The following is a 228,636-nucleotide window of genomic DNA, read 5'->3' as shown; positions in this document are numbered from 1 at the left end:
ACGCAGACCCAGTAGGGTGACTCGCGTCCACGGCGGCCAAATCAACCTCAGAATCTGAGGAGAGAGAGGATGCAGGGGAAGGCGGAGGACCCTTTTTGCTCATCCTATTTTGGAGGTCATTATTTACTTTGGACACCAGTGACTTTAGGACCGCCGTTATAGCAGACAAGGCAGACTGGGACCCCGCAGCCTCTGAGAGGGGGTCAGGTGGTGACACGTGCTCCAAGGACTCGATGGCTTAACCCGGCAACCACCAGCAAGAAGTGTAAAAATTGCTGTTAAAAGTTCCCCCCACCGCTGCACCAGCGGCACTACAAGTCCCAGTGCACCAATTACGCTATAGCAGAAAGAGGGAGCCGTTTAGCACCCACAGGGACGCACCACCCCCTCCTCAGATGCAGAGCCAGAGAGCCAGGCTGCACATCGAGGGGCGATCAAAGAGAAAGAGGAAGTTCAGAAACTGCCACTAGAGGACCACCGCCGATTCACCACTCCGCTTCAAAAACTTGGCGCCCAAGATGGGGGGAGATAGATGTAGGTGAATGGGGGATGGTCCGCAGAGGGACCCTGATAGTGAGGGGGAGCGACATGAGGGAAGGATGGAAACTCAGCGATCCGACCAACCCAGGGAGGGGCCCACGTCCACCCCAAAAAAACACCAGAAGGGAGGGGGGACACTAATCACCACACCTTGGAACTGGGCGGGCACTGCTCCAGGCAGACCACCGCACCACCTTGGATTGGGGATGCTGCAGGCCAGAAGCACGCTTCGACCCAGGTTGTCGGGAGGCGTTTAACTCGCCGGCCAGCCCCCGTCCAGCGGGACTAAGGTCGGGTCGCACTCGCTGGCCAGACTGGGAAGACAGGAAGGATCTAGGATATCCAGTCCATCACCCAGTCCAGCAGTTTTTTGCAGTTCTCACAGGAACCAAATTGATTGTAGTTCTCACAGGAACAGAAAATAATAAAAGAAGAAAAAGTTCAGTTTAAAAAGGAAGAAAATGCTAGGACCAGAGATCCCAGCAAGGAACTTAGGTCCTTACTTTTGACTAGGCATAAAAAAACTGAAGACCTATAGCAGAAAGTGGGAGTATACCCCATGGGATTACCCTATAGGCGTAGTCAAACTTTTTTCCGCTTAGTGTCCTACTCCTGTAGGGGGCAGCATAAACCAAGGGTCAAGAAGATCTGGAGCTGTGTCCGTCAATGAACAAAAAATAAATCACATTCTCTGGGTGAGCCAAATTTGGATACATCACTACCTGCAAGTCAGGGTGCACTGGATGGACTTAGGATGTTTCGGTGGCCGCCAGGACCAGTGACTTTAAGTGGAAGAGGATTCTGACAGTGGTAACTTCAGTTTAGTGCAAACCATGTCGCCAGGAAGCCCACTGTGGTCATCTGTGACAGCCCCAGGACTCCTCCTGGTAGGCCTAGTTTACAAAGGATTTCCAATCCTCGACAGCTTCCTCTTTCTCATCTTGAGGATGTTCCTCCAATGCCTCATTCTCTCAAAAAGGGGAAGGAGAGCATCTAAAACCAGTCAGAGCTTCCGAGAACTAATCTTGCAACCCAGAAAGGGCTGCAGGAAATTCCTCCCTTGAGGTCCGGTTCACACTGATGCGATGCGGGAAGGCTGGGAACTCGCAGCCTGTTCCCGCATCGCACACGCACCCCCGGCAGTTCACACTGCCATATGCGATATGCTGGGGGTGTCAATGTAATCTTAACGACACCCCCAGTTTGATCGCATATCGCAGTGCGATCGTGCAGCTCGCACAGGATCGGATCGCACAAGTGTGAACTGCTGTGCGATCCGATCCTGATGCGGCTAGAAAAAAGGCTCCCTGTGCGTGTTTGGTGCGGCTGCGGTGCGAATTTAGCCATACAAACTGTATGGCTAAACTCGCACCGCACAGCCGATCGCATGTAATGTCGGAGCAGTGCGATCCGACATTACATGCGAACCCCGCACACGCACAAGTGTGAACCGGGGCTGACTCAAAGGAACTGGAAGGTTATGTCCCTGAGATGGTGGAAATACCAGATAAGGCCAGGGATTCAGTGCTAATCGGACTCTTAGGGGAGTCATTACAGGGAAAACTGTGCAGGGGGTCCTCCCTACCTAATAAATGGATTAAGGAGCCCACAGTGTTGTCCTTCCCCTACTTCTTTGCCTTGCTGAGTGGTAGGACCTTGATACCCAATTGAGAGTAGCCACCCAGCTGAAGGGAGCTTAAACACAAGCCAGAACACCTAATTGGTAGTCCCCCCAGGAAACAAGTTTCCCAAAAACTTGCTGTGACCTGGCACCGATGGTACCCACACAGAATCATGAAATTGCTCTGATCTGCCAGTTCTGAGCACTGCTTCTGTGGTGTACTGCTTCATGTTGCAGGGCCTGCAGGCCCAATCTTCACTTATCACAGCCAGCTCGCACCACGGGTCCTTCAAAGAGATCATTGCTTGCATTATCCGGGGCTGACCAGCAGCAGTACAGGTCATCCCTGCTTAGTCTTGCAGGGTTCAGATACTGGTTATCTTGGTCTGTTGGCCACAGTGACCAAATCGGATGAAACCCTACTCTCCTCCAGCAGGGATGTTCAGAAAAGGGTAGAAGAAAGACTAAACTCTCAGAAAAATATCTTCAGAGAGACTCTGTAGGTACATTCATTTTCTAAGGATACATGCTTAAAACTGAGGCTCCATTGGGCTAGGAGGGGTTATGCCTGAGTGGGGAACACCTGCTCGTGTTGGCTTATATCCATCCACCTGAAGGTGGCAGCATAACCCAAGTAGTCATGAATATAAAGTACCCTGTATCTTAGGATGTAAAATTAAGAAAGTACCATATTTTCCGGCGTATAAGACGACCCCCTAATTTTCAAGTTAAAACATAGGTTTTGGGCTATACTCGCCGTATAAGACTACCCCCCTTCCGAAGCAAGGCAACACCATTGAAAAACATCAGATTTCTCATAATATCTCCAAGGTACCCTAAGTATAAGTATTACCAGTAGATGTAATCTCAAGACGCTGGCTGTGCGGGAATCCTGTACCGGTATACCGTATGTACCGTAGCTTCGGCTACATACAGTGTACTGCGCTGAGCCAATCACAGTGAGCGATGTATTCTATTATTGAATGCAAAGCCTGCTCGGATTGACAGAGTCAGAGAGGCGGGCTGATGTTACTCCGCCAATCCGAGCAGGCTTTGCATTCAATAATAGAATACATCGCTCTCCCTGATTGGCTCAGCGCGGTATACTGTATGAAGCTGAAGCTACGGTACATACGGTATACCGGTACAGGATTCCCACACAGCCAGTGTCTTGAGAGATTACATCTACCGGTAATACTTATACTCGGCGTATAAGACGACGAGATATTACACTCGGCGTATAAGACGACCCCACATTTTTGGGGGATTTTTTTGAGGTTCAAAAGTAGTCTTATACGCCAGAAAATACAGTACATATTGATGTCATAAATGTTGTGTCCATGACACTTCCTATGCACTGCACTGATACCTCAAACAATGGTTTTAGCTTTCTCCGCTATCTTCTGTGAACTACAGTACATTCTCGTTATGAAATGGAGATGAGGAGAGGGCAAGTTTATTTTTAGTCTGAATCAGGAGAGCAGTCAAGGTTGACAGCACTGGTCCTATATAAATACAGTAGGGTGTTTACCCTAAGATAGGAAGTGTGTAACTGGCAGGATCACTAGGTGAAAATTAGGTGCACTAGGTGCAGCCTAAGGCTGCATTCACACTTGAGCGTAGCGGTTTTTACCGCGATTTTACCGCGATTTTACCACGATTTTTTCAGGCGTTTTTCATTGACATCTATCAAAAACGCTGGTAATCAGCCCAAAAAGAAGCTCATGTACTTTTTTCAGCTACAGGCGTTTTGCAAAACGCTCAGATGTGAACAGGGGCCATTTAAATGAATGGGGTTTTACTTGTTGGGCGTTTTGGAAGCGTTTCTTTTGAGCGTTTTTGGAGCTGAAAACGCCCAGGTGTGAATGGAGCCTAAAGGAAAATGTTTGGAAAATAAACTACCTCCAAATCTAAGGACCAGTGAGCTGCAACATAATGGGATTTTTGACTTACCGTAAAATCTATTTCTCTGATGTTCATTGACGGACACAGCTTCTCATCTTCTTGACTACGTGGGTTATACTGCCCCTACAGGAGTAGGACACTAAGCACAAAAGAACTTGACTACGCCTATGAGGCAGTCCCACGAGGGTAAACTCCCACTCTCTGCTATAGGCACTCAGTTTTGTTACAAGCAGTGTAAGAAGAAAAAACCCAACTCCATAGAGGGTTGGGTGCTGTGTCCGTCAATGAACATCAGAGAAATGGATTTTACGGTAAGTCAAAAATCCAATTTTCTCTTTCATTCATTGACGAACACAGCTCCTTATCTTCTTGACTACGTGAGACGTTCCAAAGCAGTGTAAAACATGAGGGGTGGGAACAACAAGAAGAAAAAACTTCCTAAGGCTAAACATAGCCAACCAGGTAAAATGGAGCTCAACCATAAAACAACTGGAGCTAACCTGAAAAAAATTAAAAACAGCCACAAAGAGGACCAAGTCCTCTAAACGGCAGCCTGCAAAACTTTGCGGCCAAAGGAAGAATCCGCAGATGCCAACACATCCACCTTATAAAACTTTGTGAACATGTGCACAGATGATCAGGTAGATGCCTTGCAAACCTGCATTACTGACGCCTGATGATGGAAGACCCAGGAGGCACTAAGCGCCCAAGTAGAGTGCGCCTTAACAGGGAAATGAGAAACCTGACCCTCAATGGAATAAGCCTGAATCACTGTCTGTCTGATCCATCTGGAAATGGTCGCAGCTGAAGCAGCCAACACTTTGCGAGGTCCATCCGTGAGGACAAATAGTAAGTCCAACTTCCTAAAAGATCCTGTAGCTGCCAGGTACACCGATTGCCCGAACCACATCTAGGGAATGCAAGGCAATTTCCTTAGGATGCTGAGGCCTGGGACACAGGGAAGGCAACACAATGTCTTTTGTTACTTGTCTTTTAAATCAATAAAAATAATTTTCAAAGAAAAAAGCGTAAATTAATTTAAAGTAAAATATTGAATTTGCAGTAAATACTGCAAAACCTAAATATTTAAAACAGTAAATAAAGCATGCTTTTGAGATAAATACCACATGAGTTATTTTAGGGCAAAAATGTAAGTAGTATTTATCTCTTAGTGAATTGACCCCATAGTCCTGGGACACTCACACTGCTGGACCTCCTGGTGGCTGTGATATGTGCCCAACATCCTGTTCTCCTGATTTGGTTTTAGCTTATCTGCGTTCCAGCGTTTGCCTGCATGAGTGTGCCGCAAGTGGAATAGCACTACAAAAGATGAAAAGTCTCTGCAGTTCGCCACATACAGCCAGATATCTGCCCCAGATTGATGAGAGGGGAGGTACCTACCTATCTTCAGGCATGCTGCTTTTGCACTGGGACCATCAGTAAACCTCTGTGATGTTGCGAGTGCTACAAACTGGGTACTTTTGTACTTTTCTCAGCGGGAAAGGGCTGACTCAGTCATTGGAAAATTGCCAAAGAAACAGAGTCACCTTACTGCAGGCTGCCATTCTGTGCGAAACTTAAGGCTAAAGGCTCCTCTGTGCCTCGTTGGTCCAGCACTTTCACATGGTCGAGTCACTTCATACCCAGAAGAGCTAAGTATTACCTTCAGCTTCTGACAACAAATGTACCAGTAGTTTCCATTAAAGCAGTATTAAACTCAAAAACAAATATTTACTATATTGCATCTTACCCATTCTTTGATCTGATTGCTGCTTTTTTTTTAGCCTTGCTTTCTTCTATTTCTATCTAGTGATCCAGCAAGTAAGTCTGTTGTGTTTTAAAAGCACAAGCTCTCCAGCAGAATGTATCAGGTTACATGAATGAGACAAACCACCTAACACTGGCAGGGGTGATTAAAATAATCAGATTTTATTTATAAATTGCTGTAACTGATTATAAAGTGTGAGCTGGTGTTGAGCTTCAATTTGTTAGCGTATCTAAAACTATTCAACACTCCCCTCCCTCAAGACTGATAATGCTGCAGTCTGTTGTGCTCCTGTGCTCATTCCAACAGAGTTGTGTCTTAATAATACAAGTGTGGTGTGTTACTGGCGAGATCACTAGGTGAAAACTGAGGGAAAAAAGAAAATAAATGCAGCCTCCACATCTAATTATTGGTAAGCCACAAAATAATACATTCTCGGTTTTGGCTTTAAAGCGGAGCTCCATCCAAAAAAGGAAGCTTCGCTTGTTTGCCTCCTGCCCCCCTCAGCTGACACATTTGGCGCCTTTCAGGGGGGGAGCGGGTACCTGGTTTTTACAGGTACCTGCTCCCACTTCTGGCTGATCTCGCTGCAGCGAAGTCAGCAGAAGGTTCGGCCCACCTCCTCCTTCACCTGCCACTGGGCCATTCACAAAGCGCAGCTTCACTGCTGAGTTCCCTTGGTGGAGATGGCCGCGGCAGCACCCAACAACCGATTGAAAAATCTGCTGGGGTGAAGACATCACTGGATTCCTGGACAGGTATTTGTCCTAATATTAAAAGTCAGCAGCTACAGTATTTGTAGCTGTGAAAATAGAAAATTTGGGCAGTTTTGGGACTTTAGATGAGACACCGGCGAGCACTGCTCAGCGTCTCCATCCCTGTATATAACAAAACTGAAGAGAAAAAGGGGATTAACCACTTGCCGACCGCCGCACGACTATTTACTGCGGCGGTCAGCCCCTCACAGACAGAGTGACATAGGTCTACGTCGCTAGCCTGTGAGGGTCTAGGGAGCGAGCGCGCGCCCCCGGAGGCGCGCTCCCGCTCCCGAGTGGTCATGGACCCCCCGCGCGTGTGACTGGCGGACCCGATCGCCGCTGCAGAGGGAGAAAGTCAGGCGGCTAGTGTAAACAAGCCGCCTGTCATTCTCCCCGGTGTATGAATGATGATCATACGGTTCTACTATGTAGAACCGTTGATCACTGTTCATACATCTCAAGCCACAGCCAATCACAGTTAGAATCACGCCCCTAGGGACACACATAACCCCTCCCTCTCAAAAAAAGTTAACCCCTTCACTGCCAGTGTAATTTTACAGTAACAGTGCATATATATAGCACTGAATACTGTAGAAATGTCACTGGTAACCCCAAAAGTGTCAAAAATGTCAGTCAAGGGTCCGATCTGTCCGCCGCAATGTCGCAGTACCGCAAAAAAAAAAATCGCAGATCGCCGCCATTACGCGTAAAAAAAAAAAAACAACAAAAATGACAAAAATCTTTCCCTTTGTTAGTAAATGCGATAACTTTTGCGCAAACCAATCAAAATACGCTTTTTGCAATTTTTTTTACCAAACATATGTAGCATAAAACAAATTGGCCGAAAATGTTAAAAAATTTTGATTTTTACATTTTTTTTGGGGAATTTCATATAAAAAAAAATGTGAAAAATATTATTTTTGCAAAATTGTTGCTCTTTTTTTGTTTATAGCGCATGATCAAAAAAAAAAAATCGCACAGGTGATCAAATACCACCAAAAGAAAGCTCTGTTTGTGGGAAAAAAAGGACGTCAAATTCGTTTGGGTACAGCGTTGCACGACCGCGCAATTGTCCGTTAAAGTCACGCAGTGCCGAAATCGCAAAATACCCCCTGGTCAGGAAGGGGGTCAAATCTTCCGGGGCTTAAGTGGTTAAAGAAGGTGTGTGTGTGTGTGGAAACCAACCGGCCCTTAGTTTGCTATACTTACCCACCAGTCTGCTGACAAACCAAATAAACCTGTCTAATATAATAGGTTAAAAACAGAGGTTTAGTAAACACACATTTGCAAACGCATGTATAAGCTGCAGGCCACTCCACGGCACCCTGTGTATCCTGCAGTCCTAACACTTCTCACACACACACACACACACCTTCTTTAATCCCCTTTTTCTCTTCAGTTTTACAGTATTTGTAGATGTTGACCTAATTTTTTCTAAAGGAGCCTGCAGCTCCGCTTTATTATTATTTTGAGGTTTCTATTCACAAAAGACAAACGCTGGTCTTCGAGCTCCAATGCGATACGTTTATTGCCAAAATACAAAGTACATAATATAAAAATTCGATTTAAATGTAGTACAATGAAAACAACAGCTCCATGAATAAAGTGCTCGGGACAGAGACACGGGTTTACAAAACATCTTCCCTTTTTAGAACATTTGAGCACCTTAAGATAAAGCAGATTTAGGTTTAAAAATCTAGACCATGCTTAAAAGGTACTTCAGTTACATGTGTAGTGCTGTGGCCTGAATAACCCTCTAAGCAGTCTGGGACATTCCAGCATCAAGATCTCTCTGCTGTAGTTCTCAGCTTGGCTTAGCCCCACACTAGTCTCACACCTCCTGCTGCATTCTCTATACATAGCATAATAGAGCAGGGAGTGTGAGGCCCTGTGATTTGACTGGTGGGTGAGTGGGGCTGGGAACAACAGCAGAGAGATTCTTCCATTAGAGCCCCCAAGATAATGCAACACTGATACAGCTAAATATCCTATCTGGACTGACCCTTTTATAATTGCAGAAACATATAGAAACACAAATTAATGTAACTTTCTGTTTGGGATAAACCAGGGGTGTCCAACCTTCGGCCCAGGATGGATATGAATGCGGCCCAACACCAAATCACCTACTTAAAAATTTCGATTTTTTAAATTTTATTTTAGTAAAAATGTGTTTACACATGAGGCCGCAGAATTGACAGGGTCTCTTTACCGGACTTTTGTAAGTTTTATCTTCCCAAAGAAAAATCTCCCATTCTTCACAATCACGCCTTATTCTTGTCATCAGTTCTTGGCCACATCTATATTTGTGAGCAGCTATTTTAAAGGATGAAGCACACGAAGGGCAAATTGGATATTGATGTGTTAGTTTATCAAAAACAGTATAAAATATTGCACTAGTTTTATGTTGCCCTCTTCTACTTGAGTAATAAAAAATATTATAAAAAAATGAAGTTTTATTACTCAGATAGGTACATTATCTGTATCAGTGATTGTTAAATTGTGATCTAATAAAAACATATAGATACTCGGGCTATGTATGTGTGATTCCAAAATATCTGCAGCTGCTATCCACCCAATGCTATTACACCTCAAAAAATACAATTATGATAATACAGCGCTTGCTAATAAAACAGATAAACATAATGTGTGCAAAGGAAGGTATATATAAAAAACATATACAAAGTCTTTCAAAAGTTCACATATTAAGTGCTCAAGTGCTCCAAACTCCATTATTAAGGTACTGAAGTGCTTCATGTGAACATGCTGTGAAGTGTGCCACACTCCCCTCCCGTATCCCCACTCACCAGAGAGAATGGACCCACAGCTTTTCAGCCTGGGGGTCAACCAAACTTGTAACTGGTGTTGTGGAAATCAGGCCTCCTGGCGCCTAGATTGGGTCTCACCAATACTCTTGGCGTGGAACGCACACCGAATAGCGGTGAACCCGGAAGAGCCTCATTAGAAGAAGACAAAGCAGAGCGCCTCTAAGTGTAGTATGTTTAATAGTCCACAGTAACAAATACAAGAAACTTGCTCACATGAGAACAATAATAAAGAAAGCTCATCTGGATGGGGAGTCCGTGTCCTGGTGTATATCTCCATGCTAGTAGTGCAGGGGAGGAGGTGTAGTAAGCCGTGGCTCCGTCAGGCTATATGAACGGCGGCTTCCAGCCTGACGGAGCCATGGCTTACTACACCTCCTCCCCTGCACTACTAGCGTGGAGATATACACCAGGACACGGACTCCCCATTTGGAATGCCACCATCCAGATGAGCTTTCTTTATTATTGTTCTCATGTGAGCAAGTTTCTTGTATTTATTACTGTGGACTATTAAACATACTACACTTAGAGGCGCTCTGCTTTGTCTTCTACTTTTGCATTAAAGAGTCAACTTCTCTCTGCTGCGGAGCCAGCCCTTGGTGTCCTCCACTGTTTTCCATTTCGCCCCTTTCATTGCATTATTAGTGACTATACATGGACTTCTATTCGTTTGGTGACATCTATTAGGTATGTGTTATGCGCCAACATTTTACCTGGAAGAGCCTCATGATTGTCTATGCCCGTTTTTATCTACAATTTTGTAAGTTGCTTTGTATTTTGCGCAAATAAACATTAATTTTACAGTACTTCACTATGAGCACTATTTTGTTAAATTGAGCCTGGAGGATATTAAAAGGCCGCCCCAAGAGTATTACTAGTGAGACCCGGTCTAAAAGCCAGGAGGCCTGATGTCCACAATACCAGATACAAGTTTGATTGACCCCCAGACTGAAAAGCTATGGGTCCATTCTTTCTGGTGAGTGGGGATACGGGAGGGGAGTGTGGCACACTTCACAGCATGGTTACATAAAGCACTTCAGCACCTTATTAATGGAGTTTGGAGCACTTTATATGAGAACTTTTGAAATACTTTGTATATGTTTTTTATACATACCTTTCTTTGCGCATATTATGCTTATATGTTTTATTAACAAGGGCTATATTATCATAATTGTGTAACTTGTGATCTGCCTGACTTTTTCTTCTCATTGGCTATCCTTATTGGTAGTGTATTTTATGTGTGGCCCAAGACAATTCCTTTTCTTCCAATGTGGCCCAGGTAGGTCAAAAGGTTGGACACCCCTTTACAGAAATAGTTTAGCTACTGTAGGATTAACACAAATCACATCCTTAAGCTAAATCCTTAGGAGCTGTTTCGCAAAGATTTGTAAAGGAATGCACTAATAATTGCAATCAGTGACAGACCGACAGTGCCAATCACAGAAAGTTTCCATTACAGGGGAAAAATCAGATAGATCGAGAGGAGCTCATCAGTTTGCGGTTTCTCATTTCACTGTCCAATCACAGGCTGGGAGAGAAAAAAGACCTATAAAGTTTTCCTGAACTGCAGTAGAGGAGAAAGACAGTCTCTTGCCTGGTCTGGCAGAGCTGTGTAATTTCAAGTTTAGATGGATATGCAAATCCTTTGGCAGGTCAGACAGCTCCCATATATGTATTCAGCTGTATATTTAGTAGTTTGGTACTACATCTATTTTTGTAGGGAATGTAATGTTAGTGAATGATTATATTAGCGCTTTCACATTAATCAAGTGACTAGTGTTTTACATTTACTGATCCATTTTAAATATATATAAAATGAACTACTTATTCTTAAAAACACAGATCAAAGCAAAATGTGAATAAGGCAGCAAATATATAGTACCGCAGGTAAGACAGACGCAGCACTTGAATATATAGCCAGCTAGCAGCCTAATATGGAGATGTTCATACATAGTACCGTGCTAGCAGCAGCAGAGAGGCTCTCTCATATATACAGTGCCATACAAGCACCATCTGAGGGGCTCTTACATATATATATACAGCACTGTACAAGCTTTGGCAGAGAGATTTTTTACATACAACGCTGTATAAAAATCGTAATAGAGGCCCCCTCATATGCAGAGCTTTAAAAGTACCAGCCGAGAGGTTCTCCCATATACTCTACAGTACCGTACAAGCACAGGCAAACAGGCTTCCTCATATGTAGCACTGTACTAATATCAGCAGAGAGTCGCTCTCATATAAAACTCTGAACATGCAGCGGCAGAGAGGTTATCCTATATACAGCATTGTACAATTACTGGGAGAGAGGCTCTCTCATACAGCGCTGTACAAGTACCAGCCGAGAGGCTCTCATATACACTGCTGTACAAGCATCAGCAGACAGTCCCTCTCGTTTTCAACTCTGTACAAGTACCAGCCGAGAGGCTCCCATATACACTGCTGTACAAGTACCGGCAGAGAGTCTCTCATATATACTGCTGTACAAGCATCAGCAGACAGTCTGTCTCGTTTTTAATGCTGTACAAGCACCGGCAAAAAGGCTCTCATGTATACTGCTGTACAGGTATCGGCAGAGTCTCTCTCATATACAGCGCTGTACAGGTATCGGCAGAGTCTCTCTCATATACAGCGCTGTACAAGTACCAGCAGAGAGGCTCTCTCATATACAGCGCTGTACAAGTACCAGCAGAGAGGCTCTCTCATATACAGCGCTGTACAAGTACCAGCAGAGAGGCTCTCTCATATACAGCGCTGTACAAGTACCAGCAGAGAGGCTCTCTCATATACAGCGCTGTACAAGTACCGGCAGAGAGGCTCTCTCATATACAGCGCTGTACAAGTACCGGCAGAGAGGCTCTCTCATATACAGCGCTGTAAAAGTACCAGCTGAGAGGCTCTCATATACACTGCTGTACAAGCATCAGCAGACAGTCTCTCTCCTTTTCAACTCTGTACAAGAACCGGCAGAGAGTCTCTCTCATTTTCAAGGCTGTACAAGTATCGGCAGAGTCTCTACAGCGCTGTACAAGTCCTGTCAAAGAGACTTTCTCATATACAGCACTGTAAAAGCACTAGCAGAGCGACTCTCTCATATACAGTGCTGTACAAGCATCAGCATAGCGACTCTCTCATATACAGCGCTGTACAAGCATCAGCAGAGAGGCTCTATGATATACAGTGCTGTACAAGTACCAGCAGAGAGGCTCTCTCATATACAGCGCTGTACAAGTACCAGCAGAGAGGCTCTCTCATATACAGCGCTGTACAAGTACCGGCAGAGAGGCTCTCTCATATACAGCGCTGTACAAGTACCAGCAGAGAGGCTCTCTCATATACAGTGCTGTACAAGTACCGGCAGAGAGGCTCTCTCATATACAGCACTGTACAAGTACCAGCAGAGAGGCTCTCTCATATACAGTGCTGTACAAGTACCATCAGAGAGGCTCTCTCATATACAGTGCTGTACAAGTACCGGCAGAGAGGCTCTCTCATATACAGCGCTGTACAAGTACCATCAGAGAGGCTCTCTCATATACAGCGCTGTACAAGTACCAGCAGAGAGGCTCTCTCATGTACAGCACTGTACAAGTACCATCAGAGAGGCTCTCTCATATACAGTGCTGTACAAGTACCAGCAGAGAGGCTCTCTCATGTACAGCACTGTACAAGTACCATCAGAGAGGCTCTCTCATATACAGTGCTGTACAGGTATCGGCAGAGAGGCTCTCTCATATACAGTGCTGTACAAGTACCGGCAGAGAGGCTCTCTCATATACAGCGCTGTACAAGTACCAGCAGAGAGGCTCTCTCATATACAGTGCTGTACAAGTACTGGCAGAGAGGCTCTCTCATATACAGCGCTGTACAAGTACCGGCAGAGAGGCTCTCTCATATACAGCGCTGCACAAGCACCGGCAGAGAGGCTCTCTCATATACAGCGCTGTACAAGTACTGGCAGAGAGGCTCTCTCATATACAGCGCTGTACAAGCACCGGCAGAGGCTCTCTCATATACAGCGCTGCACAAGTACTGGCAGAGAGGCTCTCTCATATACAGTGCTGTACAAGCACTGGCAGAATGCTTCTCTCATACGCAGCACTGTACGAGTACTGGCAGAGAGGGTATCTCATGCACAGAACTGTATAAGCATCAACAGAGAGGAACCGTCATACACTGCACTGTACATAACATAGTCGCACAAAGCAGCATCTGAGCGCGAGTTTATCTACACAGCCCCCCCCCCCCCCCCCCCAAACAAAACCAAAATAAAATGCAGCAGCTGGGCACCCCAACACTCTATTCAGACCTGTACAGAAAGCAGAGTTGGACAAAATAATGATATATATTCATATATCAATCAGCAGATGCCAACAAGGGTTTATAAGGATCCAAAAAGGCCAAGCACTGATTCACTACAGTAAAAATCACTCCCTAAATGCTGAATGCTGGCATTTTTAAGACAGTGACTGCCTGGCTCATGAGATTTGTCCAAAATGGACATAAGGCCTATTGCAAAGCAGCAATTTCAATTCTGAGAAGTCAGCCCTATGAAACTGAAATACACAAGGACTTTTATTTTTTTCCAAACCTCTAACACTGGCAAATGCTTTCTGTATTTTACAGATATGTGAGAAGCATTTCTTAAACATCCAAAAGGTGCCAGAAAAGCATTCAGTCTTTCTAGGCACTTCAATTCTTAGTGGTGAAAATTAGCAGAAGGTGTATTTTGTATGAGTCATATTGAGATGGAATAAAGGGGAAAAAAGAGCCTATTCAGTACATCCCTTGAATATCTGCACATCCCTCGTGTCCCCAAAACTCTGGGGTACAGAAAAATGCCTGTTGAATTCTCAGAAATCCAGTGAGCTCCCAGTTTCTGTTTGGGCTGATAGCATAATGCTATTGCTACAGTAAAATCCTAAGAAGCAATGTCAGCCCTGCCTGCTGGATTACAGAACCCCCACTTATCCCCATCCTTCTATGTCCCTCTCCACATACATACAATAATTACTATCCTAGCAAAATAATGCTGCCACCTAGACTCCCAAGAGCCTGCTCACACACTGAGATACAGATGTCACATATACATCTATAAGAACTGGGCTCTTAGCAGCTGCCCCCTATAAGAATTTTACCAGCCTGAGAATGATGCCACAGGGACTATAAATAGCAGATTAAAACATTAAGCTGGAACATGCTTCAGAGGGGTATACAGAGGTTTTGTAAATTTGGGTAACGTATACTTCAAAAAGCATTTAAAATGGATGGTAGTTGCATATTGCATCTGTAAAATGGCATACATGCTGCATCCCCTTTAAAAAGCCGTATTGCGATTTAACTCAAACACTTTAAACTAGACACTGGTGTTTGATTAAGACTGATAAATAATACTTTTCTCACTCCCATAACGCTAGATTTGGTGGTCTGATGATGATTTGGTGGTGAATAAACAACACAACAAATACAAGTCCACAAACTAAGCATACGATCTGCATGTAAAAGCAATGATTATAGAGAGAGTAGAGGAAACAGCAGAGTGGGGTCACTCTCCCTCATCGTTGCATATTTAGTGTGAATAAAAGGCACAAAGGCTTTTGTGCACTACAGGCACAAGTCAATACTTAAAAGGCAAGGACGGACGCATGCATTTTTCCAGAAATGAGGCTCAGCCTTGCCCTGATCACTGTCCTATACAGTGACAGAGAAGAGACTGAGATGGCAAGCTGAAGGTTCTTCTCTTAGGTGGAGCTTCTCTTTCTGTCACTCACATGCAAGCTTGCTGTCAAAGCTGGAAAGAGCCACCGCAAAGGCCTGCAATGAGCACAGAGGGTAGCTGTAGTCCAGTGTGAAGAGGTCCTCCGCCACTCGGCCAAACTGCATGACAATGTATTCCGCTGCAGGAAGAATCAGAAGGAAAAAATTACCCAATCAAACAGGGATAAAATTATATTTGTCTAGAAAACTACCTCTATTTCTATGTTAGAAAATGACTGATTGCTGTGAACAATACAGACAGTCGCTCTTTCAGATATACTTTACTGTCAAAGGTATTGGGACACCTGCCTTTACATGCACATGAACTTTAATGGCATGCCAGTCTTAGTCCATAGGATTCAATATTGAGTTGGCCCACCCTTGGCAGCTATAACAGCTTCAACTCTTCCTCTCTTCTGGGCAGGCTATCCACAAGGTTTAGGAGTGTGTCTATGGGAATGCTTGATCATTCTTCCAGAAGCGCTGTTGTGAAGTCAGGCACTGATGTTGCACAAGAAGGCCTGTTCGCAGTCTCCGCTCTAATTCACCCCAAAGGTGTTCTATTGGGTTGAGGTCAGGACTCTGTGCAGGCCAGTCAAGTTCCTCCACCCAAACTCGCTCATCCATGTCTTTATGGACCTTGCTTTGTGCACTGGTGCAGTCATGTTGGAACAGGAAGGGGCCATCCCCAAACTGTTCCCACAAAGTCGGGAGCATATAAGTGTCCAAAATGTCTTGGTATGCCTTAAGAGTTTCCTCCACTGGAACTAAGGAGACAGGTCCAACACCTGAAAAACAACCCAACACCATAATCCCATCTCCAACAAATGATTTGGACCAGTGCACACAAGCAAGGTCCATAAAAGACATGTATGAGCGAGTTTGGGGTGTTAGAAGTTGACTGGTCTGCAAAGAGTCCTGACCTCAACCCAACATTGGGATGAATTAGGGTAGAGACTTCGAGCCAGGCCTTCTTGTCTAACACTAGTGCCTGACTTCACAACAGTGCTTCTAGAAGAATGGTCAAACATTCCCATAGACACACTCCTAAACCTTGTGGACAGCCTTCCCAGAAGAGTTGAAGCTGTTATAGCTGCAAAGGGTGGGCCAACTCAATATTGAAACTCTACGGACTAAGACTGGGATGCCAATAAATTCATGTGCATGTAAAGGCAGGCATCCCAATACTTTTGACAATATAGTGTAGTTTGATTAAGTACAAAAATGAAGAGGACTATAGAAAGGCCAAAAAAAAAAAACCCAACATCATACAGCTCAGACTGGTGATATAAATATATGAAAGGACTTACGGTCATTGTCGTGCACAATCTGGAAGTTCTTAACGGAAGCGTGCGTCACGCGGCCATGAAAGTTTAGCACATAGGACTGCGTGTCATCATTCCATACAGGAGCCTTGTTGTGTAACTCGATGATGTTCTCATTGCGCTTGTTCTGCCACCTGGACAGAAGACTTTCCGATTCCTGCGACCAACAGCAAGCCATTAAAATGTGTTACAAAGATATCACTGTGCGCCGTAGTGTGTCTTCTGTTGAATGCAGCTCATACCACATACAGCATAGGAATATTATGGTTTCCTTCCCTACCATAGGACAGTGACAACAAGATAAGATGGTAAACTCACACTAAGTGGCTGAAAAGGAATCCGTTCATGATTAATGTTCATTCCAGGAATTAATACAGACATCTTTCGAGGTCCTTTAAAGCCCAACACATTTGTCTCCTGGGAGGTATGAGGAATACAGAGAGAGGGACACAGAGAAAAAGGAAGAGAGAGATAAAGAGACATTAAAAAAAAATAGAAAGCCAGTGACAGAAATGAAGTAAAGAGAGATAAAGAATGAGACAACAAGAGAGGGAGAGGAGAGAAACAGAGAGGAAGGGATGTACAGAAAAAGGGAGAGAAGAAAGAAAGAAAGAAAGAAAGAAAGAAAGAGAGAGAGAGAAAAAAAGAAAGAAAGAAAGAAAGAAAGAAAGAAAGAGAAAAAAAGAAAAAGAAAAGAGAAAGAAAGAAAGAAAGAAAGAAAGAAAGAAAGAAAGAAAGAAAGAAAGAAAGAAAGAAAGAAAGAAAGAAAGAAAGAAAGAAAGAAAGAAAGGAGAGAAAAAGAGAGAGAAAGAAAAAGAAAGAAAGAAAGAAAGAAAGAAAGAAAGAGAAAGAAAGAGAGAAAAAGAGAAAGAAAGAAAGAAAGAAAGAGAGAAAGAAAGAAAGAAAGAAAGAAAGAAAAAAAGAAAAGGAAGGAAAGAAAGAGGAGAAGCGAGCGACATAGGGGGGAGACAGAGTGACATAGGGGGGAGACAGAGTGACATAGGGGGGAGACAGAGTGACATAGGGGGAATGGATAGAGAGTGAGAAGGAGAAAGTTGGGAAGAAACAGAAAAAAAAAGAGGGGGAGAGAGTAAAAATAAAAGAGAGAAAGAAGAATAGACACAAGGAGAGAAAGGAAGATAGAGAATGAGTAAAAGAAAGAGAATACAGGTTAAATCTGAACACAGCTTGGACTATAAATAAAAATGTATTTGTCTACGAGTAATGAAGATTAAGCTTCTTACATAGCACACAGCCGCCAGCTCCTGCCTCACAGTACTATTATCCAGCAGTCCACGGGCCTTGGCTTTATCTGGGCTCTCACCACTGTCATATATAGTGAACTTGGTTCCCATTATGTTTGATCTAACAAGAAACAAAAGCTGATAAAATGGAAGACATAAACTACAATAGAGGCCACAGAGAGCAAGTGTGTGAATTAAACATGAAAACCTGAGACACAATAGGAACAAAAGAAACATTTTAATTGGTGATATTACAGAACCGCAAAATTAGGTATCTAGAAAACCAAACTTGCTTAAGCCCACACAGAGTCAAACAAAACATCCTTATTAATACTAATATATAATGCTGGGCTCAAAATCATCCATTTCAATATATTCCTCAAAAACCAGAGATGATCCCTTTGCAGATCCAGTTATTATGTTGTAAGAGTAACAGTGACATCATCACTGTGGTATAAATAGCCTATGCAGAGAGTAGAGCTATAAGAGGAACCCAGAAGGCCCCACCCACTACAAGCTACCTGCAGAAAACTATAGGAGGGGGTGGAGACAAGACCAGTCACCCTGCACAAGGACAGAGAGCAGCAGTGACCGGTCTTTATTACAGGCAGCTCCTGAACAGAGGAAAATTTTCACACTGGATTACTGTTCAGATCTGAAAGAAATACTCAAAGCAAGCCAAGCTTCAAGTGAGATTCTATTTGCCTTTTGTACTTACAAAATATTTGCTTACCCCACAATTCAGCTTTAGAGTAGGATTCAGCTTTAAAGCAAGACCCAACACTTCCAACCCTAAGCACCCCTACAGTTGGTCGCTAACATTTCTGTGGAACACACCTTCCTCTGACACAGGGAATTATGTCCAAGAACTTTAACCCTCTGTCTACCAAGGTACATTTATAAATGGGCTGGTATACATATACACATATATATATATATATATATATATACATATATATATATATATATACACATACACATATATAAGGGTTAAAGCAATCTCACGGCTGCTTCTGCAATCGTGAGCTTGGTATCAATTTTTATCCACCCCCCCCCACCAGCGGCCACCCATTGTGATTCCATGCATGCCCATTCCTACAGGGAGCTTAGGACCATAGTAAATTGGCACCTACAGCGAGACCAGGAGGTGACCGGAGAGCATTCATTCTGTGATTCCCCCCCTTCAACTAATGAACCCTGAAGCAAAAAGCAAAAAACAGTATGTCCCTTTTGGGTTCACAGCTGTCATTCCTTGGCTACTGTAAATAAAGATAGGACTCAGGTAAGTATTTGGGGGTGGGGGGGGGGTGAGGTGGTGATACTGCTACTGGGACATTTTTTACCTTAATGCAAGGAATGCATTAAGGTAAAAATTGTCCAGCCTTTAGAACCTCTTCTTAAGCAGAGTCACCATGCCACCTACAGCCTGGAGTGGCCTCTGCAAGCTGAAGCCAAACTTTTCTAAATAAAACTTTTAGCTTGCATGTAGTTACTATGTAATATGTAACATATCAATCACTTGACCACGGATTGCTTTTCGATTGCTAGTGGACAGCAAAGCGGTTAGTTACAGCCATGTTGGACCGCTAGGATGTTAGTTGTCTTGCCGGACCTTCAGAGCTCCTTCCTGGAAAGTGAACTTCCGCGCACATGCGCGGGAGTGACGTCATCCGGCCACTCACAGCGCTGGAGCCACCGAGCCCGGAAGAGACACCGAGGGAACATGTCAGCTGCCTCAGCGGTGTCTGGGCGACCGCGTCGGGGTTTCGTTCTAAGGTATTTCATAATGTGCTAGTATGCAATGCATACTAGCACATTATGCCATTGTCCTGCAGCTTTTTTTTTTGGGGATACAACCGCTTTAATTAAAAATTATTTTTTATAGGGTAACAAATCCAGTCCACATTCAGATCCAATGAATGGCAGTGTACTGCACAACATATCGCTAGACTGTACATACCGAAGTTTGCCTACAAAACTGCCCCCTTCCCGTGACAAATCTGTGGGGTCAGTGGAAATCAAGTAATTGGATGTTTTGCTTTTTTTCCTCTTTCTTCCAGCAAGAAGGAAAACCTGAAAGAAAACGCTCACTGAATCAGACCACAGTTTTTTTGTTTTTCCATACAGAACAGCAATTGCTCTCCATTCTCACCTTGCGGTTTTCATCCGTTTCAAGGTGCATATAATACGTTGGGAACAAGCCACGGTCCATCCCCTTTTTATCACGGCTGATGCGACACCTTACAGTGGTTCCCCGAGCTGCAGGGCGCACAGCGAATTCTCTCAGGTCACCCACATCTCCTACGTTCCCTTGAGGTACAGGAGGGATTGTCTCTGCAGAAGCAGATTCCTGGGGAAGACAGAGATTTACAGATCTTAACCACAGTAGCTGCTACAATAGACTACACATTTTATCAGATCTTAAAACTTGCATGCCCCCCCCCCCCCTTCCTTTCCTGGATATGGATTCTGGGAGGGACCCTACTCCTTTTTTTTGTTTTTTTATGTTGGGAGGGACCCCACGCCGTTTAAAGATTTTTTTTTTTTTTTTTGCCGGCATTTTTAATTTTTTTTTTTACATTTAGCTGTCAGTGGGGAACCCCACTGACAGCTGATGGAGTCACCCATTGGTACGGACACAGTGACAGGCTTCCTGGCCCGCTCCTTAACAACCAGCTAATGTTAAAGACGCCAGTGGTCACCGGCTACAAAAATTGGCATCTGAACCGCATCCAAAAATTGCAGCTGCTTAGGAAAATTGCTGTGAAAATTCACACCGGACGTGTGAGCCTAGCCTGAATGTTTCACCAATCAGCACTTTCCATATTGCAATTTAGAATGGTCCTTTTGCTCTTATAAACAAGCTTTTATATCTTGCCGATTTTAATAATGGGATAGGTGTAGCAATCAATACATTTTTAAAATCTGTGCTGGAGTTGGCTAGCTTAACCACTTTACCACCGGAAGATTTTGCTGTCTTACGTCCAGGCCACTTTTTGCGCTGTGCGACTTTAACTGACAATTGCGCGGTGGTGCGACGCCGTACCCAAACTAAATTTACGCCCTTTTTTTACCACAAACAGAGCTTTCTTTTGGTGGTATTTGATCACCTGTGCGATTTTTACTTTTTTGCACTATAAACAAAAAAAGAGCGTTTATTTTGAAAAAATAACAATATTTTAAACATTATTTTATATGAAATTCCCCCCCAAAAAAATGTAAAAATCAAATTTTTTTAAAATTTTTGGCCAATTTGTTTTCTGCTACCCATGTTTGGTAAAAAAAAAAAAATCGCAATAAGCGTATTTTGATTGGTTTGCGCAAAAGTTATTGCGTTTACTAACTAAGGTAAAGATTTCTGTCATTTTTGGTGTTTTTTTTTTTAACGAGTAATGGCAGCGATCTGCGATTTTTTTGCGGGACTGCGACATTGCGGCGGACAGATCGGACCCTTGACTGACATTTTTGACACTTTTGGGGGTACCAGTGACATTACTACAGTAATCAGTGCTATAAATATGCACTGTTACTGTAAAAATGACACTGGCAGGGAAGGGGTTAATTTTATTGGAGAGGGAGGGGTTAATGTATGCCTGGTGCTTACTAACCTGTGTGGGGGGAGGTGACTGAGTGGCACAGGGACAGATCGCAGGTTCAGCTATGCTGAACACTGCAATCTGTCACTGTTTGTCACTTGGGAGATCTGCCCGCTCTGTTTACACAAGCAGGCGGATCTCCAAACTCGATTCCCCGGCGATCGGGGAAGAGCAGCGGCCGCTCCTCCCCTGGCCCGACTCCCGCTGTGACTGAAAACAGCGGGAGCGCGCCGCCTACAGGGGGAGGAGTCCAGCGACGTAGGTCTACGTCGCTTGACGGAATAGAGCCACTTTGCCGCAGTACAGTCCCAGTGACTGGTCGGCAAGTGGTTAAAACATGTGTTGCAATGTATGTAAACCAAAAATCACAGTTTTTTTATTTTTATTTTATTAGCAGTGTGCAGAGGGTTCATCTAGAATTTTTAGTGTTAACATGTGGTCAGGTATATCTTACTTCTCTTTCAGATCTCTGATCTGCTTTGTGAAGAAATGTGGAGAATATACTATATATACATACACAATTCCAATTATCAAAAAGTTGGGACACTGTGTAAAAAACTGTTCGACAATATTTAGATGTAGCTTTTCACAGATTGGTAAACCTCTGCCCATCTTTACTTCGGAGACACTCTGACTCTCTTTTTATAGCCAATTATGTTATTGACCTGTTGCCAAGTAACCTAATTCGTTGCAAAATGTTCTTCCAGCTTTTTAGTACCACTTACTTTGCCAGATTTTTGTTGCCCTGTCCCAACTTTTTTGAGACGTGTTGCTGTCATCAATTTCAAAATGACCTTATTTTTTTCTTAAAGTGGTAGTAAACTCTTAAAAAAAGAGTTACCCCCTGCAAGGCAAAGACATAATGTGCTAGTATGCATCGCATACTAGCATATTATGAAAAACTTACCTTTAAAACAAAGTCCTCCAGCGGTGCACTGTCACCGCTGCAGAGGCTTCCATCTTCATCTGGTCTTCCTTTCGGGTTCGCGGGCTGCGTCCGCTTGATTGGTCAAGCCGCGATAAAGTCACTTCCACGCATGCGCGCGGTAGTCTCTGCCACAGCACAAAGCTCTGAAGGAATGGCACAGGTATACTGTTCCTTCAGAGCGCATGCGCCGGTGACGTCTCCTAAACGGCGCATGTTTAGGAGATATTAATTTTACCTACCGGTAAGCTTTATTATAGGCTTACCTGTAGGTAAAATAAAATATGAGAGTTTACTACCAGTTTAAAATAGTATATTAAAAGTGTATATAAACCCACGCTATGCAAAGCACCTTTATAAAAAGTAAATGAAATATGTGTCTGTTATACGTGTGTTTTGCCAAAAATAATTCTGGTACCTTCCTAATTTCCTTAATTCAACGGTCACATGACCACAAAGCCTCCTCCGAGTTGTATACCAGGATTGTGAGGGGAGTGTCATTGTTGGAGGAGGGGCGGGCTGCTAGTGATGTTTATAGCGGGGGAGTACTTTCCCTACAGTGTACGTTGCATTCCAGGAGTTTGCCTCTTCTTCGGGCTGTGAGTGATATACACAGCAGGAAATTACTTTCCCCGTCTGTGTACATCTTCTGCTGTCCGCACCCCTGTTGGATGCAGCTGCATAAGACAGGCTGTGATTGGCTGATGGGTTACAGCCTTCTTGCAGCAGCGATCTGACTACAGAGACACAGGTATCTCTTTTTAGACGCAAACTGGAAGTGCTTTTGTGCTTAGCGTGGTCAGTTTTGAAAAGTAAAAGAGAGGTACTAACAGACCACCAGTTATTTGTCCCTGAAGCACATACTGTATAAACTTTCACCACATGTCAGTAATAACCCACTCAATCCATACACACAAACCACAGAAACCAACACAAATAAGTTCAGAAATTAAGTTATTTGTAATAAAATAGAATGACACAGGGAAAAAGTATTGAACACGCTAACTAAAATGTATTGAATGTTTCCTACAAAATTATTTGTTGGTAATGACAGCTTCAAGACGCCTCCTGTATGGCGAAACTAGTCACATTGTACAAAATCCTTTGACATCTCCTGTATGGAGAAACTAGTTGCATGCATTGCTCAGGTGTAATTGTGGCCCATTCTTCCACACAAATAGTCTTCAAATCTTGAAGGTTCTTCTATGAACTCTGATCCTTAGTTCTTTCCATAGATTATCTATTGGATTCAAGTCAAGTGATTGGCTGGGTAATTCTAGCGGCTTTATTTTTACTTGGAAATCAATTGAAAGTTTCCTTGGCTTGTGTTTGGGATCATTGTCTTGATGAAATGTCCACCCTTGTTTTATCTTCATAATCCTGGTGGATAGCAGCAGATTTTTATCAAGAATGTCTTGGTACATTTTTCCATTCATCCTTCCTTCAATGACATGAAGTTTGCCAGTAAAGTATGCTGAAAAACATCCCCATACCATGTTCCCACCTCCAAACTTCATTGTTGGTATGGTGTTTATGGGGTGATGTGCAGTGTCATTTTACCTCCAAACATGGTGTGTATTATGGCATCCGAAGAGTTACATTTTGGTCTCATCTGACCAGACTATATTCTCCCAGTATTTCACAGGCCTGTCTAAATGTTGTGCAGCAAACTTTAAACGAGCTTCAACATGCATTTTCTTTAGTAATGGAGTCTTGCGTGGTGGGCATGCATACAGATCATGGTGGTTGAGTGCATTACTTATTGTTTTCTTTCATTCCATTGTACCTGTTAATTCCATGTCTTTCTGAAACTGTTCACAAGTGGTCCTTGGCTCTTGGACAACTCTTCTGATAATTATTTTCAATCCTCTGTCAGAAATCTTGCGAGGAGCACCTGTTTGTGGTCTGTTTATGGCGAAATGATGTTCTTTCCACTTCCAGAGTATGGCCCCAACAGTGCTCACTGGAACATTCAGAAGTTTAGAAATCCTTCCGTAACCAATGCCATCAGTATGTTTTGCAATAATAGGGTTGCAAAGGACTTGAGAGAGCTCTTTGCTTTTTCCTATCATGAGATGTTTCTTGTGTAAAACCTTGACAATGAGACCTTTTTATAGGCCATTAGTTGAGACTAAACCAGCTGATATTAATTTGCACTGACAACTTACTACTGATAGATTTCAGCTGGTGTCCATGCCTTTTTGTATCTCCCTTTCTTCAGGTGTTTAATAATTTTCCGTGTGTCATTCCATTTTATTAAACATAACGTAGTTTCTGAACTTATTTGTTTTGGTTTCTTTGTATGTATGGATCGCATGGGTTGGTACCGACATGTGGTGAAAATTCCATGTTAATAGCACCGTTAAACATTTGATATCTATTTGATTTTCTATCTTGAAAAACATATGACTTATGAGATTTGCAAATCATTGCATTCTTTTCTCATGTAGCTTTTACACAGCGTCTTAATGTTTTTTGAATTGGGGTTGTGTATATATATATATATATATATATATTTTTTTTTTTAACCACTTGTCGACCGCCGCATTACTATTTACTGCGGCAGTCAGCCGCTCCTGGGCAAAGCGACGTAGACCTACGTTGCTCGCCCAGGAGCCTGTAGGGGGTGAGCGCGCGCCACCTGAGGCGCGCTCCCGCCCCTGCTCGTTCCCTGCCTTCCCCGTGTGTGTGACCGGTGGCTCCGATGTCCGCCGGCCACTCACGATCTTCCACAGGAGAGGGAGAAGGCCGTCTGTCATTCTCCATGATGCAAGCACAGAGGCTATGCAATCCTGCTATGTAGGATCGTATGTCTCTGTGGTTACATCACAAGCCACGCCCCCCACAGTTAGAATCACACCCCTTGGGATACATTTAACCCACGGATCACCAATAAAGTTAACCCCTTCCCTGCCAGTGTCATTTTTACAGTAACAGTGCATATTTATAGGACTGATTACTGTAGTAATGTCACTGGTACTCCCAAAAGTGTAAAAAATGTCAGTCAGGGGTCCGATCTGTCCGCCGCAATGTCGAAGTCCCGCAAAAAAAAAAAACACAGATCGCCGCCATTACTAGTTAAAAAAAAAAACAATAAAAATGACATAAATCTTTCCCTTAGTTAGTAAACGCAATAACTTTTGCTCAAACCAATCAAAATACGCTTATTGCGATTTTTTTTACCAACAATATGTAGCAGAAAACAAATTGGCCTAAAATGTTAAAATATTTTGATTTTTACATTTTTTTTGAGAATTTCATATAAAAAATGTGAAAAATATTGTTATTTTTTCGAAATTGTCGCTCTTTATTTGTTTATAGTGCAAAAAATAAAAATTGCACAGGTGATCAAATACCACCAAAAGAAAGCTCTGTTTGTGGGAAAAAAAACAACGCCAATTTAATTTGGGTACAGCGTCGCACGACCGCGCAATTGTCCATTAAAATCACGCAGTGCCGAATCGCAAAATAGGACCTGGTCTTTGAGCAGCCAAATCCTCCAGGGCTTAGGTGGTTAAAGAGGGGTACAAGGCCAGCAAGACTGATCCTCAAAAGTGGATCTGTCAGGATTTCCTATTCAAGTTCTATACACATACAATCGCTTGCAGCATAGTTCCTAAAAACAACCACCGTTGTCCAGCGCACTTCTTGCTATGGTGCTGTGCTCATATAAGATTATGATATTGTATGCTGTCAAAGATGGAAAAAAAATCAAGCCATGTTATCATAGTGCCAAATAGCACTCCACATGCAGATAATAAGGGTTAGAAGATACTGGATGTCCTCTAGACAAGAAAGAAGGTGGGCTGTATCTGACTTGCTACAGCACACTGTGATAAGTTCATAGTGTGCAGTGAAGTTAGAACAATTTCCATACAGGGGAGAGACATACAGAAAAGAATTTGTCATTCACAAAGCTTACTGTCAGAGACTTTTTACTGGAGGAAGAACCAGGCCGTGTACTTCCAGAGTCCGCCTCCTCCCCATCTGAAGAGTCTTCATCAAAATTTAGGCTCTCAGAGATACCTGTGTGCAATAAAAAACTAAAAATTTTGAACAAAAGGAAAATCACACTCGTGCACGATAAACAAAAATCCACTAGATGGCAGTGCTACAACTGGGGGAATGATAACAGCAACCAACCCCAAGGAAAAAGTTATTTGACACATAAAAAAACTAGATAGGGCTTTTTTACACAGGTGAATATGCCCATCCTCCGTGCAGAGCGGATGGCAGATGCGTGTGCATCCACTTCGGAGATACGTGCAGGCAGCCCATAGAAGTAGATGCACATGCAGCACCAGCATGGACACAATCGCATGTCAAAGTCTGACATGTGAGCAGGAGCACAGATCAGAACGCAGAGGCTTTGTCTTCAGATAGGTGCATGCAATTGTGTCCATGCCGGGGTTGCGTGTGGATCCATTTCAATGGGCTGCCTGCACGCAGCTCCCAGGTTGATGCATGCACAGGCATTTGCCGGCAGCTCTGCACAGAGGACAGGCTTAATTGCCTGTCTGAATAAGTCCAAAGGATATTAAATAAAACAATATCTCTTCTCACCTAGTTATATCAAAGTCCATATTACCAGATTATACTAAGGAGGTCCTGTTGAATAATTATCTGGATGTTTAGAATTCTAGACTCTTTAAATAAGAAATGCAAAAGCTGATGATTTTCTACTAACTACCCAGAAACAGTAGCATAATTAAAATGCTTTTTATATGTAAGGAAAAAACATTACAGCAATACTTTATGCCAGGATTATATACAATTTGGAATGGGGTCAAAGTACAATTTTTGTAATAGCAGATTAAAAATGGTGTTTGAAAATATATTTGTCCTACTCTAAGGCTTCTTTTAGACTTGCGGTTGGGGGAGGGGGCTGGCAAAAACCCAGCTCAACTGTGCATTTCTGCTGCCCGCCAACTACCTCCCCTTAAGCTGCATTAGGTAGCACACAGGGATGTTCATGCCATAATGCTTCGCTTCCTGCCCGAGGCAAAGCTGGCATGAAGCAATCGGCGGGTGGCAAGTCCGCTGAACACTACACATTCAAGTAAACGGGGAAGTGATGCAAACATGCCTGGTACGCTGGAAAAAACTGGAGTAAAGTCGGCATTGAGGAGGTGGCGCATTGCTTCCTCCCCATCTGTCAGTAACCTCTGAAGCATGATCCGAATGTGGATTCCGCCATAAAGAATACAGAGAAGAAAAAAGATAGAAAGTGTAAAGGAAGCAGGAGACTATCTCTAGACTGGTGGATCTCTTCATGGAGGGTCGTGATGACGGATTTACTAAAACTGGTGCACACAGACTATGGTAACCAATTGGCTTCTAACTTCAGCTTGTTCCATTAAGCTTTGACAATAAAACCTGAAGGCTGATTGGTTACTATGCACAGCTGCACTAGATTCTGTGTGCACCAGTTATAGTGAATCTCCTCCATAGTGTCTCAAAAAAAGTAAATAAATCCCTTCACCAAAGGAAGGATAGTGCTTACAACCAATATGTAACAAATAAATATACAACTTATAAACCAAAGTCCAAATCAAGCTGAGAAAGGACATAACTAAACCAACATCTTCAGGAAAAGCTTTAATTTGAACAACTGCTGCAATCATTACTACCCCTAGTGGTGAAGTGAGGTATTGCTGTGTGCTGGAGGAAAGACTGAAGCTGGCCATAGGGATCTCATCTATTTATTATCATTGAGTGATATATGCTGCTTATCACTTTGGCACCAAATTGCTCCTGTCCAAAAGATTGACTTTATTTAGATCCCAATCTCCTAAGATGTCACTTTTGCTTCAATGGAACGCACAGCGGAAGTTTTAGTTTCTATTTTAAAATCTCAATTGTTTAAAAAAAATTGGATGACAAACCATTTGCTTAGACCACATGTGAACTGGATTCAAGTTGACACAGAGCACTTGTGTCACATGTACTTAATATTTGAATAGTACATAACACAATTTATCATGGACTTTGGACATGGATTTATCACTATTTCCAGGCCAGACCAATTCTGACATTTCTCTCTTACATGTAAAAATCATCATTTTTTTTACTAGAAAATTACTCAAACCCCCCAAACAATATCTATAGATTTTTTTTTTTTTAAGCAGAGGCTCTAGAGAATAAAATAGTGAGTGTTGCAATTTTTTTGTCACACAGTATTTATAATTGCAATGTTTTGGTAAAAAATACACTTTAATTTTATTGCAAAAAAAAAAAAATATATATATATATATATATATATATATATATATATATATATATATATATATATATATATATATATATATATATATATATATATAACCACATTTTTGGTAGAATATAAAAAGATGATGTTAGGTCGAATAAATAGATGCTTAGCATGTCACGCTTTAAAATTGTGCACGCACCTGGAATGCCACCAAACTACGGTACTTAAAAATCTGCACAGGCAATGATTTAAAAATGTTTACAGGTTACCAGTTTAGAGTTACAGAGGAAGTCTGGTGCTAGAATTATTGCTCTCGCTAACGTTCGGGGTGATACCTCACATGTGTGGTGCAAACACTGATTAAATATGTGGGCACGACCTATATATGTGTTCGCTTCAGCGTTTAATTTTTTAAATATTACTCATTTTATTTTTAAACTGTCCCTTTTTTGTGGTAGGCTGCAGGAATGGGGGAGGGACATCTCATGCCGCTGTCTGTAAAAGCAATCTAGAGGCTAATCAGCTGCTAGAATGGCTTTTACAAAACAGGTAATTGCTGGCTGAAAAAAATAAATAAAAAAATTCAAGGACGATGACTGTAGCTGCGGGCATCATCCCAGTATAACAGACGAAAGTCATGGACGTAAACCCCTCTGGAAGTGGATAAGTTGTATATTTATTTGGTTCATATTGGTTGTAAGCACTCGCTTTCATATTGTGAAAGGCCTTATTTACTTTTTTTAATGTGAAGCTGGACAGGTTTATCTCCAGGACCATGGAGTCTCAATGGATGCTCTAGTGACACCATGGGATCAGTTCTTCCTAATCTACACCTTCCCACTGTTACAGTTACAGCTTCTACCTTGTCTGCGTCGCAGGATTCGAGTGAAAGGGATTCTGACCGCCCGGCCTGGCCCTGGACAATTTGGTACTCCGACATTGTGAACATACCCATGGCCAATAATGGTGCAGCAGCATTTTGACAGTCAATTCTTGCTAATCAGCAAGTTACCAGTAGCAGACTAATATACGTGAACATTACAGTACATTTCACTTTGCCAGTCTCAGTCCTACCATGTTAAGGTGTATATAACATGTAAGGAAAGAGTTGGGTACTTAAACGAGCATTATTTAAAGACATCTGTGATCGTTTTTGTTGAGAGTTTGGCTTTAATTACACATTGTGTTCCCTTGTGGGAGTCCGAGGCCATTATTTGCCTTTGTAATGGCCACAGCATTTGGATTGTTCTGGAAATTTCAGTAAGGATAACTTGCCAAAGCAGTCCCTGAGAGTTATAAGAAATCAGAAGATGATGGAACTCGCTAACTAATTTGAAGCTTGTATAGGTTGTCTAGCAACTTTTGTTCCAAGCAATTTACTGTGTTAATAATATGCCATTTCCTGCTTCTACCTTTTCAGTGACATTATATGACTAAGTTGATGTGTTTACTTCTGTTGTCCTAAGATACAACAATAATGAGTGGAGTTAAATATATATGTGAATTATGTAAAGCTGAAATTCAATCTGCTTATCTTTTTTGTTTACTGGTTCCTCCTTTCCCCCTTATCAACATGAAAATTACATTTTTAAATGCAACCTTTTCATTTTTCCATGACGTTCCATTTGAGATTTAGGGCTCTTTCACACAGGCGGACCGTTCAGATCGGCCTGTCCGTTTTTCAGGCGGATCTGAACGGTCCCCCCATGCATCCCTATGGGGCATCGGATGTCAGCGGAGACATGTCCGCTGACATCCGATCCGTCAAATCTGGACGGATGGAAACCCTATTATTGGATGGGATCGGATGAGAACAGACCTATGGTCCGTTCCCATCCGATTTCCCCATAGAGATGCATGGGGAACTGACAGCTGTGTCTCCGCACACAGCGCGGAGACACAGCTGTCCTCCTCCTGCTCAGCGGGGGATCGGCGGATCGATCCCGCGCTGAGATAAACGGAGTCCGTCCGACGGACGGAGTATGTGAAAGGACCCTTAGTGATATCATCACTGGGTCTCTGTAAATATCTAAGCAATCCAGGGAAATCACAGCTGCTGTGAGAGGCAGGCAGGGTGTGAAAACAGAATCCTGCCTAAGACCTCCTTTCAGGAACCCTCAGCCCCGAAGCAAGCAGAGGGCTGGCTCTTGGGAGGAGTTATGCAAGTATTAATATGCTTTAAGGGTGGATGTCACTCTGGAGAAGTGGGTGTTCTTAGGCAGGCTGTATTTACATACAGATCACCCTTGGCAATGCCCACACATGATGTGGAGCCTCCATGATTATAAGAGCTAAAATCCAACTAATTAAAAAGGACAGACAGGCTGGGGAGGAAAGAGAAGATGCCGGATGTCCTCCAGCTAGGAAATGAGGCAGGATCTATAAAACTCGCTGCATCTTCTGATGCACATTGTAAGAAGCTTACAGTGTGCAGTAAAATCAGAGTAAGTAATTTCAGTACAGGAGAAGAGCCTGTACAAATGTGCAATACTTAAGATCTGAGGTTCTGCTTTAAGTGGTTCTAAAGCTTTTTTTATTTTTTTTGTATTAAATAACAAACATGTTAAACTTCTCTGCACTGTACAATGCTTTGCACAGAGCAGCCCCAATCCTCTTTTTCTAGGGTCCCACAATGGCGCTCCAAGCCCCTCCTCTTCATCAGGTGCCCCATGGAAGGCACCCGAGTGTGCTTGCTCCCGAGCCAGGCCATTGACACAGACAGCGGGACTCAGCCCAGCCCCCCGGTGATAGGATTTGATTGACAGCAGTGGGAGCCAATGGCTGTCATGTACATTGCTACATTGGATCAGATCAGGCTCAGGTAAAATAAACGGGGGGTCTGGGGGGGAGCTGCAGCACAGAAGGTTTTTCACCTTAATGCATAGAATACATAAAGGTGAAAAACCTTAAGGCTGGGTCCACACTAGTGCAGTAGGGCAAATTGGATGCAGGTTTCCCCGCATCCAATGCGCATGACAGGAGAGTGTGACCGGCTCTCAATGGAGCTGGTTCACACATCTCAGTAGCGGCTGCGGAGCGGATTGCACAGGGGTCCTGTGCGTCTCTGGCTTCGTTTCAGGTCCGAATTCAGGCAAAAAGTCGGGCCCAATTCGTCCCTAAAACGAAGAACAGGGACGCACTGGAACTCTACTGTGAGCCACATCTGTATCAAGTGTGAACCCAGCCTAAGGCTTTAGAACCATTTTAACTGTTAATACAAAGTACATGGCCCAAAGAAAGTTTTCACTTACCTCTTTCTTGCAGCTTTTCCAGAAGATCCTGTCTCGATTCGTCCTCATTCACCCGAGTATCCTCCTCCGGGGGATCAGGTCTGGCTGTGGTCTTTCTGGATCGGGACTTCGCCTCTTTTACCACCTTCTGGGGTTTTGCTTCGCTGGCAGCAGACTGGGCACTGGACTCATTGGTGACCTCAGACCTGCCTCTAACCTCCACTGATGCTTTGCTCTCACTAAGCCTTGATCTGGCGCTTGTGTCGCTAGAGTTGGGTCTGGAGTTATCAGATTCAGTGTCATCAAGGCAAGTTTCTCCAACTGACAAAATGTGGATTTTGTACTCCAAGTCCTGAGTGTCGGAATGAAGGAAGGCAGCTGGGCCATCAATTCCTGCAGCAGTAAAGCAAAGGAGTGAAAGCCTGTTCATTTAAACCGGAACTAAACTGCATCCGAGCACCACAATCCAAAAACAAACAAAAATTCCTATTTAATATTCAAAGCAAACTCCCCCATTCATCCATGTCTCCGTGCTTTATTTTGTGGAGAAATCAGGTTAAAAACCCTTAGTATTTCTGGCTGTGGACATCTTGAGTAAGGGCAGATGATTCATGTAGCATTTACTTCCTGGAATCCATCTGCCTTTATCTCAGGCATGCAGACAGGAGGGTTTTTTTAACTGCGAAAACCCCTCCTTCCCTACTAAAGACTCACTTCATATTATTTGCCCAGGCAAGAAACCAGGAAGGAACTGAAGAAATGTAAAAAAAAAAAATAAATAAATAAATAAAATGTAAAACAAGTAAATCTACCTTCCTATATATTAACTAATGCTTGCAGCTGAAGGATAAGTCCCCGTTCACACTACCGCGACTTGTCAGGCGACTTGGCCGCCTGACAAGTCGCGGTCCATTCAGTGCAATTGGAACCGTTCTTATAGGAGCGACTCAAGTCGCTCCGACTTAGAAAATAGTTCCTGCACTACTTTTGACCGAAGTCGGAGCGACTTGCATTGACTTCCATTATGTGAAGTCCGTGCAGATCGCGTCGAAGTCGCGGTGCACGGCGACTTCACTAGTCGCCCCCGAAGTCGTGTCGCCATAGTGTGAACTGACTCTTACAAATAGTCAATGTTGATTTTATTTTTCCACACCGATGCCATATAAACCTGGAGGGACTATCAGGAGGCGGTGATGGGAAGGCAAACCAGACTGCAGTGATTATCCCAGAGTGTGTATTGACTCTCAGGAGTCTGTTCCTAAGATGAGATGCTAATCTGTCACTAGGAGCACCTGGAGTGAAGCATGCAGCACTTTGATCACGTTTGTGGATGAAGATTTTTTGATTTTTTTTTTCAGTCACTATTTTCACTGAGGATTGGGACTATTAATATTATTGATTTTATAATCACGGCTCAGAAATTGATTAATCACTTTAGTATCACAGTTGATGGACTGATTTAGAGTTATTGTGATAACATTTTTTATACCAAACATATTTATTTATTTATCTCCAATGAAAGACTTGGCGCAGCAATATTATTTTCTTTAAGTTTACAAGTGACCTCCCCCGCATAGGTTGAGCCACTTGGAATTTGTAATAACCTTTTACAAAAACCTAAAAAAAAAAGAAAAAGACACTTGAAACAATTTTAAAAGAATTTGTGAATTGGTGGGAGTGGGAGTTTTCATTTTTCCCCCGAGATGACCTGTAAAGAGTCTTTATACTTAGATAATGTAGCCAGGTTTTGATGTGAACAACCACTCGGCCATTTTCTGTTGAAAAGGAAATATTTTACTCTTCTTTTACAGAGCCAAGCCCTCTGACACCCTAGAAATGTTACAGCCTCCTCCTCAGAGTAAACACAGTTTCAATTTTGAATGGACACAGGAGCGATCGGTACAGATCTCTTGCTGTGTCCGATTCAGAAAAGGAAGGGGTTGGCGAATGAAATTTTTATCGGCCCCTTTCTATACTTTCTTATCCCCCTGTACCAGGACGAGGGGGGGAATTACATGTGGGCAGCGCATGGAGGGGAATCGGTGCGGCGGGGCAGGAAGACAATTAAAGAATGATGCACTGTGTCTGTGTCTCTCCCACCAGCAGTTGAAAGCCGAAGGCAGGGAGAGGGGGGAGAAATCAGCTTTCAGCTGCTGGAGGGAAAGACACAGACCCAGTGCATCATTCTGTAATTGTCCCCCCGCCCCACCAATCCTCCTGCTGCCGGGACCCCTACCAGAGGTTTGGTGCTACCTCCCTCTCAGTGGCCCCTGACAGATCTAAATACCGAGCTCTTACCATCCAAGATGACATCCGAGCAGACAGAACGAGGAGTCTGACACAGCATCAGGGGCGCATGCTCCTCACTTTTCCTGGATTTAGGTCTCCGTTGTCTGGCGTCTTGATTTGGCTGTACCATATGCAGCTCTTGCCTCTTTCTCCTCTGCTTCTGTTCCAGTAAAACCCTCTAGAGAGGTAGAAGTGGAGAAAAGAAGACCATCAACGAGACAGCAATGTTCCAACAAGAGTGAATTCATATGGAACCCCGCATATCATAAATAATGCTTGTAAAAATAAAAACATGAAAGGTTATGCCAAAACATGTCATTTTTATAAAGAAAATAAATGACAAAATAACTAGAAATAAAAAGTATTAAAGTATAAATGTGACATAATAGTTACATATTATCAAAATATGATCAGCTCACCCTCCTCCATGGCATTTACTTGCCAGTTAATTTACCTTCCTTGTCAGTAAAGCCTTTGTTGTTGCCGTTTGGCCTACCTGGTTATGCAGTTTAAGCTGTCGCAGTCTCCCATTTTCATCATCAAGGATACTGCATTAAAATAAATAACAAAATCTTCAATTATACCACTGGGCTGAAGGAAAGGAGCAGTCAGGCTGTTCTTCTTGCCCCACTTACTAGTAACACAAGCTAAGGAAACAATTAGGGTCAGTGGTGACATGTGAATGCCTAGTGACTGTGAGAGTGACAGAGAAGTTCCTCAGAAGGAAGGATACTTGTAGAATGGATTAGTAGTACAGTACAGGAAGGATGAATAAGAGGGATTGGAGCAGGACATGTGCTGAGTGGGCAGGTGTGAGTTGTGTGTATGTAATGGAGGGTGATGGGTGGCTGAGTTGTAAAGGATGGTAAAAACCAAAGGAAAGGAAAAAAAGGAATACTCCCATTTTCTGTACTTAGCACTCCTGCACCCCCTAAACAAGACATGAGTCTATTCCTGCACCCCCAGCCCAGTATGCTTACTACTCTTGCACCCAAAAAAATTCTCCACTCTACACCTCTATCCAGTACTTGGATACCCATATATTCTGAATCCCCTAGACTTACTCCTCCTACGACTACAGAACCCTGTGTTCCTGTATGCATTCCTTCTGTACCCCCTATACCCCATCTTCCTCCATACTAGTGCTTCTGCACCCACTGTGCTTGTACTTCAAATACCTGTCCCTTCTGTACCCCCTAACACCCATTGCTTCTGTAGCCCTTGTATCAAGTGCTCCTGTACCTTCTACACCCAGTTCTCCTATATCCATAATTCTGTACCCCCTGTACACAGTGCTCTAGTAACCCCCTGTATCAGTATTCATGTATTTCCTATACCCAGTGCTCCTACACCTCCTGTACCACCTCCTCCTCTATATCCATACTTTCTATATCTCCTACATTTAGTGCTCCTGCACCCAGTTCTCCTATATCTCCTATGAGTGCTTCTATATCGCCTACACCTAGTGCTCCTGTACCCAGTGCTTTTAAATCTCCTACACCTAGTGCTTCAATATCTCTTACACCTAGTGCTTCTGTACCCAGTGCCTTTATATCTCCTACACCTAGTGTTTCTATATTGCCTACACCTTGGGCTTCTTTACCCAGTGCTTTTATATCTCCTACACGTAGTGCTCCTATACTCAGTATCTATATCTCCAACACCTAGTGCCCCTGTACCCAGTGCTTTTATATTTCCTACATCTATTGTTCCTGTACCCAGTGTTTCTTTATCTTCTACAACTAGTGCTCTTGTACCTAGTACTTCTATATCTCCTACAACTTGTGTTCCTATACCGAGTGGTATTATATCTCCTACACCTAGTGTTCCTGTAACTAGTGCTTCTATATCTCTTACAACTAGTGCTCCTGTACTCAGTGTTTCTATATATCCTACACCTAGTGCTTCTATACTCAGTGCTTTCATATCTCCTACATCTATAGTTCCTGTACACAGTTCTTCTGTATCTCCAACACCTAGTGCTCCTGTACCCAGTGTTTCTATATTTCCTACATCTATAGTTCCTGTACACAGTTCTTCTATATCTCCAACACCTAGTGCTCCTGTACCAATATTTCTATATCTCCTACACCTAGAGCTCCTGTGCCCAGTACTTCTATAACTCCTACACCTAGTGTTCCTGTACCCAGTACCTCTATATCTTCTACACCTAGTGCTCCTGTACCCAGTGTGTCTATATCTCATACACCTAGAGCTCCTGTGCCCAGTACTTCTATAGCTCCTACACCTAGTGCACCGGTGTTTCTATATCTCCTACACCTAGAGCTCCTGTGCCCAGTACTTCTATATCTTCTACACCTTGTGCTCTTGTGCCCAGTACTTCTATATCTCCTACACCTAGAGCTACTGTGCCCAGTACTTCTATAACTCCTACACCTAGTGCTCCTGTACCCAGTACTTCTATATCTTCTACACCTAGAGCTACTGTGCCCAGTACTTCTATATCTTCTACACCTAGAGCTCCTGTGCCCAGTACTTCTATAACTCCTACACCTAGAGCTCCTGGACCCAGTGTTTCTATATCTCCTACACCTAGAGCTCCTGTGCCCAGTACTTCTATATCTTCTACACCTAGTGCTCCTGTACCCAGTACTTCTATATCTTCTACACCTAGAGCTCCTGTGCCCAGTACTTCTATAACTCCTACACCTAGAACTCCTGTGCCCAGTACTTCTATATCTCCTACACCTAGTGCTCCTGTACCCAGTACTTCTATATCTCCTACACCTAGTGCTCCTGTGCCCAGTACTTCTATATCTTCTACACCTAGAGCTCCTGTGCCCAGTACTTCTATATCTCCTACACCTAGTGCTCCTGTGCCCAGTACTTCTATATCTCCTACACCTAGTTCTCCTGTGCCCAGTACTTCTATATCTCCAACACCTAGAGCTCCTGTTCCCAGTACCTCTATATCTTCTACACCTAGAGCTCCTGTGCCCAGTATTTCTATAGCTCCTACACCTAGAGCTCCTGTGCCCAGTACTTCTATAACTCCTACACCTAGTACTCCTGTGCCCAGTACTTCTATGTCTCCTACACCTAGAGCTCCTGTGCCCAGTACTTCAATATCTCCTACACCTTGTACTCCTGTACCCAGTACTTCTATATCTTCTACACCTAGTGCTCCTGTACCCAGTACTTCTATATCTCCTACACCTAGAGCTCCTGTGCCTAGTACTTCTATATCTCCAACACCTAGAGCTCCTGTGCCCAGTACTTCTATATCTCCAACACCTAGAGCTCCCGTGCCCAGTACTTCTATATCTCCAACACCTAGAGTTCCCGTGCCCAGTACTTCTATATCTTCTACACCTAGTGCTCCTGTGCCCAGTACTTCTATATCTCCAACACCTAGAGCTCCTGTGCCCAGTACTTCTATATCTCCAACACCTAGAGCTCCTGTGCCCAGTACTTCTATATCTCCAACACCTAGAGCTCCCGTGCCCAGTACTTCTATATCTTCTACACCTAGTGCTCCTGTGCCCAGTACTTCTATATCTCCTACACCTAGAGCTCCTGTGCCCAGTATTTCTATATCTCCTACACCTAGTGCTCCTGTACCCAGTGTGTCTATATCTCATACACCTAGAGCTCCTGTGCCCAGTACTTCTATAACTCCTACACCTAGTGCTCCTGTACCCAGTGTGTCTATATCTCATACACCTAGAGCTCCTGTGCCCAGTACTTCTATAGCTCCTACACCTAGTGCTCCAGTGTTTCTATATCTCCTACACCTAGAGCTCCTGTGCCCAGTACTTCTATATCTCCTACACCTAGTGCTCCTGTGCCCAGTATTTCTATATCTCCTACACCTAGTGCTCCTGTACCCAGTACTTCTATATCTCCTACACCTAGAGCTCCCGTGCCCAGTACTTCTATATCTTCTACACCTATAGCTTCTGTGCCCAGTACTTCTATATCTCCTACATCTAGAGCTCCTGTACCCAGTACTTCTATATCTCCTACACCTAGAGCTCCCGTGCCCAGTACTTCTATATCTTCTACACCTATAGCTTCTGTGCCCAGTACTTCTATATCTTCTACACCTAGTGCTCCTGTGCCCAGTACTTCTATAACTCCTACACCTAGAGCTCCTGTGCCCAGTATTTCTATATCTCCTACACCTAGTGCTCCTGTACCCAGTACTTCTATATCTCCTACACCTAGAGCTCCTGTGCCCAGTACCTCTATATCTCCTACACCTAGTGCTCCTGTACCCAGTACTTCTATATCTCCTACACCTAGAGCTCCTGTGCCCAGTACCTCTATATCTCCTACATCTAGAGCTCCCGTGCCCAGTACTTCTATATCTTCTACACCTATAGCTTCTGTGCCCAGTACTTCTATATCTCCTACATCTAGAGCTCCCGTGCCCAGTACTTCTATATCTTCTACACCTATAGCTTCTGTGCCCAGTACTTCTATATCTTCTACACCTAGTGCTCCTGTGCCCAGTACTTCTATAACTCCTACACCTAGAGCTCCTGTGCCCAGTATTTCTATATCTCCTACACCTAGTGCTCCTGTACCCAGTACTTCTATATCTCCTACACCTAGAGCTCCCGTGCCCAGTACTTCTATATCTTCTACACCTATAGCTTCTGTGCCCAGTACTTCTATAACTCCTACACCTAGAGCTCCTGTGCCCAGTATTTCTATATCTCCTACACCTAGAGCTCCTGTGCCCAGTATTTCTATATCTCCTACACCTAGTGCTCCTGTGCCCAGTACTTCTATATCTCCTACACCTAGAGCTCCCGTGCCCAGTACTTCTATATCTTCTACACCTATAGCTTCTGTGCCCAGTACTTCTATATCTCCTACACCTAGTGCTCCTGTGCCCAGTACTTCTATATCTCCTACACCTAGAGCTCCTGTGCCCAGTACTTCTATATCTCCAACACCTAGAGCTCCCGTGCCCAGTACTTCTATATCTCCAACACCTAGAGTTCCCGTGCCCAGTACTTCTATATCTTCTACACCTAGTGCTCCTGTGCCCAGTACTTCTATATCTCCAACACCTAGAGCTCCTGTGCCCAGTACTTCTATATCTCCAACACCTAGAGCTCCTGTGCCCAGTACTTCTATATCTCCAACACCTAGAGCTCCCGTGCCCAGTACTTCTATATCTTCTACACCTAGTGCTCCTGTGCCCAGTACTTCTATATCTCCTACACCTAGAGCTCCTGTGCCCAGTATTTCTATATCTCCTACACCTAGTGCTCCTGTACCCAGTGTGTCTATATCTGATACACCTAGAGCTCCTGTGCCCAGTACTTCTATAACTACTACACCTAGTGCTCCTGTACCCAGTGTGTCTATATCTCATACACCTAGAGCTCCTGTGCCCAGTACTTCTATAGCTCCTACACCTAGTGCTCCAGTGTTTCTATATCTCCTACACCTAGAGCTCCTGTGCCCAGTACTTCTATATCTCCTACACCTAGTGCTCCTGTGCCCAGTATTTCTATATCTCCTACACCTAGTGCTCCTGTACCCAGTACTTCTATATCTCCTACACCTAGAGCTCCTGTGCCCAGTACTTCTATATCTCCTACACCTAGTGCTCCTGTGCCCAGTATTTCTATATCTCCTACACCTAGTGCTCCTGTGCCCAGTACTTCTATATCTCCTACACCTAGAGCTCCCGTGCCCAGTACTTCTATATCTTCTACACCTATAGCTTCTGTGCCCAGTACTTCTATATCTCCTACACCTAGTGCTCCTGTGCCCAGTACTTCTATATCTCCTACACCTAGAGCTACTGTACCCAGTACTTCTATATCTTCTACACCTAGTGCTCCCGTGCCCAGTACTTCTATATCTTCTACACCTATAGCTTCTGTGCCCAGTACTTCTATATCTCCAACACCTAGAGCTCCCGTGCCCAGTACTTCTATATCTCCTACACCTAGTGCTCCTGTGCCCAGTACTTCTATATCTCCTACACCTAGTGCTCCTGTGCCCAGTACTTCTATATCTCCTACACCTAGTGCTCCTGTGCCCAGTACTTCTATATCTCCTACACCTAGAGCTCCTGTGCCCAGTACCTCTATATCTCCTACATCTAGAGCTCCAGTGCCCAGTACTTCTATATCTTCTACACCTAGTGCTCCTGTGCCCAGTACTTCTATAACTCCTACACCTAGAGCTCCTGTGCCCAGTATTTCTATATCTCCTACACCTAGTGCTCCTGTACCCAGTACTTCTATATCTTCTACACCTAGTGCTCCCGTGCCCAGTATTTCTATATCTCCTACACCTAGAGCTCCCGTGCCCAGTACTTCTATATCTTCTACACCTATAGCTTCTGTGCCCAGTACTTCTATAACTCCTACACCTAGAGCTCCTGTGCCCAGTATTTCTATATCTCCTACACCTAGAGCTCCTGTGCCCAGTATTTCTATATCTCCTACACCTAGCCTACACCTAGTGCTCCTGTGCCCAGTACTTCTATATCTCCTACACCTAGAGCTCCTGTGCCCAGTACTTCTATATCTCCTACACCTAGAGCTTCTGTGCCCAGTACTTCTATATCTCCTACACCTAGTGCTCCTGTGCCCAGTACTTCTATATCTCCTACACCTAGAGCTACTGTACCCAGCACTTCTATACCTTCTACACCTAGAGCTCCTGTGCCCAGTACTTCTATATCTTCTACACCTATAGCTTCTGTGCCCAGTACTTCTATATCTCCAACACCTAGAGCTCCTGTGCCCAGTACTTCTATATCTCCTACATCTAGAGCTCCCGTGCCCAGTACTTCTATATCTCCTACACCTAGTGCTCCTGTGCCCGGTACCTCTATATCTCCTACATCTAGAGCTCCAGTGCCCAGTACTTCTATATCTTCTACACCTATAGCTTCTGTGCCCAGTACCTCTATATCTTCTACACCTAGAGCTCCTGTACCCAGTACTTCTATATCTCCTACACCTAGAGCTCCTGTGCCCAGTACCTCTATATCTCCTACATCTAGAGCTCCAGTGCCCAGTACTTCTATATCTTCTACACCTAGTGCTCATGTACCCAGTACTTCTATATCTCCTACACCTAGAGCTCCTGTGCCCAGCTCCCCTGTACCTCCTGTCCTTGTATTTCCTAAGCTTGTTGCTCCTGAGCCCCCTGTACACAGAGCTACTTTACCCCAGTGTTTCTACACCTCCAATCCTCTACAACTCTACCCCCACACCTTGTGCTCCTGTACAAGTGCCCATGTACCCCCTGTACCCCTTATACCCAGTGCTGAGGTCCTGTAGACTGTGCTTTCTTCTAAATCCCTGTTCTGTATTTCTTGTACACAGGACTCCTGTACCCTCTTTTCTACCCATTGTTGTCGGTACCCCACCCCATACCCGATCCCGGGGCTCCCATCTGCGCTGGGCTCCATCCTGCACTCTGCGACCAGACTCAGGTCTCTTAGCAACCAGACCGACAATGGCACCCACCAGTGTCCCGCCCTCCCATTGGCGGCCGCTGCAGCAGAGTCAGGCGCTATAGGCTGTGGCAGTGAGTCAGCGTCCTGGAGGCGGAGCCGGCGTTGAGAAATGAGGGGAGGTGGTAGCCGGTGTGGGGGAGAACTCTGCATCCCCTGGGTGCCCACTGAGTATGCGCCGCTTCATTACATTACAATCCAGTGATCGTGACGTGGCCGGGAAGGAGCCGAGCACACAGCAATGAAGCAATAACCTACCGGACAGCTGTACCGTGCAACCGGCCGACCTGAGCTAAAGCGCCCGCTTCTTATTACAGAGATCATCCCAGCCTGTACTCACAGATCGTTATATCCCACTCCCCTAATATACTGTATACTCACATCTGTCATCATTACACCTACCTGTCCTGGGTCACTCACCGCCTACCCCCATCTCATGGAAGGGCAACAGATTTTTAAAATGAAATCCGGGGACATATTTTATATTGGCAAATGGTAAACTATTTTATAAGCATATTTTCCCTTAAATGATATATGCAGTATATGTGGTATGTGTTTACGATGGAATGATTGTGTGATATACAGTATATCACAAAAGTGAGTACACCCCTCACATTTTTGTAAATATTTTATTATATCTTTTCATGTGACAACACTGAAGAAATGACACTTTGCTACAATGTAAAGTAGTGAGTGTACAGCTTGTATAACAGTGTAAATTTGCTGTCACCTCAAAATATCCCAACACACAGCCATTAATGTATAAACCACTGGCAACAAAAGTGAGTACACCCCTAAGTGAAAATGTCCAAATTGGGCCCAATTAGCCATTTTCCCCCTCCCAGGTGTCATGTGACTCGTTATTGTTACAAGGTCTCAGGTGTGAATGGGGAGCAGGTGTGTTAAATTTGGTGTTATCGCTCTCACTCTCTCATACTGGTCAGTGGAAGTTCAACATGGCACCTCATGGCAAAGAACTCTCTGAGGATCTGAAATTTTTTTTTTCGCTCTACATGAAAAGATTGCATAGGCTATGAAAAAAAATGCCAAGACCCTGAAACTGAGCTGCAGCACGGTAGCCAAGACCATACAGCGGTTTACAGGACAGGTTCCACTCAGAACAGGGCCGGCGTCATATCCAGAGGTTGTCTTTAGGAAATAGATGTATGAGTGCTGCCAGCATTGCTGCAGAGGTTGAAGGGGTGGGGGGGTCAGCCTGTCAGTGCTCAGACCATACGCCGCACACTGCATCAAATTGGTCTGCATGGCTGTCATCCCAGAAGGAAGCCTCTTCTAAAGATGATGCACAAGAATGCCTGAAGACAAGCAGACTAAGGACATGGATTACTGGAACCATGTCTTGTGGTCTGATGAGACTAAAGCCTCATACACACGCACCGATTGTTGGCCGTAAATTTTCGGCCAACGTCCGATCGGGCGATTGTCGGCTTGTTAGTATGATGCTTCCGACAACTGACTGCGACTTTTCGGCCGAACAAAATCTGGTGTGCATGCTATAAAATTTTTGTTGGCCGTCACCAGAACGGCCGATTGTTCGTCAGTCAGTACAGATTTCGGCCGACAAAAGTCAGATGAGCAAGACTGGGCATGCTCAGAGAAGAAAAAACACACGGAAAGTAAACCAGCACATGACATCACTTCTGAAGTTGGTTGTTGTTGGCCGACAAAATTCGTGTGCAGTCTAGAGCACATTTCAACCAACACAACAACACTGGACAAAAGACGGCCGATCGTTCGGCCGACAATCGGTGCGTGTGTACGAGGCATAAGATAAACTTATTTGTTTCAGATGGTGTCAAGTGTGTGACAGCAACCAGGTGAGGAGTACAAAGACAAGTGTGTCTTGCCTACAGTCAAGTACTGGGGAGCTACAGTTCATTGAGGGGAACCATGAATGCCAACATGTACTGTGACATACTGAAGCAGAGCATGATCCCCTCCCTTCAGAGATTGGGCTGCAGGGCAGTATTAAAACATTATAATGACCCCAAACACACCTCCAAGGTGACCACTGCCTTGCTAAAGAAGCTGAGAGTAAAGGTGATGGACTGGCCAAGCACGTCTCCAGACCTAAACCCTATTGAGCATCTCTGGGGCATCCTCAAATGGAAGGTGGAGGAGCGCAAGGTCTCTAACAACCACCAGCTCTGTGAGGTCATCATGGAGGAGTGGAAGAGGACTCCAGTGGCAATCTGTGAAGCTCTGGTGAACTCCATGCCCAATAGGGTAACGGCAGTGCAGGAAAATTATTGGTGGTCACAAAATATTGACACTTTGGGCCAAACTTGGACATTTTTACTTATTGGTGTACTTACTTTTGTTGCCAGCAGTTTAGACATTAATGGCTGTGTGTTGAGTTATTTTGAGGGGACAGAAAATGTACAGTTATACAAGCTGTACACTCACTACTTTACGTTGTAGCAAAGTGTAATTTCTTCAGTGTAGTTACATGAAAAGATATAATAAAATATTTACAAAAATGTGAGGGGTGTACTCACTTTTGTGAGATACTGTATACACGTTATTTCTCACATTTCGTCCATGAGATAAAGAAAAAAAAAAGATACTTCTTAGAATTTTTTTAAGATATGTACCAAATGTTATGAAGAAAAGATAGAGAAAAAACAGAGTGCAGAGTTCAGGAGTGCGCTACACAAAGAATGCAGAGCTCAGGAGTGCACTACACAAAGAATGCAGAGCTCAGGAGTGCACTACACAAAGAATGCAGGGCTCAGGACTGTGCTACATAAAGAATGCAGGGCTCAGGACTGCACTACATAAAGAATGCAAGGCTCAGGATTGCGCTACATAAAGAACGCAAGGCTCAGGATTGCACTACATAAAAAATGCAATGCTCAGCTGTGCCCATCTATGCAGCCTGACCAGTGCCCAGCAATGCAGTCTGACCAATGGCCAGCAATGCAGCCTCACCAATGGCCAGCGGAGCAGAGAGAAGAGGAGAGCCAGCCATGTAATCACACACGCCAGCGTCGCTCACTGTGTCAGCTTTAATTTGAATCGCCGGGCGCCGGCCGTCACCCAAGCCCTGTCTCCTGGATCGCCTCCTACCTATGATAGACAGCACACGGCCTGGCATTGGACAAGTGTGCTGTCTATCAAAGGAGCCAAACCAGGAGGAGGGACTATAGGTGCCAGCGGGCGCCCAGCGATTCAAATTAAAGCTGACACAGCGGGCGACGCCAGCCTGACACCCCCCCAAATGTGTGGTGTCTGGGGCGGACTGCCCCCTGTTGGTATCCCACTGGCTTTGGCACCCCCCCCCCCCTCTGCCTCAGCACCCGCCATGATCGGCCTTGCACCTAGCGCCGTCCCTGCAATCCAAGAACAGACTGGCTATGGGGACAGTGTCCTCAGTCCGGGGACCGTTCCTTGAAACGGGGATGTCTGGTCACCCTAATGTAATTATACCCACTGACAAACCCGCCTACCCCCATCTAATGACACCCCACACCTGTCTACCCTTATCAAATGATACCCCACACCCACTGACACCCACCTACCCCCATCTAATGACACCCCACACCCACCTACCCTCATCTAATGACATCCCACACCCACCTATCCTCATCTAATGACACCCCACACCCACCTATCCTCATCTAATGACACCCCGCACCTGCCTACCCTCATCTAATGACACCCCGCACCTGCCTACCCTCATCTAATGACACCCCACCCCCATCTAATGACACCCCACACCTACACTCCCACAGAAAGGAAACAAACAAGGTACATAGCAATGACTTCACTTCTCCTAAATGGACAAATGGAATAAGAACAATCAGCAATAACAAGTATGGTAGACATTATTAACTTGAGATGTAAAAAAGTCTCCGGAGCAACTACTGAGGGGGAAAGCAATCCCAAAGGCTCATAGGAGACAGGAAAAACATTAAAGAATAAGCATATAATGTAATGTAAATAGAAATGAAGAAAGAAGAAGAAAAAAAAAAAAAAAGAGAAAGGAGAAATAAGGAGGGATGTACTGTATGTAAAGCTTCCCTATGGAAACTGCAATGTGGCGTAAAAAAACAAAACAAGTAATGGCGAGACCCAACTGCGAAAAAGAGGAGGGGGCTACTTTACTACAGGGAAGAACTGAGGCGTCTAAGATGGCGAAGGGCAGCGTTATCTAAGGCCAAGGGGTAAGGCGAGTAAGGAAAGAAAAAATATATATATAACCTAATGGGCAAGCCTGTTTAGTAGATTCTCAGAGGCAGAGCTATGCATCCAAATATACCACAGAAATGCACTACAGTCCATATAACATGGTTTCCTATGGTACACATTCACATCTATACATTTTTCTGCCGGTACATTTTTGGAAAGGGTCAGGGACTTTTTTACCCGCAGCAGATTGCGGTTTGCATTTTTTTTCCTCCATAACAAACTGTAAATAGCCAGTTATTAACCACTTGCCGACTGCCTAACGCCGATCTACGTCGGCAGTCAGCCCCTCACAGGCAAAGTGACGTAGGTCTACGTTGCTAGCCTGTGAGGGTCTAGGGAGCGAGCGCGCGCCGCCGGAGGTCACGCACCCCCCCCACGCGTGTGACCGGCGGACCCGATGTCTGCCGGTCACTCTGCGATTGTCGGGGGAGAGGGAGAAAGTCAGGCGGCTTGTGTAAACAAGCTGCCTGTCATTCTCCCCGGTGTATGAAGGATGATCATACGGTTCTACTATGTAGAACCATTGATCACTGTTCATACATCTGAAGCCACAGCCAATCACAGTAGAAAGCACGCCCCTAGGGACACACATAGCCCCTCCCTTTCAAAAAAAGTTAACCCCTTCACTGCCAGTGTATTTTTACAGTAACAGTGCATATATATAGCACTGATTACTGTAGAAATGTCACTGGTAACCCCAAAAGTATCAAAAACGTCAGTCAAGGGTCCGATCTGTCCGCCGCAATGTCGCAGTACCGCAAAAAAAAAATCGCAGATCGCCGCCATTACGCGTTAAAAAAAAAAAAAAAAAATGACAAGAATCTTTCCCTTTGTTAGTAAACGCGATAACTTTTGAGCAAACCAATCAAAATACGCTTTTTGCGATTTTTTTTACCAAACATATGTAGCATAAAACAAATTGGCTGAAAATGTTAAAAAATTTTGATTTTTACTTTTTTTTGGGGGGGAATTTCATATAAAAAAATGTGAAAAATATTGCTATTTTTGCAAAATTTACGCTCTTTTTTTGTTTATAGCGAATGATCAAAAAAAATCGCACAGGTGATCAAATACCACCAAAAGAAAGCTCTGTTTGTGGGAAAAAAAGGACGCCAAATTAGTTTAGATACAGCGTCGCACGACCGCACAATTGTCCGTTAAAGTCACGCAGTGCCGAATCGCAAAATACCCCCTGGTCAGGAAGGGGGTAAAATCTTCCGGGGCTTAAGTGGTTAAGGGTTGCTGGCAATAAAAAAAAAAAAAAAAAACGGGAATTTTTTTTTTTTTTTTTAAAGGCCTGGGGTCCCCCCAAAATCCATACCAGACCCTTATCTGAGCATGCAGCCTGGCAGGTAAAGAAAGGGAGAGGACGAGCAAAAAAAAAAAAAAAAAAATTGCTGGCTAAAAAAAAATTTGTAAAAATCGGTGTGGGCCCCCCCCAATCTATAACAGGCCCTTTGGGTCCGATATAGATTTTGAGGGGAGCCCCATGACATTTTTTTTTCTAAAAAAAAGGCATATGGTCCCCCAAAATCCATACCAGACCTTTATCTGAGCATGCAACTTGGCAGATCAGGAAAGGGAGGAGATGAGTGAACATCCCCCCGAAGCATACCAGGCTCTGCCCCACAAACCCTGGCTAGTGATTGTGGGGGTCTGTGGGCAGGGGGGCTTATCAGATTCTGGAAGCACCCTTTAATAAAGGGGCCCCCAGATCCTGACCAACCCCCTATTTGAATGAGTATGGGGTACATAGTAAAAAAAAAAAAAAAAAAGTATTGTAGTGTAAAAAAATGACAGTAGACAGTTTTTGACAAGTCCTTTATTTAAAGGACAAACAATTTCCCCAATATAAGTCCATCACCAATCATGACACTCACTGCGACCCGAAAAAAAAAAAAAGCAAAGTGCTTGAAAACTGCATGCAAATACGCATAAAAATCACGTGTTCTAAAACACGCTGGAAAACTGTCGGAGAACCTAGGGTTAAAACTGAACTCCCTCTTGGACAGTTTTACAGGCTTCCACTCCTCCAGACTGACATCCACCATCAAGGAATTTTGACATTTCCATAACTCACCCTAAAAGCCAAAGCCAGGCACTGGAGATCCATCAGGGCTCAGGACTCGAGTGGCATATTTAGGCAGGGTGCTGTGATGTTTTCAGGTGGTTATGTACAATACCTTACTGCCCCTCCTGCCAGTCATGGTATGTCAGCATTGCATAAAGAAGCACAGAGACCAAGTGAAGAGATCACAGGGTGTATAAATGTATGTAATAAAACCATTTTTCCCCCCCTATCTCATTAACATGTTTATGAGGGGGTGGGAGAGGAACCAGAGAAGGCAAAATAAATGCAGATAAAAGGCCCCCTTTACACTTGTACCACCTGAAAGTCGTGCAACTTTGACGCGACTTGAAGCAATGCCTGTGTAATTTTGAGGTCTATGGACCTCAAGTCGCATCAAAGTTGGACCAAAGTAAAACAGGGACTACTTTGAAGTCACCCTGACTTGAAGTCGCACAGATATGAATGGTACTCATTGGAAATCATGGGGTATGACTTGTCATGCAAATTTGCCATCCCAAGTCGCAGGAAAAGTCGCACATGTGTGAAAGGGGCCTAACTGTCAGCTTTAGAGCTGTTCTCTGGGCTCTATCTTCTTTTAATGTGGAGTTTCAGGTAGATATAAAATGCACAAAAAAGCTAATGTGCTCATTGATACACCTTTAAATTCATTTTATGCAGGCAAAGTAAGTATCTACAGTCAGGTCCATAAATATTGGGACATCGACATAATTCTAATCTTTTTGGCTCTATACACCACCACAATGGATTTGAAATGACACAAACAAGATGTGCTTTAACTGCAGATTTTCAGCTTTAATTTGAGGATATTTACATCCAAATCAGGTGAACGGTGTAGGAATTACAACAGTTTGTATATGTGCCTCACACTTTTTAAGGGACCAAAAGTAATGGGACAGGTTAACAATTGATGAGGAAAAGGGAAGCAGCCATTTTATTTATTAAATATTTCTTTATGATTATCAAACATGGATTTATTATTAAGCAGATATATTGGATATATATATTGTGTGAGAAGTCCTTTTGTATAACAGCTGTTGTATTCAAAAGCAATTTACAGCTCCAGCTGTTAATGATTGCTATCTCAACCTTTGAAGACCTGTTTAGCCAACAAGTTTTGGAAGTGACACATTTATGTTAAAGGCCCGTACACACGTACCGATCGTCGTCATACAAACGTCGGCGGACGAAAGATCTGCCGATTGTACGCTTGTTAGTATGGTGCCTCCGACAGCTGTCTGCGCACATTCTGCGGACAAGAGTCTTTCTTGCAAACATGAAAATTTTTGTATGCCGACACCAGAACGGACGATTGTTCGCCAGTCAGTACAGAAATCAGCCGACAGACCGCAGATTTGCAAGACTGGGCATGCTCAGAAAAGAAAAAACACAGGGAAAGTTAACCATTACATGACATCACTTCTGCAGTCAGCTGAAGTCGGCGGACAAAATTCTTGTGCTGTCTTTGCACTTTTCAACAGACATCGACATCCTGGGGAGAAAAGACGAACGTTTGTATGACGACGATCGGTACGTGTGTACGGGGCTTAAATGTCCATTTCGCATATCAAAGAATGTCATCAAAGACTGAGATGTGACTTAAAAGAAATTAGATAGCTAGGTTCCACCCACTTTAGTGTATAAAAGTGTATTAGAAACCCTAGCCAGATAGAGCAATGTTCATTAAGCCAACAGAATGTAATGTGATTGACTTGCTCTCCAAACATGGCTTCCTATCTACATGTTTGTCTAAATAAATATAATTTTCAATCTGGCTTCAACAGTCAAAATGTTACTGAAACCCATGTGTTTTGGGGTTACCCTTACACAATCATAAATCAAACTTTCACTTTTTAATACTTGGTTGCAAATCCTTTGCAGTCAATTACAGCCTGAAGTATGGAACGCATAGACATCACCAGACGCTGGGTTTCATCCCTGGTGATGCTCTGCCAGACCTCTCCTGCAACTGTCTTCAGTTCCTGAATGTTCTTGGGGCATTTTTCCTTCAGTTTTGTCTTCAGCAAGTGAAATGCATGCTCAATCGGATTCAGGTCAGGTGATTGACTTGGCCATTGCATAAAACATTCCACTTCTTTCCCTTAAAAAACGTTTTGGTTGCTCTCGCAGTCTCGCAGTATGCTTCGGGTCATTGTCCATCTGCACTGTGAAGCGCCGTCCAATGAGTTCTGAAGCATTTGGCTGAATATGAGCAGATAATATTGCCCAAAACACTTCAGAATTCATCCTGATGCTTTTGTCAGCAGTCACATCATCAATAAGTACAAGAAAACCAGTTCCATTGGCAGCCATACATGCCCACGCCATGACACTACCACCACCATGCTTCACTGATGAGGTGGTATGCTTTGGATCATGAGCAGTTCCTTTCCTTCTCCATACTCTTCTCTTCCGATCACTGTGGTACAAGTTTTTCTTGGTCTCATCTGTCCATAGGATGTTGTTCCAGAACTGTGAAGGCTTTTTTAGATGTTGTTTGGCAAACTCTAATCTGGCCTTCCTGATTTTGAGGCTCACCAATGGTTTACATCTTGTGTTGAACCCTCTGTATTCGCTCTGGTGAAGTCTTCTCTTGATTGTTGACTTTGACACACATACACCTACCTCCTGGAGAGTGTTCTTGATCTGGCCAACTGTTGTGAAAGGTGTTTTCTTCACCAGGGAAAGAGTTCTTCGGTCATCCACCACAGTTGTTTTCCGTGGTTTTCCGGATCTTTTGGTGTTGCTGAGCTCACCGGTGCGTTCTTCCTTTTTAAGGATGTTCCAAACAGTTGATTTGGCCACACCTAATGTTTTTGCTATTCTACGATGGGTTTGTTTTGTTTTTTCAGCCTAATGATGGCTTGCTTCACTGATAGTGACAGCTCTTTGGATCTCATTTTGAGAGTTGACAGCAACAGATTCCAAATGCAAAAAGCACACTTGAAATGAACTCTGGACCTTTTATCTGCTCCTTGTAAATGGGATAATGAGGGAATAACACACACCTGGCCATGGAACAGCTGAGCAGCCAATTGTCCCATTACTTTTGGTCCCTTAAAAAGTGGGAGGCACATATACAAACTGTTGTAATTCCTACATCTTTCACCTGATTTGGATGTAAATACCCTCAAATTAAAGCTGAAAGTTTGCAGTTAAAGCACATCTTGTTTATTTAATTTCAAATCCTTTGTGGTGGTGTATAGAGCCAAAAAATTAGAATTGTGTCCATGTCCCAATATTTATGGAAGATGTGGGAGGACCTGCCACACTTCTGCAGTGCTCTTCCCAAGCAAAAGAGAGTGGACTCCCATAGCCTCGGACTCCCCTGAGGAGAAGCTGGGGTGAGGTTTCAGCTGCCGCAGAGGCAGACTTGTATAAAGTACTCGAAATTTCTACTTGAGTAAAAGTACAAGTGCTCGATCAAAAAATTACTTGAGTAGAAGTGGAAGTGCTCGCAGAAAAAGTTACTTAAGTAGAAGTACTAAAGTATTCAACATTTTTTTTACTTAAGTATTGCAAGTAGTTTTTTTCAAAAAATTTGCTACTTAAGTACTAAAAGTAAAAAGTACCAGTAGTTTTGAAAAAAAAATTCTACTCAAGTACTGAAAGTAGAAGTACAAGTACTGTGTTATGTAGTTATTAAAGAAATAAGTCAAAAGTTTGAACATCATATTGTTTTTATTAATTCAAATGATTAACCTGTGTTTGTTAGTAGTTTCTTGATGCACTTTAAGCGCTGTAGCACCATTTATTTGTTTGTTTCATATTTTCTTTTTATTGGAAAGATTTGGTATAGCAGCTTTTATTATATACAGCCTTTATTTTCGTATGCGCTGATTTACAAATGACATTATACACATTTTTTTGAGCTTTATGCAACCTGCCATCTACTGTTCTGGCAGTGGTAATTTTTTTAAAAGTAACGAGTAACTATGCAGCACAAAAAAAAAATACTTGAGTAGAAGTATCGAAATCATCGAAAAAATGTAGTGAAGTAAAAGTAGAAGTAGGAGAAAAAAATTCTACTCTAGGAAAGTACAGATACCGCATTTCGGTACTTAAGTACAGTACTTAAGTAGTTCTACTTCGTTACTATACATCTCTGCGCAGAGGTAAAACAAGTCCCTACCCAGACTTTTAGCCGCCATTGGAGAGGCCTTAGCCTCTCCTATCAGAAAACACAGCCTCAGCCCACTGGCCGTTCAGCCCTCGGTTTCTGGCGATGTCTCCCCACTGGAGGAAACACCAGAACTGAAAGGCACCGGCTAACAGGGGGCTTAAATCTGTATGGGTGGGGCGGTGTTTCCTGATAAGGGGAGGAGTCAAGGTCTCTCAAAGGTGGCTGTTCTGAAACCCGAGGAGGGAAAAATGCAGAACCCTTGGCAGGTAAACCCCTCTGGTATGTGTATTTATCTTTTCCTGGAGATCAGGTTTATCCTCAACCCTTCTCCCCTATCTACAGCAGCCACATATCAGAAGAATTGTATCTACCCCACTGCTGTGCTAATGTGTGATGTCATCAAACTGGCACAGCAGTGTGATGTCATCATACTGTATCTCAGTTGTGAAGATCTCTGGCTGCTGGGAGGAGAGTCCTACAGGGCGGCCTGTGTTCCATCCCATTATAGGCAGAGTGCTGTCTGTGCAGGAGGTGGTAGAGGAGCAGAGAACTCCCCTGTCATCAATATTTAGCCGCTTACAGCTTCTCCTGGCTGTGGGTGTGTGTAAGCAGGGGTGAAGGAAGGGGGTGGATTGAGCTGGGCAGCGCTGATGTCACCTCAGCAGTGCTTCCTGCACAGTGCACACTACAATGGGATGGTTACAAGATCCGTCATCCGGCAGTAGAGTAGGCAGCAGAGGTGACCAGTCATTTTTACAGTAAACAACATCAAGAGAGAGATTCCTTACTAGGTCTGAGGCTGCGTTACAACAAGGTGCTGCAAATGGTATAAATGTCATGAGTGATGTAAGAACGTACATTAACCTGTATATATAAGTGTACATAAAGGCATTTTCTTTTTTTTGAGTGGGTAAGGGTTTGACTCTCTGTTTTTTCATTGAGATAATTCATCCGTCTACCTGTCCTGGTGACCACTGTCTCTACAACAGAAAGTGATGGGAAATCCAAAGGTTTAGTGTTGGCACTACAGCAAGTAAGGGAAAATCCTTCAACAGGTACACCTGTTCCTATGACAAGTCTCTAAGATGGGAATTATATTAAAGTAGTATTAACCATTTCAATACCTGGCACTTTTACCCCTTTCCTGCCCAGGCTAATTTTCATCTTTCAGCACTGTCACACTTTGAATGGCAATTGCGGCTATGCAACACTGTACCCATAAGAGATTGTTATGTTTTCTTCACACAAATAGAGCCTTCTTTTGGTGGTATTTAACCACTTGCGTACTGGGCATGTTTACCCCCTTCCTGCCAAGGCCAATTTTCAGCTTTTAGCGCTGTCACACTTTGAATGACAATTGTACGGTCATGCAACACTGTACCCATATGAAATTTTTTATCATTTTTTTCACACCAATAAAGCTATTTTTTTGGGTGATATTTAATCACGACTGAGTTTTTTCTAGTCTTTTTTTCATAACTGGTAAAAAAAAAAAAAATTTTGCAAACTGGTTATTTTTCTCCTTCAGGGATGTGCACGGATGTGGCTGCCATGGATAGACAATTATGGGCACTAATGAGGCCACACTGGTGTGCACGGATTAGCAGTACCGATCGGCACTGGTGGGCTAATGTTGGGATTGATGTCCCTTTTACAGAAGCCGGTTATCAGCTTTATTCTTTTCTCCCCACGCTGTCAGCCTAAGAGGGGGAAAAAAATAGCCGATAACCAGCTGCTGTTTACATCATGTGATCAGCTGTCATTGGCTAAAAGCCAATCACGTGGTAAAGGGCCGCTGTGAATTGCCCTTTACCCCGATCTGTGATCAGATCACAGAGCGCGCTGCAGGGGACACGAGTACAGGAGGACCTCCATGGATGCCCTCCCGGCATTTTAAGCCCGCGCTGTAGCAATATTTCAGATATAGGGTGGGCGGGAACAGGTTAATCACCACTGGGTTTTTTATTTTTTGTTAATAAACGAAATACAGAAACATTGAGAAAAATAAAACACTTTTTTATTCGTTTCTTTTATAAAACTTTGCAAATAACCTTTCTATATAAATTTAGGCCAAAATGCTACATTTGGTGATAATCCAAACCTGTGTCTATTTAGTCTGTAGGAAAGTTATAGAGTCCACAAATTAGGATATATATCTGAAAATTTATCAATCCTAATGGCCTCTCATTTCTTGAGGCCCGATAATGCTAGGACAGTACAAATACCCCCAAATGACCCCTTTTTTTGGAAAGTAGACAGTCTAAGGTATTTAGTGAGAGGCATGGCGAGTATTGTGAAGTTATAATTGTTTGTCACAATTATTTGGAAAATGAAGACAAAGTACATCATATCATAGAACTGGAGTGGCCATGATCAGGGACACTGACTGGTGACAGATTTTTTCTTTTTTCCTAACACATAGTGACCAAAGCAATACAGTGTTACCACAGTAACACTGAGGGAAGGGATAGGGATTTTTTTTTTTACAAGAAAGTAGTTCATTTAGTGCCTTTTGCTGTGATTAGCTGTGATTGGTCAAAGCTAATCACATGGTACAAATGGGCTGTGATTGGCCTTTCTATACCATGTGTTCACTGCGACCATTTACAGCTAGAAACACAATTGTATACAATGGATGGCATGAAAGGAAGCCATCCATTGTTTACAAATTGTCATGTGATCTGCTGTGATTGGTCACAGGGATCACATGACACTTGCGGTAGGTTGGTGCAGTGATCAGTCATTGGCTGTGTCGGGTGTACACAGCAAGTGACAGATCACACACCTGCTCTTTCTGGGAGGACTTTCATATGACGTCCTCCCAGAACATCAGTACTCCCGCCTGGCCATCATTTTACTCGAGGCTGGGCAGGAAGGTGTTAAAGGAGAACTAAACCGCCAATCACGTTTAACTTCCGTAAAACTAAGAGGGGTATATGCTAATGCCAGGAGCCTAGCTAATAAGATGGATGAGTTGGACATGTTAGTACATGAGGAGGACATAGACCTTGTGGGAATAACGGAGACTTGGTTCGACCCCTCACATGACTGGCTGGCCAATATCCAAGGGTATTCGGTGTACCGGAAGGACAGGGTTGGTAAAAGAGGGGGAGGGGTATGTCTCTATGTCAAGAACAATATAAAGGTGCTAGAAAGGAGTGACATTACGGATGGGATGAGCATGGATTTAGAATCTGTGTGGGTTGAACTCGATAGGGAAGAAGATAAGGGAAAAGTAGTTGTGGGGGTTTGCTATAGGCCACCTAACCAAGGGGAGGAGGTAGAGCTGGAATTTTTAGCACTAATAGGTAAAGCGGCAAAACTAGGATCAGTCATCATATTGGGGGACTTCAATTATCCCGACATTGACTGGGAAGAGGGGACTGCACACTCGCATAAGGCCCGGCTATTCACGGAAACCTTACAGGATAACTACATGTCGCAGTTGGTGGATTCCCCTACTAGAGAGAATGCTATCCTGGATCTATTGATCACTAATGACCCAGACATAATCTCGGAGGTAGGAGTCCAGGACAACCTGGGCTCTAGCCATAACAGGATGATCACATTTAGTATAAATAACAATATAAAAAGGCAAGTGGGGAACATAAGAACCCTAAACTTCAGAAGGGCAGACTTTCCAAAATTGTACTCATTGATGGAAAGGGTAAACTGGGACCAAACCCTGGGATCACTGACCACAGAGGAAAAATGGGAATGCTTTAGAACAATATTAAGCAAAGGCATCTTGCAGTGCATTCCTATGGGGAATAAATTTAGAAGAGACAAAGCCAAACCTGGCTGGCTAAACCGTAGCGTTAAAAAACTTATTAGGGGAAAAAAATTGGCCTTCAAGAAATATAAATCAGAGGGCACTGTATCGGCCTTCCAGCAATACAAGGAGGAAAATAAGAAGTGTAAACACGAAATCAAGATGGCTAAAATCAACTTTGAGAGACAAATAGCGGAGGATAGTAAAAAAAACCCAAAGAAATTCTTTAAATATATCAACAGCAAAAAAACTAGGGCAGAGCATATTGCACACATAATTAGCGATGATGGGAGGATGGTTACAGAGGACACTGAAAAAGCAACCGTGCTGAATTCTTTTTTCTCGTCAGTCTTTACGCAGGAAAAGGAAGGGTACACTGACCATGACTGTATGGTTAGTAGTAATACACAGGACTTGCCACTATGGCTAACAGAGGGGGAAATCAGGGAAAGACTGGATAAACTTAACACAAACAAATCACCAGGCCCGGATGGCGTACATCCGAGAGTGCTCAAGGAACTCAGTATGGTTATATCTAGACCACTGTTCCTGATCTTTGCTGACAGTATTAGGACAGGAGATGTACCAGGGGATTGGAGGAAGGCTAACGTGATTCCGATATTCAAAAAGGGCCAGAGACATATCCCGGGAAATTATAGGCCTGTCAGTCTGACATCAATAATATGTAAACTTTTGGAGGGGATGATAAGGGACTATATCGTAGAGTATGCTAAAGATAACAACATCATCAGTAGTAACCAGCACGGGTTTACAAATGGGCGATCTTGTCAAACCAATCTCTTAGCATTCTACGAGGAAGTGAGCTGTGAGCTAGATAGGGGGAGACCAGTGGATGTGGTGTACTTGGATTTCGCTAAGGCGTTTGATACAGTTCCCCACAAGCGCTTAATTTATAAAATAAGGTCTGCAGGTATCGACAGCAGGGTTTGCTCTTGGATACGGAATTGGCTAAAAGGCCGTGTCCAAAGGGTAGTAATAAACAGCGCATACTCAGACTGGTCTGAGGTAGTAAGCGGGGTGCCCCAGGGCTCAGTCCTGGGACCAACCTTGTTCAATTTATTCATAAACAGCATTGAGGACGGGATCAGTAGTTCGTTATCAGTTTTTGCAGATGACACAAAATTGGCCAGGGCAATAACTGCACAGCATGAAGCAGATATCCTACAGAATGACCTGGACAAAATTACGGAGTGGGCAACGACATGGCAAATGAGGTTTAATGTGGAGAAGTGTAAGGTTTTGCACTTGGGGACCAAAAACATAAAAACACAATACACGTTAGGAGGGGAACCCTTGGGGGAATCAAAAATGGAGAAGGATCTGGGAGTCTTAGTTGATGATAGATTAGGCAACAGCATGCAATGCCAAGCGGCAGCTTCCAAAGCCAACAGAATATTAGCATGCATAAAGAAAGGGATGTATTCCAGAGATAAGACTATAATCCTTCCACTTTATAAAACTCTGGTCCGACCGCATCTGGAGTATTCTGTCCAGTTCTGGTCGCCAGTCCTCAGGAGGGATGTGTTGGAGCTGGAGAAAGTCCAGAGAAGGGCAACTAAACTGATTAGGGGGTTGGAGGACCTTACCTATGAAGAGCGGCTGCAATCGCTCGATTTATTTTCCCTGGAGAAAAGACGTCTGAGAGGGGACATGATAGCAATTTATAAATATCTTAATGGGGATCTCAGCTTAGAAGAAAAGCTGTTCATTCGAAGGAATTGCATGAGGACTCGAGGACATACAATGCGATTAGAGGAGAAGCGTTTTAACCTCAGGCAACGTGGGGGGTTCTTTACTGTTAGGGCTACAAGATTGTGGAATTGTCTACCACAAGAGGTGGTTTCTGCGGGTAGTATGGTGACTTTCAAAAGACTCTTAGACTTACATCTCAAGGATCAGGAGATTGAGGGCTATGTTAGATGATTACAGTCACACACACCTACACAGGTTGAACTGGATGGACTATTGTCTTTATTCAACCTCACCTACTATGTAACTATGTAACTATGTAACTATGTAAACCCCCCCATGCCAGGAATGCAACTTTTTTTGAAACAGTTAAATTGATGAGTTTAGTTCCGCTTTAAAGTTATTTAAAGATTCATCTTTTTTTACAGCAACACTTCTGCATAAATTACTGTTACACAATAGACTGAAAGTGTTACTAAACCCAGGACCCTGCAGCCACTACATCTGGTCTCCCACAGTACACAGAACATGGAAATGCAATTATTTTGGTGAATATAAACTAGGGTTGCAACTAACAATTAATTTGTATGTCGACTAATCTATCGATTATTTTTACGATTAGTCGACTAATCTAACGATTATTTTTATTTAATTTTTTTTGCTTAATTGAGTGTTTTTTTGATTAGCTAATTAATCCTGTAATTAATACAGACCCCTTAGTAAGCCCCCTCCCAGTACAGACCCCAGACTGGGATGGGGTCACTCTGGGATGGTGGTGTCATTCAGGGATGGTGGTCACTCAGGGATGGTGGTGCCACTCGGGGATGATGAGGGTCACTCGGGGATGGTGGGGGTCACTCAAACTTCAATAAGGAAAGGTTTTATATAAAAAGGTCATTAGAATGTTCATAATGGGGGGAGGGGCACCAGGGAAAAGCAAATGACAAGCAGATGACACTTCAGCTATAACACTAATTGCAATGAAATCATAACTGCGCTCCTTGGAATGAATATCTGCTGACATGCAGGGTTATCCTGGTATCCCCGGTATAAGCAGTGCGCTGTAATACTTGCCTGTCCCAAGCTCACAGAAAGTGCGGCGCCTCTTCCCTGACCACGTGTGCGTCTCACCGCCGATTTGCGTTCCACCCATAGCAGCTCTCCTATTGGCTCAGAACGCCCCATTCCATCTAAAAGCCAGCCAATCATCGCCAGCAGTTCTCCAGGCGCCAGAGATCAAACCTTCCCACAATACCTGAATGTGTTGCAGCAGAAGCTGTGGCGGAGTACGGGGGAGCAGGAGACGGTCAGCGCTCACCTCGGTGTGGACGGAACCGGGGGGGGATTTCACCCGGCCGGCAATACTTTAAGCAGCGCTGCAGTCGGCCAGGGGGCGTGTGAAGTCACACGTTGACGCCTTTCACGCACGTCGCCGATTTTTTGTAGTCGACGCGTCGTGGCAGCCCTAATATAAACTGATAAATACTTTTTCTCATCAGCAATATATAGCAGTCTTGTAACTTCTATCAGTGTCTGGATAAAGCTTGTAGGAGGAGTTTTCATTCTGCTCTGACTGTCCCATCAGGCTGAAGGACCTTTGACTCTGTCTGGACAGTGCTGATTGGCCCTGTGCTGAGTACATGCACACTCCAAAGAAAGTTAAAAAAAAAAAAAAAAAAACTTTCTAGCAATACACACCAAACTGAGCCTGTGCAGCTTGTCCCCTAGCCTCTGTTCTATCAGGAGATGGTTTGGGGACAGTGGAAGAAGGGGAGGAACAGAGAAGACAGGGTCAAACAGCCTTTTTACATAATGCAGAGGATTAACCTCTTAGGTTCCACAGTAAGTATAACAAGCAAACTTTACTGTATATATGGACTGATTTTACTGTTGTGGGTTTAGGAATACTGTAAGGGTTCCTTCTCACAACATTCAGAATTACTCACTTTTTTGCATAGTTCTGCCCCTTCTTGCAGGTGTCCGTTTGGCGCTTCCCTGAATATCCAGGTGATGAATGCAGGACTTTACCCATAAAAACTTGAGAAAAAAAGAATGCCCTTTAGCAAGGAACATACATTCTACATTAAAATTGGAGGTGCTCACAGGGCTGGAGGAGAATTTCCGGGGACCACTGAGGGTATAGGGCAGAAGGGATTTCAGTTTGGGGCAGATTGCCTCTGCATCTCCTCCAGCGGCCGTGATTTGCTATCATCAGTAGGACCGGGACATCTATGCAGATTTTGCATTTGAGCATACAGTACATGTACTGTAGTTAAAACAATTTTAATTAACTGCCCACTAGATACACACACACACACACACGTGGTGGGGGAAATCCCATGCGATTCAGGCAGGAATCACAGCACGTGCCTGTTCAAATCGCATGCGATTCTTTGCAGTTCAATTTGCGCACATTCATTTTGTATTGACGCAAATCGCACTGCACAATATCAGTTTCGGTGCCGATACCAAACATTTGCGTGAGTATCCGTACTCAAGCAAATGTTGGTATCAGCACCGATACCGGTATTGGTTCATCCCTACAAAAAAGGTAAATACACTTAACCTTTAAGAAAAAAAGGAACCCAACATCAAGACACCTGATAACCTAGCATTTTCAGCAATGACCATCCGTGGAAGTTAAGGGCTACTGGGTAAAAAAAGAGCTGTATCAGTCAGTATGGAAATCAAGTGCATTCGTAAATTTAATATCATTTTTTGTTAACATTAGTATTCCTAGTCCCATTTCATCTCCAGGATATCATAAATTTCTATTTACAGAGGTCCAAATCTTACAACTTCACCTGGATCTGGCTACTTTGTAGCCTGCCCCGGGATTTCAAGTATTTCATTAGTCCCTGTCGTCTCCTCCATGTTACACGGACCCCGTACTCATGCTCTGGAGTATCCTCTGCCAGCACCTGCCCGTTCCCCTGCGGTGTGTTGGCTGCGTCCTGTGTGGCATCTCTCCTGGAGACTGGTGTTGGTGGGTCAGCTGTGGCAAGCGCCAGTGATGTTGTTCGTGTTGGACCTGCATCTGGAGTCTTTATATCTGGTGGACTTGCAGGGTTATCACACGAGCGCTGAGGAGATTCCGGCACGGGGGTTTGTAAAACCAGCTTTTGTTTGGGCCTCCTCCTGGCACAGAATGACTGAGTTTGTATTACACTAGTCGTATTCTGACTGGTAAACGATAATGAAGGAAATTTACAGACACTTTGTTTCCTTGTTGCCGCTCTGAGTGTGTTCCGACTCGTGTCTCCAGGGCGGCTCTGTAAAGTGGTGTTGGAGGATGTGTGGCGGAGACGACGTCGTGCTGGGAAATGCAGTTCTACAGGATGTTCAAATTGTGGAGACACCTATATGTGTGAGAAGGATACAGTCAGTTATCGGACAGCTGAATGTACAGGCTTGTATACATAGGCGTTAGATCCCAGCTTTACTTCCCCCATATTCTGCATGGTTAAGGCCTCATTTACATGGGCATGCTAAAGTGTACACCTGTGTGAGGCTGCATTCACACCTGAGCGTTACATTTTTGAACATTTTGTCAAGCGTTCGTATGCGTGTCTTTAAAGCGTTTTTGAGCTTTGTCGTTATTTTTTTAGCCAATAAAAGAAAAATGTTTTTTAGCTTTTTCATCTGCTTTTATTAATTTTTTATTTATTCATTTTTTTGTAAGGGGTTAAAGCGGAGTTCCAGTCTCCCAAGTCAATTTTTTTTTTTATTTGCACTGTAATTTAGTAAACTTTCTATGCAATATTTAAATAGTGATATTAATGTAGTCCTTTTAAAGCGGAGTTCCGGGCACAAAATCGATCTTTTTTTTGTGCCTGTCCGCTTGTTCACCTTCACCTGAAACAGAATTGGATAGTTAGGTTTTTTTTTTTTTTTTGTACTCACCTTGTAATTGTAGATCAAAGATACTCACCTATTCTTCACTTCCTCCCTCTGTGCCGCGGCTCCGCCGTCACTTCCGGGCTTGCAATCATTCCTGGGAGCTGAACGTCATCGCTCCCAGGAATCAATGCGACGGCACCGGCCCCGCTCGTCACTTCCGGAAGTGACGCACCGGAAGTGACGAGAGGGGCCGGTGCAGGCGCATTCTGGGAGAAGAGGACGCGGAAGACACGGAAGAGGATCGCGCTGGCTTCAGCTGCCCACAAGAGAGATGGAAACGCTGTGGAAGAAATTTTATAAGTGAGTATTTCTTCTTGCAGATAAGTGCGAACCGGGACAGATCAGAGGCTAGCCATTGTGGAATGTGCTAGCCCTGACTGTCCCGGGGGTATGTTTATTGAAAAATGGTTTCTGTGCCCGGAACTCCGCTTTAACTTAAGTTTAAATTAAATAAAACTACTTGGATCTCGGGAAGCAGGCAGTGTCCATCTCCACTGTGGGCAACTGAAGTCCTCTTGAATCCATTTCCGGGATTTGGTGCAGCTGGCTACCACCCAACATGCACCTCCTGATCTCACGCCTGCGCAGTAATGCCACCGTGCTGTGCTCCTTCCCCCTGACATGTTGCCATAGCAATGGCGGCGTCCGTGGTAGTTCCTGCCCAGATTGCTGTAGCAACCTGTCAATCAGCGGACATCACGTTCTCGTGATTCTCCCGTTCATGTAATTTCCTGTCGAGAAATAGCGCGAGATTTTGATAATAAGAGACTCCCATGCACTCTTGGGATACAGGACGCCGATATCCCAGGTGTTCATGGGAAGCACCTAATTACGTCATCTTCAAGGCAGCCAGAGCCAGAAGTGCTCCAGAAAATAAGGAATTTAGAGGTATTTCGAAAATGAAAAAAAAATAAATAAATAAAAATAGTTACCATTTAAAAGCGAATGGAGGATGGGCATTGGATTTGTAGCAAGTGACAATGCTTTAATGGTTAGGGTTTAACGGTTAGGGGTTAATTTATTTTAAAGTTAGGTTTAATGTTAGGGGTTATCAGTGTTAGGGGTTTAATGTTAGGGGTTATTAGTGTTAGGGTTTAATGTTAGGGGTAACATGAGGGTTAGGTTTTATTTATTATTGGTTTTATTTTATTTGATTAATTATTTATATTTAATTATTGTATTGGAGCAAAAAAAAGCTCCAGAACTTTTTTGAGCTTTAGACGGCTTGTGGAGATGTGAATCAACTCCATAGTGAATAACGGATTTGTTTTTTTCCCCCCTCTTCCAGCGTTTTGAAGCTTCAAGCTACAAAACGTTGATATGTGAATAGGCCTGTGGGCCTGGTCTGGCCACACGGGATGCTCAGGCATTCCATACCATCTGCATGCATGCAGTCCCGATCATGACAAAGCTGCTGCTCCCAATCTGATATCTGTGGGGTGCAGGTGTTGGTCCCAAATGCAGACCATGTCTGTTTGGGGATCTGCACCCACACACTTGTCCAACTGGGAGCAATGTTTGTGCAGCATTTGCATCCCAACTGACATGAATGGGAGAGAACCCCTGTGCATCTCATGCGGGTAAAAATGGCCCTTACAAGGGTGTACACTTAAAGGGATACTAAAGGATAATTTTTTGGGGTTAACCCCTTCGCGCCGCCGCCTCCCGACCCTTTAAGAACTTCTAGAAGCCAGGAGGAGGCAATTCGGACCATGTGCCCACCGTGATTGGCTGTCACATGATTGGAAAATTCTTGATCGCAAGTATGCAACAGGAGCTTTATCAAGATCAGAAGAAATGGCTGCACATCACTGGAGTTCCAAATGCCTTTATTGTGATTTCCAAAGTGGCACGACAAAACACCAACCAGTCCAGGTAGACGCGTTTCACACACTACAACTGTGCGAAACGCATGTACCTGGACTGGTTGGTGTTTTGTCGTGCCACTTTGGAAATCACAATAAAGGCATTTGGAACTCCAGTGATGTGCGCCCCTTTATTCTTATCTTGACATTGTTCACAGAGGCGAGCTGGTGCTAGCACTCATGTGGAGGTTCCATCAGATTCACTCATCTCACCTGGAGCAGCAGATCTTGCTTACTTTCATTATGCATCAGGAGCTTTCCTGTCCCTGCCGATGACTTTACTGAGAGTGCGAGCTCACAGCACAGCTTTGTGTTTACACAGGGACTCAAATATATGTGGTCTCTCCGCGTTAAAGACCATCCACCAAGAGGCCCCATATATACATGCGGCAAAATAAATAAAAACTACACTTACCTGCTCTGTGCAACGAGATTGCACAGCGCAGCCCCGATCCTACTATTTGGTAGGCCCCCGTCGGTGCTGCCTTCTTAGCAAGCCACATGCTGTGGAGGTACCTGTGCACATGTGCTTCAGAGCTGGGCTGTGTGTGCCCATAAACACATACAGTAAGCCATGTCCTCACTCCCTCACAGGAGTTTGACTGACAGTAACCTAAGGCTCCCGCTGCTTTGCTGTCTCCTGTGAGATCAGGAAGCCTGAGGAGCAGTGCTGCAGCCAGGACAGCACTGGATCGGTGATGGGAGTCAGGGAAGCGTTTAGGGATAGGTGAGTTTAACAGATAGTGGGGTGTTTTATACCTTAAAGCATGGGTCAGGAACCTTTTTGGCTGAGAGAGCTAGGAACACCACATATTTTCAAATGTAATTTCGTGAGAGCCATACACTATATTTCAGGGGTCGGGAACCTTTATTTAAGTAACACAGTGGCGAATTGCATAAAATGGCCTTGTTATTAAGGGGTAAAATCTTCCAGGGCTGAAGTGGTTGAATGAGCTGAAATATTAAAGTTGACTTCCCCTGTTCACACTAGTGTGATTTGCAGGGCACGACAATGGAAAGGAGAAATAATCTTAGCGCAAACAGAAAGTGGATGTGTAGCCCATATGTGCCAAAATGTCAATGCCTGGGAAAAAATTCCACTATATAGATGGCTGCAGGCCGGCAGCACTTCTTCAGGGAGGGTATTTGGGAGCCTCTGTAAACTGTGAATAAAAGATAAAAAAGAAGGTGCAGGCTAGCCTATCATTTTTTGCTTTCTGTGCTTCCCTGTCTCAACGTAGCAATTGCAAATACATTTTCTGAAAGAGTATTTGAAATTACTTGAGACAGGAGAAGCACAGAACGCAAAATATTTACACTGACGAGTCTGACTGACTGACCTGTCGCTTCAGGACCTCCCTCGGCTCTACGCTGAGTCCGCGCTGCCGCCTGGAGAAGAGGGAGGTGGCCGGTGGTGGGTGGAGTAAATTTAGGAGCGGAGGAGGAATTTGCAGAGTTGTCACCAGGAATTTGACCATTGCCCTCGCTCTCCCGCTGTCAGGAGATGACGCTGAGGTCATGTGACATCACCGGTTGCTAGACGCCAAGCGGCATACTAACAACCAGTGTGGCCACAGCGTGCAGGCATGGACTCGACTCGGGGCTAATAATGATATACTCATAGCAGGAGACCCTATTTGTCTGCGAGCCAGATGCAGCTATCACAAGAACCACGTCTGGCTCGCGAGCCATAGGTTCCCGACCCTTGCCTTAAAGTGTAAGGAAGGACAAATATTTTTAATTTTTATTTTAGATAGAGCAGAGAGGGATTAGAACACATAAGTATTTACTGCCGCATGTGCAAGGGAGAGTCACCCCCTCTCTTTGTCCTGCTTACCATTATTATCAAAAAGTCAAAGTAAAAAAAAAAAAAAAATCCTAAGTTTTTGGTTGACACCTGAACAGTAATAGAGCTCAAATCTACCCATGGAGACATTAGTTCTGGTGAGACCCTGGGACCCCCTTACTTTCAAAGGATCTCCTCTCACTTCCTGTTTTGGCTATGGGACACAAAGTGAGAAGAAATCTCCCTAATGGGACACAGATGGCAAAAAACTGACAGGGGTTATAAATCTCCCTTTCGCTATCCAAAAAGAAAAAAAAAAAAAGTTTTGACTATAATTACACTTTAAAGCGGTAGTATACCGCTTTTTTTTTTACTTTTACCTACAGGTAAGCCTATAATAAGGCTTACCTGTAGGTACAATTAATATCTCCTAAACCTGCACGGTTTAGGAGATATTTGCAGTGCATGCAGCCGCTCACGAGAGCGGCACATGCGCTCTGAAGGTCCGGCGGACCTTCAGCTTCCCTTGCCGGGAGCTTGCCGGAAAATGACTCCCGCACGCATGCGCAGGAGTGACGTCATCGCGGCTTCCGGCCAATCACAGTGCCGGAGCCGCCAAACCCGGAAGAGACGGCGAGGGATCATGCGCCCGCAGCGATGTCCGTGTCTGGGCTTCGTTCTGAGGTAAGTAATACATAATGAGCTAGTATGCATACTAGTTCATTATGCCTTTGTCTTGCAGGTTTTTTTTCTGTTAGTGTTTTTGGGTTTACAACCGCTTTAATGCAGGGGGTACATTAAAGTGTGGGGGTCTACAAACTTTATTAAAAGGAAAGGACCAGTTTACTGTCCTTCAGACTTTAGGGGGGGGGGGGGCGGACTATGGCCAGAGAGAGTAAACAATGCCTGATCATTGATATTAGGGGGAGAACTAGTTGGTGGCAGTAGATAGAATAATAGTGCCCCATTTTTATTGTCAGTGGAAGGAATTACGTCCCGTAGTTGTGTCAGTGAAAGGAATAGTGTCCCATTGTGGGTGCCAGTGGCAGGAATTATGCCCCACTGTTGGGGTCAGTGGCAGGAAAAATGCTTTAAAGGCTAGATAATGTCAAGCAAATGGCAATATCCAGCCCTGGTGGCACAGTTCAGAACCACTTTAATGCAGAGGTGACCAAAGGCAGGTTTATTGCCCTAACGCCTTCTCTGCATTAAGGTTAAAAAACCTTCTGAATGTAGTCCTTTCCCTTTCCCCATTGGCTCCTGCTGCCGTCAATCACAGCCAGTGACGAGAGGGCAGAGCCGAATCCTGCTGACACATTGGAGCAGGGAACCAAGAAGAGGAGGATCGGGGCTGCTCTGTGCAAAACCACTGCACAGAGCAGGCAAGTATGGCATGTTTGCCTTTTTTTTTTTTTAAATTAGGTAAAGGTTTATTGAGAGGTCACGAATTTGTACAGCCAGACATTAAAAGTACATGTAGTTCACACATTTTATATCAATTCCGTATACCATGATTATAGGTCACGCCACTGAAATGATTTAGGTGTCCTTTAGAGCCATATCTAGGGCTGTGCCCTGTTTGTCATTTTAAAGAAAAAAAAATGTATGCTAAGTATCAATTTGAGGTACAGAAAAAAAAAAAAAAACACGTTTTTATTTTAGAACCAATTTTAAATATGCCATGTGAATGAAGCCAAACAGAACTGCAGGTTATAAAGTTTATGTAGAGCCAAAACTTTTTTTAAGTTTTAAAAAAAAAAAAAAAGAAGAAGAAAGAAGAAGAAAAGGGGTGTTACCTGTGAGCTTATTTTTTGCCATCTGTGTCCCTTTGAGGAGGAGATTTCCCTTCACTTCTATTCCCGAAGCCACAACAGGAAGTGAGAGGAAATCTCTCCATAGCTGTGCTTATACCAGGGTTTCTCTCTGTGTTCTCTACTCTATCCAAAACGTTAATAAAATCAAATAAAATTATATATATATATATTCTATTTGCCTCTTTATGTGACCAAGTGTAAATTTACCCAAGAAGTGCATGCGTTGTCATCCAAGGGCTTGGTGGGCACACATATGGGGTTTTCTGCCTTCGGTGGAGCCGTGCCATACTCATGAATGGGACCCGGCTGTGGGCTCTCCAGAAAGATCAGGCGCCCTTTCCGCGGGTTACAAGCAGTCCGCTTCTTGGCAGGCATGAGCAGTCAGATCCTGGCCAGGTGGGAACCACATGGTGAGGTGATGCAGAGGATCGGCCATACACAGCAGCAACCAAACATCCGATATCCAATGGCTGCAGGTAAGTGATGGCTAACTGTTCACAGCAGGTCCCAAATCTGAAAAAAAAGATTCAACAATAAAGTCTACCTAATGTCAAAGCTATTCTTCTTTAGATTGGAGTGTAATGGGGTTCAAAGCCCTACCATGTTTGTCTTGCTGTGTGTGACCCCACTGGGCAGATTCACCTTTCTGGTGACGAGAGAGAGAGATCCAAAATTTGTCAGAGTTGTCACCAGAAAAGGAAGTAAGAGGAAATCTAACAATGGGGACAACCACTTAGTCTTAGAGGGGAACCAACCTCTCCCTATTGCTATGGGAACAGTGTCTACAAGCGATACCTGCGGTCTGCTATAGGGATACAGTCAGTGTCTTTGAATTGATACCTGATGTCTGCTATAGGAATACAGTCAGTGTCTTTGCATTGATACCTACTGTCTGCTATAGGAATACAGTCAGTGTCTTTGCATTGATACCTACTGTCTGCTATAGGAATACAGTCAGTGTCTTTGAAGTGATACCTGCTGGTTGCTATGGGTGATGACACCCCGCCTCACTCCCCTAAGGAGTCCATGTGTGCACAATGGATCAGTATTTCCGATATTCTGTACAAATAGATCCCGCCCCCCTCTGGAAATGATTGCTTGCCAGGAGAACAAACAGCCCTACCAAACCCAACTCCTTACCCAAATCTCCCGACTCTCTCCTCTCCCTCCGCCCCACTTCACTGCCTGCTCTCCCTCTCATTGGCTGCTACGCCATGTGACCTCCAGCTCTGTCCCGTCATTGGCCCCAGCTGCTCCTTCCCTAAACGGCTGAGCGCCGATTGGTCGCTGACGAGGAGACGCTGTGGACCCTACAACCATTGGTCGAGGGAAGGTGAGACGTAGAATCCGGAGGTCTGTCATTGGTTTGCTTTGTCACTTGACAGGACGTGTCGCAAAGCGCGAAAATTCAAACGGCGGCGGCTGCAAGAGTTCGGGGAAAGGACGGCGACGAACGGGAGAGACAATTCGGTAAAGGAGAGACAGCCTAACGTGTGTGTGAAGGGGGAGGAGCTACTGGGCAAGGGCGAACATGGTTGTTATGGGTTACTGACCACCGTCCTACCATTACACAGTGTGAGAGGGGAATGCCGGGATTTCTACTGCAGGGCCTACCTAGGGGAGAGGCGTGGATCTCCAGGACCGACGCCCCCCACAAGTGTGTGTGTGTGTGTATATATATATATATATATATATATATATATATATATATATTCACACACTGCATGATCTCTATATATAAAATCTCCCTGTTTAGATTGTAAGCTGACACTTGTCTAAGCTGTCTTCTACTGTCTCTATGTTGTAAAGCGCTGGACAAATTGTTGGCATAATCCTATACATCAGGGATCTTCAAGCTATGGCCCTCGAGCTGTTGCAGAACTACATGTCCCATGAGGCATTGTAAAACTCTGACATTCACAGACATGGCTAGGCATGATGGGAATTGTAGTTCCTGAACAACTGAAGGGCCATAGTTTAAAGACCCCTGCTGTACATTAATAATTAACATTTCCAAAAAATGTTTATACATCTGAGCTGAGCTATACGTCTGAGGTCCATCTGCCATCCTAAATTTAGTTTGGCGGCTTTCACATGAGTTAGTGTTTTATAATATTTTGTACCATTAATTTTAATAAATATTACACAATGAGATTTTATTTCTCATGCTTGGTGATTTATCCTTCATGTCCGGTTTGAATCCCCTGTGTGATGACGTTTCAAAGCGTGGGAGCGCACAGATCTCTGTTATTGACACCACTTCCAGAGAGATATCAATACCATTGTCCTATAATTTAGACAGCATATGGTTCTGGTGAGTTTGCAATTTTAATATTTGGTGGAGGATATCACCGTGGTGACACTTGAGTTATCATTGAGCACCGGGAACTACAACATTCTGTTTTCACTTGGACTTTTATATATGGACTTTATTAAGCTTATTCTTATGATTTGTGTCACATTTAGTTTTGTAATATGGTAGATTGCACTATATTTAACCTTACAGCGCTGCAACCTTCTATTGATCACTGTTATTTTTGGTATATTCATACTGTTTGTATGCTGCTGATTTTTTTATTTTTTGTGGCGCTGACATGCTATTGTTATACATCTAATGAGATGCTGGTTGTGGCAGTTCCTTAAAGGACACACACATATATCGCTAGGAGGAGACCTGAATCTACACACAATGGACAGTCTGCTTGTTGTCTTCCTACGATGATGCAGCTCTAAACCCACAATACAGAGAGCTGATCTGATGGGATTTGTACACAACAGACTCCTTTTCACAGAGCTAACACACCAGAATAAGGGTCATCATTTGCAAACAATGGGAAAAGGGACAGATGGCTGACACCGGGGTACTGGATAACAGAAGTTTTTGATAAACGATTGAGATGGGAGGACATGAGGAGAAAAAACAAACACCGAAGGGCCCTTTCACACGGGCGTTCCGCATATCCGTAAATCATCCTATTTTTTCCGGATGATATACGGACATAATGTATGTCAATGGCATTGCGGATGTCAGCTGATGACCATCCGCTGACATCCGATTTTCATCCTTTCAGTTCTGTTCCGTTTTTTGGAACGGAACAGAAACCTATTTTTGTTCCATTTAAAAAAACGTAACAGATGCAAAATCGGATGTCAGCGGTGTCACTGTCATCAGCTGACATCCGCAATGCCCATAGACATACATTATGTCCTTATTTTATCCGCAAACGGATGGGATGATATGCGCACGCACATACGGAGCAGATGACACAAATGTCATCCGCTCCGTGAAAAAAAAAAAAAGTGCCGGAGCGGATCGCAATGCGGTCCGCTTCGTGTGAAAGCGCCCTAAGGCTGGCCATACATGTTCAATTTTCTTGTACAACTTTCTGTTAGATTTACCAAAATCCATATAATATGAGCTCAAAACTAAACACTTTCAAATGTATCCTTTAAGGCAAGCCTTTGTACTACATAGTTGAAGGTATATGTACAGAAAATTGTATAATGTATGGCCAGCCTAAATCTAAACATTAGATGTGGGAGGGCACTTACTGGATTTGGCACAAGGAGAATAGATTAGGAAGAAGTGGCCCCCTTCACAGGGGGAGTACTTAAAGCGGAGTTCCACCCTGAAAATGTTTTTTTCACCGTCCGCTTGCTTTAATTTGCCTGAAAAAGAATTGGATAATTTACATTTTTTTTTTTTTTTTTTTTTTTTGTTTCACTTACCTTCTTTTTAACTAAAATATACTAACCTTCCTTCCTCTGCGGCTGCGGGCCGCCCCGTCACTTCCTCCTTGCCTTGACTCCTGGGAGATGAGCGTCATCGATCCCAGGAGTCAATGTGCCTGCACCGGCCCTACTCGTCGCTTCCGGTGAAGGCCCGTCATTCCCTGCTGAACAGCTTCTGGGCATGCCGGTGCAGGGATGACGCGCCTGCACCGGAAGTGACGAGCCGGGCATTCTGGGACTCCGACATTACCAAAGAGGACGCTCCGGCTTCAGCTGCCCACACCTGAGATGGCAGCGCTGGACAAGACATTTTCAAGGTAAGTATTTCTTCTTACAGGTAAGTGAAATAGGGGACAGTTCAGAGGCTATCGTTGCTTAAATGCACTAGCCCTGACTGTCCGGGGGGTATTTTTATCTAAAAAAAATTTCTAGGGTGGAATTCCGCTTTAAAGTGCAACTTTTTTTAAATCAGATAATTTTTATTGAAAACTTTTCTTTGTCACAAAACGTACAGAAAAATAAAACGCTGTCACACAAGATTAAACTGAGCCAATACAGTGTGGTACAATAATTTGGGTACCACGTTGTGTGCGGAGACAGAGCTGTCAGGTCCCCGCTGTTCTCTATGGGGGAATCGGATGGGAACGGACCGTCTGTCCGTTCTCATCCGATCAGCTGGATGGATGGGAAATAGATTTGACAGATCGGATGTCAGCGGACATGTCTCCGCTGACATCCAATGCCCCATAGAGATGCAAGTGGCATCCGTTCAGATCCGCCTGAAAAACAGACAGGCAGATCTGAACGGTCCGCCCGTGTGAAAGGGGCCTAAGAGTTTTCCACCCAGCTCAGTCAATTTTTCAATCAACATTTGTCAAGGTGCATGGTGCCCAGAGCAACCATTGGCTAAACCGAATTTTGTTTAGTATTGTCATCTATAGCCAGACTTGGAACAAAAATTTTACAGTGCACACTGTGACCCATTAAGGCTGGCTGTATATGATTCATTTTTTTTTTATTTTTTGTTTAGCAAAAAACAAATGGATTTCCCAATTCACACATGGGAGGTGGATGAAGGAATCCTTCTCGTTGTGCTATTGTATTCTAACAGCGGTACTCTGCTGACAGAAGATGATTAGGAACTGAAATTTGTCCAGTCCCTGCTAAACCAACCAAATCTCCATCTATCTATGGGAGCTTAACACCCAATCAGACTGTAGGGGGGGTGCTCTTGTTAGGTCAGTTATAGATGAATATTGAGGATCCTATTGGTCACCCCACCTCTCCTAATACTAATCTTACTACAATTACGTGTTATTGTTGCTTATGGTAACTAAATTTCACTTGAGTTGTTATGCATTTAATTTATCTGCTCCGTTAGTCACACAGCTGTCCCCATGCTTTGTCAGTCATGCTCATCCTTCTTCCTGTTACGGTGGCTGAGTTGCAATTTTTCTGTCGTCTTTTATACAAACCTCACAAAAAAACAGATTTCCCGTAAGTGTTTTAGTATGTCACATGTCACTTTTATCCAGTAGGTTGTAGGCATGATAAACATTCTACTTTTGTAGTCCTAATAGCTGTATGTCCCAGAAGTGGACCCAATATCTGGTGTATATGTGTATATATATATATATATATTCGATATGCATACAAGTTAAGTAATGTCAGCGCAACCTTTCCAGGTATTATTACCTCTCATAGAGATCACAGTACTCCCCATAACCCCCCCCCCCCCCCCCCCATCCTCAGGGCTGGTTCACGCCACAAAAACGCACTCCAGATCCGTTCCAGATGCTTTTTTACATGCATGTTGTCAGTGCATTTTTGAGTTTTCGGATGCACTCTAGATGCTTTTTTTTTTTTTTCTTCACTGTACTTGGGTCTGGTGCATTTTTCTGCATTCTAGTGCAGGAAAAATGTAGCATGTTCTACTTTTTTTTTTTTTTTCTGGAACTGGAAAGCCCTGGAGCTGACCGCACTGGTGTGAGCTATGCCATTGGAAACCATATAACCTATTTTCCATGCATTTTTGATGCAGAAAAAAAAACACACTAGACTGCATGTGGTATGAACCGGCCCTTAATCTCCAGAAGGGCAGAACCATCTTTTTCAGGCATCATCAAAGGTCAGCATCTACTTTCTCGACTGAGGTGCTTGCACAGTCTTATGTATCCTGATGCCTGTGCAGCTCTTGGTTGTGTTCACAAATGTCTGACATGGATCAGCCTCTGCTGCAGCCTCTCACCTTGGGACTTGCTATAAAACTTGCAATCTGATCGCAGAGAGAGGAGAACAAGGAAATGCTTCTCCTGTCTGCAGCTGACTGATGTCTTCAGTGTCACTTGACTGGAGAGTAAGGATGGCTTTTTAATGATAAAAGGTGGAACTTTTACAAATGACACTGCTGCTGTATATTGTGACATTTTAGAATTATATTCATGCAGAATTGTACAGACTGGTCCAGTTTACATGTGATGTCTGTTTTACAAAGGTGGCTAAGACATTGGCCTCCTTCATACAGCGCAGGAAAACGGGATTAATTCTTAGCTGGGAGTTTGTTCACCAGGCTTCCTTCTTTTTCTTCTTTTTATCCTGGCTTCTTAAAGTGGAGTTCCGGCCACAAATGTTTTTTCAATAAAAATACCCCCGGCACAGTCAGGGCTAGTACATTCCACAATGGATAGCCTCTGTACTGTCCCGGGTTGCACTTACCTTTTAGAAGAAATACTTACTTGAAAATTTCTTCTCCAGCGCTGCCATCTTGGATGTGGGCAGCTGAAGCCAGCGCGTCCTCTTCTCCCAGAATGAGCCTGCACCGGCCCCGCTCGTCACTTCCGGTGCGGGCGCGTTATCCCTCCACAGCTTCTGGGCATGCCCAGAAGCTGTTTAGCAGGGAATGAGCGCTTGCACCGGAAGTGACGAGCGGGGCCGGTGCAGGCGCATTGATTCCTGGGAGGGATGACGTTCAGCTCCCAGGAATCAATGCAAAGAGGAAGTGACGGCGCGGGCCGCGGCCGCAGAGGGAGGAAGTGGAAGTAAGGTGAGTATATTTTTCTTCAATAACAAGGTAAGTAAACAAAAAAAAAAGTCAATTTTGTGGCCGGAACTCCGCTTTAAGTTTTTTTCACATAATCTAAGAATGTGCTAGTAGATTACAAAGATTATAAATACAGTGGCCAAAATGTATGTCTTTTAATGGTAGTGGGATCGGATGGTAAGGTTTTCTGTTCTGTATTCTGTAAAGGGATGCGTAATCTGCCAGCACTTACAATCTGAAAACCATAATAATAATTAAGCTGTTTTCTCATTCATTTCAGAACCTGTTTTTCCAATGGCCCCCACCTTTGTCATCACACCATGAGATCAAGCCCCCGTAGGCCACTTATTCTGAAAAGGCGGAAGTTAACCCTACCGCAAAAAGATGGCACCTGCAGTACGGGGACACAAGAACAAAGACCAACCACCGTGACCAGATCTGGAGAACAACCCAGACAGAACTTGGTTTCCAGTGCAGATGTAAACCCCGTGCAGAACCTTGTTCAGAAAACAGGGGTAACTGAGAGACCTGACCCAAGTTTGGACAATCAGATGGTGGTGTCCTCTACCCCAGAACAAAACCAATTCTCTGAAACCATCATAAGTCCTAACCAGAATCAGAACTCCTCCTCCACCCTGAAAATTGCTGCCTCCTGTACTCCTCAGTCACCTTGTGTCAGCGCAAAATCGACATCCTCTGAGATAAAAGTCATGGGTCATCCCACCATTCCAGACACTCAGCTTGTGGTCCTTCCCCCAAATTCTGATATGGAGAGTATTATTCAGGCGTTAACTGCGCGAGGCAGAGAGATGGGTGGACCTAACAAATTTATCCTCATCAGCGGGAGTCCTTCGTTTCACGCTCAGGCTGAGAAGTTGGGCTTCCAAAGTAAGGAGGAGGAGGTGGCCACTTTACAGATCGAGGCTCCAGCATCCAGCCAGCCAACTGCAGAGGAAGACAAGAAAGGTATTCAAGATATGTTCACAGAATTTTTAAGGCCTGTTCACACCTTGTCAGTGCAGTAATGCGTGCTTTACCACAGTGCAGGTTAGGTGTGTTGCAATTCATTTGAATTGCAACCCAGCGCACCTTTCAATGAGCATGCCTTGCAGTACAACACATATGGTGGCATGCTGCCAAAAAAATAGTGCATGCGTCATTTTTTGGCAGCACATCACACATCTGTTTACAAGGTGCATTGAGTTGCCATTAAAATGAATGATGTCGTATAACACCAACACCAATGTGTGTTACCTCAACAACCAAGTATGATTGGGCTCTTACCATATTATTATACTTTTTTGTGTGTGTGCTATTGGGGAGATTATCCTTTTATTGTTGTAAGACATCACTAATACCCACCCAAACAGTTGTCGTTAGAGGTGTCCTTAATGAAAGATTAGCCGCTCATATGTACCAGTGACAATGGTGACTTTTGGCCCATGACCTAAAGGCAGACCACATTTTATGCTCCATTGGGCTTCTGGAGAACCCTTTTAACTGCACTAACTTTCATGACCCCCTAGAATAGACTTTTCCCACACGTTTATCCAGAAATGGGAGAGGGGGTCTAAAGTTTGGGTTCTCCCCTGAACAAATTGACAAACGGGTCTTCTACATCCACAAATGCTCAACTAGTAACACATTACAAACTGCTCACACATTACAACAGAGTCCTTACTGCTCTGCACTGTGTGCTTTCCTCCGCTCCCAATAGGTGCTGGCAGTGTAAGGAAGCCCGAAGGCACTATCCTTCACATTTTTTGGCACTTGGTTAGATCTTTTCAAGAGTTTAGACTTCCCAGTCCCCCATGACCCAGCATTCTTTCTTCTCCATCACAACATGAGAGACAGATTAGAGGTTGCTGCTCATTCACTTTATGCAGCCTGGGCATGCATCCCTGTTTGGCATTAGCCAGACCCCCCTATCTTTGGCACAATAGATTGCCAGGATACAAAACCTTAAACTTGTGGAGGACCTCACATCCACTATTAAGGAAATCTTTCTGTGAGGTAGTTTTACCGGTGTGAATTTATGTTCATGTAGAATTGAACCTCCTGTCTAGTGACACCCCATCTGGAATGCCTCAGAACTATTGGGACAGGCTCAACCTATCTTGTGAGGTTTGGACCCACCCACCCCTCCTTACACAGGGTTTTTCTTATAAATACCCTAACCGCCTTATTTTAAAAAATGGGCAAAACTGAAAAAAGTACGCTTGTTCAGAAAGAATATTGCACCTTTTTAAGGGTTTTTTTTTTTTCCCCCATTTGCAGTTGTTTAAAGTTAAAACATTTTTACCTTACTGCATTGCTTGCGTTAAGATAAAAAAAAAAAAAATCCTACCCTCCCTAAATACCCAAGTCCTGTATCGATCCAGCGCCTGGCTGCAGCAGTGCTGCATTCTCTCCTTCCCACAGAAGCCATTGACTTCTGCTATCAATCAAATCCTGTGAGGAGGGGGCAGGGCTGAGCCATTCTGTGTTTCTGTAGACGAACAAAGCCCAGCTTGGAAGCAAGCCCGCAAATGCAACTTGCTTTGACGGTGCACTGAGAAAAGGAGGAGCCTAGAGCGCTGGCAGGGGACCACAGAAGTGGAGGTTTGGGGCCACTCTATAAAACCACTACCCCGTGTTATGGAAAAGGAGAGGTGTTCTGTAGTCCTGTCCCAGGATGAGAATACTAATCCTCCAAAGATAAAGTACAGTGGGCATTGGCGATTTATCAGGTGAAAATAAAGGACGAACTGAAAAAACAAATGCAGCCACTACTTCTAAGGACATGTAAGCTCCAGTCTCCCCTTAAAAAGTCAACAGCTACAGTATTTGTGGCTTGATTTTTAACCTAAAGACGCTTACCTGTCCAGAGATCCAACGCTGCCCTTACCCGAGCCAGTTCTTCAATCAGCTTCAGGTCTAGGTGCTGGCATTTTAACTAAGGGAAACCGGCAGTGAAGCATTGCAGCTGCGCTTTGTGAATGGTCTGCAGTCTTCTAGGACCTGTGATGTTGAGGGGGCCCAATCTGGCTGAAAGAGTTAGAGCTGTAAAAACGAAGTGCCCACTCCCTCCTATTCCCCCCCCCCCCTAAAAAAAAAAATAAAGTGCCAAATGTGGCAGAGGAGGGAGAGGGCTCTAAGTGACAGGTCCTTTTTAGAGAATGTTAACACTTTTCTTTTTCTTAGTGGTGCAGGTCGACTCTGAGGAACTGAACATCAGCCTGACAAACATACAGTGGCTGGGTAAGATGACTTCAGATGGACTGGGATCGCGCAGTATGACGCCAGAACCTGAGGAGAAGGAAAATCTCACTCCTGAAGTGGATTGTATCAAGGTGAATATCTGAGGGAAATGCTCTTCGAGGGTAGCAACATTACCCAGGCGATCCTAACTCTGGGATCACCCTAAATACCTTAAATCGTTGCTTCCCCCGCCCTCCACAGCTGATCAATTCATTAAAGCGGTAGTAAACCGCAGCCTTTAAAAAAATAAATTAAAAAACCCTGCAAGGCAATGGTATAATGTGCTAGTATTCATCTGGAGAGTATGTGCTTTGAAAAGCAAGACTTGCTGGCTGGATTGCCAGATTAAACTAGAAGAGCCTAAAAAAAGAAACCAATACAGCCATCACATTTAAGAATTGGTAAGCTGGAAAATGTTTGATTTTGGTTTTAATACTGCTTTAAAGTGATTTTAAACGTGTTTCCCCCCCCCCCCCCTTTTCTCCTAATGCAGAGTATGCATTAAGGTAAAACATGTCTTGATTTTAGAACCACTTTAGTTTGGTGACATTTGAAGAAATTTCTGTGCTACCTGCTATTTGAAACTACCTGTCATTGAGGACTTTAGTCTGATGGCTGTAAGCAGCACACCTTATCAGAAAGCTCTTCTTTTGTTCTTTGATTCTCAAATGTTGCATCCTAGGAATGTGTTTTTTCAGCATCTGCTTCTCCCCCCGTCAGATCGAAGACGAAATTGTAGAGCCAGCTTCCACTCAGCCGTGGCACATCTCCATCTCTGAGCGACCTCCATACTCCTACATGGCACTCATCCAGTTTGCCATTAACAGCACACCAGACAAGCGCATGACACTGAAAGACATCTACACCTGGATCGAGGATCATTTCCCCTACTTCAAATATGTGGCCAAGCCTGGCTGGAAGGTGAAAAAATATGTACAACCTACTAGTAGAACAAAGAACTTAGGCAAATTATACAACCCCAATTCCAAAAAAAAGTTTTGTAAAATCACATAAAAACAGAATTGAATGATCTGAAAATCTCGGATACCCATATTTTATTTCCAATAGAAAACCAATCCAATGTTTAAAATGAAAAAATACATAATTTTAAGGGGGGGGGAAGGGATTTATGAAATGTATGGCAGCTACACATCTCAAAAATTTGAGACCGGGCAACAAAAAGCTGGCAAAGCGATACCAGCGATGAAAAGCTGGAAGAACATTTTGTAACTAATTGGCAACAGGTCAGTAACCTTGCTGGGTATAAAATGAGCATCTAAGGTCTCTTTCACATGGGCTTTACAATGAGGTCTGCCTGTCAGTTTTTTTTAGGCAAACCTGATCGGGCTCCATGCACCCCTATGGAGCAGCAGATGTCAGCGGTGACATGTCCGCTGACACCTGCTGCTATCTGATCCTGTCCGACAATTCCAGACGGATGGAAATCCGATTTTTCCATCCGTCTGGAGGATCGGATGAAAATGGACAGGCGTTCCGTTTTCATCCAATTCCCCCTTGAGGAGAGCAGGGATCTGACAGCTCTGTCTCAGCACACAGAGAGGAGATGGACCTGTCATCCGACTGCTCAGCTGGGATCGGTGGATTGATCCCCACTGAATAAAACCAAGTCCACTGGGTGGAAAGCCCGTGTCTAAGGACCCTTAGAGAGTCGATGTAAAGTAAAGCTAGGCATAGGTTCACCAATTTGTGAAAAGCTGCATTTTAAAAATCATCAGACAATTTCAGAATGTTTCATGTAAAATTGCGAAGACTTTGTCATCTGCAGTAAATAATTTAAACATATTCTGAGAATCTGTAGAAATATATGTGCAAGGGACAAGGCCAAACAGCAATATTGAATGCCTGTGATCTTCAGTTACTCAGACAGCACTGCATTAAAAAACGGGCATGATTCTGAGATGGACATCACTGCATGGGCACAGGAGTACTTTCAGAAATTGGAATATTGTACATTGTCTTTATATATTTCTATGTAAGGTTGGTGTATTGCCTTTTCATGCAAGCCACTAATTTGACTTTTTTGGCAACCATGGGCACTGTGTCCTCTAGACTAAAGATGAGCGGGACCCTCCAGGTTATCATCAGTGCTCAGTTTATAAACCTGCGTCTCTGATGGTATGGGCGTTTATTAGTGTGTATGGAATAGGCAGCTTGCACATTTGGAAATGCATGCTTGCTGAAAGCTATATCCAGGTTTTAGAGCAGCATATGCTTCCATCCAAACAAGGTCTTTTTCAGGGAAGGACCTGTGTATTTCATCTGGACAATGCTAAACCGCATACTGGGCAAGAATGGGACAACATTCTTCTCTGAAAACTCTAGCAACAGATCTCCCCAGTTCCCAGATGTTCACAGAGGGTTAAAAGAAGAGGGGATGCTACACCATGATAAATCTGGCTTTGTCACAATTTTTTTGAGACCTGTTGCTGTCATCAATTTCAAGATTACTATTTTTTTTTTTCTTAAAATGGTACATTTTCTCAGTTTAAACATTTGATCTGGTGTTTTTTTTTTTCCATTGTGAATAAAATATGAATTTATGAGATTTGCAAACCATTGCATTCTGTTTTCATGCAGATTTTTCACTGCATCCCAACTTTTTGGAATTGGGGTTGAAAGTATAAGCACCAGCTACTTTTTGGTGCAAACTGTTTCATAGCTTGGTGTATTTTCTGAAAAGAAATGTTTTGGCACTCCTTTTCCACGGATACAGTTGACCTGACTCTCAGCTTGGAGTCTGGTCTATGGTGTCCTTTTTTTCGGGACAACCCTCTGCCCTACATCAGTCTTAAATCTATCCTGCTTTATAATTTCTGGTAAAGCCATTTCCTCTTTGTTGTAAACCTATTGTTCATCCATTTTACTCCTAAATTAAACAAAACCGGTTAATAGGAAAACGTAGTCCTTTGCTGACCTCCTAAAGACGCTGCCTGGCAGTAATGCTCACCCAGGACAAGTTGTGCAGCAAGTAAAGGCTGATGAAAAACCAGAAAATAGTAAGGAGACAAGACTTCAGCCAACACTAATCTCACCTGCAGGTCGCCCTGAGAATAGCCATTTTTGGCAAATGATGTAGGCAAACCCTACCCAAAAATCTGCTGTGAACTATTGTTTCTTCCTACTCTCTGGGACTTAAAGAGGAGTTCCGGCCTCAAAATTGATCAAATTGGTTTTGGGCCATCCGCTTGCTGAGGGCAACCTAAAAAAGAAATGGATACTGGCGATTTTATTTATTTATTTGGTCACTTACCTTATTATAGAAGAAAATATACTCTCCTTTCTTCCACTTCCTCCCTCTGCGGCCGCCACCTCCGGTTTGCGATAATTCCTGGGAACTGAACGTCATCGCTCCTAGGAATCAATGCGCCTGCACCGGCCCCGCTCGTCACTTCCAGTGCAAGCGCAGCATTCACTGCTGAACCGCTTCGGGGCATAGGCTATCCATTATGGAATGTACTAGCCCTGACTGTCCCGGGGGTATTTTTAGCTCAAATTGACCCCTGAGGCCAGAACTCTGCTTTAAAGGGATTGTGAAGTCAGAAGGTTTTTTTTTATCCTAATGCATTCTATGCATTAAGATAAAAAAGCCTTCTGTGTGCACCAGCCCCCCTATTACTTACCTGAGCCCATCTTTATCCAGCAAAGTTGCAGGAGTGTCTCAGCTGCCCTGGACTCCCCTCCTTATTGGCTGAGACAGCAGCATGGCAAGATTGGCTCCCGCTGCTGTCAATCAAAATCAGTCAGCTAATCACAAGAGAGGGGGGGGGCAGGTTGCAGAATGGGTTGTGACTTGGCTCAGGTGCCCCCACAGTAAGCACTCAACAGGAGGGAGGGGCCAGGAGCACAGAAGAGGGACTTGAGAGAAGGATCTGAGCCCCTCTGTCCAAAACCAACTGCAGAGAGCAGGTAAGTATAACATGTATTTTTTTTTATCTATCGCTTTAAGTGATGACGCCCTCAGTATCTTGCCATTTGCAAGTTGCTAGGTGCCCTTCATTCACAGTTACCTGAAATTGATACCTCTGAATCTTATTGTCTTCCCACAGAATTCCATCCGACACAACCTCTCCTTACATGACATGTTTGTGCGTGAAAGCCCTTCTAACAATAAAATCTCTTACTGGACCATCCATCCCCAGGCCAATCGCTGCCTAACCCTCGACCAGGTCTTCAAGGTGAGCTCACAAACATCCTTCTGACATTAGGTTGAAGTAGAGTTGTAGCATAAAATTAAAGGGATTGTAAATGATCACCTTGTAAAACAACCCATTGAGTTTTAAGTGAGAGGCAAAAGATTTGTGTATAGATGGATACGTTAAAAAAAAAAAGTTTTTTTTTTTTTTTTTGGCCCTTCTTTATAAGTGATCACATTCCCTCTGTTCTCAGTTGAAATTAGAGCTGGGGGAAGGAGAAACAGCAGAACACTGAGCTTCCCAGTGAATGGCTGTGCAGCAGGGGCTTGTCAGGACAAGTCTGATCGTTGGAGGAGAGTAGGCTAAGTTCCCAGCATAGCAGAGAATGGACCATGCTGTGCTCTCCTGCTTAGTGTAGTCAGTTTTTAATAGAAAAGCAAGTGGACTGGCAGGACCACCAGAGATTTCGCATAAAGGAAGAAATACAAAGAGAACAGGAGACTTTCTTGTACAATGGTAAAGCAGACACATATAGAAATATGAAGTGTTGGGTTAGGAAATGCTTTAAGTCAACTAAAAAAAAAAAAAAAAAAATCTCTCCCTGTATAAGGGAGTTTTGTCCTGCCATACATGCCTCCAATCTTCCCTCTGTCTGTCACACAGTCAACTCTTACACAGTCCACACACTTCATGTGTCAATTGCATATATTTCCTCTGTCGGCATAGCTCTGCAAGAAAGCCAAGTTCAGAGGCACAGGTGGTGGGATGGGTAAGTATAAAGGATGAGTCCCTCTTCTGAATGAAATGTCCTCTCACTCACTAGAAAATGTGACTTTTCTAATACTTGATTGACCATTGTTAAAGAGCCAGGGAATGTATTTACATCTCTCTCCTCAGGCCCAGCCATTCTAATTGGATAATGAAAGAGCTGTAGCTGCCTGACTTGTCCCTAACCCTCCTACATCCCAGATGAGCCTTTACTTTGAGGGTTAGCTGAATTCCAGACTTCCGTTCGGTCTTCACATACAGACTCCTCTCCTGTACTGAAAGGAGGGGGGGGGGGGGAGAAATTGGCTCAATCAGAATGTCAGAACTACTGCAGTAGTCTAAATATTGGCAAGTGGGAAATGTTAGTTCCAAGTGACAAAGTCCGGTGGAGTTGCTAGATCACTTTGATGGCTGCTGGCGGTAAAGGGTGAAGTAACCCTGTATGAATCCAAGAGAGAAGAGCAAACCGAGCGCCAATCTAAGTGTAGCAATACAAGTTCTTTAATAGCAATTAAGAGTGTTACTCACAAAGGTACAGTATAAAAACAGGCATCACAAAGTAATGGAGAATCTGGGCGATGTTCATCCAGGGGGTCCTTCCAAATTCCTAGCTGAGCTGGCGCTGTGGAGGATGAGCTGCGATCTCCGTTTGATCTACACTGTGTCTCCAGGAAGTGACGTCATGGTCCTTCTACCTGCAGACCCACGCTACCCAACCACCGCCGAGTGATCAGCACGTCCCCTGCCATTCCACAGGAGATCGCAGCTCATCCTCCACAGGAATTTGGAAGGACCCCCTGGGTGAACATCGCCCAGATTCTCCATTACTTTGTGATGCCTGTTTTTACTGTACCTTTGTGAGTAACACTCTTTTAATTGCTATTAAAGAACTTGTATTGCTACACTTAGATTGGCGCTCGGTATTCTCTTCTCCTGTACTGAAATAGCTTACTCTGATTGCACTGAAAACTGTGAGCATTAGGAGCTGCTGCAAGTGAGTGCTTGCCTCAATTCCTTTTTAAAGGACATCCAGCTCATTTAGCTCTTTTCCTCTCCATCTTGACTCTCCCTTGCCCACCTCTTTCAATAATTGGGTTGTAGTTCTTTCAAACATGGAGGCTCAGTGTCATCTGTGGGCATTACTAGGGCAGTCTGCATGCAAACACAGCCTTCCTAAAAATGCCACTTCTCCAGACTGACATCCTATGAAGGCATTTTCATATTAGAATGACCCACTATCAAGAGCCAGCCCACCATATGTATTGGGACCAAGTTGACTCTTGAGAGGATTACTGAGGCAGGGTGCTTTGACGGGCTCAGGAGCGCAGAGACCCAGTGATGTCACTGCATCTAAAATAATGTTCTGAATATAGGTTTTAGTAAAAAAAAATTAACCTTTGGCATGCTAATGGGGGGTCAAGGGCTCATGAGAGGCAAACCTATGGAAGATTAAACTTCAGCTGAATAATGTTAGTGAGGGGCAGACTGATTTTATTTGGTGCTTGGGTTTTTTTTTTTTTTGTTTGCACATAATGCTATATGTCTGAAGTTAGACCAGGAGTTCAGATATACTAGTGTTTGTCAAACCCAAAAATATTTTTGCCCAGTTTTGGATGTGACCGGGAAGGATCAAAATTCCTGCCAGATTTTTTTCATCCTAGCTGGGACTCCCTTCCTGTCCTGCTGACGAGGGTTTTATCAGATATGAAATAAGATAAAATCTGCAACAGGGGTGGAAAGAAATGAAACTCTGGCAAATACTCTAGCCTTCTCCCTACTATTCCAAGGGAAAGCATTTTTATTTCTGTTGCTGTTGGAGAGCTCCTGTCTGGTAAAACATTGTTGGCTGGACAGAAAGTAAAGGGAAATCTCTCCAATAGAGCCCTGGATAGCAGCGAAAACCTGACGAGTTCCATTCCTTTCCTACTGCATCCAAAACTAAGAAATAGAATTTTGCTTGGACGTTCACTTTAGCCTGTCCGCAAAAATTGGTCGCGTCTAGAATGATTACATTTCACTCAATGCTGTTTCATTGGCCGTGCATTCAGATTTTGGTGTGCTGCTAGATAAGAGCTTTTTGCAATGGTTTTGTTAACCTTTCTGAATCATGTTTTTCAAATGGCTCAATGTCCGCACTGAACTCCCGCAGGCCTCCAGTTCCACGCAATCTGTGTGCAGCGAACCTGTGAGTATCTACCTGTCGTGTTGTGAATGCTCTGCTACATTGTGGTGTTGTGAATGCTCTGCTACATTGTATTTATTGTCGTCTTTTCTAAGTGTAGCTGCCCTAGAAGCAGCGGGGAAGACGCTGAAAAGATAATAATATAATTGGGAGGGAGTAATTGCAAGAATATTGTCACTTCTTAAATGGGCAAGGGGACACGGTGTCCTGGTAGCTAAAAAATGTGATTCCAATATCCTGCTTAACAGTATCCAGTTTCAGGTGGGTTTATAATTAAATGGCTCAGTCCACCCAAAACTCCCATTTCAGTTTTTGGCAAATTAAACTGCCTAATAAAGAAAAAAAAGTCTGTGTTCCAATTTAATAGGGCTGAGTCCTAGTCTTTTGCAGCAGGAGGGTTCGATTACCCCAAATGGATGTAGACCCCCTCCCCAAAACATCATGGAGATGTGCTTCTGGAGTCACCTGACACTTGCAAAATTCAGCAGATGGTTCAGCCTAGCATAATCCTCTATAACTGAATCATTTTTGGGTAAACTCGTTTTTAAAAGCAAATCTAAAGCGGTTTTGCGCACATTACTACAATTTGCTCAAGATTTGCGAAAACCTGCAATATTTTGTAGTCTTTTCTTCACCCAGCAGGTGGAGCTATAGTCCCCTTTTTACATCATGTATCACTTTCAGAAATCAATGAGTCATCACAGCCCTGATTTTCTCCTTTTTCAGATTGCTCAGTTTGAGAGGGAGAGATGGTGTCCAGGTTCCCTGTCACTTTTATTGTTCTTTTTATTTTTTATCAAGGTAGTTCAAACTCTTTCGCTAACTGCTGCATTGGGCCCCTAAGTGCTTTTATAAACGAGACAAAGATCTTGTGTGTGATGGATAGAATATAAGACACACTTGGGGGTCTTATATCGGGATATCTAAATTCAAACATATTTGGTTTAGATACAGATCTTTATTTGTGAAAGCACAGGGCCCTAAACTTGGGTATTACTCAGTACAGCATTCAGCCCGTCAAGCCACAGGCTGCCTAAAATGCAGGGAGGAACGCACTGCTCCTAGACTGCCCAGGGTGCAAGGGGCCTTGCATATGGAGGAGAAGGATTAGTGGTATTGTTCTGTACTTGCTGAAAATGTTTTTAGCCCAATAAATGGGGGGGGGGGGGGACAAAAAAAAAAAAATGCAGTCGCCACATGGAAAAGCAGCAATATATTACATTTGGTTTTTCACATTTTTTAGTTTAAAAACTTTCAAAGGTGCCCCCAAACCATAATTTTCCAACTAAGTACATCGTTCCATTTTTTTTTTCCCTCTATAATTCATCCTAGGACACAGGATATCCTCATCTCCATTATGATAAGGATTGTGATGCCAAATTTGGGTGATTGGTTACTGAAAATAAGAGCAAATTCCCTCTTGGGATTGGCTTTGCATATGATTTAAGGGTCAAATTTTGGCCTTGGCTGTCTTTTTTTTTTTTTTTTTTTTTAGAGACAAGTTGCATCACATTCCTTGGTGCGTGCTGTAACGGACCGTTTCAGCAGACAAGGGGTTAAAATCCGTTTAGGAGATATGCCCCTTTCTGAGAGGCACAGCTACTGCAGAACACCAAACTCCCGAACTGGATACCAAATAGCACTCCAACCTGGAACCTCAGGAATAGCTGCTAGCAGACGAACAGGAAAAGCATACATCAGCTTACACTCCTAGCAATCAGTCTCCAACAGCATACAGTGAATCCCCCCCAAGGACGAGACAAAGCTCCGAGTTGAGGGTAAAACAGGAACAACAACAACCTTTATTGAAAGAACACAGCACACTTTTATACAGAATTTGGAACATCCTTCCCCCAACAACCGCTTTCCCATTGGTCAATTGCACAGTACCTGCAGTTCTCAATAAAGTCCTCTCCAGCCATGCAAATGAGGGCTTGAAAATGAGTCAGCAGTGATTGGTCAGATAACTTGACCAGAAGGACTGCCATGCAAATGAGGACTTGAAAATTAGTCAACAGGGATTGGTCAGATACAGAACAATGGTTCCCTAACAAGCCCTCAACACACATTACTCTGAGTGTCAATACATCCCTTAGCAGACAACAGGTGAGGTCATTAGCACACCTGACAATGGGTGAATGGAGAGCCACCCCAGACAGTCCGTCTCCTCAGAACTTCCTGGAATGACCATATTAGGAGTTGACTTCCTGTTCAGAGACCTCATGGCAAATGGGAACAAAAATCTTCATATTACAAGGGAGACATTATTCCTGAATATGACTGTCCCATTTGTAGTAGTCCAAACCATATTTTCAGTGTTCACCACCCTCCTGGTCACCCTGCATCCATAACAGATGCAGGGTGACTTAAACATAAGAAAGCCACACAAGGCTGGACATAGTGCCTCCCAACCTCTTTAAAGGAATTTGGGGTCCACAACCCCCATGCCCAAAGTGACTCCTGTCACACGCGCCTTTGTGCGGGATGTCATGTGTATTGTTCCTCCGGTTAAAGTGGAAGTCCCGTCTAAACTTACCTAAGCTTAAATTTACTCCCACCCCCATTCTAATCCCTATATTAGCTACCCTGTAAAGGATAGATGTGTATACCTACCCAGTCTAAGGGAGCTCCAGTCCAGTCATGTGATCTACCCAGCAGCCGGCTGCAGAGGAGAGAGCAGTGATAACAGCAACAGTGCCTGACAGCGATGTCACCCCTAGATCTTCTATGGGGCATCTGTTGTCCGCTGTCCCTCCTCTACCCTAAAGCTGGTGCTGGGAGTTTATTATGTGACTGGACCTGAGCGCCCTTAGATCAGATTAGTATACACATCTTTCGTCTTACAGGGTAAGTTAGTATAGGGCTTGGAAGGGGGAGGGGGTAGATTTAGGCTTGGATAAGTTTTTTTTTTTTTTTTTTTTTTTTTTTTTTTTTTTTTTTAAACTGGACTTCCACATTAAGCCTCTATTGACTTCTTGGGAACCTCAACTTGATACTTTCTGTATTAGAAATCTCTATTTGAACCCATCCGGGATATTTTTAGTCCTTCTGACTCCGGTTATTTTTCTGCTTTATTTTGGCTCGCAGAGTCTCAGATTTGGCTGCCCTTGCCTGTAAGAATCTGTTCCTGGTACTCCACCCTGACAAGGGGTCTTTCACAACCTCAGCCATCCTTTTTACCTAAGGTGGTTTCTTCCATCTCAACCAGAACGTTGTGCTACCATCCTTCTGTCCTAAGCCTCAGACGCTGGGTGCAGGCCCTTGGATGTGGTTCGTGCTCATGGGTATGTAGTTGTATTGAAGTAGACTTCTGCAATTTGTCAGTCGGATTCCCGCTGCGCTTTCTGAAGGCCCAAAGAAGGAAGACACAGCTTCCAAATCTAGCATCCCTTAGCTAAAAGGGAAAGTTCCACTATTTTCGCCAACACCTGATTTTTACTAGGAATGTCCGTGCCTCCTGGGCTATTCGTCTTTAGGCTTTGGTATCTCCAAGTTTTATAAAACTGATACCTGGTCTTTGGTGCATGCTTACCATGTGTATGCTAGTGCTGTTGAGGCTGCTACCTTAGGTCTGCGTGTTTTGTAGCCTATTGTGTGTAACGTTCTAGCCTATTCTGCTTTAGTTGTTTGGGGCTTGTTGCTTTGTTGCCCTCACCTTGTATTCAGTGCTTTGGGATAGCCCTGTTGTAATGGAGATGAAGCTACCCTGTGTCCTGGGAAGTACGATATAAAGAAAAGTTTTTTTTTTTTTTTTTTTTTTTTTTTTGGTTTTACCTCTAAAATCCTTTTCTTGGAGTACATTAGAGCAGTGGTCCTCAACCCTGGCCTACAGGGCCCACTAACAGGCCAGATTTTAGGTATTACCTTGGGGAGATGCAGACTAGAGTACTGCAATCACTGAGCAGCAAATGATATCACCTGGGATGCATTTCAATTATCTTGAAAATCTGGCCTGTTAGTGGGCCCTGAGGACCAGGGTTGAGGACCAATGCATTAGAGGACATAGGAGTCCCACCCCTCCTGCCTTTTGTGGTTTGACTTGCTACAAAAAGCTGAAGCCTTGCCTAGCAAGCCTAGGGGTTATGCCTAGGAGGGGGATTTTGTGCCTTTTTTGCCAGTGTCCAATCACCTGATGGTGACTGCATAAACCTATAGTAATTAAGATCCCTGTGTTTGTTGGGGGATTTTTATTTATTTATTTTTTTTTTTTCTAATGCATGTTAATAGTGTAGGGGTTGTAAAATCCTGTATTTACCTCCCTGGAATCTGTTAATAAAGTTTGCTAATTTCCCCTTCCAGAAGAGGTCAATCCCAGATCTTAGCAGGAACTCACAGACTGCAGTCATTACTACTAAAGGTAAGGTCTCATTACCTTTAACTGGGCTCTTTAAGGGGAGTGTTCTTCATTTTTTTTTTTTTTTTTCTAATCTTAGGAATGTGTTTAACCTTTTTTTAAAAAAAAAAAAAAATCATACTTTTTGTTTTTGTGACTTGATGTATGTGAGGGTGGGCATTTCATTATATTTTACATTTGCTAATTTATAAAGACCACTTCTACTTATTGGTCCTACGGTTTTGTGACTTATAATGTAGTCTTTGCAAGTATGCCGGACTAACATGATACCGTATATATGTGTGTGTATATATATATATATATATATATATGTGTGTGTGTGTGTGTGTGTGTGTGTGTGTGTGTGTGTGTGTGTGTGTGTGTGTGTATATATATATATGTGTATATATATATATATATATATATATATATATATATATATATATATATATATATGTATATGTATATATATATATGTATATGTATATATATATATATATATATATATATATATATATATATAACCTTGTTTTAGATCGTAAAGCTTAGGCAATCGCCCGAAGTCATGGTTTGGCAGTGACTACCACATTCTGACAGTTACTTGTGTCGGCTGTGCGAATACATTGTCCTTAATGAGAGATTTGTCCATCTACATGGCTTAGTGGGGATGTCGAAATTGGTTAGATTTTTTATTTTTTTTTGTTTCAGGATGCATGCCAAACAAAACAACCTATTTGTTTATGGCCAGCTTAAGTCCCCGTTCACACTAAGGCGACCTGTGGTCGCCTCACAGGTCGCCGTAGGTCGCCTCCCATAGGGAAGCTGCGGACCCGTTCTAATAGGAGCGACACAAGTCGCTCCGACTTAGAAAAAGGGTCCGGAGCTTCTTTGGGGCGACCAGGAGGCGACCGCCATAGACTTCAATGTTATGAAGTCCGTGGCGGCCGCTCCGAGGTCGCGGCGCGCTGCTCGCACCGCGACCTCCGAGTAGCGTCGCCCCTATGTGAACGGGGCCTAACACACGCAAAAATAAAAAAATAGTAACATTAACAATGTCGTTTTTTGTTTCTCTATCGTCCATTGACAGATGCAGCTCCATATCTTCTTAGCCCATTGGGTTATGCTCCTCCCATCAGGAATAGGACTCTAGGCAAAAAGCTTTACCACGCCTATGGGGCTGTCCCTGCAGGCATTAACCCCACACACTCTGCTACAGCTTCCAGTTTTGTTTCTGCCTAGTTTAGGAGTAGGACCTAGTTCCCTGCTGGTACTTCAGTCTTACCTATTTAAAAGGGAAATTTTTTGTTATTTGTGTTTACTAGTTAGTTCCTGGAGAACCACAAGCAACAGCCAGCTGAGGTTTCGGACTGGATAATCTAGATCCCCTCCTTTTGAGAAGATTAGGGAGATTTCTCTGCTTTCTTTGTCTCAGAAGGTGGCCTTTTGGTGGCTATCAATTCTTCTGCCCGCTGAGTGTCTGAAATGGCGGCGTTGTCCTGCCGCTCACCTTATTTGGTGGTCCAGAGATAAGATGGTAATCTGACCTAATCAGTCTTCTCTTCCTAAGGTGGTTTCTGATTTTCATTTGAATGAAGACATTGTGCTGCCTTCACTCTGTCCCAAGCCCAAGCATCCTAGGGAAATTGCCTTGCATTTTTTGGATGTGGTTCGGGTGATCAGGGTTTACCTGGCAGCTACTGGGTCTTTTAGAAAATCAGATGCTCTTTTTTTTTTTTTTTTTTGTCCTTACTGCGGAACCTCGTAAAGGATTGGCTGCGTCTGCTGCGGCCATATCCAGATGGATCAGGCAGACGGTTGTTCAGGCTTGTTCATTAAAAGGTCAGGTTCCTCCTTTGCCTGTGAAGGCGCATTCTACTAGGGCGCTGAGTGCCTCTTGGGCTTTTCGTCTTCAGGCGTCAGTGATGCAAGTTTGCAAGGCGGCAACTTGGTCGTCTGTGCATACGTTTACAAAATTCTAGTAGATGTGTTTGCATCCTCGGATGCCTCTTTTGGCTGAAAGGTTTTGCAGGCTGCTGTTTAAAAGAGAACCTTTTTTGTTTGTTCTCTTTGAGGGTGTATGTTTTTTCTAGGTGAGCTCCAGTTGTTCCTGGTTGAGCTCCGTGTTACCTGGTTGGCTAATTTTAGCCTTTGGGCAATTACGTTCTTCTTTTGCATTGTTTTTCCCACCCCTCATGCATATACTGCTTTGGAACGTCCCAATGATCTAAGAAGATATGGATCTGCGTCTGTCAATGGACGATGGAGAAAACTGGATTTTTGTACTTACTGTAAAAACCCTTTTCTCTGAAGTCCATTGACAGACGCAGCACCTGCCCCTCTACTTTTGAGTGAAATTGAGTTTTTGTCTTCTAAACACTGCTTGCAACCAAACTGGAAGCTGTAGCAGAGTGTTTGGGGTTATGCCTGCAGGGACAACCCCATAGGCGTTGTAAAACCTTTTCCTGCCTAGTGTCCTATTCCTGATTGGAGGAGCATAACCCAATAGTCTAAGAAGATATATGGAGCTGCGCCTGTCAATGGACTTCAGAGAAAAGGATTTTACAGTAAGTAAATCCATTTTTTTTCTGCAAACCCTCATAATGGTTTAATTACCTATTGAGCCTGCCAGTCGGTCAGTTTTCCTCTTCATTTAACAGGATGACAATGCTGTTCTTTCTGCAGTGATATCGTACAACAGTGTTGTCACCCTGTGGACAGGATAGTCTTAGATGAACATGTGGATTACAACTACACCAAGTGCTGTGCTGGCAGCTTGCTGCAGATCTAGACCGCTGCTCTGACACGTACAGTAAATCTCTGGCAGTCCAGCACACCCTGTGCTCTGTACTCCCATCAAAACTCACGCTCCCCTAGCAGCATTGTTGAAAAGGGCACTGTGTAGAGGCAAGTCAGACCAGATCCCTGGTCTAGCACAGGATAGTCCTCCATATATAACCCCCCCACAATATACGGTACTTTTTTTAGTATTGTTTATATCCCCAACTTAAACTGGTAATAAAAGAAACCTAGTGATGCCAAAAAAGACCAAGGGGCCATCAAGTCTGTCCTTCCTCTTGCAACCTTTTTAACGCTTGCACAGAAAATGCCTGTAGTACTGAAATCGTACAAAATGTTCTCTTTTTCTCCTTCTTTAAAGCTCCAGAGAGAAGGATGAAGCCTCTGCTGCCTCGGATTGACTCCTATTTTATCCCAGTCCAGTTTCCTGTTACCCAGTCTGTCTTGTTAACCCCCATGGAAGCTTTCAGTGCTGATCCCGGACCATTTGATGGAGTGCACTTCAGCAAACGTGTCAAGATTGCCCCCAAGGTTAGAGCAGTGTAAATGGATGAACTCCCTTTTTATTTCCCTCTTATTTAGCAGAACTGTTTGTGACCTGTGGCTCCCAACATTTCTTTCAGATTCCACAGGAGATTGAGGAACCTCCTCCTTTGGCCCAACCAATGGAAGTTAAGGCTGAGTCAAAGCTGGTAGATATTAAGACTCCTCCTCCTCTCCAGTACAAACAAGTGAGTGGATCCCGAAGGAAACAGCAGCTGGTCACCCCGCGTTCTCAGGAACCAGAGCTAGTCCTTCCTGACTGCAGTGCATCTGATTCTGGCCTGGACACAGATTTCTCCTTCCTGCAGGACACACAGGCACAAGAGGGCCCTTCGCAGATCACACAGGATGAGGACTATGCTTTTAAAACTCCTATTAAGGAGAGACTGAAGCCTCCTGCCTCTTCAACTCCCAGTAAACCTCTGGAAGCAAGTACCCTCCCACCATGGGATTCTGAATCTTCCCTTAGTAGAGACCTTCTGCCCGACTTCAGCCCCGTCCGTATCCCCTGCAGCACTGCTCTCACCCCCTTTAAGGACAGCTATGGTGCCCTGAGTTTTGGAGAGACTCCTTTTAAAGATATTCCTTTTTTTGGCTCACCCTCGGATCTTTTGGGCACTCTTTCTCCTTCTTCTCCCCGATCAGACACACTGGACACTCCTAAAGGCGTGCGCAAACATAAACGATGTTCCAAGGAGCTGCTCATAGGGAGCTCTGCCAATCGCTCCTTACTGGAGGGTCTTGTGCTCGACACAAAGGACGAGAGTCTAAGTAAGATCCTTCTGGATATCAGCTTCAACGGCTTGGATGATGACAATGGCCTGGGGGGAGACAGCTCCTACTTGGGACAACTTTTATCTGAGCTGAGGTAGAAGGGAGAAACCTATATTGCAAAACTGCCTTTTTACTTCTTCGCTGGCCTTTTAAGTGGCAGTCTATCCAAAACGGATATTTATGTTTCTTGATCAGTTCCTTCAAGTTTCTATCAGGTTTGCATTAATACTGAATAGTTTACCATCCCACTGGTTTATACCTCTCTGCTGTATCCACCTCAGCTACAGGTGCATACTACCTCCAGGATTTATTATTGCTTCAACTAACTTGTGTAATACAAATGTGAAGCCATAAACTACTAAGTGAAATAGCTTAAAAACTTTATTGATCAGCAGGAATGAGGAGACTGCAAACACGCTTGCACCTGCTGATGCATTTCACCACTCACTGGTAATTGATTGCTCTACAATTAACCCTAGTAAGGGGGCAAAAGATGTCAGAAGCAGACATGAGTGGAGTGTCCTCATTCCTGCTGGATCAAAAAAGTTGTTTTTGAGCTATTCAGTCTAGCGTTGTGCGGTTTCATGTTTGTATGCCTAGGCAGAGCCAGGAACGCCCACAAGATCTCTATGTAGAGTCCAAAAACGTGGAGTCAGCCCTTGCTGGGCTCTCCTCCTGAAAATTCTTTATTTGCTGTCCCTCTGTCCTTTTTTAGGTCCAATACCTTACTCCTAATTTGTGCACTTGTTTTGGGTTGATGAGTTTTGAAGCTAAACTATCAGCAAAAGGGCCAGGGCAATCGTTCTTTTCAGGAGGAGGCCCTGTATTTATTTTTCTTTTTTGACCAGTTTCATTTATCATTCAACAAATCAGGGCATCACTGAGCCTTGCCCTGTATCACTGCTAATATGATGTTAAGCCTGCAGCAGTAGCTCCTGGATGTCCTTGTCGCTAAATCTTCTGTATCATAGCTGGCAGTTCATAGGGATAAGTTATCTGCAACAAGAATATGAGTGGAGAGGTCTGCATAAGAATACCAAATGTGCAGATTTGTGAGTGTTCAATGTCTCTGTACTTTTGTTGATATGCCAAAAGCAGCTTTGGGTGGGTTTTCAGAGACGGCTGGGACTATTTTCTAGTTGATAGACCTAAGGGGTATTTCTATTTATTTAGCAAGTTTTGCTTATTACTCTTATGTGGCCATAATGCTGAAAAGGTTCAATCCGTATCCTACTTGCTTTAGGGTTGTGCAGCAAAATTGCAGCAGCAATGTATAATCGCAAGAGCTGGTTGTGGAAATATACTCAACTTTTTTTTTTTTTTCTACATGTGCAGCAGGGTAACAGAAAGCCATATGGAGATTTTCTTCTACTCTAACATTGCTAAAACAGCTCAATTGACAGTGGAAAATTCGCTTTGGCTCCTTTTTGTAAACCTCTGACTTTTCAGCAGAAAGCTGGAGTCAATGATCAGTACCATATCCTCTACACTGATTAGCCATAACATTATTACCTGCCATAATCTGTCAGGGCATGGACTGCACTAGACCTTTGAAGGTATGCTGTGGTATCTAGAACCAAGCCGTCGGCAGCGGATCTTGTAAAGAAGTATGGGAATTATAAAGTACAAAAAAAAAAAAAATATATACATATATAAATACTCAGCTCTATGCTGCAGCATCGGTGTGATGCTTGTGCTATCCCAGGCTGGCTCTAGGAAGAACTGAGCGATTTGTTTAGTGCTTGGTTTTCTCAGAGCAAAGTGTGATGATTTGAGCGCTGGGCTGGAGAAGGCTCAGGCGCAGCTGGCTTTGGCTCTCAGCCATGTGCGGAGAGCCAGAGGCATCTGTCAGTCAGGCAGCTGGGTGGATCCCTGATAGGTCTTCGGCTACATAGCCACATACGCAACAAACTGTGATACACTGTATGTTGGGACACCTTTCTGTTGGAACCAGCATTACATTTTTGCAGGAATTTGAGCTACAGTAGCTCTTCTATTGGATCAGACTACATGGGCCAGCCTTCACTCCCCACATGCATCAATTAAACATTGGCCTTCCATCCCATGACCCTGTCACCGGGTTTGCTGGTTTTCCTTCCTTGGACCACTATGGGTAGTTCCTGAACGCTGCAGACCGGCAACATCTGACAAGAGGGGCAGTTTTAGAGATGCTCTGACCAGTCACGTTGACTGTACTGCGGCAAAGTGGCTCGTTATTGTCTGGCGACGTAGACCTACGTCACCAGACGTTCCCCCCCCCCCCCCCCCTCTCGGCGGCGCGTGCTGTATTCAGTTACAGCGGGAGTCGGGCCAGGGGAGGAGCGGCGATGATCACCGCTGCTCTTCCCCGATCGTCGGGGATCTAGTGTGGAAATCCGCCCGCTTGTGTAAACAAAGCGGGCTGATATCCTAAGTGACAGGCAGGGTCAGATTGCAGGGTTCAGCATAGCTGAACCTACGATCTGTCCCTGTGTCACTCATTCATCTCCCCCCACACACGTCATTAAGCACCAGGCATACATTAACCCCTTGATCACCAATAAACATTAACCCCTTCCCTGCCAGTGTCATTTTTACAGTAACCGTGCATATGTATAACACTGATTACTGTAGTAATGTCTGTCTCGTGTCGAAAGTAAAGAAGTTACTTTCATATGAAAATTCTCATATGACACAATTTAACTTCAGAAGGGATGTTGTGTTGAAATGTTTTGTATGTGTTGTTTCGTTTTCCGAGCATGCGTAGTCTTGCTCTTAAGATTTTTATTTTCGGATGAAAACTGTACTAATTTAAACAATCGGTCGTTGTGTTCACTTACAAAAAAAGAAAAAAAAATTATATCTTGTAAATTCCGTTTTGTCTTCCGAAAATTCGTAATCTGCTGTCAAAAGCACCTTAACGATACGAAAATCGGCAGATTGTTTTTCGGATCAAATTTTACTTCCGATTTTGCCTTATATTTCCCACCCAGCTTGTATAAGAGCAGTGTGAACAAAAAGCTTTGACAAAGCATTTGCAGAGCTTTCAGCAAGCATTGTTTAAGCTTTTAAAGTACCATTCAGTTCCAGTTTGTAAATGTTAAACACAGATCCTAATGGGAATGTTGAGCTCCTAGCAGGCTTCAGCACTTGAAAGCCTGCTAGCAGCTTGCTTAAAGTGGAAACAAAACACACTCCCATTAAGATCTGTGTTCAACATTTTACAAACTGGAGCTGGATGGTACTTTAACTGCTTGCCGCCCACCCACAGTACATTTAATGCAGCAGCTAAAGGCTAGGCAACATGACAGTACAACGCCTAGCACACCCCCTGGTGGACACAGTAGATCATGGTGCTCAGGACCCGGCCTCTTTGAGCGGCGGGGGTATTTATGTGATGGCTATGACAAATCTTAGCCGTCACATGATATTATGTAAGAAAACTGTAATGAATGGCTTTCATTCATGAACTGATGTGATGCTGTGGTTTGCCTACAGCTATCACACTGTATCTGGGCCAATCACTGCATCACAACAGTAAGCAAGCTGTCATGAATGGAAAGCCATTCATCACTTTGTAAACTATTGCATATAGCCATGATCATCACTGTTATAAGCCACAACAGTGTAAACAAAGTTCAGTGCAGTGTCACCATGGTGCCCATTAACTACTCTGGCAGGATGTAAGAAAAAGTTTTAAAAATATTTAACTTTTTTTTTTTTTTTTTTTTTACATAACTGTCACCAGTCAGTATCCCTGATCGCCATCACACCAGTCTTATGATGACTCTGTACTGCACTGGTGACAGGATGTTTAAGAAAAAAAAGAAAAGGGGGGGGGGGGATTTTATAATTTAATTTCTTCATATTCCAAAAAATTGGCTATACCTCCTCTTACTAAATACCTGGATCTACATTCCAAAAAAGGGGTCATTTGGGGGGAATTGGTACTGTCCTGGTGTTTTTGGGCCTCAAGAAATGAGATGGGTTGTCGGTACATTAGGATTAATCCATTTTCAAATATGTGTGTGTGTATATATATATGTATCTATCTATAACTTTCCTACAGACAAATATACACTGACTTGGGTTATTTTTACCAAAATGTAGTTGACTACATTTTGGCCTAAATTTATGAAGAAAGATTGTCTGCAAAATTTTATAACCAAAATAGAATTTTGTTTTTTGTTAAACATTTACAGTATTTTTTCTTGCTTTATAAAAATACAGTAGTGATTTAAATACCAAAAAAAAAAAAGGCTGTATTGGGGGGGGGGGGGATTAAAATATATAAATATACATTTTAAGTGTACAGTGTTGCGTGACCGAGCAATTGTCAGTTAAAGTAGCACAGTGCTGATTTGCAAAAAATGACCTGGTCATGAAGGGGGTAAAACCTTCCATATGTCAAGTGGTTAAAAGCTTTAATGAAGCTTGCTGAAAGCTCTGCAAATGCTTGGTCAAAGTTTACTGTACTCACTGAAGCCGATGTGAAACAGACCTTATACACTTTACCTGTCACTGGTTATAATGGTATGGCTAATTGGTGTAGATCGTCACACTGCAGCATTCTTTCATACACTGACCGACCAAGGCAATCCTTTTATTTGTGAACTGCTGCATGCCTAAGCATGCTTCTTTTGGTGATCCATTCCCTCTAAATTATAAAGCCCAAACTGCTCTTCCCTGCACTCTGTGTGTATTTTAATGTTTGTATTAAGACAGAGTATTTAACGTTTACTTGTGTACATACTGTACATTTCTCATGTGTAGCGTCTGTTGTCACGTTTTGTAAATGATTTATGTATTATTAAAATGGTAAGTTCATATTCTGACAAATGTTTGGTGGGGGGGGAACGGGACTTGGTCTGTATACCCTGCCAATATGGGAATGTGGTGTGGCATATACCCTGTTTTATGAGAAGGTACGGGGAGGCGTATACTCTGACTATGGGATTTTGCCTGCGTATAGAAGGTGGTGGGATTGCCTCTGGAAGGAAACCTTTACAGCAAGGTATAGTCCCACTTGTAGGTGCCCTGCCCTGGGAATGGCACTGCACCTGAAAGTTGGGTAACGGGGTCCTCTGCAATTGGCAAATGACTGTCTAGGCCTAGGTTATTGGAAACCTTTTAATGAGAAAATAATGAAGAGGCTGTCTGAATCTTTGCTTATCTGAAAATACTCCTTTCCTGGCTTTCATACCAAACTTCAATACTTCTTGAACAGGAAAGGCTGTAAATCAAAAGTTCTAACTTAATTTGCTTGTTCAAATTCAGTGAGTCAGTCGGGATGACGGAGACAGCCAGGCAGTCGGCATTCTCTGCAGGAGCTCTACAAAGGATGATGCCATATTCTTCCCTGTCCAGGTTTCCTTCCAGTCTTTGTGCCAATTGAACAGAATATTTGAATGTAAAATTGTATAGCATGGAAAAGTATGTCACTTTGCAATATCTGACTGTAAAGCAGAAATCTACGTTTTATTGTATTATTTATATATTAATCATGGATTATTAGGAAATAATTCTCTGCTTCTGATGTGTTGGATCTTGTGTTTTTTCGGTCTTTTGTGGAACATTAATAAAACAAATTAAAACCTTATGATCTGATCCTTCTTTTTTTTTTTCTGGTTGGAATTAGAGAATGTTTAACTATGTGGAAGGACAACACAGGAAGTAAGTGTTAGGTTAAACTACCACGTACAGTAAATATTGGACAATCATGAACCAAAAAAAAAAAAAAGTGTGGCCGCCTTGGTATAACCCCTCCCACTCCCAGTATTCCTCAGCTTTTGCTAGAGCCCAGAAACACTGATGTATATTCTTTGCTCTGCATAGAAAAAACTTGTTTCTCTATCGTCCATTGACGGACACAGTTCTTATACCATTGGGTTATGCTGCCCCCTGCAGGAGTAGTACTAGCCAGGAAAAAAAAGCAATTCACCACGCCCACAGGGCTTTCCCTATAGGCATAACCCACACACCCTGCTCCAGCAAAACAGTTTGTTTCTGACTAGTGAAGGAGTAGGACGTAGGTTTCCTGCTGGGACTTCGGTCTCAGTTTTTTCAATCTTTTACAAATAATTTGTTTTTTTTTTTCTCTATCGTTCATTGACGGACGCAGTCTCTGATGCATATTAGTAGGGTTATACTGCCCCTACCTGAGTAGGACACTAGACAAAAAAAAAAAAAGTTCTGGGCAGTCCTATAGGGTACACCCTCTCTCTTTCTTCACAGGATGTCAGTTTTAATCTGCCTATTTAGGAGTAAGGACCTAGTTCCCTGCTGGGATCTCTGGTCCTGGCAAAGTTTTTTTTTTTTTCCTGTGAGATCTACAAGCAACTATGCTGGATCTGGGTGACGGGCTGGATGTATAGATCCAGTGGTCACCCCAGCCGGCCAACAAGTGCAAGCAGACCTTAGCTCCGTGCTGGCTCAGCCGTGACATAGTCCCACTGGACAAGGACGAGCTCCGAGTTAAACGTCTCGCCAGGTCGCACACAGTTGGGTCTAGCCCCGAGTCGCAGCGCTCCTATTTAGCCAATAGCCCCCTCACTTCAGCGGAGAGGGGTCCTGTCAGGAGATGGCGCCCGCCTGTGTTCCTGGTATGGTGAGTAAATGTTTCCCCCCCTCTTCCCCTGGTGGATTTTGGGTTGGACGCGGGGCCCTCCCTGGGACGGTCGGACCCTCACAATCCTGGGTTCCCCTCTGTCCTGTCACGCACCCCCTCTTCTACCTGTCCCGTTCCCCCCTCTCCCTCCCCCTCACGCTGGGGACTATTAGGCCTACTCTGGGGGCTGGGACCATGCTTGAGGCCTGAGTGAGGGTGGGGGTTGCGGCGACGGATGAACTATCATGCAGGGGGGGGGGTCCCTGTACCTCCAGGGCCCACCTGCCAATCAATCCCGTTGTGGAGTCAGGGGAGTCCCCACGAGGGTCCTTGGCTGCTCTGCAGGCTCCGCGGGCTGCCATTTTTTTTGTAGCCTCATGTGCCGAGGGCGGTCGGACCCTAACAATCCTGGGACGGTCGGACCCTCACAATCCTGGGTTCCCCTCTGTCCTGTCACGCACCCCCTCTTCTACCTGTCCCGTTCCCCCCCACCCCTCCCTCCCCCTCACGCTGGGGACTATTAGGCCTACTCTGGGGGCTGGGACCGTGCTTGAGGCCTGAGTGAGGGTGGGGGGTGCGGCGACGTACGAACTATCATGCAGGGGGGGGGTCTCTGTACCTCCAGGGCCCACCTGCCAATAAATCCCGTTGTGGAGTCAGGGGGATCCCCACGAGGGTCCTTGGCTGCTCTGCAGGCCAGGCTCCGCGGGCCGCCATTTTCTTGTAGCCTCATGTGCTGAGGAGATCGGCGCCCATCTTGGTACACCCGGCACGTCCATTTTGGTGAGTTTTTTTTTTTCTTATAGGAATCTGAACGGGAGTTCCTGGAGGCGTTTTTCTGTGGGTGGAGCCCCTCCCTATACCTTGGGCGGTCTCTCAGATTCTTCCCTTTTTGGATCGAGATTGCTGCTGACACGTGCTGACATTCTGGGACTTCTGCTGCATCTGGGTACAATGAGTCTGGGGGTCTCCAGCGTGCTTGCCTGTCCTCTGGGGAGGGGGCGGGGCGCTGTAGCACAGTGGGCTTTTTTTTTTTTTTGTCCTATTTTTTCAGCTTTTGCTGACGGGTTCCCTTGGTGCAACATTGGACTCTACAGATCATGTGTCCCCAGCTGACCCCCCTTGGGGAGGCTGCAGGGCCCTCCGGATCCCAGCTGTCTACCGATGCAATTTTGGCGGTCCTGGAAGTGTTTTTCCCCGGTGGAGGTGGTCTTCAAAGGATGAGCTGCTAACGCCCTCCGCCTACCCCTGCCTCATCTGATGTCTCCGGTTCGGAGTCTGACTTAGCCACCGCAGATGCGGGTCTTCCGGCCATGCAAGATAACTGGTAGACGCATTCGTTTCTGTGCGTGAGACCCTGAAATTGGAGGACGCATCTGCGGCTAAGACTGGGGAGCAGGTTATGTTTGGCACTCACAAGCCATCCAGAGCGGCAAAGGTTTTTCCCTTTCCCACGTATTTTGACAACCTACTCAAAAAAAGAATGGGACCATCCGAAAGCGTTCCCCTGGGGTGCCTAAGCAGATTGCCAGACGCTACCATTTTGAGGAGTCCCTGATAAAGAAGTGGACTGTGCCACCTACAGTGAACCCTCCAGTCTCAAGACTGAATAAAGCTACCATGATCCCAGTGGAGGATTCCCTGACCTTTAAGGATCCGGAGGATAGGAAGGCGGAGGCTGTGACCCACAATATGTACTCCCTGGTGGGGTCTGCACTGATACTGGTGTTTACAGTTGCCCTTGTCACGCAAACGTTGACTGAATGGGCTAAGTTACTACGCCGTGACCTGGAGGGGAAACAAATTCCCTCTGTCTTTGAGGAGCTGTTCGACCAGCTGGTGCAGGGGCTGCAATTTGTTTGCGGCGACGCGCTGGACACTGCTCCCATATTGGACCCGATGTCCGCCTCTCACTCGCGATCGTCGGTTACAGAGGGAGAAAGGCAGGCGGCTAATGTAAACAAAGCCGCCTGTCATTCTCCCTTGTGTAACAGCAGAGATCATACGGTCCTGCTATGTAGGATCGTATATCTCTGCTGTTACATGAAAAGCCACATCCCACAACAGTAAGAAGCACGCCCCTAGGGACACACATAGCCACTGCATCTCTAATAAAGTTAACCCCTTCCCTGCCAGTGTCATTTTTACAGTAACTGCATATGTATAGCACTGATTACTGTAGTAATGTCACTAGTACCCCCAAAAGTGTCAAAAATGTCAGTCAAGGGCCCGATCTGTCCGCCGCAATGTCGCAGTCCCGCAAAATAAATCGCAGATCGCCGCCATTACTCGTTAAAAAAAAAAAAAACAATAAAAATGACAAAAACCTTTCCCTTAGTTAGTAAACTCAATAACTTTTGCGCAAACCAATCAAAATAGGCTACAGCGTCGCACAACCGTGCGATTGTCCGTTAAAGTCACGCAGTGCCGAATCGCAAAATAGGCCCTGGTCAGGAAGGGGGTAAAATCTTCCGGGGCTTAAGTGGTTAAGACTCCCTCGGGCGGTTCCAAGCGACCCTGGTCTGGCAAACAAAGGAGGAGACCTCCTCGGCCTAAAGGTGCTCCCTCACCCATATCTGGGGTGGGGGGGGATGTCTTTGCCGGTTCCCAGACCTGTGGCTATCCTGGATACCAGACATATGGTTTCACAAGGTCATACGATCCGGTTACAAGATCCGAGTTTCGATCCGTCCCTCCGGTAAGGTTTTTCCGTTACAATGTGAGACTGTCCCCGGATCGCTTGCTGGCGCTCTCTGGGGCAGTCCAGGACCTGGTACTACATGGGGTAGTAGTTCCGGTTCAGTGTGCGGAACGTTTTCAGGGCTTTTATTCAAACCTGTTCACGGTTCCCAGGAAGGAAGGCAAGGTGCGTCCAATCCTGGACCTGAAAGCCCTAAATTGCTTCGTGCGAGTTCAAAAATTCAAGATGGAATCGGTTCGCACGGTGGTGGCCTCCCTACATCAAAGGGATTTCCTGGCCTCCGTAGACACTAAAGATGCCTACCTTCCCATCCCAATCTGTGCAGGACACCAGCGGTTTCTCCGTTTTGCCGTGGGAGAAGATCACTATTAGTTTGTGGGGTTCCTCTTTGGTCTCGCCTCTGCTCCTCGGGTCTTCACAAAGGCGATGGCTCCGATCCTGGCGCTGTTGCGGCAGCGGGGGATATCGGTCCTGGGTTACCTGGACGATATGCTTCTCCGTGCGGAGTCTCCTACGGTGCTGAAAACAAATTTGGAAATCACCATGAGAACTCTGGGGGAGTTCGGGCGGATTCTGAACCTTCAGAAGTCAGCCTTGGTCCCTTCCATGAGACTGGACTTACCTGGGCCTGACTTTGGCCTCGTCCTCAGCCAGGGTTTTTCTTCCTTCTGAAAAATTCCAAAAACTCCAGACTGCGGTTCAGTTGTTGCTGTTCAGCAAATGGTCGTCCCTTCGGACCTGTATGAGAGTTCTGGGACTGATGGTGTCATCCTTTGAGGTGGCCCCCTTCGCTCAATTCCACACGAGGACCCTCCAGAAGGAAATCCTTCTCAAATGGTACAAGAATCCAAATTCCCTGGACATTCAGATCCAGCTGAGCCAGGTGACCAAGGAGTCCCTGATCTGGTGGCTTTGGTCCCCAATGCTCAAGCAAGGGAAATCCTTCCTCCCTATAGTCGCCACAAATGCAAGTCTGTCCGGGGGGGTTTGCCAGTTAATCTGCTCAATGATGCCGTGGCTTATGTAAATCACCAAGGGGGCACCAAAAGTGTGCAAAATTGGCAGGCAGATTACCTCAGTCGACAGGCTTTGGAGGCAGGGGATTGGTCCCTCCATCCGGAGGTGTTCCAGCAGTTGTGCCTTTGTTGGGGCACTCCAGATGTAGATCTGTTGCCGTCTTGGGTCAACAGAAAAGTGCAGAGGTTTATGGCCCGCTCCCCGGACCCTCTGGTAGACGCTGCAGACGCTCTGGTGGCCCCATGAGGTCCGTATCAGCTGATATGTCTTTCCTCCTCAAGTTTCTGCCAAGACTTCGCAGGATCGAGGTGGAAGGGATTCCAGTTGTCCTTGTGGCTCCGGACTGGCCTCGCCAAGCTTGGTATGCTGACCTGGTGAGGCTAGTCACAGGCGCTCCTTGGTGACTTCCTCTCAGGGAGGATTTACTGTCTCGAGGGCCAATTTTCCATCCTGCTTTACGGTTGCTGGCTTTGACGGCTTGGGTGTTGAAATCCAGGTGCTGAAGGACAGGGGATTGTCTGCTTCAGTGATTCCCACTCTGCTTAAAGCGAGGAAAGCGACTTCTAGGAAGATTTATCATCGTACGTGGAAGGCGTATATTGCGTGGTGTAAGTCTCTAGGGGCTCCCCCTCTCTCTTACTCGGTGGCTCGGATCTTGGGCTTTCCTTCAATGGGGAATTGATCAAAAGATGACCTTGAGTACTATCAAGGGTCAGGTTTTGACTTTGGCAATTTTCTTCAAAAGGCCATTAGCCACCCATTCCCTGGTGCGTAACTTCATCCAGGGGGTCCGAGACTTGGTACCTCCTGTGCGACCTCCGTTGCCACATTGGGACCTTAATTTGGTGTTGTCGGTTCTACAGAAACCTCCTTTTTAAAAGTATTCGGAAGATTCCCCTGCTTACTTTATCCCAGAAGGTGGCCTTCTTGGTGGCTCTTACTTCTCCGCGCAGGGTGTCGGAACTGGTGGCGTTGTCCTGTCGTTCTCCCTATATGGTGGTTCACAGGGATAAAATGGTACTTCATCCGGATCCGTCTTTCCTTCCGAAGGTGGTTTCCAGTTTTCACTTAAATGAGGACATCATGTTACCCTCTGTGTCTTAAGCCAAAACATCCTTTTGCTCTGCATACTCTGGATGTGGTTCGGGCAATCAGGGTGTACTTGGAGACTTCTGAGTCCTTTCGGAAGCCTGATTCGCTCTCTGTACTCACGGATGGTCCAAAGAAAGGGCTGCCTGCGTCTGCTGCGACTATTTCCAGATGGATCAGACAGACAGTTGTGCAGGCTTATTCAATTAAGGGTCAGGTTCCACCTTTCCCTGTTAAGGCGCATTCTACATGGGCGCTTAGTGCTTCCTGGGCTTTTCGCCATCAGGCATCGGTGCTTCAGGTTTGCAAGGCTACCTGGTCGTCTGTTCACACCTTTACCAAATTTTATAAGGTGGATGTGCTGGCATCTGCAGATGCCTCTTGTGGCCGCAAAGTTTTGCAGGCTGCTGTTTAGGGGGCTTTTGGCATTCCTTGAGGGTGTTTACTGTTTGTTTCAGGTGGGCCTCATCTTGTTCTGATGAGTCCAGTGTTGCCTGGTTGGCTGTGTTTAGCCTTGGGGGACTTGTTTTTTTTCTGCCGTCCCCACCTCTCATTCTATGGTACTGCTTTGGGACATCCCTACTGATAAGTTCGGTAAGTCAAAAATCCAGTTATTTATCTTTACTCACTTGCTAGTTAGTGTTTGGGATCTGGCACTGGCTAATCTAGATCCTTAAGGTCTCCCAGCCTGGCCTATGAGTGTGAGCAGGTTATAGTCCCGCACTAGGTCTCACCACAACAAAGCCCCTTTTTGGATGGGGAAGAGCCTGCGAGTGGATGTCTCGCTGGGACGCGACGACCTGGAATGCCCTGAGTTGCAGCGTACCCCTCGGCTGGCAGCACCCCCACTCCGGGTGAGAGTTGGTCTGTCCGGAGCGGAGCCCATCCAGTCCATGGTATGGTGAGTAAATGCAGACCCCCTTTTCCCTTGGTGGTCCTGGGGGGGGGGGGGATGTGGGCCCTCTCCTGGGGATAATGGGACATGGACTAAAAGATCCTCCTGGCCTGTCAGGCTACCCAACCCTGTTTAAGAAAAAGTCTGGGGCTATCCCGTGCTCTGGAAATTGTGTAGGTATGTTTGGTAACCAATGTGTTGGAGTGTGCTGCCATCTATATTTCCAAATGGAAAAATTGAAATGAATAAAAAAAGGGGGACGTGAGGTTGGCGCTTCTCTGGTGTGTGTTCAATCCAATATTAAGGCTACGTTCACATCTTGGCGTTTTTATGGGCATTTTTGCAGGCATTTTTATGGGCGTTTTTGCAGGCGTTTTTATGGGTGTTTTACAGGCGTTTTTTGATTGACTAGAGACCAATGGAAAACGCCTGTAATCTGCCCAAAAAGAAGCTCATGTACTTTTTTTTAGCATTGGGCGTTTAGCTCACAGCGTCAAAACGCTCACATGAACAGGGGCCATTGAAATGCGTAGGATTTGTCTTGTTGGGTGTTTTGAGAGCTGATCCTAGAGCAGAAAAACGCCCCCAAAACGCCTACATGTGAACGGAGCCTAAACCAAATTCAAGAATAAATGCAATAACAATAAATACATATTCATCAATGGTATAAAAGTGTCATAGTGCTGGATAAAAAATATTTGTTTGGTGTCCCCTCAAATGTATTGCATTGGTTTTGTTTATTTTTATGTATAGAAGCACCTTTAATTATGCCCGATGCAAATGTGAAATAAATAAATAGGTGATTTTGTAAAGTGCCAATGTGCTATTAAATGAAGTACCGCTATGATCAATTATCCCACAGGCATAATTAAAGGTGCTTATATACATAAAAATAAATAAAACCAATGCAATACGTTTGAGGTGACACCAATCAAATATTTTTTTATCCAGCACTATGGCACTTTTATACCATTGATGAATATTTATTTATTTATTAGTATTTATTGTTATTGCATTTATTCTTGACTTTGGTTTAATATTGGATTGATCACACACCATAGAATCGCCAACCTCACAACCCCTTTTTTTTACCCAAACCTGTGCCCTGCCCCTTCTCCCGCCCCCGGGGGGGGCACTTTAGTTGCGGCGCCTGGCGTCCTGGGGGGGGGTATTAATGGTACCTTTTCCTGCTGGGTCTGGCTGTAGATCCTTTGTGGCCTTCATATTGGGGGTCCCTGACCGTGTGGCGCGCCGTGGGTGCCGCCATCTTTAGTGTGGACAAATAGAACTTTTTTCCCCATTGACTTGTATGGGGCAGTCATTTTCCGTGTCTCCCATTGACTTGCATTGGCAACCATTTTTGTGTAGCCCTATGGTGCTACACAGACAGCGTGACCTTTCACATACCAGGCTGATGTCATATCCTGTGACTCCACTGCAGCGCCAGCCTTTGCCAGATGACCGGGACACACCGAGACTAAGGTTGGCCACCTTCTCTCCTGCTCCACGGCTCCACAAGTGTTAAGCACACCGCGCATCCATCAGCGGGACGGCACTACCCGGTGGATCTCTTTACACACTTTGTCTGTTCATGACCTACGAATTTTGTGAGTTGCTGCTTATCATTTATTTCCATTTACTTTTATTAACCACTTTACCAATCGGAGGATTTTCCTGCTTTACGTCCAGGCCACTTTTTGCAACTTGGCACTGCGTGACTTTAACTGACAATTGCGCGGTCATGCAACCCTATACCCAAACGAAATTTACGTCCTTTTTAGCCCACAAACAGAGCTTTCGTTTGGTGGTATTTGATCACCTCTGCACTTTTCATTTTTTGCGATTATAATAAAAAAAGAGCAAAATTTTGCAAAAAAATTGACATTTTCTACTTTGACAGTTAAAAAATATCATATATTTAGGCCAAAATGTATTTAGCTACATGTCTTTGACAAAAAAATCCTCAATGAGCGTATTTTTAACCGCTTTAAGACCGGGAAAAAATTTTACCCCATTCCTGACCAGGCTATATTTTGCGATTCGGCACTGCGTTACTTTAACAGACAATTGCGCGGTCATGTGAGGCTGTACCCAAATTACATTTATGTCCTTTTTTTCCCCACAAATAGAGCTTTCTTATGGTGGTATTTGATCACCTGTGCGATTTTTATTTTTTGAAAAAAAGAGCGACACAATATTTTTTACATTCTGATCTATAACATTCCCCCAAAAAATTAAAAATCAAAATTTTTTAACATTTTAGGCCAATTTTTCTGCTACATATTTTTGGTAAAAAATCACAATAAGCGTATTTTGATTGGTTTGCACAAAAGTTATTGCATTTACTAACTACGGGAAAGATTTGTCATTTTTATTTATTTTTTTACTAGTAATGGCGGCGATCTGCGATTTTTTTTTTTTTTTTTCGTGGGCATGCGACATTGCGGCAGACAGATCGGACCCCTAACTGACATTTTTGACACTTTTGGGGGTATCAGTGGCTTTACTACAGTAATCAGTGCTATAAATATGCCCTGTTACTGTAATAATGACACTGGCAGGGAAGGGGTTAACTTTATTGGTGATCAAGGGGTTAAATGTATGCCTCATGCTTACTGACGTGTGTGGGGGGAGGGGATTGTGTGACACAGACACAGAACGCAGGTTCAGTTATGCTGAATCCTGTAATCTGTGACTGTCTGTCACAGAGGAGATCCGCCCGCTTTGTTTACACAAGTGGGCGGATTTCCACACTCGATCCCAGACAATCGGGGAAGAGCGGCGGTGATCACCGCCTCTCCTCCCCTGGCCCGACTACCGCTGTGTCTGAATACAGCGGGAGCGAGCGTTGTCCAGCGACGTAGGTCTACGTCGCTGGACGATAACAAGCCACTTTGCCGCAGTACCCTCAACGTTAGCGGTCAGCAAGTGGTTAAAGCAGTCTGCACCCAGAGCGCTTTTTCTGTTTTTCTTTGCCAGGGACACGGGTGTCTTTTGGCTCCTGCAAGACCCAAAAATCGGGCAAGGTTTTCCCTTGTCCCGAGAATTTTCAAGATATTGTTAACCTCCATGGCGGTATGATTCTTTCGGATTTTAGGTGCTGAAAGCGGTACCATTATTTTGCATGTAACTCTTGTGAATGAGCAGCCCAAACCAACTGTATACATTTATTTTATATATATATATATAATATATATATATATATCTACACATATATATATATATATATATATATATATATATATATACGTGTATATATACACATATATATATATATATATATATATATATATATATATATATAAATGTATGTATATATACGTGTATATATACATAAAAAGTACAGTAAAACTGCAGGAAAGGGCACTGGGGGGGGCAAACTAATGGGATTTTTTTTTATTTTGAACTGTATCAGTGTGTTTGGTGTGTTTTACATTTGAATTTGCCGCCGGTTCCACCCCCCTGCGAACATCACGTCGCAGGAGACGGAAGCCGGGGCATGGAGACGACCGGGAGGAAGAACCGCCGCTAGATACCACCGAGACACATCGCTGTATCCCGGTGACAAGGTAAGTAACCCTGCTTACAGGATCCAGCGATGCTTCTGGTGGTACCCCGAGTGTGGCTCGGGGTTACCGCTTTTGGCTCTGAAATTTAACCCCGAGCCACGCTCGGGAATACCGCTAAGAAGGTTAATGACCAATGACGGCTCATTAAGCATGTACTAGTAGTGCCTAAGTGCTTTAAATGCCGTTATCCCTTCGCTGAGACGGTTTCCAACCGTTGGACGGTACCGCCTAAGGTGGATCATCCTGTTTCCAGGTTGAACAAATCTACTAGGGTGCTTTTGGAAGATTTCACAGATCTGGTGGACAGGCGGGTGAAATCCCTTTCCTGCCATCTTCATGTGTTGGCGGGTTCTATCCTGAAACGGGTCTTTATGTCTGTTTTGGTATCACAGACTGTTATGGAATGGGTGAAGGTTCTGAAGGGGAACTTGGATTCTGACATAGTTACCCCGGAGCTGATGGAACTTATGGACCAGATGGCCCAGGCCCTGGTGTTTCTGTGGTGATGCGTCCTTGGATGCAGCTCCCCTGGTGGCCAGAGTGTCAGCTGTGGGGATTGCCATAAGACGCCTGGTTTGGCCGAAGAGCTGGCCGGCTGACCAGAGGTCCAAGAAGGCCTTAACAGATCTTCCTTACCTGGGAGAGCGATTATTTGGTAACTCGCTGGATGAGTTGATCAAGAGTCTGCAGGGAAGAGTACTCTTCTTCCTCAATCCTCATAAGGTAAAGCACCCTGTAATAAGCAGGGGCCTTCCTTCACCACTCATACACGTTTTTTTGTGCCTCCGGAGCGCAAGAAAAAGGTAAACCATTTAGAGCTTCTGGAGGGGCTAAGAAGCCCTGGAGCAAGGCCAAGATCAGTCAGTCCTGTTCTTCCGACAAGTTCATTTCGACATGAAGGGGCGCCCTCACCCGTTTCTGGGGTGGGGGGACTTCTGCGATTTCAGGAACCCTGGACTACCTTCATTCAAGACAAATGGGTTCACAAACTGATTTGTTCCGGGTACAAGATCGAATTTCGATCCCGGCCGGCGGACAGATTCTTTTAGTCAAATCTTTGCCTGTCTCCAGATTGTTCGAAGGATCTCTGGGAGGCTTTGCATGATATCCTTGCTCAAGGAGTGATTGTGCTGGTTCCTCCGCAGGAACGCTTTCAGGTTTTCTATTCAAACCTGTTCATGGTGCCCAGAAAAGAGGGCAAGGTGCATCCAATCCTGGACCTCAATGCCCTGAGCTGCTTTTGTGCGGATGCGGAAGTTTCGAAAGGAGTCCATTCGCTGGTGGTGGCATCTTTGAATCAATATTTTGGAAATTCGGATACATCTAAATTTCTGAATAACGAAAAAGTCTATTCATTTGTATTCAGAATTCTTTGTTGTCATGTTAATGTGTTACAATTTACCTGTATATGGACAAAGACCGCAAAATCAACTGAACAGTGTGTCTAAGCTTTCTTACTGGTGTTGATTTACTAAAACCGGGGAGAGCAAAATCTGGTGCAGCTCTGCATGGTAGCCAATCAGCTTCCAGATTTTTTTTTTTGTCAAGGCTTAACTACCTCCCGCCCACCATATAGACAAATGATGATGGCCGGTTCCTTTCTCGTTCTGGGATGATGTCGCCACAGTCTCACCGCGCTTGCACGCCATGCGGCGATCGCGGGCGCGCCGTGTCCAACTGCGATCCCAGTAAAGAGCCGATGGCACGGCTCTTTACCCATGTGATCAGCTGTGTCCGTTCACAGCTGATCACATGTAAACACGGAAATTCAGTTTATCGGCTCTCCTCGCCTCACACTGACAGAGTCAGAGGAGAGCCAATCAGCAGCATTTGCTCACCAGTGTTAATTTCATTCGAATAAAATTGTTTGTTGCCTAAAATAGGACTAAAACTAAAACCATTCAGGCGACTAAAATACGGCTAAAACTAAAATGGCATTTTAGCCATAAGACTAAAATACAACCTAAAACTAAAACTAAATTTCAGTCAAAAGACTATGACTGAAACTCAATCTAAATGTGCTGCCAAAATTAACACTACTCTGCTGGCTATTCCTAAATTGGCAACACAATTCCATCCAGAGCCTGTAATAATAGCACATTAAAGTATAAACATGTATTGCAATACTGCATAAGGGGGGCATCTTCTAAGCTGCTGAAAGAGAAAAAAATTAAGAAAGGCTTTTCTTATATTTTTTTCTTAATATTTAATGTTGGTAATCTATTCAGGTATTATGTGCAATGACATTACAGCCAATATACTGTAGTTTACAGTTTTTTGTTTTTTTTGTATTTTGCACTTCTGTTTGTCAAAAAGCAATATTTTTGTTTGTATATGAAACTTGGATTTATTTATAAAGACATTATATTTCACAATGGTTAAATCTGTTTCTGTAGTGCATGTTCAAACCTTTATTACCATACAAAATAACATATTATTAGATTTTTACTCCAGGAGTATATAAAGTTTGAAAATTCTAGAGAAATGTTTAAATAATGCATTACAGTTTACCTAAACTTATTCAATTTGCAGTTGACTAAAATGTACTGGAGATTTTAGTCGACTAAAATATGACTAAAACTAAAACAATTCAGATGACTAAAATACGTTCAGGGATCGGATCGGATGAGAGCGGACAAGCGGTCCACTCTCATCCGATCCCCCATAGAGAGCAGCGGGGGCTGTGACACCTCCCTCTCCGCACTGCAAGCGGAGACAGAGCTGTCATCCGCCGGCTCAGTGGGAATCGCGGATCGTGTGAAAGAGCCCTTACTTTCTTTGCCATTTGTGTCCCATTGGGGAGATTTCCCTTCACTTCCTGTCCCATAACCAGAATAGTAAGTGTGAGGAAATCTCAAGCTGTCACCAGAACTAGTGTCCCCATTGGAAGATTCCCCTCTCTCTTACGGTTTCGGGTACAACCAAAAATTTGGAATTTTGTTTTACTTTGTTTAAATACCCATAAAAAACACAAATAGAGGAGGAAAATCTTTGTAATAGGGACACAGACAACCATAGAAATCTGACAGGTGTTGTAATTCCTCTACCATTCTGTCCACCAACAAAAAAAAAAATTATATATATATATACATGTATATTTTTTTAATACTTTTTGCTATGCAGCAACAGCGACATAACTTACCTCTAATGAAGTGTATACTGTTGGCTACTGCATACTTCTGAAATGGTGCTGCAGGGTGCTCCCCATTGCACTAATCTTGCAGTGCTGCTGGCGTTTCCATCAGCCCCTGAGAGTGTGAAAGAGTTCCATTTCTAGTGGCTTAGCTATAGTTCTTTCCCAGAATGCAAAGTGTCCAGTGATTGAAGGAGGCAAGTCCAGCCATTCACCTGCTTGTCTTCCAGTCACATAATTCTTTGCGTTCTGGGAAAGAATAGTATGTGTTCTATGGATGGAGGAGGTGGGCGAGCCGTGCAACTTTCACCCTTGCAGCCGTCCACAGAGCTGGAAGATCAGTGTGTGGGCGGGGCCTACTTGGCTATGCACACAGGGGTACCTTTCGCACGCAGCACGCTCATCAATGCAAGGGACCAGGCGGAGACTGCGGCCATGTGCAAAGTCTAACATTAAGGCAATTCCCTGACTTAGAGATGACCTTCACAGTGTGCAGTAATAAAATGCAGAGCTCCTCTGTGAAGTGTCTTGTTTCATGTGAATACACACTGTAACTTATATGTTGCATTAGGAGGGATGCTGCAGAGCCTGTGCCCACTCCACCAGTCCAGCATACCTCTGTTACTTCACTCCCAGTAACAGAATGAGGTCTCGCTGAGCACCTAGTGCAGACCTCATACATAAATTGTGAACTCCTACCTTTCCATACCCTTGTGACCAGACCATAGATCTCTGTAACGTGGATTTGGTTCCAGTTGCTACTGGAAACCAACCCTCTAGGGAGGGAGCCAGAGCATCGACTCCCCCCTCGCGGCCTGTCACCAATACCAGGTACCCTGCCTAACGACTGGTTGTGTCTTTTAACTAGTGCTTGGTTGCTCATAGCAACTACACTGCTTATCTGGCCGAGTAGGCCTTTTGTAGCAGGTGAACTTCATACCCCGTATGTACTTTACATAGTTGTAGCACTGCCCCCTTGAGGACTGCTGAAATGTGTACCTCGGGATCCCCCTGGGTTACCGCTAGCAACTGCAGCATGCACAATTTAACTCTTTTATTCCTGGCTCAGTCACTATACATTCTAGGGGTTGTAGTTGTTTTTCTGTTTTTATTTTAAATAGGGATAGGAGAAGGGAAGAGTGGGATACTCCAGAATTGAGCTATTCACAAAAGATGAGGACTTCTGTCTGTAGATGCAGCCAGGCTGCTGATTCACCTTGCCACTAGATGAACTTTAGGATTAAGTCTCTGATTAGATGGCTTGATTAACTATCTTCAGGGTACTCCCCTAGCACCCCCTTTCACTCCACCAACTGACACTCGACCTCTGACTATTCTACTCCGGGGTGGCCCCCTCTCAGGTCAGGCCCCTAGACACGATCCAAAAAACAATAAGGTGTAGCCACCCTTCTCCTGCGCTTGGTATCCAGACCCCTCGACCACACACTTCACGGGACTGACAACTGGCTTCTCAGATGGCTAAGGTCTTGCTGCCCTTAACGGACTGGGGTAGTCCACCGATACTATAAGCAAAAAGAAAAAAGTGACTCTGAAGAAGAGGTTAGACCTCGAAACGCGTCAGTCATCTCATCATGGACGATTATATGGACTAAACACGGACTTTCGAGCAATCCAGCCTGATATGCTTTACTTTTATCTACGTCTGTGAGTAGCCATTTTTTAATATCATTTAAATAAAGCCTACATTGAGGATAATGCGCTAGGTCGGTGCGCCCTAGACACGATCCCCTGTATTCACGATACTCTTTTTCCAGGGTCCCCAGTGTCTCAACCCCTCCAATCAGCTCTCCTGGACCTCTGGGTTCAGCTCCTTCCTTCTGGTCCAGCAGGCTTACCACCTGTGACCACACACCAACTGCTACAGAGGAGGAGACAGCCACCACCCTCCTTTCAGGACTCTGCTCACCAGCCAAAGACCCCGCAGCACATGTGCTCCTGGCTTTTATACCACACCCCAGAATGCACAGAGACAGCAGTCTGTGCCAATCACTGAGGCTGTATGAAAGCCTGTGTACCCATTGGCCTGGTTTCCTCCACTGTCCAATATGCCTCCCTATCTGACCAGTGTGAAACACTCCCTAGACCAGATGAGCACACCTAACTCACAGATCCTGCTCTCTGGTAGGCAGAAAGCAATATAAAATTTGCATGCTGCTCCTCTGATAGCCAGACAAAGCCAAAAATTATACTCTCTCTCTAGCACCTACCTAGGAGGGTGCTACATAGTTAATCTAGGTTTATCCAGCCATCTAGTCCATCTAGTCAACCAACAGAGAAAAAAAACCCACGTAAAATCGAAAACCTCTATATACACTATCCTAAACCCACAACTGATCCAGAGAAAGGCAAAAAAGCAAAGCATAATCCAATTTGCTCCAGCGGACTGATTTTTCCATAGAGATGCATTGATATCTGTTTTTTCATCCGTCAACGGATGGATGAAAAATGGACAGCATGTGTGAAAGGGGCCTACAGATTCACCTGCAGTGAATATTTGGTGAATGTCACTCACGTTCATTGCTATATAAATATGTCCCTTGAACTCCCCCTTTTCCAAAATTCTGGTAAATAATAATGTGGTATAGGTCATATTATACTGTACATTCCATTTATGCTCCATTTTTTTAAAATATTCCAGATCTGGAAAAATAAACAGATATAAAAGGAGTGCGTGGTCATGGTATAGGAAGCCAATCCATTCAGTGTTCTGTTACCCTGACCACATATTGAGCACAGATTTGTGAGCACACATACTCCTCCCCTCCCCTCCCCTCCCCGAGCTGTCACCATGGATAGCAGACACACACACACGCCTGCAAACAATGTGGAGTCACCTCTACTAGACTGGTGAGTTTATCTGTAACTTCTATCTGTTCCTATTCCAAACCCTAATTCAGTGTGATAACCATCTACCCTAACACCGCTCTCAATGGTTGCTATAGAGTATAGCACAGCATTTCCATTTGCCTTGTTTCTGTACATGGGGCGCTTGCAGCCCTCAATTTAAAGTGTATCTGAAACTATAACTTTTTAAAAGTTTTGGATACAGTAGGGTTTGTTAGAAACCATTTAGTTTCTTTTTTTTCCTTTGCAGCCACTGAAATTATAGTGCACTTCCCTCTTGCTATAATGTGAGCTTATATGTCAATTTTCCAATAAATCATGTCCATACCCCACCATCTTTGAGGGCCCATTCGCACCTCAGTATTCCATTGTGGTGCATTAATGCACATGCGTTTAGTCACATTATGGCACCTGTTAACATTGTGTGGATTAAAAGAACACGCATAACCCTTTTTTTTTTTTTATATATATAAACAAAGCAAGGTATATGCATTGTGTGGTGCTGTTGTGTTGAGCATTACTGTACGGGGTGCAATTCACAATGATTGGTGCTAAGACAAAGAGAAGAGAAGACCAAGCGCCAATCTAAGTGTAGCAATGCAGTAAATTTAATAGCAATTAAAAGAGTGTTACTCACAAACGTGCGTAAAAAACAGGCATCTCAAAATGTATAGGGCATCTGGGCAATGTTCATCCAGGGTGTCATTCCGAATCCCTTGTGGAGCTGGTGCTGTGGGGGATGAGCGGCACCCTGGATGAACATTGCCCAGATGCCCTATTAATTGCTTTTAAATTTACTGCATTGCTACACTTAGATTGGCGCTTGGTCTTCTCTTCTCTCTTTGTCTTGGATCCATACAGGGTTACTTCACCCTTCAAAGCCTGCAGCCATCAAAGTGATTTAGCAATTCCACTGGACTTTATCATCTGCATTTTGCCCATATCCAGATTATCGCAGCAGCTCGTGCATTCCGATTGCGCCAATCTCCCCCCCTTTCCTACAATGATTGGTGCTGCCCATAGAGCAGGTGCATTGCCATGTGTTGTGGCAATACATGTTTTACCGCTCCATACCACAATGCATATGTATGAATGGGCTGCCAACACACCGCAATGTATTAAAAAAATATTACATTTTTTTTTTAAACGCAGTGCACCACAATGCACAGTATATGCATTGTGGACCGTTGCATTGTACTTAACTATACAATGCATTGGAGTGCCATTCACAATGAATTTCAGTAAACATTGAGCAGGTGTTTTGTAGCAATGCGTGTTTCCACATCACACAAGTGTGAATGAGCCCTAAGCGATTTTCCTACCATGCTTGCAGACTGCAATACTCTCCTTCTGCCAGATGGTGGTGTTGTAGCCTTAGCGGAAGTTTTCAATCTGCAACTTGGCCTGTGAAATAACTTGGCTGTTATGCTGATCCACAGGCATATTGAGTCACTGACCTGGATGTAGATAAAAATTAGAACTTTGCTCTGATTTCACTAGCTGTATACTATTTCTATGTAAGAACATCGAGGCCAGAAAACTAATAGAAGGAGGTCAGCAATGGCAGCCTCCATAATTCTTTGTTGTATAGGGTTGTTATGCTGGGGTTTAAATATTCTGTTATACTGGGGCCTAAATAATCTTATCAGGGTGCACAAATGTTTTTGAAATCTCATTTTTGTGTGTGTAGTTTGTAAATCTATTTAAACATGGGGGCAGCCATTTTTGCTTATTATAGATGCAGGCCATGCTTGTTTTGTAGTGCTGCACAATGATTGAGCTTTACTGTTCCCCTTTATCTCTCTCAGTAGAAATCTATAGGTCAGTTTTGACCTGAATTTAAAGCTTTATTTCTGTTTCAAGTCTTTCCAGGTTTACAGACATGTCAACAGCAGTAATTCCCTCCCCCCACCCTGTGCCCTTGCTACCCGATCCTCCAGTTCGCTCCCCTGGCTTTGTGCCCCGTGGAAACCATCGGATATTATTCCAGAGCCCTCCCTACAGCGATGCAAAGTTGGAGCTGCTGAGAAGACTGAGGAGCCCCCTAAAGGTGGAGCAGCCTACTTCTCATACCCGTGGCTACCTGACTTGTCTAGAGGTCAGCCGGCTGCCCCCTCTCCTCCCACTGCGGCCGGACCGACCGTATGATAGCGCTGTGTGGAGACAGGTAACCGCGGCCCCGGCCAGCCCCAGACCCCAAGAGTCCATCCCTGCGCCCTCCCGAATGGAGGAGAACACATGGAGTAAGTTCGCTCGTTGCAGCGGAGTTCGGAGGGACGAGAGGGAAGCACATGCTTTACATATACGGAGCCAAGGAAGAGCGCCTCCTATTGACTCACAAGGGAATATCCTTCCACCTCCTGGCTATAAACGGTGAGTGGACTACATTGGTTGACATAAACATTTTGAAGTTGCTCTAGTACCTACTGCCTACCTGTTATATACTCTGCCATGTGAAGTGACTCCCCGCCCCCCGAAAAAAAATTCCTCCCTCCTAGTACAAATCATCTACCCCCTCAAATTTCCCCTGTGAGCACAAATTCCCCCCACTTCAAATCCTTCTCCCCTCTTAGCGCAAATTCCCCCCCCCCCCCTCCCCCAACACAAATCCTCTCAAATAACCACTCCTAGCACACATTCCCAAATTTGATTAGAACAATTATTTTTCCCTGTCACCCCCCCCCCCCCCAAATTCCCCTTTCCAACACAAATCCCCTCCCCCAACCTCATTGTGGTTCCTCCCCATCTCACTTGATACCACAGTGCAGCCACTCCTCCTGCCCACCCCTTGCCCTGGCCCTGCTTACCTGCATCTGACCTTCGTGCTGCTGAAACTTCTCTCCTTACTTCATGTGGATTAAATATGACACCGTTAAAGTACCATTTCAGTCTTTGCAGGTGACACCAAGGTTTGCAGTGGAATAACTTCCTTACAGGATGTCTCCAATTTTCAAGCCGACCTCAATGGACTGTTTCATTGGGCAACTATGTGGCAAATAAGGTTTAATGTTGATAAATGTAAAGTTATGAACTTGGGGGGCTAAGAATATGCATGCATCATACATACTAGGTGGAGTAGAACTGGGGGAATCCATTGCGGAGAAGGATCTGGGTGTTCTGGTAGATCCTAATCTTAATAATAGCATGCAATGTCAAGCTGTGGTTTCCAAAGCAAGCAAAGTCCTTTCTTGTATTAACAGAGGCATGGACTGAAAGAGATATAATTTTGCCCCTGTACAGATCATTAATAAGACATCATCTGGAACATGCAGTTCAGTTTTGGGCACCAGTTCTCAAGAAAGATATCGGGGAACTGGAGAAAGTGCAGAGAAGGGCAACCAAACTGATAAGAGGCATGGAAGAGCTCAGCTATGAGGAAAGATTAGAGGAACTGAATTTATTCTCTCTTGAGAAGAAGAGATTAAGGGGGGATATGATCAACATGTATAAATACATAAGGGGTCCATATAGTGAACTTGGTGTGGAGTGATTCACTCTAAGGTCATCACAGAGGACAAGGGGGCACTCTTTACGTCTAGAGGAAAGGAGATTTTGTCTCCAAATACGGAAAGGTTTCTTCACAGTAAGAGCTGTGAAAATGTGGAAAAGAATCCCTCCAGAGGTGGTTCTGACCAGCTCAGTAGATTGCTTTCCTGGGTGCAAGTAATATGACTGGATACTAATATTTATAGGTAAGGTTAAATCAGGGAATATCCGATTGCCTCTGGGGGGTCAGGAAGGAATTTTTTCCCCTGCTGTAGTAAATTAGATCATGCTTTGCTGGGGTTTTTCTCCTTCCTCTGGATCAACTGGGTATAGGATTGTGTATATGGGATTTTTTGGTTGTTTGTGTGTGTTTATTTATTTTGATGGACTTGTGTCTTTTTTTTAACCTGACTAACTATGTAACATTTTAGCTGCTAGCGGGAGTAACTGTAAACCTATATTACCAAACCCCACCAGTTCAGCAAGATTAGCAAAGTTTAACCATTTCAAGACCAGCCTGTTTCACCACCTTTCACCACCTTTCTGCCAAGGCTATTTTTCAGCACTTGTCACACTTTGAATGACATTTACTCAGTTATGCAACACTTTACCCAAAGTGATTTTTTTTTTGCGACAGATAAAGCTTACTTATGGAGGTATTGAACCATTTCAGCTCCGGAAGGTTTACCACCTTCTTGACTAGGCCATTTTTTTACGATACGGCACTGCATTACTGACAATTGCGCAGTTGTGCAACACTGTACCCAAATAAAGTTGATGTCCTTTTTTCCCTACTAGAATAATACTTACCCCCTGCCATCCCCAAATTCCCCCTTCCAGCACAAATCCCTTTCCCCCCCATCTCCTTGTGGTGCCCCCCACCTCACATGATACCACAGTGCCCAGGGCAGTGGCCCCTTCTGACCACGGCTTGTCCCGGCCCTGGTGATCAGGGACACTGTGACTGGTTTGGCGGTGATTAGGGAGGATATGACTGGTGTGGTGGTGATCAGGGACACTGACAGGTGTGGCGGTGATTAGGGAGAATATGACTGGTGTGGTGATGGTGATCAGGGACACTTTGACTGGTGTGGCAGTGATTAGGGAGAATATGACTGGTGTGGTGGTGATCAGGGACACTGACAGGTGTGACGGTGATTAGGGAGAATATGACTGGTGTGGTGGTGATCAGGGACACTGTGACTGGTGTGGCGGTGATTAGGGAGAATATGACTGGTGTGGTGATGGTGATCAGGGACACTTTGACTGGTGTGGCAGTGATCGGGGGAATATGACTGGTGTGGCGTTGTCTAGGGACAGTGTAAACGTACAGCAGTGATCAGGGTCACTATGAGTGCACGGCTGTGATTAGGAATAATGACTGGCAGCACTGGTCTGGTGACATTGCACTGCACTAGAGCAGTGGTTGGCGGCCCTTACATACAGTGATATCAGAGCAGACAGACATTTTACATGATTCCTGCGACATGCTCTGGTGACAGTATGTAAAAAAAAAAAAAGAAAAATATATAAGTGACAGGGAGATGGGCTCAGCACTTTGCTGCTTCCCCTTCTATTGTCCAGTCACAGGCTGGTGGTGGTTCCAGAATGACCTGGGCTCAGAAGAAGTGGGTTAAATGATGCTGGACATCAGGTGGAGCGCATCTGGTGGAAGAATAAAAGTACTGTGCAGGAAGTCTCTGGAATATGTGAATATTGCAGCCAAAGCAACTAGCTTATGTTGCTTTTAAATTAGCTATTTTTTTCATCTTGTGTTTTTTGGTTGGAGTTCTGCTTTAAAGGGAAAGTAAATTATTATGATTTTTGTTAAATCTTATACCCTTTCCTATTGTAGAACCCTCTAGTGTGCTACTAGTGTGAGAGTAGGTAAACTATAGTCTGACTCAGGGCTGAGTCATGGAATCTGGGTCAGGGCTGGGCGACTCATACAGGCAGCTCTCTGGTACCTCCCCCTGGATCTGGAAGTTTGGAGAAATTTCTAGAAGTAAGTGGGCGGAGGCTAGGAGGGCTGTCCTGCATGTTTCGCTTAGTAATCCCTGGATGGTGGGCCTGGCAGAGGACTAACCCAACCCTTAAATATGGATGAGCCATGGCAGCAAGAGAGTTGGGTGAAAGATTGAGATGCAGAGCTGAGGGAGGCTGTTGGTGGCCCTCGAGGGACCCCTGCCGGGGTGCCGGGGAGGGGCTCTACCTCGGGCCCGGACTCAGTGAAAGGATCCTACCATAGGAGAAGTTAGAAGGAGGCTTTGCTGAGAGGCAGGGGGAGCAAGGAGGGGACAGTGTGAGTACTACAGTATGGTACAGGGACCTACAAGGGGGGGGGGGACTGCCACATGTAGCAGGTCTCCCTGGAAGATAGCAGTGTGCTTAAATCTTCACTACCTTGCCCTGGAAGATCTCCAGTGTCATTTGAGAAGATTGAGGAAGAGAAGCAGCTGGTGGAAGGTGGGCTAGCATTTCTTGCAAGTGGTAGAGCTGGAACCAGTGTCTACAGGCGAGTGCAGGTACTCCAGGATCAACAGTTCACACCACATTGTGCTAAGTACTTTCTAAGGGACTGAGAGTTCCTAGCCTGTAAGGGGCTGTTGCTAATCTAAAAAAAGACTTAATCAGAGTTGTATAATCCAACCAAGGAGGAGGATTCAATTGTAGCTGTTCAGGATAAAGGAGAAGAATCTATCGAAGCTGTAAATAGGGAGGAAGTTGTCCCTGATGTTTCTGTCAAGTTGGGCATCCCATAATTCCCATCCTCTTCCAAGGTATTACCCCCCTAATAAAACATGAAACCAAAGCTCAAGGACTGTTCACTGTCTCCGAATAAAAGCTGAAAATGTTATGTGCCTGGTTGTGCAACAGTGGGGAACCCTGCCACCTGCAGCCCTTACGGGGGTGGTGCTACACTATACATTTTAATGTTTTATATAAACTGTGGATTTGTATACATTTGATAACTTTTTATTATGTTTTTGGATAGAGCAGGGGAGGGTTATGGCCTCCTTTTATTTAGTTTTTGCCATCTGTATCCCCACTGGGGAGACTTACCTTCCTTTCAAGACAGGAAGTGATGGAAAATTTCTCAGAGACACAAAAACAAACTCCATTTTTAGTAGAGTGGGACGCGTTGGAATTTATGACAGTGTTGACATTCTAGCAGTAAAGAACCTGACATGAATGGTTATTCTTCCGCACTCTACCCAAGGAAAAAAAAAAAAAAAAGATTTGACTCTAGTTAAGCTAGCCATACACAGATCAAAACACATCCATCCTTCCAGACATTTTGGAAAATGTTTAGCAATCAGCAGCTGCAGCCAATCAGTGCATTCGGTGGGTGCTCCTGTCAGAATACAATGTCCTGTGGTTGGGGAGTTGTTTGTGTGGATAGAGGAATCATGCAAAAAAAAAAAAAAAAAAAAAAAGCTTTAGGCTACATTTCTACTAGCGCAATGTAGAGTGCAATTTTGATCTGACTTTACACTCTCTGACTCAAAGTCGCATCAAAGTATTGCAGGCACCTCTTCAAAGTCGCTGCAACTTTAATTAGCATAGATTGGAACGGGTGCCATTGAAATCAGTGGGCTATGATTTTTCACACTTGTAAGTCGCACTAGTGGAAACGGAGCCTTAAGCAGCCTGTGTAGAGCTGACTCATCCAGACAGTCCCAGCTCTGCTAAGGAAGTTGTATCTGTCCCTTCTCTGAGACCGCATTCACATTGATCCGACTTGGACCGCGACTTGTCAGCCTGACAAGTCGCGGTCCGTCACGCTCCCATTGTGTAGTACAGGAGCCGTTCTAATAGGAGCGACACAAGTCGCTCCGACTTAGAAAAAGGATCCTGTACTACTTTGGGGCGACCTGGAGGCGACTTGCATAGACATTTATTTTATGAAGTCCGTGCAAGTCGCGCTGCACGCAACTTCACAGGTCGCCCCCTAAGTCGGAGCGACGTAGTGTGAACCGAGCCTGAGTCATTCTGCCATCTGTATGATCTGATCTCCCTGCTGTTGAGATTTTTTTCACAGCTGTAAAAAAACAAAGCAAGGAAAGCTGCCAGTTGCACGTGATAAAGATTAATTATTCAAATATTACTTTAAATTTAAATTTACCCAGGTAAGGAACTAAAAACACATTTTTTACACATTTTTATACCTTCTCTAATGTAAAGTTGATCACTGGAATCTGATAAAATCTTCAAATATCCAAAGACCTCCAATACAAAATGACAATGCAGACAGAGAAAAGAGATAGAAGACACAGAGACAGGGACAGAGGAGAGACAGGGACAGAGGGGAGACAGAGACAAGGACAGAGGAGACACAGAGACAGGGACAGAGGAGACACAGGGACAGAGGAGAGACAGGGACAGAGGAGACACAGAGACAGGGACAGAGGAGACACAGGGACAGAGGAGAGACAGGGACAGAGGAGACACAGAGACAGGGACAGAGGAGACACAGAGACAGGGACAGAGGAGACACAGAGACAGAGGAGAGACAGAGACAGAGACAGAGGAGGGACAGAGGAGACACAGGGATAGGGACAGAGGAGACACAGATACGGACAGAGGAGACACAGGGACAGAGGAGACACAGAGACAGGGGAGACACAGAGACAGGGACAGAGGAGGGACAGGGACAGAGGAGGGACAGGGATAGGGACAGAGGAGATACAGATACGGACAGAGGAGACACAGATACGGACAGAGGAGACACAGGGACAGAGGAGACACAGGGACAGGGACAGAGGAGACACAGAGACAGGGACAGAGGAGACACAGGGACAGAGGGACACAGAGACAAGGACAGAGGAGAAAGACAGCCTAAAAGGCTGAACTAATTTGTTCCAGGAGGTAAAGAATGATATGGGGATTTGCTCATATAACTTGACAGAGTGTCAGCTGATTGTAATACATAGATTAATGCCGCCTCCCCAATAGATGTCCCCTGAGTGATGCACCAAAATTTAGCATCTTTCCCAAGTGCGCAGTCCTGTCTTTCTCACGTGCTCTCTGCATGTACCCAGAGAGACAGAAATAAATCAAAGGGGCCTGAGAACTGTGCATATACAAATAGCATGTAGTCATTAAAGTATAACTAAATCTCACTGAAATCTAATATAAGTTTTGACAGATGTAGTAGTCAGTTTCCAAAGTTTATTTTTACAAATCTGCACTTGTCATTACAATAATGCCTAATGATCCTGCCATGAAGGCCCTCATTTGGGTGTGTGCTGTTATAGGGTGACAACACTCATAATCGTGCTCCTGTGTTGTCACCCTGTCACATGGGCTTCCGATCCAATAGGAACTACAAGCGGCCAATACAACACACATTACGCAGGCATGGTCCACTTTTGCCACCATCAGGAAACCCGCTGTGAAACATGGCATACAGCCATCACTGGATTGCATGTAGGCAGGAAGTGGCTGCACAGGGGCTGAAGGAGATCAGCAGAACTTAGATATGAAAAAGGTGAAGACAAGTATTCTATTTAAAAAAAGGACAACTGTTTATGGTAAACAGTGCACAGAGCAAACTATATGCCATCCAGTTAGGGGTTTCTACTTTAGTTAATATAAATTATTTATTTATCGAGTATTTATTACTGGCATTTATATAGCACTCAAACTTTACACACCACTTTTTACATACAGTACATTCACATCAGTCTCTGCCCTTAGGCTGGGTTCACATATGCGATGCGGATTCCAGTGCAGGTTTCTGCATCACATGTCACTAGCAGGCAGTTCACACTGCCCTCTGCGAACTGCTGCAGGTGTCCATAGAAAGGTATTGACACCCCCATCAGTGGTGGCCGGTGCGTTGGGGGCGCAGGGGCGCCACCCCCCCTATCCATGCGTCCGGCCCCCTAAGCTGCATGCGGGGCGCCGGATGCATGGAGCTCAATGGGTTTTTTTTTTTTATCACCTGATTAGAGCCAGAGGCTCTAATAGGCTTCAGCAAAGGGTGGACCCGGGGCGCAGAGCAGTGCACGCCGAGCCCACCCATTGTGTGACAATAGCGAATGAAAATTCCTGATTGGCCAAAAGGAAAACCCTATGCCATCACATGCGATGTCTGTGTTTGCACCAATGTGAACCCAGCCTCAAGAAGCTTGCAAGGTCCCTAAAGCCTCGTACACACGCAACGATTATCGGCTGACCGATCGGCCGTCTTTTGTCCAGTGTTGTTGTGTTGGTTGAAATGTGCTCTAGACTGCACACAAATTTTCTCAGCCAACAAAAACCAACTTCAGAAGTGATGTCATGTGATGGATAACTTTCCGTGTGTTTTTTCTTCTCAGAGCATGCCCAGTCTTGCTCATCTGAATTTTGTCTGCCGAAATCTGTACTGACTGACGGAAAATCGGCCATTCTGTTGACGGCCAACAAAAATTTTATAGCCTGCACACCAGATTTTGTTCGGCTGAAAAGTCGGAGTCGGTTGTCGGAAGCATCATACTAACAAGCCGACAATCGACCGATCGGACGTTGGCCGAAAATTCATGGCCAACAATCGTTGCGTGTGTACGAGGCTTAACTCTCATTCATACATACACATACTAGAATTAATTTAGACAGGAGCCAATTAAGCTATCAGGATGTCTTTGGAGTGTTGGAGGAAAACCCAAACAAGCAAAGGGAGAACATGCAAACTCCATGCAGATAGTGTCACTTTTTATCCATTTGGTGTTTTCAGCAGGTACCCATCGCTTGACAGAGGTGCTGCTAACGATTTGGAACAAGCAGTCTCCACCGCAGAGGAGTCTGGCTTCTTCTCTGCCCCCCAACACCAGCACAAACCCCGCAAATTGACCCTGAAGAGCAACTCCCCAAACTACATCCAAATCCTGCAGCGGTATCGGGAGCTTCAGAGAGGTGCACGGACTGTGGTGCCACATAACAGCAGAATGAGCACACCAAGGACTGCAATGCAAGTGATCTGAAGAAAGCACACAGAGCCATCAGAGTACTGGACAGCGTTGAAACAGTACACACAGTGTAGCGCAGAGCCCCCGTAAACTATGAATATTTGTTTGTTATCTAAGGATGTCCACTCATCTGACTGCTGAGGATACAGCTGCTATGGATCTGTATGGTACAGCCATAAATATACAGGTTAAGTAACATGCAGGGTTAAGGCATGGCACCATGGTAAGACATGCAGATGGTACAGCCTACAAGCCCAGATGTTTTCTAATTCTGGTGTTGCTTCAGTATTCTATGTCACACAGCTGTGCAAAATCCATAGGCCTGTAGGCAACATGGCATTTGGGAATACTTGGGCTCCATGCATGCTGGGCTTAAAAAAACGCCATTTCCCTTGACAGAAAAAAACACTCATATAGAGCGTTTTGGTACACATTTAGGAGTGTTTAGCATCTTTTTCTGTTAGAAAGCTCCAATCAAAAAACGCAAATCAGAAGGGTATTTTTTCCTGCCGCTATACGGTGAGCTTAAAATTGTCCTAATGTGCATAGACACATTGGATAAGATTGAGCTGCTTCTACACCAGTGGTCTCCAAACTTTCTAAACAAAGGGCCAGTTTACTGTCCTCCAGACTTTACAGGGGCCAGACTGTGGCCATTGGGAGTAGAAATTATGTTGGCATCAGTGAGAGTAAACAATGCATCTTTGGTATTGGCGGGAGTAATAGTCCCCCATCACTGGTGTTAGTGGGAGAAATAGTGCCCCAGCAGTGGCGTTAGTTTGAGGAATAGTCCCCCATCAGTGGGGGAAATAGTGCCCCATTATTGATGTCAATGGGAGGAAGAGTGCCCCATCATTGCATCATTGATGTCAGTGGGAGGAATAGTGCCCCGTCAGTGGCGTCAGTTTGAGGAATAGTTCCCCCATTACTGGCATCAGTGGGGGAAATAGTGCCCCATCATTGGTGTCAGTGGGGGAAATAGTGCCCCTTCATTGCTATCAGTGGGAGGAATAGTGCCCCATCATGGATGTCAGTGGAAGGCATAGTGCCCCATCGTTGATGTCAGTGGAAGGCATAGTGCCCCATCATTGATGTCAGTGGAAGGCATAGTGCCCCATCATTGATGTCAGTGGAAGGAAGAGTGCCCCATCATTGATGTCAGTGGGAGGAAGAGTGCCCCATCATTGATGTCAGTGGGAGGAAGAGTGCCCCATTATTGATGTCAATGGGAGGAAGAGTGCCCCATTATTGATGTCAATGGGAGGAAGAGTACCCCATTATTGATGTCAATGGGAGGAAGAGTGCCCCATCATTGATGTCAGTGGAAGGCATAGTGCCCCATCATTGATGTAAGTGGGAGGAAGAGTGCCCCATCATTGATGTCAGTGGGAGGAAGAGTGCCCCATTATTGTAAATGGGAGGAAGAGTGCCCCATTATTGATGTCAATGGGAGGAAGAGTGCCCCATTATTGTAAATGGGAGGAAGAGTGCCCCATTATTGATGTCAATGGGAGAAAGAATGCCCCATCATTGATGTCAGTGGGAGGAAGAGTGCCCCATCATTGATGTCAGTGGAAGGAAAAGTGCCTCATCATTGATGTTGAGGAATAGTGCCCCATTGTTTGTGTCAGTGGGAGATTAATTAGTTCCCCATCATTGGTGTCAGTGGGAATATTAGTGCCCCATCATTGGCATCAGTGGGAGGAATAGTGCCCCATTGTTGATGTCAGTGGGATGAATAGTGCTCATCATTGATGTCAGTGGGAGAAATAGTGCCCCATGATTGATGTCAGTGGAAGGCATAGTGCCCCATGATTGATGTCAGTGGAAGGCATAGTGCCCCATCATTGATGTCAGTGGAAGGAAGAGTGCCCCATCATTGATGTCAGTGGAAGGCATAGTGCCCCATCATTGATGTCAGTGGAAGGCATAGTGGCCCATCATTGATGTCAGTGGGAGGAAGAGTGCCCCATCATTGATGTCAGTGGAAGGCATAGTGCCCCATCATTGATGTCAGTGGAAGGAAGAGTGCCCCATCATTGATGTCAGTGGAAGGCATAGTGCCCCATCATTGATGTCAGTGGAAGGAAGAGTTCCCCATCATTGATGTCAGTGGGAGGAAGAGTGCCCCATCATTGATGTCAGTGGGAGGAAGAGTGCCCCATTATTGTAAATGGGAGGAAGAGTGCCCCATTATTGTAAATGGGAGGAAGAGTGCCTCATTATTGATGTCAATGGGAGGAAGAGTGCCCCATCATTGATGTCAGTGGAAGGCATAGTGCCCCATCATTGATGTCAGTGGGAGGAAGAGTGCCCCATCATTGATGTCAGTGGAAGGCATAGTGCCCCATCATTGATGTCAGTGGGAGGAAGAGTGCCCCATCATTGATGTCAGTGGAAGGAAGAGTGCCCCATTATTGATGTCAGTGGGAGGAAGAGTGCCCCATCATTGATGTCAGTGGGAGGCATAGTGCCCCATCATTGATGTCAGTGGGAGGAAGAGTGCCCCATCATTGATGTCAGTGGAAGGCATAGTGCCCCATCATTGATGTCAGTGGGAGGAAGAGTGCCCCATCATTGATGTCAGTGGAAGGAAGAGTGCCCCATCATTGATGTCAGTGGGAGGAAGAGTGCCCCATTATTGATGTCAATGGGAGGAAGAGTGCCCCATTATTGATGTCAATGGGAGGAAGAGTGCCCCATCATTGATGTCAGTGGAAGGCATAGTGCCCCATCATTGATGTCAGTGGGAGGAAGAGTGCCCCATCATTGATGTCAGTGGAAGGCATAGTGCCTCATCATTGATGTCAGTGGAAGGAAAAGTGCCTCATCCTTCATGTTGAGGAATATTGCCCCATTGTATGTGTCAGTGGGAGAAGAATTAGTTCCCCATCATTGGTGTCAGTGGGAATATTAGTGCCCCATCATTGGCGTCAGTGGGAGGAATAGTGCCCCATTGTTGATGTCAGTAACAGGAATATTGCCCCATTGTTGGTGTCAGTAGGAGGAATAGTGTCTTATATCAGTGGAAGGAAAAACTCCCCAGGGGCCAGATAAAGGCAAGCAAAGGGCTACATCTGGCCCCTGGGCCGCAGTTTGGAGACCCCTGTTCTACAGGAAAAACACAAAACTCCTGTAGAAGCAGCAATTTTTAAGCCAGTGTGCATGGACTCTTCATGTGCACTTTTTAGTGGATTTAGTCTGCATAAGTACATTGCCGAGTCGCCGACATGATATGATGTGCAGCAACAGGGTCATTACTCAATAAAAATCCACCTTTTAAAATTAAAAATCAGCCCTTATGCTGCAGTCATTGGCTAAACCATCACTCTGCTGCTAAAGCCACCCAATCACTTCCACACACCCTTGAATGTGCTGACCCCCACCTGACCACCTTCGCTATGTATCTTTGGCTCCACATGCGGGGGCTTGGGCTGGCCATGGTGGGTAGAGTGGAGAGTGACCAGCAAAAATCCATTTATTGATCATATTTCTAGTGAATGAACCTGGAAGCAATGAGCATTTTGACAATTCTGGATTCAAAGCTTCAAGCATTGCTCAGCTAAAAAAGAAAGCATGCCTAGAAAAGGCGCTTGGTAGCTGGAATGCTGGTGCAATCAGCTCAAACACTGAGGATATAAACATTTCCACTGTTGGCAACAAAAATAGCAGAGTGATAATAATTATGTAATCAGATGTTGCAAAGTATAGTGCGATGCATCAATTTCGCAAATATTGTCTAACAACATTGAAATGAACTAAAGCCATGAAATATGAACAAAGCACATCCCTCTATAGTGTGTACTTGTCTCTATCCAGAGCACTAAGCCCTCGTTCACACCAGTGCGAGTTGTCATGCGATTTGATAGTTCTAACTCGCATGACAAGTTGTGCCCCATTGACGGCCTTGTAATTGTTCGAATTGCCTCAACTCAGTGCACAGCAGCTCTGGAAAAGGTTCCTGCATTACTTTTTTACTGATTTTATTGTGACTTGCATAGACTTCTGGTAAACAATGTCGCAAGCCGCAATAAAATGGGAGGTGAAAATTGCACTAATCTGTGGCTTTGAAATGGCGCTCAAGCAGCACAGGGCCAATCAGCACTGTCCAGACAGAGGGTCTGGGGTCATGCAGCCTCATAACCAGTCAGAAAATGCCTCCTACAATCTTTAACCAGTTCTTGGCTGGACACTGACAGAAGTAACAAGACTGCTATATACTGCTGGTGAAAAAAGGTATTTAGCAGTTTATAGTTACTAAAATAATTGCATTTCCATGTTCTGTGTACTGTGGGAGAGCAGATATAGTGAATGCAGGATCCTGGGTTTAGTAACACTTTAAGCAGTAAAAGAGCTTTAAAGCAATATTAATCCTAAAAGAAAACATAATTTATATATATGAAGTGGTTGCATTTGATTTATTTTTTTAGTCTATTTTCCTTTTTTTCACAAGGAGAATCTGTCAGCAAGTCTGCTATTTTTAAACTTTCTTTCTTTAAACTTTGCTGTCCTGCAATCGATCTGTGCCTCCATACAAAGCTGTCTCGGAGGTCTACAGACAATTCCTTGGACTTCATGGCTTGGTTTGTGCTCTGACATGCACTGTTAACTGTGGGACGTTATATAGACAGGTGTGTGCCTTTCCAAATCATGTCCAATCAACTAAGTTTACCACAGGGGGACTCCAATCAAGTTGTAGAAACATCTCAAAAATGATCAGTGGTATCAGGATGCACCTGAGCTCAACTTTGAGTGTCATGGGAAATGCTGTAAATACTTATGCACATGTGATTTTTTTTATTTATAATAAATTTGCAAAGATTTCAAACAAACTTCTTTAACATTGTCTTTATGGGGTATAGTTTGTAGAACTTTGAGGAAAATAATGAATTGAATCCATTTTGGAATAAAGCTGTAACATAACAAAGTGTGGAAAAAGTGAAGCGCTTTGAATACTTTCCAGACTGATTGTAAATCTGCTAGTGCATCTAACACTACCCTCTCCCCAGATTGATAGTGTTGCTGTTCAAAGGTGTCTCCAGAATAGAGACACCCTAATGCCCCATACACACGCAGTGGCGTAGCGTGGGGGGTGCAGGGGGGGCCAGCCGCACCGGGCGCAACATCTGGGGGGGCGCATCCGCAGTGTCACTGTGTCTGTCTGACTCTGACATACACAGTTCACACTCTGTCTGCGGCTGCCTCTATCTTTAGGCTGGGAGATGTCCAGCGCGGCCGCCCTATAGATGAAAATGGCAGGTCGGGACGGGGCTGGACTGTGCCTCACCTGTCCATTGGTGTAGGGTGGGGTGGCATTGCAAGCCAAGCCCCGCCTATGCCCCCTCTCCTCACTGCTCAGTCAGTTTAGCAGCGAGTGAGTCAGCAGCCTGGCACTGTTACAGAGTGGGTTTTTTAATCGCCTGATTAGAGCCAGAGGCTCTAATAGGCTTCAAAAAAGGGTGGAGCCGGGGAGCAGAGCAGTGCGCCCCGAGCCCACCCATTGTGTGACAATAGCGAATGAAAATTCACTTTTGTCACATGGATCCTCCTCCTGGCCAATCAGGAAGCGGGTCCGAGACCCGCTTCCTGATTGGCCGAAAGGCGAACTCATGCCATTGGCCGAGGAGGAGGCGGGAGGACTCGAGGAGACGCGAAGGACTCGAGAAGATGTGGGGAACTGAGGAGAAACCGCCGCTGCAGGTAAGTCTCTCTGCAATGAAAGGGGGCACGCTGGTCTCTCTGCATTGAAGGGGGGCACGCTGGTCTGTCTGCATTGAAAGGGGGGGCACGATGATCTCTTTGCATTGAAAGGGGGCACGCTGGTCATTCTACATTGAATGGGGGCACGCTGGTCTCTCTGCATTGAAAGGGGGCACGCTGGTCATTCAAACTTGAATTTAGATGCATTTTACATTAATTACATCAGTATTTTCATAACAAACAATACATGTGCTTAGGGGGTAAGGGTTTCTTTAACTAATTTAGTGGAAGAGACTCGAGTGCTAAAATCCCGCGGGTTAGGGGCGCAAATTACTTGCCTTGCCCCGGGTGCTGACAACCCACGCTACGCCACTGTACACACGTGCAGATTATCTGCAGAATTTTGTCTGCAGACTTACCAAAACCATATAATATGAGGTCAAACCTAAACACTTTCAATTTGTATGCAATCCGACAGGCCCTTGCACTACATAGAAAAGGTAAGTCTGCAGACAAAAGTCTGCAGATAATCTGCACGTGTGTATGGGGCATAAGCCAGGAAGGATCTCCAGGTGAAAATAAATGAAATAAAAAAAGCCTAAAAAATGAATGCAACCACCACATTGAAAGGCCTCATGCACACTGGGCATTTTTAAAGCTCTTGCTTTTATCTTCATGTGTTTTTTTTTCTTCAACCAGTAAACTCCCCATCATGTTATCCTATGTGTCCATGTACACATGGGCTTTTATCAACGTTTTTTTGCAGGGGTGTTTTCTGGCTGAACCCCCCCAGGACTAGTGGGTTCGAAGAGGAGTTTTTTAGCTGTAAAAACGCTCTATCTCTGAAGAACCATAAGCTTTTGTAGGAGTATAGTTTTGCTAAAAAAAGAAAAAATGCTGAAAAACATTGCAAAACTCATTCTACAGCTAAGGCTGTTGGCGTTTTTATAACGTCCAGTGTGCATGAGGCATTAAAGTACATGTGAACCCTTACTTTGTAAAACAGTCAATTCAGTTTTAAATAGAAATCAAAAGTAAAAGGCTTAGAAACCTGGGGGTAAGAAACAGCAGGACACTGATGTTCGCAGTGAATGGATGTCCAGACCAGGTGGAAGTCTGGGACCTTGTTAGTCGACTTTTGATGGGGGAGAAATGTGATAGGCTCACCCGGGACAGAGGCTTTTGGAGGAGACTGCAGGCTAGCCTCCTGCCTACTGACTATGGGCCCTGGCTTTTAAGTGAGCACTACTCTTTGTAAAGTGTATGCAGGGGGGGGGGGGGCCTTGGATGAGTGCTTCTTTGGATTCAAGTCCATGTCTCCCCAAGATACACAGACTCTGGAACTCTAGGCCCAGGGTCCCTGTTAGGGCCTATCTCTGGGGTCCCTGTTAGGGCCTAGCTGCCCATTACCAATAAGAACTGCTCCAAACAGTCAAACTCATAGCAGATGCTAATATCATCAGCTCAACCACCTGTCCTCCACACATTGTTTATTGTGCTAATTAATTCACCTATTGTCTGCTAAGGGATGTGTTTACACTTATAATGTGTATTGTTCTTTGGGAGCTCAATGCCGGCAAGTCTGACCTGGAATTAGATCCCTGATTGCCCAGGGGGTTAATTGTGTCACCTAATGTTTGCCTGCTAGCATTCTGGGTAGTCCAACCAGGCTGATTTAAGTGCTGAGTTATTTAGCATGTTAATTGTATCATTGTCAACTAGTAGTTGCTAGAAGGGGATTAGCCATGAATTAGCCCTACCTCATTATCTAAACCAGGCATGTCCAACCTGCGGCCCGGGGGCCACATGCGGCCCAGAACCTCAGGCAATGCGGCCCACTGCCCCCTGACAATTTTTTTTTTTGCTGGGGAGGAAGGAAGTCTGCTCGGGGGCACGGCCACAGCGGCTTCCAACTACCTGTAGGCAGAGGCTGCCTTGGAAGGGATCATCCTGTAGTTGTGTTAAATTAGTGCTGGGGGGCGCGGCAGCGCGGGAAGGGCGCGGTGGCGTTTTTTTACTTATATACCTTAACTATAGTATATATTTTATATGTGGCCCGAGAAAATTTCTCTACACTCAATGTGGCCCAGAGAGACCAAAAGGTTGGACACCCATGATCTAAACCATTGTGTGACGTTTTGGGTTAGTTTTTAGGTGGTCACTGATGAACTTTTGTGTAAAAAAAGCCTGTATTCTTGTTCAATAAACAGTTCCAGATTTGCAGCTAATACAAGTTCTGCCAAGTTCTTGGTTGCAATATGCGGCTATAATATCTGTTATCTATGTTCAAGACTGGAGGAAGTGGTATACTGACGGAAGCACTCAAGCACAGTGTGGGTCAGTTCCATCACAGCCTGGGGGGGGGGGAAGAAACAGGAGGACACTGATGTTTGCAGTGAATGGCTTTTTGGTGGTGATGGTGGTGAGGTTCCAGCACAAGTCTTGTCATTGAAGAACAGATAGGCTGTTCTCTCAGCACAAACAGTGCTAAACGGTGAATGTTTAGGAAATATTCATTGTACCTACAGGTAAGCTTTATTATAAGCTTAACTGTAGGTAAAAATGGAACCAAAGAGTTTACACCACTTTAAACCCCCTGCCTGTCCAGGCCATTTTTTAGTTCTCAGCACTTGATACTTTGACTGACATTTACTCATTCATTCAACACTGTACCCAAATAATTTTATATAATTGTTTTTACAGACAGAGCTCTCTTTTGGTGGTATTTATTCACTACTGTTTGTTTACTTTTCACTATACAAAGAAAAAGACTGAAAATTGTGAAAAATCCTGTTCCCTTTGCTTCTGTTCTAAAACTGTAAATAAATAATCTTTCTTTTATTTCTTTTATATATTTTTCAGTCTGTGTGAAATTGTTATACTCCACAAACAATGGTGTGTGTATATATACATACTGATATATATTTAAACTGTATCAACACTGATGTTTGATTGCCATCTCATTTCTTGGGCCCCTAAAATGCCAGGACAGTACAAGCAACTCCAAAATTAACTATTTTTGGAAAGTAGGAATTTAAGTAAGGTATTTAGCAAGAAGCATAGGGAGTTTTTTCAAAGTTTTTTTTTTTTTTTTTTGCCACCATTTTTGGAAAATTTAAAAAAATATATAAAAAGTAAACATAATTAGATTTTTTTTTTTCAGGCGGCAAACAGAAATATGGTCGATAAACAGGCCGGGGTCAGTTCAGGCAGCAGGTACATGCGTCACTACACTGCATAGTGGCTATCAGAACACTATTTCTTGCTTACACTGGTCCCATTGTGACTAGCAATAATAACATTGTTGCTGGCTGCATTGGTCTAGTGACACTAGCAATGATGTGGCTAGCAATCAGTAACACTATTGCTGGCTGCATTGATTCTGGTGACAATGGCACTTGTGTGGCTAGCATGTGGAACACTGTTACTGGCTGCAGTGGTCCAGTGGCACTGGCAGTGGTTTGGTGGCAATTAGGAATATTGTTGCTGGATACATTAGCCTGGCGACACGAGGACTGATTTGGTGGTAACCAGGAACACTGTTGCAAACTTACACTGGTCTGATGACGCTGGCACTGGTGAGGCTAGCGTCATTGGCTCTGGTGACACTGTACTGGAGTGGCAAATTTAAGGAACAACATTGCTATTTACACTGGTCTGGTAACCCTGGGACTGGTGGGGCTAACTATCAGGAATACTGTTGCTGGTCTACACTGGTTTAGTGACACTGGGACTGGTGTGACAGCAATCTGGAACACTGTTGCTTTCTTACACTGGTGACATTGTGTTTGTATGGTGATGATCAGGAACAATGTTTTTTTTGTTATACTGGTCTGGTGATGCTGGGACTGGTGTGGAGGCAATCAGGAATACTGTTGCTGGCTTACACTCGTCTGGTGGCAATGTACTTGTGTGGCTAGCGATCATGGACACTGTTGCTGGCTTTCACAAGTCTAGTGACACTGGAACTTGTGTAAGTAGCTATTAAGAACATTGTTGCTGGTATTTCCTGGTCTGGTGACATTGTATTGGTATAGTGTTGATCAGGAACACTGTTGCTTTCTTACACTGGTCTGGTGACACTGGGACTGGTGATGAGGCAATCAGGAATACCGTTGCTGGCTTACACTGGTCTGGTGGCAATTTACTTGTGTGGCTAGCGATCATGGACACTGTTGCTGGCTTACACTAGTCTAGTTACCCTGGCACTGGTGTGAATACCAATTAAGTACATTGTTGCTGGTTTTTCCTGGTCTGGTGACATTGTATTTGTATGGTGATGATCAGGAACACTGTTGCTGGATGCACTGGTCTGGTGACACTGGGACTGGTGTGATTAGGAACACTTTGAGAAGCTTACACTAGTCTGGTGACAGTTTGACTCTTGCGGCTAACGATCTGGGACACTGTAAAATTGTTGCTCTTGAACACAGTTTGGAAACACTTTGGGGGGAATGTATCAAAACTAGAGCAGTTGTATATGGCAACCAATCAGTTGCTATCTTAAGCTTGTTCAGTTGAGCTTTGTAAATGAAAGATAGAAGCTGATTGGTTGCCTTGCACAGCTGCTCCAGTTTTGATAAATTCTCCTTTCTGTTTCCTCTCACAGGTAATAAGCGTGTAAGAGATAACATGGCGCTGGTGGTAAAATGCAGCCTTTGTGATCTCTGTGATTGGCTCACGGTGATTACATGGTACAGGGCCAATTTCATTAGCTCTGTACCCTGCTCTTTGATCTACTTGGGTTGGTTTACTAAAACTGGAGAGTGCAAAATCTAGTGCAGCTGTGCTTGATAGCCAATCAGTTTCTAACTTCAGTTTGCTCAATTAAAGGGATATTAAAGTCTTGTGTTTCAAAATACATGTGTAATTATTTCAAACTCAATGGTAACTATTATTTAGTGACCAAAGAATGCATGTAATAGCAAACACATCTATATTTCTTATAAAAAAAAATATAACTAATAAACATGTGAAAAAATGAAAACAATAATACGTAAGATGTGAAAAATTAAAGAATCAAACATGAAAAATAGAAAAATGGAAGATCCTAAAAAGGAGTCCTTTATAAAGATTCTACAACAAAGTCCAGTCTTTTTACAAATAATAGACTTAGTCCCTTTCACCGTGCTTCTATGTAGGTGATCCTAAACGTGACACAACTAGTGCTCCATCACCAGTGATGCTACAAATGCCCTCACCAGAGTCCTGTGCCCCCTGGGCCAAAAAAAACCCTTCTTATTTGTCCAATGAGATCAGATGAAGGATTCACTCCCTCTCATACAATCAGCATTTCTTTCTCCGGTAGACTTATTCTCCCATCAGTGGAAAAACACCAATCACCCAAAAAGGAAAGAACCAGGATGATTGTGCAACACAATTTTATTAAAATTTTCCCATCCTAAAAACGTATCCCACAATAAATGCGCGTACATGTTAGAGTGCACAGACTGGCACCAGCTCGACTAGCATGTCTGCACTCAAAGATCCGCCAAGTTGTTCAAATGCACCGCCATTCCTCTTACCAAGCCCCGGTGTGCCCTTCACTATGTTCGGATGTGACGTCACTTGCGGTCCATGGGTAAACCATCTGCAAACAAAATGCATGAGAACAAAACATGGAAAGGTGTGGCCTCAGCCCTGCTGACATTTTATTGGCTGCTAGATGCACCTAAAATTCTACAGTTGAAGGAAAGGTACTAAGCCCATGCAGGCTTATCTGACCATTAAAATGACCTTGAATAGTAATTCTAATGGTCAGATAGGCCTGTATGGGCTCAGTACCTTTTAGTTAAAGCGGAGTTCCGGGCACAAAAACGATATTTTTTTTTTGTGCCTCTCCGCTAGGTAGACCTGACCTGAAAAGGAATTGGATAGTTATTTTTTTTTTTTTTTTTGTTCACTCACCTTTTAATTGAAGATCGTAAATACTCACCTCAGAGTACTTCCTCCCTCGGAGCCGCGGCTCACCCCGTCACTTCCTGTCTCGCTATGATTCCTGGGAGCTGAACGTCATAGCTCCCAGGAATCAATGCGAAGGCACCGGCCCCGCTCGTCATTTACAGGCGACGCCGCATTCCCCTGCTAAACAGCTTCTGGGCATGCCCAGAAGCTGTGGAGGAATGCGGCGCCGCGCCGGAAGTGACGAGAGGGGCCGGTGCAGGCGCATTCTGGGACAAGAAGACGCGGAAGAAGACACAGAAGAGGACCGCGCCGGCTTCAGCTGCCCACAAGAGAGATGGAAACGCTGTGGAAGAAATTTTATAAGTAAATATTTCTTCTAAAAGGTAAGTGCGAACCGGGACAGATCAGAGGCTAGCCATTGTGGAATGTGCTAGCCCTGACTGTCCCGGGGGTATGCTTATTGAAAATTGACTTCTGTGCCCGGAACTCCGCTTTAAAGACATGCCCGGAGCTTGAAGGAAATTATATGCATAGGGCATATATGACAGGGTGGAAGGAAAACCAGGGAGTAGGGGGTTAAATTAGTTCTTGGGATATGAGAGGTCAGGACTCTTACTTTTTTGGCAGAGCAGACTAGGTGATGGGGAGGAGCAGGAGAGAGAGTAGTTGGAGGGGAGGAGGGAAGGTGCTTCACTTGCAGACTGGAGATCATAGGAGAAACGTCCTTCCCGCCCGCCCTGGTGATGCCGCTTTCTGTTGTTCTGCTAAGGAGGTTGGACCTTGGCAGGTGGGGTCCTTGACAAGGGTCCAAAACATGGTGTCGAACGATAAAATGGTGGGAGCAATCTCAGGTATGGGGTCCTATGGTTGGTCTGGTTCAGCCTATACCGACTGGGTAGTGTAAGGTGGTAGGGGTCTGTGGTCAGTTTGGATAGTCCTCGAGGCGGTGTTTTGGTGGATGGGGACATAACCTAACTAAAGCCTAGTACACACGCAACGATTATCGGCCGACCGGTCGTCCGTCTTTTGTCCAGAGTGGTGTTTTGTTGGTTGGAATGTGCCTAGACTGCACACAAATTTTCTCGCCCGACAAAATTCTACTTCAGAAGTGATGTCATGTGTTGGTTTGCTTTCTTTGTGTTCTTTCTTCTCTGAGCATGCCCAGACTTGCTCATTAGATTTTTCCCTGTCGAAATCTGTACTGACTGCAAGAAAATCGGCCGTGTTTTGACGGCGGACAAACATTTTATAGCCTGCACACCAGATTTTTTTCGGCCGATAAGTCGGACTCGGTTGTCGAAAGCATCATACTAACAAGCCGAAAATTGGCAGATCGGTCGTCGGACGAAAATTCCCTGCCGATTTTTGACGCGTGTGTACGAGGCTTTAATGGTACCACAGACTCCAAAGTTGTGGGAGAGGGCATCATCAAGGATCTGCAACCATTCTTTGATTTGGATTGGTTTGACTGTTTTACGTTTTTCTGTTATTTATGGTTTTGTTTAATAAAAGACCAAGCCGGCCATTTAATCCCAATGCCATGTTAGTGTTGTCATTTAAAGGTAAAGGGGGGGTGGTGTTGGGTACTGATCCAGGTAATATGGTTAAACAGGTGGGAACTGAACTACCCTAGTCATGTGAACATTCAGAACCAAAAGTCAGGATCCTTAGAATCTTCTAGTTTCTGCAAATCCATGCCGTAATTCTGGAGTTCTGGACAGGCTCACTTTCACAGAACCATCTGAAGAGCGTCAACACGCGGTACAAGTAAACACCATCAGCAGACGGTATATAGAGCGAGGCGACCAATGTTTATTAATAGATCCGTCTGTTTCTGTCTTACACGGAGCGTGGGAATAACCTTCCCGCTAAACTTTCTGCAGATGGATCTAAATATTTGAAACAGTCCAGAATCCCATGACAGAGCCTGCCTGATGTTGCCACAAGGCTTTGTAGATTAACCTCACATGCTGCAGAAAATTAAAACAAACCCTCCTGAAGTGTTGCTGCTAATTTCATCTTAGTTTTTTTTTTTTTTTCCTTCATATGTTTCATATTTATTCCAGGCTATTGACTCAGGATCAGCACGAAAGCCAGGTAAATAGCATTTTCAGAGGAAGGCTAAAAATTGCTTCTTCAATATTAGTCCTAGAATATGTTTCCCTTAAAATCTTTTCATTAAATACCGATACTGATGAGTCTGCAAACTCGCAGCTCCATATGCAGCTGCTGGGTTTTTTGCAAGTCTGCAGATTGTACCATGGCATCTGTTCCTAAATAGCCTAAGACGCTTTGGGGCTAAATAGTTACATAAAAAGAACTGCCTTCATTCTTCATGGCATAGATTCAACAAGGTTTTCGAAACATTCCTCAGAGATTTTGGTCCATAGTGACATGATAGCATCACGCAGTTGCTGCAGATTTGTCGGCTGCACATCCATGATGCGAATCTCCCGTTCCACCACACCCCAAAGGCGCTCTATTGGATGAGATCTGGTGAGTGTGGAGGCCATTGGGGTACAGTGACCTCAATGTCATGTTCAGGAAACCAGTGGTGAGATGATTTGAGCTTTGTGACACGTTGCATTATGCTGCTGGAAGGAGCCATCAGAAGATGGGTACACTGTAGTCATAAAGGAATGGACATTGTCAGCAACCATACTCAGGTAGAACGTGGTGGTGTTTAAATGATGCTCAATTGGTACAAAGGGGCCTAAAGTGTGCCAAGAAAACTTCCCCCACACCATTTCACCACCCACCTGAACTGTTCATACAAGGCAGGATGGATCAATGCTTTCATGTTGTTTACGCCAAATTCTGACCCTACAATCTTAATGCCGCAGCTGAAATCGAGACTCATCAGACCAAAATATAATGTATAGAAAAAAAAATAAATATATATAATAACAACAATAATAAAATGACAGTGCAGTCCAAGGGAATACAGTCCACAGAATATAAAACATATATCCCAGTGCAGTGAATAATTGCAGAACATGGTTGTGCCACCTTCTGTGCTCTAATCCTCAATGGGAAAACCTTCCACCACTTGAAAAAATGTGGACATATGGACTCAGTTACCCATACAGGTACTGGGTCAAAAACGTTTTGAATGTGTCCAAGAGTGGTACTAGAAAACTCCAAATGTTTCCACACGTAACAACGCAATGAATCTGCTCCACATAGATTAGTGTCAAAACAGTGCGTTGGACCATAAAGATAAGGAAAGGCTCCACATAGTGTAAACTGTATCTCCAAAATGTATTTAAAAAGGTATAAAACTTACATCATTCCCAATAAACAAGCACTTGCAACATCATCCAGTCTACAAGATCATAGTGCAATGGCTTGAATGGTAAGACCCCTGATGATGTCTTTGAAGATGAAACGCGTTGGGTAGGTGAGTGACCAAGAGGTGGGGCACAAAGACTGGACCCCCGCTGCAGTATCCCTAGAAAGGAATAGAAGGGGAAATATTAAGATTAAAAAGTGGGTGAAAAACAACAGTGATATTTTCTATATATACCTTCTTGTCTGCTCACTGCTTATTGCGTCACTATTATCTAGATAGTCTTTACATTGAGCACCCACTCTTCCATGCATGCTTTTTAGCATGCCATTTCCCCAGGTCTTTTTCATTTATTTCTTGTCACCACTGATTTTTCACCCACTTTTTAGTCTTATTATTTTTCCTTCTATTCCATTCTAGGGGTACTGCAGTGAGGGTCTGGTCTTTGTGCCCCGTCTCTTGGTCACTCACCTACCCTCAGCTCCCAGGGGAACCAATGCTGTGATGTTTTTCACAGTGCTAGGATCCAGATATCACTCCTTTTGGCCTCTATTATGTGATCTTGTTATTTATTGGACTCTATCCAATTGAAATTGACACACTTGCTCATTTTTATATTCATAATGCTCAAAAAGCTTGCCTATATATTGACATGGTCTTTCCACAGATGTACACATAAACCAACTGTGTCGTGTCCTGATGAAGTGGGCATTGTCCTGCGAAACGCATAAAGATTACAGCTTCTGCAAATAATAATACTTTAATAACTACGTTGGCATCTTGAATGTACATAAGTGAAGCTGCTTTTTATTATGACAAAATCAATGTGGAATTGTATATTTTTTTATGTAAATTTAAATAAATGTTGTACTTTTTTCATATTTAATGTATTATTTTACTCAGCACCACTCTTAAAAAGTCCCATAGACAAATTGCTTTTTGGTTGTCTCCTAGTTGTGCTCCTGGACTGTCACTTTGGGGTACAAAATTAGTCACACTTCTGCATAGAAACCAATCAGCATCTGTCCTCAGCTTGTTTAATTAAGCTTTGGCAATAAAACCTGGAAGCTGATTGGTTTCTCTGCAGAAGTGTGACTAATTTTGTACTCTCTATCTTTAGTAAATAAACCCCTTTTGTCGCATGGATTTCCGATAGAGACTACACGTGGTTATTTCAACACATTGCACAGCCATGGTCTACTGTTACCTGGGCAAAAACTTGGAGCGCCGCTTGAAGCTAAAGAGGGATTTCTTCCCTAGATCCACAGAGTAAGGGGTGTCGGCGTGTCAATATACTTATCCAGAAATTAGTGTGCATCTAAATGGAAGAAATGCTACTCTCCCGACCAACCTGCGGGTCATGAAAGTAAGTATCAGCCTCAGCTTACATGTTTCAGCCAAACCACGCCCGATGCATTTCGTCCTGCTTACTGGGGCTTACTTATAGGGTGACCTTCAACTAAGCCCCGGGGAGTGGGGCAAAACACATCAACTGCCTTGGTTTGACAGAAACCTGTAGGCTAAGGCCGCCCCTTACTTTCATGTAGCATGGGCTGGTTGGGATAGCAGTGTTTCTTCCATTTAGGTCCACACATGATCTACTGTTGTCACCATCAGGAAACGTGAGAATCACCATTTAGCATTTTTTGTCTGGAAGTGCGCAAAGACAGGTACAAGCAGGGGATCAGATGCACTGAGAATTTAAAATGATGTAAAAAAAAGGTAAGCCAGTGTTTTTTTTTTTTTTTCTTGCATAATTCTCCTTAACCACTTAAGCCCCGGAGGATTTGGCTACTCAAAGACCAGGGCCTATTTTGCGATTCGGCACTGCGTGACTTTTAACGGACAATTGCGCGGTCGTGCGACGCTGTACCTAAATGAAATTGACGTCCTTTTTTTCCCACAAACAGAGCTTTCTTTTGGTTGTATTAGATCGCCTGTGCGATTTTTACTTTTTGCGCTATAAACAAAAAAAGAGCAACAATTTTGAAAAAATAACAATATTTTATAAATAACAACATTTATAATATATGACATTTTAAAATAACATTTTTCTATATGAAATTTTTTACATGAAAAAAAATGTAAAAATCTAAATTTTTTAACATTTTAGGCCAATTTGTTTTCTGCTACATATTTTTGGTGAAAAAATCGCGATAAGCGTATTTTGATTGGTTTGCGCAAAAGTTATTGCGTTTACTAACTACGGGAACGATTTATGTCATTTTTATTGTTTTTTTTTTTTAACTAGTAATGGCGGCGATCTGCGATTTTTATTTTTTGCGGGACTGCCACTTTGCGGCGGACAGATCGGACCCTTGACTGACATTTTTGACACTTTTGGGAGTACCAGTGACATTACTACAGTAATCAGTGCTATAAATATGCACTGTTTCTGTAAAAATGACACTGGCAGGGAAGGGGTTAACTTTATTAGCGATCCAGGGGTTAAGTGTGTCCCTAGGGGCATGCTTCTAACTGTAAAGGGGCGTGGCTTTTGATGTAACCACAAAGACATACTATCTTACATGGCAGGATCGTATGATCTCTGCTGTTACACCAGGGAGAATGACAGGCGGCTTTGTTTACATCAGCCGCCTGCCTCTCTCCCTCTCCAGCGGGAGATCGCGAGTGACCGGCGGACATCGGAGCTTCAGAAAAGCTTGCCGGTCACTCGCGCGGGGATGGCAGTGAACGAGCGACCCCTAGTGGCTCGCTGGCGAGTGACATACTGATACGTCACTTCGCCCGGGGGGGCTGACCGCCGCAGTATATGTACTTGCAGCGGTCGGCAAGTGGTTAAGTAGTGGATGTGTGAGAATTATTTTTGGGGAATAAGTATATTTTTTAGTGTTACTTAAACGTGGTTCCTGACCATGTAATCACTATGACAGATATAACATAGCGATCACATGGGTTTGTTTACAAACAAACCTGCCAGCTCATGATAGATAGATAGATAGATAGATAGATAGATAGATAGATAGATAGATAGATAGATAGATAGATAGATAGATAGATAGATAGATAGATAGACATAAGACAGTACTGTGTATACATAGAGTGTTTACATGACCTCTGCTATATAAGAGGCTTAGAGAGATGGGGATGGAGACTGCAGGAGAACGTATCAGCATGGGGCAGAGAAACAGCAGTACACTGATCTTCCCAGAAATTTGCTCTGCAATGGGGGCGTGTCAGCACAAGTCTGACCACTGGATCACAGGCAGGCTGTACTCCCAAGTAGAATGCAAGAAAAAAATTTGCTACGCTAGGATGCACGTGCTTCCATGACTGGCGTGGTCAGTTTGAAATAAGAAAGCAGGGGGACTGGCAGGATCACCAGGGATTTCACACAGCAAAAGCAATACTAAGAGACCAGGATACAAAATAAAATATTGGGGTAACATACACGTTAAACCAGCATTTTAAATTTTAATACTATTTTTTTCTTTTAACTATTTTTTTATTAGTCAGCCTATAATAAAAACGAATAATATATTATACAATATAATATATTGTTTGAATAAAAAAAATATACAAAATAATATACCCTTAAAGAAATATTGTAAGCATTATTTAGGTCAGCAAATTAGTAACTGTCATGTTAACTGATGCGTGGCGACTTTGCTCAACTGGGCCTGGACACCTAGACTTTAGTGACCTCTGGTAAAAAAAAGGTTAAATATATTTTCCTCCAGGCGCAAAGCAAGTCCTCCCCCACTCCATTTCCTGCAAATCAATTTTGTCTACGTGTTGTCAGAAAATATTTAAATTCTGCCAGTAAAGGCCTATTCTATGTTTAGCAATCCTGATAAATTCTTTTGCCTGTTTTTTTTTTTTATTGCACAATAATGCCTCGTACACACGGTCAGATAATCGTACGACATATCGTTCGAGTAAAGTAGCATGCTACAAAATGTCGAATGCAACCATGTGTACTAACCATATGATTTCTGCCGTACGATTGTGTGAAAGCAACCAGAATGCGTAGCCACGTCTTGGAAGCTTATAGTTATTTCGCTATTTCCGATCATGCGCGGTGTTTGTCGAACGATTTTTAGCGGACGCATAGTGTACTAATTACACGATTGTCGTTCGCGGGGCTATCGTACGACAGAAGTTTTCCTGTTTGTCCCTTCGGATTTTGTTGGACGAACTGTTGTGATCGGCTGTCGAAAGCTGTGTACTAACGATCAGATTATCGTGCAACCAGGTCGAAAGCGAGTTTTTTCGTACGATTATCTGACCGTGTGTACGAGGCATTACACATTGTGGATGAATCTGTCAGTAAACATTTATATAACTGTCAGTACATTTAAAAACAATGTGCAATTCTGCTACCTCTGTGTCACTGGTCATGTATGCTGTCAGTAAGTGTATTTAAAACTGTCAGTAGAAAGAAACAAAAAATAAAATTCCAATTTTCTAAACCTGCATATTATTTTTTTACCTTCTGTGTTTTTCCAATGTAGTATAAAAAACACAGCTGTCAGTTAATGTCTACAAACATAGGGGAGGATTTACTAAAACGGGTGCACACAGAATTTGACCTCTAGCTCCCTTGTCTCCTCCTCCCATGCTCGTCCCCAGGACTTCTCCAGAGCCTCTCCCGTCTTCCGGAACTCATTTCCTCAATCTGTCGGGTTATCCCGTACTCTGTCCACTTTTAGGCGATCCCTGAAAACTCATCTTCTCAGGGAGTCTCATCCTGCCTTCAGCTAACAAAGGAATCTTCTACTTCCCTCATCAGTTCACCCCTAACAGTTACTACCTTTTGTTTTACCAGCCCCTCCCTATTAGATTGTTAGGGACAGGCCGAACACCCCCCTGTTTTGTTTGCAACAGAACATCTCGAACAGGGAAAAAGTTCTAGCGAACATTTAAACCCTATTAAAGTCTATGAGACACAAACATGAACAATCAAAAATCCTCATTTTAAAGGCTTATATGCAAGTTATTGCCATTAAAAGTGTATGGGGACCTGAGCACTGCCATGAGGGACATGTATCAATGCAAACATTTTTTTTTTTAATTATCCTTTTTAAAGGAGCAGTGATTTAAATGATGCTTAAAGTGAAACAATAAAAATGAAAAATTCCTTTAAATATCGTGCCTGGGGGGTCCCCTTGATGTGCCTGTAAAGTGGCGCATCTGCACAATGTATGGAGCCTGCTGCAGCAATACTGACGTTTCTAAAGGAAAAAATGTCATATAAACTTACTCATGGCTGTAATGTATTGTGAGCTCCAGGCAATACAGATAAAAAAATGAAAAAAACGGTCTCCCCCAAAAAATCCATCTGGAAGGTCAGGAAGGACCCCCCCAACCATACCAGGCCACATGCCCTCAACAAGGGGGGGGCATCCCCCAGTGGCATGTGATGTCAGAAGGGGCGGTGCCACACGGTGACGTAGCCGAGTGACCCTGCCCCTTGCCTTTAAAGGAACTGTCAAAGCTGAAGATCAGGCATACAGTGGGTAGCCTCAAAGCGTTTGTTTTTTCTATTTTTTGGGTCCAGCAGGCGTCGTAATTGATGATGGATTCACATTGAGGGACACTATTTTTTATTTTTTTTATTTTTAGCAAAGGACTTGTCAAAAACTGTTTCCTGTGGTTTTTACTTTTTTACACTTTTTTGGTGAATGGGTATGGTAGGGCCCCCTTGTTAAAGGGGGCTTCCAGATTCCGATAAGCCCCCCCCCCACCTGCAGACCCAACTACAGCCCAGGGTTGTCGGAAAGAGGCCCGTGTCCCCATCAAGATGGGGACAAGGTGCTTTGGGGGGCACCCCAAAGAACCCTCCCTATTTTGAGGGTAAGCCACCTGGTATGGTTCAGGAGGGGGGGGCGCTGGCTCGTTTCCCCCCCCCTTTTCCTGGTGCCAAGCTGCATGCTCGGATAAGGGCCTGGTATGGATTTTGGGGGGGACCCCACGTTTTTCTTTTTTTTTTTTGGCATGGAGTTTTCCTTAAAATCTATACCAGACCCAAGGGGCCTGGTATGGATTTTGTGGGGATCCCATGCATTTTTTTTTTTTTTTTTTTTTAATTTTGGTGTGGAGCTCCCCTTGCAATCTATACCAGACTTAAAGGGCCTGGTATAGATTTTGGGGGGGGACCCCACTTTGTTTTTCTTTTAAATTCTGTCATAGGGTTCTCCTTAACCACTTAAATACAGGGCACTTTTACCCCCTTCCTGCTCAGACCAATTTTCAGCTTACAGTGCTCATTGGCATCTATGGGAAATATTGGTCAACTTGGCATGGCACTGCTCCCCATCTTTAACATTAACCTCTATGGGAAATCTTGGTCAGCTTGACATGGCACTGCTCACTAACTATAAGTGATAGGGACACCAAAAGTGGTGAGATTGGCCAAAGCATACAGGTCAGGTGCATGCTTTGGCCAATCATCAGCAATCAATGGACTGGAACAGCGCAGTGCATTATGGGGCGGGTTAACTTCCCGCCGAGTGCCCCATTTGTTCGTTCGCCGAACACACGAACAGCTGATGTTCAAGTCAAACTTACATTCGACTCAAACACAGAACCCATCCCTATAGATTGTAAGCTCACAGGAACAGGGCCCTCCTAACCCTGTTGTATTGAATTGTATTATTGGTCTATTGTCTTCTTTTATATTGTAAAGCACTTGGCACTATGTAAATCCTGTAAAATAACATTAATAATAATAATCTGGTGCAGCTGTGCATAGTAACCAATCAGCTTCTAACTTCAGCTTGTTCAATTAAGATTTGTCAATAAAACCTGGAAGTTGATTGATTACCATGCACAGCTGCACCAGTTTTAGTAAATCTCTCTCATAATGTCTAAAGTGAAATAATAAAAAAAATAAATAAAAAGACTAAACCACATTCAATTCTGTGCAATCATTGCCCATCTGCAGCCTGTGTTTGCGCTCTGCATAACAATGCACTGTGGACAAATGCTAGCTGTCAGCAAACATTTAGGTATCTGTCAGTAAAAAAGATACTCTTAGGGTTTTTGCAGCCCTGCAAATTAATGTGCATCCTTTTTTCTTAACAGCTTTGTTCAGCCAGGATTTGGCGCTATGCGCATACAGACTTGCTGGGATGTGATGCTTTTGCAGAAGTAGCTGGCAGAGGCGACAGGGACCCATTAAACTGCGTAACAGGACTGTACACGAGACCTGTGCTGTGGGGGGGGGAAAGATTGGAGGGGAGGGGAGAGAGAGCTGTGCACAGTGGCAGAGGATGGATAGCTTGTAAAGGAGGAGGCAGGGAAAGGGGAATCACTGCAGAGGAGGAGGAGGAGGGGAATTAACAGAGGAATCCCCCAGAAACATACAGAGACACATCAGAAGGATTGGACACAGGCAGTCCAGGGGGCACACACACAGCAAAATAAGAAGAGGGCAAGGGGGGTACAGACCGTCTGCAGAGGGTCCCCTACTTTGCAACATGAGCTTTCAGAAGCCCCCAGTGGGTATGTCAGAAGATGCCAAGATCAGGGGATCCCCGAGAAAAGATCAGGACTTGAGGGGCACAGCCATCCTGCACCAACAGAGGCGCCTCAAACAGGCCACCCAGTTTGTTCACAAGGATTCTGCAGATCTGCTGCCACTGGACCAGCTGCGGAGATTGGGCACCTCCAAGGACCTGGTGAGTAAACTGGAAAAGAAAAGGGGGGGGATAAGGGAGCTGCTTTTGGGTTTATGCAGCAGGTGGGACAGGGTAGTGATGCGTCACTTGTAAAATTTTAGATTCTGTGCTAGAAGACGTGCAAGCAGCACTGTGGGGGTCCTGCGAGAACTGGTCCCACCACAGACAGCAAGGCATTTTGTTTTATAACACTTCAGCAAAGGTTTTGGGGTGCACAAAGGACAATCGGAACACACAAAAAGGATGACTCGCAAAAATAGGGGAAAATCAGTCAAAATGATTTTCACATTTTTCAGTAGAATTTTCTGTTGGTCGATACCAGTTATCGAAACCAGTGATAGTTTTAGCATAAAAGGGTAAAGGTCTAATAGTATCTGCTACTGTTTAAGATAGAGGAAAAAAAACACCAACCGACTATTGTTCAAGCTGTAAAGAAAGATGGCAAAATATGTACTACTCCTATTACTATTATTGTTACTTACCATTATTCCAATCATGCAAAGATTTTGAATCTTCAAAGAATCCTACAAATAGCCCAGGTATTGCCTGTCTAGCATATACGTGATGCAGGAGAAAAGGGACTGTTTAGAGGTGTCACTACTTGCCAATGAATACAGGAAAAAGGAAGAAAAAAATAAAATGAGTGCTTAGGGGTGTCACTGTCAATCACAGAATGCAGGAAAAAAGGGAATGCTCAGGGGTGTCACTATATGTCACTAGATGGTGGAGAAAAAATACTGCTCAGGGGTGTCACTGTCAATCACAGAATGCAGGAAAAAAAAGGGAATGCTCAGGGGTGTCACTATACGAGATTGGATGGTGGAGAAAAAAATTGCTTAGGGAAGTCACTATCAATCATGGGATGCAGGAAAAAAGGGAATGCTCAGGGTGTCACTATACGTCACTGGATGGTGGAGAAAAAAAAACTGCTTAGGGGTGTCACTATCAATCACAGGATGCAGGAAAAAAGGGAATGCTCAGGGGTGTCACTATACGTCACTGGATGGTGGAGAAAAAAAACTGCTTAGGGGTGTGACTGTCAATCATGGGATGCAGAAAAAAAAGGGAATACCCAGGGGTGTCACTATACGTCACTGGATGGTGGAGAAAAAAAACTGCTTAGGGGTGTCACTGTCAATCACAGGATGCAGGAAAAGGGGATTTCTCAGGGGTGTCACTGACAATCACAGGATGAAAAAAAAAAGGGGGGGGGGGTACTCAGGACTGTTACTGTCACTCACAGGGTTCAGGAAAAAAAAAAAGGAGAGCTCATGGGTGTCACTGTATATTACAGGGTACATAAGGAAATGGACTGTTCAAAGGTGTCACTGTTAAAATCAGAGTATAGGAAAAATGGACTGCTCAGGGTGTGACTGCAAATCACAGGATGTGGGAAAAAAAGGGACTGCTAAGGGGTATTGATGTAAATTATCTGCTGGAGGAAAGGGACTGCTCAGAGGTATCACTGACAGTCACAGGATAGAGAATGAAAGGGACTGCTCTAAGGTTTCAAGTCAGTCACCAGAAGCAGTAAGAAAGGGACTGCTCAATCAGTCACAGGATACAGGAGGAAAGGGGCTGTTTAGGGATGTTACTGAGAATTACAGAATACAGGAGGAAAGAGACTGCTCAAGGATGTTATTGTGAACTCATAATATGCAGGAGGAAAATGACTGCTCAGGGGTGTCACTGACATTCACAGGATACAGGAGGAAAGGAGTTGCTCAGGGGTGTCACTGACATTCACAGGATACAGGAGGAAAGGGACTGCTTAGGGGTGTGACTGTCAGTCATATGATAAAGGCGGAAAGGGACTAATCAGGGATGTTATTGTAAAATCACAAGATGCAGGAGGAAAGGGGTTGCTCAGGGGTGTCACTGTCATTCACATGATACAGGAGGAAAGGGACTGTTCAGGGGTGTCACTGTCATTCACATGATACATGAGGAAAGAGGTTGCTCAGGGGTGTCACTGTCATCCACAGGATACAGGAGGAAAGGGGTTTATCAGGGGTGTCACTGCCATTCACAGGATACAGGAGGAAAAGGGTTTCTTAGGGGTGTCACTGTCATCCACTGGATACAGGAGGAAAGGGGTTTCTCAGGGGTGTCACTGTCATTCACTGGATAAAGAAGGAAAGGGGTTTCTCAGGGGTGTCACTGTCATTCACAGGATACAGGAGGAAAGAGGTTGCTCAGGGGTGTCACTGTCATTCACAGGATACAGGAGGAAAGGGGTTTCTCAGGGGTGTCACTGTCATCCACTGGATACAGGAGGAAAGGGGTTGCTCAGGGGTGTCACCGTCATTCACAGGATACAGGAGGCAAGGGTTTGCTCACGGGTGTCACTGTCATTCACAGAATACAGGGGGTCAGGGGTGTCACTGTCATTCACAAGATAAAGGAGGAAAGAAACTGTTCAGGGGTGTCAACACCATTCACAGGATACAGGAAGAAAAGGGGTTGCTCAGGGGTGTCACTGTCATTCACAGGATAAAGGAGGAATGGGGTTTCTCAGGGATGTCACTATCATTCACAAGATACAGGAGGAAAGGGACTGTTCAGGGGTGTCACTGCCATTCACATGATACAGGAGGAAAGGGGTTGCTCAGGGATGTCACTGTCATTCACAGGATAAAGGAGGAAAGGGGTTGCTCAGGGGTGTCACTGTTATTCACAGGATACAGGAGGAAAGGGGTTTTCTCAGGGGTGTCACTGTCATTCACAAGATACAGGAGGAAAGGGACTGTTCAGGGGTGTCTCAGCCATTCACAGGATACATGAGGAAAGAAGTTGCTCAGGGGTGTCACTGTCATTCACAGGATACAGGAGGAAAGGGGTTGCTCAGGGGTGTCACTGACATTCACAGGATACAGGAGGAAAGGAGTTGCTCAGGGGTGTCACTGACATTCACAGGATACAGGAGGAAAGGGACTGCTTAGGGGTGTGACTGTCAGTCACATGATAAAGGTGGAAAGGGACTAATCAGGGATGTTATTGTAAAATCACAAGATACAGGAGGAAAGGGACTGTTCAGGGGTGTCTCTGCCATTCACAGGATACAGGAGGAAAGGGGTTGCTTAGGGGTGTCACTGTCATTCACAGGATAAAGGAGGAAAGGGGTTGCTCAGGGGTGTCACTGTCATTCACAAGATACAGGAGGAAAGGGACTGTTCAGGGGTGTCTCTGCCATTCACAGGATACATGAGGAAAGAAGTTGCTCAGGGGTTTCACTGTCATTCACATGATACAGGAGGAAAGGGGTTGCTCAGGGGTGTCACTGCCATTCACAGGATACAGGAGGAAAGGGGTTGCTCAGGGGTGTCACTGTCATTCACAGGATACAGGAGGAAAGAGGTTGCTCAGGGGTGTCACTGTCATTCACAGGATACAGGAGGAAAGGGGCTTCTCAGGGCTGTCACTGTCATCCACTGGATACAGGAGGAAAGGGGTTTCTCAGGGGTGTCACTGTCATTCACTGGATAAAGAAGGAAAGGGGTTTCTCAGGGGTGTCACTGTCATTCACAGGATACAAGAGGAAAGAGGTTGCTCAGGGGTGTCACTGTCATTCACAGGATACAGGAAGAAAGGGGTTTCTCAGGGGTGTCACTGTCATCCACTGGATACAGGAGGAAAGGGGTTGCTCAGGGGTGTCACCGTCATTCACAGGATACAGGAGGAAAGAGGTTGCTCAGGGGTGTCACTGTCATTCACAGGATACAGGAGGAAAGGGGTTTCTCAGGGGTGTCACTGTAATTCACAGGATACAGGGGGCAAGGGGTTGCTCAGGGGTGTCACTGTCATTCACAGGATACAGGAGGCAATGGTTTGCTCAGGGGTGTCACTGTCATTCACAGAATTCAGGGGGTCAGGGGTCTCACTGTCATTCACAAGATACAGGAGGAAAGAAACTGTTCAGGGGTGTCAACGCCATTCACAGGATACAGGAAGAAAAGGGGTTGCTCAGGGGTGTCACTGTCATTCACAGGATACAGGAGGAATAGGGTTTCTCAGGGATGTCACTGTCATTCACAAGATACAGGAGGAAAGGGACTGTTCAGGGGTGTCTCTGCCATTCACATGATACAGGAGGAAAGGGGTTGCTCAGGGATGTCACTGTCATTCACAGGATAAAGGAGGAAAGGGGTTGCTCAAGGGTGTCACTGTTATTCACAGGATACAGGAGGAAAGGGGTTTCTCAGGGGTGTCACTGTCATTCACAAGATACAGGAGGAAAGAAACTGTTCAGGGGTGTCAACACCATTCACAGGATACAGGAAGAAAAGGGGTTGCTCAGGGGTGTCACTGTCATTCACAGGATAAAGGAGGAATGGGGTTTCTCAGGGATGTTACTATCATTCACAAGATACAGGAGGAAAGGGACTGTTCAGGGGTGTCAACACCATTCACAGGATACAGGAAGAAAAGGGGTTGCTCAGGGGTGTCACTGTCATTCACAGGATACAGGAGGAAAGGGGTTGCTTAGGAATGTCACTGTCATTCACAGGATACAGGAGGAAAGGAGTTGCTCAGGGGTGTCACTGACATTCACAGGATACAGGAGGAAAGGGACTGCTTAGGGGTGTGACTGTCAGTCACATGATAAAGGTGGAAAGGGACTAATCAGGGATGTTATTGTAAAATCACAAGATACAGGAGGAAAGGGGTTGGTCAGGGGTGTCACTGTCATTCACAGGATACAGGAGGAAAGGGGTTGCTCAGGGGTGTCACTGTCATTCACAGGATACAGGAGGAAAGGAGTTGCTCAGGGGTGTCACTGACATTCACAGGAAACAGGAGGAAAGGGACTGCTTAGGGGTGTGACTGTCAGTCACATGATAAAGGTGGAAAGGGACTAATCAGGGATGTTATTGTAAAATCACAAAATGCAGGAGGAAAGGGGTGGGTCAGGGGTGTCACTGTCATTCACATGATACAGGAGGAAAGGGACTGTTCAGGGGTGTCACTGTCATTCACAGGATACAGGAGGAAAGAGGTTGCTCAGGGGTGTCACTGTCATTCACAGGATACAGGAGGAAAGGGGCTTCTCAGGGCTGTCACTGTCATCCACTGGATACAGGAGGAAAGGGGTTTCTCAGGGGTGTCACTGTCATTCACTGGATAAAGAAGGAAAGGGGTTTCTCAGGGGTGTCACTGTCATTCACAGGATACAGGAGGAAAGAGGTTGCTCAGGGGTGTCACTGTCATTCACAGGATACAGGAGGAAAGGGGTTTTTTCAGGGGTGTCACTGTCATCCACTGGATACAGGAGGAAAGGGGTTGCTCAGGGGTGTCACCATCATTCACAGGATACAGGGGGCAAGGGGTTGCTCAGGGGTGTCACTGTCATTCACAGGATACAGGAGGCAAGGGTTTGCTCAGGGGTGTCACTGTCATTCACAGAATACAGGGGGTCAGGGGTCTCACTGTCATTCACAAGATACAGGAGGAAAGAAACTGTTCAGGGGTGTCAACGCCATTCACAGGATACAGGAAGAAAAGGGGTTGCTCAGGGGTGTCACTGTCATTCACAGGATAAAGGAGGAATGGGGTTTCTCAGGGATGTCACTGTCATTCACAAGATACAGGAGGAAAGGGACTGTTCAGGGGTGTCTCTGCCATTCACATGATACAGGAGGAAAGGGGTTGCTCAGGGATGTCACTGTCATTCACAGGATAAAGGAGGAAAGGGGTTGCTCAAGGGTGTCACTGTTATTCACAGGATACAGGAGGAAAGGGGTTTCTCAGGGGTGTCACTGTCATTCACAAGATACAGGAGGAAAGGGACTGTTCAGGGGTGTCTCAGCCATTCACAAGATACATGAGGAAAGAAGTTGCTCAGGGGTGTCACTGTCATTCACAGGATACAGGAGGAAAGGGGTTGCTCAGTGGTGTCACTGTCATTCACAAGATACAGGAGGAAAGGGACTGTTCAGGGGTGTCTCAGCCATTCACAGGATACATGAGGAAAGAAGTTGCTCAGGGGTGTCACTGTCATTCACAGGATACAGGAGGAAAGGGGTTGCTCAGGGGTGTCACTGACATTCACAGGATACAGGAGGAAAGGAGTTGCTCAGGGGTGTCACTGACATTCACAAGATACAGGAGGAAAGGGACTGCTTAGGGGTGTGACTGTCAGTCACATGATAAAGGTGGAAAGGGACTAATCAGGGATGTTATTGTAAAATCACAAGATACAGGAGGAAAGGGACTGTTCAGGGGTGTCTCTGCCATTCACAGGATACCGGAGGAAAGGGGTTGCTCAGGGGTGTCAATGTCATTCACAGGATAAAGGAGGAAAGGGATTGCTCAGGGGTGTCACTGTTATTCACAGGATACAGGAGGAAAGGGGTTTCTCAGGGGTGTCACTGTCATTCACAAGATACAGGAGGAAAGGGACTGTTCAGGGGTGTCTCTGCCATTCACAGGATACATGAGGAAAGAAGTTGCTCAGGGGTGTCACTGTCATTCACAGGATACAGGAGGAAAGGGGTTGCTCAGGGGTGTCACTGCCATTCACAGGATACAGGAGGAAAGGGGTTGCTCAGGGGTGTCACTGTCATTCACAGGATACAGGAGGAAAGAAGTTGCTCAGGGGTGTCACAGACATTCACAGGATACAGGAGGAAAGGGACTGCTTAGGGGTGTGACTGTCAGTCACATGATGAAGGTGGAAAGGGACTAATCAGGGATGTTATTGTAAAATCACAAGATGCAGGAGGAAAGGGGTTGGTCAAGGGTGTCACTGTCATTCACATGATACAGGAGGAAAGGGACTGTTCAGGGGTGTCACTGTCATTCACAGGATACAGGAGGAAAGAGGTTGCTCAGGGGTGTCACTGTCATTCACAGGATACAGGAGGAAAGGGGCTTCTCAGGGCTGTCACTGTCATCCACTGGATAAAGGAGGAAAGGGGTTTCTCAGGGGTGTCACTGTCATTCATAGGATACATGAGGAAAGAGGTTTCTCAGGGGTTTCACTGTCATCCACTGGATACAGGAGGAAAGGGGTTTCTCAGGGGTGTCACTGTCATTCACAGGATAAAGGGGGAAAGGGGTTTCTCAGGGGTGTCACTGTCATTCACAGGATACAGGAGGAAAGGGGTTTCTCAGGGGTGTCACTGTCATCCACTGGATACAGGAGGAAAGGGGTTTCTCAGGGGTGTCACTGTCATCCACTGGATACAGGAGGAAAGGGGTTTCTCAGGGGTGTCACTGTCATTCACAGGATAAGGGGGCAAGGGCTTGCTCAGGGTGTCACTGTCATTCACAGTATACAGGAGGAAAGGGGTTACTCAGGGGTGTCACTGCCATTCACAGGATACAGGAGGAAAGGGACTGTTCGGGGGTGTCACTGTCATTCACAGTATACAGGAGGAAAGGGGTTGCTCAGGGGTATCACTGCCATTCACAGGATACAGGAGGAAAGGGACTGTTCAGGGGTGTCACTGTCATTCACAGGATACAGGAGGAAAGGAGTTGCTCGGGGGTGTCACTGTCATTCACAGGATACAGGAGGAAAGGGGTTGCTCAGGAGTGTCACTGTCATTCACAGGATACAGGGGGAAAGGGGTTTCTCAGGGGTGTCACTGTCATTCACAGGATACAGGGGGAAAGGGGTTTCTCAGGGGTGTCACTGTCATTCACAGGATACAGGGGGAAAGGGGTTTCTCAGGGGTGTCACTGTCATCCACTGGATACAGGAGGAAAGGGGTTTCTCAGGGGTGTCACTGTCATTCACAGGATAAGGGGGCAAGGGGTTGCTCAGGGTGTCACTGTCATTCACAGTATACAGGAGGAAAGGGGTTGCTCAGGGGTGTCACTGCCATTCCCAGGATACAGGAGGAAAGGGACTGTTCGGGGGTGTCACTGTCATTCACAGTATACAGGAGGAAAGGGGTTGCTCAGGGGTGTCACTGCCATTCACAGGATAAAGGAGGAAAGGGACTGTTCAGGGGTGTCACTGTCATTCACAGGATACAGGAGGAAAGGAGTTGCTCAGGGGTGTCACTGTCATTCACAGGATACAGGAGGAAAGGGGTTGCTCAGGGGTGTCACTGTCATTCACAGGATACAGGAGGAAAGGGGTTGCTCAGGGGTGTCACTGCCATTCACAGGATACAGGAGGAAAGGAACTGTTCGGGGGTGTTACTGTCATTCACACTATACAGGAGGAAAGGGGTTGCTCAGGGGTGTCACTGCCATTCACAGGATACAGGAGGAAAGGGACTGTTCAGGGGTGTCACTGTCATTCACAGGATATAGGGGGGAAAGGGGTTTCTCAGGGGTGTCACTGTCATTCACAGGATACAGGAGGAAAGGGGTTTCTCAGGGGTGTCACTGTCATTCACAGGATACAGGGGGAAAGGGGTTTCTCAGGGGTGTCACTGTCATTCACAGGATACAGGGGGAAAGGGGTTTCTCAGGGGTGTCACTGTCATTCACAGGATACAGGGGGAAAGGGGTTTCTCAGGGGTGTCACTGTCATCCACTGGATACAGGAGGAAAGGGGTTTCTCAGGGGTGTCACTGTCATTCACAGGATAAGGGGGCAAGGGGTTGCTCAGGGTGTCACTGTCATTCACATTATACAGGAGGAAAGGGGTTGCTCAGGGGTGTCACTGCCATTCCCAGGATACAGGAGGAAAGGGACTGTTCGGGGGTGTCACTGTCATTCACAGTATACAGGAGGAAAGGGGTTGCTCAGGGGTGTCACTGCCATTCACAGGATACAGGAGGAAAGGGACTGTTCAGGGGTGTCACTGTCATTCACAGGATACAGGAGGAAAGGAGTTGCTCAGGGGTGTCACTGTCATTCACAGGATACAGGAGGAAAGGGGTTGCTCAGGGGTGTCACTGTCATTCACAGGATACAGGAGGAAAGGGGTTGCTCAGGGGTGTCACTGCCATTCACAGGATACAGGAGGAAAGGGGTTTCTCAGGGTTGTCACTGTCATTCACAGTATACAGGAGGAAAGGAGTTGTTTAGGGGTGTAACTCTAAATCATAGTATGCCAGTGGAATGGCGTGATTGTGGAAGGGTAGAGGGTAAGTGAAGCCATTTCTTGCAGTCTCAGGAATCACAAGCAGAATCATTAGATCAGTATTATCTGGTTTTGCTGCATCAAGGCATGACATTCGGCAGTGCCGTGTTTGTGGGAGATGAGATAGGCTTGCCAACATCCCTTCTTCCACTTAAAAGGAGACAAGGCCGGTTTTGCCAAACCAAAATCAATTATTTTACAGACAATTGTCCAAAAATTAACAGACTGCTTAATTTTTATGAACACATCACCGTGTTATCAGTGACCAGCCCACAGAACAGTGCGATCCGTTATTTGGCAGCATGATCATTGCTGTGTGCCTGGGCAGGTTGGCATCACTCTGTAGTTTGCTGTGTGATGTACTAAATGCTCCATGCTCTGTGCCAGGCTGACAACTAATTCATTTTCACTGCATCATCTTCCTGGGAACCGGCTCCAACTGGCTGTTCCTCAAATTCAAGAAAGCAAACACATTTTCCTGACAATCTTTATATTTGTGTGTTTTGTATGGACTCTCCATATTTTTCTGAATAGTTAGCAACCCAACATAGAGAGGGTTATTGTGTCACCAATCTCAATAACATTTAGATTAAGATCTAGGCCAACAGTTGATGTGCAAGTCAGCTAAAAGGGTTTTTCTTATGGGCCATACACACTATACAATTTTCTGAAGACTTTTTCCTTTAGACTTACCAAAACCAGATAATATGAGGTCAAACCTAAACACTTTCAGTTTGTATGCAATCTGGCAGGCCATTGCACTACATAGAAAAGGTAAATCTAAAGGAAATCTAACCACAAAAGTTGGATAGTGTGTATCCAGCTTTAGGTTCTGTGTGGAGTGGGAAAGGATTAGAGCCCCTGTTTTTTTTTTTTTTTTTACTGCTAACTGGGGCTCCATTAGTGAGATTTCAGGTCATTTCCTGTCCTGCTGATAATGGTCCACAACCCCGTTTTGTCTAAAGAATTATGGACGTTTTGTCTAAAGAATTATGGACTTTTTATATTTTTATGAAGTCACAATATTTTGCACCTAATTTATTTAAACAATTTTTCTCTTCTTTCATATGAATTAATTTAAAAACGTACATTCATCATTTTTATACTGCACAGTGTTTACAAAAAAATGTTAATACAATATATTTGAATGTATAATTAAGATATCTGGATATTTAATTTTGCACATACTCTCCTTTATTTTATGCACTTTGGGAACCATTGCATATTGCACATATTTATTGCACGTTGGAAGCACTTTTGCACTTTTATAACACTGTAGACACTTTAAAGATTCAATTCTCTGTATGGCTCCAAATACATGTTTTGCTAAAGGGTAATAGTGCCTCACCATAACACAGTACAGGAAGAGAGGAAATCTCTATAACGGAGCCCTGGATAGTAGTAACAACCAGACAGGGGTTATAATCCATTCCCAATACATCAAAAAGTATAAGTTGTTTTTTTTTTTTTCTGGACTTACATTTTTAAATGTATTTAAGCCGAATGACCAAAATATAAAAAGCTTTTGTGCCTGGAGTTCATATTAATAGTGAAAACCCTTCTACATCCCTTTAGATGCCTACAGGCAGCATCAGTGCTGTTCTAGAACCCCCAAACCCAGCATGCACTATTGTGTCAACACTGACTTTGCTAAAGAAGTCAGTGCTGAGTCTCATCCCCTCCAGCACCTCACTATTGCTTGGCATGGCTGCCCATCATTATGATGGGCCAGCAGGACCAGGACTGGCCCTACCATGGGTCCTGCTGTGTCCATTGGACCCAGGTGGCACTTTGAGGAGGGCTGGAAATTGACGACCAAGATTTTTTTTTTTGTTTTTACATCATCAGTTTGCGGCACATTACGGGTGGCATTTCCCCATCTCATACTGCTGCCTGTAGTGCAATCTGATGAGTATGAGGAGGCGAAGCATTCTCTCTGGGGAACATCCCTCGCATGATCGTCCCGTGCGCAATGATGTCAGACATCAGCGTACTCCATCTCACGCAGGGCAGGCTGGATCTTCTAGGGTGGTGGCCGCAGTAGACACTGGAGTGACAGGAGGACAGAACAGACAGTGGGTGTTTGGTGGACCAGTCTGGTGGTGTGTTATGGAAGAAGTTAACAGTATATATAATATTTTCTAAATGTTATATTTCTATAAATTAATGGATGTGGGAGCCTTTTAGTGGGCATGATATATATATATTTTTTTTGGGGGGGGTCGGTGGGCAGCAATTTCTTCTTGGACCCAGGCAACACAGTGCCTTGGGCCCGCCCTGAGCAGAGCGGAATGCGTTGTCTTCCTAAGTGAAGTAAACATTTCTGTAATAGAGCAACCTGTGTTTTGGGGATCCTTGGGGGGCTCTAGAACAAAGCTGACCCTGCCTGCTGCTGGGTGCTGCTTAGCAGGTTTCAGACAAGTACAGTTATAAGTAGGGCAGACTCAGAAAAAAATGGTTCTGGTAATTTGGTTTATATTAGCTGATTTCAGATAAGCAGTCCTGGCTTTGGAAGCTAAGACAAAATTGTTAATTAGGTAAAGATTATATTTGATGATCTGAATTGCCCTACCATGCCATAGAGAGTATATTCATTTACATGCAAGCTTCTTTGCTAATGACAGATGAGGGGTGCCGAGAATAAGGTGGAAGATTAGTACATTGTACTCTGTAAATAGAAACCGATGTAAAATCTGTGTGTTGTCACTACTGATGTCACTTTCTGTTTTTGAATGCAGCAACCTCACAGTGTGATCCAGAGACGTCTTCTAGGTGGGAGCCCTATAAAAGAGACCAGCAGCTTAGCATCGTCCCTCCTTCTCTGTAACCTGGGAGTGCAGTCTACCAATGAATCAGCTAAAGTAGATGAGAAGATTAATGAAGACTTTGATACGGTCCAGGACCAGCCAACAAAACCCCCTTATACCTCTAAGGAGACTCCGGGGAGCTGGGCACAACGCAACCTGCTGATTAGTTGTAAGGTAGGACACACACTTCACAATTCACTCAATCACCCAACATCCCAAATGCAATATTTAAAGCCTAAATCCAGTCATTTTTATTTTTTGGCTTTGGATAGAGGGGGAAGAATTAAAACTGGAATCCAGGATTGCCTGAATACAAGAGGCATGTGTATTATTATTTGAGTCTTGTGGCTCGTTTCCACTGAGCTTTCTGGTACGGTTCGGTTCGGTACGGTTCGGTTCAGTACGGTACGCTATTTATGCCGTTTCCATTGTGAATGGTACCCTAATTCCAAATCGTACCGTACCACTTTTTTGGAACCCTTTCGTTGGGGTACCATGCACATTAGTACCGTACCAACAGGGTGGAGTTACACTCTGCAGAACTTTGATTGGTTGAGAGAGAATCGTCTATCACAGCTTTCCTGCTACACCACGCCTATCATGAAAGGGTACTATTGGCAGTGGAAACGCAAGGTGTACCGTTCCGAACTGTACCGTACTGAACCGAACCGTACCATACTACTCAGTGGAAACGAGGCATAAGTGAGCTTTGTGTGTTTCTTTCAGATCTGTGCAGTAATCCAGTGTGAAACTTTCCCTCTGTGCTGGAGCTTCCTGTAAAAAAGACCCGTCACTGCTGATCTCTCTCTTTGTGCAGGGTGACTGGTCTTGTCTCCACCCCCTTCTGTCGTTTTCTGCAGGAAGCCTGTAATGGGTGGAGCCTGCTGGGTCCCTCCCACAGATCTCCTTTCTGCACAGGCTATGTACAAAGTAATATCTGGGTTTCCAAAATATTTTTGGTTGCACAAAATTGAGTTACATCCTTTGTCAATATTAAGAAAAAATTTTAAATTAAAGCATTTGTGGCGGAAGTTTAGATTTAAATTTTCTGGCTGGTTTTGTTTCTGTCTGTGACCTCATTAGAGAGATCTTCCCTTACAGTACTTCCTGTCCCGCTGACATCCATAGAAGGAATAAAAGACTATGTGTCACTGGGGAAGGAAGGCCAAGGCAGCCAATAAAAACATTGTAAAAAAAAAAAACCTATCTCTTCTTCACTCTGCTAAAACTATATTTTCCTTTTCATCTGTGTCCCCATTGAGAGGATAAAGTCTATACAGAACAGGCAGTGAGGGTAAACCCACTTATAAACAGTAGTAAACATTGTCAGGGGCTTTAATTCTTCTCTGTGTCATCTAAGACCAAATAAAATGTTGACTCTAGCTAGGCTTTACCTACAAATTTCAATCAACCCTGGAACAATCAGTTTTAGAAACCCATTTTCTCAAACTTTGAAGGAAATTTACTCTGCTGATTATTTTCAAATTCTAAGGACTACGTACCCCATGGTACCATGCTGTCTGCAAGCAGTATTTCCTGTACTGACTCTGCCTCCTAAAACTCCTCCTCTCAGCTCCTCTGTAGATCAGAAGGCAGGCACTGTGAAATGTGTGACTCACAGGACATAGTGAGTAGGTGTCACAGAATTCATAGAAGTAAATGTGTGGGGATCTTTACAAAGTTTATTAATTGATAAATCATTTAGAGTAATAGTAGTAGGCTAGAGATAATTTAAATACAATGTAGAAATTATGATATCATTTTACATTTGACCAAGTAAAGAAAAAAAAGTAGCGCCAATCTGGTCTTAGCCTATCCACGCTCCAGCACTGTTCCTGATTTCCTCCTCGGTCCAGCACTGGAGGTCTTCTTTGGGACAAAATCTATCATTCTGACCATTTTCTGTGAGTCCAGAATGTTATTTACACTCTTCAGGGGGTAAGTTATCACACTGGCTGGACTCTCAATACTCTAGGACTTACATGAGCGTCACTCATATCAGGAGGAATGCTGGTCCCCCGCCACCACTGGAAGAAGGAGAAGCTGTGGAGATGTAATAGGACTGGCAAGAAGGCTGCAGAATAATTAGTATGTATGGGGGCTGTAGCTTCCTCAAGGGTTAGGTCAGCCACCTTCAAAGTAATATTTCAGGTAAAGGCTGGTGGACTGACTCAGCCCTTGGCTTCTTGTATGTCTTGGCTACTGTAGCTGTGAGATTTCCATATCATAAGTCCTAGCTGTGTTTATGCACAACTGAGGGTTTCGGGTGCTCCTACCCACCTTGGTGGGTCTCATTTCCTCCTGTTACAATCTCCATAATAGCAGACTAGAGCCACTTTTACAGTATTGTTTTAACCTCCTTGGCGGTATTCCCGAGTGTGGCTTGGGGTGAAATTTTAGTGCCATTAGCGGTAACCCCGAGCCACATTCGGGGTACCGCCAGGGAGCATCGCTGGATCCTTGTAGAGGGTTACTTACCTTGTCGCCGGGATCCAGCGTTGTGTCCCTTCGCTATACGGCAGCTGGATCTTCCGCCCGATGCTTGTGAGCCCCGGGTTCCGTCTCCTGCGACGTGACACTCGCAGGGGGGTGGAACCTGCAGCAAATTTGAAAAGTAAAAAACACAAACACGTTGACTTCATTACAAAATGAAATAAATTGATATTAGTTTGCCCCCCAGTGCCCTTTCCTGCAGTTTTACTGTACTTTATATATATATATATACACATACACACACATATATATAGATATATATATAATATATGTATACGTAAATAGTTGGTTTGGGCTGCTCGTCCTTAAGAATTACTAGCAAAATAATTGTACCGCTTTCAGCACATAAAATCGGAAAGAATCATACCGCCAGGGAGGTTAATGATTTTCTCTGATGTTAAAGTTTGTTCTCTTCTCTTAGGTGTGTACGCAGGATGTCCCTTGCAAGCTGTCTATTGAAAACTATGAGAACCTCATCTCCAGGTCGTGCATGCAAAGACTGGGGTAAGATATGGTCCCAATCCTAGCAGCCTAGTCCTTTCTCTTACACTATAACATAGCTCCCAACTGTCCCTGAATTGGAGGGACTGTCCCGGATTTGGAGGGACTGTCCCTGACTTGTAACAAAGTTCCTCTTTTCCTCTTTCCTCCTCATTTGTCCCACATTATGGTCTAATCTATATATGTATAAATAATATTGTTGTATATAAAATGTACTTTTTATCTTTCAAAAGGTGTTTCCCAGTGCAAAACCATTTATTAATACTCTAAATTGCTGCATTTGTAAATTTCAAAAGCCAATAGGAAGGAATAGTAGTGGTAATAATAATAATAATAAAAAAAGCACTTGTGGGTTTAAATAATCATTTTTTTTTTTTTGTATAATTCTCCCTAAGGGGGTTTGGCAGGGGGGGGGGGGTGTCCTATGTCTACATACTTTTGCTAATAGATGTCCCTCGTTCCCATCTCAAAAAGTTGGGAGGCATGCCATAATTATTTCATTAGCCATTACTCACCGAGACCTGAAATGCTAACACACAAATATGGAGTATTTATGACTCCTTCCTTAGCATTGTTTTCAACCAATAGTGTTCTGTTTCAAATGCCACTTTAAAAGTTGACATACCTTCTTAGACCCAGTCTGCCTTAATAGTATGGTCACCTGCTGACTTGGCACCATTCACAGGCAGCTTAACTCTTCAATAACACATGGAAGTTATATCCAATGCAATTTTACTTCAGCTAAGAGCAGTATAAAGGATGTTTTTCCAGTCTTGAACTGTAGAAAGATAATTACTTCTCTGAGCCCTGTCTCTAAAAAGAACAACCAATGAATGAGAGAAGATGGAAGAGGTGGAGACTGGAGAGGTTCTAGCTAGGACTAAACTAACTAGCACTAAACGGAAGGGGAGGATGATACCAAAACCACCACTACATGTCAGCATACAACAAAACAATAACAACCTAATGTAGTTCAACACATCACATAAAAAATACATGAGAGTGTGGCAGAACAAATAGCTTTTAGATACAATGGAGCAATACAGAGTTTTTGTTCATTTAATAAATATTTTGCTTTCTAATATGCAGTGTAGCGTTAAAGATTAAAGAAATCTACTGCATTTTCCTAGGGCAAACTTTACATTAATTTTCTCAGGCAAGATGCCACATGCTGAGAGAACATTAATCTACTTTCCATTTTAAAATTAGGAGCATGCACCTGTGTGCGCTTCTAGTTCTGAGACAATACTGTTACTAACAGCAAGGGTCTCACACTAATGGGTGAGAACAAACTGGCATGGCTACCATGACATCAGCAGTCACAATCAATCACAGAGATTATAAGTTTTTGTTTTTTTTGTGCATTTAATTAACTTTTTACTTTCTAATATGCAGTGCAGCATTAAAAAAAGAAATCTATTGGTACCCTCTACCAGTGCAAACTGCATTTTATTGTTCTTGGGCATGGTTCTCCAATGCCTACAGAACAGTAATCTACTTTCCATTTTAGAATTAGAAGCATGCACCTGTGTGCGCTCCTAGTTCTGAGACTGTACTATCACTGACAGAGAAGGACGCACACTAATGGATGAAAACCAATTTGCAGGGTATCTTGGTTACTTTAGCATCAGCATGTGATCATCATGACCAGGGCCGCTGACAAGGCAGTAAAGCCCGCCTTACTGTACTGGGCCCAGACCCCATCAGTTCAAAAGGGGGGCCTGGGCACCTGCTGAGCAGGAGGTCCAACTGTACTGTCTTATTGCAGACACCAATCCTCTTCTGCCTCCCCTTGCAGCGCTGCCAGCTTCTCCTCTTCTTACTCCCTCCAGCTTCACTAAAGGGGGATTGGTTCTAGCACATGCACCCCCTCCATCTGTTGTCCAGAGCCCCTTTCCCCCACAGCGCTGCTGGCTTCCCGCCTCTCCTCTCTGCTGTGGACACACAGGGGGATGTTTCAGGATAGAGAGCAGGGGAAGGGGCAGGTAAATATGTAATTTACTGGTCCCTTGCATTCCTGATTGGACACACTGAGCAATCGGTACCAGTCACTCCTGTGTCCATTTGTCACTGATGCATAGTAAACTGTGTTTACTATGCTTCAGTTAGTGAATGAACAGGAAATCTCAGAGCACTTCCTATTCATTCAACTGTGCAGCTGAGGCTACAGTGAAAGGGACTGATAAATCTGTCCTTTCACTTTCGGCCTGGGGAAGGGGGGGGCCTGTCAGGTAAGCTGTATGGGGCCCCGTGATTTCTAAAAGCAGCCCTGACCATGACAGCCAATCAGGTGATTTTTACAAACCAACCTCCTTGCTACAGCTGAAACATTGCTGGTGACCTGTTGGCCATTGGTGGTAATGCAGTTTGTAAATCAGAGCTAGCTACTACAGAATCTGAAAGACGCCGACGCAGGCGGCCATCCCAGAATTGGACAGATCCTCAGACATGGCTAGGAATCACGTTTTCATTGACCCGTGTATGTGCATTTTCCACATTTTCCATCTTTATCTAGCTTGCAGTTGTATGGCATTAACTATTCTAAGTTTGATTTTCAGGCTGCAGAGGTTAAATGACCCTCAGGGGAGGGTGCCGGTGGACGTCGAAGTAGGAAACGAGAAACTGACAAGCAGTGCCTTGATTGTTGGTAAGACAATGACTGATTCTAGCAACAGAAAGGGGAACCATCACTGAGACGGAATGATCATGCAGGGCATTATGAAATCACAAAGCAATACAAACCAGCATACATGGTGGGACTCAGAGAGAGAGATGAACTGCTACACTGTGCCACAGGGCCGTAGATCATTTTTTTCGTGGGGGGGGGGGGGTACCCAGAGAACAATAATTATCACACCTGCCATGCTGTGACAAATTGTGGTGGGTAAATATATACAGTATATACAGCGCCCCCAGCAGGCACATCTGTTATGAAGCAAATAGTAAACATGCGCAGTAGGGAACCGGCTGTGAAACCGAAAGGCTTCATTGCCAGTTTCCCTTAGAAAGAATGGCAGTGGCAGCATCCGGCAGCCAATCTGAACCCTCCTGTATTGTATTGTAGTGATCGACTGATTATCGGCAAAGCGGATATATCGAGAGCCGATATGCACTTTCCCCGATATATATCGGAATCGGCCACCAAGGTGACCGATATTGCTGATATTTAGGAAAGTTCTTGTACCGAAGTGATGCCTGCAGCTAGAGGCATCACCCCCCGTAGCGGCATCCATAGCCGACAGTCGGCTGTCTTGTAATGACAACTGATGCGGCTGAAAGCCGCTCGGCTGTCATTACAGGGAGTGTCCCCCCCCCCTCCCGCCGCCTTCCGCGGGTCGCCTGGGTCTCCTGAGCAACCAGCCTGCATGGCCGCCGAAGACCCGATCAAAGCAGCATTCGGCTCTGATCAGGTCTCCATGTAAAAACCCGGAAGTGATGTCACGGGTACTGGCGCCGGATTAAAAAAAAATGACAGCATTCAAAACAGCCAAACTTGGCATTTTGAATGCTTTTAAGTGCAGATGAGGGGTTTGAGGTCTTTTAGACCCCAAGATTCCTCCCCAAGAGTACCTGTCAAGTTAAAAAAAAAAAAAAGTTTTTAAATGTACGAAAATATCGGCCAATACGGATATGCAATGGCCAAAATATCGGTTTCGGTATTGGCAACGAAAAACCGATATCGGTCGATCACTATTGTATTGTAACTGTATTGTCTTGCCTCATATTGTAAAGCGCTGCACAAACTGTTGGCGCTATATAAATCCTGTATAATAATAATATATTAAACGTCAACAGCTACAGTATTTGTAGCTGCTGACTTTGAATTAATTTTCTCCAGGCGGGACTCCCCTTTAACGTGTCTTGAATTAAGGGCACCCTATCCACCACAACGGATGAAAAAATGAGCATGGCGCTTTTTTAATAAGACGGCTCACCACAACGGGCATTATATGCATTGTGAAGCGCCGCAGTGTGTTGGGCGCAATGTACAATGCTTTGGGGTGCTATTCACAATGAAGTGCACTGTCACAACTCACAAGTGTGAATGGGCCCCCAAAGATTTCAACAGCTACTTTATTCTTTCTACACATTGGCTCCCAGTTTTCCCATGAAAGGCCTATAGAAGTGACAGCGTAGCAGTGAGCAGAATATACTGACACAGTGTAGGGGACAGCAGCATACAAATGATCACAGTGATTGATACATTGTTACCCTAAGCTTTATGTTGGAAATTTGCTGGTGAATCTATTTTTTCCCCCCTAACAGATGATGACAGTGCAGAATTCAGCATTGGTCTGGACACACTGGTAAAACTCAAGGTATGTCCTTCATTTTCCGTTCTATGGCTGTGGGGTGTGACTGTCTATTCACACAGAGCTGCGGCTCAGCCCTGCTCTCTTCCTCTCCTGATTGGCTCACTGACAAGCAGCGGGAGCCAATTGCCCAACCCATATCACTCATGTTTTAGATCTATCATCGGATACTATATATTTTTTCATCCTGAAGTAGTTCTAAAGGCTCAAGGTTTTTTTTACCTTCAGGTAAAAAAACCTTCTGTGTGCAGCAGCCCCTCCCCCCCCCCCAATACTTTCCTGAGCCCCATCTCAATCCAGCGACTTGCACAAGAGCCTCGGCTCTCCAGGGACTTTTACTCCTCATTGGCTGAGGCAGCAAAGGGAGCCACTGGTGTCAATCACAGCCAGTAAGCCAATGAGGAGAGGGAGGGGGCAGGGCCGAGCCACGACTCTTTGTGAATGCACATGCAGAGCCACCGCTCGAGAGCGAGCCTACTTGGGTTCCCCCAGAGCAAGCTGCTTGCTGTGGGGGCACTTGGCAGGAGGAAGAGGCCAGGAGCCCAAGCGGGGGACCCAAGAAGAGGAGGATCCGGGCTGCTCTGTGCAAAACCTACTGCACAGAGGAGGTAAGTATGACATATATGTTTTTGGTTTTGTTTTTTAAAACAAGACTTAGTGTCGGTTCACACTACCGCGGCACGACTTCGGGGGCAACCTGTGAAGTCGCGTGCACCGCAACTTCGGCGCGACTTGCACGGACTTCATATAATGAATGTCAATGCAAGTCACTCCGATGTCACCCCGAAGTAGTACAGGAACTACTTTCTAAGTCGGACCGACTTGAGTCGCTCCTATTAAGGCTGACCAGTCGCCTGACATGTCGCAGTAGTGTGAATGGGCACTTATATCCATTTATGTAAGTGTAATATTTCCAGGTATTTATTACCTCTCAAAGACAGTAACCCCCCCACCCCGGCAATGTCTTCCACACCTTTTCTCTCCAGAAGGCCAGAGCCATCTTTGTTCAGGCATTGTCCACTTCCTGGATTAAAGTGCTAGCTCAGAGATCACACAATCATGTACATCCTGGTGCCTGTGCAGTTTGTGGCTGTGTTCACAAATGTCTGACACAGATCCCTCTCACCTTGTGACTTGTAATAATGTTGTATGTAGCTTAATCACTCGGGAAAAGAGACTGAGGGAATTCTTTCCTGACCATGTGGCGTTCTCCTGCTTAGTGTGGTCAGTTATTAATAGGAAAGCAGAGGGACTGGCAGGGACACCAGGAATTTCACACAAAGGAAGAAATACAAAGAGAACAGGATACTCTTTCATACAAGTACAGCAGACACATATCAGTAATATGAAATGTTGGGTTTACATACTCTTTAATGACAGGAGGTGGAGCTTGTTTAAAAAAAAAAAGATAACACTTTAGCTGTATATAGTTATATTTGATGAATGATGACTCCTTGACTTTCTCAGAGCTGCATAGATCTGGAGCATGGTGTCCTGAAGACCCCTTCACAAGTCATCCCATTTCTGACTTTCTTCAACATTCATCCAGAGGCAGAGGAGACCGCCACTATCTCTGCCCCAAACCAGTGAGCGCTGAAGCACCACCCGCTGGCAGGGGAGTGAACAGCAATGCTGGCCAAGAAGCACAAGTACAGCCAACCCTCCACACTGTGTTCATAGACAATTTTCTGCATGGCCTTACAAGGCAAGGATAACCAACCGAAGATATGTTTGTATGCAAATGTGTGTTGCTGTTCATTTTTTGAAGTGTTCCAGGAAAAATTTGAACTGACAAATCTGTGACCATTCTTTATAAAGGAAGACATTTTCTCATACTATGTAGTGTGACTGTGTTCTTTATATAAATTAAAGAGTAATTTCTCTGAACTCGGCAGTGGCATCCCTTGTCAGCACACAATACAATATACAATGGAACAATCACACCTGTGTAGCAGAAAATTAGGAGATCAGTGTATTGAGGACAGGAGATAAAATGACATGGCCCCTACATTTGCTCCAAGGGGCAGCCCAGGGCTGGATGTACAATAAGTCACAGCAGGCTTTTACCTATAGGGGACAAAAGACTGGTCACTGGCTATGGGGTACACAGGTCTTCCCCCATCAACCTTAGGAATTGTCATCTCATTTAAAGTAATCCTCTGCTTTACTAATGCAGGACAATGCAACAAGTTCCTCCTTATGCCCCCGACCCCCCCTGGGCAGAGTTGGGCTATAAATATAAACCCCAGGCAGAAATAACAGACACACATCATTGCATCTCTGCAATTAATAATACATTCAATTTATTTTTTTCCTGATATAGATCGGGTCAGGTAGGTTATGGCATTGCCAGGCCTGGAAACAAAGATACAAAATCGTGCACATTTCCCGCACGGGTACAACAGAAGAATAACTTTGTTTTTTTCCTATGGGAAAAGTTGTAAAATGTATAATGTTTTTAGGAGCCCGTCTTCCCCCAACCCCCCCCCCCCCCAGCACAAATCCTCTCCCCCAAATCCCCACACCTAGCATTAATCTTCTCCCACATCCCCACTCCTAGCGTAAATCTTTCCCCAAATCCTCCCTCCGAGTACAAATCCCTCCATTCACTCTCCTAGCACAACCCCCCCCCCCCATCCCCCTCCTGGCACAAATCCTCTCCCTAAAATCCCTCATCCTAGCACAAATCTTCTCCCCCAAATCACCACTCCTAGCGTAAATCTTCCCCCAAATCCTCCCTCCTAGTACAAATCCTCCCCACAAATCCTGCTTCCTAGTGCAAATTCCCCCCATCCCTCCTCCTACCACAAAACCTCCCCCCTAAATCCCCCCTCCTATCACAAATCCTCTCCCCCAAATCCCCCCTCCTAGCACAAATCCTCTCCTCCCCCCTGGTACAAATCCCCCCTATCCCCCCTCCTAGTACAAAACCTCCGCCCTTAATCCTCCCAGCACAAATCCTCTCCCCCAAATCCCCCCTGCTGGCAGTATAGTACAGTACAGTACATGGCTTAATTACCCGCCCCTTATATCCTCCAAAGACTACTCATCTCCTGGAAATGTGGGTAGGGAACGAGTAATTAAGCCGTGTATCGTTCCAGCTAAGAGCGATCCTTTGTAATCCGCTGTATGGAGAAGCGCTCCACTGTCAGGATGGGACAGAGCAAAGAGAGTCTGCACCTCCTCCTAGCTCTCACCTCTCTGTCGCTGATGCTTCTCCTATCCCCTGCGCCTTGTCCCGGCCCTGAGTGCCAGGATTGGGGGAGAAGATCAGGTGGGTGGGCGGGGGCCCAGGCACCGAGATGTGGTTTCTGGTCACCGTGACAAAACCTGGCGCCTGGGATTTGTTGAGACCTGCTGTATATATATATATATATATATATATATATATATATATATATATATATATAATCTATAGTGAGAGAGAGGGACAGAAAGGGTTGCAGTAAATCGCAGCAGTTGTGTAGATTTGCCATGAGCATGATATGGCGAAACTTAGATATCAAATTACATTTCTGCTTTGACTTTAAGTTTACAATTCCTGCAGGCAAGCCATGTCACTGATATGGTCCTACTGGCCAAAACCAGGCAAGAATATCATCCAATAAAAACATTTCTGACACTTGTTGATTACAAATTAAAATCAGTATTTTTTGCTAGAAATTACTTAGAATCCTCAAACATTATATATTTTTTTAGCAGAGACCCTAGAGAAAAAAAATTAGATTTTTGCAATACTTTATGTCACACCGTATTTGCGCCTAGTGGTCTTACAAACTCAATTTATTTGGGAAAAATACCATTTTTTTTAAATAAAAAAAATAAGAAAACAGTAAAGTTAGCCACATTTTTTTCTTTAATGTGAAAGATAATGTTACGTCAAATAAATTGATACCTAACATGTATTGCTTTAAAATTGGGCACGCTCATGGAATGGCGACAAACTTTGGTACTTAAAAATCTCCATAGGGGACTCTTAAAAAGTTTCTACAGGTTACCAGTTTAGAGTTAGAGAGGAGTTCTGGGGGTTAGAATTATTGCTCTCACTCTAACGATCACGGTGATACCTCACATGTGTGGTTCGAACATTGTTTAATTATGTGAGTGCGACTTGCATATGCACACGAGCTCGGAGGGATGGGGTGCTTTTCTTTTTTTTTCTTATTTATTTTATTTTTTATTTTTACACTGTCCCTTAAAAAAAATGTTTTTGATCACTTTTATTCCTATTACAAGGGATCATAATAGAAATAAGCAGGACAGGTCCTCTTTAATGTGATATCTGGGGTCAAAAAGACCTCAGCTCTCACATTCACACTTAAAAGCAATGAAAAAAAAATGTCACTTAAGGCCGTTGGGCAGAAGTGACGTTTGACGTCGCTCCGGTCCTCCAAGGGCATAGAGTCGAGTGGGGGCCATCTTGCCCTCACTCCCCTTCCTGCCCTTCAGGAGAGGGGATTGGATAGTTTTCCCCGCTACCAACGGCTCTGGTAAGCAGGGGAAATGACCAGGAAGCAGCGATCATTTTTCCCGCAGAGGTGGATGGGCAGATCTCCCGCCACCCTATAAAGTGATCCTGTGGCGAATCCGCTGCTGGGACCATTTTTATGGTAAAGCGGACCACCTGTCGTGTAAGAAAATACCAGGGTTATAGCAGCTATCTGCTGCCATACTTCTGGTATTTACAATCAAACTAGCGACATAAATACAGGGTGGGCAGTCCCAACCCCTTTAGCTTATGACTAGGTTCAGTCTAGAGAAAAAATGTCAAAAGCAGGGGACATACAAGGACGAAAACAAACATGGAAACAAAAAAGTTGGGACTTTCAACGAGGCGCTGCCCATCTTAGGCTAAGCGCCTCCATCCCTAATCATGTGGAGATTGAAGGGGAGGGAATAGAATGGGTAACTAAGGGTATAGTGGAATCGGCATGTTGGGTAAAATATTATATAATGGGTAATGTAATCCATAGCATACTATAAGCGTTACTTAGGGAGAGCCGGTAGGCATATTGGGTAGATAATATAATATAAATAACATAATCCAGAGTAAAATGTAAGTAATACTCTTAAACAAGCCGATAACCCAGCTTTGCTTTAAATCATGGGAGCCAATGAGAGACACAAAGAAAGAGGAGGATCATGGATGATATGCATGTATAAAGTCCAAATATAGAATGATGAATGAAGGATGCATCAATAATGGGGTCAACGCGTTTCGTGGACCGTTTCCACTTCATCAGGAGCAGAGACATCCCAAACACTACTCAAGGGTAGGGTCAATGTAAAGGACGATTATGTGGACAGTAGTCCAAAGGCCAAAAAGGTCTGTGCCGGAAGCTGTGGGGGCCAATCTGCGGCCAAGGGCACACCAACCAGTACATTCCAGGGGAGTGGTAGATGGTGTCACGTATAATAGTCTCCAAGGAATTCTAAATGGGTAAAGCCCATTATTGATGCATTATTGATGCATCCTTCATTCATCTTTCTATATTTGGACTTTATACATGCATATCATCCATGATCCTCCTCTTTCTTTGTGTCTTTTATTGGCTCCCATGATTTAATATTCAAGATGTTTTTTCTTGCCTATTGACTTTATTGCCATATGTGTGTATTATGCATTTATTGTAATGCTATACCATGACAATATTTATTTATTATTAAACGTTTTATTTGTATCAAGTTACCTTACTATTTATATGCCAACCGACTCCACATACCGCATACAAAGTCCCATTCTTTTTTCCCCCTGTTCCTGATTTATTTCATTAGCAAAGCTGGGTTATCGGCTTGTTTAAGAGTATTACTTACATTTTACTATGGATTGTGTTATTTATATTATATTATCTACCCAATATGCCTACCGGCTCTCCCTAAGTAACGCTTATAGTATGCTATGGATTACATTACCCATTATATAATATTTTACCCAACATGCTGATTCCACTATACCCTTAGTCACCCATTCTATTCCCTCCTCTAGAGAAAGAAATGGTTAAAACCCGACTCCAGTTGATAATAAGAATAGAGACCTAGCCATGCTCCTGATCGATTGTGGCGTAAAACCACATCCCTTAAAGCCTATACAAATCTGCCTACCTAAAATACAATTCCTGCCTCCATGCTGCCAAACAAACCAGTTTTGTCACTGTCATTAAAGTTCTGTCATTCAGTCCTTGTCAGCTCTTCTCTGGTTTTATCTCCCTACTTTCCTCTTTTGTCCTTGTACTACAGAAGAGGTCACTGATTTTTTTTCCCTCAGAAGTCAGCCTAACCACTTGTCTCCAGGACCCTCTTACTCTATTCTATGCTCCTTCACTCACACAATTTCTCCTTCTCTACTGGAATCTTACAAAAAGCCCTCACTGGATCCCACCAGCCTGAACCTTTAAATCTCTACAACAAACTGAGCTCCTACTTCACTGACAACAACCTTCCTTACCCCATACAGTCTGGCTTTCGCTCGCAACACTCCAAAGAAACTGCTCTTACCAGAACTCAGTAACAATTTACTAAATGCTAAAACCAATGGCCACTACTCCACTTTCTTCTGCCTTTGACACTGTGGACCACCTGCTCCTCCTCAAAAACCTCCACTCCCTTGGCCTCCAAGACTCTGCTCTTTCCTGGTTCTCCTACCTATCATAGTGTTCCTTCAGGGGTGTCTACAACTCTGTCTTCTCCTCACCTCTCCTCTCCATCTTTCCATAGGGGTCCCGCAAGGTTCTGTCCTCGGACCCCTTCTTGTCTCTATCTACACCTCCTCCCTTGGTCACTTGATGAACTCCCATGGCTTCCAATACATCTCTATTTTATCTCTATACTCCTCACCCCTTAGGGCCCCATTCATAATTCACGTAGCGAACAAGTGGTCCTACTCATGATTTTTTTTTTGGTGTTTTTTTCCCCACCGTTCTACATGTTGCACAAAGGGAAGCCCTATGCACATTTGTTATACCAAAGAAGCTCATGTACCAAATTTTGGCAATTGCTGATGTGCATTTAGCAGCGATTTTTGTGTGTTTTGTCGTGCAACAATCATGGCAAAATTACAGCGCATTTTGGGTACCCTTTAAATCAATGCCACCTGAAATAAATATGGGGTGGTTTTGGATTTCCCCTATTTATTATGGATATGTATTATCTTGTCTATTCCTATAGTTAGCTAGTCTTTTAAAGCTCTGATAATATTAATGGTGAGGATATAATAACAATGTTAGCTATAGAAATAAACACACTGCCTAAATAGGCAAGGATCTTATTTATTTACAAAGAAATTAGAAATGCTAACATTAAAAAGATAAAAGAATACTACAGAACATATAAAACAAAAAGTCCAGGGGGTGATACGATACCTCTCCCTTTCTCTGGAACTTCTCCAATCTGCCCACTTTTTGGTAATCCCTGAAAACTCACCTATTCAGTGAAGAACTGAACCTTTAATTCTCCCATCAACTCATCCCTCACTGTTATTACTATTTGTATTACTTGCCCTTCCCTATTAGATTGTAAGCTCTCAGGAGCAGGGCCCTCCTAACCCTCTTGTATCGATTTGCATTGTAACTGTACTGTGTCCTTATATGTCAAGCACTGTGTAAACTTTTGGCTTATATAAATCCTGTTTAATAATATTAATAATAATAATGGTAATAATAACATTTAAAAAATATATTGCCCCTGACTTAGTTTATAACAAGAAAAGAGAAATCATCCAACACATTTTGGGAGCGCCCAAAATTTGGGTGCTCCTTTAACCGATTACCATTAGAAACTTTGGAAACGACCACTAGGCCATATCGTAAGGTAGCAGCCCAGACCCCTTATCAAGGGTCCATTGCCTTTTTTCATCTAGTCGGGCCAGATTGATTGAAAGTTAATTTCCCCAAGTGGCCTTCTCTCACCTACCACCAACCCACAGACCCTCTATTGAGTAGGTCAGTCCAGCGCAGCCATCAACTTTTCAAAAAAACACATTTTGGGAGGAACCTCCCCGTTCTTCGGGGCTCAGGTATTATAAGTAGTTGGGAGGTTTTAGAAAAGGCCCAATCACCAGGAATAATTGTTTATAGGGGTAAACCCAGGGATCATTGCATCAGCCAACACAATTTCTAGTGATACACTGATCCTGGGCTTACTTTAACTTTCACCCTATAAAAAATATTTCTGGTGACTGAGACCTTTCTGGGTTCTCCTAACTGCGTAGAAAACCCTGATGAAGGGGGATATCTTTTGAGCTCCAGAAATGTGTTGCCACTTTTCTTTGTTCCTGTTAGGAACTAATAATAATTTAAAAAGATTTTGGACTTCTAGACCTTTGGTTTGGAACTCTCAATAGATTTTGTATACATTTCTATTGTTGCTTGCTTTTTTTCCTGCCCTGGTAACACCCATTGCCCTCATCTATTGTGCTGCAGGTACACGGGCACCAAAAAAAATGTAATAGGGGTACCAACCCTTAATCATTATTATACTCAAAAATAAACAAATAAATACCGAAGTGGTTGGAATTTGGGATTTAACCGGTTGCCGACTGCGCACAGTATATTTACTGCGGCAGTCAGTCCCGGCCAGGCAGAGTGACATAGATCTACGTCACTCGCCTGTCACTGCTATAAGAGCCAATAGCGGGCGAGCGCGCTCCCGCTGAGGCGCGCGCCCGCCTCGGCTCGTTCAGGGAGGAGTGCAGGCGTGTGACCGGCGGACCCGATGTCCGCCGGTCACACTACGATCGCCGGTACAGCGGGAGAAAGACAGCGGCTTATGTAAACAAGCCGCCTGTCATTCTCCCTGTGTAAAAATGCAGATCAGACGGTTCTACTATGTAGAACCGTTGATCTTTGTTTTTACACCAATAGCATTGTCCCACTACATCTAGAATCATGCCCCTAGGACACACTTAACCCCTCCCTGTCCAATACAGTTAACCCCTTCCCTGCCAGTGTCATTTTTGCAGTAACAGTGCATATATATAGCACTGATTACTGCAGTAATGTCACTGGTACCCCCAAAAGTGTCAAAAATGTCAGTCAAGGGTCTGATCTGTCCGCCGCAATGTCGCAGTACCGCAAAAAAAAATCGCAGATCGCCGCCATTACTCGTTAAAAAAAAAAAACACCAAAAATGACAAAAATTTTTCCCTTTGTTAGTAAACGCGATAACTTTTGCACAAACCAATCAAAATACGCTTTTTGCGATTTTTTTTTTACCAAACATAGGTAGCATAAAACAATTTGGCCGAAAATGTTAAAAAATTTTGATTTTTACATTATTTTTTGGGGGAATTTCATATAAAAAAAAGTGAAAAATATTGTTATTTTTGCAAAAATTACGCTCTTTTTTTGTTTATAGCGCATGATCAAAAAATCGCACAGGTGATCAAATACCACCAAAAGAAAGCTCTGTTTGTGGGAAAAAAAAGGACGTGAAAAATTCGTTTAGGTACAGCGTCGCACGACCGTGCAACTGTCCGTTAAAGTCACGCAGTAAAAAATCGCAAAAAACCCCCCGGTCAGGAAGGGGGTAAAATCTTCCGGGGCTTAAAGAAAACTTGTCACAGAACTGCACAACTCAAACTGGAGAAAGGTATAGACTGCCTTGCAGTGCTGGGGACCCTGGTTTAAATCCTGGTCAGGAGTAGAACACCATCTACATTTAGTTTGCATGTTTTCCCTGTGCTTGCATTGGTTTCATCCCATACTCCAAAGCAGGGCTTTTTTTCAGCGGGAACGCGGGGGAACGCAGTTCCGGCACCTCCAGCACTGAATGTATGTAATTGCAAGGAATGCAACATTGTCTATTGATGCTGGCTGCTGAGGGATCTATTGTTGCTGATGAGGATCTATTCCTGCAGGAGGGTTTATTGCTGCTGGGAAGGTCTAGTGTGGCTGCTGGGGGATATATTGTCTCTGGAAGAGATCTCATTTTAGCAGGGGGGTCTATTGTTAATGGGGTGGTTCTTATGTTGCTGAGGGGTCAGTTGTTGATGGGAGGGATCTACTCTTTATGGAACAGTCTATTGTAGCTGGCTGCTGGAGGATCTATTGATGCTGTCTGCTGGGAGATCTGTTGTTGCTGCTGGGGACCCATTGTCGCTGGCTGGATCTATTGCTGCTGGGGGGTCTATTATTGTTGGCTGCAGGGTATCTATTTTACTGCTTTTTTGTTATCAATAAAAAATCCATACAAATTGCTTAGTACCACAAATGTTACTTGGTTCTGTATTTTCTAAAAAGGATGATACTGGGAGGTGGGTTGTGGGTGGAACCAAGGAACGGTTCACGGAGGTAGGTAAGGGCGGAGACAAGGGGAAAGTCCAAAAAAGGGAGTTCCTGCACCTATTTTCTGAGAAAAAAAGCCCTGTTCCAAAGACATGCTGGCAGGTTATTTGGCTCTTGTCTGTAATTGTCCCTAGTATGTATGGATATGAAATGGGGAGCTTGGACTGTAAGCATCTTGAGGGCAGGGACTGATGTAGATGTGTTATTAAAAACACTGCGAAAATTGTTGACGCTATTTACAGTAAATACCTGTTATAAATTATAAAATAAATGTCAAATCTTGATTCATTTCTGGAGCAATGGAGTGTCAGTAGGAAAAGTTTTACCACCCAAGCCCAGAAGGTCAAGCACTAGTAAACAAGGTGAATCTAATTCAGAAAGGCACACAGGACAGTCCTTCCTTCTAAAGGCAATAGAAGGCATTGAGTAGTGTGAGCTCTTTGAAAATACCTTAAAACTTTTAAAATCAAGTTCAGGAGCTTTTCAAGCAGACAGGCAATTAAAAAGGCAGGATTAAATCTTTCAGGAGACTGTGGGAATCATTTATCACAGTGCTGGCTGTCAGGGGTAATAAGTTACTGCTGCAGACTGATTAGGCAGTGTAATAAGAACAATTCCCTGTAATCATAAAATATATATAACATTTGCACTATAAGGGGATGACTTATCACACAGCGGAGCCATGACGGGAAAGACAATAATGAATTTTTGTATTATTAAGAAACTTTTAATGTTATTACCATCAACACTGTGGCAGTATAATTGGCTAATCCACCATTCTAAATGGGTCTCATGTTCCTTCCTTCTCGGCGGAGCCATCTGTAAATCTGATGGTTGTAAGGCTAACAATAACTATTAGAGTTTGGAAGAAATATCCCATTTACAATGTTTATTTGTATTTCTTTGCAGTGTTTTTCCATATGTGGAATTCTGGGAGCGAGGGGGATTTAAAGGGAACTTGTATCTGCAGAACTATGTCCAGAAGCTGGAACAATCATCTGAGTTCAAATATGGGCACAACTACAAATCATAGGGCCCCATTGCAAAATTTTGATGGGCTCTCTGTGACTTCTTTGTGAAACCCACCAATCTGGCCAATAGTATAATTGTGCATAGTATACTTTTGATTGTAAATAGTATACTTTTGAGGCAGATTTGGGTGTTTCTGTCCCTATAGACTTCAATAGGAATGCCTGAACACACTCAAATTGTGTGTGTGTTTTTTTCAGACGTATTCTTGTGTCTTTAACCACTTGCCTACCGGGCACTTTCCCCCCCTTCCCATCCAGGCCAATTTTCAGCTTTCAGTGCTCTCACGCTTTGAATGACAATTGTGCGATCATGCTACACTGTACCCATATGACAGTTTTATCATTTTTTTCACACAAATAGAGCTTTCTTTTGGTGGTATTTAATCATCTGTGGGTTTTTTATTTTTTACAAAAAAAAAGAAAAAAGACAGAAAATTTAAAAAAAAGTTTTTCTTATTTTCTGCGAGTAAATTTTGAAAATAAATAAATTTTTCTCCTTCACTGATGTGCGCTGATGAGGCGGCACTGATAGGCTGAACTGATGGGCACTGATGAGGTGGCACTTATGGGCACTGATGAGGAGGTACTAATATGCCGCACTGATGAGCACTGATAGGCGGCACTGATAGGCGGCACTCATGAGCACTGATAGGCGGCACTGATGAGCACTGATAGGCGGCACTGCTGGGCACTGAGAGGTGGCACTGCTGGGCACAGAGGTGGCACTGCTGGGCACTGAGAGGCGGCACTGACGGGAGGCACTGATGGGCACTGGTGGGTGGCACTGATGGACACTGACGGGTGGCACTGATGAGCACTGACGGGCGGCACTGATGAGCACTGATGGGCAGCACCATCAGTGCCCACACTCAGTGCCCATAGTGCTGCCAGTCAGTGCTCATCAGTGCCTAGATGAGCAGGCACTGATGGGCACTGACTGGCAGCACTATGGGCACTGATTGTGGGCACTGATGAAGGGCACTGTGGGCACTGATGGTGGGCACATTGTTTTTTTTTACCTCTGTAGTAATCAGGGCACTGGTGATCAGTGCCCTGATTACATTCCACTGTGTCTCCGACGGCTGATCGGCTCTCCTCCTTCCTCACACTGCAGTCTCCGTGTGAGGAAGGAGCGCTGGCGATGAGAGATGATCTCATATGTTTACATATGAGATCATCTCTCATTACATGGGCCGATCATGTGGTAAATGGCCTCTGTGATTGGCCATTTACCACGATCTGTGATTGGCTGTGTCCAAGGGACACAGCTAACACAGATTTTCCCCGATGCGCGCTCGCGAGAGTGCGCGGGGAGACTGTCTCTGGGAGGCTGTATAAAGACGGCCTCCCGGAAATTCGAGTCCGCGCTGTAGCCGTACTTCGGCTATAGCGCGGATGGCAAGAAGTTAAGAACGGCTCTCTTTCCCATAGTGCTTTCCATTGGCTAAAAACAAAAATGCCTGAATACACGTGTAAAATGCTTGTAATATGCTTCTAAAATGCTTGTGAATGCACGTAAAAATGCTCACAAATGCTCAAATAAAAACGCCTAAAGATCTTTCTGCTCAGGTGTGAAAGAAGCCTTTTATGTCGGTGGGTGTGGGCTATGCCTTGTGGTACGCATTGTGCAGGGGTGGTGCAAAGCATTGTGAAAACGCATTATACTGTAGCACAATTCCCAGCCGTTTTGCTGGATATGGGTCCCCCAGGGTCACGGCTAGCATCAACAGCACATTTAAGTATGTTTCTCCAAGTGTGAGCACTGAGACAAGAACCAGTCCAGTATCTTTGGGTTTTAGGTTTATTTAGGAACTTGGATGGGAGAAGGGATAAGTGGGATACTCCGGTATCTGAACTATGGACAATTTGGCAGGGTCTCTGACTAGACGCTGCTTGACGCTGGTTAGCGCCGGCTGAATGCCGCTTGACGCTGACTTGACGTTGGTTAACGCTGACTTGACGCTAGTTAACACTGTCTGGATTCTGTAACTTCCCTTTGAACTACAGAAGTCATTTCTGAGGTACTCCTTCCTGAGATAGCTACTTGTACACCTTTGCTGTACTGCTGCTCACTTCAGGGCCCACACTGGTGCCCCCTTTCTCTTCCCTATCTTCAGGGCTTTAATACTTGGCACCCCCTTTCACTGCCACTTCTACTGGTTAGCTGGCTCCTGGATCCCCTTGAGCTTCTGGAGTGGTCCCCTCTCTTAGGCAGACCCCTGGGCAGATCTAAAGTACTCACGATACTGTTTTTCCTGTAGGTCTCTGCCCAGCAGCTCCAGTCGGTCAGCACACTCTGGATCCCCTCTCTGCAGCCCAGCTCAACCTCTGGTCCCTTAGGCCGACTGCCTGGACCAACTTCACTCTCTGACTGGAGGAGAGACAGCCGTTGCCTCCTCCTGGGACTGATGCTCCCGCCAAAAGACACCCTGTCACATGCTCCCCTCAGACTTATACCCCATCCCAGGGTGCATTGCAGCAGATTCCGCCCACTGAGATAGTCATAAGCCCTAGTGTGCTATTGGCCAGGTTTCCTCCACTGTCCAACAAGGTCCCTCATTGGCTACAGTGGGGAGACACTCCAGACACAACAGACACACCTGGAAACATGTGACAGACTAACTGATAAATCAGGCCCCTCCCTGATAGGCAGACAGGGCCACATATACTTTTACCAACACCTACCTAGGAGGGTGCTACATTCACCCCCCACCAAAAATGAGCCATGTCCCCATTGGCTCTGAGGCAGCCGCCCCCTACAAAAATCTGTCAAAAGAAAATCTGGAGTATCCCACAAACTTGGAAGTGGGGAAAGAAACAAATGTACAAAATAAATTAAGTGCAAATATATACAAACCCAATTCCAAAAAAGTTGGGACACTGTACAAATTGTGAGTAAAAAAGAAATGGACTACCGTAATTTACAAATCTCATAATCTTATATTTTATTCACAATATTATATAGATTACATATCAAATGTTGAAAGTGAGACATTTTGAAATGTCATGCCAAATATTGGCTCATTTTGGATTTCATGAGAGCTACACATTCCAAAAAAGTTGGGACAGGTAAGAGGCCGGAAAAGTTAAATGTACATATAAGGAAAAGCTGGAGGACCAATTTGCAACTTATTAGGTCAATTGGCAACATGATTGGGTATAAAAAGAGCCTCTCAGAGTGGCAGCGTCTCTCAGAAGTCAAGATGGGCAGAGGATCACCAATTCCCCCAATGCTGCGGCAAAAATAGTGGAGCAATATCAGAAAGGAGTATCTCAGAGAAAAATTGCAAAGAGTTTGAAGTTATCATCGTCTACAGTGCATAATATCATCCAAAGATTCAGAGAATCTGGAACAATCTCTGTGTGAAAGGGTCAAGGCCGAATAACTTTACTGGATGCCCGTGATCTTCGGGCCCTTTCACAGCATTGCATCACAGGAATGCTACTGTATTGGAAATCACAACATGGGTTTAGGAATACTTTCAGAAAACATTGTCGGTGAACACAATCCACCGTGCTATCCTGCCGTTGCCGGCTAAAACTCTATAGGCCAAAAAAGAAGCCAAATCTAAACATGATCCAGATGCACAGGTGTTTTCTCTGGGCCAAGGCTCATTTAAAATGGACTGTGGCAAAGTGGAAAACTGTTCTGTGGTCAGACGAACCAAAATTGGGAGTTCTTTTTTGAAAACTGGGATGCCATGTCATCCGGACTAAAGAGGACAAGGACAACCCAAGTTGTTATCAGTGCTCAGTTCAGAAGCCTGCATCTCTGAGGGTATGGGGTTGCATGAGTGCGTGTGGCATGGGCAGCTTACACATCTGGAAAGGCACCATCAATGCTGAAAGGTATATCCAAGTTCTAGAACAACATATGCTCCCATCCAGACGTCATCTCTTTCAGGGAAGAACTTGTATTTTCCAACATGACAATGCCAGACCACATACTGCATCAATTGATATGTTGATATGGGAATTTTATTTGGTTTTGCTTGACATGCATCGCCCTTCCTTGTGCGCCTTCCTGTCAAGGTCAGTGATAGGTGGGGGCAGTGGACATTTGTTTGGACTGTGTGAACTGAAACAATATGAAATATGGCAAATTGTCTCATTTGTGCATTGGGACTGCATTGGGCAATGTAGCCCAAGGCAGCCCAAAGGGGCTAGTGTGAACAAGCCCTTAGGGACCAGTGCTGTGGATAGAGAAGAGTGGCAGAGCAGATAATTCATTTTCTAGCGTAAGCGCTCCCTCTCACTATGACGCTTCAAGTAATCATCCAGCTGCATGGGGACCTCCGCAGACACAAGTCGTGACTGTGCTAAGTACGCTTCTTCTATCCCACCCTCCGAAGCCTATGGAAATTCATATCCCTTGGGTACAGACACAAGCCGCTTATCTCCAGAAACATCACTAATTATTTATCGCAAATGTTAAAAAACACTTTCAAATTCATTTCATTTTTGCATGCTGGGGGGCAAATTGCTCGCTTTTTCTTGTAGAAAGTGAGAATGACTAAAGAAAATCTTCCAGAGCCTCATTATTCTTCACTTCAAGATCACTTCTTTCCTAAATGTCTGCTGATAGAGGGGGATGTTCTCTGGGAATAAAAGGACAATGGATACCAAGGACAGAACAGAGCACATTGATGTAGGTAGCGTATATAGAGGATGGTGAGAGACAGCAAAGAATTCATTATTGTAAAATAGATGAAAAGAAAGAAAGAGAGGAGAAACCGAGAGGAGGCAGAAAGAAAAGAGAAAGCAAGAGAGAGGGGGGACAGACAGACTGAGAGGGAGAGAGGGATCGAGAAGAGAGCGAGAGAGAGAAAGAGGTGACAGACAGATGGAGAGGAAGAGTGGGCCAAAGAAGAGAGACAGAGAACAGAGAGAGGGTGGACAGACAGATAGAGTGGGAGAGAGGGACAGAGACGAGAGATAGAGAGAGAGAGGGGGGGACAGACAGACCCAGAGAAAGAGAGGAGGGTGGGGGACGACAGATGGAGAGGGACAGAGAAGAGAGACAGAGAGAGAGGGAGGACAGACAGATGGAGAGGGACAGAGAACAGAGACAGAGAGAGGGGGGCAGACAGACAGAGGAGAGGAAGAGAAGGACAGAGAACAGAGACAGAAAACATAACAGAGAGAGGGAGGGGCAGACAGACAGAAAAGGAGAGAGGGACAGAAAAGAGACAGAGAATAAAGACAGAGGGAGAGAGGAACAGAGAAATATTTTTAAAAGAAAAATACAGACAGCGGAAAAAAAAAAAATATATATATATATATATATATATATATATATATATCAAAAAAAATCTAAAAAAATATATCTAAAAACAATATCTTTAAAAAATATCTAAGAAAATTAAAAAAATGTAATAAAAATATCTAAAAAAATATTTAAAAAAATCTAAAAAAACATCTAAAAAAATAATCTAAAAGAAAAATATCTAAAAAAATCTAAAAAAATCCAAAAAGTCTAAAAAAATCTATAAAAAAACCTAAAAAAATCTAAAAAACAAAACAAAATATATCTAAAAAATATCTAAAAAAATATCCAAAAAATATCTGAAAAAAATAAATCCCCAAAAAAGTATCTAAAAAAATATCTACAAAAAATCCCCACAAAAATATCAAACATTTTTTAAAAAATATCTAAAAATATATATATATCTAAAAAAATATATCTAAAGAAATATATCCAAAAAAATAAAAACAATATCTAAAAAAAATTAAAAAATATCTAAAAATAATCTAAAAAACATATCTAAAAAATATCTAAATAAAAATTAAAAAATATAGCTAAAAATAAAATATCTAATTAAATTCTAATAAAGAAAAACCCCAAAAAATATCTAATAAAAATAAAAAAATTCTAACAAACAAAAAATAGTTTGGGAGGAATGGCAGTTGGAAAAAGAGGGGGAAAACTACAGTTGGGAAAAAAGACATATTTGCACATATTATTACACTATTATGATTTATGTGATTTTTGTTTTTCATTATTGTGGTTTTAGCGCCAATTTATATTATATTGAGTTGGGGGAAACAACAGTTGGGGGAAAACGGCAATTTGAAAAAAAATGGCAGTTGGGAAAAACCGGCAGTTGGAAAAAATGACAGTTGGGAAAAACGGAAGATGAGGAAAAAATGGCAGTTGGGAAAAATGGCAGTTGGAAAAAATGACAGTTTGGAGGGAATGACAGTTGGAAAAAGAGTTGGAAAAATGAGAGTTGGGGAAAATGGCAGTTGTAAAAAACGGTAGTTGGGAAAATCAGCAGTTGGAAAAAAGACGTCAGTTGTAAAAAAAAACTACAGTTGGAAAAAACAACATATATTGCACATATTTTTACACTGTTATGATTTATGTGATTTTTGTTTTTCATTATTGTGATTTTATCGGTGATTTATATTATATTGCGTTGGGGGGAAACGACAGTTGGGAAAAACAACAGTTGGGGGAAAACGAGTGGGGATAAAAATGACAGATGGGGAAATAAGACTTAAGTTGGGAAAAACAACAGTTGGGAAAAAACATCAGATCAAAAAACCGGCAGTTTGGGGGGGAACGAAAGTTGAAAAAAATGACCGTTAGAAAAAGAGTTAGGAAAAACAACAGTTGGAAAAACAGCAATTGGACAAAAATGGCAGTTGGGAAAATGGCAGTTGGGAAAAAAGGCATTTGGAAAATTAAATCTGAAAAAAATATTTTAAAAAATCTAAAAAAAATCTAAAAATAAAAAATTATCTAAAAAAATATCTAAAAAATACAAAAAATATCTAAAAAAAACTAGAAACATATCTAGAAAACAATATCTAGAAAATATCTAAAACAAACTAAAAAAATCTAAAAAATCTAAAAAAAAATATCTAAAACAAATATCTCAAAAAATAAAAAAAATCTAAAAATAAAAATATCTAGAAAAATATCTAAAAAAACAGTTTGGGGGGAATGGCAGTAGGAAAAAGAAGGGAAAAAGGACTGTTGGGGAAAATAACAATTGGGGGCAAAAAATGAAAGTTGGGGGGAAAACAACAGTTGGGGAAAAATCGACAGTTGGAAAAAACCAACAGAAAAACAGAAGTTGGAAAAGAAAGGCAGTTGGAAAAAACAACAGTTGGAAAATAACGGCAGTTGGGGAAAATGTCAGTTGGGAAAAACGTCAGTTGGGAAAATGGCAATTGGAAAAAATGGCAGCTGGGAAAAAACAGCAGTTGGAAAAAACGACAGTTGGGAAAACCCAACAGAAAAACAGTAGTTGGAAAAGAAAGGCAGTTGGAAGACACAAGAGTTGGAAAATAACGGCAGTTGGAAGATGGCAGTTGGGAAAAATGAGAGTTGGGAAAATGGCAATTGGAAAAAATGGCAGCAGGGGAAAAACAGAAGTTGGAAAAATGGCAGTTGGAAAAAATGGTAGTTGGGAAAAATGGCAGTTGTAACAAAACAACAATTAGAAAAAACTACATATTTGCACATATTATTACACTGTTATGATTTATGTGATTTTTATTTTTCATTATTGTGATTTTAGAGCCGATTTATATTATATTGAGTTGGGGAAAAACGACAGTTGGGGGAAAAACGACAGTTGGGGGCAAAAACGACAGTTGGGGGAAAACGACAGCTGGAAAAAAAACAACAGTGGGGATAATCTACAGTGGGTAAAAAATGAGAGTTGGGGGAAAAAACTACCGTTTGGAAAACGACAGTTGGGAAAAACAGCAGTTGGAAAAACGGCAGTTGGAAAAACTGTAGTTTGGGGGGAACAACAGTTGAAAAAAAAATGACAATCGGGAAAAGTTGAAAAAACTGAGCTGGGAAAACGTCAGTTGCAAAAATAGCAGTTGAAAAAAAAACGACAGTTGAAAAAACGACAGTTGGAAAAAACAACATATTTGTATATATGTATTATTACACTGTTATGATTTATGTGATTTTTGTTTTTCATTATTGTTTTTTTTAGCGCCGATTTATATTGAGTTGGGGGAAACGACAGTTGGTAAAACCCTACAGAAAAACAGCAGTTGGAAAAGAAAGGCAGTTGGAAAAACGGCAGTTGGAAACAAAATACAGTTGGAAAAACAGCAGTTGGAAAAAACATCGGTTTGGGGGAGAATGACAGTTGAAAAAAATGACAGTCGGAAAAAGTTGGAAAAAACAAGTTATGGAAAACGGCAGTTGGGAACAACGACAGATTGGGGGAATGAAAGTTGAAAAAAAATGACAGTTGGAAAAAGGGGAAAAATGAGAGTTGGCGAAAAAGCAACAGTTGGGGGAAAAATATCTAAAAAAATCTAAAAACAAAAAAATATCTAAAGACAAAAAAAATCTAAATATATATATTTAAAAAGAAATAAAAAGATATATCTTTATTTTTAGATAATACAAATTCTAAAAATATATATATAGAAAGATAGATAGAGATAGGAATATATATATATATAGACATTTTTTGAGAATCATGTACACATACTTGATCTATTTATGCCCCAAAAAAATATTGATCTATCATACATTAATAAGAATAAACAATAAATTATATATGAAAAGAATAAATGTAAACATATTTATTGGAAAATAATAATAATAAACCAAAATTATATATACATGCTGTAAGTTCCTGTTTGCTACTTGTATTTCTGAATTGGTAGATCATAAGATGACCGATCATGCTGAGCACATGTCCAGAAGCTGCCGCCCCCCAGAAGAGCCAATCCTAAGGTGGGCACCTCATCCCTTAAAACAGTAGTTCTCAACTCCAGTCTTCAGGACCCACTAATAGGCAGCAAATTAGTTCACCTGTGATGTATTTACAAAAAATCCCCACAAAAATATCTAAAACATTTTTTAAAAAATATCTAAAAATATATATATATCTAAAAAAATATATCTAAAGAAAAATATCCAAAAAATAAAAACAATAAAAACAATATCTAAAAAAAATTAAAAAATATCTAAAAATAATCTAAAAAAACATATCTAAATAAAAATTAAAAAATATAGCTAAAAATAAAATATCTAATTAAATTCTAATAAAGAAAAACCCAAAAAAATATCTAATAAAAAAATTCTAACAAACAAAAAATAGTTTGGGAGGAATGGCAGTTGGAAAAAGAGGGGGAAAACTACAGTTGGGAAAAAAACATATTTGCATATTACATTATTACACTATTATGATTTATGTGATTTTTGTTTTTCATTATTGTGGTTTTAGCGCCAATTTATATTATATTGAGTTGGGGGAAACAGTTGGGGAAAGCGGCAATCTGAAAAAAAATGGCAGTTGGGAAAAAACGGCAGTTGGAAAAAATGACAGTTGGGAAAAACGGCAGATGAGGAAAAATGGCAGTTGGGAAAAATGGCAGTTGGAAAAAATGACAGTTGTGAAAAAATGACAGTTTGGAGGGAATGACAGTTGGAAAAAGAGTTGGAAAAATGAGAGTTGGGGAAAACGGCAGTTGTAAAAAATGGTAGTTGGGAAAATCGGCAGTTGGAAAAAAGACGTCAGTTGTAAAAAAAAACTACAGTTGGAAAAAACAACATATATTGCACATATTTTTACACTGTTATGATTTATGTGATTTTTGTTTTTCATTATTGTGATTTTATCGGTGATTTATATTATATTGCGTTGGGGGAAACGACAGTTGGGAAAAACAACAGTTGGGGGAAAACGAGTGGGGATAAAAATGACAGATGGGGAAATAAGACTTAAGTTGGAAAAACAACAGTTGGGAAAAAACATCAGATCAAAAAACCGGCAGTTTGGGGGGGAACGAAAGTTGAAAAAAATGACCGTTAGAAAAAGAGTTAGGAAAAACAACAGCTGGAAAAACAGCAGTTGGACAAAAATGGCAGTTGGGAAAATGGCAGTTGGGAAAAAAGGCATTTGGAAAATTAAATCTGAAAAAAATATTTAAAAAAATCTAAAAAAAATCTAAAAATAAAAAATTATCTAAAAAAATATCTAAAAAATATCTAGAAAAAAATATCTAAAAAAATAATAAAAAAACTAGAAACATATCTAGAAAACAATATCTAGAAAATATCTAGAAACAAACTAAAAAAAAATCTAAAAAATCTAAAAAAAAATATCTAAAACAAATATCTCAAAAAATTAAAAAAAATCTAAAAATAAAAATATCTAGAAAAATATCTAAAAAAAACAGTTTGGGGGGAATGGCAGTAGGAAAAAGAAGGGAAAAAGGACTGTTGGGGAAAAATAACAATTGGGGGCAAAAAATGAAAGTTGGGGGGAAAACAACAGTTGGGGAAAAATCGACAGTTGGAAAAAACCAACAGAAAAACAGAAGTTGGAAAAGAAAGGCAGTTGGAAAAAACAACAGTTGGAAAATAACGGCAGTTGGGGAAAATGTCAGTTGGGAAAAACGTCAGTTGGGAAAATGGCAATTGGAAAAAATGGCAGCTGGGAAAAAACAGCAGTTGGAAAAAACGACAGTTGGGAAAACCCAACAGAAAAACAGTAGTTGGAAAAGAAAGGCAGTTGGAAGACACAAGAGTTGGAAAATAACGGCAGTTGGAAGATGGCAGTTGGGAAAAATGAGAGTTGGGAAAATGGCAATTGGAAAAAATGGCAGCAGGGGAAAAACAGCAGTTGGAAAAATGGCAGTTGGAAAAAATGGTAGTTGGGAAAAATGGCAGTTGTAACAAAACAACAATTAGAAAAAGCTACATATTTGCACATATTATTACACTGTTATGATTTATGTGATTTTTATTTTTCATTATTGTGATTTTAGAGCCGATTTATATTATATTGAGTTGGGGAAAAACGACAGTTGGGGGAAAAACGACAGTTGGGGGCAAAAACGACAGTTGGGGGAAAACGACAGCTGGAAAAAAAACAACAGTGGGGATAATCTACAGTGGGTAAAAAATGAGAGTTGGGGGAAAAAACTACCGTTTGGAAAACTACAGTTGGGAAAAACAGCAGTTGGAAAAACGGCAGTTGGAAAAACTGTAGTTTGGGGGGAACAACAGTTGAAAAAAAAATGACAATCGGGAAAAGTTGAAAAAACTGAGCTGGGAAAACGTCAGTTGCAAAAATAGCAGTTGAAAAAAAAACGACAGTTGAAAAAACGACAGTTGGAAAAAACAACATATTTGTATATACAGTAAAACCTTGGTTTGAGAGTAACTTGGTTTAAGAGCGCTTTGCAAGACAAGCAAAATTTTCAAATACATTTTGACTTGGTTTACAAGCGATGTCTTGATATACAAGTAGCCTCAAGTCACAGCTGAGTAGAAAAGAGAAGAGAGTCACCTCTAAGTGTAGCAATATGGTTAAATTTAATGAAGGTACAAACTTTAGCAACTCTGATGGTTGATGATTGGAACAGGCACATCTAAGGATGCAGGCATCCAGGCTAAAGCTGTCCACATAGATCATCCTCCGCACCGCCATCTACGTCATCCCTTCCATGCTGCCCCTCACTTTCAGATCGCTTTACTGCAGGGTGGTCTTCCCGGTAAGGATTACAGACTGGCAGCCGGCGGTGCAGAAGATAGTCTATGTGGACAGCTTTACCCCGGATGCCTGCATACTAAGATGTGCCTGTTTTATTCATCAACCATGTGAGTTGCTAAATGTTGAACCTTCATTAAATGGAACCATATTGCTACACTTAGAGGCGCCTCTCTTCTCTTTCATACTCTGTAGCTCCTGCTGGATTTTGCTTCTAATCCCCTTGTGGAAGCGGCTATTTGTGGATGGACATTTTATGGTTATATAACCTCTCGCAATGCTATAATCTTTTTATATGGACTATAAACTGAAGGACTTATGAATAAATGGTTGTGGAACGAATCATCTGAGTTTCCATGATTTCTTATGGGGAAATTTGCTTTGATATAAGAGTGCTTTGGATTACAAGCATGTTTCCGGAACGAATTATGCTCGCAATCCAAGGTTTTACTGTATTATTACACTGTTATGATTTATGTGATTTTTGTTTTTCATTATTGTTTTTTTTAGCGCCGATTTATATTGAGTTGGGGGAAACGACAGTTGGTAAAACCCTACAGAAAAACAGCAGTTGGAAAAGAAAGGCAGTTGGAAAAACGGCAGTTGGAAACAAAATACAGTTGGAAAAACAGCAGTTGGAAAAAACATCAGTTTGGGGGAGAATGACAGTTGAAAAAAATGACAGTCGGAAAAAGTTGGAAAAAACAAGTTATGGAAAACGGCAGTTGGGAACAACGACAGATTGGGGGAATGAAAGTTGAAAAAAAATGACAGTTGGAAAAAGGGGAAAAATGAGAGTTGGCGAAAAAGCAACAGTTGGGGGAAAAATATCTAAAAAAATCTAAAAACAAAAAAAATATCTAAAAACAAAAAAAATCTAAATATATATATTTAAAAAGAAATAAAAAGATATATCTTTATTTTTAGATAATACAAATTTTAAAAATATATATATAGAAAGATAGATAGAGATAGGAATATATATATATAGACATTTTTTGAGAATCATGTACACATACTTGATCTATTTATGCCCCAAAAAAATATTGATCTATCATACATTAATAAGAATAAACAATAAATTATATATGAAAAGAATAAATGTAAACATATTTATTGGAAAATAATAATAATAAACCAAAATTATATATACATGCTGTAAGTTCCTGTTTGCTACTTGTATTTCTGAATTGGTAGATCATAAGATGACCGATCATGCTGAGCACATGTCCAGAAGCTGCCGCCCCCCAGAAGAGCCAATCCTAAGGTGGGCACCTCATCCCTTAAAACAGTGGTTCTCAACTCCAGTCTTCAGGACCCACTAATAGGCAGCAAATTAGTTCACCTGTGATGTATTTACAAAAAATCCCCACAAAAATATCTAAAACATTTTTTAAAAAATATCTAAAAATATATATATATATCTAAAAAAATATATCTAAAGAAAAATATCCAAAAAATAAAAACAATAAAAACAATATCTAAAAAAATTAAAAAATATCTAAAAATAATCTAAAAAAACATATCTAAATAAAAATTAAAAAATATATCTAAAAATAAAATATCTAATTAAATTCTAATAAAGAAAAACCCAAAAAAATATCTAATAAAAAAATTCTAACAAACAAAAAATAGTTTGGGAGGAATGGCAGTTGGAAAAAGAGGGGGGGGCGCCTCTCTTCTCTTTCATACTCTGTAGCTCCTGCTGGATTTTGCTTCTAATCCCCTTGTGGAAGCGGCTATTTGTGGATGGACATTTTATGGTTATATAACCTCTCGCAATGCTATAATCTTTTTATATGGACTATAAACTGAAGGACTTATGAATAAATGGTTGTGGAACGAATCATCTGAGTTTCCATGATTTCTTATGGGGAAATTTGCTTTGATATAAGAGTGCTTTGGATTACAAGCATGTTTCCGGAACGAATTATGCTCGCAATCCAAGGTTTTACTGTATTATTACACTGTTATGATTTATGTGATTTTTGTTTTTCATTATTGTTTTTTTTAGCGCCGATTTATATTGAGTTGGGGGAAACGACAGTTGGTAAAACCCTACAGAAAAACAGCAGTTGGAAAAGAAAGGCAGTTGGAAAAACGGCAGTTGGAAACAAAATACAGTTGGAAAAACAGCAGTTGGAAAAAACATCGGTTTGGGGGAGAATGACAGTTGAAAAAAATGACAGTCGGAAAAAGTTGGAAAAAACAAGTTATGGAAAACGGCAGTTGGGAACAACGACAGATTGGGGGAATGAAAGTTGAAAAAAAATGACAGTTGGAAAAAGGGGAAAAATGAGAGTTGGCGAAAAAGCAACAGTTGGGGGAAAAATATCTAAAAAAATCTAAAAACAAAAAAATATCTAAAGACAAAAAAAATCTAAATATATATATTTAAAAAGAAATAAAAAGATATATCTTTATTTTTAGATAATACAAATTCTAAAAATATATATATAGAAAGATAGATAGAGATAGGAATATATATATATATAGACATTTTTTGAGAATCATGTACACATACTTGATCTATTTATGCCCCAAAAAAATATTGATCTATCATACATTAATAAGAATAAACAATAAATTATATATGAAAAGAATAAATGTAAACATATTTATTGGAAAATAATAATAATAAACCAAAATTATATATACATGCTGTAAGTTCCTGTTTGCTACTTGTATTTCTGAATTGGTAGATCATAAGATGACCGATCATGCTGAGCACATGTCCAGAAGCTGCCGCCCCCCAGAAGAGCCAATCCTAAGGTGGGCACCTCATCCCTTAAAACAGTGGTTCTCAACTCCAGTCTTCAGGACCCACTAATAGGCAGCAAATTAGTTCACCTGTGATGTATTTACAAAAAATCCCCACAAAAATATCTAAAACATTTTTTAAAAAATATCTAAAAATATATATATATATCTAAAAAAATATATCTAAAGAAAAATATCCAAAAAATAAAAACAATAAAAACAATATCTAAAAAAATTAAAAAATATCTAAAAATAATCTAAAAAAACATATCTAAATAAAAATTAAAAAATATATCTAAAAATAAAATATCTAATTAAATTCTAATAAAGAAAAACCCAAAAAAATATCTAATAAAAAAATTCTAACAAACAAAAAATAGTTTGGGAGGAATGGCAGTTGGAAAAAGAGGGGGAAAACTACAGTTGGGAAAAAAAACATATTTGCATATTACATTATTACACTATTATGATTTATGTGATTTTTGTTTTTCATTATTGTGGTTTTAGCGCCAATTTATATTATATTGAGTTGGGGGAAACAGTTGGGGGAAAACGGCAATCTGAAAAAAATGGCAGTTGGGAAAAAACGGCAGTTGGAAAAAATGACAGTTGGGAAAAACGGCAGATGAGGAAAAATGGCAGTTGGGAAAAATGGCAGTTGGAAAAAATGACAGTTGTGAAAAAATGACAGTTTGGAGGGAATGACAGTTGGAAAAAGAGTTGGAAAAATGAGAGTTGGGGAAAACGGCAGTTGTAAAAAATGGTAGTTGGGAAAATCGGCAGTTGGAAAAAAGACGTCAGTTGTAGAAAAAAACTACAGTTGGAAAAAACAACATATATTGCACATATTTTTACACTGTTATGATTTATGTGATTTTTGTTTTTCATTATTGTGATTTTATCGGTGATTTATATTATATTGCGTTGGGGGAAACGACAGTTGGGAAAAACAACAGTTGGGGGAAAACGAGTGGGGATAAAAATGACAGATGGGGAAATAAGACTTAAGTTGGAAAAACAACAGTTGGGAAAAAACATCAGATCAAAAAACCGGCAGTTTGGGGGGGAACGAAAGTTGAAAAAAATGACCGTTAGAAAAAGAGTTAGGAAAAACAACAGCTGGAAAAACAGCAGTTGGACAAAAATGGCAGTTGGGAAAATGGCAGTTGGGAAAAAAGGCATTTGGAAAATTAAATCTGAAAAAAATATTTAAAAAAATCTAAAAAAAATCTAAAAATAAAAAATTATCTAAAAAAATATCTAAAAAATTTCTAGAAAAAAATATCTAAAAAAAATAATAAAAAAAACTAGAAACATATCTAGAAAACAATATCTAGAAAATATCTAGAAACAAACTAAGAAAAATCTAAAAAATCTAAAAAAAATATCTAAAACAAATATCTCAAAAAATTAAAAAAAATCTAAAAATAAAAATATCTAGAAAAATATCTAAAAAAAACAGTTTGGGGGGAATGGCAGTAGGAAAAAGAAGGGAAAAAGGACTGTTGGGGAAAAATAACAATTGGGGGCAAAAAATGAAAGTTGGGGGGAAAACAACAGTTGGGGAAAAATCGACAGTTGGAAAAAACCAACAGAAAAACAGAAGTTGGAAAAGAAAGGCAGTTGGAAAAAACAACAGTTGGAAAATAACAGCAGTTGGGAAAAATGGCAGTTGGGAAAAACGTCAGTTGGGAAAATGGCAATTGGAAAAAATGGCAGCTGGGAAAAAACAGCAGTTGGAAAAAACGACAGTTGGGAAAACCCAACAGAAAAACAGTAGTTGGAAAAGAAAGGCAGTTGGAAGACACAAGAGTTGGAAAATAACGGCAGTTGGAAGATGGCAGTTGGGAAAAATGAAAGTTGGGAAAATGGCAATTGGAAACAATGGCAGCTGGGGAAAAACAGCAGTTGGAAAAATGGCAGTTGGAAAAAATGGTAGTTGGGAAAAACGGCAGTTGTAACAAAACAACAATTAGAAAAAACTACATATTTTCACATATTATTACACTGTTATGATTTATGTGATTTTTATTTTTCATTATTGTGATTTTAGAGCCGATTTATATTATACTGAGTTGGGGAAAAACGACAGTTGGGGGAAAAGCGACAGTTGGGGGCAAAAACGACAGTTGGGGGGAAAACTACAGTTGGGGGAAAACGACAGCTGGAAAAAAACAACAGTGGGGATAATCTACAGTGGGTAAAAAATGACCGTTGGGGGAAAAAACTATGGTTTGGAAAACGACAGTTGGGAAAAACAGCAGTTGGAAAAACGGCAGTTGGAAAAACTGTAGTTTGGGGGGAACAACAGTTGAAAAAAAAACGACAATCGGGAAAAGTTGGAAAAAATGAGCTCGGAAAACGTCAGTTGCAAAAATGGCAGTTGGAAAAATTGCAGTTTGGGGGGAACAACAGTTGAAAAAAACGACAGTTGGAAAAAGAGGGAAAAACGGCAGCTGGAAAAATGACAGTTGGAAAAAAAACGACAGTTGAAAAAACGACAGTTGGAAAAAATAACATATTTGCATATATTATTACACTGTTATGATTTATGTGATTTTTGTTTTTCATTATTGTTTTTTTAGCGCCGATTTATATTGAGTTGGGGGAAACGACAGTTGGGGAAAAACGACAGTTGGTAAAACCCTACAGAAAAACAGCAGTTGGAAAAGAAAGGCAGTTGGAAAAACGGCAGTTGGAAACAAAATACAGTTGGAAAAACAGCAGTTGGAAAAAACATCAGTTTGGGGGAGAATGACAGTTGAAAAAAATGACAGTCGGAAAAAGTTGGAAAAAACAAGTTATGGAAAACGGCAGTTGGGAACAACGACAGATTGGGGGAACGAAAGTTGAAAAAAAATGACAGTTGGAAAAAGGGGAAAAACGAGAGTTGGCGAAAAAGCAACAGTTGGGGGAAAAATATCTAAAAAAAATATCTAAAAAAATCTAAAAACAAAAAAATATCTAAAAACAAAAAAAATCTAAATATATATATTTAAAAAGAAATAAAAAGATATATCTTTATTCTTAGATAATACAAATTCTAAAAATATATATATAGAAAGATAGATAGAGATAGGAATATATATATATAGACATTTTTTGAGAATCATGTACACATACTTGATCTATTTATGCCCCAAAAAAATATTGATCTATCATACATTAATAAATTATATATGAAAAGAATAAATGTAAACATATTTATTGGAAAATAATAATAATAAACCAAAATTATATATACATACTGTAAGTTCCTGTTTGCTACTTGTATTTCTGAATTGGTAGATCATAAGATGACCGATCATGCTGAGCACATGTCCAGAAGCTGCCGCCCCCCAGAAGAGCCAATCCTAAGGTGGGCACCTCATCCCTTAAAACAGTGGTTCTCAACTCCAGTCTTCAGGACCCACTAATAGGCAGCAAATTAGTTCACCTGTGATGTATTTCACTTAGGCCCCTTTCACACAGGCGGACCGTTCAGATCCGCCTGTTCGTTTTTTTGGCGGATCTGAACGGTACCCCCATGCATTCCTATAGGGCATCGGATGTCAGGGGAGACATGTCCGCTGACATCCGACCCGATCCGATCCGTCAAATCTGGACGGATGGAAACCCTATTTTCCATCCGTCCAGCGGATCGGATGGGATCGGATGAGAATGGACCGACGGTCCGTGCCCATCCAATTTCCCCTATAGAGATGCATGGGGAACTGACAGCTGTGTCTCCGCACACAGCGCGGAGACACAGCTGTCATCCTCCTGCTCAGCGGGGGATCGGCGGCTCAATCCCCCGCTGAGAAAAGCGGAGTCCGTTTGACGGACAGAGTGTGTGAAAGAGCCCTTAGCTTGCAAACCTGACCTGATGCATGGATGTGTTTATGGGCTTCAGAGACAGCATCCCATGTTGAATTAGGCATGCATGGCTGCACCCTTCCTCCTCTGGGTGCATGCCAAGGCACGGCCCTTAAGGCCCTTCAAAATCCTCAGCACCAAGCCCATGATGCTCTTAATCCGGCCCTGGGCCCACTGTAAGTACTTTGCCTGTGAAGGTGTTCTCTGTCTTTGTTCTAACTTGGAGGACTGCATTTTATGATGTTTTTTTTCTCTTTTGTGGTTTATGTAGCTTCAGCATGAGGTGAGGAGCAGGAGGCCGAGGAGGAGAAGGGCTATGAGGAGGTGGGGGAAGAGGAGGAGGGCCATGAGGAGGCAGCGGAGAGGAGGGAGGAGGACACCTGCCCTCAATTTGAAGGTAAGTACCCTCCATGTGTTTGTGTCTTCTCTAGGTCCCTGTTTTAATTGGGCTGGAATGTTTCTTTTTGTCTTGGTTTTGGTTTATGTAGCGGCAGACATCTATGGAGGACAGGGGAAGAGGGGAGGCTGCCTACCCAGCCCACTGTAACTACCTTCAAAGGGTTGGGCTATTTTCTGTGTCCCTTTTCCAAATTGCTGTTATTAAATTATTGTATTTTTTCTTAGTGTTTCTAGGATCTGCCACGTGGTCACCCAGTGGGGGAGGGGGGAAGAGGAAGCGGTGGCAGGCCTATCTCACTCCAGCAATGTTTTTAGGATTAAAAGTCTATTGTGTCTATCAGCCCCCTTATACTTACCTGGGCCCATCTTACTCCAGTAATGCTGTAGGAGACACTTGTCTGTTCCTGACTCTCCCTCCTCCTTGGCTGAGATGGCAGCATGGCAATATTGCCTCCTGCTGTGGTCAGTCCAAATCATTGAGACAATCAGAAGAGAGGGGGGCCAGGCCGGCTCACAGCCTAGTACCTGAATGGACACAGAGAGCTTGGCTTCATCTCAGGTGCCTCCATAGCAATCTGCCTACTGTGGGTGACAATCAACAGGAGGGAGGTGCCCAGAGGGGTGGAGAGGGACCTGTAAAGTGGAGGATCAGGACTGCTCTGTGCAAAACAGGCGACAGCGGGTAAGTATAACCTGATTGTTTTTTAGAAGCATCAAAAAAGGAGATGGTCCAAACACTTTGATGTTGTTGGTGCCTCAGCCATACCTTTGCAAGCAAAGCCAACAAAATACTGGGATGTATAAAAAAGGGGATTCAATCCAGAAATAAAGAGATTATTCTCCCACTCTACAAGACTCTGGTCCGGCCACATTTATTCCGTCCAGTTCTGGGCACCGGTCCTCAAAAAGGATGTGCTGGTACTGGAGAGAGTCCAGAGAAGGGCAACAAAAAAATTTAGGGGAATGGAGGACATCAGCTATGAGGAAAGACTACAAGCACTGAACTTATTCTCTCTGGAGAAGAGACGCTTGAGGGGGGATATGATATCAATGTACAAATACTGTACGGGTGATGACCCTAGCATAGGGAACAAACTTTTCAGAGAAAGGAGATACAGTGCCTTGCGAAAGTATTCGGCCCCCTTGAACTTTTCGACCTTTTGCCACATTTTAGGCTTCAAACATAAAGATATAAAACTGTAATTTTTTGTGTAAAATCAACAACAAGTGGGACACAATCATGAAGTGGAACGAAATTTATTGGATATTTCAAACTTTTTTAACAAATAAAAAACTGAAAAATTGGGCATGCAAAATGATTCAGCCCCCTTAAGTTAATACTTTGTAGCGCCACCTTTTGCTGCGATTACAGCTGTAAGTCGCTTGGGGCATGTCTCTATCAGTTTTGCACATCGAGAGACTGAAATTTTTGCCCATTCATCCTTGAAAAACAGCTCGAGCTCAGTGAGGTTGGATGGAGAGCGTTTGTGAACAGCTGTTTTCAGTTCTTTCCACAGATTATCGATTGGATTAAGGTCTGGACTTTGACTTGGCCATTCTAACACCTGGATATGTTTATTTGTGAGCCATTCCATTGTAGATTTTGCTTTATGTTTTGGATCATTGTCTTGTTGGAAGACAAATCTCCGTCCCAGTCATCAGGTTTTCTTCCAGAATGGTCCTGTATTTGGCTCCATCCATCTTCCCATCAATTTTAACCATCTTTCCTGTCCCTGCTGAAGAAAAGCAGGCCCAAACCATGATGCTGCCACCACCATGTTTGACAGTGGGGATGGTGTGTTCAGGGTGATGAGCGGTGTTGCTTTTACGCCAAACATAACGTTTTGCATTGTTGCCAAAAAGTTCGATTTTGGTTTCATCTGACCAGAGCACCTTCTTCCACATGTTTGGTGTGTCTCCCAAGTGGCTTGTGGCAAACTTGAAACGACACTTTTTATAGATATCTTCAAGAAATGGCTTTTTTCTTGCCACTCTTCCATAAAGGCCAGATTTGTGCAGTATACGACTGATTGTTGTCCTATGGACAGAGTCTCCCACCTCAGCTGTAGATCTCTGCAGTTCATCCAGAGTGATCATGGGCCTCTTGGCTGCATCTCTGATCAGTCTTCTCCTTGTATAAGCTTAAAGTTTAGAGGGACGGCCAGGTCTTCGTAGATTTGCAGTGGACTGATACTCCTTCCATTTCAATATTATCTCTTGCATAGTGCTCCTTGGGATGTTTAAAGCTTGGGAAATCTTTTTGTATCCAAATCCGGCTTTAAACTTCTCCACAACAGTATTTCGGACCTGCCTGGTGTGTTCCTTGTTCTTCATGATGCTCTCTGCGCTTTAAACGGACCTCTGAGACTATCACAGTGCAGGTGCATTTATACGGAGACTTGATTACACACAGGTGGATTCTATTTATCATCATTAATCATTTAGGTCAACATTGGATCATTCAGAGATCCTCACTGAACTTCTGGCGAGAGAGTTTGCTGCACTGAAAGTAAAGGGGCTGTATAATTTTGCACGCCCAATTTTTCAGTTTTTTATTTGTTAACAAAGTTTAAAATATCCAATAAATTTCGTTCCACTTCATGATTGTGTCCCACTTGTTGTTGATTCTTCACAAAAAAATTACAGTTTTATATCTTTATGTTTGAAGCCTGAAATTTGGCAAAAGGTCAAAAAGTTCAAGGGGGCCAAATACTTTTTGTGTCGTATCAGCAGGGAGCATCGATAGTTTCAAAAAACTATTAGATGGGCACCTTAAAGACCACAACATAAAGGGGTATACAATGTACGGTTAACAGCAAACACACACACACACACATCATAGGTTGAACTGGATGGACTGATGTCTTTTTTCAATCTCACAAACTATGTGTAACTAAGTGCCAACCCACTGGGACAGTTACAAAAACCTGTATATCATTGGCCAGGTTTCCCCACCGTCCAACAGGCCTCCCTATTGGACGCAGTGGGGACACTCCCTCAGACCAGATGAATACACACTGAGCAGACCTAACTAAAGATCAAGCTCCTCTGATAAGCAGATGAAGCAATCATAGTTTACCTGCTGCTTTCCTGTTAAGCAGAAAATGCCAAACTGTATCTTCTATTTAGCACCTGACTAGGGGGGTGCTACACACATTGTTTGGTCATGCTGGAAACACCCATTTTTGGGGCGAAGTCCAGAAACTCGCCAAATAATTCACTGACTATGAGATCCCAGACGACCCAGCGCTCTTCCTTCTTCACGTTTCGAACATCTCGGTGCAAGAATACAAAAAATCAATACTACACCACATACTGAATGCCGCCAAATCCTGCATTCCATTAAACTGGAAAAAACAATACCCCCCAACTATTAGCGATTGTATGCACAAAGTTGAAGAAATCAACAAAATGGAAGACCTCATACTAACAGCTCGGCATTAAAGGAATAAATATGACAAAACTTGGAGGATATGGAATATGTTTGTCCTCTCTGAAAAAGGGAAAAACCTGATGGGCCCTGTTCTGAATAGAAATTAATACATGCGAACACTTCGAGAAAAACCATAAACCCAACCACCTTACCTATCTACCCATACTCCCTGCACCCTCTTCCTTTTCTCCCCCCCCCCTTTTTTTTTTTCTTTCTCCCCCCCTTCACCCACTTCCCTCTCTGATCTCATACTTGTAACTTGTATTCCCCTTCTATTCAACCTTAAAACTAAAAGAAGAGGGATGGAGCGGGTAACAATGCTTGATACACAGCTATTGCTAAATTCAGTTATCACACTAGAGGTAATCCATTACCGATCACTTGACTTTCGCTATGAGAAAACAATAAGGACAACTCGTGGTGTATAGTACAAATCGATAACATGTATATATCAATGAAAATGTTTTATTGCTGTATTGTCTATTTGATTCATGTAAGCATGCCTGCCCATCCTTTTTTTTTTACATAAATAAAATACTTGCAAAAAAAAAGACAGAGACATCACCCTACTAACAAAGTGCCATATAGTCAAAGCTATGGTTTTCCCAGTAGTAACCTATGGACCATCACGCAGAAGAATTGATGCTTTTAACTTCTTGCGATCCGCGCTATAGCCGAAGTACAGCTACAGCGCGGACTCTAATTTCTGGGAGGCCGTCTTTATACGGCCTCCCAGAGACAGGCTTCCCGCGCGCTCCCGCGAGCGCGCATCGGGGAAAATCTGTGTCGGCCGTGTCCCTTGGACACAGCCAATCACAGATCGTGGTAAATGGCCAATCACAGCGGCCATTTACCACGTGATCGGCCCATGCAATGAGAGATGATCTCATATGTAAACATATGAGATCATCTCTCATCGCCAGCTCTCCTTCCTCACACAGAGACTGCAGTGTGAGGAAGGAGCAGAGACGATCAGCAGTCGGGGACACAGAGGAATGTAATCAGGGCACTGATTACCAGTGCCCTGATTACACAAGGTAAATAAAATACACTAAGTGCCCACCATCAGTGCCCACAGTGCCCGCCATCAGTGCCCCCCATCAGTGCCCACAATCAGTGCCCATAGTGCTGCCAGTCAGTGCCCATCAGTGCCTGCTCATCTAGGCACTGATGAGCACTGACTGGCAGCACTATGGGCACTGAGTGTGGCCCTCATTAACATGTGAGGCCGCTGAATGTGCTGTATAAACTGTATGTAGCTGAGGGTACATACAGCATACCGCACTGTGTCCTGGGTTCGAGCTGACACTTTCTGTCTCATACCCAGAACACATTAGCGTCTATCTGATGGGCACTCAGACATTCAGAGAAGGCGATGTATTCGAGCAATGAATACAAAGCTTCCATATTTTGTCTGAGTCAGAGGTTATGAAATCATTAGCCTGCCTCTCTGACGGCTCAGCCAATCAGAGGAAGCTTTGTATTCATGGCTAGAATATATTGCTGATGAATAGCCTCTAATGTGTTCCGGGTATGAGACAGGAAGTGCTGTATGCTACATACATTTTATACGGCACATTCAGCAGCCTCAAATAAAGGGACATATTTTATTTGGGCCAGCTTGGCCCAAACAAACTATGTAAAGTGTATCAAAAGCTGAAGTTCAGCTTTAACCACTTATGAACCGTCCCACGCAGATATACTGCAGCAGGGTGGCTCTCCTGCGGGAAATCAGGTAGCTGTACATGATTTTGTGCACAGAGTCTGGGGCACGCACGCGCGCATGCCGCCGGCGACTTGCTCCTGCTGTGATTGGACAAAGCGGTAGCCAATCAGCGGGTCCAGCAGACATGATGTCTGCTGGGACCCCCCAATCATTCACAGGAGAGGCAGAACGGCCGTCTGCCTATGTAAACAAGGCAGACCGCCGTTCTGTTAGAGAGGAAAATGTAGATCTTGTGTTCCTGCTAAGCAGAAACCAGATTTCTGTCTTCCACCAGTTAAGCCCCCCCCCCCACAGTTAGAAAGCATTCCCTAGGAGCACTCTTAACCCTTTGATTGCCCCTGATGTTAACCCCTTCCCTGCCAGTGTCATTAGTACAGTGACAGTGCTTTTTTTTTTTTAGCACTGATCACTGTATTAGTGTCACTGGTCCCCAAAAAAGGTGCCAAAAGTGTCAGTTAATTGTCCAATTTGTCCACCACAATGTAGCAGTCCCACTAAAAAATGCTGAATGTGGCCATTAAAAAAACGAAATTAATAAATATTCCATAAAAATATCCCGTAGTTTGTAGACACTATAACTTTTGCACAAACCAATCAATATAGACTTATTGGGATTTTTTTTACCAAAAATATGTAGCAGAATACATATTGGCCTAAATTGATGAAAAAAATAGATTTTTTAAATTTTTTTATTAGGTATGTTTTATAGCATAAAGTAAAAAATATTGGTAAAATAATACAATTAAAATACCAAAAAATAAAAACTACTGACACCAGTGGGTGAACTTCCAGGATCGCAAAGGTCACACTTGCGACTGGGCCCTGGCATTCCACCACTGTGGGGAGGCCCCAAGAGGGCAGGAAGGGGGCCCACTGCAGAACTTGTGAAAGGGTCCCGCTGCAGGACCGTAATAAAGGGCCCCCGCAACTAGAGTAAAGGGCCCCAGGATCAGTGGGAAGAGCCCCAGGCTTGAAGGGAAGGGCCCCGGCTAGGGGTCCGGGGGTCCTTCATGATTTCTTGCACCGGGGCCCTGAAGGTTCTAGTTACGCCTCTGGGGTGAGGTGGTAATGTATGGAGACTTTGGGGGGAATTTATCAAACCTGGATCAGCTGTGCATGGCAATCAATCATTTTCTATCTTCAATTTGTTCAGTTAAAGTGGTTGTAAAGTCAAATAAAGAATACTGCCAGCCCCTCTGTTTCTACTAAGCCGACTTAAACTGTGTAAATGTTTGTATAAAATTGTGCCTGTAAATACCTTATTTCAGAAAGTTTCTGGCTGGTCCCGTGACCTCTGGCCACTCTCCTCCCCCAATCTAAGGGCAACAGCGGGAAGGGCCGAGATCCCCCCTCTAATGTCCGTGAGAGGTCAAGTGACCGCTGTGCTGTCCGCTCAGCCCCTCCCGCTGTAGCTCTTAGATCCGGGGAAGAGAGCTGCCAGAAACTATCTGAAAAAAGGTATTACAGGCAAAATGTTATACGAATGTAGAATGGCTTAGTAGAACAGAGGGGCTGGCAGTAATCTTTATTTAACTTTACTGCCAGCTACTAATAGCGGCACTAGGGCAGGGGAAGCTGAGGAGATGGCTCACACACAGGAGCTGCTTGATATCCTGTGTTTGACCCTGGCTTGATCTCGACTACTCTACTTGCCTCTGCTTCGGACTGACTTGCTGTGTTTGACCCCCGGCCTGGCTGCTAACCTTGCTCCTGCTTACTCCTCTGTCAAGATCTGCCAGCACCTTCAGAGAACCATTAGCTGTAACCACCTTCTCTACCCATGGGTGTTCTCCCATCTGGTTTCATCAGGCTGCTTCACCTGCAGGCAACCCGTGCATCTTTGGGCATAGCACCCCCTGTTACCACCTTTAGGGGTACTCTGCACTCAGTCGCAAGGGGAGCCCTCTCGTCACCTCAGCCTCCAGACAGGTACTTGACACCTACAGCAATCCCTTTTTTTTTTTTTATTTCTTTATTCAATTTTCCAGGTAAAAAATTATTTACAACACTCCAATCGCTGGAGAATTTTTTCATATACATTTTACACATATTACCTTTTATCCCTTTTTTTTTTTCCCCCCTCCCTTCCTTATCCCTCGCCCCCCCCCCCCCCCCGTCTCTTCTTGTCATTCGACTCCTATTATTTCTCTGTATTCCCTTGTGGCCTTAAACTCTTGCCACTCATCCCAAATCTCCTCTTCATTCCCCTGTTCCTCCTCCTCCCAGGTCCTCAGCTGCTCCAACTTTCTTATTTTCTCTACTTTTAACAGCCAATCTTTCCTGGAGGGGGCCTCTTCTTTTTGCCAATTAAAGGGAATCAAGCTCTTAGCTGAGTTTAATAAGTGAGGGAGTAATGTTTTTTTATATTGCTTCACTGACATATGGGTTCCATGAAACATGCATTTCCAAGGATCCAAGGGAATATCTATTTTAGTAATTTTACTTATTAATTCTATAACTTCACTCCAGAATACTTTAATTTTTGGGCACTCCCACCATATATGGGCTATAGTCCCTACCATCTGACATCCCCTCCAGCAAAGTCTTGAACTCTCCACCTGAATTCTTCCCATCTTATCAGGAGTGTTGTACCACCTTGTGATCAATTTATAGTTCATCTCCTCCGTGTTGGTGTCTATCGCGGATTTATGTACTAATTGAAGGCTCTTATCCCACTGTTTGTTGTTACTACACGGGCCGAGGTCTCTTTCCCATTTTTCTTTTAATGATATTCCTCTCTCTTTTGTTATTGTTAACAGTATTTTATACACATTCGAAATATTATTTATTATCTTATCCTTAAGACATAATTGCTCAAAAGGGCGGAGGTCGTTTATATCTCTCAATGGCTGCGGTAGTGACAATGTGAAGTGCTTTAGTTGGATATACCTCCACTCATTTATCTTCCAGTTTTCTTTCCTTTGTTTCAGCTCCGCCAAGGTTATAATTTTCCCCTTCTCTACTATATCCCCTAATTGTGCTTCTCCTTCTTCTATCCATTTACCTAATTCCTTCTCTTCCCCTGGTGCAAAAAATTTTGTGCCCTGTAACGGGATCAGTGGTGAATTGTGTTTCCAATTTTCTTTTTTATGTATATTATCCCAAACCTTAATAGCATGTCTTGTGATTATATGCGTGTTAGTGTCCAGATTTCTAAACCTCTCAGGTATCCATATAACTTTTGCTAGGTGTGTACCACTCATCGTGCTTTCTATTACCACCCAATTTCTATCATTATTTTTTTTTTGTCCATTCTATCACCCTTGTGAGTATTGCTGAAAAATAATAATTTCTAAAGTCGGGTAGGGCTAGTCCCCCTTGTCCCTTACCTTTACATAGTGTAGTGTACTTTACCCTTGGCTTTTTGTATTTCCAAATAAAGCGGGATATTAATCTTTTAAGTGTTTTAAAAAATACTTGAGGTAATGAAATCGGAATCATCTGGAATTTATATATAATTTTGGGCAGGATTATCATTTTTATCGTATTTATTCTCCCTATCCAGGAAAAGATTCTCGGGGATAATCTATTTAATTCTGATCTTACTTCATTCAGAAGTTCTAGAAAATTTGTTTTGTAGAGTTTTTCTGGAGTTGGGGTTAATTTTATCCCTAAATATTTAATCTCATCTTTTCTCCAGTTGAACTGAAATTCTTTTTTTAACATCTCCTCTTCTTGTTTAGGGATATTAATATTTAATATTTCTGATTTTTTTTGATTAATTTTTAAATTGGATAGTTCTCCATATTGTTTCATTATTTTAATTATGTTGGGCAAAGTGATCCTCGGATTACTTATGTAAAGCAAGATATCATCTGCAAAGGCAGATACCTTATGCTCCACTTGTCCCACCTTTATGCCCCCGATGTCCACACTATTTCTAATAGTTGCCAGTAGTGATTCCAAAGATAAGACAAATAACATCGGAGACAAGGGACATCCTTGTCTTGTTCCATTGAGCATTTTAAATGAATCTGACAAAGTTCCATTGACCTTTACCTTTGCAGTTGGTTGAGTCTACCCTGTCAAATGCTTTTTCCGCATCTATTGACAGGAGTAGACTGGGAGCTCTGCTTTTTACCATATGGTCTATCAACAGTATAGTTTTTATCCCATTGTCCCGTCCCTGTCTCCCCGGGATAAATCCTACTTGATCATTGTGTATCCACTCCCCCATTAAGTTCTTCATTCTAGTGGCCAAAATTTTTGTGAATAATTTAGTATCAACATTAAGTAGGGAGATGGGTCTAAAACTAGAACATAGTAACGGGTCTTTTCCCTCTTTCCGTATAACTGTGATTGATGCTGACAGGGCCTCTCTACTCATCTCGTACTGAGTCCCTATTCCGTTTATATATTCTTTAAATCTTGGGATTAAAATGTCCTTAAATTTTTTATAATAACCTATGGTAAACCCATCCGGTCCTGGGCCTTTACCTAGACTCGTTTCTTTAATGGCTCTCTCTATTTCTTGTTCTGAGATTGGTCTTTCTAAGAATGTTAACTTTTCCTCATCTATCTTTGTCAGTCCTGCGTCTACAAGGTATTTTTTGATTTTCTCCCTCCTTTCTGTTTCATTCCCCTGTATCTCACCTTTCTTTACTGCATAAAGATTAGCATAGTAGTTTTGGAATTCTTTGGCTATTCCTGTCGTTGTTTGAATTATTTCCCCATTTTTATTTTTAATTTTATCTACAAAATTTTTTCCTTTCTTCTTTTTCAGGATTTTTGCTAGGTTTTTCCCAACCTTATTACTTTCAATGTATTTTTCTTTTATGCATCTTTTCATTTCCTGCTTTATTTCCTGTTCTAGCAGATCTTTCAATTCTTCTCTATTCACCTCAAGTAAATTATTTATTAATATATCTTGTGTATTTTTATGTTTTTGCTCTAATTGATGTACTTCTGTCATTAGCCTAATCTTATCTTTTATTCTTTCTTTTTTCCTTTGGGTCCCCTTTGAGATAAATATGCCCCTCATATAAGCCTTATGAGCTTCCCATACTATGTCTTTTGGTGCATCTTTTGTATCGTTTATTTGAAAATAGAATTCCAACTCTTTCACTATTTCTTTTTCCCACTTTTTATCTCCAAAAATCTCCTCATTTATTTTCCAAGCATCCATCCTAGGTCGCTCTTTCGCCATTTTTATTTTTACCATAATGGGGGTATGGTCCGACCAAGTCTTGACCCCAATCTCTGCCTCGCTTACCCTTTCGATCCACCTATGTTCGATTAGTATATAATCCAATCTTGAGTATGTTCCATGTACACTTGAGTAACATGTATAATCTCTATCTTTCGGATGGAGAATTCTCCAAATATCTGCCAGTTGATTTGTAAATAATTTTTCCTTTATTTTCTTTGCCTGTACTTTATTTATCCGTAGGGTCAAGGCAGAGATTGAGGTCCCCTGCCAGTATGACTCCTCCTTTTTTAAACTCCATTAATTTTCCCAGTACTTTACCTAGGAAGTCTACTTGTCTCTCATTAGGACTATATATATTTACTAGGGTCAAATCTTCATCTCCTATTTTTCCTCTTAAAAAGAGGTATCTTCCCTCTGGGTCTACCTTTCTCGACTCTAGAACAAATCCAAGGCCCCTAGAAATGCCAATGGCTACTCCCTTGGACTTCCTCCCGGGTGAGTCCGCGTAATACCAGGTAGGATGGCTCTTAGAATACAATCTGATATTAGATGCATGAGATAAATGAGTCTCCTGTAAGAATGTCAAATCTGCTTTCAAATAACTAATTTCTTTTAAAATTTTTTTCCTTTTTTCTGGAGAGTTTAAACCTCGGACATTGTAAGATAATATGTTAACTATAACCATTGTTTCTTAATCTTCATTACTGTCTTTCTCTATCATCTCTTCAACTCTAAAGTGGCCATAAAAAACTGTTCAACCAACACCAGGGATCCCTAAGAGATGGCATTAATCCCTCTGATTTTTCTTGTCTTGTGAGTTCTCTTAATTCTTGTATTTTCTTATAGGAGACGTTTTGATCTATTGACTTCTTTTTCCCTCTTTCTTCCCCTTTCCTCTTCCCACCCCTACCCTCCCCTCCCCCAACTATTCCCGGTCCCTCCATCAGGGTTGTCGATTCTCCTTCCTCCCCTTCCAATCGACTTGTGGCCGAGGTCGAGCTCTGCTAGTGGTCACCGTTCCCTCCCATCTTCCCTACCGTAGGGTCTAATGGTGACGGCCCGCTGATCTCCATAGGGCCACCCGTTTTTTATTCTTACTTGCTCCTCCTCCCCTTCTCCCGCCAGCCCTTCCCCCCTCCCCCAATCCCCCCAGTCCTTTTTCATCCTTTTGTTTTCATCTTTTTCTTCTGTTTCCACTGATTCAATTCTCCTTCATCAACTTCTTCCTCTGGGCACTCCTGGTCTGTCCAGCCTGGAATATCCATAAGTGGGATTTTTACTGCTTCACAAAAGTCTTTGGTTTCCTCTGGGTATCCAAGGAGTACTGTCCTCCCATCTCTTCTCACTCCTAGGCCTGCTGGGAAGTTCCAAAAGTATTGTATATCTTTTTTCTTTAATATTTCTACCATTGGTCTAAGAATGCGTTTTCTGTTAATTGTCTCTTTTGCCAGGTCTGGGAAAATCTGAATGTCCTCCCCGTCATATTTTAATTCCGGTCTACTTCTCATTTTCCCCCAGATCTGGGCCCTTGTCTCGTATTTATGGAATCTTACAATCACATCTCTTGTTTTCTCTTTTGGTAGATTGGTTGGTTTACGCAACCTATGAATTCTCTCAAACTCAATTTTATCTGTGGTCGCCTTTCCCAGCAGAGGGTTAAATAACTTCTCCAGGGTTTCTTCTAAATTTTCTGTTGGCCCTTTCTCTGGTAATCCTCTTATTCTCAGATTTTTTCTTCGATTTCTATTCTCTTGGTCTTCGATTTTGTATAATATATTTCTCTGCTCCATTTTCATTTTTCTCATTTGTTCTTTTAGATTTTTTAGTTCTTTTCCTTGGGACTCCACCTTTTCTTCTGTTTCTTCTACTCTGCCCAGAATATGCCCAAATTCGACGTGTAATGTAGCCATCTCGGCTTTGATGGATCTTTCAAGGCTGGCAAACATTTCCTGCATTTCTGATTTTGATGGTGGATAATCTTTTTCATTGAATTCATCTTCTCTATTCATGTCTCCATCCTCTATTGTTATACTGCTTTCTCTTGACACTTGTAGGCTTTCTTCTCCACTTACTCCTATATGCTTTTAATTCTTAGTTTTCTTGGTTCCCTCTGTATTTTGTTTGGGTCTAACAACTGGTTGATTCTCTGGCTGTGTGTTTTGACCTTTTCCCTCAGGTGTCATGTATTTTTTAATTGTTCCTGGGCTTGCTGTAGTTTTTGGAGGCTTCCCTGCCACTTCCTTTGCCGGTTTACCTCTCATTGTGGATTCGGCTCTGGGGAATAAGCCCTCAGTATAGCTTCCTCTTATGTCTCTATTTTCAGTATGAACTAAATATCATATACATTTATTCAGTGATTCAAGTAAGAGAGGTCCCACACTTTTTGCACGACAGTCTCACTAGTTCTTAAGCTATACACTCACGCATGATAATATAGCTGTGCTACCAGGGGAAGCTGTTGTTGAAGTCAAACGTATGAAAATTTTGGTGGTTTCCCCTCTCACTTAAGTACTCAGATTCCCGCACATTTCTCAATGCGCGTAAGTAAGATCTGGGGGGTTTCCGCCCTCACCCAAGTGAGTAGAGTCCCGCACTTTTTCCAGAACCGTTCAACTAGCTCTTAAGCATACACTTGTAAATAAGTACTGTAGCAGTGCTTTCTAAGAAAGCTGGTATTTGAAATTGGTCATATAAGGATTCTGGGGGGTTTCCCCTCTCATTCAAACAGGCAGTCCCGAACCTTTTCAACACAAACCCACTTTCTCTTAGACCTTATACTCATAGATAACAATATGTCTTTGCTTTCAGAGAGGGCCGGTATATTATATTCAATAAAGGAGGATTCTGGGGGGTTTCCCCCCTCCCTAAGTAAGCAGAGTCCCACACCTTTTTTCCAAACCGTCCCGACAATTCTTAAGCTATACACTCATGAAAGATAATCTAGCAGTACTTCCAAGGAGGGCTGATATTGAAATCCTGTGCAATAAAGTCCTGGGGGGTTTCCCCTCTACCATAAGTAAGCAGTGTCCCGCACAATTTTCAGAACCATCCCTCTGACTCATTGAACTGTAAACTCATAAATGAAAATATACAGATGCTTTCACGAAGGGCTGGGAATGAGATCAAGTGTAGTGCAATTCTATAGGGGTTTCCCCTCATACTTTGGTAAACAGATTCCCGCACATTTTTTCTCAACAGTCTCGTTAACTCTTAAGCTATATACTCCTGGGTGATAATTTAGCAGTGCTTCAAGAAAGGCTGATTTTAGGATCCAACGCAGGAGGGTTCTAGGGGATTTCCCCTCTCGCTTAAGTAGGCATAGTCCCGCACTTTCTTCAGATTAGTCCCTCTGTTCTATTAAGCTGCATACTCATAGATGATAATAAGACAGTGCTTTTTAAGAAGAGCTGATGTTGAGAAATAAACGTACAACCTCTCTGGGGGGTTTCCCTCGCACTCAAGCAAGCAGGGTCCCACACCACTTTTCCATCACAGTCACATTAGCTCTTAAGTTATATAAGTAAGCAGAGTCCCACACATTTTTTCCAAACAATCCCGACAGTTCTTAAGCTATACACTCATGAAAGATAATTCAGCAATACTTTCAAGGAGGGCTGATATTGAGATCATGTGAAATAAAATCCTGGGGGGTTTCCCCTCTACCATAAGTAAGCAGCGTCCCGCACAATTTTCAGAACCATCCCTCTGACTCATCAAACTATAAACTCATAGATGAAAATATACTGATACTTTCACGAAGGGCTAGGAATGAGATCAAATGTAGTGCAATTCTATAGGGGTTTCCCCTCATACTTTGGTAAACAGAGTCCCGCACATTTTTTCTCAACAGTCTCATTGACTCTTAAGCTATATACTCCTGGGTGATAATTTAACAGTGCTTCAAGGAAGGCTGATTTTATGATCCAACGCAGGGGGATTCTAGGGGATTTCCCCTCTCGCTTAAGTAAGCATAGTCCCGCACTTTTTTCAGATTAGTCCCTCTGTTCTATTAAGCTGCATACTTATAGATGATAATAAGACAGTGCTTTTCAAGAAGATCTGATGTTGAGAAATAAACGTACAACCTCTCTGGGGGTTTCCCTCGCACTCAAGCAAGCAAGGTCCCACACCACTTTTCCATCACAGTCACATTAGCTCTTAAGTTATACACTCCAAAATGATGATAGAATTTTTAAGAAAGACTGTTTTGATATCGTTCATATGAAAATTCTGGGGGGTTTCCCCTCTCACCAGTCCCCTTCGGCTAATCTGTGGCGTTCCTTGTAGAGTGGTATGGTGGGGATGATTACGATGTCCAATGTTGCTGGGTCTCTCCAAGCTGGATCCCTCGGCGGTGTTCACTCCAATCAGACCTTCTCTCCTGATCCTGGACGCCGGCTCTCCCAGCGTCTCAGCAGCCCCTGCGCTCGGCGGCCACCTCTCCAATACACAGCCGATTCCAGTCTCCAGGAGAGACCCAGGGTGCTCGTCCTCCCTCCTCCAAGTCTCAGGGAGGGTCGGCAACCAGGACCGGGTCGGGGCCTCCGGGTAGCGGGGAGAGGGGGTAGCGGGATCCGGCTAGGCAGGCATCGAGGCTAGGTGAGAGAGCATTCCCTCACATCTCTCTGGGCGGTGGCTCAGAGACTCAGCAGGCCGTCGGGATCAGCTCCATTAGCAGGCTCCTCCCTCCATCTGGAGCAGGTGTACAGCAATCCCTTTTAAGACCATAATCCAAAGGTCTTATCTGAAGATTAATTATATTTATTATAGGCTGCTGTGTTAGTGAGGGTGGGTATGATGGGCGCTGAGAATGTTAAAGCAGAATTCCAACTAAAATGTAATTTTCATATGTATGTGTGTGATTGTGGGGGCTGAGGGCCTTAAAGTTTTTTTTTTTTTTTTATTACATATGATTTTTCTACTTACCTTTTTTATTATCAGCCCCCTATATGATAGCATAGTAGTGTAGCGCCACCCCCAGAGGAGCCACTGAACAGTTTTGTGTTTTATCTTCTCTGCAGACCTGAAGATGACACACCTCGTTCACACAGCACTTACTGACACACCTTGCGGTATTTTTAAAAAATGTATTAGGCCAAGAATAGCTTAAGAGAAGAGAGGTTTGGCAAGTGTATGTATACAATCAATAAGACATCATTATTCTGAGATATGTGATTAATACTTGTAATATTTGGACTTACGGTAATTAACAAAACTGAACTGCATTTACCTAGCAACAGTAGATAAAGACAGTCCTAACTTGCTAAAACAGTCCCAGTGCCCGTTGATTGATGAAAAAAAAAAATGTTGACTGGCAAAGTTGGGGCCCTTGAACAAAGCACAACAGATCCCAGCAAACAGATTACCTTGTATGATGTCAGTCTCTTACCAGACCCAGGACACCTGCTTCTGTGTCTTTGGGCATGTGCTCTGATTCACTAAAAGTCCAGTTCAAGTCCCTGATGGTCTCTTTTTTTCAATGGTCCTGAGTCAGTACCTCTTTTCCATCCTTACAAGTGGTGGAAGTGTTCTCTCTCTAGTACAGTTAGATCTCACCAGGCATCCAAACCACACCCTCCCAGAGGAAGGTTCTCAGTTCTTCATTTCTCTGAGTTTTCACCCGATTGTGGTCAGCTATGGCAGGGATTAGTGTACTCAGCAGCTGCAGCTCAGTCTTTTTTCCACATACCTGCTTGCTTTCAGGATCATCCTCTCACATGTAGCATTGCACAGAGTATGATGGCAGCAGCAGTCTCTGATCAGCTTTCTTCACCTGAGCATCACAGCATCAAAGTCAGAGCTCCAGCAAACTGCTGCCCCTACAATGCAACCTTGTGGTGCTTTCTCTCAGCTACTCAGCAAAGTAAAATGGTTGCAGCAACACATGGTCATGGCTTCCTCCCTGCATTCTGCAAGCTGGTGGCACAGCAGACTTTTCTTTCTCCAAAGCCCAATGGTTTTGCACAGAGCAGCCTCCAACATTAAGGCAGTGTCCCGACTTGTGAGATAAGCTGTGTCATTGTGAGCAGTAATAAAATTGCAGAGTTCCTCTGAAAAGTGCGGTCCTGTATCACTACACACTGTTGTCTGATGTAAGATGCATTAGTAGAGACGTGCTAAGTCTGCATCCACTTCATCTGTCCAGTGTACCTCTGTTACAATCACAGCCAGTGAGCAGGGGGCCGGCCAAGCCGCTCTGTGTGTGTGTCTATGGACACACAGAGCCCATCTCGGGATCAAGCCCACACGAGTGCCCTAACAGCAAGCGGCGGGGAAGGGAGGAGGAACCAGGAGCGCCGTTGTGGGACAATTGCACAGAGATGGTAAGTATGAGATGTTTGTAACTTTAAAAAAAAAAAAATTATGTTTTCACCTTTAGAAAATACCTGCTGTTAGTCCTTCTAAAATGTACCTGTAAAGAAAAAAGTTAGATTTCTACTTACCTTACCACTATCTTTTACATCACTGGGCGTGACATCACCAACATTCCCTGAAGATTCATTGGAAATGTAGAGCACATGAAATCTCGCCAGACTTCATTCTATTCCATTTCAAGAGTGTCTTCTCCCAAGATTTCGGCTGTTCTGTGTTCACCATCTTTCAATAGGCAACACAGGTGGTAGATGGGGGTAAGTATAAATCTAACTTTTTCTTTATGGCTACATTTTGGAATTTTGAATATTAGGCAACTTTTAAAGGGGGAAAGAGGACTGTACAGGATAAGCAGACCTTGCATTTTAGTGCTAGGTCCGCTTTAAGCAGCTCATAATGTACAGAAGTGACACAAGAGCTGGTGAGACGTACAAATGAAAAGGAGGCGTGAGATGGATGATCCAGACTAAACTCTAGGGATGGCCATTATTAAAGTGAATGAATGAGACGATTGTGTTGAAGGCTCCAGGTCACACCCTGACTGCACAGACAGCCACATCTGACAGCCTGGGGTCACGGTGAAACTTTAATAAAATACATTAATCAAAGAGAGAGAATTGTGAAATACAAACTTAAATCCCTGTTAGTTGAGAGACAGAATCTGATACCATTCCATGTCTACTGAAACTATCAAAAGGGCAAAGTGTAACTTCATCCATAAAAAAAAAATAATAAAATTTGCGGGAATAGGTAAGGGTTTTATTTGTGACTAACAATAAGGACAGCGCTTACAATGGAATAGAAAAATTAATCTTGAAAATACATTAAATAATGTGCATAAATGGGTGTGATAAATAGTATACCATAAATAAAATAGTATACCATAAATAAATTGATGATAGAAAGTGCACTAGTATTAATCATTGTGCAATATTTCTAAAAGGTGCAATCAGTGCTGTAAAAGTCCATACACAGTGCAAAGTCCTTGATATAAAGTGCTTGGAGTGCTTCAAAGGTGCTGGGGTGCTTCAAACAAAACAGCCAGTGCAGGTGGTTCACTCCCCTACTGTGTCCCCACTCCCCAGAGAAGATAGACCCTCAACTATTGCAGTCTGAGGGTCAATTGAGCTTGGAACTGATAAAAAACAAACAAAATCCCCTTGATCCCCATGGTGCCAAATCCATATGGGTGGAGGTGAAGATTTCCCAGGGTCACCATGTATGCTCCTCCCCAGCATACATGGTGACCCTGGGAGTCTTGCTATTCCATTGTAAGCGCTGTCCTTATGGTTAGTCATTTGTATCCAAGTTTTTTACTCGGTGAACAGCAGCTGCAATCAATTAAAATAATTTAAATTATTTTAATTATTCACCCAAACACTTCACAATTAGTTTTGCACTCCCGTTCAGCGCGGGTTTAAACACTCAAATTGTTTCACTTTATTTTATTTACTTGCTCTCTGTGCCTTCTTGTCCTGGTAACAGCTGTTCCCCCAAATTTCGTGCAAGGGACAATCTCCCTAGTAGAGATGCAGACAAAAATGAAAACCTGACTACAATTATTAACTCTTCTTCACTCTATCCAAAAGAAAATCAAAATGGCTGGAGTTAGCTTTCATTTTAGACAAAGGTGATCAGATTTTTCAAATAAAATCTGGGGACATATTTTTTCAATTAGTGACTTATAAGGGAGTTGACACTTTGTGGGAACCAGTGACACTAATACAGTGATCAGTGCTAACAATATGCCACTGTCACTGTACTAATGGCACTGGCTTGGAAGAGGTTATCATCTAGCGAAATTAAAGGGCTAAATGTGTGTCTAACAAGTGTTTTCTCACTTTGGAGGGAGATTTTACTAAGGGAAGGCATAGATCCCTGTCCCTGCTTTGCAGGAACATAGGATCAATGTCTTCCATATAGACAGAACGGTGATCTGCCTTGGTTACATAGGCAGACCGCCGTTCTGCCTGTATCCAGAACGATCTGCGGATACCGGCGGACATTTTATAAAGCAACATTCTAGTAGAGAGAAGGGGGGTTACAATATGCAAATATGCAAACTAACATGTATATAATAATGTTCATATTTTATTCATAAAAAGCAAGACATTTTAATTAAAAAAAAAAAAAAAAACAAGACATCTTATATATACATGCCATACCTTTCAGATTATCTTGCATATGTTGATTTCAACAAGGACATTTCTTGGAACAAAGTCTACTTTTTCCAGGATGCATATGCAGTTCAAACAGTAAAGGTAATCTCATATAACAGATCATACAAATTGATAGAGTAGAGATGTAAAGTTTCTGGAAATTTTGAAGCCATGGGAAGAAACATTTTTCCTTGTTTCTTTTCCCAGAAAAAATTGAAAGTTTCCAAAAAAAAAAAAAAACTAGTGTAGAGTAGTTTTACAAATTAAAAGTAATTTTGTTGGAAGGTGAAATGCAGTGTATAAAAAGTATTATGCTTAAAATAAAAGTACAGCTTATTCAGGAAATAAAGAAAACTTGCTTTTTAAAACTGTATTTTTTTACACAAATGGAATAACAAGGACTGTATATGTTAAGAACCTTTTCAAATATACGTACATAAGCAGACGTAACCCAAACCCCTTTCCCTCATATGTAATAACAAGGACTGTATATGTTAAGAACCTTTTCAAATATACATAAGAAGATGTAACCCAAGCCCCTTTCCCTCATAATATATAAAAGCTTCCAGCCAATATGCATTTTCAGTTATTCACATTGCTGATCCAGAAGCATATATTTCTCTTACAAGAGCTTGATTGATGTTCTCCTGATTTTTTAGGTGTAATTTTATCTATAAGTGAAGGGATTATGTATATTTATGAGGCCATGGTTTGCAACACTTCCTTACGTGAAGATGCTGCTGGTGAAGAAACACATTGTGATGATTCAGAAGCAGTAGAAAGTGTTTCTGCAATGAGAACTCTGGAGGGAAAAGCTACTTGCACTTTCATTCTGTTCCTCATCTTTTAATTCCATAAAGTATCTGGCATATCAGGATGTGTTTTGTCATCCTTGTAGCATTTGGAAAAGAATACTTCTTATCAACATTTACAAATTGCAGCTTTGCTCTTAGCAGAAATTGCACTGTGGAAATGTTTCCAAACTCTATATGTTGGTCTCAGCACTTCACTGAGAGGTAGAAACGAAAAACCAATTCTTTTGTTTGAGAACTGCATTGAGAAGAACAGTGTTACTTGAACTGTATTCCAGGATTTGCTTGTCTTTAGCTAAGAAAACTTGCAATAATTTAAGACTTTAGATAAAGTCTCAGAAATCTTTAATTAGGGTCTTCATGTTATATAGTTTGAATACCATGGTACATATTTATTAGTTATCATTGTAAAAAAACATATTCCACACTTTTTTTCCAATTCTTCCCAGGAAAAAACAAAACAAAAACAGCTTTTAAAAAAATTGGAAAAAAATAGTTTTTTTCCCCCAATTTTTCATTTTTTTCCCAGGCCTTCCCATCTCTATTTAAGAGAAAACAAAAGGCACCCAGTAAAAAGGATAAACACTAGTGGTAGGGTAAGGATCTTTTCTAACATGTGGCATCCATCCTCCACATCGGGTGTTTCTTGATTGCACATTCTATCAATAACCAAAACAAGTGTTTGCTAAATTATCAGCTACGACCTGTTATATGAGATAATCTTCACTGTTAGGGATCATGCACCTGGACATTTGCAGGTGCAAAGGTGGTCTAGCGTAAAGTTCGCAGCATTTTCTTGTGCCCAGGGAGCCGCAAGTAGCATGTAAAGTTGGACAACTTTAGTTAGAAGTGAATGACTGTAAATGCTTGTACATGAAAGTAGCACATTCAGGGGAATACCTTATATGCACATGGGTAATTGCTCTTTTGGATTGGCATTTAGCTGTAAGGACTTTCAGTCATTAAATGCATACTGCATAGTTCTTCTTATTATATATACAACCATAAAGAATAAAACAATTAGATGCCTGAGAATTTTATAACTCCTTCAGCTATTTGATATCTTATGTACTGCAGGGATGGCACATTTTACACAATTCACCAGACTAGGGATGCCAAACTTCACAAAACCTACCAAATTGCTCTCTTCTGTGCTTCACTTGGCAGCTGATACTCATCATGACACATGGAAAAGGTCAAGGGAGCCAGGAAATCTAAAGAACCCCAAAACCTGAAAATGCAATGGTTCATTCATTACAGCCTCTATATTATGGTATTGTTTAGACCTGAATTCAATTTATATATTTTATAGTCCTAGGACTGGACACCATCACAAACTATGCACTTTTGGCTCCCTCCTCCAGATGCAACGGTCTTGTCTATTTTTTACCTTTGTGCCTAGCAGTTATACAGTATCAGTGTATACAGTAGATGCTGCTAAGGAACTACAACATTCAGTATAACTTGTTCTAAATAGTTCACAGCAAATAGTGTCATACAGATGCTCAGCTGGAAGGCTGCTGATGGAACAGGCAAGAGATCAACATTGGCATAGGCTGTTTGATGTTATGTAATATTAAAAACGCAAATAAAACTGCAATTCAAGCAGCGCAAAATTATAAACCACTGAAGTGCATATGTGCAAATATAGGAAAACATAATAAAAACTGAAATAATATGCTTTGTCTCAACAAATCCTTCCTGAGCTTCCGATGACGTCAACGTAGTGACGAAATGCATCAAGCTGACACGTACGCTGCCTCGGTCTGAACCTGTCATGGAACACACGCTGCTCTATTCACTTCCTGAAGTGGGACGGCTCTCAGTGGAAGTGCGGGTAACCGCAAATTGCAGGCTGCTAACTTCAGGGAGACCGGATTTGTTTAATGCTGATTAGCAGAATATGTCGAAAGATGCCCATGGGGCAATTGTAAAGTTTGCTATAATATTTTTAATAAACCTGGATTAATTTACTTCAATACTACATTATGAGAAGTCCGTTTTTATATTTGGCTTGAGACCACTTCACAAGAACTCCCCTCAGAAGAGTGTCCGGAGTAGTGGATCCTGATCTTGTAAATCCCTTAAGCGTTTTGTGATCTCTTGTTGGAATATGACCACAGAGATCTACTTCTGGTGAGTTCTTAATTCTTCTATATCCTGAAGGTGCTTGGAGGGTTCCACCATCACTATATTCCAACTACCTGCATGGTCCGAATATATTCACATGGTTGCATTCACCTGACACATGGGCATAATCTGTTGGACTTTTTTTTATAATTTTGGACATTTTGCACTTAGCACTGAATGCACTTCATTAATATAGCACTTTATATATCCACTTGAACGCACTTTAGTAATATAGCACTTTATATTGTTTTGCACTATTTATATATATATATATATACACACACACATTGGCACAGGTAGGATTTGTTGAGACAAAGCATATTATTTAAATTTTTATTATGTACTCCTATATTTGCACATATGCACTTCAGTGGTTTATAGTGGAATTTTGCGCTGCTTGAATTGCAGTTTTATTTGCGATTTTAATATTACATAGACTATTACCCGTGGGGTTTGGAGCAGCAGCAATTCCGTTCTATTAAGTTTAATCGGCGCAAGTGTTTATTTACTTATCTTTTATGTTTGATACTGTACACTAAAATCTGTGCTCAGCATCCTGAATACTGTGCTAAAATGAGTGCAGTACACCAGTACCACCTAGTGTTGTGAATGTAGAATGCATAACTGGTATATTAAAGCGTCTTCACCCCCCAGATCATGGCTCCCTGCAGTCCCACCCTACTAATGCAGCATGAATCAGAGCTTTTGTTTACATTTTTTTTAATCAATGCTTTTTTGTCACGCAGCTCCGGCCAGTCACACAGCTGGGATCCGCAAATTCATCATTGTATATAAAAATCCTTTCCATATTGTAAACCTAACACCACTGCAAAAAAGAAAACGTAAAGACTCTTAAAATAATTTCAGTTTTAATGTATTATCAAAATACAGTATATGCTTTTGGATAGCATAGTCAGTGGTGGAATGTTGTGCTATCTTGATGCATTTCATAGACTTAAGCAAGGGTATACACATACTAAAAATCGGCTGGTTCAGAAGTAACCTGCCGGATTTTGATCCACGTGTACTATTGTCTGTTCAACACAAGATAGTCTAACGATCGGTTTCTGTCGAACAGTCGTGCTGGAAATCCAGCATCCGATCAGTACATGCAGCCAATGGCTGCAGCGCTAATCTGTGTATTTTGACAGGCGTGGGGGGTCCCCTGTCAGAATACAATAGAACAGCGGAAGAGATCCTTGCACAAACATCATTTGCTTCTGTTAGTGTTTTTTTTTTCAGTTAACCGGGTGAATGTGTATACCCTGCTTTAGTCCGCTTCCTTAGGATGGAGCGGTGATTTCACTTCTGCAGAGTTGTATATCCAGGTGTGACAGATAGGTCCAAACCCAAAACCAGCTCCTAGACAGACACAGGCAGGAAGCACCAGGCAAAGAGGAGAGAGACCACGAAAAGAGATTCCTTCTTAGTAAGTAATGTACTCAAGCGACTGTAAGATGGATGAACAGTTCTCAATAAATGTGTAGCTTAATAATGCATAATCAGCCCCCATGGACTAGTCAAAGAGTAATTTCAAAGGAAAGCTCCAAATAAGAGCCCAGCAGTGGACACCAACTTATGAAAAATTCAAAGCTACCCACAAACCTCTAAGTAACTTCCTCTAACAAGATGGCATATTCCAAACCTCTGGGCTACAGCTGCCCCTCAGTCTGGGAAAAAAAGCAAGCAAGCACGGAGAATACTTGATTTTTATATAGTGTTATATACAGTTGTTTGTCCCAACCCATGTAACGGTCACTTTTGCTGGACAGCTTAGGCTGTTACATGAAGTGAAAAAACAACAGATCTACTGGGAGCATCGACAGGTAATAAAACTGCTACATATGTATCTTTTTTTTTTTTTTGCCCATAGATACACTTTAAAACAGTGTTTCTCAACCTTTTTTTAGTCAAGGCACCCTTTACAATTATGCACATTTTAAAATGTAACAGAAACCAATAGTTTTACATAATGCAGTGGCGTTGACGATGCCATAGATGATTTATTTTATACACCTTTGCACACAAGTACTGACTAGTATTCTAGTGTTTCTCCTCTCCCTCAGTTTCCCTCTCTCATGCTAATGTGACCCCAGTGCAGGCAGAGAAGGCCAAACAAGAGCATGCTCAGATGCTAAATGTCTTCCTTATTCATTTATGACATCATCATTTATTAGAATCCCAGCAGCTGGATCACATGGTGCCCAAGGTTGTAATGCTGCACAAATTAAAACCTGTGGGTTTGTGTAAAAAAAAAAAAAAAATGCAGGCGAGATCCACCTACCAGCATCCTGATGATTTTGGGCAGTTTTGGGAAATTGGAGGCAATTTTTGCATTTTGCCAAGGCACCCCAGAAGAGCCCATAAGGCACCCTGGTTGAAAAGGCTGCTTTAAAACATGGAGAATGGCAATGGTCCACCAGATATGAGCATCTTTAATGTACAATTGACACATAGCGAGGGGTAAGGTGAAATATGCAAATAATAGCAGAAAAATATATTTACATGCAATTGCTGGAGGGCCATAGTTTGGACACCCCTGTGTTAAATGATTCATAAAGGAATGCATAAACTCTTGTTTTGCACCCATTTCTGCTATCTGACTGCAAATCATAATGTCACTGCTCCTCCCTCGGTAGAAGACCTGGGGTCCACAATCTAAAAATGACTTGCTGTGGCCTTTCAAAACCTTGCAAATGTCCCTTAATATGTGTTATATAGTTAATCCATGCAGATCAGTATAATAAAGTCTGTACTTGAGTCCATTCTTAATAAACTCCCCTCAAAATACTACAGAGCTCTTTACTGCTGTCCCGTCTGTGTGTGCACACTCGACTGTAAAACAGGGAAGGAGGTGTACCCTTTTACAGAAGAGTTTGCATAGCACAGAATGTTTATGTTTCAGCTGCCAACTTTAGTATTGACAGACCCTACTTCTGTGTTATGTCAAGAGAACATGATAACTAGAGCACTGAGCACAGCCGTGAAAATGGCTACCAGGATAGTGTTCCCGTAGGCCTTAGTCATATGTTCCCAATTTCCAACATACTGTGCATTAAGCTAAAGAGAGCTTGTAGACAGTTTTCCTTTGGGCTACCTTGGGGGGAATTTCCTTAAAGTGGAATTCCTGCTTACACCTAACTAGCCTTCTCCCTCTTCTAACACCTACGCTAACTAACCTGTGTAAGACATATCTGTATACACAACCTATTTTCAGGCCGCTCCGGTCCAGTCATACTGTATGTTCATCCCAGTGTTTGCAAGCAGCGACTGCATGGGAGAGGACAAAACGCTCAGATGACAGCTTGTAAAGGGACTGGACCATAAAATAGGTAAGTATATACATCTTTCTTACAAAGCTTAGCTAGCATAGGTGTTATCTACCCAATAGGAATCAAATGGAAAAATAAAAACCTGACAAGGTTTATACCCCTCCCTTACTCTATGCAACATAAAAAAAAAGAGTCATGTATTTAGCTCTATTTTAAACTGGAGCAGACAGAATCTGAAGTAGTTCATTTGAAAGCAACCAGCTTCCAACTTCCGCTTGTTCAGTTATATATAGGTCATCTACAGTGGGACAATGGAAATAGGGGGGTTAATGTACAGGATAAGGGAGGTGAAGGTGTTTACATACAGGACAGAGATCACATGTACACCTCCCAGAGGAAAGGGGGGTGGTTGAAAGTGTTAAAATAACAGTACCCCATTCAAATAAATTAAACCCCCTTCTTTAAATCTCCTACTGTTCACAATTTAAGAGTGGCGGATGTCAGCGGTGACATGTCTACTGACACTCGCTGCTATCCGATTCCATTCTACCCAGAAAATCCAGAAGGATGGTGGTCCTATTTTCCATCTGTCTTGCGGATTGGATGAAAACGGACAGACGGTCCGATTCCACCTGATTTTCCCATAGAGAAGAGCGGGACTGTGTCCGTTCAAAGAAAGAAGTAAACCTATGCGCTACAAGTAGGTATAAGAAAGAAATGGCCAGGAAGATATGTGTAGTGGAACACCAGAAATTAGCAGCAAATTCAGTAGTGTCACCACATACTAAAATTATGTTAAAATAGAGAGAATCAGTGCTCAATTTCTTGGAAATGATGGACCACACCACAAAAAATATATAAAATATATATATATAGCTGGATATGTAGATAAAAGACAGATGATAAAAACGCAGACGATGATGCAGCAATAAAAGCAAGACAATGTATAACGAAGAACAATAAATAGACTTGGTAAAGTAAAAATTGTGATCAGTGAACGATCATAAATAAATAATAAATGATGAAAAAAAGCTCATAAAAGGTGAACCATATATAAAGTGATAAGTGCTAAATGAATGCACACTGATGATGAGCAACAAGACAAAAGTTGCTGGAAAAGTGACAGTGATCCAATTTGTGCTGAATAAGTGCAGGTGAAGTAATATTCAGTGTGCACACAATGGTGCAAAATATAGTGATAAAACACTATAAAAAAACTTAGGATAATAAATAGATAAATATGAAATCAGCGGAGCAGACAGGACCTGTCATCTGCCTGTTCAGCAGGGAACAGCGGAGCGATCCCCCTCTGAGCAAGCGGATTCCATAAAGCAGAGGCGCCCATGCGAAAGGGGCCAACGTTTTACATAAATAGATAAATAAAAGCTGACTAATGTCCGTGTTAAAGCAGTATTGAACCCGAAAACAAAAATGTAATATATTGCAGCTTTGAGAGCTGTTTTTTTTTTTCTTTTTATTACAGACTTACTGGACAGTTCCCAATATTAAAAAAAAAAAAAAAAAGGAACAAACGCTTAAACAAGAAAACGAATGAGCACATCTTATCCAAGAATTGGTAAGCTGCAATATAATAAATGTTTGCTTTTGGGTTTAATATTGCATTAAAGGGGTAGTAAACTCTTTTTTTAAACTTGTACCTACAGGTAAGCCTATATTAAGTGCACCGTTTAGGAGATATTCACACTGCATGCAATCCGATGATGTCACCGGCGAATGCGCTCTGAAGGGGCGGCATACCTGTGTCGTCCCTTCAGTGATCGATGGCATGGTACATAGCTCCCGCGTCCATGGCTCATCCAATCAGACGCCCGGAGCACAGGAACCCGGAAGGAAGACCAGGTGAAAATGAATTTGAAGCCCTGTTAGAGGTGACAGCGCACCACTGGAGGGCTTCGTTCTAAGGTAAGCATTTAATATTGTGCTTTTCTGGACAGTTTGGTTTGGTGTGTTAAAAAAGGTTTAAAAAATAACAGACTTATTGGCCAGATCAACAGGTGAAAATTAAGGGAAAAAAAAAAAGAAAGAAACCACCACCACCACCACAAAATGTTTTTACCACATCTAAGAATTGGTAAGCTGATTGGGCAGACTAGATGGGCCAAATGGTTCTTATCTGCCGACACATTCTATGTTTCTATATGTTTCTGAAATAAATTTTTTTTTTTTTTTGAGATTACGCTTGAGATACGCTTTAACCATGGAAAGTCCAAAAGCAGTTCAACTGAAGGATGGGCAATACAGCAAACAAATGCAACAGGCCCACATAACAATGCATCAAGAAGGGCCTTAAAGTAGGGGTCTCCAACCCCCCAGGCCGCGGATGAGTGATAAGTGGGCTGCCGCCACACAGCAGGGGGCAAGTGAAGGCTGCGGTCTGTGACAGTCCTATCACAGACTGCAGCTGTGCCATTTAGCAGCTTGTATCTATTCTCCCAGGTCTCCCGGTTGCCCGGCCGCCGATGTCATTCTATCAGCTTGGAAGAGGGCAGGAGGAGCTGCAGATCAGGATAGAGAGCAGGAGACATTTTATATTAACAAGTGGGTAATAAGACTGCAGTGCTAAGCTCTGTTAATAAAATTTGGAATCTCACTCTTAAATTAGAACTGAAACTTTGCCTATTGTGTTGGCTGAATGAAGAATTATATACACCTCACATATATGTGTTGCCATCCTTAGAGTGCCATTTATTGCTAGGAAACTCATAGCAGGGGAGCTTTCTCCCCTGCCCCTCTACGGATTCAGAATGGGTTAATGCTGTAAATAAGATTCTCCCAAGGAAGAAACTGACTTATAACATAGGGGAAGTCCAACAGAATTTGACCTTATCTGGGACGCCTGCCTAGACGTTCCTGGATTAGCTCCACTGCAATTAGTTCATAATTGAATTCTTGGGGGTAAAACCTCCTCTACTTAATTGCAGGAATGGTACTGAGATTGAAGTATTTGCAATATAGATAGGTAAATGTTGGTACTCTCTGTTTGGTCCCACTTGGGGAAATGCAAGTGGCATGGTGGGAATACTTTGACTTGCAGAGGTCAAATGTTTTTTTTTTTTTTTATGTATACCTGTGTTTGGTTCGAGTCTCACCTTCTAGAGGTGAATATTTTCCTAAATTCTGGACCATGTGGTTCTGAGGCACAGAGTTAGGGTATAGGAAAAGGAGGGGACAAACAAAATAGATTGTAAAATATAATTGGGAAGACCGGTAGAGAGTATTTTAAATATGCTATTTTACTTTGCATGTATCGCCTGATTGTATGCAATACGGTCATCATTGATGTTAAACCGGATGGTTACATCTACAGTCAAGTTTATGACTTCTCAAAGTTGTATTTTTTTACCCTAAATATACTTTTTTTTTTGTCTTTTTTGTTTTTTATACATTTTGCAATAAAAAATATCGGATTTAAAAAAAAAAAAAAAAAACAAGCGGGCCATCACCACTTGCTAACATGATAATAAGTTTGGCTGCTCCTATTCTCTGTCCAGATCTGCAGCTCCTCCCATCCCCTACTCTGTTGGTAGGCTTACATCTGCTATCCAGGCAGGAGACCTGGGAGAATAGACACAGGTGGATAGCTGCCTCTGCCCTGCCGAAGGTAAGACAGGGCAGGGAAGGCAGGGATTAGAAGGGGGCACTGTGTTGTTAAAGAGATAAGGGGAAGGGCATGGCTGCAAGGAGAACTGTGATGTGGGGGCCATAACTACAAGGGGCACTGTGATAGGGGGGCCATGACTGCAAGGAGCACTGTGATAGGGAGGGCCCTGACTGCAAAATGCACTGTGATGGGAAAGGCCCTGACTGCAAAGGGCACTGTGATGGAGAGGGCCCTGACTGCAAGGGGCCCTGTGATGGAGAGGGCCCTGACTGCAAGGGGCACTGTGATGGAGAGGGCCCGGACTGCAAGGGGCACTGTGATGGGGAGGTACTGGACTGCAAGGGGCACTGGGATGGGGAGGAAACTGCCATTGCTAGAGGCAATTACAGTGCAGTCCCCTTTACCTTGCAGTCCATGGGACTGCTTTAAAGGGAGAACTGTGATGTAAAGGTGGTCTGTGGACACTGACATAAAGGGGGAGTTGTGAGACTGAACAACACCGCCCCCTGGTCCCTGGAAAAAATTGACTGCCCCAAACGCAGTTCCTGGTGACAAATAGGGTTGGGGGCTGCTGCTTTGCAAAGACTCCGAGGGCAGATTGTAGCACTTAATGCCAAGAAGCAACCAGGATGTCCACTGTGGCCAGAAGGAGGGAGGCAATGACCGACCTGGCAGCTTCCATGCTTTAATTTAGGACTTTTGAACCCACAAGTTTTCAGATCCTGAATGAGCTGAAGTCCTCTATCTGGCTTGGAAACTGGTTCAAATAGAAACCCAAATGTTCCTTGTCTGAGGCTGGGGCAATCACCTTCGTTGGGAAGACAGCTTGGAACCAGACTTGGCTGTCTTGGAGGGTCAGATCTTACTCCCTGTGATCTCCTTTATGTATTATCAAAAACATTACCAAACAGGCGCTCTCTCTCTCAAAGGGCCAGTTCATGACCTCTAAAGGAATTTTTCTACCTGGGAATTCTGTTGACCAGCATTTGAACTGAAGGATCTTCTGTGTATAGATGGAGAAGAGGCTCATCCTGGAAGAGTTCGGGTGAAGCCCACCCACTAAAAACTGTTCATGCAGTAGTGTAGGGCCACAGGAAAAAGCTCCAGATGGTGGAGAATATGTTCTTAGTCCTGACAGCAAGAGTCTGGCAGATGGTCAGGAAGGCAACCACATGTTGCATGGCAGGACATGCCAAGAAAAATGGTGCCTTAAAGAGAGCCTCCAACCTACTGTCTACTATATCCTTGAACACAGGATAATCTTCTGCAGGGACCATGTCTTCTTAAGACAGGCCCTAACAGTGAATGGACTGGGAATATTATAGCTGGTTTAGGTAATATTAAGAAATGCATGATGGGGAGCTTAGGGTGTGCAGATTCTGGCTGCTCTAATGCTTAACAAGAGCATAAAGTGTTAAGGGTAGCAATGGCATCCTTAATCCTGCCTGTCTTTTCCTCAGGTAGTGTGTCTGCAGCAAAAACCAAATGGAAAATTGAATGACAGATGCCTACCACAATTCTTACTTTCCCGATAGGCTTCATGGCAGCAAAGCTGGACCAAACTCATAAAATTGTGCCTACCTGTAGTCTCGGCATTCCGTAACTCTTCCTACTAGCTGGGTGGGAATTGCGCTGCCATGGAGCCCATCAGGAAAGGAAAATTATGGTAAGTATCCCATTTTATTTTCCCGTTTTCCTGATGGCTTCATGTCAGAACAGCTGGGAACTAACTAGCCACACATGGGAAGGTAATGCTTGACCGATTTAATTTTGACTGGAAGTAAAAGCCAAAACACCCCTGCCAAAATGGACAGTCGTTGGAGTCGCAGTCTCTATACAATAGTGCATCATGAAAGTATGTATAGAAGTCCGTGTAGCCGGTTTTTTAGAACGATTTCAGAGAAACCCCTCCTGCTGCTGCCCATGAGGTTGAGACACCTCTAGTGGAATGGGCTGTGACCCAGGCAAACCTTTCACTATCCCCAGGAAGACGTCAGTTGTGATGAAACGTGCGTAGGGAAGGCGTGCTGACGTCACTACTGTGTATCTGGAAGTCGGGCGGCGGCGGTTTTGAATCATCTGTTGACAAGCACTTATTTTACTATGGAATCGTGAGTGTATTTCTTTTTTGCATAATTAAACTGTATAGACCATCTGCACTATTGTGGCCCCTTCTTCTTTTGCATAATTTGCTTGATCATTGATCTGGACGAGGTGGCCGGTGGTTTGCTTGCTGGACGCTGCAGATTCCTGTATTCAACAGGACCTGGTCAGGAGAGGAGTCTTACATAGGAATTGGCTTCTAGGCTATCTAGATTGTATACAATGTGAATATTCCTTTTCCATCTGGTAAGCGTATATCCTTAGCATGCTTCACTGCGGCTGATAGAGTGATCTCTGGTGGTGGATTCATCTTCTCTGCATCTGCACCTTGGAATCTTCTATTTGGACTATCCCATTTGATCTCATAGGCATAACTTGTGCTATCTGTTTGGACTATTTGTATGAATTTAAAGAATTTATGAATCATTGTTCACTTTATATTTACTAGTGTATCATTTTTCAGCGCAGCTTTCCATTTGACATTTGAAACCTTTCACTATATAAGCCAAGGAAATTACCAGCCACGAGGCGATCACTCTTCAGTGAACTTTTTGGAGATGATGATCCGAATTTCTGAGCTTGGCAGTAGCCTCCACATATGCTTTCACCGCATGCCCAACATCCAGCGGACTTGCTTCCTAATAATTTTATGAGAGGAACATGAGAAGTGTAATTTCTTGTGTCATGTGGAATCTTGAAGACGCCCTGGGTATGAATCCAGGAATCTGTCTAAGCACCACTCTATCTAGAAAGAAAGAGTGGAAGGGATCTTTAAACCCTATGACTGCCAACTCTGATAGCTTTCTGGCTGATGTTGTCACCACCAGGAATGTTGCAATAAGTGTGAGATGCCACAACCAGGTCTGATGACTGAAAGTGTCAGACAAAAGAGGGTCCAATACCAGGGGCAAGTCCAATACCAGGGGCAAGTCCCATTTTGGAAACATCAGTGGTCTGGCCTGGGCAATTTTAAGCGAATAGCTGCTTTAAAGAACTGAACCACCAGAGCGTCCGAAGTCCATTGAGTACCCGAAAATGCAGAAATGGCAGATACGTGTGCCTTCAGTGTACTCACACAAAGGTCCATATCTAGACCCACTTGAGGAAACTCCAACACGAGGCACACACTTGGGGAATCTGGTGAAAAATTGTGCCTGTCTGCAAACTTGTACCAAATTTTGGCATAGCCACCATTAGTGCTGTGCTTCCTAGCCTTCATCAGGGTTTCTTGGACCATGGTTGAGCATCCCAGATTCATTAGCCTTCGCCTTTCAAGACATCAGCCTGAGCCTCTCTGGAGCGGAATGACAGATGAGACCCTGCGTCAGCAGGTCCAGTGTCACTCTGTACACTGGATCCGCTACTCCCCATCCTCAGTGAAGGATGTGGAGTAGCGGATACCAGGGTCTCTTCAGCCAGTCTGGCACTACTGCCAGAATAGTCACCTTCTGAAGTGCTCTGTGAAGAAAGTTGAGCAATAATCGGGATTGAAGGAAAGGCAAACGGCGTTCTGAAGTTCCATCTTGCTGTAAATGCTCCCCATCACTTGTGGGGGGACTGGTCTTGGCACAGTTTGGTGTTTTTCAGGGAGGCAAACAGGTCCACCTCAGGGAGAAAGGCCCGTGCCACTAAATCCTAAAAGACTTATGGTGATAGCTCCCACTCGTTGTCCAAGTCTGTTCTGGACAAGAAGTCCGCCTAAATATTTATCAGTGGTCATTTTTGGCAGCAAATTTCGATTTAGTTTTAGTCTTATGACTAAAATTCTATTTGAGTTATCTGCAATTGA

The 228,636-nt window shown here is 43.3% G+C and overlaps 5 protein-coding genes across 8 annotated transcripts; 3 read left to right on the top strand and 2 right to left on the bottom strand.

Moving 5' to 3' along the window:
• Window positions 1-14,682: 14,682 nt before the first annotated feature.
• On the bottom strand, window positions 14,683-41,458 carry TULP3 (TUB like protein 3). The gene is made up of 11 exons (XM_082256016.1): window positions 41,365-41,458; window positions 34,485-34,536; window positions 33,998-34,166; window positions 31,721-32,092; window positions 26,181-26,284; window positions 19,890-20,087; window positions 19,698-19,810; window positions 17,738-17,858; window positions 16,812-16,910; window positions 16,479-16,650; window positions 14,683-15,308 (listed from the first exon to the last, which is right to left on the bottom strand). Exons 1-11 carry the CDS (start codon window positions 41,397-41,399, stop codon window positions 15,175-15,177), a joined length of 1,569 nt encoding a protein of 522 aa, XP_082112142.1. The 5' UTR covers window positions 41,400-41,458; the 3' UTR covers window positions 14,683-15,174.
• An 18,575-nt stretch (window positions 41,459-60,033) lies between these two features.
• Window positions 60,034-67,867, bottom strand: RHNO1 (RAD9-HUS1-RAD1 interacting nuclear orphan 1). Of its 3 annotated transcripts, none has more exons than XM_082257216.1 (3): window positions 67,856-67,867; window positions 66,923-67,228; window positions 60,034-60,709 (listed from the first exon to the last, which is right to left on the bottom strand). In XM_082257216.1, exons 2-3 carry the CDS (start codon window positions 67,088-67,090, stop codon window positions 60,143-60,145), a joined length of 735 nt encoding a protein of 244 aa, XP_082113342.1. In that variant the 5' UTR covers window positions 67,091-67,228; window positions 67,856-67,867; the 3' UTR covers window positions 60,034-60,142. The 3 variants fall into 3 exon arrangements, with proteins under 3 accessions (XP_082113342.1, XP_082113340.1, XP_082113341.1); XM_082257214.1 differs by lacking the exon at window positions 67,856-67,867 and adding an exon at window positions 67,691-67,846; XM_082257215.1 differs by lacking the exon at window positions 67,856-67,867 and adding an exon at window positions 67,316-67,362.
• Window positions 67,868-68,068: 201 nt separating this feature from the next.
• FOXM1 (forkhead box M1) lies at window positions 68,069-92,418 on the top strand. Of its 2 annotated transcripts, XM_082255455.1 has the most exons (9): window positions 68,069-68,185; window positions 73,768-74,453; window positions 76,671-76,819; window positions 77,448-77,648; window positions 80,795-80,923; window positions 83,799-83,834; window positions 88,131-88,188; window positions 91,322-91,491; window positions 91,584-92,418. In XM_082255455.1, exons 2-9 carry the CDS (start codon window positions 73,808-73,810, stop codon window positions 92,373-92,375), a joined length of 2,181 nt encoding a protein of 726 aa, XP_082111581.1. In that variant the 5' UTR covers window positions 68,069-68,185; window positions 73,768-73,807; the 3' UTR covers window positions 92,376-92,418. The 2 variants fall into 2 exon arrangements, with proteins under 2 accessions (XP_082111581.1, XP_082111582.1); XM_082255456.1 differs by lacking the exon at window positions 83,799-83,834.
• Window positions 92,419-116,014: 23,596 nt separating this feature from the next.
• On the top strand, window positions 116,015-124,628 carry TEX52 (testis expressed 52; the record flags this gene model as incomplete). Its single annotated transcript, XM_082257177.1, has 2 exons — window positions 116,015-116,505; window positions 124,337-124,628. The coding sequence occupies 2 exons, from the start codon at window positions 116,015-116,017 to the stop codon at window positions 124,581-124,583; spliced, it is 738 nt and encodes a 245-aa protein (XP_082113303.1). The 3' UTR covers window positions 124,584-124,628.
• Window positions 124,629-146,706: 22,078 nt separating this feature from the next.
• Window positions 146,707-168,144, top strand: NRIP2 (nuclear receptor interacting protein 2). Its single transcript, XM_082256015.1, has 6 exons — window positions 146,707-147,104; window positions 158,886-159,128; window positions 161,869-161,951; window positions 164,507-164,595; window positions 166,215-166,267; window positions 167,729-168,144. Exons 1-6 carry the CDS (start codon window positions 146,904-146,906, stop codon window positions 167,849-167,851), a joined length of 792 nt encoding a protein of 263 aa, XP_082112141.1. The 5' UTR covers window positions 146,707-146,903; the 3' UTR covers window positions 167,852-168,144.
• The last annotated feature ends 60,492 nt before the right edge of the window (window positions 168,145-228,636 follow it).

This window comes from Pelophylax lessonae (genome assembly GCF_965119305.1).
Source record: "Pelophylax lessonae genome assembly, chromosome: 4".
Classification (NCBI taxonomy): Eukaryota; Metazoa; Chordata; class Amphibia; order Anura; family Ranidae; genus Pelophylax; species Pelophylax lessonae.
This window is presented reverse-complemented; position numbering and strand designations above follow the sequence as displayed.

Coding starts and splice junctions, on each gene's coding strand:
- NRIP2 (XM_082256015.1), top strand. CDS start 146,904: ATGAGCTTTCAGAAGCCCCCAGTGGGTATGTCAGAAGATGCCAAGATC. Junction 161,952..164,506: donor TCGTGCATGCAAAGACTGGG/GTAAGATATGGT, acceptor TTTGATTTTCAG/GCTGCAGAGGTTAAATGACC. Junction 166,268..167,728: donor ACACACTGGTAAAACTCAAG/GTATGTCCTTCA, acceptor TGACTTTCTCAG/AGCTGCATAGATCTGGAGCA.
- TULP3 (XM_082256016.1), bottom strand. CDS start 41,399: ATGGAGCCCAGCGCAGATGGGAGCCCCGGGATCGG. Junction 26,285..31,720: donor GGAAAAGCTGCAAGAAAGAG/GTAAGTGAAAAC, acceptor TATTGCACACAG/GTATCTCTGAGAGCCTAAAT. Junction 20,088..26,180: donor CCAGTAAAAAGTCTCTGACA/GTAAGCTTTGTG, acceptor TGTCTTCCCCAG/GAATCTGCTTCTGCAGAGAC.
- RHNO1 (XM_082257216.1), bottom strand. CDS start 67,090: ATGCCTGCCAAGAAGCGGACTGCTTGTAACCCGCGGAAAGGGCGCCTG. Junction 60,710..66,922: donor ACAACGCATGCACTTCTTGG/GTAAATTTACAC, acceptor TCACACATATAG/GTGTCTCCACAATTTGAACA.
- FOXM1 (XM_082255455.1), top strand. CDS start 73,808: ATGAGATCAAGCCCCCGTAGGCCACTTATTCTGAAAAGGCGGAAGTTA. Junction 80,924..83,798: donor CCCTCGACCAGGTCTTCAAG/GTGAGCTCACAA, acceptor GAACTCCCGCAG/GCCTCCAGTTCCACGCAATC. Junction 88,189..91,321: donor TGCAGTCATTACTACTAAAG/GTAAGGTCTCAT, acceptor CCTTCTTTAAAG/CTCCAGAGAGAAGGATGAAG.